At 35.3% G+C, this 231,099-nt stretch overlaps 16 protein-coding genes, 3 long non-coding RNA genes and 1 other non-coding gene across 24 annotated transcripts; 13 read left to right on the top strand and 7 right to left on the bottom strand.

The window, feature by feature from the left end:
• Positions 1 to 12,206: 12,206 nt before the first annotated feature.
• LOC116170708 (uncharacterized protein K02A2.6-like) lies at positions 12,207 to 14,900 on the bottom strand. Its single transcript, XM_031487211.1, has one exon. It carries the CDS (start codon positions 14,898 to 14,900, stop codon positions 12,207 to 12,209), a length of 2,694 nt encoding a protein of 897 aa, XP_031343071.1.
• Positions 14,901 to 22,630: 7,730 nt separating this feature from the next.
• LOC116170385 lies at positions 22,631 to 76,456 on the bottom strand. The gene is made up of 3 exons (XR_004145222.1): positions 76,338 to 76,456; positions 51,787 to 51,974; positions 22,631 to 22,790 (listed from the first exon to the last, which is right to left on the bottom strand). It is a non-coding gene; the product is annotated as an uncharacterized LOC116170385 (long non-coding RNA).
• LOC116170386 lies at positions 29,006 to 130,151 on the top strand. Of its 3 annotated transcripts, XR_004145223.1 has the most exons (5): positions 29,006 to 29,134; positions 40,666 to 40,832; positions 57,694 to 57,801; positions 57,857 to 57,925; positions 128,360 to 130,151. It is a non-coding gene; the product is annotated as an uncharacterized LOC116170386 (long non-coding RNA). The 3 variants fall into 3 exon arrangements; XR_004145225.1 differs by lacking the exons at positions 29,006 to 29,134; positions 40,666 to 40,832; positions 57,694 to 57,801; positions 57,857 to 57,925 and adding an exon at positions 127,473 to 128,119; XR_004145224.1 differs by lacking the exons at positions 29,006 to 29,134; positions 40,666 to 40,832; positions 57,694 to 57,801; positions 57,857 to 57,925 and adding an exon at positions 127,473 to 128,206.
• Positions 130,152 to 130,903: 752 nt separating this feature from the next.
• Positions 130,904 to 133,464, top strand: LOC116170387. The gene is made up of 2 exons (XR_004145226.1): positions 130,904 to 130,957; positions 131,039 to 133,464. It is a non-coding gene; the product is annotated as an uncharacterized LOC116170387 (long non-coding RNA).
• A 1,590-nt stretch (positions 133,465 to 135,054) lies between these two features.
• LOC116170384 (zinc finger protein 664-like) lies at positions 135,055 to 137,480 on the top strand. Its single transcript, XM_031486750.1, has 7 exons — positions 135,055 to 135,493; positions 135,540 to 135,791; positions 135,839 to 135,934; positions 136,462 to 136,760; positions 136,809 to 136,939; positions 136,985 to 137,141; positions 137,190 to 137,480. Exons 1-7 carry the CDS (start codon positions 135,353 to 135,355, stop codon positions 137,449 to 137,451), a joined length of 1,338 nt encoding a protein of 445 aa, XP_031342610.1. The 5' UTR covers positions 135,055 to 135,352; the 3' UTR covers positions 137,452 to 137,480.
• Positions 137,481 to 138,926: 1,446 nt separating this feature from the next.
• Positions 138,927 to 143,531, top strand: LOC116170383 (ADP-ribosylation factor-like protein 5B). The gene is made up of 4 exons (XM_031486748.1): positions 138,927 to 139,294; positions 139,344 to 139,552; positions 139,604 to 139,839; positions 143,170 to 143,531. Exons 1-4 carry the CDS (start codon positions 139,249 to 139,251, stop codon positions 143,216 to 143,218), a joined length of 540 nt encoding a protein of 179 aa, XP_031342608.1. The 5' UTR covers positions 138,927 to 139,248; the 3' UTR covers positions 143,219 to 143,531.
• Positions 143,532 to 143,675: 144 nt separating this feature from the next.
• LOC116170707 (methylenetetrahydrofolate reductase 1) lies at positions 143,676 to 144,614 on the top strand. Its single transcript, XM_031487210.1, has 4 exons — positions 143,676 to 143,994; positions 144,043 to 144,209; positions 144,251 to 144,547; positions 144,591 to 144,614. Exons 1-4 carry the CDS (start codon positions 143,676 to 143,678, stop codon positions 144,612 to 144,614), a joined length of 807 nt encoding a protein of 268 aa, XP_031343070.1.
• A 151-nt stretch (positions 144,615 to 144,765) lies between these two features.
• Positions 144,766 to 157,307, top strand: LOC116170382 (MPN domain-containing protein CG4751-like). Of its 3 annotated transcripts, XM_031486745.1 has the most exons (8): positions 144,766 to 145,008; positions 145,122 to 145,253; positions 148,238 to 148,375; positions 148,427 to 148,673; positions 148,722 to 148,866; positions 154,157 to 154,326; positions 154,376 to 154,624; positions 154,680 to 157,307. In XM_031486745.1, exons 2-8 carry the CDS (start codon positions 145,122 to 145,124, stop codon positions 155,801 to 155,803), a joined length of 2,205 nt encoding a protein of 734 aa, XP_031342605.1. In that variant the 5' UTR covers positions 144,766 to 145,008; the 3' UTR covers positions 155,804 to 157,307. The 3 variants fall into 3 exon arrangements, with proteins under 3 accessions (XP_031342605.1, XP_031342606.1, XP_031342607.1); XM_031486746.1 differs by lacking the exon at positions 148,238 to 148,375; XM_031486747.1 differs by lacking the exon at positions 145,122 to 145,253 and having other exon boundaries at positions 144,767 to 145,008.
• Positions 157,308 to 159,894: 2,587 nt separating this feature from the next.
• Positions 159,895 to 163,314, bottom strand: LOC116172485 (sodium channel protein Nach-like). Its single transcript, XM_031489707.1, has 9 exons — positions 162,344 to 163,314; positions 162,090 to 162,282; positions 161,897 to 162,039; positions 161,579 to 161,678; positions 161,377 to 161,529; positions 161,136 to 161,322; positions 160,620 to 160,782; positions 160,496 to 160,575; positions 159,895 to 160,444 (listed from the first exon to the last, which is right to left on the bottom strand). The coding sequence occupies exons 1-9, from the start codon at positions 162,586 to 162,588 to the stop codon at positions 160,320 to 160,322; spliced, it is 1,389 nt and encodes a 462-aa protein (XP_031345567.1). The 5' UTR covers positions 162,589 to 163,314; the 3' UTR covers positions 159,895 to 160,319.
• Positions 163,315 to 167,986: 4,672 nt separating this feature from the next.
• On the top strand, positions 167,987 to 169,109 carry LOC116171262 (eukaryotic translation initiation factor 4E-1A-like). Its single transcript, XM_031487994.1, has 5 exons — positions 167,987 to 168,116; positions 168,251 to 168,420; positions 168,466 to 168,640; positions 168,686 to 168,773; positions 168,826 to 169,109. The coding sequence occupies exons 1-5, from the start codon at positions 168,093 to 168,095 to the stop codon at positions 168,987 to 168,989; spliced, it is 621 nt and encodes a 206-aa protein (XP_031343854.1). The 5' UTR covers positions 167,987 to 168,092; the 3' UTR covers positions 168,990 to 169,109.
• Positions 169,110 to 178,013: 8,904 nt separating this feature from the next.
• On the bottom strand, positions 178,014 to 179,166 carry LOC116171280 (probable tRNA(His) guanylyltransferase). Its single transcript, XM_031488027.1, has 2 exons — positions 178,507 to 179,166; positions 178,014 to 178,460 (listed from the first exon to the last, which is right to left on the bottom strand). The coding sequence occupies exons 1-2, from the start codon at positions 179,074 to 179,076 to the stop codon at positions 178,119 to 178,121; spliced, it is 912 nt and encodes a 303-aa protein (XP_031343887.1). The 5' UTR covers positions 179,077 to 179,166; the 3' UTR covers positions 178,014 to 178,118.
• A 6,501-nt stretch (positions 179,167 to 185,667) lies between these two features.
• LOC116172225 lies at positions 185,668 to 186,863 on the bottom strand. The gene is made up of 4 exons (XM_031489394.1): positions 186,368 to 186,863; positions 186,119 to 186,310; positions 185,959 to 186,070; positions 185,668 to 185,912 (listed from the first exon to the last, which is right to left on the bottom strand). Exons 1-4 carry the CDS (start codon positions 186,568 to 186,570, stop codon positions 185,733 to 185,735), a joined length of 687 nt encoding a protein of 228 aa, XP_031345254.1. The 5' UTR covers positions 186,571 to 186,863; the 3' UTR covers positions 185,668 to 185,732.
• Positions 186,864 to 190,829: 3,966 nt separating this feature from the next.
• On the top strand, positions 190,830 to 191,703 carry LOC116170363. Its single transcript, XM_031486700.1, has 4 exons — positions 190,830 to 190,906; positions 190,961 to 191,264; positions 191,341 to 191,443; positions 191,491 to 191,703. Exons 1-4 carry the CDS (start codon positions 190,843 to 190,845, stop codon positions 191,650 to 191,652), a joined length of 633 nt encoding a protein of 210 aa, XP_031342560.1. The 5' UTR covers positions 190,830 to 190,842; the 3' UTR covers positions 191,653 to 191,703.
• Positions 191,704 to 195,509: 3,806 nt separating this feature from the next.
• LOC116170190 lies at positions 195,510 to 196,674 on the top strand. Its single transcript, XM_031486418.1, has 5 exons — positions 195,510 to 195,623; positions 195,674 to 195,800; positions 195,849 to 196,040; positions 196,089 to 196,191; positions 196,243 to 196,674. Exons 1-5 carry the CDS (start codon positions 195,560 to 195,562, stop codon positions 196,396 to 196,398), a joined length of 642 nt encoding a protein of 213 aa, XP_031342278.1. The 5' UTR covers positions 195,510 to 195,559; the 3' UTR covers positions 196,399 to 196,674.
• Positions 196,675 to 203,273: 6,599 nt separating this feature from the next.
• Positions 203,274 to 204,222, top strand: LOC116172711. Its single transcript, XM_031489972.1, has 5 exons — positions 203,274 to 203,351; positions 203,402 to 203,528; positions 203,579 to 203,770; positions 203,823 to 203,925; positions 203,978 to 204,222. The coding sequence occupies exons 1-5, from the start codon at positions 203,288 to 203,290 to the stop codon at positions 204,161 to 204,163; spliced, it is 672 nt and encodes a 223-aa protein (XP_031345832.1). The 5' UTR covers positions 203,274 to 203,287; the 3' UTR covers positions 204,164 to 204,222.
• Positions 204,223 to 207,784: 3,562 nt separating this feature from the next.
• On the bottom strand, positions 207,785 to 208,615 carry LOC116170172. Its single transcript, XM_031486396.1, has 2 exons — positions 208,180 to 208,615; positions 207,785 to 208,130 (listed from the first exon to the last, which is right to left on the bottom strand). The coding sequence occupies exons 1-2, from the start codon at positions 208,569 to 208,571 to the stop codon at positions 207,863 to 207,865; spliced, it is 660 nt and encodes a 219-aa protein (XP_031342256.1). The 5' UTR covers positions 208,572 to 208,615; the 3' UTR covers positions 207,785 to 207,862.
• Positions 208,616 to 209,679: 1,064 nt separating this feature from the next.
• On the top strand, positions 209,680 to 210,683 carry LOC116171760. Its single transcript, XM_031488740.1, has 4 exons — positions 209,680 to 209,778; positions 209,836 to 210,222; positions 210,275 to 210,374; positions 210,424 to 210,683. Exons 2-4 carry the CDS (start codon positions 209,843 to 209,845, stop codon positions 210,595 to 210,597), a joined length of 654 nt encoding a protein of 217 aa, XP_031344600.1. The 5' UTR covers positions 209,680 to 209,778; positions 209,836 to 209,842; the 3' UTR covers positions 210,598 to 210,683.
• Positions 210,684 to 214,279: 3,596 nt separating this feature from the next.
• LOC116172876 lies at positions 214,280 to 214,417 on the bottom strand. Its single transcript, XR_004145795.1, has one exon. It is a non-coding gene; the product is annotated as a U4 spliceosomal RNA (small nuclear RNA).
• Positions 214,418 to 216,651: 2,234 nt separating this feature from the next.
• Positions 216,652 to 217,651, top strand: LOC116172406. The gene is made up of 4 exons (XM_031489616.1): positions 216,652 to 216,753; positions 216,810 to 217,202; positions 217,257 to 217,356; positions 217,410 to 217,651. The coding sequence occupies exons 2-4, from the start codon at positions 216,817 to 216,819 to the stop codon at positions 217,575 to 217,577; spliced, it is 654 nt and encodes a 217-aa protein (XP_031345476.1). The 5' UTR covers positions 216,652 to 216,753; positions 216,810 to 216,816; the 3' UTR covers positions 217,578 to 217,651.
• A 6,001-nt stretch (positions 217,652 to 223,652) lies between these two features.
• Positions 223,653 to 224,523, top strand: LOC116170286. Its single transcript, XM_031486569.1, has 4 exons — positions 223,653 to 223,670; positions 223,727 to 224,107; positions 224,154 to 224,253; positions 224,302 to 224,523. The coding sequence occupies exons 2-4, from the start codon at positions 223,734 to 223,736 to the stop codon at positions 224,461 to 224,463; spliced, it is 636 nt and encodes a 211-aa protein (XP_031342429.1). The 5' UTR covers positions 223,653 to 223,670; positions 223,727 to 223,733; the 3' UTR covers positions 224,464 to 224,523.
• Positions 224,524 to 231,099: the final 6,576 nt, after the last annotated feature.

Raw genomic sequence — 231,099 nt, 5'->3', positions numbered from 1 at the left:
CATCTCTCCATCTCATTGGCTTATCTTCTTGCACACAAATCGCCAGAGACCTCACAACATTAATTATTTTTCCATACCGGCCGCCGAACACCCAACGAATTTCCACACTTCCCACGTTTAATTTTCTAAATTTCGATTCCAGCTGTCCATTTCTTTTTCCGTTTGCTTCGTTGCTGCCCCGGCTGCTGCTGCTGTGATGATATGGACAATGACTCTTAGAGCATGCTCGTTCGTTTGTTTTTTAGGAACCAAAATGTCTTCCAATAACACCATTATATTTACACCCAGCGGCCTTGAGCCGCCGCCACCCCCCCTCCACACAAACAATACCCCCTTTGTTCTACAACTCGACTTGAATCAATGCCTTCACATCACCCCCCCTCCGGAAAACACAAACAATACACCCCCATTTCTTCTCAACACTCGACCTTGAAATCCAATGGCCTTCACCCCATCACCCCCCCTTCCGAAAAACACAAACCCATACACCCCATTTCTTCTCAACACTCGACCTTGAAATCCAATGGCCTTCAGCCATCACCCCCCCTCCGAAAAAACACAAACAATACACCCACTTTTCTTGACTCAACCTCGACCTTGAAAACCCACCCACCCCCACTTACGCAATACCACTTTTGACCTTCAACACCACTTGACCTCTGAAAACGCCCTAACCACTTCAATCATATGGCACTTTTCCATTGAAAGTGAGCCAGGATCGGCCTTACGTATACCTACTAATATAGAAAAGAAGTGGGGGTCGCATGCGTTTCGCAAGAGCGACCGAACCAAAAAAAGTTCGCCAGATTAAAACTATCGACCAAAATTTTATATCGCCTTTTTGTATTTGAGCCCTTTTACGTTCTCTATACTCTATTGTCCTAACCCTTAAACCCAAGAAGAGCGAATATCGATTTTGCTCCCCTACTTTACTACCTTAGGTATATGAGTATGCATACGTACCTTTGCACCCTCTTTATTTCAAAGTAAGCGTTTTTGATTATTTCTCACTCGGAATCACTTTGTAGGAATTGACTTATTTTTGTAGAATACTTCTACAGGTCGGTTGATTATTAAAATTTTATACCTAAGCAATGGTAGTGTTTCTGAATTTTAGTTATCGGCTAATTAGTTTCATTAGTATAGATAAGTTCTAGAAAGATTGAGTTGTTTAGAACAATATAATTAGGTACTTAAATACCTCAGGTTTGGAGAAGATAACAACTTTGAAATTTTTGTGTCAGTTTAATATAATTTAAAGTACTGGCGGGCGTGAGAAATTCTAAAAATTAGTTTTGAAACAAGATCATCCCTTAAAACATGTTACGGAGAAACTACCTCATGCCCTAGATTGGAACTTCGAAAGAATGCTCTCGTGTAAATAATCTCTGACTACCATTGAGGAATTTTGAAATGCAAAGTAAGATAACCATGCGAAAGCCCGAGAGGAGTCAGAAATGCGTCTGTGCCCTTTTTGCCTCATATGTCGTTACGTATATAGGGTTGGGCTAGTGTTATGTTGTTCCTTCCTTCAAATTTAGTTTTGATTGTCATCGCTTTGGTTCCTTAAAACTTTATTGTTAGTACCAAAATTTTCAATAATTCGGTTCCTCCTAATTTTTTGTAATATAAATTTCAACATCCTATTCATTTTCTATGACATTTCAATAATTGTTCTTTAAAATATCCATTTGTGGGCAACGTTTATTGAAAACTGATTGTGTGCAAAGTGTTTGTGTTTCTATGTCTACCTGAATACAATAAGTTCAGCGGTACTCAATAAGTGAGCATTAATTACAACAACTTTAACCATTTTAATTTTCCCATTGTTAGGAATAGATTCAAATTTTGCTTCTCTCTGCCCTTTAGGCTTCGTTTAAGGCGCCCTTAGGTATTCCTGTATTTGAATCACTCTCGTTCACGTGAAATTTTTGAGGTTATTGTATTAGATCAATAACGAATAAAATGTTAATGTTAAAAGTATTACACATGCATTGAATACAATGGCGCAGCATAACTCGGGCCCTCCCTTAGACTCGGCTCTCTACGTCCACGGTGGCAAACGACGTTTAACACATTACACTTTTTTTGCACACCTTCGGGTCGCTCGGCATAGCTCGGACCCTCCCTTAGACTGGCCCCTCTACGTCCACGGCCTACTTACACGTAACACGCAGTGCCGGATTAATTATTAGACAAAGTATGCAACTGATGCCTAGGTCCCCGTGTACCCAACAAGAAAAAAAAATGAAAACGTTTCATCGAACGAAAATTTTGGTTGAAAATAATGGAATATAATATACACTGTGTCCAAGATAAGGATAGGGATTTCGGAAACCATAGATGATACTATGATGGTCAAATTAGGGAAAAGTTGCGCAATTAAACAGCTATTATCATGCTTTAAACTAAACCAGAAAATTCCGATTACTTATAAGATATACCAGAAAAACCGAAATTTGTCACTTTTGTTTTTATTTCTTACTGGTGTTATTTGAACAGTTACAGAAAATAAAAAAAAACACTTTTTGAGTTCTACAAGACAGCGTTAATAGATTTTTAATACAGCGTTTCGTTTCGGAGAAATCATCATCAACTTTATTTGTTTATATGGCCAGTAGAAAAATAGTAGAAATTTCCGATAGGTATTCTGACACGATTAGGGCATTGTGCGCGGGTGCACCATCCCGTTGAGACCAAAAGTTTCCAACTTTTGTTTTTCTTTTGTGTGCCCTACATCGTTGTATTCGTAATAAAAAATGCTACTCGATATAGTGTGTACTTTTTTTCAGGGCATATAAAAAAATAAAGTTGATGATGATTTCTCCAAAACGAAACGTTTCATTGGAAATCTCTCAACGCTGTCTTGTAGTGTGTTTTAATTTTTTTCGTAACTGTTCAAATAACATCTGAAAAAAATAAAAACGAAATTGGCAAATTTCGGTTTTTCCAACATATTTTCGGAAGTAATAAAAACCTTTCAAATTGAACTTCTTATCAATTTTTATAATATTTTTCATATACCTTCTAATCGATCTCACAATTTTGCATGACCCTGACGAGGATATTAATTAAACATTCCAGGGTGTTTTTCTAAGTTCTCATTTAATTGACGCGGTCCAACAAGAATCGACTCTCAAAGTCAAATCGTTTGGTGTGATGTTGGATAAACTGGCGAAGACTTAAAATCTCCACGAACATGAACTCACCGTAAAATTTTGTTCGAAGCTAGAAGTTAAAAAATTTATGATCCGTTGTAAGGGCAATGAATGGCGTAAAGAGTGGCGCACGAAGGTGGTTGTTAAACATTTGGGATTCGAGGAAAAACCTCACGAACGGAATATAAAATAGAAGAAACAAAATTTTATTATATACAAAAAAAATGGTTGCTAGGGACTCTGGGGTTTAAAACTTACCTAATTTTCTTTTGTTTCAGGTGAGTTTCGCCACTTGTAAGTATATGAATTAATCAAGCTCTTAGTTTACTATTTGTTTATTACTACGCTCACTGCAAATAGAGAAATCCGTTACACAAAGCACTTAATGGAATCAAATTTCTAAGCAAACACTTCCGTTTGGTGTAAACAGCAACCGCACAGACAAAGCGTGTTTTCCGAATGTAATACAAAGGAAACAATCTACTTTTCTTTTGTGACCAATGCTTTGTAACCAAGTATGTGACAATTCGAAATTTAAAGACGGCCTGATGCTTTGAGATTTTCCTTGAAATGCAATACTCCAAACGCATCTTTTGAAGTCATACGGAAGAGTTTTATACTTGTAGTTTAATTTTCCATGTTTAAATATAATTTGAAACGTACTTTAGCGTTCCACCTACGTATTTCAAGTGTAATCCCTAAATCTCAGGCTAGAGATTCCGATGTTAAAAGTAAAGGATCTTTCTGGAGCTAATGGCCGGAACTAATTGATAGGATCTGATGCGCCGTAAAATACATTGATTTAATTGATTTTGATTGATTACATTTTCTCGCATGGCGGGCGCGAAAAAGTTTGGTTGCGGACCTCCATTAATTTCTGTATGTGTTGAATTTGCGGCTATGAGTAATAACGAGCGCTACCCCATTCACGGTAAATTGAATACGCTTCCATTATATAATTTTTATTTATTCTAGTGAAAAGGGTTCGTTTCCTAATGCACTTTGTTCAAAATTTATACATGTAAAAATACCTCTTGTTATTAAAACGAGGGTCATAATACTTGGATTACCTAAACAGCATTAAGCAGAGATAAAAAGCGGGATTGGATGATTTGTAAAAGCTTTTGGGCTTCATCAAAACTCCCTAATGAAAACAACTTGCTAATTATTTGCTAAAAAATTCAAAGAAACGGTATGGAAGTGACGGGTAATTTTAAAATGAAAAGTTAAGCTTTCGATTTTAAAATTTGAAAGGACAAATTTAGAAGGCTATTGACGGAACGCTTTCGACTTTATCGATATAATACAGACGGAAAATTTCGTGCGCGGTATTCACGGGTTCTAGTGTTGATATACAGAAGTATCCCAACTCGAGTGGGAATGCGTGGATTACTTTTACATTATTAAAGGTTGTCGTTCAGAATCCCTTAAAATTCGAAAAAAAAATATTGCTGAATCCGCCGTTATAAAATATGACTGATGTCAAGGTAGCGTTTGCTGGCACTTTTATTGGATGCAAGGAAAACTCGACAAAGAATGATGCACTTCTATCTTTGAAATTTCAAATTTCTCCTCAACTTAATTAATTCCAGTAGATGCACACGAAGGTCTGCAAAGCAGTGGTTACGAACTTATGCAATTCGGGCAGTGTTAGCAACCGATTTAATCTGTTAATATCACACTGGGAAGTCTAAGTGTATCCATAATTTATACCTCCACAATCCACATGCGCTTTCTGAAGGAATAAGTGGTCTACTCGTGAGTTTGCACTGATATCCCCAAAGTTTCAGTTAGTTTTTCCTAACTTTTACCTTCTTAGCACGACACCGTTGCGATGTAAATTCAAGACAGTGGACAAAAAACCACGGTTATTTAAGATCACATGTGAATTATAGACGGTGTATAATTTTTTCGGTTTGGTTATTTTTTTTTATTTTATAGCATATGTTAAAATGACATTTTAATATGTTTGAATGACTAGGTTAACCCTTGTATAACCGTAAGGATAGATAAACCGATCACTTTAACCATAAGGGTAGATAAAGTGGAACAGATGAGTGTGCATTCTAATGACATCCGTCATTCTTATTCAAATCCACCATATAAAATGGCGTCCAGAGCATATGACAATTCTGTTTCTATAGAAGCGGTCTCGGCGACATAATTTAAGCTTACTATTTTTGACATCTCTAAATTAAATTCAGAATTGTCAGAAGCTTTACAATGGCTTCTGCTATAAAATAAAGTTTTGTATTATAGACGACGATAAAGAGAAACTACCATCTCGTGAAGGTTAACTCACTCAATGGTTAAAATATCCCTTTATCGTCTTGTATAATAAATAATTATTAGTTAGTTATGGATTACACTCTCGCTGTTTCGTTATTAAATCCTGTTGAAATCAAGAATTGTCTCATTACATTTTCATTAATTTACTTCCCGTACATTGCACCGAGAGTTCCGAAACGTCATGTTCAATGATTTATTTTGTCGATTGGAGTTCAGCGAGCTTTATCACAGTCAGCACCCGATTGCCGGAAATTGGTATCGTGTTACGTGTTAAAAAGAGGTACTGTAACGTTACATATCTGACACTGCGAGTTGGAATTGTCTCCAAAGGAGAGAAGTAAAATTTCTGCTATGTCTGCTATGCTAAATAAATAGACTTTGTTTTAAATTGTAACGGCAGAATTCCACATAAAGTGAAATTGCAACATAAAAAATTGATAGTACGTCGAGATTGAAATTTGTGTTCATTTTATGTCGCTAATGGAATTTCCCACACATTAAAACCTAAAATTCAGGAACTAACATTTAAAAAAACCACCGAGTTCAGGCTTATATCAACTATCAAAATTGTGAACTGACCAAAGGAATCACGACCTAAAGCTGCAGATAAACCGATTCGTTTCAAAGCCGTTTCTTTCCGAAAGCTGTATTTGGAGTTAAACATATCCAGGCCGTCGGGTTATGAGTGCTTTTCCAGCCATCACTGGTCAACTATACCAATGTAATCAATCATCGCCGTGAGTTGTAAACCACCTAGGTCCCACGACAAGGCTTGTTACACATATTGTATTGTTATTATAAATTCCGATCAACATCTTTATTGTCTCTTATCAAAACCAATTTTGAACTATCACTAGACCAACTAAATTCAGAACCGGATCATAAAGGTGACGAAAAACTTATGTAAAATTGTATGAACTTTGTATCGAAAGAAATCTCTGAGTTTGTGACCAGTCTTTACAGACTTTTTCATATTTTCCTGGGATTCACGCAAATTCGAATTAAAGTTCATGTCAAGGGAATCGAACCCGGAAGGTTTCCATTATATACTGCGTTAATACAAAACAAAATAAGCTGCTTTTGCAGAACAAACCATTAAACCATTTAAATGTAAGAAAGAAATAGCCATTTCTCCTTTAGGAAGGAGTTATTTAGGTCCGTGCGAGGTAGAAATTTCAAGTAAAATAATTTCATAAAAATTACTGTAGCTAAGCAAATGCATACGTAAGTTTACAATTAATTTCCGTGTCTGTTTTCCTTCAATATATCAAAAGTTAACAATTTCTGTCGTTGTTCTTGAATTGGACAGTGCAAATTATTAGCATTCCATATTTTAATAATTATTTCAGCTGGGGAAGGTTCCTTCAGCAAACTACCCTGAGACAGGTAAAATATCCAACCGACTGAGCTAGTTACCGGGTCAATTTATTCAATGTTATATTTTTGTGCCAGTTTTCTAATTGCAATTTTCATTTTTCAATCCAAACAAACTAAATTGTTAATCAACAGAGCGTTATAGTATTGAACCTGGGGATGCATGGCGTACCAAGAGAAAAACTGTTTAGGTACACCTAATCAGCTCGAGAGCTGAAACTTTACTAAACGAGAAAAGAAATAAAACTGCACCTAGTGGATTAAAGGGCCCAGAACAAGAGAGGGATAATAAATAAATAAATAAATAAATAAATAAATAAATAAATAAATAAATAAATAAATAAATAAATAAATAAATAAATAAATAAATAAATAAATAAATAAAACGGAACAATCCCAGATCATGTAAATAGAATCCAAATCGGCAATATCAAATGGTAAGAAAATAGCGTTACACGTTGCATTTTATTAACACCTCCACCAGTCTCATATTGGGCATCTCCTTTACATCTCGCACCGAAAAAGAATAAGGGATAGCGACCGTGCGGTGACTATCTCTCGTACTGTTCCAGAAAAATACCATGTTTTACAATCCTGGGTAGAGGTTCAGTCCCTAAAATACGAAATCGTCTCTGACTTTCCATACTTGCACTACTTTTTCACCGTTGTAAATAATTAATTCTATTACAGTTATTTAACCGCGGCTTAATTAACATCATGTACCACCAGGATGGACAACCAAATTTCAAGTGTTGAGCATAGTCACGTAATTTGTGGGGAGAGACTAAAATTTTTGTACCTTTCGGATGATTGAGGATCCACATAACTGTTTAAATCGTATAGTGATTTTATACTAATTCGATTCGAAACCTTTTTTAGTGCTTCTAATATTTAGAGTTCAATAAAATATCATTAATTTCAAGTCTAATGAAATTTGTTGCTCAAGCTCCTGCTAACTATAAGCCGAATTAAGCCCTTTCTCTTGTTGCTGTTTTTAATCTAAATCTAAAAAGCAAACATTTACCTACATTAAAATTGCGATTGTCATTCTACCATGGCAGGGAGCAGAAGAATATTTACAATGCCGAGATTTTGTTGTTGGAGGCGAAACACCTGGGGTGTATGAAACTGTAATTGAATGAGGGAATAAAAATAACTCTAAAAGCAATTTTGAAATATAGAACAAGCATTTACATGAACTCACATTTAGCGATCCCCCGGAAATTATTCCGTTCCTTTATTCCTACGCAACGCTTATTCAAATTCAAGCAGATTTTCCAGTTTTTCCAGCCGTAAAACACCCACAACGCACAGCTTTCAGTTTGCGCTGTGCCATAAAATTGTTTTACTAACAACATTTTCAGGTGGCGTTTTGTTTCGCACATACTACGTACAAAGATCTGTACTGTTGGCCCGAATTTACAATTTTCCAAGCTACCTATCTGTACAAATGCAACGTGATTGTTTTGTAACGACATTACCAGCGCGACGTTCCAACAACGTTACTGTCATACGAATTATTTTTACAACCATTTGCAATTATGGCAGATTAAAGTTTCAATCAAATTCACGAAGTTGCCACGTTTTGTGAGATACTGACATTCTATTATGTATTTTCCAGGTTGACAAATTATTTTTTTTTTGTTTAGCAACACGCCAGGACTGGTAAAAAAATTTTATATTAATTTAAATTCCGTGCATGAATAATGTCACCAAACGGAATATAACGCCATTACATCGATAGGAAAAATCCGCCCACGTCGAAGTATAACACAAAATAAACTAAACCAATGCTAAATTATAAATGAAATTTAGGGTTAAGTAAAGCCTGAAATAAATAAATACGCTATTCCCGTTTGTCGTTCAAAAAGTTTGTAATTAAAATCGTGTCCTTTATTTGTATACATTTGCTAGGAAAATGTTTGTGATTGCGATTTAAAGTTAGGTAGGTACTCTGTGCGCTGGAAATATCAAAGGCGAAATGTGGATTTAAGAAATTAGTAAAAAGTACGTAATTCCTTACGCCAACGAATTTGTTAGCAATAAACGAAAGTACAAAGGAAGCTTTTAAATGCATTAGTTTTTTGTATTCCAAACGCGCCTGTGTAAGTATTTTTTTGTAATTGTGAGTGGTGCTTTCCCCGTTAATCCGAAAGTAAATATGAATAGGGCTTTTTACACATTTCGACAGGGTTATGGATGACACGCGACAAATTTAGATGCATTGAAATGAAAGACCTTTGGTATGGGTTATATCGATTAAACTTTGTAATTGTGTATGAGTAGAGATCCACCAAGGTAGGTACGTAGAAATAACAAGCGCGCATAATTAGATTTGTTTCAGATAGGGTTACCGTGCAGGATGTAATAGTATTTTACATTATTAGCATGGTAAATAGGTTTTTGCCGGTATGGAGCGCCGTTTTACTTTTAAATACTGCCGCAAGCTAAAGATTTGGAAGATTAATTTTCCATAAAATAAATATATACTTCAGAAATATTTTAAATACTCAAGCACGTATAGAATTAAAATTAAATTGAAATTAAAATATCTTGGTGATATTTTTAAATAATTAGAAACATTTATTGGAACAAATTTGTCTTCTACATTGGAACCCAATGAGATATTTTTACTTTTTATATTTGCATGAAAGAAAACTAGGTATTCAGAGCCAAAGTACACATAGCTACATATCGATTGAAACAATTAATTAAAGAAACCTTAATTATCTTAAAGTATTAATAGTCCAATATATCCGATCGGAACTGCGGTTTTCGTTAACTGATGCGCAAACACAGACACCAAATAATGATACCTCGGAACTACACTTCTTTGATTGCACTTGAATTACGATTTTAACGACAATGGGTTCTATTAAAGTCCGTCTCAAAAACAAATACGATTCAAGTCTTCCTCTACTATTTAAAACATTCTTCCCTCTCTCAGTGTCCTCTGCTTCAGTTTGCGCCATCGAAATTAAACATCTGTGGCGAAATCTGCTGGTTTTGAAACTAATTAACTTACGCAGCGATAACGAATTTCTTATAACTTTAACAAAGCATTATTTCCAAATGTCCTTAGTCTTTCTAAGTAAACAATAAAATAAAGTCAAAATACTACGCGATTATTTACACAAAATTACACAACAAATAATTCTTAAATAAAATTACATTACACTTCAAATTCAAATTTCGTGATCGAAATTGTGTTCAAACGACCACCTTTGTGCTTAAAGAAAATAAATTTTCTCGAAAACTTACAATTTGTAATTAATAGGTCTCCAAATTCTTTATTGTTCAAAAGCGACAACTTATTGGGGCTGAACCTAACTACCTGAAAGACCAAATACAATTTTTTGTTTTATAATAATTCTTGGATAGGTTTCTCTTTAATACATCAAATGCGCGAAGGGCGACCTTCAACCGCTGCAGCAACTACTTTCTCTACTGTTTGGAAAATGCAGCAGTGGTTTTTCTTACTCAGGAAATTGACGATCTTTCAGATGATTTTTGGTTTTTTGAGGAGATCGGTCATACTAGATACCTACGTACGAGGCGTGTCTTATCATGCTGCTGCCACTGATTAGGCCAACCATGGTGGCTTGCAGCACTGCATTTTGGTATACTTAAGTTGGTCCTTACAGTTTGATTAAATTTGAGTTTGAAGGATGAAGGAACTAAAAATTTAAAGCCTAAAAGAAATCAAAGGTAAACCCTCTACGTTGATGTCATAAAATGTACATACCTCTTAAATAAGAGGGTTCATTATAGAAGAAGCATCAATTGTTGATGGAAACATTGTCGACAGCTGTATCTAAAGAACCGGTCCATTTCAAATGGAAATGCAAATGGCGGTACTGACGATAAAGAAGAAAAAACGCAATTATACCCTCCTACGGAGTTAAAGGCGACCGTTCACTAATTATTCCAGAATCCCCAATTGAATGTCAGAGATTAAGAAAATATGGATGATGACAATTAAAATTCCATGCGTTCTTACCAACGTTTCAGCTATTTAATTAAAATGAAGTACACTTTGTCACGGGTCACAGAAGAAAGAAGAAAATGAATGCCGACAATCGATAACCAAAAATCACGGTGCCAAAAAATGCGCGCCAAAATGGCGTGGTTAACATTGACGTTCATATAGGGGATCATTTTTATTAGTATAATCTACAATTGTTGCACTAAAAGGGCAGCGAACTTTGAATGCACATTTTTTTTCAAAATGGTCATTTAAATATTTCAAAACGAAATAGTTAAATATTTAAATGGTGGCCATTTTGGAAAAAAATGAAGCAGGTGATTATTTTTATGAGTTTAGCTTTGTATCCTCGCGCATTATATTCTCCTGATACAATATTTCTGACCTAACCTAACTATCACTCTAACCTAACTTCTCTCATAGTTTATCCTAACCTTAAATCTCCTCGCGCATTATATTATCCTGATACAAGATTTCTGACCTAACCTAACTATCACTCTATCCTAACCTCACTAATATTTTATCCTAACCGTCAATCTCCTCGTACATTATATTCTCCTGATACAAGATTTCTTACCTAACCTAACTACCACTCTTACCTAACCTCACTAAAACTTTAACATAAATTTCAACCACCTCCTCGTTCATTATATTCCCCGGATACAAGATTTCTCACCTAACCGAACTATCACGCTAACCTAACCACACTAAAACTTTAACCTAACGTTCAATCACCTCCTCGGACATTATATTCTCCTGATACAAGTGTTGTAAAAGTTTAAGACGAAGTAAGGCGTTGAAATATTTCTGTAAGAGCTGGGTTTACAGTCTGTATGCCCTATGTCCGCACAGGTGTTTGTAGCTCGTATCATATCGTATCGTATGGGTGGCACTCTCTAGGTACAGACGTTTTCAGCCGTCTGTGTGACTTTACGATAGTTGTGGTATGAATGCCGTGACCGCCAGCTTTACATGTCCTCCGAATCCTGGTAGTCAGAAGATGTTCTGTACCACTGAAAAGTGGCAAGATGTGGGATTCGAACTCACAACCTGTGAAATTAGAGTCCGAGTCTGTTGTGTATTTTGAGGTGGCACACTATTAGTTAAATTTACATGTCTTTAGTTTAGTAAACTTTAATTATCCATAACACAGAAGTACAGAGAACTATTTATGTCGAAATTAATATCCTAATTGAAAAGCGATGCGTAACTAACTAAAAAAATAATAATTGACAATCCTTTTTTTTCCTAGCAACAGCGCGCTAGATTTTTAGGCTTAATTCTAATTTAAATTGAGAACATAATAGTCTCCCCCCACAAAATTATGACAGTTGTAACAACAGTTTGAATCACATGATATAGTCTCTAAAACGTTCTGGAGGATGGCGGGGTCGAGTAGATCACCGGACGGATTCCACTGTTGGAGATTGTCCAACTTCTGAAGGTTCAGCTTCGACATCAGGAATAACATCCGATCGAGGATTGGCTGGTAGGAGCAGGGACGCCAGTTTTTCGTAGTGGTGGTTGATTTCAGGTGATTCCGAATCTAAAGTAATTTGTGGAGGTTGCAAGGGCGGCTGACGGTTGGGGTATATATCGACGTTGGCTTTTCTCAACTGGTTCGTGTGTCGTTTGAGCCGGTAACCATTATTAAGTTCAACTTGGTAGTGGAGATGTCCGAATTTTTGGATGATCGAACCAAATTTCCAAGTATTCTTGTTATTCGAATACCATCTTGCTAATACCTTGTCCCCAATTTTGAATTGTCGCGATGGTGGCAGGTCGAATTGTACTCGTTTTTGGATTTTTGAAGTAGGAGGCTTGAAGACGTCGAGCTGGCACCTAATGTTTCTATTCAAATACAATTCGGCTGGAGTTTTGCCATTCTGGAGAGGAGTGGCTCTGTATCTGAATAATATTTCGCGTACCTTGTGTTGAATAGAACCTGGTTCGGTCATACACTTCAGTTTTGGTTTCAAGGTTTGTATATAACGTTCGGCCAACCCGTTAGTTGCAGGATGACCTGGCGCTATAAACTTTTGCAAAATGGCATTGTTCAGACAGAAGGTTTTGAATATGTCACTGTGAAAAATAGTCGCATTATCTGATACCATGATTTCAGGGAATCCATGAGTGCAAAAAATGTCCAATAGCAGCTCTATGGTAGTTGCAGTCGTCTGGGCGTCTTTAATGATGCGAATTTCAGCCCACTTTGACTTGGAATCGACAAGGACAAGAAAATGGTGATTCAAAAACGGCCCAGCATAATCAATATGAACGCGTTCAAAATTATGCTGCGGATCGTCCCAATGATGGAGAGGAACTTTAGCTGGACTTTTCTGGGATAGTGCGCATTCCTGGCAGTTTTTTACCATAGCTTCTATGTCTTTGTCGATGTTTTTCCAGAAGCAGTGGCGTCTTGCCAACTGTTTCATTTTTACGATGCCCACATGTGTTCGATGCAGTTCCAAGAGAACTCTTTTTTGAAGGGCTTCAGGTATAAAAACTCGTTGATTCTTGAAAATGATGCCATTGGAAGTGCTGTATTCGGGATCACGTCGTTTTCCAGAAATGAGATCTTCATGAAGGTTTGAAAGAAATGCGTCCTTGGCTGTTTCTTCAGCAATAGTTGAACTGGTGATGACGTCAGTAGAAATCTGGTTGATGATCTGATCTTCAAGGGTTGAAACTTCGAGACTCATGATGCATTCTGTAGAGGAGCTAGATTGTGATGTAGGATAAGTAGCTCTGGAGAGACAATCAACATGTATGTGATCCTCTGCTTTTCTGTGTACAACTTTGTAGTCGAACTCTTGAAGAAAAGTCGCGTATCGAAGTAGTCTCGCTGACGTAAAGGATGGCAGCTTCGTTTCCGGGTGTAAAATTCTGGTCAGTGGCTGGTTATCAGTGATTAGCGTGAATGGACGACCAGTAAGGTACATATACAGTCTTGAAACACAAAAAATTATTGCGAGTGCCTCGCGGTCAAGTTGGGAGTAATTTTTTTCTGCGTTTGTCAAAGATCTTGATATGAAGGTTATAGGCCTTTCTACGCCATTAACGTCGTGAGATAAAACACCAGCGATTCCCGTGGGACCGGCATCGCAAGCCAAACTTACTGGAAGCGATGGATCATATGGCATGAGAACTCGATCGCTAATGATTTCCGTTTTGAGCTGCTGAAATGCCTTTTGGCATTTTTGAGTCCAAACCCATTGACTTCCTTTATGAATCAATTGACGCAGAGGGTAGGTTATTGAAGACAGGCTAGGTATGAACCTCGCATAATAGGTAACCATTCCTAAGAAACGATGTAGCTCATCAGGATTTTTTGGTTCCTCCATGTTGGCAATAGCCTCAACTTTCTTAGGGCATTTCGAAATTTCGTTATACCTAACACAGTATCCTAAATATTGAACTTGCGTTTTGAAAAACGAACATTTTGCTTTGTTCAGATGCAAGTCGTTCTTTTTTAACCTTTCGAGGCAAGCTATCAGTCTCTGCTTACACTCTTCAAATGTAGAGCCGTGGACGATTATGTCGTCATAGTACGACATGACTCCATCTAGATTAGCCAAAATCTGATCGAGAATTCTGTTGAATTCGCTTGGCGCGGTTTTGATACCAAACGAAAGACGATTCATGAGGTAAGTTCCTCGATGTGTTGAGATGGTTTGAATTGCCTTGCTTTCGTCGCATACTTGAATATGTAAATATGCTTTGAAAAGATCCAAATGGCAGAAAAATTTTGAATTTCGAAGATTATTGAGAATATCATCAATCTTTCTTATGGGGTAATGAGCCGATTTAAGTTGTTTATTGACGCCAATCTTGTAGTCGACACAAAGACGAAGCGAATTGTCAGTCTTTGGAATAATGACTAGAGGAGAACCCCAGTCACTAACTTCAATTTTTGAAATAATGCCTGATTTCTCGAGATTGTCCAGTTCGATATTAACCTTCTCCAACAGAGCGTATGGGACAGGTCGTTCTTTGATGAAAACTGGTCTTGAATTAGGGCGCAACTCGAGGGAGCAAGTGATTCCAGGTACACATCCGACTTTGGGCTCAAATATATCAGCAAAATCTCTCATTATGTCTGCAATAATGTCAAGTGAGTTTACATTTGATAATGTAGAATTTTGTTCGTCGATATCTCCAAGGCTAATTTTCAAATGTCTAATCCAGGTTCTACCCAGGAGTGGCGAAAACTGAGCTGGTACTATGAATAGTAATTCGGTCGATTTGTGATCTCGGTATTGTACTGTAACTTCTGCGACCCCAAGAGGTTTGAAAATTCCGGAGGTGTAGGAACGAAATTGAACATGAGTCGGCCTGAGTAATGCCTTATTGAAATTCAATTTTTGAAAATCTGGTTCCGGAAGGAGCGTAATTCCGGCGCCAGAATCCACTTCGAAGGTTTGCGGTTTACCCTCAATGAGAACTTCAACAAAATATTTATTTGAGTCTTGACCAGGGCTGGATTTTTCGAAAATGTCAATAATTTGGTTGATGGCACTCAAGTCATGGAAAGAGTTTATGTTGACAAAATTTGTGTTTTGAGTTTCAGATCTTTTCTTCTTGGTTTTCTGTTGCATGAGAGTTGAAATACAAACTGCTGCAACATGACCCGTTCGTTTACAAGAATCACACCGCAGTTTTGATTTATCAGCGCGGCAATCTTTGGTAGGATGCTTAAAAGAGCAACGTAGGCAGCGGTTGTCGAGTCCTAGGTGCTAGTAATTGAGTCGAGACCGTGATTTTGAACGCGAATCTCGAGACGAACTTTGTGTATTGGTAGATGAGCTATTTGAAGACCTGATTCGATTGTCATGGTTGGTGGATGGATTTGGAGCACGCGATCTGTGCTGTCCAATTTTGTTTATGTCATTTCCTCCAAGAGGTACTGATAAAGTTGGTTGACGGTTAGAAATTTCACGGCTATCAATTTTAGACGCCTCAAGTGCAAGTGCCTTTTTCACGATGTCGTCGAATTTCGATTTTTCATCATCCAATTGCAAAATTTGTTCCCGGATAGCATTGTCCCGTATGCCCCGAATGAGTTGGGCACGCAAAAATATTTCCGCAATACTGGCTTGACAATTTTCTGCGTGACACACAAAAGCACAATCGGAAATATCGCGACGCAAAACCGCAATGTAGTCTGCAATGGACTGCCCGTCTTGTTGATACAAAGACAGGAAACGGTGTTGAGCAACCAAAATGTTTCGTTTAGGACACAAATGAGTTTCAAGCACTTGAACAATATCTTCGTACGATTTTTCGATAGGTTGCTTGGGCGCGACCAACGACACAATTAACTGGTAATTACTAGAACCTATTGAATTCAGGAGCATTTGAGCACATAACGTTTTGTCTTGAAAAACACCTTTCATCGTCAAGTAATTCTCAAAACGAGCTCTGTACATTTTGAAGTTTTCTTTGGAAGCATTGAAATTTTCGAACGGCGGTATAAGAACTTGTGGATTCACAGGAGCTTGTGTTTGAAAACCACTTTTCTGAGGTTGACCAGCGAATGTTTTTGCGATAGTTTCAACAGTGCTTTTTGTTGATTATTGAAGACTTCCATAAGCGATTGAAACTGTGTTTGATCCATTTCGAGTTAGATCGGAAATATCGAATAATAAGTAATTAAAGATTGCTTACCCTGACAAGTAAACAATACGCAAATGTCACTTTCATCTCGTCGCCAAAATTGTTGTGTATTTTGAGGTGGCACACTATTAGTTAAATTTACATGTCTTTAGTTTAGTAAACTTTAATTATCCATAACACAGAAGTACAGAGAACTATTTATGTCGAAATTAATATCCTAATTGAAAAGCGATGCGTAACTAACTAAAAAAATAATAATTGACAATCTTTTTTTTTCCTAGCAACAGCGCGCTAGATTTTTAGGCTTAATTCTAATTTAAATTGAGAACATAATAGAGTCTTAAACCGCTACGCCAAACTGACTACTATAGATAGCTTTCACCTAATGAACCGATTGGCTTAAGATTGTACTGCGCGCCTTGCGAAACTTGACCGGGGCAGATTCAACGCTGCGTACAATGCTCTTTTCCCACTATTTACACTCATATTTATAGGTATTGTAAAATATGAATGGTTTAAATACTTCACTCCGCTATATCACAAGCGTTTTGTCATTCAACATTCGGTTACTATAGACGTACTTTAACTTGCTCTCCTTGCACTTATTTTAATTACAAATTCATTTAGCACAGCCGGAATATGCACACGTACTCTTGTTGAGTAAAGTAAAATTTATACATCAAAATGAAAAGGAATGCGAAACTATAATCAAGCAATTGGGTACCTAAATAGAAATCTACAAGAACTAGTCTATTATTATTATCTAAATTATAAAAAAGGATCTATAGAAATGCCACAGATTGCAAAGGGCGTTTTTGTCCCCTTCGCAGCTTAAAACAGCAAGAAATCGCAGCTATTCGATGGAAATCAACTCTTTGCGGATATAATTAGGCAATGTCAAAAAGAAACAGCAGGGACAAACCAAATATAAATTAGAGGTTTATGATGTAGCGTAAAAGCGCAAGGTCCATTCATAAATGTCACAAATGGAAGTAGTTATTGGCCAATTTTTCCGGTAAGGATTAATTGATCACGTTGCATTTGCCTGTACTGTTTGGTGCAGATATATTTTATTTCATGTCGCGTGACTTACGATTAGTATCTACATGTAGTAAATGTATGAAACATTAAACACTCCATTAGAAACTCATTTGAAATTCCATTTTTAGAGTATTCAATTGGATTCTCGTCACAAACTGTGTGTTAAATTACCTGTCACGAAAAAACTGCCGTCAGTTTTACAAAAAGTCCAATTAGCCAAAGAAAGCTGCACTAACTCGCCTTTTCAGATAAATTTGTCTTATAGTTCGACGTACCTACCGTAAAGGAAACGTGTGCAATTGCATTGCTTGTTTGTGCTTGATAGAGTGCACGATTAGATAGAATGCAACTGCACAATCCGAACGAGCACTTCGCGATGCAGTAAAAACGTATTTAGTAAGTTTCGCAATTTTAAATTAAGAAACGAAAGCAATCCAACATTTTCCCTTCTGACGGAAAATTAACGCAAAGCTTCAGATGTTCTCCACTTTGACAGCGTAATTTATTCCTTTAACATCGTTACCAGTCTACCGGTCTAAAAATATGTTTGCGAAAGAACAATTACGAAATCGCTTTGGAAATCGAAATGGAATTTTGCGTATAGTAGAAACCACGACAGGAACGATTTAAGGAATTTAGTTCAGCGGGTTTCTGGCCCAAATCAATACCAATCTAAATAACTAACGCAAGGTCGGTATACAACAAACGCGAATATCAAACACGACAGGTTGTGAAAAATTGCGTGAAAGATATAGATTTGGGAAAGTATTTTAAGCGATATGCAAGTTTCAAAGCATGAAAGCTTCTGTTTGGACAGTTGGGGATTTAGGTTAAATGTGAAAGTTTAATTTCGTATATCTCCTACCGTTTTTTTCGTTTTACTGTTAATTTTAAATTTTTCCTTTGCAATTATTACGAACTTACAATGCTCAAAGCAAGGAACCTGAAATATTGTATTCTACAACATTTTCAGTCAGCCTACTTAAATATGTTGTGGCATTAGAATTGTAATACTCGTTAATGAATTTAGGCATTCCTTGATTGCTTTTCATTCTAACCTTCCGGGTCGATCTGAGACAATTTTTTCTTCGGGCCTCAAAAAAGGGCAGTGTAAAACCTTCCTTTTTTACAAAAAATCGACTACACCCAAATTTCTCGGGACAACACTTTTTCTTATTAATTTTGGTGCGTAGAATCCAAAACAATTCGTACGTTTTCGATCAGACTTCTCAATCCAAAGTTGTAGACTAGAAACCAATTTCGAAAGAAAATTCAAAGGGCTGTAACTTTTGAACTAGTAGCCCAATCTTGGAACTGTTTGAAATTATGGATTCTACAGGCCACATTCTATAAGAACAAATTTTTTCCGGGTCGATCTGAGACAATTTTTTTTCGGGCCTCAAAAAAAGGCAGTGTATAACCTTCCTTTTTTACCAAAAATCGACTGCACCAAAATTTCTCGGGAAAACACTTTTTCTTATTAATTTTGGTGCGTAGAATCCAAAACAATTCGTACTTTTTCGATCAGACTCCTCAATCAAAAGTTATAGACTAGAAACCAATTTCGAAAGAAAATTCAAAGGGCTGTAACTCTTGAACTAGTAGCCCAATCTTGGAACTGTTTAAAATTATGGACTCTCGATCGATCTCGATCTCAGACAATTTTTTTCCGGGCTCAAAAAAAGGCAGTACTTTTAAGTTATTCAAATATTTGAGAACAATTTAGAAATGTTTAGGGAAAGTTTCCATTGTCACAAAATCAAATATAAAAATCCGATACATCTGAATACCGAACTCGATAGTCTACGTAACTTAAAAACAATAGGGACCTTTCTTATATCCTTAAGACCATGTGTACCAATTTTCAAAGCGATCGCACGTTTCTAAACAAGTTATCATGCACACGGACAAACGGATGGTCAAAAATGGATCTGTTCCAAAATCGCTAGGATTAATTTCAGAAAGGCGTACGTATCATGTGCACGACGTACGATCGCTTTGAAAACTGGTACACGTATTCTTAAGGATATAACTGGTATAAGAAAGGTCCTGGTAGGTACCTCCTATATAATAATATAATAATAATAATAATACGCTTTTACTCCCCTTAAATTTGTATATAGCAATAGAAAAAAAGCTAACCCCATACAAAGTATAACTTGATTTTTTAAGTAGTATTAAGCCTTTTATCTAGTATACTATTTTAAATTTTTAATGTATTTGAGTGACAAGTATTTGAATACTTTTTACTGTATTCGAATACTTTTCAAAGTAAGATAATAAAATACTTTTCAAAGTATTTGAATACATATTTTTTTAAGTACTTGAATACAATGCGAACAAAAATGAGTTGCTGTCGAGTCACCTTTGACATTTTTTTTACATGGGAATTCGTATTTAGGTTGAACTTCCAAAGGCTACTCGACAGCAACTCATTTTTGATCGCCCGTTACTTTTCAATGTATCTGTATCTAGTATTCGCTTGTGCTGGACGTAAAAGTATTTACTATTTGTGTAAAGTATTTACTATTTAGTATTCAAATACTTTTTGAAAGTATTCTGCCCAGCTCTGTTCGTATGTAAGTACAGAGTATTCGTTCAAGGCCAGAAGACAATGGTACCGCATCAAGTGACCATTGTACGGTACTGGGTCGTGATTGGTAGGTTAAGAAAAAGTCGCGGATACTGTCGAAACTGTACTTACTTAATAGTAGTGTTCTGTTACTAATTCTAACCTAAAATTCTCGCACATAATAGTATTACGAGTGTGTTATGACGCTTATTATTCAGAAGGCTGATGTTCGAACAACCGAACAAAGAAACTTAGTAGTTATTTTAAATAAGTATTCAGTCGACTTATTTAGCAGATTCGAATTATTAATGTGAAACTGTCTTTAAAGTGGTTTTATTGGTCAGTTGCTGGATTTTTTTGCTGTGAATTATCGAATTCAATACGGACATGTGTGAAATTTCAAATTTTCTAGCTAAATAACGAAGAGTCATATACTATTAAATTTATACTATTAAAACACGACAAGTTCTTTTTCTGTTGTAATGTTCATTAACAATTCAGCCATCAACATGAAATTCTGTAGTGCTTTAATTGGTTTATCCGGATATATAGCAGCAAATAAATCCTGTGATTATCTATATGAAATACATTTGTCACAGTTTTCTTTTGCCTTCTTCTTTTGTATACATTTTTATTAAGAATAACTATACCCAATAATAATCTTAATTAATAAATAATTGAGACATTGATCTTTATTAAAAAAAACATTTGAAAAGGATGAAAGTAGGTAAGATTGGTTTTATATTTTAAGGAGTATTTATTTGATTTGTATATTAAAGAATTGAACATAAGAGATTTGTATGTTCAGAGTTAACATTTATGCACTGTATATTGTTGTGTAAACAACGACTTGTAGATGCTATTTCCGTCTAGACATCGAAGATAATGATGGTGCACCCTGTATATGAGAATATTTCAATTTATTAAGTGTAAATCTCGAGGTAAATCTGGAGGATTATTTACGAATTAGCACACAGTTTATTTTACGAGAATTTGTGCCTCAGTGTTATTTTTCTTTTTAGAATTGTTTGTAATTTTGTTAAAAATTATCGCATTTGTAAATTGTATCTGTTGAATTTTAAAGTGTACAATTGCGGGGTAAAGTGTAGGGGTCGTTTGTGATAACTTATAAGAAGTTTTGCTATCGGACGAAATTTAATTAACCCACGTGTTCTTATCGCTGTTTGTTCCGTATTCAGGAAAAGTTAGTACAAGTGGGAGTTAACGCAGCTGTAGTGTGCTTAGTAAAGTTAAGTTTCTACCCTCTGAGCAGCCACCGAAATTTTATTTATTTATCAAGCCAGTTCGAATCATTGAGTTCAGTTTATTCTAGAACACGTAAGATTCAGAAGTTGTTAGCGTGTTTAAGTTTACTGCGCCTTTATCGCAAATCTTGCACAACTTGACTATATAGATTATTGAAAAAAATAACGTAATTTAATTTGCTTTAAATTTTTAATTATCGACCGCTTGCGTGCGGGGTAGGTATTATGTCTAAACCAGCTTTTTAAACTTTTAAACATAATCCTAAACTGCGGTTTCAACTATGGGTGTTAGTGCTATATTATGCGATACGACAATAGGATGTAACCAATCGCCTGATTTGGTGCTTGCCCTCAAAAGTATTTGAGTGGTAGATCATGGACCTGATGGTCATCGAATATTACAGAATAAATAAAATATATTTTAATAGTTTATCAGTATTTATGACACTGTTAGTAGCACAGTCTGGAAATTTGTAAACGTAATTGTTTATTCTTCCTTGTAAAGTAGATGTGTGAGCAATAATTGAAAAAAACTCAGTCAAAGTTCTTTGAATTAAAAACGTTGAATAATATTTTGTCCTTTCTTGATTTTAGTACTAAATTTAGTGGCCGACAACTCAACATGGGTTTGACGTGGTTAGGAATTGATAATTATGGGGTTGTGTTGTGAGTCAAACTATTAATAACGAACTGAGTAAGACAATCTACAAATTGTGTCACAAAACGATTCTGTCCAGAACACATTGTGTCATTAAATATAAATAAACATGACGTAAATGCATCAGGAATTACATGTTATAACTAGGAATTACCTTAGTCTAAAATACGCACGGAAAAAGTGCAGACACGGAGTAGTAAAGCAAACACCCCATTTTCGATGTTGCGAACACGTTTTCTCAAGATATAGCTGTAAACTGGATCTCGTTTCGCCTTGATCAATTTTATTTTAGTATTTGTACTTTATATAAATAACTTTGGCAAATGCTTTAAGAAGAGCCGCTTCTAAAAATGAATAGGCAAATCAAACAGTAAGCGATAAGTGCTGGTGGTGACGTAATGACATTTTGAGTGTTTGTAAATACACTCACGACAGAACGTATCTTGGTAGTATAAATAATCGAAGCGTGCCATAAAAAATAATCATCCCAAGTTCGAAGTTTTGATAATGAACTAGGAAAAGAACTTCTCCTCTTATCGCATGGTTTACGGTTGCTCTGTCCCCGAGGGGGCATTTCGAGTGATTAATTCTGTCGATAAGTCTGAAAATGTGAAGTATGGCCCACCCACCACCCTTCACTATCCTTTGCTACGATAGTTACTACTTACGCTGATTGCAAATCATAATCCTCTTGTTCGTCTGCATGTAGAAGTCGATGTTCCGCTTGCTCCTTAAGCTCTCTTTCTCTCTCCCTTTCCGAATGTCGCTGTTGCAAGAGATCGTGATCTAATTGTCGTATTTCCCACTGTTCCCTTTGGTTTCGATGATGTTCCTGAAAAAATAAACGCAGATTAAAATTTCCTCTCGCAACGGAAACGAAGTAATGAATCATCAACGTTGGAATAACCCTCTTAATCCCACAACTACTCAAGTTGAATTATCCCCAAAATTCTTTCGGAGTTTGGAACTTGCAGTATTAATCATAACGTATCGCAAGAAGGTGTCTTTTAAAGCTGTTTACAACTAGTGGCTGTTTTGAGAAAACCCCATCCAACGCAAGAATTTCCAAAGTACGTTAAAACATAAGGCGCTCTTCCTGCTTAAATTTGCAAATAAAGCGAAAAATTACCGCTAATTTCATTAACCGAAGTGTTGCTGCCGAAAAAAAGTATTTCAGTAAACGACGCTAAGGTAAAATTTAGTTAAGTAATATAAAAATAAAACGTTGGCGCGATCTCGTTCCTTCCTCATGGAAATGTGCCTGCGATTACTTCCGTTTCATTTTATTCTGAAACTTCTTTTTCGCATCATTCAAACGCATTTTAATGCAAATTGTCGCACGAAGGAGGAAATACTAATCTGTTGCGAAGGAAAATTATAAAAATAGCTATTGGGTTCGTCTTATACGAGCCAATGTAAATTCATATAATTAAACCAGCTAACTTGTCGTATTTTACCACTGAATAATTAGCGATTTGTCAATCTATAATTTCTAAAATACTAATAAAAAGAGTTATGAGTGCAATAAAAAATCAGATTGGTATTTCTTAATATCAACTTTTACGGATTTCGCGATTGTTTCTTTGGCGGTTTAGTTTTTATGCACTGGGATCGGAATGTAGACAATTACAGAATTTATATTAATACAATTTATGGGAATATTCTTCTTTTTATGTATGCTATTTAAGAAGGGCGTAAGAGGTTAATTTTTGATTTTTTATGTCATTCTAAAAGCAGTGAGAGCTTTAAAATAAATATAAATCCCATTTCTTTTTATTACAAGAGCGATTATTTCGACCCTTTTCTATTGAAATGTGCGAAAGAACATTTTCTAAGGTTAAAAACGCTCAAAGCTTCAAGAACATTCAACCAAACAAATATTGCTCATGTTCAAATTCAAGTTTTTGTTTTGTCGATTGTAATCCGGCGAGCTTTTTTAGTCAACTGTGTCATGTCTTATCACTGTTTTAAATCGAATCTTTCGCCACACTGTCGAGAGTTGGTTTTGACTTAGGATCAAGAGAAGGGCTATTTTGCACGGAATTAGAGATACTCGTTTTGGTGTTGGAAGATAGATGGAACATTATTTAAGCATGCATCCGAAGAAGCTTACTGATAACTAATCCAGAGTGCTGATTCAAAATTATCTATAAGTAGTTGTAAATAAAGTGAATCCCATTTGACACTATTACCCCTTCCGTCCATTATTCCGTGGGTCCTCCCTCTTTTCACATCTTGTTTATTAGTTACCTTAATACTATCTCTGGCGAAAATGCATGCATCATTGCTTATTTCATCCCCCCCGCTCGCCTTCTTTTTCTTCAATCTTTTTAATGGTTGCTCCATTTCTTCTCTTGATATCACGTTTACTTCCACCTTCTTTTATTTCCTTTCATATTCTTTTGTACCTTTTTCTATTCTCTCCCCTCCTTCGCCTTTATCTCACCCTTTCTTTCTCTCTCCGTCATTGTTCTGTATCTATTCCTCTCTCCTCTTTGCACTCTCTGACACACGTCTTAGATTATGATTTACTTGCGTTTTTTACTACGCCTTCACGTTTTGTGAGTATAAATAAATAGATGACGAAGTGTTACAACATTCGCTTGTCAAAAATAGTTGAGTTCATTTAATAAATACCTAATAAAAATAATAGTTTAACTTTTAGTATGACAATTTTGTTTATGCAAAAAAGTACCTGCTTATTTTAATTTTGCAAACTGTGGTGAATAACAAAAAGGGCAATTCCATTTAAAATAACAAAGTTAGTGTCGACTTTCGGTCTAAGCGAAAATGTCGCCATCTTCACAATATTTTCGTTCGAATTCGAAAATTAGCCTTATTACTTTTATGTGCAAAGTTTAATAAAATTACCTTGAACGGTTGCCGAAAACGTTTAATTGACGCTTGACGTGAAGATCGTCTATTCAGGAGTCATGAACTCATTACTCATGACAATTAAATAAAACTTAATGAATAAAATTACTAATTTCATGCCCTTTAGTTTTAATTTTCATCTGAATCGTTGGGCTTGGGAACTTCATCCTCTTCAGGGGGTTGCGATATTATCGCCATGAGTTTCATTGCAATTATTATTACTGTTACACAAGAACAAAGCTGTGATTCTAAAAATGTTATTTTTTATTTGCCATTTGTCATTTCTGCTGGCGCGAAATAATTTTCTTTCTAGGTATTCGATGATTATTCTTGCATTGTTAATAAAAGTACATCATTTTACATTAAACTTATTTAAACTTTTCGACAAATAGAAATGCCCATGCAGAGGCAAAAGTTTTGGAGAAAAATTCTTTCTTTCCGTCCACGCTAACCCTTAAAACCGCAGCTATGTATGCGTATGCGTTCATTATTGAAGTAATACAGGATGGCGCATTAAAAACGGACCAAAGCGTTTTGGGTAGATTATTTTTAACATTTACTTTTATTTAAAAACAAACGGATTCGTCAATTTTAAATATTTTAATACTCTAATCTCTTTGTCTCTTATGGTTGTTACCGCAATCTTAAAATTTTAAATGGCGGTTACAGAAGGTCGCGAGATATGACGAAATTAATGAAAAATATGGTACGGTCCAGCTGAATCTTTTCTGAGCAATAATAAGAGGATTACACAGCTTGAGAACTGCCAATTTTGCCCATTTGTGATTTCAGAGTCCACGCAGTGACACATCATTTGAAGGGTCCACGCTTTTAGGATTTAGCTTTAAATATACAGGGTGTTTAGCGAGGAAATACCATGAGATCAAAAACGAGTTGCTGTCGAGTCACCTTCGGAATGTTTGTTTACATGATAAATCATATTTAACTTGAACTTGTACACCGGCATCAGGTGTTCTGTGTTCTCTCTTGGCGAGACCTTTACGTTAATCTTTCTCTAAACATTCGGAGATGCAAGTAACCTCGCGATTCAAATTTTCATCGTACAAATAGAATATCTCAACAACTCTTCACATTCGTGTAAGGCATGTTTGGCTAAAACAACTGCAAATGACCTCCATTAACATATCCTCCAATGGATATGTTTATGAACCAGGCACCCTGTATATATATCGCCGCTCATATCCGCATGTCAGATGACAAACCGCTATTTGAAAAGCGCCTTCTGTGAAAATTTCCGAAAAAATCCACCTGCAACTAATAAAGTCGACTCCGAGCAATATATTTTTGTGCTGTCTAAATTTAAAATTTCGGAAATGCCTGGAATAAGAAAGTTATTTTTATTTTTTGACGCCTGATTTCAATTTGCTTCTACAAGAAACTACATCCACCCTTAACATTGTAGAAATATCGGTGCATAAATAAGAAATACGCAATCTATTTTTCTAACACGTCTGCAGAATTAATAAGGACCCCAAGTAATAACCATGTCTTCTAACAAAAGCAATTTTCTTTTGCTCTATCATAGCGTTTATCCGTTTCCTCAATCCAACTGAGGTTTAGATTAAGATTTTGGTTCTCCCTGGTCCAATTTTATAGCTAAAACTGACCAAGCTTCATGTTTGAGTTTTGGATAATCAAGGATCAAAATGCAACAGGAGTGAGGATTTATACGTACAAATACGGTGAAATATTGTGAAGAGTGAAAGCTGAAAGCAATAGTTTTTTTTTGCTATAACTTTTTTTGTAAGTTGCGCAGTTCCTTCCTTGATGCAAGTCTCGTTATCATAACGCACTATATAACGAAAAAAGTACGCCAATAGCTTTTAAGATACTGATATGACAGCCGTATAAAAGAAACCCTTTTTAGCGTATTTTTCAACTCGTGTTGGAAGGCGCTATTAACACCACTTCCGTCCGTTCGTCCGTCTGAGGCCTTAACTACTTCTACAGTTTTCAAGATAGTTACTAATTGTTCTGGCACCTCAACCAGTCTGCGCAAAGCCAACTTTCCTATTTATGGAGATATTTCTTTGAAATTTTAACCACAGATGCTGCTAGTAAAGACAAGCATATAGCATATTGTAAAAATCAGACGTATACATGTCCAAACTGCGTAATGTCAACTTTCTTATTTATGGAGATTTTTTGAAATTTAAACCAAAGATTCTTGTGGTAAAGGCAAACACATCGCATATTTTAAACATCAAGCGTGTGCATGCGCAGACTGCGCAATGCTAAGTTGCATATTTATAAGAATATTTATGCCATAATTTATATTCCTTGGTATAGTCCGTTATATGACCTTTCGGGAAGTACTGATCAAGTCATGGAAAATGCGCTATAAATTTACTCGTCTTTGGACGTAGTTTTTTTTTCATTTTTTTTTGGAGGTTTGGGCAGTTTTTCGACTGTTACTTTTTGGGCCGATAGTCTACGTAGCTGAAAAACAATAGCGACCTTTCTTATATCTTTAAGAACATGTATACCAAACACTTTTACAAGCGATCGGACGTTTCTAAACAAAGTTATCGTGCACACGGGTAAGACAGGCAGTTAGACGGACGGGCAGAGAGCAATACAAAATTATAAACGCTCTCGAGGATCGTTAATAAACGACAAAAGTGTTAACTGATGATACAATAAAAAATTGTGTTTTTACTATAACTTTTAAGCGCATTTTCCAACTCATGTTGGAAGACGTTGTTATGGCCACTTTCTCCGTGCGTCCGTCCGAGACCTTATTTACTACAGTTTTCAAGATTCTTTCATTCATTCTTTTTGCATGTGGTAACTTATAGCTCTGGCACGTCGACCAAGAAAAATCTTGCCGATTAATGTACGCATGCGCAGTTTGCTCAAAGCGAACTTTCTTATTTATAAACATTTTTTTGAAATTTTAACCAGAGATGCTTCTAGTAAAGACAAGCATATCACAAACTGCGCATAATGCCAACTTTCTAGATATATTTTTTTGAAATTTTAACCACAGATTTTTGTAGTAAATGCAAACATATCGCATATTTTACACATCAGGCGTGTGCATGTGCAAACTGCACAACGCTAAGTTTCTTATTTATGAGAATATTTATAACACAACATATTTTCCTTTTCACACATAAATAGTCCGTTATATGACCTTTCGGGAAGTACTGATCAATAATTATGGAAAATGCGCAAATGTTACTCGCTTTAAGGCGAAAAGGTTTTTTTTTCATTTTTTAATAATAAACGCATAAAAAATTCTCTCCTTGGTTCTAGCATCCACACTATATCGAACCAAATAGCAAAAAAAGTAGAGCGATTGTAGCACTTACGATAAAAATCTATAGTAGCAACACCGCTGTAAGAACGAACAGACGGACGGACAGAGAGACGGAGGGGCGGACGGGCAGACATACTACGGCGGGACAGACTTTACCTTTATATTAAGAGCCAATATTCTACTTGCTGTCTGGTTGTTATGGTGTGGAAGCTCGCACCAAGAAAAGAATTTTTTTCTGGGTTTATCGCTAAAAAAGTTTGCGGCTATGCGGGCCCGTCGGAGCGATATGGCAGGGGGATTTTCGTGAATGACTGACTGAGGACTGATGCTCATAAAAAAATGAGCTTGTAGCAAATCACCTAAAAAAAAAACAATCGACATGTTCAGATTAGTATGGCGGGCTATGAGGCCCATGGGAAAAGTATGGCATTTAGTTTCAGCCATTTGTTTTGTCACCGATTACCAGAAAATCCAAAGAATTTTGTGTAGCAAATTGTCCAAAATAGTTAAATTTTCCAACATGTTTAAACAATCGTCACGCAATCACAGCCCCACTCCCAGGGAGTTAGCACCATTTTCGTTTTGAGAAGTAGGTACTTAGTTAAACCTTTGAATGGTCGCCATACTTGTAGCAAATCACACCAGAAAAAGTGACACCATCTCCCCATCTATATAGCCCGCAATACGATTTCAAAAAAGTTCTCCTTTTTCCGAAGTTTAATCCTAATTCTCAATTTTTAAGTAAGAAAATGAAAAATCATAAATCAGAGATATAAGTGGGGTGACTGTATGAATCACAGCAACGCATGTTGGAAATTTTGAAATAGAGGAACCAGTGTGTGCTGATAACAGCAACAAATTTCGACAGTTGTTGAGCGATAACCGCGGTAATAACGTTTCGTGCGTACTTTTCCTGACCGCCTATACTTTAAAGGTGCGTGTTTTTAAGTGATACACTTTTTTTAAGTGAATGTGTTCACAGTGCAGGATGCTGAAATGGGACACCTACAACAAAACAGGTACATTGAAAATTTCTTCTTAAAATTCGAATGCTCTGATTAATAAATAGCAGATATTTTTCATTCGACGAACTGAAAAAATTAGTGTTAGGTGCTACAGTTATTTAAAACTAAACTTTCCATTTGTGGAAACAGAGACAAACACAGAGAAAGTTGCACAGTTTATTTATTTATACAGCAGAGTGGTAGGTAGTTCAGTTCGGATTCGAACAGCTTTGCAGTTTGTGATATTGAGGTTTCAATGGATTTAGGGCTGTGCTGTAATATTGGCGTTTACATTGAAAAAGTGGAAATTTGTTTCCACAATAACTTCCTTCTGGGTATAAATTTTTGGTTGAAATAACATTTATTCAAATATATAATGTTCCGACATTTGCATGAAACAAAAATTATTTAGCTAATTCCTCTACTTTCGCCGTTATTTAAGAAAGAAGTTCTTAAAAAACTCCCACATAAAATATATATCTTTCATTTTTATCACACACTGATAAAAATTGGTTATCAAATTTAACTTCATTCACAAGCTTAAACCTTTAGCAACCATCGGTCGTTAACAGAAGTTATTTTTTTACCTCGAAACAAAGTTATTGAGGAAATCGCAAGGCAATTTTTGCACTTTTTGTAAAATGAAATTTCAAGAGCGTTGGCCGGTGCATCAATAGTACAAGCATAACATCTTCACCTGTTGCCACTGGTATACCCGTGATATCAATGTTGTCAGTTCTTGATGGCTGTTCCAAATCCGAATCCGTGTTTTGCAAACCACATGTCAAGGTTTCGTTGTATTTTTGTAAACGACAGATTTCGCCTGTTGGACTGGCTACTGACGATTCCATTCTTGAATTTTATACCTATAAATATATTGACAACCATTATAGCTCTTATTTAATGTACGAACTGAACTGCATTTCAAACGTATAAACTTTCCACGATTATATTGAGTAAGAACATTGCACGAATTATACAAGAAACGCTAGAAATCGAAATGACATTTCCCACAACACAAGGCAATTTTTCGAAACTCGTATAACTCATAAACTTTTCTAGCTCGCGAAGGTTGGTGATATTTTCAGCGCCTGTTCTTTTAGATTAAAACTTTTTACTACAGTGCTTACTTGGACAACGGCAACACACCTTCTTGCATCCAAAGTTGGACTAAATGAAACCTCAACAGCCAAACCAATCACCACACAAGCAACATGCAATTGTGAATTTTAAACTAATTGCAAAAGCGGTAAATAATATGCTAATTCAATTACGCGTATAATGGACGAGTGTCGGTTAACTATTTTGCAACGGTTATTACTTTACGCCACACCAATAGGTACCATAATTTAAAATTTGAAAAATTCCTAAAGGAATTACACGAACGTTTGTCCTCATGTCTGTATATTTTCAACTAACTTTTTCATTAAAAAGCTTAAAGAGCCTCTTGTTTATCATAATTTTGTTCATCCACGCTAGTAATAAATTACAGAGGGTAGGTAAAATTCAATTCATAAATTTATAAATAGGGTGCTGTTTAAAAAACAAGGGCGTAAAGGTTGTTAACGCGCCAGCGAACGCTATACAGAAAATAACTTCCAGCAATATTTGCTATCGGAATGAATTTAATTTGCTTGCAAGTGTGCATATTGCCCGTCCTTTTATTCGATTTTATAATTGAATCGGCACCTTGATTCTACGTGTAGGTACGCATATCCAGCCATAAAACTAGAATTTAGAGTTTTCAGGTTTTCGATCTAATGCACACCCCGTCTAGCGTCTGATATAAATAACACCCCCTTAATTCAGCGGGGACGTTTAAAAACCTAGCAGTCGGGAAAAGTTGTTTTTTAGCCCATACTTTCGTATGTGTCTGTTAGATTTTCCGTAATTTACTTCAACAGCCGCTGTGATTTAGCAATTTGTTACCCATCTTTCTGCAAAGTGAGGGAACCTAGGAGTAATAAATGAAAGTCTTTCACTCGGTACGTATCAGAACTATATAATGGAAATGTTCGAAAATGAATGGTAAATAACAGAAGAGCTCGTTCTTTACATAATTGCGTGCATAACATTTCAGAATCAAAAGGGGTTACCAATCCAGTGCTGGGGGCAGTGCAGCGGCTCTACATTGGAAGCGTTTGTATTCTCTTCCTATTAATATAGTACTCTTAAAGTCAAATCTTAACAATGCGTCTTTAATTGCTAGATATGTTACGTGTTACGTTACACTTCTAGGGGTAGTATTTTATTGGCTTCCGAAAACCAGTTAATTTTGAAAGGGGGAATAAAATAGTTATTTATATAACAAGAGCGCGAAGTTCAATTTCGCGCATTGAGACTGAAGGTATTTTGACGAGGCGAAGCCGAGTTAAAATATCAGTCAAATGCGCGAAATAACTTCGCGCTAGCGTTATATACAATATTTTTTCTACAACTGAACCGATTGTTAATTAAATTGCTGTTAAGTTCAACTTTGTTCCGTGCGCGAAATACTTTTTTTCACTGTTGACGATTTCGCGCACGTTGTCAAGAGCAACCTTACTTATTAATTAACCGACTAAAAATCCAGTACTTCGCGTTTCGAAATCCGTCAGAAAATGACAGGTTTTTTTGACAGTTGTAGAAAAAATTATTTTGAAATGTTTTTAATTATAGTAATAAGGTTTTAAGGGCCTTATTACGATTAGACATTTGCAATGTTTCTTTGTTTACGTTAAAATTTGCCAAATAAGTTTTGCAATATAAAATTAGTGCGAAACTTAAATTCAACATGCACCTTGAATGAGTTCAGAAAGCCTGCAACGAAGTTATACCAAAAATGTCGGTAGCAGCACAGGTATGCAAAAGAATTGGAAATATTTGAAAAATGGAAGCGCAGGAAATCCTTGAATGCCAGAAACGGTACTTTTCAAGCAATATCGGAGTTTTGCTCCCAATTCTTTATGAACAAAGTGGGTACCTACTCGATGCTAAAAAAGGAGCTGATTGTTCGGAAATATGCAAAAGCGCCATCTGAAAAATATATTGCAGGCAAAACTATTCTTGTAGTAGGTACAATTGGTGCTTGTCGGGGTTGTGAAATGGTAAATATGAAAGTAAAAGATGTAGTAGGTTCCGGTGCTTTATTTCATTTTACATTCCCGACAACACAAATGGGCAATCGCGAGGATAGGTTAAGTTAGCACCCCTAAATCGGCACCCCAAATGGTTACATCGCTAAAATATTGTGCTTATTTGTGCGCCAATCCCCAAATGTTATGCGCCTCTCGTTTACGAGAAAATCAAAATTTTCCATTCCAACTTAATGCTGGAAGACCATCATTCTCGTATCCCACATGACACTAATACCATAGCTTTTCGCTGATTTGTGCGCTAATATTCAGGTTTTGTGCGCCTTTCCTTTCGGAGTAGGTAATTCAAAATTTCTAAAGGGGGTGCCATCTTAATCTGCTACCCCTTGCAATCGAAGCGACTTGAAACCTATGTCTTAGTCTTGCGCTGATTTGTGCGCCTTTCCTTTTGGATAAATTTAAAATTTCTGCAAACGGGATAACTTAACTTTCTTACATTATTTGCTATTAATAATCAGAGGTTGGAACCGAAACCGAAAAGAACCGGAACCGAAACCGATTGCATTTATAAGCGCTTCAATTGGAACCGGAACCGATATTTAAGAAGTTATGATAACCGGTATCGATACCGGTACCGTACTGTTATTACTTCTCTCACTCTTTCTTGTAAGTAGAGTAGACACGTTACATTAATACGAGTATTATTCAATTTGCTATAATATTGGTAGCAAACGAAAGGCATCTCTAGAGAATTCTAGATTCAACATATCATACTTTCTAGAAAGTACACGTCACATCCGCTCTAATTCCTTATCGCCGGTGACTGATCCTTTATCGACTTGATGGGCAAAAATAAAATCTTGCCTTCTGAACTACGTTAAAAGTTGCAGAATTTGCAACTTGCAAGAAATTTCGAAAGCCAAGGCCAACCATCCAAATTCTCTTTTATTTAGAGTTGCCCACTAATTGCTAAAAATATAAAATATTTTAGAGTGCGCGAAAATGAATCAAGAACAGTAAGAGGGTTGAAGAGTGTATGAGGAAAGCAATAGTTGAAATCACTGCTGCGAAGAAACGGAAAGTAGAAAAAGACAAGCAGTTGACGGAGGTGAAACGAATGCGTAAGCTAAAATTAAGTTTCCATTAAACCTAATAAGTATATTTATGCAAAAGAATAATGTACACACTTTAATTTTGTGTATTATTTATTTTCTATAATTAACAATAATTTATAATTTTTGTTAATAATTTTATTTATTTATGTTGGAACCCTTAAAAACTGAAAAAAACTGGAACCATACAACCGGAATCAATACCGGAACCCTTAAAAATAATTCTACCTAAAAAGTGCGGAAACGGAACCTATATTTCATATGGGTTTCAACGCCTGTGAATAATACGCGCTCGATTTTAGTCTCTATGCTTGTTAATTAGTTGTTTAAGTACTGCAGGGGGAAATATCTATAGCAACGTAAAAAAATTAAGATATCCAAACATGTCTTGTACACTGACTCTTCGTCTAGCTTTGGTATAAAATTGAATGTAAAATATAAGTACACGCTCTTATTTGGCTTAAAATTCCCCAGCCTTAAGTAAAGCGGCATAGGACACGCGACCCACGAGTATCTCAGTTACAAATTTCCTGGAAAGTGAAAAAATTGTCCGATACGTATTCTCACACCATTAGGACGTTGTGGGCGGGTGCACCTTCCTGTTGAAACCTACAGTTTCCAACTTTTTGTGTGTGTGCGAGAGGTGCCTGTTCCTGTCTCGGGTGTAAAATGTGGTCGATGCCAAAAATTCGGCCCATAGCAGATGCGAGAAGTGTTTCTTTCCCTCTTCCGGTGTATAAGATAGTCGATACGGAAAAGACAAAATGTAATCCTCTCAAGTTTAGACTGTGTCCAAAAGTGGTTTTATTAATGTGTACCCACATGGACGTGTCGTTTATTTTGTGTATAACTCGAAGTATACCTAAAACTGTATTGTCTATTATTTTATACCTATTATACTACTTCTATTACATTAACTGTTAATACACACGTTAAACCTAGCATAGTTCAATTTAGTAGGCCAAGAAGATAATATAACGTACGTCTTACAAAATGTAAGCTGTCCCTTCTTGAAACTAATCAGCTTTTTCAGTTTTACCAACTTAAGAATATGAAACCATTACAAATGAGAAAATATGAAATAACATAACCTCACATGTAGACCGAAAGATTTTCGAAAATATCGGACGCTTAATTACCAAATCATGCATTTATAGGGACAAGGAACCAGTGGGGAAATGAGACCGGGTTTAATTTCGAAGGATGGAGACGACAACATACTACATCTAAGGGAGAAATTTTACAACACATAATACAGGGTGTTTAGCAAAAAATCGACGTTACCACTTTATATTTTCTTACAGTCAAGTGAAAAGTTAAGGGTAAAACACTTACTTCCATCTAAGTTAAATACTCCGAGTGAAACGTAAGCGGGAGAAGAGAGATGACAAATTATGCATTTCAAATTTTATATATAACGTTTGCTAGTTGAAAATCCTTATTTTTTCTGAGATTACATAATATTCAGACGTGAAACGGGCTGTAATGTTAATAATAATATCATTACAATTAATCAATCTTTATTTGTCTGTGTACCATAAATAGGGTTTGACACGTCAGTAAATATAGTAGACAATAAATTAGTACCATGCATAGATATAAAAAATGATAATAAATTTCTCTGTGAACAACAAGCAAGGGTCGACAATCTCACTAAGAACTTGTCACAAATAACATTTTTGCGCGTTTTTCCATCACCAAAAATTTCAACATTAGTGGAAATTTTTCCTCTTTTGGGGGGTAGGTAGCTGTTTCTCCGAGATTTGCTGGTCTCTACTAGAAGAGTAATCTTCAATACTTTCAATTTTCATTATATAAAATGAAAAGGATTAATCTATTTTAAGAAAATTTACGTAAGAAATATTCCTTTAAGATTAATAGTCTTCTCAAAGAAATTTGGTATTCTCAAGACTATCAATCAATCGGATCATTAGAAGCAGTTATGTATTATGTAAATTTGTAACATTAGAACTCATTTATTTAGAATTTGTTTACCTTTTCCAGTTAAAGTTTTTTTTTTGCTTTAGTATAAATCCATATAAATTGGTACTCAACGAACGTATTTTCTGTGTGAAAGTTTTACCGTAACGGTATTTTTTAACTTAAATTTTTATTATACGCGAACGTCAAGTGACATTTTCATAGTAATCAAGGCATATCAAATAATCACCCTCCTTAATTAGAAATGTATTCGATTATAAAGTCAATATGATTTCATTTTATTTCCCTTATTTTTAAATTATATTGCAGGGTATAAAATACTATAAGAACGCGTGTATAATTGGTCCTTAAAGCAATTGCAACGTTTAAAGGCACTCCGCTGCGCGTCGTGCCCTTAAACCCTGCGCGTGCTTTAAAGACTTGATTATACACTTGTTTCTTAATATACTATTTCCATGCAGTAAAAATGTAAGTTACGGAAGGGATCATCAACCCCTTATTTGCAAAAACTCATTTGTAATACAGTTTTTGATTGTGTGAATCTTTCCCATTCACCGATTAACGCCTGTCGTCGTAGAACTATTACAATTTTCTGCCAATCACATATTTTTGAGGTTGTGATTAAGCTTAGAGAAAAAGTTTCTGAAACGCATACTCAGAATACGAATACGCAGAATCTTCATTACAAATGACTCAAGTTTAAAAGGCGGATTACTCAATACTCAAATTAGTATTATAACTTTTATTTTGTCTTTAATGAGATTACTTTAGTTGTTAATCACACCTTGAATATGGTCTATATTTACTACAACTAATGACTAATTGGAATGTTACTTCGCCAGACATCAAATTAGAAAAGTCATTAAAATTTAAACGTGAGCTTTTGCAGCATGAAAGCGGAAAGTGTATAAAGTGCTAAAATCTCGAGAGAGAGTTAGAGAAAACAATTTTATGTTTGCATAAATATTTCAAAGACGGAATATCGTCGCTGTTCCCCATCGATAATGGGAAATATCTGCGCGCATCGTGCTATTATTAAATCAGCAACTGGGTAGTTAATAAAACAGTAATAAACCTCATTTCGTAGTGTTTAATGAGCCATAAAATATTAAGGTTTACATCATATGAGGAAGGATTTTGTTGTTGGAGATGGTCAGCTACTCAGATCCCCAATCCTTATTTTTATAGGGTCGAGTAGTGTGGGAGAGTTTCCAAATATACATTTCTCCAGTTTTTAATTAACTAAGTGCAGTTGTTGCGAGCACTCTGGTTAAGCTTTGCAACATGCAGCTCGAAATGGAAGGCGGGGGTGTGCGGCTGTTGTATTGTACATACGAGTATAATAGACGCGCCTGCAATTTCATGACGTGCATCTTGTCTCTACATGCGGAAATAGCTGTGGATGGTCCACATCGTCACTAGCAATTAAGCTAATATCTCTTCTACAAAAGCAGGACCGCAGCATGAGGGGGGCAAGAGCCGGGTTTTAGCCCGCTTTTGAGACCCACTTTGCGCCCCCTCTTGAAAATTGCTAATATGACACAATGTAACAAAGGCGGGTATTCTCCAAAAAGGCAAGCAAAAGCGAACATTGGTTCTTGTTTGTGTATGTTTGCTCGAGTTAGCTCAACATATTGACATCTCGTTCATACTTATAGAGCGAAGATATTTAGATTCGTACCTAGTTGATCGGTTGATCCATCTTTTTGTGCGACAATATTCAATATGACCGACCATGAAACATTAGTGTTAAAGGGTGCTGCTTTCGTTGTGTAAGTTTATTAAAAAGCAACTCTATTTATAAACAAAGATTTTTATAGTGACAGTGAGTTATTGCGGGAATTAAAAGTAGAAAATGGCCACGGGATGTTCCAAAATACAAACGTGTGCTGGCTGACAAGCCGTAGGTACTCACTAATGACAAGATGATTATTGAAGCAGAATGCTCGCTCGCTCGCGTTCGCTCTTGCTCTCTTTTTTGACCCGCCTTAACTGATCAAACATTCATTACAAAATTTAACAAAAGAAGAGACAGAAAACTCCAACCAATTTAAGTGGCGATATTAATTAAGAATATGTTTTAGGTTAATTATTAAATGAGTTAGGTTCATTATGTGTTTCCGTGGTTGTATTTCCCAGTTTTTGGGCCCATAAATGATATACATATTGTAACGTAAATTTAATTTATTACAGTAATTAGTATCTATCTCTTCTAATTTATAACATACCACAAGCGCATCGAAGTTGGAACTGAACTTGAACCACAATTCGATTTGCTTATATAGCAAAAACAACATTTGTTTTGAATGTTCTGGAGAGTGCAAGGTCGCTTCAGAAGGTTCTAGAACAAGCACATCATATTTCCATGAAAGATTGCGTTACATCCGCCTACGTTGTTTATTAGCGGTGATTAATCTTCCATGGCGCGTCGATGTCCATTGGGATTTCTTGAATATTCGCTACAATATATTATCACTTTAATTATCTTTTTTACCACCTGCAATACCTTTATGAAGAAATCTTCGTTTTGGTTCCGTAGGAACCCGATCTCAATGATTATCAGTCTGCCTATTCCCCGCCAAATCACTAAACCGACTATAACTAAAGTTGGCACGTATTCTTAAGGGTAAGATAAAAAGCTTAAACGCTTTCGAAAATGTGCTTGTTATTTAAATTTATTAAATCAATGTAACGTTACCTATAATACCAAATTATGCGAATTATACCTTGTAAGAACAATTACACCAATACCACTACTACGTGCCGTGGGTATTTCCAGCGAAACCTACTCACATTCACATAGGATCGATTTTGGACAATAAAGTGATGGATGACAAAATTAAATTTTGGTAGTTGCACATCTGGAACCTATAAAAATGTTGTCACCAAAAATATACATGGACCACTTGGGAATTGAGCACTCGAATTTCCTAAGAAAATTGATGCATAAATAACGATTTTGTCATCCTTTGAGTAAAAATATTTTGGTCGCCAAAAATACACATGTATTATTTCTTGGTCATCGACTTTGATCTTTTTCCCAACAAAATTGGTGCATAAATAACGGTTTGGACCGATTTAGGGCAACGACGACATAAACACTCCACCTTTGTAGGTTACGCTAAAAACGAATTCCTTCAGCGGGTGGTATTTCGCCCGCCCGCTCTGTAGATTTATGTGCCCTCTCTTAGAAACTAATGTGTACGAAAGATTGCGTTTTATTAAACTATTTCTTCCAAAGCTGCGACTAAGAAAAAGATAAATATTTTACTGGTTTTATGAGCAGTTTAACACGGTGGTAAGGATATGGTAGGGGATATGGTCTATCATTAGGCACAGCTGATGCGGAATAAAGGGAATATGTGACAATGTGACACATTTGATTGAATAATTTCAAAGCAGTGGCAGATTCAGTTAATTTGGTACACCGACCGAGCGACAGACCACCCGACGGAGCGACCAACATCATCGAAATTTTGTTTGATTCGAATTCCTAGTGCTTCAAAACGTGTATTTCCGTAAAAAAAGTGCTCAATACGTCCCTTACTAACGTGCGGGCGGTAATAGTTATTTACATAAAAGTCAGGAAAATGACACATTACTGACGAAGAAATATTGAAGTACGAGGCCCCAGCCGAGTATTTTAATTTCCGAGTCACGTAATGTCATTTTACTGATGAGTTTTGTATTAAATTCTACCCGAAATCGTATTTTAATATAAAATTACAATTTTCACATAGAACATTTGATTAATGCCTTTCTGTCAATGATGACAGGACTCAGGAGTCATCTATAGTCTAGACATTTAGCAATGTGACAGGTGCGGCCGGTAAAGTGACAGGCGGCAGGAAAACTAGACTGGTCTGCCTCCGTCATGGAAACTAACATTTTCCTGACTTACATAAAGTAAGCATGAAAATGAAGGATTCATGACGATTTTGGGTAAAAACAGAAAATCGATTGTCGCTTACTCTATGCTGGTTATTGCCTAATTCGCAGATTAATTGATAATCATTGTTAGCGCATGTTTGATCCTTAAAATTGAGTGTTTCACTAACTGTCGGCTGTTCAGGCGCCTATCGTAGAACTTTAGGGTTTTCGGCATTATATTCGTACTATCGTGTCATTCCTGCATCGCTTCGTCTGAAAACTGAAAGCCATTTCTGAAGTTGATAATTAATGAATTTCCTTTCAAAGTGTCAAAATCTTAAACCATACACTATACGGACTGGTAATTGAACTAAAATATGGTCAAGGACATGGCCTGGGTATGTTAGTCTCAGGGTAAAAGAGTCTGTCCGAAGTTGTCCGATAAGACACTATTTGAGACTGTTTTTATTAAATTAACAAATGTCAATTAATTAATCACCTATGCCAAAAAAAGCAAACATATTCTTATTTGTGGGCGTATGGAAGATAATGAATCACAGATGACGTCTAATTATCATTGGGCCAGTCGACTTGAAACTGAAAACAGAATTGGAAAATTCGAAACCGTTCGAGAGTTATCATGTACGCGGACGAACAGACGGATAGACAGTCCAGAATCATGAACCCCCGTTTTGTCGCTCGTTAATAATGTGTAATTATAATTTTGTAGTTAGGTTGCGATTGTGTACTCACGAGAGGGGGAAAAATAGTTATATGTATAACTAGACAAGAAATAACTCGAGTTCAAAGTTTGTCACATGAGTGTAACGTTTACCGCTTCATAGTGAACGAGAACGAAATTAAAATGCGATAGATTGAAGCGCTTTCGGATAGGAAGCGAGCGTGCAAGCAGATAACATTCAAAATATCGATGAGGGATGAACGCTATACCCTTAAACGTATAAAAAACGTGGTCGAAGCTTTGTTTGCGTCGGGTCCGTTTCGATTTTTTGAATCATAGGCTACATTAGGAAAAATTGGGCGGGGGAGAGATTCTTCGCTAAACCTTTAAGGTAAACCTATGTAAGTCGTGCGCGGCATTTTAGATCGCGTCAGCTGTATTTTTCCGGACGAATCCGTAAAATCGAGGTATCTGGAAGATTTAACAGCCGCGTAATCATACATGTAAGTAAGTAAGTAAGTAAGTAATTTATTGTGTTAATACATTTAAAAAAATGCTTACACTCGTCCGTCGAAATCGTATAACACATAAACATAAAATACATGAACATGATATTTTTATTGCGAAAGTTGAGGTTAATTATGGAAAGGGATAACTGTGCCGACAATTCATCGACACTTTTCTCGGATATGCTTTAAAATTCATTGCGAGTTGCATTTACGTAAGCTAACATTTTCGTTTTGTTGCATTATTTGATCAACGTGATTGCGTTTAAATAATTTTACTACGAATGCGTTGGGGTCAAAAGTACAAGAACGTTTCATTGCGTTTACAATTTCGAGAAACCTGAAGCCCCGTTTGTTTCAGATTGAAATCGTCAATCATCTCCCAAAAACTCACTTTCAACGCGTAGTCAAATTTACCAGGCTATACAAAAGGTTTTGGATACGGCGTTCCACCATTCCGAATTGCTGCTACCTTTCAAAAGGAGAAAAGCGAAGGTAATTTGGAGAATCTTCGACTCATCGACAAACGTAAGTAGTAATTTGAAATTTGTGCATTGTATAAAAACGAGTTGATCGTTTTGGGGATTTTGATTTTAAAGTCATTTATTTGAGAGTGATCTAACCAGAGCACCAAGTTTTGATTTAAATATTATAAGGGGAAATAAAGAACCAACTTTCCGTCATGTGTGTGATTAAAATTTTATCTATTACTTCAAAATTAATTATTACCGTAAAATTTTTACCAGTGCCGTAGAGATTAAATTTTATTTTATTAAAGTGGAGGTTTTGGCAAATGTTATTAATCCATTACAAACGCCTGCATAAAAGTTTCGCGCTTACAGTTTCTAAAAATCATTTATCACTCGCGCAAAAGAGGTTGGTTTCAATCTCTAACTGCTTTGGGAAGGTTACGATTAATCTATAATAGTGTTAACATAAGAAATTGGCACTTAGTTACCGACCGCACAAGAGAGCGAAATTTCCGCTTGCATCCTAAAAAATTCATTCACCACTCACACAAAAAAGGTTTCAATTTCTAATTACCTTCATAAGAAGAAATGGGCATTTAGTTAGCGATCGTGTAAGACTGCGGAATTGGCCCTTTCGGCTTAAAAAATTTATTTACCACTCGCACAAATTAAGGTTTCAATTTCTAATTGCTTTCACACACGGGATTTAAAGATACATTTCAGCCCCTTCGTATATAAATCACTATTTTACCACAATTAACCCTTATTTACTTATAATCAGTCTCACATTAAAAGTGCCAAGTGTTCATTTTTAAGCTTATACGGGGCACAGTACGCCTATGTTCAATTCTTAAATATACAAGTCAATGCATTGATATGCCTGACAGTTATACAACCCACCTTACACGCAAATTTGACAGTAATGTAAATAAAATAAACTTAGTAGTTCTTTTAAATTGCACTGCTATTCGGAACCAGAGAACCGGAACTTCTTGAGGTTGCTGACAGAATGTGCATTCTGCTGAAATGCCTCCGGGGTATTCTCTTCTCTTGGTTTGAGATCTTTAGGATGTTGTAAGCACCTATAAAATCCATTTGAGGAGTTAAAAATTCTGGTCCACTCTTGTACTCTAAAATCATTCGTTTTTTTTAATTTGAACCCAGTCCTTTCCTGTTTCGCCAGAGAACTCGAATACATTATTTTTCAAGTTCCCTATGCTTACTGTGCTTATTGAAATTAAAACCAATTACGAGGGCTATTTTTTTTTCAAGTTCCGATTGGCTGTCAAATAAAAACAAAGGTAAGTATATACAAATATTTATTTACATACGCAGCTACAACCTTACTCTACTTTTCTACGTAATCGCCAAGGCGATTTAAGCATTTCTCATAGCGGGGCACTAGCTTGATAATACCTTCCTCGTATAAGTCCGCCGCCTGCTCGTCCAACCATGTTCTGACCATGTCTTGGAGCTCCTCTCCTGTTCTGAAACGTGTTCCTCCTAGAGCTTGTTTCAATTTAGGAAAGAGATGAAAATTCATCCACTGCATGCACAGAATCGTCGGTCGCCACAGACTTTCTTCCCTGGCCGCCTTCATTATGCACGTCAGTTCGTCCTTCTTTGAACTCCCGGCACCATTTCCGGACCATACTGTCGCTCATGAAGTTGTCACCATACACTTTGCTCATTCTCCGGTGGATTTCCGCAGCGTTATGCCCCTCAGCACAGAGAAATTACAGAGCGGAGTTCGCACTTGGCGGCAGAGTCGATTGTGGATGACATGTTTACCCTTCACTGTCGTGGAGAAAACTGATCGGTCAGCCTAGCTAAAACTGCTAGTGGTGGGGGAAGCCTACTATTCTCAAAAACCAAACGCTCATTCGAATACTCCTTCCTAATTTTACGTACTGATCGATCGGAACTTGAAAAAAAAATAGCCCTCGTAGTACCTACCTACATGATTTACTAAGCTCAAAGACATTGATGAATAGTCTTTGGGACTCATTCTTAAATGATCCAAACATCTTTTGGACTGCGATATAACCCTCTACCAAAACAATACAAAACAAGCGAGATTAATTTAGCTTACAATATTATTTTGAAATTAAGCGAAATATTCATTAATCAGACCAGGGCATATGGGCAGTAGAGTTGTAGTGACAGTTTTAACAAAAGTTTTAATACCGCCCCTAATCCCGGAGTACAGACCGAGAAAACAACGTTTAAAGCTGAAGTTAGAATTTGTGTTTTAGTGCACTCGAATAGTTAGGAAACAATCGAACACGTTTGAGACGATTTGATTTGAAACAAACCGCTACATACAATTTGCATTACAAATTCTCCTCGGACGAAACACCGCAAAAGGGTGATCTTGAAGAAGGCGACAGTTTCAAGTTTACTTATTTATTTTGTATTGATTTGTGTATGATAGGATTTGCGTACATCTAAGCAATTTATGTAGAAATAGGAACGTTTAAAGGTTATAGCTCAATAAAAGCACATTTATAGTTTATTTAAATGCGTATTGACAGCTGTCGGCGAATGTTCATTTCAAGTTCCATCACTTTTTCAGGCGCTTAACTACCACGAACCCTCGTTTCATTATTTTATTTCATTTGTTGGTCTATATTTACACTATACTAGCTGTTGTACCAACGCTTCGCTTGCACGTAGTGCCGGCATAGCATATTTTAGTTGCCGAATTGTCCAGAAATCTCTACGAAAATCCTTCAAAACCAAGATTTTTACTTCAAGGTAAAGTGAGGGAATCAGGAAAAGGAAATTAACGGTCCCGAAAGAAAAAACCCTTATCGCAAAAGAAATTTTAAAAATTATTAAATTTACATACACTTTTTGCTCTTGATAAGGGCAAGATTATTCATTCTCATTTAAGCAAATTAACCAAACTTAAAAAGTGTGTAAAGTAGGATTTTTCTTAATTTGCACACACGTCATCAAATCTGTTTTTGCGGAATATTGTAATGCCAACGTATTAACAAAATAAAAAAATTCTTCTCCAAAAGTTGTATAACCCAAAAATGCCATGGCGTTTAATAAGAAAAAGTAAGCTACGTTATTTTAATCAAGAAATTATGGTCCACTTTTATCAGTCGCAGCAGTAAGAGAGGTGAGTGTAGTTGCTTTAGTAATATAAGAATTCGTATATTTAACAAGTTTCATTTCACAGAGAGTTGCGGATACATTTAATATTAGTCTGGGAACAGTGACTTCTATTTAACAAATTTCTAAATCGGGAAAAACTCTAGAAAGTCCTAAAAAACCAGGTAATGTAAGAAACCCGGTAGCGATGTTGATGGTTTCACACAGGACGCGATTCGAACTCCATCTACAACATGATTCAACACAGTAGGTAAGTTAAAACACACGTTATAATTCATTAAATTAATATTTGTGTAGATACTATAAGCAGTTTACGTTGGTATTTTAGAACAATATCTTACGCTGCATTCCCTTTTGCAAGTTCTAAAAGATAAAGATAAAGACGTGTCCAAAAGTTCCTTAAGAAAAGTTGTTGCGGTTTCCGCTATCAAAAAGATAATCCAAGAAAAGGTTCAATGGAGGTACCTAACATTGCACTATCAAGAGTCCATTTTTTAGATTCGTATGTAAAAAGTATGCAATTTGAGACTAGATGCCAATGTGTCTTTTTGGATGGAACGTGGGTATTTGAAAATGGAACGATATGTAGGTCATGGCAAGACGACAGTGCAAAACGCGTAAGAAAACTTAAACCCGAGAGACGCAAGTAACGTACACTGGTATTGATGAAACAATTATATCATCTTATAACTATTTAAGATATGTGGTTTTACATGCCGGAAACACTTCAAAAACGAATGATCCAGATAACCATGAGGAAATGAACAAGAACAATTTTCTTAAGTGGTTCGGGGACCATTTGATACCAAATTTAGAACCGGAATCTTGAAATTCGTGGCCTGATTGTATATTGTTACACAATTTGAAATGAGTTGTGGATTTTCTTTTGATTTTGTTGTTTTTGTTTATTTAGTTCGTGTGTGTCAGGGTTTTGGCACGAAGAAGGCACTCCTGACATTGACTGGCTATCTGCGTAATATATTTTATACGTACTCGTCTTTTCTTACGCCCAAATTTATTTTTATTCAATATCCTTTCCCATTTGTGTACATTAAAAAACCCTCCGACTGCTATTCAGATTCGAAAGTGCCGCGAAACGTACGTCGTTATTACGAAAGCAATCATGATTTCTCTTTTACGCCTAAATAATATTGTCCATCTTGTGCAACATTACCAACCTGTTACAAATAACCACCGAAACATTTTTTTAGTAATTAGTGACTAGAAGTTGATGTAATTGGTATCATTCTCACAATGCAGCACTCTCTGTATGAGTGCCTACATACGTATTATCTTGCATGATGCTATGTAAACATACTTAATGATGACGTCATAATACACCGATGACGTGCACGCAAACTAAGAAAAGTCTTACTATACACCCCTTTCTAGTTCCTTTTTTATTGGTTTATTTATTTTATTTATTTATTTATTATCCCTCTCTTGTTCTGGGTCCTCAACAGGCTTGCGCCCAATTACAGAGTGACCCGCATAATGCTTTTTCAGAGGTGCCCCTGCAGAAGTTTGTGCAGTATTGGTCCGCTTTCAACCCTTTAGCCCTTAATCGTTACGTTTTAGTTAAACTGGTGCACCGATTGCAATTTTTCTCCCTGTCATGAAAAACACTCCAATGGTTGTTGAGGCGGAAACTGCGGATAATTTTATTTTACTATAAAACGCTGTTAATTTAACACTCAGGAACGAACAGGGGGGAAAATATTGTAACGTAAATTTAATTACGTGATTTATTTATTTACAATTAATGAATTAACAATAAATTTATGGTAGTCTTGAAATGGATTACCTAATTTATAACTGTAATTATTATTTATCACTCACAATTTATAACAAAACACGAGAACAAGCACGAGAAGAATCGATTCGATTTTACTTATACAGTGTGATTGATTTTGCGTGTCCAAGCGTATATTTCTTTTATTATTGGAGATAGGAAAAAAGTGTAAGAAGTAAAAATACTCTACTTTCAATTTCTGATAAAGCTACATATTCAAAAAACAAGTGATATCAAAAGAAAAGAGGATCAGAAAACAAATTCTTTTTTTTTAAATAGAACCGTTACTTTTGTATGTAATATTCTTAAAGAAATTCTCTTTACAATGATATCAAATATGTTATAATTATCTTAGAAATTAAAGCTACAGTACCTAATAAAAAAAATTTTCCATGTCCGAAACGAAAATCTCGATTTTATTAATTCGAGAAACTCAGTAGAATTGATCACTTCCTCAAAATTCCAAAGAATTATTTAACAAATTTTTAATTAACACCGAACATATTCCTGGGTCGTAATTTGGACTCTATAAAACACAAAGCTGATCGTTTACACACGACACAAATTCATTCGACAAAAATCAAGTAATAATGCTGTAAGAAAAAAAGGGCACTCAGGGCGTACAGACAATATTCCACGCGCATGCGATCCATTGAAACAAATTAAATTTAATCCTAACATCCGGTCATTACTGCGAATCTTCATTTCTATACTTTCACTTGATTTTTGATTTAAACAAACTGGCTTTGTAGTAATTTCAAATGTAAAAGTAGGTTTTATGCGGTGAAAAACTTTATCGAGTACTTGGTAAAACATTAAAGACGCACTTATGCGGTTACTGCCCGGTAGACACAATGCTTGAGCTTAGCTCGAACTGGAACATTCAGTTTTATAACGACGAATTAAAAAGCACTATCTAAACCTTCTTCTACTATAACCATCCACAGTTCTCTTCACATTTTTAGCAACTCTTTCCTTTCTTTAAACTTTCCGATCAATTTCCTTCCTTATTAATGACATTAACCAACCAAGTCCACCAAAACGGACAACCGGCTCCCCCTTTGGTCTAACTTGAATATGGGTCTTCGATAAACTAACACCTGTGTTGACTACGGCGAACACCTGAAATTAATTAGCTTTTACGGAGCGATAACGAACTCCTTATCGCAAGACGGGATTTAAATGACATAAACTAAAAAAAGACACTTAACGCAATTATTTCCAGATGTCCCTAATTTTTCTTAATGTAATCTAAAACAATTTCAGTGTGGCATATACTCAAGTCTTAAATTTACAATTTTTCGTGGTTTTTATACATTAATTTCTGAGTTGTACCATTACACAATTAGGTTGGAAAAATATTTTATATAAGGAACAAAGATACAAAATGGATTACTCAGTCGCTGGTACTGAATTTGTGAACAAGGACGTTGAAAAAATCACAGAAGAGTATGGTTTGCGCCACCGAATATATGTGCTATATACGCCACAACAAAATGGCGGCGCCGAGGGAGAGAATCGGACGTTGGTGAAAGCTGCGCTTCTGGACTCACACAGAAATTTTGGGCTAAGGCTGTGATGACAGCTGCATGGGTGATTAACCGAACAGAACTGTCTACAGAACCAAGGATTTCGCCACACGAACTTTGGTACAAGAAGCTTGCTCAAAGTATTCGAAATGGAATGCTTTGTACACGCACCTATTGAAACAGGTGCTTGCAAAGATTTCTAACAAAGTTCCATACCGTGAAGCTTCAAGACCGGACTTTTGTTTTGCTGTTCTTTTAAGAAAGATTAATTTTTCTAGTGTATAGGAATGGGAAATGGTGAAACGACCTAGAACTATCGAATTTTGTACAAGCATCGTGGTGATGATCATGAAGCATTCTGTGACGCGGACTACGGCGGAGTGAGAAATAAAGAAATCAACGAGCGGAATCTTGCTCAAGTACGCTGGTGGTCTCATTGCTTGGTTAAGCAAATTGCAGAAATGCAATCGGGACTGTAAATGTTGCGGAAAATTTGGGAAGCAATCTGGATCACAAGGATTCCATGATGAAATATACTGCTGTGTGCAAAATTCAGCATAAAACAATTTAATGTGTTAAAAACTTTTCGGTTCTTGGGTTTAGGGACGTAACGGTAGCTCGTTTAACAATAGAATTAGCTACCCATTTAAAATAAAGGACCATTACTTAAATATTTGTCGACCCACAATTCTGCAAGGACCGACCGAGGACATGTAATAAATTATCCGAAACTGAAATCAATGGTACGCAGATCGAATCTCCAACTTGTACTCTTATAAGAAAAATTACAATTGAACGTCGTGACTATCCAAAATGGCATCTACCGTAATGGTCTTTTGTTAGTGTCCAAACTTATACGCTAAAGTATTCGCGAGTTTTGCGCTTTGGGTTAATTTAAATATTTCAGAAATTTAGGTACGCACGCACCAGAAGTTTCACGGCTGGCGAGTGTAATTTATAGAGTTTATTAAGTAGAAACGTGCAGGACTGACTTTTAGACAGATGGAAATAATTGTCCATCATGAAATTTTGGTGCTTGTACACTTAATTATTAGGAGATGTCAAAGAACCGATTTTATTTAAAATTTAAATAAGCAATCGAGTAATCTGCTAGGTTTGAATAAAGATTAATATAATATAAAGCATGTTACTCAATACTTCAATAGTAATAATGCCTGCTTCGGTACATGAACGAATCAAATCAAATCAAATCATCTCAAACGAGGCGGAAAGACGAATACAATTATTACAGGTACATGACGAACAAAATTGAAGTAGGAGCTTTATGTTGTAGCCATTCAAGTCACTTTAATTGTAGGGGTTGTACCTTTTATTATAAATGACAAAGCTTAACTGCGATACATTTTTTCAATGCCTTTGAAATATCATTTCTTTGGTCTGGAGTCCCGCGTCTGTCTGTAGGTATGACGCCACAGAATTTGTTTTTGGTGGTTATTAACTGCTATTTTGAATAGTCTATTTTATGATTTTTTACATTTGCGTTTTATGTTGTAACGGTAGCTCTAAATTTGTATTTAAATTTTTTGGAAATTTCGTTTCATTTTAGTACTTCTAAGAGTAAAACAATTTATGCATATTGAATATAATAGAAATTTCACAGAGTTGAATTGGTTTTCCAAATAAATGACATTCTTGGTGGAAGTTCATAGAATAAACCTCGGTGAAATGGTGCGTTTTTTGCATTGTTGGGACATCCTTAATCGGTTTCGGAAATATTTCCAGTTGAGTTGTCTGGGATTTATATCATCTCGTCTTCATAATTAGTGCTATTTTAACTAGTGGGTTACAATTGCTAGCTCAACATTACGTCATTATCTTTATCAGAAGGAAATTAGAAAGATTATTTTTCTGTGCTTTCAGCTTTCATGAATATAACGGTTCCAATGGGCACAATTTAAAAACATGGCGAACTTAGATATTACATGTTACATTAAAGAGGGGCAGTACTCGGTAAAAATAATAGTGGGAGTAAGTGTTTGGGGCGATTTTCGGTTTCATTCGGGTTTTTGACCGCCAGTGTAATCAATATGTAGTGTGAAAATTACAGTTGTTAATTAATTCCCGCCTTGATCGTATGTGATTCCTAACAGTATTATTTTGGAAAGTTTGGAAAGCCGTTGCTACTAGTGCGGGACCTTTAATAAAGTTTGAACCATATTCGACTTTTGAATAACCGTCATGACTAGTATTTGTGTTTGGAACGTAAAATATAACAACGTGAGTTCCAGCGAGTATCGTTAAAAAAATTGATTGAAGTAGATAAATTCTAACGTGTCGGTTTTACACACGTTGCTAAATACCCATTCGATCCAGTTTTGTTTGGCTACAGTTTTAAGAAATTTTTAGCACATCTTTGAAAAAAATACGCTATTACATTCGTTACGACTGGCTGGCTGTCCGACTGAAATCTCAGCAATTACAATAGCTAGAGACTTCAAATTTTCACTAAAAGCTTTCTTGTTGAATTGAAGAAAATAATTTCGATATGGTTTTCGGAGGTGCTATAATTTTACCGTTAGATAGCGCTACCAGTATAACAACTTAATTAATAGCGCAGTTTAAAAAAAAATACGCTATTATATTCGTTATGGCTGGCTGGCTGTCCGGCTGAGATTTCAGCAATTACAATTGCTGTAATTGCTAGAGACTAAATTTTCACTATAAGCTTTCTGTTATAGTGTAGATGTGCAGGCTATAGTCTATTTTATGTTAGATTGCTCGTGAGATCGATAATTTTAAACTTTGATAATGAAATTTCACTGCATTACCAAAAATGCGCTTTCATCATGCATATGCTGATTTACAGCTTGTTTGTTTTAGCAGAATCTGTTTGATGTTTTAGAAAGTTTTCAAGATTTAAATTGTTTTTGTATTCAGCCAAGGATTCTTGCCGTTTTTTTAATCATTTGGTCGCCGGAACATTCCATCATGGAGAAGGATTGTGAGCAGTATTCTTAAAACGCTCAAATTGGGGAATAGCTTTGGTCGCTGCAAAGTCTATACTGACGTTAAAAATTTCTATTTTGCTTCAATAGTTACACCATTGACAAAAAGTCTTCAACCACCCCCACTTACTTGTTGTAAGAATTTCATTTGTTGAATGATAAGAGATAAGTTTCATTTGTATCCGGGATCACCTCCGTTTAATTTATTTGCAAGATGGGGAGAGCAGAAAAAAGGTTTTTTGTTGATTTGGTTGACCGTTATTAATGATAGAAAAATCATCTGCTGTTTGTATGAGCTTCATTCCATTAGTGTCATTGTGATTTGATCCTCATACCGCGTGATGCGCATTGAAATCTTCACCTATAATTGCGGGACATTTCACTTGTGAAAAAATCTTTGTTCAAAATACATCGCCATTATTTTGACCACGAGGTGCTCTTATAGATAGATAGAAAGCTAATTTCTGCGTTTGCATACTTAATTGTGATCCCACAAACTTGGATATCTCCATGAAAATGTTCATTAATTTTAAATTCTTCAATCTGGATCGATTTCTGGATTCCCTAATATCACTCCCTCACCGTATGCACCATAGCGATCCTTTCTGATAATATTAAAACCATTAAAATTATATTGTTGTTGGGTTTAGACCAAGTCTCACTTAGAAGTGCGATATGGATTTTATATTTAAATAAATATTGTTGTAAACTGTTTTTATAAGAAGCAGCGGAACGGGCAATCCACTGCTTTATCTGTAAATGTTCGTTTCTGGGAGTGAATTCTTCAAGTGCAAATTTTTACGCAGTGGACCTTTTTGATAATCTAACTAAGTACATATTTCCAATTTTTCTTCACTATTTAACCCCAAACAGTTGTATTAATAAAATGGTGGTTTGCTCGTAACTTACAATACACGGATGCGGCAGAAAAAGCAGCCTTCCGAAAAATTTTGCATCACTATCTTTTCTAATTCATTGTCACTGAAGGAAGATTGTATCCGATCCAATTCTGTATCAACCTGCAAAAGGACCGTCGTATATGAGGTATCATTTTTTCAAGTTTCGAATCGTTATCGTTAGTTGCCCGTTGGTAAAGTAATAATTTTGGATAAAGAATTTGCGAGTTTACTTAGAAATTCAAAATTTTCATTTCGAAAAGGACTTTTATTGCAACAGCCATGTTGCAAATTAAGTAAACCAGTAAAAGATTGGACTGAAATACTTTTGGCTTCTAGGATAAAACAAAGGTATTGTCATGTAATTGAACACATTCAACAATCAGCTCGAATAAGTATTTTTCTACACTTTTGCTTGGAATTGAAATTGTAATTACAATTGAGAAAACCATGCTCTACTCTCTACGCCATTATAGGTAGAAAACATTCCCCTTGCAAAAAATCTTTATGTGATTATTGTATAATAAAATCAAATAAATTCCCTTCCCGGTCACTGGAATAATAAATAACTATTACAGTAGGAAATAGAATGGGAACCTAATCCTGTAAAAGGTAAGTATGCGGAAAATGGATTAAATGCGAACAGTGACGCGAATAGGCGGCGCATTGTTTTAATGCAATCTTAATTAAAAACGTTTCATTTTACCTTAACAGCGGCATCGTACTCAAGTTGTCTCTGCTCTCTGGAAACCGCCCTTTTATCTTCCTCCAGTTGGGTTTGTTTCTCCTTTTCTTTCGAGCTTGTTGAGCTGCCCGCCACCGGTGGCGGGTATGATATCCAGAATTGGTGTGCCAGTTTGACTAATCGAGCCAAACTGCAAAGCTAATTCTGCCCTGAAACAATTATAACCATTAATTAAGGGTTTCGTGTCGAACCGTATTTATATGGCGGCGCAGCGTGAACGCCGAATTTGTCAATTTTCCACTAATCATGACTATAAATAAATAAATGACTCATTCGTTTGAAGCTTTGGCGTAAACAAATCGTGCGTGAAAAGTTAATTTGCAAACAGTATTAGCTACCACTAAAATGCTATCGGTGCTATGACAAATGGGCATAAATTTACAAAATTCTAAAGCTCAGGCGTTTTGCGATGTCATGTTTATAATTGGTTTCATAAATTGTACGAGATTAAGTGTTACCTATTTAAGTATGTAATACAATCAATATTTAATCTAGTAATTGAATAATTTAATGGACAAAGAATAAATGTGGGAATCTAATCTTCAATCATTTTGTATTATGCCCCACACTTTATCTTTTAATCTTGAATTAATCTTTATTGTTATATGTACAAGCATGTACGTGAGAAGAAGCCTCATACTAACTTATGAATCGCTTGATTTATTCCCCATTGCATGTCTAGCTCCATGTCTAAACTCCATTCTTCTAGTTTCCAATAAACAGTTCGAGAGTGAAAAGATGTTTGCGTGCTTGTCACTACGAAAAATAGTTGCAACTGGAAGGGGGTTGATTTGTGCATATTTTCAGTTGGACTAGCAAACGATGATGGAAAATTGATATATTTTTAGCAAAACCTAATATTTTGCCTTCTTCTTTCTTCTCTTTTATTTTAACTTTATGTATAATGAGGATGCGAAATTATAGTCGAACTGAATAATTTCTGTATAGAAACCCATTCAAATATACGTGCCTTACATTTGAAGGAGAGAAATACGAAATGTCATTTTCATATGCCCATAACTACTCCGGCTCATTGCATTTTGCAGGGTAACTAAAAAGTCCCGGGACAGTGGATGATCCCTGTTAGCAATTTTTTTTAATTGGTGTATAACACCACAAATATTAATGCATTTCGAACATTATACAAATTAGTTTCTTCAAAGATGATGCAATTAGTAGCACTTAGAATAAAACACAGATTTTCTCATTCCGCTAAACCGGAAGTCGAAAACAAATAATCACAATAATTGATTAAATGCATATTAATATTAGTTATATAAGCTTCCCAATCATTAAAAAAATTGCCAGGAGACTATTATTTAAATTATTGCCTGACGGTTAATGGCATAAATCTTTAACTTGTAGCGACTATTCTAGAAATCCCGATAGACATCGAGGCGCCATAAGAAATTGTCATTGGCGATTGGGTTATTACAGACCCAAAAGAGGCACGAAAACCAAGAAACAAAGAATTAGTTAAAATATATAATATAAACTTGTAAAAATAAAGAGCCGACCATTGCAACTATACATTCATAATGGAGCCAATAAATTAATAGATATTTGATGATGTTGGGATGAATAATTTAATTCCCCCGAATTCGTGGAATTAGGTGATAATTCATGCAATCGAAATTTAAAATCCTACTTATTCCTTTTCAGTTTATGGCGCGTTTAAAGTGGAAATATAAGCTTGCGTGTCGCGTTCTCAATCAGATCAGTACTCGAACATAATCCAAACCGTTTGCGTGAAAGTAAATTCCAGAGGGGTTTTTGAATAAAAATACATATAAAACGGGGATGTAAAGCGTGTTTCTAAGTAATCGAAAAAGAGCTCCCATTTAGTTTCTCCGAGAGCAAATATGAGAGCGTCTAATACCATACAAAAAAAAGGAGCGTGTGCTCTAAATGTGAAACATAATGGCAGATATTTTTGTATGCAAATTATTCGCAATTCTACAGAGCAGTAATGTTTAATTAAAAATTCCCGGAGACACCTCAAACTATTTACTTAATCGAAGTACTTCAACGCGTTCTAAACTAGTAAATTAATTACCTTCCCATATATTGTCGTCGAAGTTTTCGCAATCGTTTAGTGACTTCTCATTTAATTAATAATTGTCTTTAATATTGTATCAGGGTGTGACCTAGATTGTAACCCACTTAACTTTTGGCTGATCCAATTAAGTAATTAATTACGTTTGTTACCTTAAAACAATTTTAAAATGTGTTATAGCTAATTCGAGATAACTTTTCGAAATAAGTATAAATTAATTAACTGGGCTTTTGTACCGGCTTTATTTAACGGGAAGTCTGAAGGCACAACCGACAGCGGTAAAACTTCTGGGGTTTCTATTATTAATGGATTTCCCTATATAATGCAGATGATTTGATCTCGTGTTTAAATGAACGTTTCCCTCCAGGACGAACCCATTTTAATCCTAAAAATGTCACTGTGGAAACATAATCATTCGATAAAATGGCGAATACGCGAGTTGATGTTCACAAACACCCACAATAGAGTATCTGCTGACGGCGGCGGGATGCATGTATCCCTAGCCCTTGTGTTTAAACTAATTAATTAATTTATTTATTGCCTTTATTCTGAAATGGGCGGGGTTTCAGCCGCAGCTACTTTACCTACCCTACCCACTATACATTTACAAATATCCATGCCCGCACCAGGATTCGAACCAGGGACCCTTAATACCGCAGTCCAGCTTCAATTGAACTGTGCCACACGAGTTCAAATCAGCTATATAACAAAACAGTTAAAATGAAAACCAATTTTGATATTTGTTCGGAGTCAACTTTGTAATTTTAAAGGGGGATCAAGTGGAGTGTCGTTAGAAGGGTCTTTTTAAAAGAAACAACTTTTGCTTGTAACGTTTTCGTGTATATTTTACTTACTTCCCGTAACCAATGTGGATTTTGTTGTGACCAGAAATGTGCATTGTGGATGTGGATATTGCCTTCCAACTTCTCGTTTCCGTATCTGAACCTCGCTATTGAATGTTTTTCTTTAGATATTTCGGCACCACCTTCATTATCAGCTCCTTGTATTTGTCTGTGAGTTCTTTTTCCGCTATTTTTCTCCTCCTTTCGACCTCTGCTCATCCGTATCCGTTTCATTCATAATATTTTTAGCATAACACAAGGAAGTTGCGGTACCGCTTATATGCTCAATTTTCCGCCGTTTGTCTACCTGTCTCTCTGTCTGTCTGTCGTTTGCCCGTTACTCATTACGCGGCAAATTTGAAACATTTTTTCCGTTGTGCTGCCATCAAATGCCTTTTGTGTTCATCCTTGTCGCTAAACATTTCTTTGAGTGAGGCATGTAAAAGATAAGTGGGGGAACAAAGATAAAATAAAGTACCTTGCAATAACATTACTTATATTAGGGCGGGGTAATAAGAGGTAACGGAATACTATTCCAAATTCGGTCGCATGAAAGGATAGTTGCCAGTAGAGCAGTAGTCCACTCCAAATGATAGATTAATTAAAAAACCGTGCGTGTCAAAGTTCTACAGACATATATTGTTGATAATGATTTATCTGGATGATTGAAGCCAACTAAATATGTGTCATTTTTTAAGCAGGGGTTTTCAAGTTTTTTGCTTCTCTAATGGTTTTTGGCGTCTAGATAGCGGGCGTATGGATAGGATTACATCCGTTTTGCTACATCATATAAAGATAAGCTCTCCATGGAGATCTTTCAAATACTTAACAACCTAAAAACCGTTTGAGATTAGTGGCGCAAGGAGCACTAACCAATAGAAAATTTATTAATTTAGATATCGCTATTTTAAGTTCATTCGCCAATTTGGGAGTGAAACATTTACTCGATAGATGATGAACAAATTAATAGATTGAATCTCCAATCTAACAAGTCATTTTCGGTGCAAAGTTCGAGTTTAGTTAGACGCTAGGATTACCTAGTTTTGAACCACAAAGGCAATTCGAGAAAAGTCAAGTTTTCGTGTTAAATTTTACCTCAAGTGGTCAGCCAGAGACGTGAGTTTTTTAATCTACCCAAAGGATATTTAAAAAGTGTAAAGCTTCAAACTTAACTAAACATATAAACTTCATTTGCTGATAGAAAAAACATTCTTCATTACGCGATATAGAAAAACTGCGTCGGATTCGGGGCGAATTAATTAAACTGCAAGAGTTTAATAAACCCCATCAAGTGGCGAAATTGGTACGACTACTTTCTTTCAATTATATTAAACAGTAACAAAGTTCATTAAGCAGTGTGAACGCAAAGCACATCGTTAGACGTAAATTTCCACTTTCAAGCACTAAAAACACCGAAATGATGCCAAAAAAATTCCCACTTAAATTAATACCCTTTATCAGAAAAATTCAATATCTTCAAATTTCCAAATGCATTTTTCTTCAAGAATACATCTGTAAAATCTCTACTATATCCATCCAGATGTAATTAGATGCTAAGAACAACCCATTGGGCGAACGAAGAAATCAATAACAAAATTATTGTACAAAATTTTGAGTTATTTTCAATATACATACACGGAGACTATTTGGTGTTTACTTTTACTGCCGAGTGGAAAATAGTTTTAGAAATTTTGTAGTAATTTTCAGAGAAACAAAAGGAAAAACTCGACAGTAAGCAAAACCACGAAAAAACAGTAAACAAATTTAGTAAGGAATAAGCTAGCCGACAGCAAACCATAATTCATTTTATATTTTGGTTTAGTTCATTACAAGGTTACAGCGAAACATAATTGCTCGACATAGGTACCAAAAAGTAACAAATTCTTACGAGAAAATAGGGCAGCCTAATAGCCCAAAGGCTTATCAATCTGCACCGTATAAAAAAAATAAGCCGCATTGGACAGATGTATACTATAACCAGCAAAAGCTGTTTTGGCCGAGGAACCGCGATAAATTTTGATGTCATTTACTACTTCGTACTGATTTTATATATTGAGGTGCTAATAGAAATAATAGAACAAAAAATTAGAAACTTCTATTATAAACTTTAATATACAGGGTGTCACATCGAAAACAGCACATCGCTATCTTCGGAATTAAAAAGGGAATTTTGGAAAGCCGCTAAGGGGCGTCGAATTTAGGTTCGTGAGTGAGTTGAAAAAAAACTTTTTACAATTTTTTATTATTTATTATTTTATGGTGGAAGTGGAATTTCCTTAAATACTGGAGATAACGAGACGACATGGTTGCTAGTTTCGTGACGGTTAAAGAACGTGTACATTTTGTTTACGATAAATTTTGTGCAGTTACCTCTATTTGTTTAGCTGAAGACGTAGTTCGTCATGTTTGTATTAAATTGTGCAGATGCAAATTAATTATAAGAAGTTGAATTGTTTGTTTGTCCGATTTCGGAAAACGTTGGAGTAAGTGAAAGTTGAGTAAACCAAGCAGTTGTTGCAGTTAAAAGTGTTTTACGGTTCGGAAAGCCAATCAATTTTGTTTTCAATAACAGGTGGTATGTGTAAAAACAAGCTCTGAATGCTTATGTGTTTCAGTGTTTCGGTCATCGTTAAGATATTTCTTTGTGACAAGAGCCGAACGTCACGAGGAAAACAATTACAATTGTAAATTTAAAGGATGTTTTGTGAGTGGCGCAGTGACCACATACCCCTGCAGATAGTAATATATTGTCGACTAACGCTGGCTGTGATAATTTACCCTTACAGATGCACATCGTAAATTCCTAGGAATTTTCTTACGATACATACCTACAGTGCGTTCAACCGAAAAATGCCCACGGTTGTAGTACATATCTCCATCTTGTGTCAAAAGAGTTGTCTTGAAAGTTCTAGCAACTGATCTCTTGAAATTTAAGAGGATTTTTAATTTATCAATTCTGATTACTTACAGGTTCATTCAAATGGTACATCCACAGCAATTCTGGGAGGTAATTGTTGAATGGGAATTTCTCCCTTCTATTGGCATTTCTTCGCTCCAACAATTCGTTTGATGTCTCACGTAAGTAACCTATAATGTACCTACTTATTTTTCACTTATCTATAAAATTTGGTAGGTCCATCCATATACACCTACTCGTACAAGTGCACCGTAGAGAAAGCCAATCGCGGAGAGGTTTAATTCGGTGAGTAACGTTAACTCGAATAATACATTAAAGCGCCCTTTATTTTTCGCAACTATCTATTGATCTAACACCAAAAACTACGTATTGCTCTCTTGAAAAGAAAACATCAAATCCAACCGTTAACAAAAAACAACCTAAAGATTTTTATTCCGAACTTTGAGCTAGTTTTCTTCCATTTATCGACTTCTGATGAAAACCGGCGACATAAAACCTCTGAACGCTCCTACTCACGATTTCGCGTACTTCGTAGGTAGGGTACGTCGAAGCATTCGCCAGAAATTAAAAAAAAAAGGTATCTAAAGAGGAGAATATTGTGGCAAAGAATTAACGGAAAATGCGCAAATATTCAATGGCGAAGTTTAAATTTCTAAAGACGTCTTAAGCGCCATTAACGTTTAAAGCTCCCTCATTTTACTTATTCCTACACGCCTTCACCTATTTTGAATAAAACAGAAACAATGGTAATGAAACATTCCAATCTGACGTAAACAATTAAACCTCGGAGATTTTCTAATTTTACTTAGCTTTGCATGAATGCACCGATTTGCGAGAGCGTTGTGCTTGGGGGATGAGGGAATCGGAATCTCAGATTGCCGTCGAGGAACAAAGATTTTATCTGCGCTGCATACAAATACGCGAAATAAAAAGAGGGAAAATTCGCATGCAAATGCACTATACAGAAACATTGCAGTATTACGTTCTTTTTCCGCGTCTTTACTTTGAAAAATTAACGAGCGTCGCGAATAAATGGGAGTGCGTGCCATGGACAGACAGGACATCCCAAATTGTAAATGCGAGCGTGCTCATATTTCCCGTCTCATTCTATATTCGGATAGTCACCTATTCCTCACACAAGGAGTAGTCTTCCAAAATTCCCAAACGTGTCGTTGATAAAATCGAAACTAATCAAAGGGCGCTATTTTCTAATTTGAGCAACTCAGAGTGAGCTCTTGATTTGAAACACTGCACTCTGTAGGAGTGATCGATTAAATTGTGGCCATTAAAATAGCCTAATTAATATTTGAAAGGCCATTAAATGTAAATACCCATTGGATCAACACTGAAGTGGCGTCGGAAATATAGTTATCGCGCTCTTTGTATTACATAGTTCATAAACTACGATGAGATCAAGAAGGGAAATTAAATTCCCACGCGCAGTTTGAGTGTAATTTTATATACTATCAAAGTTACTGTATACAAACATTTGTTTCCTTGCTTGCTCCATATTTAAAGAATTTCAAAAATATTGTTCTAAAAGTATAATCTGACATATTCCGCGAAACAGGGCGAGGGGAATAAGTACCTACGTGAAATTTCGCTATCTTTTCAAATGGACCACATCAAAACATTATAAATTTTAGGTAACTTAAATAACACATATTGACAAATGTATGTATTTTATTTTTATCTTTGATTATTTCTTGTTCTTAAAGATTTCAACCTCAGGGCAAATTAAAGCCGTTTGCATTGCATGTATCTTTAGTGAACTCATTAACATTTGGTATTGTTATAAGCTATCGGTTATTTTAATTTCAATAAAGAAAAGCAAGTAAATGAGTTCCACGTATAAGGTATATCTTTGTATGAGAATTTTGCGTTGCCTGTTATTATATTGGAATTTATACTAACGGGAATTCAAAAGAGACGTGGTCACGAAAATTGATCTAGTTAGGTTGAATTTACTAGTGGAAACCGTAAATAGGAAGACATGTAACTACTTAATTATTCACATATCACAGGTGCTGTGTCAAAGAAAGAATGTGGTGATTATACATTAACAAAATTGATTCATGAATGCAAGTGTGACTATGAAGGGGTTGCAGGAATTAACCCCCACTGTCGAACATTCAGGCTCCTCATAATTTTACCTGTCAATATTGTTGTGTAAACGTCAGGTGGACGTTATTTAGGCTGAAATAATACCGAAGATAATAACGGGCCATTCTGTATCTGCGAATGTTTTAATTTAATTTAAATCTTGGAGATTTCATTGCAAATAAGCACAGATTTCATCGGAATTTATTATTTTAGTGTAAATTCTTCCATTTTAGAATTGTTTTTAATTGCTCAATTTCTTGTTTAAATCGTAGTCTGCTCTGTCTCTGTCGTGGAAACTAAAGTTTCCTGACAGAAAGTAGCCATAAAAATGAAGGTTTCAGGACGATTTTAGGTAAACTAAATTAAGGTACTTTGTTTTCTATTTAAGAAGACCAGTGTTACCTTTCGTAGCGTTTTATAGGTTTTCCATATATCTTTTTGAGCTTCTTCAGCGCAATTTTAAATTAAAATTTCTGTACAGTCATTTTGCACAAGAAACTTAAAATTAAACGACCATTTTTATTTTTACACCGTAACAATCGTAACATTACGAGGTGTCGTGATTCTACAATCAAACAAAATCCTTTCTCTCAATTTAGATTTTAACATTGTAATTGTTAAAGTGCGTCCCAATCCCTCGGGATAAAAGTACACTTTAATGCGTTGGTATATAAACTAATTTTATCCACAAATATTCATTTAAATAAGAACACGTGTAATTTATGCCCTTCCTAGGTATACGCTCAACACAAAAAGCTTTCTTTTTGAGTAGCAAACACGGCGGAGGTTGTAGGTATTTCAATATGCTTTTACCATCACCACACAAGTGCGACAAGTTTTTAAAAGCGACATGTCACTATTGTTGGGATAAGCATCTTTTTCCTTTCTTATATTACGAACGATGTAATTAAGCTACACTCAATGCAAATAGCGCCCCTTCGCTTATCCGTTGTGATTATGACATATGAAATGAAAACGGAATGAATGAAGTTAATGAGTCTCGCGTGTAGGTTATTAGCACGTGTGAAATTTCAGTTAAGATCTTTCGAGTCTCGACTCGCAAGTAGGCAGACGAACAACCCTTGGTCAGCATAATCCGCCTAAATCACCCCCGAGGTATCTTCGTAACTTTTGTAGCCGGTATCTGACAAAGTACAAATTGAGATAAATCCCTTGAACGTGAATATGATAATCTCTAGGGTTTCGTGGGATGTTAACGGACGGATATGCAAAACGTGTCCCTTGTACTTTCACACAAATACGAGGAAAAAACAAACAGTGTACTTACTTATTAATTTTCGACATAAGCTTCGTTTCGAAAATTGGATAACATGTCTCGCTGAGATTAAATCAAACATTGCGTAAATTAAACTAAACAGTACCTTTCCCTGGAATGTATCTCGTTCAGGCAACAGAGATAATTTATTTCGCAATTACGCTTAATTCTCAATTGTTTTCAAGTGAAACAATTTGTACTTTGTGAATGTCGCGAGTAATAAAATTGGAAGTCTGGCATAAAGTCGGTGACGAAATGACAAAAGAACGAGATCGTTTTCGTAATTTAGATGTAACAACGATCCCCATTTTCTTTTTTTGTGGCGCTCCTCTAGCTTTCCAAGAGGTGGATGATGTCGGTTTGTCATAAGAAAAATGACTGTAACTCTTCTTTCTGACTATATTGACAAAGACGAATGTGTTCGCCATCAAAGAAAGGGTCAGTTAGGAGGACTTCCGAATAATTTCATTAGGACACTCGCTTGTCTTTTGCGAGTAAATGTATCGAGTTTAGCCACCCAATTGGTATAGCTATGATTAATTATGGACATTATGGTTCATTCAATCAGTTGCGGCGCAATTTTACAAAACCATTGATCCAATAGAAAACAACCCGTTTAACGGGCAACCAATTAAAAGCACTGCTATTCACACAAAGTTTGTGCTCAATTTGTGCAGCTGTATAACGCCAAGCATTTATTAACAACTAAAGTCCGACCGAAACATGGTTTTCAGCCGAAACTGAAACCGTAACCGAAGATTCGGCACCTCTCCTGGTTTCGACCGAAACCGTAACCGAAACCGAAAATTCTGTAACTGAATTAAAACTTAGTCAAATAGTTACACCATGAAATGTAGTGTTTTTCCTAGCTTGGCAACAGGTTGTTATAATAATTTCATAATCAGACATATCCGCATATGTCAATGTTTCAAGTTTCAAGTTTCAAGTTTCAACATCAATCTACGTCTTACTAAGTACTGTTTTTTTCGCGCCGGTATAGACAGAATTACCTATAAGTAACAGCTGGCGAACTGAGGTTAAAACTGGGGTTAAAAACTCACGCAGAATAAGAGTGTAAGAGAGCGAATCGGTTTCGAACACACGACAATTTTCGGTCAGCTGAAGTTTCGGTCAATTTTTGGAGGAAACCGAAAATGCCGCTGAAACCAGTAATTTTGGCCGAAACGTGGCGAAACCGAAACTTCGGTCGATCATGGTTTCAAATATGTGAGTACAGTGTGTCCTATTCTGGTTGGGTATTGAGTGTATCTTAGTTGATTTTAAAGATAAAGACTTGCGGTTTTAACGATCCTGTGCCACTTTTTTGTGAAACATTTAATACCATAAACATCATCAATCTAGCTACGTTTGTTTCTGAGATATAGGATGTAAACGAAAACGTTTTCAGATGTTATTATACCGGGTGAATATTCCCAAACCCAACATAGGGAATTAACATGCGAAAAGGTTTTTTTTTTATAGTCGCTCCCCATGTTAACTTAGAGGGTTTATAATGACACCAATCGAAGAAAGATTTTTTCCTCGTCTAATGATATAGGAATTAGTTAATTTTCAGGTGTATTTCTCACTATATTATCAAAAACTCGAGAAATCCACTTACCAAAATCATGTTTAGCCATGACTAAGACAAAAAGCAGATTCAAACGTCGAAATTAATATCATATGACAACTGGCAATTTTTTTGTAAAATGCGGTTCACTGAGGAAAAAGTATTTATAATTAATAAACAACTTTTACAGCGGAAATATTTACTCTAGTACGCCATATTTGTTTTCCGTGCATTTTAATGAGTCTGTGTGTGAAAATAAACCTATTTCAATTCTTTAGGAAATTTCCATGGCTTAACATGATTTTGCTTCGGATTTTGCTAATTGGATTTATTGTCGAATTTTTGATAACTAATTCGGTATATCATTAGATCAGAAAAAAATCTTCTTTTGAATCGTGTCATTATAAACCCTCTCTAAGTTAAGATGGGGAGCAACAATCTGCAAAAAAACCGAGCATGAGCACATTTAATTTATGCTATAGGTATGCGATGTTTGTTTTTACTAGAAGCGTTTATGGTTAAATGCGTAGCGTAAGCTAAATTATTATTATTTACTAAATCAAAATTTTAATGTGTAGTGTACGTCCATAGTTCGCATATGTTTTTAAGATATTTATATTTATTGAAAATTTGTAGTTTATATCTCGAATTTTGCTTTTTCTATTTTTAGGTTAATTACATTGTACATTATAGAGATGTCAAAGCCACATTTGGTACTTCTGACAATAAATGATTTGATTTGATTTTAAACTTTAGAGAAAGATTTTCATAAGTAAAAAAGTTACCATTGCGCAGTCTGCGCATGCGCACATCTGATTTTTACTATTTGGGATATGTTTACCTTCACCAGAAATATCTGTGGTTAAAATTTCAACAAAATATATAATAAATAATGAGGTTGACATTGCGCAGTCTGCGCATGTGCAGTTTAATTGTCAAGATTTTCCTTGGCTCAGGTGCTACAGCTATACGCTACCGAATTCAAAAAGAACGAACTTAATATCTTGAAAACTGTAGGAGTAGTTAAATCCTCGTACAGATGGACAAATGGACAGACGGACGGACAGAGAAAGTGGCTGCAAGCGCACCCAAAATGCGCTAAAAAGATATTCTTACGTAGAGTCCAGTGTTACATTTAAATAATATCCACAAAGATTTTGACTACGTCATTAGTTTCTACGTAAAATATCTAAAATAGACCTTTTTTAACGCATTTTCCAACTGATTTTGGAAGGCGCTATTATGGCCACTTTCTTCGTCCGTCCGTCTGTCTCAGGCTACTCCTACCGTTTTCAATATATTTAGTTCGTTCTTTTGCATTCGGTAGCTTACAGCTTTCGCTCCTCAACCTCAACCAAGAACAATCTTGGCGATCAGTGTCCGCATGCGCAGACTGCGTAATGTCGACTTCGTTATTTATGGTGGTACTTCTTTCAAATTTTAACCAAAGATCCTTCTAGTAAACAAAAAAATATCGCATATTGTAAACACAACTGTCTTATTGGTAGAGATTTTTTTTTTAATTTTAACCACAGTTACTTGTAAAGGCCAGCATATCGCATATTTGCAGTGAAGTGCGCGCATCGGCAGACTACGTTCTTATTTACGGAAACATCTTTTTGAAATGTTGACCATAGATGCTTCTAGTAAAGAAAAACATGGCGCATATAGCTATAGCCTTTTGGATAGTACTGATCAACGCATGGAAAATGCGCTAAAGGTACTTCTCGTGGGACGAACACTTTTTTTTATTTTTCTAATGCACAATTTAGTAATAAAATTGCTTCACTAATACACATATATCACCCGGTATTCGTCTCATTTAAAAATTCCTGTAAAACTGCATTCCATAGAACAACATAGCGCTATTCTATTTTATTTGGTAAAACAAAGTCAAAACACCTTTAGTTGTTATTATCATTTCATCATCATCATCATCACTTTCATTTCTTATATTTGTCATCCTGTAGCTTATTATTGGCATAAAAGCTCTTGGTTGCAGTTAAAATAAATAAATAAACACATAATTTAATTAAAGTATACAGACTTACTAAAGGAGCGTCTTTATGTAAGAATTTAAATTATAACACTATACCACCGTCATCGAGAAATTAAATTTTCCCTGCCGTGTTACAAATATGCCACGAATGGAACACAATTACCTCCTAATTATGTCCAGTTATAAACTTCCCCTTTGAAAGAGATATATAATTGCACCTGCGCTTGTAATTTACACGTTTGTAGGGAAATGTGAGTTAAGACTACAAGTGTCAAACAGATATGGCACTTTCGCCCCTCTTTCTTGCTCCACGTCCCAAATGATCCCAAATATGAAACGTTTTTATCAAATATGCTTTGAGTTTTCGAGGTAAACGGCGGGAAAAAGTATTGAATTCATCGTTATTTGGTTGGTACCAACCGTACATGTAGGTATGTAAAAATTAACTGCGAAAACCCGAATTTGACGTTGATGATGTTTAAGGAACAAATTAAACGGTACAGAAACCCTCCTGTAGTTAAAATTTAGAGATAGAGAGGCTTGCAAACATCAGGGGGGGAAATGAAAGAAATTTGAGCAGAACTTAGAAGGATTTACCACGAACTTGAGAATATGAGAAGAATCTTTTGATTTTCCCTCGAAGAAAATTCACTAATGAGATTGAGAAAATCAAAGAATTAAAGAACCTGTGATGGGACTGAGGGACTGAAGGAGAACTTGAGGGAAAGTTAACAGAAGCGCAGTTGCAACGTGAGGGGACTGAGGAAAAACTGAAAGAGGAACTTGAAAGGAACCATTCGCGCCCGCACACATAACACCAAGGAAAATTTGGACTTAAGATAATTTGCACTCGGATATTTTACCTCAAGAAGCATTCTCCCCAAACCAATTTACATCCAAAACTTTGCCAACGGACTCGCACTTTGAATTGAAAACTCGCACCCCGATAATTCGCTTTGACAAAATCGTCAATCTGTCATGAATTTCTCCATTCTTTCTCGTAAGTATTCTTAAACATATTAGCGTCCATGAAGAATTATTGGGAACCGATTCTTATTAGTTTTACTTTTCTTTTATTTATTTCCGCTGTAAATCTATTACAACACCACGTCGTTATTTGTTCATTTTAAACAGCTTTCGTTCATCCGAATATAAGAGCTTATATAGATTTTCGAGCTGTCTATACCGATTACGTTCGGTTAATCTTTGGGGTTTATGATGCAAAATTACGTACGAATAAGTCACGGTCAGTTGGGAAAAGTTTTATTGTGATCTAAAACTGTACATTTCGGACATGAACTAAAAATTGAAATAATACATTACTCGACGAATTGCTACATTACTCGCGTCTGGCTGATATTTCAATTTTCGACGATATTTACCTATACTGCCTCGAAATGAACTCTTAATGAGAAACGAGTTGATATTTCATACATTAAAGCGTAGGCTGCCCATTACCCCAATTCCAATATTCAATTTTAACGATTGGAATCCTCGAAAAAAGGTTGCCCCAAACAAATGGGACATTAGTATAACATGGACGAAAGAATCGAAGTGCAAAATGAGTTTAAAAATTAATCGTTCTAAAAAGCCGAAGAATAATTAACAAAGTTATCTCATTCTGCTTCAGCTTGGTTTTACAATACCTCTCTTAAAATGCAATTATATATTAGATTATTTCGTACCTAAGGGCTGTAATTTAGCGGCCCTCAGGATTACTATTACAAAACTAAATTAATGAAATGGGGTTTTGCTGTGGTTAATGGATCCACCCACCATTAGACTGTTATGCTTAAAATTAAATCTGTTTAGTATGTAAGGAAGTAAAACTACGTCACATTGCAGTAGGTAATCAAAATAAGGTGGTACTTAGCTGAGAATACAGGTATTTCGCTGACGACGGTTCGAAAATTCCATTGCTTCTTTCGCCATTATACGAGTGGTTGGTAATGTCGGGAAACACTTCGAATCTACAGCATTCTCTAATAATGCAGGGTGCTCAAGAACGAGTGGTATTACTTGGATAACTTTGTTGTTATTAAAGATAGAAACAATCTTAAATTGCTAAAGTTTGACAGTTTTGTGTGCTGATTAAAATTAGAACCCGACACGTTTTGGAAAACCAATTATTTTCAAAAAAATTTGTTTGAAAATACTAGATACCAATATCTATCTAAAACTTGCATAAGATCCTTTTTTGGGCAAATTATGTCTGAATTGATTTTAGAAATAAAAGCCCTCAAAAAATGGCTGGCTTACTTTTTAAAAAATTTCGTGATTGGTTTCTTTTGGAAAGTAGATTAAAATGGTTGTAGCTCTTTTGTGGTTGGTACTAATTTAATTTTTGCACAAAAATTGGTCCCACTCCCACTCGATGTAAACATGAAATGCTTTTTGGATTTGATTAAAACGTTTTCTAAGTAAGTAGAAGTAGGTATTCTTGTGTATGTAAACGACGACATGTAGACGTTATTTATATCTAAACACCAAATAATGACAGGGCACCTTGTATTTGGATACTTCAATTAATTAAGCAAATCTGGGATATTGTTTATAACATAAACACAAAGTTGATTTATTTTACTTGAATTTGTGTCTTTTCGTTAATGCAGAGTCAATTCGTGCAATAATCTATAATAATGAAACGAAGCCTTTGCCTTTAAACATTATTGGTTTGGATTATTGGGGAAGAATTGACAATCGAAAGCATTATAATTATATAAGCAATATAGTGACGAAATTTTTCGAGCTATATAATTTATTGAATTATTTTGTTCATTTGCGTATGAAGCACAGCAGTGCACGCCACTACTGCCAATGTTAAATCAGCTACCGTGCTACCGTTTTCATTATGTTATCGCGTTTTGCTACATTAGCAAATAAAAAATGCGTTAGTTTCATAACTAACAAATATAACTAGCATAAATCTCATTGCAATTTTAATTTCGCCAGAAATTGTTAGACCCAAAAATGCCATCGGGTTTACCAAGAAAAAGCGAATAAAGTTGTTTATTTAAACGAGAATGGTCAAATTTTACTAGTTGCAGCCGTTAGATAGGTGAGTGATTATTTGAGTAATATAAGAATTCGTATACGTAAAAAGTTTCAACTCACAGGGAGTCGCGGATGCATTAAATACTAGCCTGCGAACAGTGGCTTACATTTCACAAGTTTCTAAATCTGGCAAACCTCTAGCAAGACCTATAAAATGTAAGAAACCCGTACTTTTGTCGTGTCGAAGCAAGTGATCTTATTATTATTAGTTTTATTACTGGACCAACTTTTGCTTCAAAAACAAATGATCGAGATCACCATAAGGCAATGAACAAGCACAGTTTTCTGTGGGAATTCAATGTAAATAATTATTCTCCGTTATTTTCGGGGAGGTATAATGAAAAATATCGTTCATTACACGTCCAGAAAGGCTTTTTCCGTGTTTGCATGAAGTCATGCGCCCACGGGAAAATCTTCCTTTCTGGACTGGTAATGAAATATACTATTTCATGCCTACTTTATGTCAGGAAAATGTTCGTTTCCATGACCGAGGCAGACCAGTCTACTTTTCCTGCCGCCTGTCACTTTACCGGCCGCACTTGTCAGTTTTCCTACCGCACCTGTCACATTGCTAAATGTCTATAATGACTCCCGTCATCATTGACAGATTGGCATTAATCAAAAATTCTATATGAAAATTGAAATTTTATATTAAAATACGATTTCGGGTAAAATTTAGGTAATACAGAACTCAGTCAGTAAAATGACATTACTTGACTCGGATATTAAAGTAGTCGGCCCCGAAAGGGCCTTGTACTTCAATATTTCCTCGTCAGTAATGTGTAATAGTTATTTACCTGAAACTGTCAAGAAAATCTAAATTTCAGGGCTATTTTGACATTAGAAAGTTGATCTTTACCTGACTAGTACTGTAATATTTTTGCCTGACTCCCATTACAGTCCTAGTACATGCAAATAACAATTAGAACGTTTATTGAATAAGTTATTCAATCAACGATTGGACAATTATAATGCAGACTATGTGGATATTTTTAAATATTAATATACCTACACAAAGGATAATGGTTTTTTAATTACTAACAATTAATGGAATACGTGTGGAAGTAATTATTCCTTTAGTTTTGCGCCAGTCATTAAAGGTTTGTACGCCTTTTCATACCTCTTTCTTGACTTTGTACTACGGCGGCCGCAGCTTCGGCTACATTATAACAACATCTCGCGTAGGTACTCTTCTTCACTGATACCTGCTTTTGTACCTAGTTATAAAGACTGTATATTTGAAAAGTTACAAAGCATAAACTGTAAACTGCATTAAAAATGACACTGATTGTTTTAATTATTTTGAAATCTTTATGGAAACAATTAAATAAGGTGATTTTAGCATGCGTGATTAGGTATCAAAATTTCACACATAATAATTTAATTTGGAAAAGTTATCTACATGTTGCGGTTTCAGGTAAAATTTTATACATAATACGTCATGAAAGTGAGTCCACCTGACTTGGATGCATTAAAGAGATACTCGGACGCTGCGCGTCCTCGTACTTTTGAATAAGCCTCCGCGTCATGTAAACGACCACTTTCATGACTTATTATGTAAATAACTATACGCGTAATAAATTGTAACAGTTGCGCGGCTTTGGCTTTAACTACGAAAATCGCTTGAAAGGGTTCTTTTTCAATCCAGTTCCCTCAAAATTGTAGAACCATATTCGTAGTTCGTTTTATGGAAGCTAAAGCATGAAGTTATTATAGTAACTTTTCCGCGAGTTTACTGATTTGGTTTAAACTTTGCAAGGGAGTACGTATATACCGAGAGGAAGCGCAGCTACAAACGCTTTCGGAATATAAAGTTGGGATGCACATACTAGCGAATAAAACATAATATTGCACTATGCAGTAGAGCTCGTTTCACAGTATTAACTGCGGGACTCGCTACTATACATATTTTATAAGCAATTTGAATTTTAATGCATAATCAACATTTTCTTACCAGTAATGATAATTTTGTGGAATGGTAGACTATTGCATAATAAAAATGTTTTACAAGGCCGATTGGCCGATCAAGACAATTGGAGGAAATGTTGTAATTCAAAGTGTTTAGCATCAACTAAGTTTCAAGCATATCTGCCGAAGCTTCCTAAGCTTTCGTTATGAAATTATGTTTTTTTGCCAATTTATTAGTGACCTAATTCCGCTTTTGGTCACTATACAAATTCACTTCTGAATTTCCTGACAACCACTACACTTTCAACTATTTCTCCTGAAATACGTTTGCGCGACAAAAGCACATTTCTACGTTATACGTTAACTGTTATAAACACATTCTGTTACGCCAATAGTATTCCAATTAGCTAATTATGATTCCATTTTACGGAGCTTACTTCCGACGTCAGTATTTGTTAAATCCCAAATAATAAGAACAAGACGGATTCTTTTAATTGCAGATACAAGTTTTTCGTTTCCCTTTGGAGATGCAAAGAGACATTTTCCACCTCGTTTTGTTAATTAAACCTTTTCGATTTGATTTATTATTTCGCCGTTTTATATAAATGTGGTTTACATTTCATTGGGTAACTATCGAAATTCAGAACTTTTTCATTCGTTATAAATCTTACCTATGCTATAAATATTCGAATCATAATAAACTTTGGGAAATTTTTGTTCAGTTTCGTAAAAGCTTCAGCATTTCGTCGAGACAACTTACTAGTGCCGGACTGTATTTAAAAAAGGAATTTTGTAAATATTAGTATATTAAGATACAAGTGTATAATCAAGTCTTTAAAGCACGCGCAACGAGTTTAAGGGCACGACGCAAAGCGGAGTGCCTTTAACGTTGCAAGTGCTTAAAGACCAATTATGCACGTGTATCTTATAGTATTTTTTATTATACCTGCAGTATAATTTAAAAATAGGAAATACAATGAAATCATATTGACGTTATTATACTCGAATACATGTCTAATTAAGTGGGCTGGGTGTTCGTAATTTCACGATTGCCATGGAAATGTCACTTGACGTTTGCTTATAAAAATCATCGTCTTTGTGAATAAACGATTTCCGTTGAAAAAGATAATACACCGTCCATTAAATCGATTGTTGTAAAATCTAAACAAACGTTGGTAGGTGTAAAATCCAACTCCAGTAAAGCCTTTTTTAAAGAATATGAAAAGTTGTTTCCATGGATGAATAGGAAGTTACGAATACAGTCTTAAATGCATCCATAATGCTGGCATATATGAAGGAAATGTCAAAGGTATTTAAATCTTCTATATTTTGGTGCATTCATTAAAAACTTTAAAGCAATGCTGCGATTAAAAAGTGGAACAGATTTGGAAGCATACCCTAAATTACGCGCGTTTGTGAAAGCTTCAACCAAAGGATAGCTACAAAAGCCAAACAAATGTTCTGCATTTACAGAAAGCGACCTAAAAGGATTTTTTTATTGCATCCAGATGACAGTTTCAAAAGTCATACTTGAAGTATCGTTACTTAGCAACTTTAAAGCACGTGTGTTTTAAAGGCCCTTTTTCGCACGCATTTGAGTGTTTAAAACAGAGATTGTGATTCAGGTATAATAAAATAGTATATTATTCCATGAGCATGTAATGGTGGCTATTACTCATGAGAATGTGTTTGCGGCACGAGCCGAAGGCGAGTGCCGTAATTCTTTCGAATGAGTAATAGCCATTACATGCGAATAGAATACTATACTTTTTCTACGAATATTTGGCAAAATTTAATGAAAATATTCAAACTTGACGTTTGTTACCAAACCAATTGCAGTCGAGTTATTTTATAAATATTTAAAGTTGGTCATACTGTGACAGTGTGACAATTGAGATGATATCAGAGGTATCAAAAGGTTGTCAAGCTTTCGTTTCTCATTTCTTAAAATTTGATCGTTTAAATTGTGGGTTTATTGCTATATGTAATTATAGCTAATCGCCTAAACATTGAATAATGCGGGTACTACCAAAACTACGACAAAATAACAGGCATGTGCGACTTACGAAGTAACAGAATTTGTACGAATACTTAACCTCACTTTGAACTCACTTTTTACACTTTGAAGATCCTTTTGTAAGTAGTAAGTAGTTGTCTTTTAGGTCGAGAAAATGGGAGTGAAATATTCAAATTTTCATATTTATATTTAGCTTAGATCGATCTAAGATATTTAGACTTTTCCGGCTATAAATTTAAACATAATTTTTTTGCCGTTTCTGTTATATTTGGCGGCGTACAACTTTCATTATTTTCATTTTCGCTATCCATCTTGACACTTTCAAACTCGATGCGTCGGTAATACAGTGATCTTTTCCTTTGAGTTCAATTCAGCAACTTTATTTATATTAAAAATGGTCTAAATTAGCATAGGATGTTTTATTTAATTTAATATTGATTTTCAATTATACAATTTTGCATTCACATTTTTGTTTTTTGTGTTATTAAATCTAATTCTTAGATTTGGGCAAGTCCTATATTTCGACACAAAGGGAAGTTACAACCAGATAAATTGACAGATTGATTCTTTGTTTTTTATGAAACTTTCTCATTGGCTGGCTGCGGTGAGTTTTTTTAAAGCCATGCCCAGTGATTAATTATTACTCACTGCTGTTATCCAATAATGTGAGGAATTTATACTCTTACTTCATAAAATTGGAACGTTTAATGTATTCATTAACCCATATGAGTAGAAAAAATACATTTTGTGTAGTTTTAATTAGATGGACTTTACCATTTTCTTTATTTTATTTCCGTTAACTGGATTTTGTACTACCCTTTTGATTGCTAATTGTTTGTAAAAAAGGCAGGTTGAAATTTGGACTCAGTGCTACCTACTTATTTCTGCCGCAAAATCTAAAGCGTGGTAGTGCAGTTTTCGTTTTAAGTTTACTATGAGGTCTGCGCGAATAAATGAACATTTCTTGTGTGACATCGATCTGGTGTTTTTCCAATCCACGTATCCACGCACAGGAACACATATTCATAAGGATCAGAATACAAATGTACCTGTAAATCAAATTGCCGATTGTCTGATTCTAATGGTTTAATATTGGGTGGTACCCTCTGTATGAGCGTTACAAATCCTTGAAACTTTCGAAATTAAAAACAAGGGTATTATTATATCCCTACATCTAACTTAAACCGCATTCAACTTCTCCAAATTTATGTGAAAACGATGTTTTGCTATAAAACTTCCCAACAATTTATCAGTTTAATGTACTGTTTAGAAATTAAACCATAAATTTAAAGTGCAGAAAATGAGAAATATTTCTCGACAATAGGACTCTATACAATATTCCACAGTTCCATCGCTTCGATCGCTGATGAGGTTAAATGCGATGAATGGATAATAGAAACGAATCCTGTATCTCTAAAGATTTATTGAATTAGTTCTTACCACCCTTGGTGTATAAAACTGTGCGAGAAGTGTTCAAGTTTAATCATCGACCCCTGCAGTGTAATTAAGTGATTAAGCGGGACAGTTGCAAGGTGTTTTTCAAACACTACTTTTAATTTGAGGAGTCTATAAATATTAGCCAAGACTAAACGTAGTCTCATTTATTTACATCGCTCCAGATAATCGTAATTAGACCTGACTTTTGTCGAACTGTTGGCCAAGTGTAGTAGTAGATCGGTGTATGATTTTTCCTTATAGTATAGATTTTAGTCACTATGTTGTCCATCGGTTTCGGGATGCTCTCTAGCTCTTTTTCTGGTTTTTGATAAGGGAGTGGGGAGTTACCTATTTCATTCTGCGACCCACATAATGTATTGTTTTAATGGTTTCATCTTGGGTGACTTGTTTTAATAAGAGCTGCGTTATGAATCTTTATTTAAATTTACTACATTTTAACGTGAACAGGTTTGACCCTATAGCTTTCGACTGCTACTTACTCAATAAGCAATAATCCATCCCATACCGGATAACTGGAAAAATTAAATAAATTATCGTTTGACATTTGCGTAAAAATCACTGCTGCCTCGGAATGATTGAAACAAGTTTACTTTACTTGTTTACATCTGTCAAAATGATTTATAAAGTTGGTTTTGTCATATTTTCGTAAAGTTATTGGGGTTAAAATGTATCCAGTTATTGAAAAAGTTCAAATTGTAAAGATGGTGGTATTCTGGAAACAGATCCCGTGCAATAAGGGATATGTTTGGCGTTAACTTTCCAAATAGAACATTTTCTTCTTATACAACAATTCAAAGAATTATTCGAAAGTTTAAAAGCACAGGTACAGTATAGAATATAACAGACAATGAACGAAAATGAAGTTTGCGTCTTAACTACGGTAGTGGAAAACCCCTGAGAAAATCCAAACGAAAGCTATAAGACTAATCAGTGCATATTGTGACATTCATCATACTTCAGACTAAAGTACACAACATTTTAAAGAAACATAAATTTCGCTCACATTGTTATCAGTGCATGTAATCAAGAACTACTACCACAGAATTTTGATGGAGAAGGCCAACAAAACTCGAAATTTCTTAACAAATATGTGTTTTACAGATGAATGTTCCTTTACGCTCCATAATAAACTAAACAGTCAGACGTTGGATGCCCGTCACTTTTACACATTTAACTAGTGCAAAGTAACTGAAAATGCCGGAAGATGAAATAACAAATGAACGGTTGTCCAGGTCACAATACCAGAGACGTACTTGAATATTTAAATGAAAATTCTAATGATAAAGTCATAGGTAATGGACGCGCTGAAGCCCTGATAATTCTATTAACGATTTTCATTTCAAGTTTTTACATTAGCAAAAGGCATAGGGATAGACCCATATCAAATCCCCGAATATGGCAGCCTTTTTAAAAAAAACAGTTTTGTGATTATTATAATTTTTATCCTATTATTTGTAAACAATTCTGTAAAGGTGTGAGCATTCATTTATGCTGCTAAAATAATAAAAGTGTAATTTTCTAGTACGCTGCATGGACGAATTTTTGGGTCAATAATTTCACGGTACGAGTGACTCCTAATTTATAATTTCCTTAATTTCTCCGATTTCCCACAGCACACATTTACAACTGGGCACATGAATAGACGCAGAATTTTACAATCTACAAACAATTTATTTACAACTTTGCTGTAAAATAATTACGAGAGAATATTTTAATATAAAGAAATTACTATTGCAATATCTGTAGTGCGCAAACCAATGCTACATCCTGTATGTGTAGATTTGTCAGGGACACAGGGCCATTCTTAATAGTAGAACAGGGACACTATCGCCCCTCCCCCTCCCTCGGTAGGACTTCGGTGCTCTAAGATTTCCCCGGTGAGAAACCTTGATCGCCCCTCTGCCATTATGCGCCATTCCGTATGGTTTAAAAGACTGGTTTTATGGTAAAAATGTTCGAGTTTGATTTTATACAATTCAGCCTAGCCCAAAATACAAAAACGAACGATAAAAAAATACAATTAACTTACTCTATCAAATCGTTTACGTTTTTAGTGTACATTTTTGCCCAATTTATGTTTATGTTTCGATTATATGGTCCTGGGACCTGGGCCCGTATGAATAAAAATAAGCAAATGCTTATACTTGAAAAATTCAAAGTAAATACTCGTAAGTGCTCCTCCGCACTGGGCGACTTAGCAGCGCTGCTAAGCAGTAGGACAGGACGCAGTGCAGCGCTGCTAAACAGACCAGTATGAAGGGGCAGTTACGAGTATTTACTTTGAATTTTGCAAGTATAAGCATTTGCTTATTTTTATTCATACGGGCCCTGGTCCGAACTTAAATTTATATTTCTGATCATTAATTTTAATGTGTTTGCTACGTGTACTGACTTGTTTGTAAAATACCAATTTTCGCCATGAAGAGAAAGTCACGGGGGTGGTAAATAAATGTAACCGCATTAGTTACGACATCTAATGCCGGCACTGTACTCGAATCTCAACTATAGACTGGGAATTACCGCACGAGGGCCCATAATTGCTACAGGGCTAGATCTCTGCTAACACAAAACTCGTACGTTGAGAACCTATGTGCAATATATGAGTAGGGATTCACTAATTTCCACACGTTGCTTAGTTTTTACGTTGAATTTGACGAGCAATTCCATGTACCTTCCCATGCAGTTTTTCACAAAGGATTTTATTGCACCAAATATGAGTCACATTCTGTGCATTTCACACTTTCTTAGAATTTTTGCTACCTGCTTAGGTATCTTAAACATGTTTTTAACTTTGACTGCACCCAACTTGAATTTATGAATCAAAGTTGTAACCGGGAATTATACTAATTTACAGTTGTAACTGGGAATTATACTAATTTACAGTTGTAACTGGGAATTAGTTTATAATTTACAGTTGTAATTGGGAATTACACTAATTTACAGTTGTAACTGGGAATTAAACTAATTTACCGTTGTAACTGTCAAGGATAATTCCCAGTTACAACTGTAAATTAGTATAATTCCCAGTTACAACTGTAAATTAGTGTAATTGACAATTACAACTGTAAATTATAAACTAATTCCCAGTTACAACTGGAAATTGGTATAATTCCCAGTTACAACTGTAAATTTAGCATAATTCCCAGTTACAACTGTAAATTGGTGTAATTCCCAATTACAACTGTAAATTATAAACTAATTCCCAGTTACAACTGTAATTTACAAAATAATTTCCTATGTGTCCTATCCAGAGCTTCGTAGAATCCCTTAAATTAAGTACATACATAATTCACAAAAGTAATATGAACTTACCTAAGTTACAAAAAAGTCGAACTCCACAAGATTTATTAATTAGCAAAATTAAGTGCGCTATGATGTCTCACTTCGCAAGGACACCACGATAATGAGAAAATGTTGACCACATATTGTAGTAACAGCATTGAATAAGATTTATTATTCAATGGTAACAGATTTGAATTTAAATTATTACATTAACCATTGAATAATATTATTCAATGCATTAACTGAATTATTTGTTATATTATACTAGCAGCGCCATCTGTTGAGGTAATAAAGGACATTAAAATTTCTTTAACAAGATTTCTATTTTTATTTCAAATTATCTTATGCGTTTCACTTTGTGTATATTGTTAGTAAAGTTTAAATAATTTTGAAAGGATCACTGGTGAGGGTAACTGATTTTTAACCGACAAACTTTGCTTTTATTTTTATTATGACATCAACGTGCTTGTAGCATTAGCTAAGCTTTTTTTAATATATCTGTTTATATGTTTTCACAAATGAACCTCATTATTAATTATATGTTACAATTCCAGTGCGTATCTACTAATTTAAAATTTACACGATTGTAGGAAAAATGTTGGTTATCATTTTATCAATATACTCAGTATGGTGGCCATCCCCGGCTTCTCTTCGGGGTGACACACTGTACACATTTAGCTTGAAGTGTAACTTTTGATTGTTAAACGATGAATAAATTAGAGGGCCAAGCAAAACAACCTGATGGTTAAGGAAGCAAAATTCTCCGAAAAAATGATCTATATTGAGTGATACACAAACTCTGTGGTTTTTATGGAATGCGGAACTACTAATAGGGCGGAAATTTGGGTGCTGTGCAATCAAAATTTTTGGCAATCGAATCTGATTGCGCCAGACAGTAAATCGGAAGTTTTGGTATGTTCCATGGGTCTCAGATTAGAATAAACTGCTTCAAGGAAGAAACCTAAGTAGACTACCGGGGAAAATTAAGACACCACAGATGCCATTAAATTTCCTGTCAAAGTTGATGTTCCAATAATATGCTTGGCACAAGGGTTTTAAGTCAAGTTAATTTAGGGGTTCCCCAAGGGTCAGTTTTGGGTCCTACCATTTTTAATTTAGCTATTAGTAACGTCGTTGGTTGTACTAGATTTTTGGAGATGACTCGAAGTTATTCACAGCTATTAGAAATAGGCAAGGAGAGTAATGGATCTTAAAAGGGAACTAACATCGCTTAATACGTGGCTTGAATGAAATCATTTGTCATTTAACACACCTAATTTACTGTTTGAACTTACTAAAATGGAAAAGATTTTGTTTCGAGAGAGTAGGTAGGTATGTGGATTTGGGTGTGGTTTTTGATGAAAAGTTAACGCGCATTACTCTGCTATTATTACCAAGTAAAGTACCGTAAAGTCTTTCGAATTATTGATTCAATTGAGTATTAATTACGGGTTAGTTATACGAATACCTGATCAGTGTCATACGTTAGCATTGCTTACGCAATATTTTATGTGCCGCGCTATTCACTACCTCTTTTGCTTGTTTGTTTGTGTTGTTGCCTGTTACAGATTGGCAGAAAGTGTCCTTCTTGAGCTCAATAAGGCCGCTGCAACCTGTAGTTCAACAAGTAATTGTTATTTTTCGACGTCTCCTTGATATAACGTTTTTAAATATAAAGATTACTCTACCTCCACCCTTTTGTTTCTTGTCGTAATTGTACATGAACTTTTAAATACAGAAAGATGTTAATATTGCTGTCCACCCCCATCATAACTTTCGCACAATCTTTCGGAGTATACCTTAGAAAAGGAAAAACTCAATCAATTTGATATTATTTACCTGCAACATACAAAAAGTCAACCAATATTGACAAACCAAGTTTAATGTATTAATTTGGCCAAGAACAGAAAGTTCAAAGTGTCGTCCACATTTACGTGATAGGTACATTATTCCCTCTCAGTGTAGTGGAAGTAAAACAAGTAGTAGGATTCAAAATAGTACATATTTCTCAACCACCCAAACCTACCTACTTATACATGTAAAATGATATCAGTTTAAAATTGGACGGGTTTTGAACGACTGTCTTTCAAATATGTGTTTGATTACACCTCCCGAAGGTTACCTGCCAGATGTTTCCATGTCAAGAGTGAAACTCAAGCTATTGTAACCGTTGTAAAACCCTTCCAAAATGGACCAGCGGAATGGAATACGTAATCACCTTCTCCCTAAAACGTCGCTGCGCGAAGAAGGATGATGGCGCAATTAATTTTAGTTGACGTTGATGGGTTATTTATATAATAAGTGCTAAAGTAAACCTTCAACGTATGAAACTGATAATATTCATACACCGAATGCTGAACGCCGTGAATAGTGTCTGAGGATAAAGATTGTTCCACCGTTTAAGTGCGCCGTCTCTCGTTTTTCCGCTACATTTGCTTTAAATTTATTCAAATAGAAAAGGAAAGTTCGAAAATATCAGATAATTGAATTTTGCTACTAAAATTAATTAAGTAAGCGACGTGTCTGGCAAAAATTTAGTGTTATCCGCTTGATTTACAGGTTCATATTATTTATTCTCTATGGAAACTCTAAATCTACGGTTCAGTGAATCCACGCCATGGTGAGGTTGTTTGCGTGCGGGTTCACGGTTGAAAAGTTTGGATGATGTACTTACTAATACAGTTCGCAGAATGGAAAAACAATTGTCTACAACTCCATTTCTTTGAAAAGGGAAATGTTTTTCGTTTAGCTTTATACAGTAACTAGAAACAAACAAGTATAAATTATGCACAAGCCCATTTTTTTAACCCAAATAGCTTAGTAAATGGTTGGGTTATAAGGAAGGAGTATGCTATCGATGTTTACATTCTTGGTAGATGATTATTGGGGAAGAGGCTCTTTACACATAAAGATTTAAAGGCCGCCGGGCATACACTCAGAATCCTCCGATACTCTATTCCGCAGATATTTGCACTGAAAACTTACCCAAAGATTGCATTTTATGAGTACCCTCTTCCGACACTTCATTGTGAAGGTATTAGTTTCGGCTTCACCAATAGATACGTCTCATCCAGTCGATTCATTTTACCTTTGAGAGTACTTTCCTCCGACAAACCGTTTTTGAGATATTCGCTGTTAAAGTTTTGACATCACCAATGAAAATATTTGTTTCAAACGTCCCAATCGACCTTTATGAGTACCTTCTTCCGACAATCCGTTCTGCGGATATAAGGCCATATATCTGATCACGATAATGGGTCTACAGGGTTATGATTGGTAGAAATCCTTTCGTTGAGACCTTTCATTAGAGTACGATGAAGGATAAAACCAGTTCCCCCCCCCCCAATCCCCTCTTTTAATAAGGGGTCAAAAGTAGTAGGTAGAAAACGGTTCCTTTCGTTGATACCTTTAACTAGGATATCATGAAAGATAAAATTAATTTCTAACTCAGGATTTGTAACTCAGGAAATAATTTAAGGCCCCCTCGCCCCTTAAGACAGCTAAATTTGTGACCTGGCAAAAATTATTGCAAAAAATTCCAGGACTCTAGGACCATTCCCTGTGAATGGGATATTATGGAATGTTCACCCTAAACATACATAGATAGTCCATAACTAAAAGTGTCATAACTTGACATTTTTAAGGGTCGGTACGTACAGGTAAAGCAAAAGGCAGACGTAGTGAAAGGTGTGTTTCGTTTTCGTATAATTTATTACATAATATCACAGATTTAAAGTTAAAACTGTGATAATATAATTGATTGGCAGTATATACTGCCGTTTATAAACTTTTATTAATCTACACACTATACTAACATGTTATTTAAATCACCTATCTCATTAGAATGGTTAATACTTAATAACATAGCCCCTCTGTCATAAATTAATATTTGTTTTTGTCTGTTTATGTGTGTATATTATTTTTTGGTATAACTTTTTTTCTCACTTGTGTCTTTAATATTTTATACAATTTTTTCTTTAAATACCTACTGTACATCGTTTTAATTTCAATTAAATTGTCCTCTAATTGACTTTTGTAATCTATTGGACAATAAACTATTATTATTAAGGTTATTACATTCTGCAGTATTCCCAAAACCCGTGTAGGGGCGGGATAGAATACCCCTACTGCAGAGGCACTGCATGTCGTAAGAGGCGACTAATCAACTGCTGTTCGCTCAGCAATTCCGGTAATTTAGGTGAATGTATGTTTTAGGATTTGCACTCTAGATTTTGGAACTGTTAGGTAATAATAATAATCGGTATTTATTCTTTTGAAATGGTTTCCAATTATATAACATATCAGTCAATGTTAAAGCATTACAATATATAGGTTGGATGGATGAGGAATTTACTGATTGCGACTTACCTACATTTCTCGACTTATTAGTCAGTATATTTTCATTTTGAACATTTTATTGTAACATAAATAACGGGCGATGAAAAATGAATTGCTGTCGAGTCGCCTTTGGAAGTTCAAGTTAAGTACGATTTTCCATGCAAACAAAAATTCCAAAGGTGACTCGACAGCAACTCATTTTTGATCGCATAGTATAAAAAATAATACAAAAATATACTGTGATGGAACCGACTTTGCACGCTAAATTCGATTTAAATATTTGCAGTATTTATTTTTTTAAAAACGCGCGAATGTTTAGCTTAACATTTCTGATAGGGTTAGTATTAAAATATAGCACGCGGAATTCGAATTTTCCCTTTCGTTTTATGCAAGAAAGAAATAAAAGGAAATTCCGTTGTTGAGCTTGGTGGGGGGAATAACGCTGTCATCCACTACAAGTATACACTTATTTTTCGTGTTTAAATTGTTTCGCCTGGTAACCAGGGCTGCTCCATCTTATGTTAATTCAGATGATCTTATTTTTTGTTTCTTTTGCCTTTAGTTTAGGTATTTCATACCGAGTGATTACATGATTGCGTTGCATTACTAGTTAAAGTAATGTCATTGTATAGCTGCATTATAGTACTAGTATTGCAAGTAGCCACATTATGCCATCATTCAATATGCATCCATCACCCGTGTGCACAATTTAATAATCGTATACATAATTAATTTTGTAGCTGTGTCTCTTGGTTGCTGCAGTTTGGACATCGACAAATTGTTTGTTGATAATTGAATTTCTTGCAGCATATCATTGCTTTTGCAGGTCCGATATGTCAACGTCTATTACTATTTCTTTACAAGGTACTTCATCTGGAGCGAATTGTCTTTTTCTCTATCTCTATCAGTTCGTCAAGATAAATTTTTGTCACTAAACCGCAGTTTATAAAAGTCTTGAAAATTTTTTGGCATTTTTTTTTACATCATCGGTGTATTACAACGGAATTAGGTATGTTTACATAGTATCTACAATCGATAAAACAGAATAAGTATCTAGGAAACCATACGAAGAGTCCTGCATTGTGGTTGTATTTGTATACCCATTACATCAACGATGCTCTACACCAATGAATTTATTTAAGTTAATAAATTCAATGTCTCTACAGTATACCATCCACAAAGGTGTAAGTTTCCCAATCGCCGATTTAATCTGTAATCTATCTTTTCATTCTTTTAGGCCTTCTTTAAACACTCGGCCAACACGCAGAGTACTATCAAGCTCTCATTAAGGATACTAATGGTAAGATTCTTGACACTTTCAAAATAACGAACAATATACGTTGAAAAGTGATTAATATTTTGATAAAAGTAAAAGAAGTGATCTTTTGTTGGAAATGTTTTTAGAGGCTCGTAATGTTGATGCTCTCTGTTTGAATTATGAATTTTTATGTTTCGATTTTAAATTCATTCCCACACAATGGTATTCATCAAACACGAATAAAACTACATGATAAAAGTTTTCGATTATGGATCCGCTATGAGGGCAAATGCCAGCAATGAAAAATCAGCAGTAATATAATCGTTAAGTTGTATCGCGGGTTCCCTTGAAAGTCCATTGTTTCAGATTTTATTAAAAATCCCCAACCGACGTGCCTAATTGTTTGGAAAAGAATACCATTTGCATGATTCTGCCTTAATTACGGAATGTGAATAAATTGCCCAGGTGTTCCTATCTAGACGTGGGTAGAAAATTAAAAGTGGGCATCTCTCATTATTTTTTCAAGGGTCATTTTTGTATGACAATAGCCTATTTGACATGCAAACTGGATCGTTAATTTTTGTACGAGTATAACGAGAGGAATATCGTAGAATCATTTCTCATTCACACACTTTTTCATTTCTTATCGAGAACGCTAATGGAGATAACTACGAAATAAAATTTCCCCGACAACAAATTTATGGATTCTCGAAGTGCATTTCTAAGCAAAGAACCAAAAGTGCGATAGCATTGGCAATGTGTCAACAATCAAATTACAGCAGCCCCTTCCATTCAACACTATACATTGTAACTTTTTTAGTGCCTTTGGCAACAATAACTACTCCTCTACCGGCCGCAATCGATTCGATAGCTTCAAGTTTCAAAATTGTTTGATGTGTTTCCCACACGTGTTTGCCGAATATCTCCACCTTGAAATTTCCCAAGAAGATACTGTACGCCAATCATACAAAAATCCGTTGCCAGTTTCAAGTTGTGTAATTTATAAAGTTGTCAATATCATTGTACAGAATTTTAACAGCACTGATTAAGATATACAGCAGATACCTACTTGTGGTACTAAAATCTATGGGATTGACGTAAATCCCATACTCTGAATTAAATTAATGACAAATTGCCAAACATAAAACTACAGATATTCAGCCATGTGATATATCAGAAACGTTAACCTTAACGTGCAAGTTATCAAATATTTCTGAATTAACATTAATTACTCTTTTTTTGAAGTAGCATATTGATTTTCTTTTGTAACGAAGCATCTATTTTCCTCCTTGACGTTTACCTACTGTAGTGATCACTCTGTAGATGAATACCCGGTATCTAGAAGCGTTTTAAGCTACTGTTGCCGTAAACAAATGCTGCAATTAATTCGCCGTTTGCAACTGTTCCCGTAAAGATATTTCAATTGACTTTGTTGCGTCTGAAAGCTCTTGTCATTTAGAAGACGACGGTGAATTAATATTTTAGAATTTCAGATTCGTTAAGTAATTATTCAGATGATTTTGGTTTACTATGTTAATTTAATAAAAGCATTAAAACTGCAAGGCCGGTCTGGTTTATGTCGTTATCAGGTTGAAAATAGACCTTTATGCCGACCTGAGAAATAATTAACAATGAGCGTAACTGGACTACCGACTTTAGAAATTTCAATCCGTCCACAGGCCGCACAACTAATTAAAGAAGTTTTAATTGTTGGACGTACTTTTACTGCCGCGTTTAATTTCAAGGTAAGCTTTTTGGTACTTTCTGTTCCTTTAATAATAGGGGGGGGGGGATATTGTTTCGATTTCCTGCATTTGCTTTCCCGTAGATACAGCTAATCTGTGTTTTGTTGCTTTCATTCCCGTTCGGGGAAACTGCTGTACGCGTTAAGTATCAGTCACCTTATTAGTAGTCCGCCGCTTGCCCTGTAGAATTCCTACAGCTGCTGTTTACTCTGATGGAGTTTGTTTGCCTCAGGTTTCCAAGATCGATCGCCAAACTATTCCTACCCCCGACTTTGACCAGGCGCCATGATGGCACCCGAGTTGACGGTTCCGCCGTTGTAACTGCTGCCGTAGAATCGCCGTAATTCTAGTTTTTTCTTTCTTAATAAAAGTTTATTTTTATTAATTTTCTGTTTAATTTCAAAGCTCAGCGTTGATACGTGAAATACAGAAGTTCCTCGCAAGTTTTGACATAACTGGCTTTCGTTTTACTTTCAGTTTTGCGATGACAATTTTGAGTTTCAGTTAAATATGGTTCTATTACACCTACCGTTACAAAAATCTATGCCCGATCCGCGATTTTAACTAGGAACATTCAGTGTAGTCGAACAACCAGTCGGCCGCCCGAAAAGTCGCGAAAACTCGTGAGTGAAATTACCGAAGCAAATTCCCCTGCATTGAATTTTCTTTTCTCTTCCGGGACACAGTTTCTGGAGGCGAATATTCCCATACCAACATTATCCTAAAAGCGAAACCTGGACTAATTTTTCTATTTCGAACAGGAATTGTATAATGTTATTTTTTCGCATACTATATGCCTGTCATGAAAAAACAGAAATCTAACTTTTCTTGAAAGTCTAATAACTTCCCTATTGTGATATAAAAAAAGACCAAAAATGGTTTTGTACATTTTCACGTAGAAAGCTTTCACGTAGAAGTAAGTGGGATATCCATTACAGCGTTTAAGAAATAATACTAGGTTTTAAATGCAAACAGTATTTCATTTCGCCATTATTAAATGGGGTATATTTTACTCTTAATTGTAACCAAATGAAGTACTATTTCCATTCAACAAATTAAAATTGTGTTACCGAAATGAAATAAATTATTTCTATGCTACTGACTTCTACAAAAGCCTTTTCTTCTCTATTTTTTTGTACTTATATCTTTGATAATTAAGAAATTGTCGGCTTTCAAAAGCCCCTGATGTTGCAATGCTATGCATTAATTAATGTATAACATGTCAAAGTGGCTTTTTTGCCTTCATCCACTTTGCGTTGAAAGATAGAGAGAAAATATTTAATTAACGAAATTTACATAAGTTTCAGTCAACAACAAAATTTTTAAACGCTCTTAGTTTTCGTTAAAAGTTACGTTCTGTGAATTTGAATCCGTTGCAAGTGTATGTATGAGCGCAAAAGCAACATTTGCTGCTCCTCGTGTGACATAATTAGGTACAAATTACTCATTATGATACTTACTACTTGATACATGTACATACATTATAGGTACTATTCGATCAAAAATGAGTTGCTGTCGAGTTACCTTTGGAATTTTTGTTTACATTAGAAATCGTGTTTAACTTGAACTTCCAAAGGCGACTCGACAGCAACTCATTTTTGTTCGCCCGTTACATAATTTAAGCAAAGAGCTATTTTAAGTACCCAAGTGAAGTATTGGTATTGCACAGATTCAAACAATAATGCGATACCAAGCACGTTTCCGAAAGCGTGGTTTGAACGAAGATACGCGAGTTATCAACATTGCATTCATTCCGTTTTGCAGAGCTACGGTAACGTACATAGATAAGAGTAAGGGCCTTGCGGCTGGTGGAAAATAGACGCGGGCCGTGAATTTTACGATGATTCCGTTTTCAAGCACACGAGATATAGGGGAAAAAATGAGAGAGACGCGTGGTGGTCGCTATGTCGTACAGATCGTCTGCTAAGATTGAGACTAAAGAGAATTAGAGAAATTAAATACTTTGGTGACTGTAAAAACAATATAAAGTTAAAATCAAAGAAAGTTTAGGTACTTTTTGGGTAAACGAATTGGTATAATTTTGGTAGTTTGATATTTCCCAGGAAAATCGATTTGTAAAGTTGCTCCAGACAGTAAACCGGCACTGTGATAAACGGTTGCAGTATTAACAATATAAAATAACGTGTAAATAAAATCGCGATACCCTCTCCGTAATACCGTCTATATTTATAAACCTTGCCATCGCAATATGCAAACTTATCCCCCTTTGGCCTTGTGGAATTCTGGAATCTTTGGACGCGCGCATTTAAAATTACTTAATCCAGGACGAATTACGAGGGAAGGTAAAAAGGAACAGTAAAAAATAAAAAAAAATTAGGTTCCTATCTTGAGCTTAAGAAGGACAATGCGTTATACATCCCTTTCTGATTATTCTTAATTACCCTTCGTAGACATTGAAGCCACGCCGTCTAAATCGGAGTGGCGACTGTGTACAGAAATAACTACAATGTATAAGTAAATGTACAAATAAAAAAGTTTATTTGCCATAAGACAGCATTGAGCTGTTTTTATTTCAAAAAACAAGTGAAAAATATTATAAATTTTTTTAAATAGCAATGTACTTTTTCATTGGGCTCATTTAATAGTACTTGTTTTTGTCTTTTCTATGACGTAACATGTCTGTACCCTTATACCAAAAATTTTTCAAAAATAAAATATAAACAATACAAACTCTTTCAATAACATTAATCTAGATATTCTACATCGAAATAAAATAAAACAAATGAACGTGTACGTTATTTATTAATTGGTTAATTTTTGGAGAAACCTTCTTGTATAAGGGTACTAACATGTTACGTCATCGAAAAGAGAAAAAAATGTATATCAAACCGAAAGCGTATATTGCTATTTAACAGATTTCAATTGTTCTTCGTTACTCATTTGCTTTCTGAAATAAGAACTGAACTGAACTGAATGCTGCCTTATTATGGGAAATAAAATGTTAAACAACTTTTACATAGAAACAATGCATAATATACCACCGTTATTTACAGAGATATATGTTATATTCCATACATAGTGGGCACCCTGTATATTCCATATTACGCTACGATGTGCTATTATCGCACAAAATGTAAAGTACGAAACACAAACAAGATAAATCTGTAGGGGATTCTACATTGATATTTGGAGTACGTTAAAAAAATAAATACAATCTTTGCTGTTTAAACAGAAACATCACACATTATTATGGAAAATGTAACTGTCTTAGCTAAATTAATGCTGAATTTACTTCCACATCACCTTACATAATTAATCTGTGTTAATTCTAAATCTGCGGATTAGTTGAAATCCGTTGAAAAGAGGATGGATAATCAATTGCATGTACTATGTGACTTGAAGTGAAGCAACCTACTATAGGCTATGTTTATTCCATCATTAACATGAAGAACCTAGGGATATAGTACGCTTGCATACGAAGCATGTCGTGTTACCCACTTTTTCTAAACGTGAATAATGTATTCCCCATCATGCCTAAAGGTAAACGTCTCACGTTTGGGTGACGTGTATTGGCTTTTATGAAACGTACCTATAATTGCGTTATCAATATCAGTTCTTTTTAACCATAAATATTTAAAAGCATCCTTTATTTATTTGAAACCTCCATTATCTGCACCGAAAAATGTTATAAATAGAACCGTATTATACGCAAAATCAATATTTAGAGCATTATGGTTCTTGAATAGAAGCTCCCTTAAAGCTAGGCGGAAGATGTATAAGAAAAATGTCTTTTCTCGAACGACGCACAGGAGCCCTCTCTTTTCTTACTCCTAGACGCCCTGTTTCTTTATCGCAATGAAACTTGAGTAATTAATGTCTGCTTTCCATAAATGCAAAGTTAGCTACTACCGACCGCTATCGATTGTATGGAGTGCCGTATAGGCAATCGCACAAAATTGTATTCATAATACGTTTATTTAGTGGAAGTAATGAAAACGTTCGCAGTTAATTTAATGACTTATTTTCTTCACTTCAACATTTACACCCTCAAAAGGACTTTTTCACTGTCATTCCGTTGAGTGTCTACTTTTAGGTTTATCTTCTCCGCCTGTCTTGTTCTGACATTCATATGCCTTTTTTCGACGTGGAAAGTTTTGATCCTGAAGCAGACCTTGCGATATGCTACAATCACATTCGGAACTGGCTGTTAGTACCTACTACTTTTCAATGACAAAGTATCAATACCAATTTGCGCCTGAAAATGAACAAGCTATGAATTTGTAACCAATTTGTTCAAAAATTGAGCTAAAATTTCGGTAATGTTAGACACATTAACATGGAATTAATAAAATCTGTAGGCTAAAACCGTTCTTCGCAATAGCGGTTGTACACGAGAGGGATGGGTTGATAAAACCGACGAAAGTGTAGTTAAGGGTTAAGAAACTCTAACACACCCAAAAGAAGTACGACCCCATGTTTAGTGCTCATTATTTAGCACACAAAGCAAGACTCTTAAAAGAATGTTATAGGAATTTAATTAGATCGTTAAATAAAAAACATAAAATAGTTTAGAACCTTATAATTATGATTAAGAATAATAATAACGTAAAACAGCACAGAAATTTTAAACTTTCAACTCCTTAAACAGTTATTGACGATCCTCAAATAACTGCTAACATTTTAACGATCATTTTGTTAATGCTACCCTTCAACCGTTGTAAGCAGAAGTTCAAACAAACATTTTAAGTTGGATTTCTCTACGTCTGGTAGTACTTGTGGCAGTAGGTGTGCAATTCCTTTCTTTTTAGTGAAACGGGCCCCTTATAGCTTATCAAATTCCTTGCTAGACTGCCGATTATACTAAAACGTTTTTCGCATTTAGTTAACTCTCCTCTCTAGTCAATCCGCCTTATAAAGGATGTTACATGTAAATATATATAAAAAAAACTTGCTGTAGCTAGCACAGATACCACCCGCACATCTGCGCATGGGCGATTCTGCCCTTTTATAACTAAAAATAAGACCAAATTTGGTTCCAATCGGTTCAGTAGTTTAGCCGGAAATGAGAGCTTAATTTTGTGTCTTAGAATATGTGTACCAAATTTGGTTACATTCGATTCAGCGGCTTAGCCGGAAATGAGAGTACAGACGTACTGACAGGCCGGACATCATCGCGATTTTGTTTGATTCGTATTTCTGGTGCTTCAAAACGTGTATTTCCATAAAAAAGTGAGGGGGTCATTTTTTATCCCAATGCAGTACCTGCCTTACTAACGTGCAGGTGGTAAAATTTGGTGATAGAGGGGATTAAAACAAGCACTTTTTCCAAATAAACCTGGGTCTAACGTGTTTCGTTTGGGAGCCACCCTCAAAAAAAAGGTGCAATTTGAATTTCTTCTTCTTTCTGATTTTGCAAATTTTTTTTAAAATCCTACTACGAAAGGGCGCGCCTGATTTCGACCCAACAACGGTGTGGACACTAAAAATCATGACGGGACACCCTGTATCTGGAAATATTTCAATTTATAAAGTAAATCTGGGATATTATTTACAAAATAAGAGCAGGGTTGGTTCGTTTCATTTGAATTTTCATTTCAGTGTTTTCTCCCTTTTAAAGATTTTGGTAATGCATAATTCGTGTTTAAATTTTATCGCTATTGTAATTTATTCAATTTAGATATGGTGTTAGAAGTAAGACACATCTGGTCGCATGCGATAATAAGTTTTATCAGGTGAAAATTAATTATCGCACGTGTTTTATCACTATTAAGAGAGAATGAAGGCGCTGGTGTTTTATGTTCGTCATGTTAAGTGGAGACGTGTGGTGCCTTCCATCGATATTGGAATTTTTTTAAAGAAGTAGTTTATTTTATACCTAGTGGAAGTGGTGCTTCCTTAAATACTGAAGACAATGAGAAAACAAAGCTGCCGCTGCTGCTGTTAGTTTTTCGCGACGGTAAAAGAGCGTGTACCTATATTTGTTTACGCTAAATTACGGGCAGACAGCTATATTTGTTTTGTTGAAGACGCACTTCGTCATTCTTTTCTAATAAATCTGTGCAGAAACAGGTTCACCAAAATTATATATAAAAAGTTTAACGCGTGTTGTCCGATTAGGGATAAAGTTTTGTCGAGTTAGAGAGGCAATCACTATAATACAGTGAGGCTTTTTGATAAGACTCTTTTTTCTTATTAAAAATTAAAAGTTGCTACCGACCTACAGCCTGCACCACCAATTTATACATTTTATTCATCAAGCCAATCTTCTTTCATCTAATTCTGTGTTATAACACAAAATGACGTTCAGAAGCTATCAATGAGTGTTTTTGTGTCAGTTTTAGTGCGCCTGAATAACGCAAATTTTGTTACGGTCAAATAATTAAAATATTAAGAAGAAGACTGTAAGTAATTTTAAGATTTCTTATTTATTAGTGTGTCGTCCCCTACGTGCGGGATAATGTCCAAACAAACTTTGTAAGCGTCTGTCTCTTTCTTTTTTCTTTTATTGTAATTCGGAATAAATTTCCGTCATTGTCAATTAATTAATTGTGGGCTTATTCGAATCCAAAGTGCAACCTAGATATGGTCTTCATGTCAGATTTTTTTTTCCATTCGTGGCCAAGAGTTATTTCAGATTTCAAAAGTTGTTTAATAAATTCTTTGAAGTTGATCGAGGCCACCGAATCCCTCGAATTGACAAATTGGCAATATTAGGATTTTTATTTACCTTCTTCCGGTGTTTGTCTATAATAGCGGCTTGCGTATTCTAGTGCACCTTAAAATAAGCTTTCTAAAATTTACTAAATCACCGAGTTGGGTTGTATGCACAGCAGGGACGTGATTAGAAACTCCTTTCATTCTTTCATGCTTGAGTATGTCGTTAGGAACAGTTTGTCAAAAATAGGCAATCACAATTAAACAATACTGGCATGTAAATTTAATTATTAATTAATTAAATGGATAGATTTATAACAGTAAATTGTTATTTATCACTCACTTGTATACATAATTTTTAACGAGTTAATGCGAAAAAAAATTGTTTTATACATTTTTGTAGCAAATTCATTTTGTAATTATAAGTGGTTATGAAGTTGTAAGTTTTCGAGGTATTGAGGAACAACCGAAAAAAGAAACCTAAAATTCAAAATGGCGGCACCCTCCACATATGGCTTTTTGGGATATGTTCAAGAGGAAGATCCAAAGAACATTTTGACCAAATTTTTATTTGACGATTTTGGTAGTAGATTGACTGGGCTATATCCATTTCATGATCTCGATCAGTAAATTTAAAAAAATGCGAGCTTTCGTGCCCACATTGTTGGTAGCAATACCTAAATAAATATTATTATTAGTGCAAGTATTATTAAATTACCTCCGTGTGGTATAAAGAAGTATAAGAAAGCACTTTATCAGGATCACGTACATATTATGTGCAATGATGTATAATTCAGAAGTAGAAATCTATTTATTATGTCCTCATTCGAGCGTGGAGTAATAATGAATTTATGTGCAGCAACCGTACGCAATTAATAAAAATTAAAAGTCCCCTACAAAAATAATCCTATAAGTATAAAGTTAAGTAAAAGTTAAAAGCTTCATCAATCATCTTAAAATTATGTCTTTAAAGGTGCCAATTCTTTAAAATACGGTGTCTAAATTTTTCGAGTGGGTAGTCACATTTCTAATTGAATCATTTGAATTTGGGCTTAATTTAAGTCCATTCCATGAATCGGCGCGTTTGAAGTACGATAAACGTGGAATTGTAAAACTTAAAAAAGTGAAACCAATATATCTATTGGAAAAGTTCGATTGCATTTTATTTAAAGCGGTCGTTATATTCGGTAAACGTACAGAGCCACTGGGCAGTGGACAGTAATGTGGGGGTTTATTGCTTTTGCGAGATATTGTACTGTCGCGGCGAAGTTTTCTTTTTTAACAATATATGTTTTATTACATATCCGGTATCTGTCTACTTTCATACAACGCGACAAAATTGATTTTTTGGTTGAAATAAAAGACCAATAGGAGGCCCTAAGGTGAATTTTACGTTCAAGTTATTGAAAAACAACACAGTTCAGTAATTCTAAATGATATGCAGTGCTTATATGATAACTTTCATTATTTTTCTCCGAAGATTCCATCTTATATACCAAAGTGACAAACTGAACACGATCAAATTAATTTTTTTGGTGAGAATTTGATCTAAATCTCTACTGCTAAATTTAAACAATCGCTATTAGGTAAATTTAGCCTTTTACCGAATAAGGCTTGAAAGTTACATTTACCAAAACCACACCCTTACACGCATAAGCATAACAGCATAATAAAATGCACAAAACAGGTCATTGAGTTTATCTTTAATCCACTTCATTGAGTAATACAAAACAGTGGATTCCATTTGCTACACCCAAAACCATTCCGACAGCGCTGCAGCTTACTCTATAGTTCAATAAAATCCTTAAGAAAATCGACGTCAAATTGAGTAATGATAAAAAAATGTCGAGAATCGTAATTTTGACCTCCATATTTACGTGGTTAATTCAAATATCTATTTTCCATTCCATTTCGATCTGATAGTACAGGGTGTTACATGTAAGCATATAAAAACTGGGTTATAGAGGAGACTTTTTCAAAACTCATTGAATATTTAGTGTCGATACCGCTTCTTGTATCAAGAACTGTCTAGTAACGGTAGTAAAAAAAAACTGGATTTAATTAGCAATGCATTTCTGTCTTTGCAAAATATATGCCCCGCGTAAATTACGAACAAGAAATTCTTATAGTAAATTTTGTATAAGGACCGGACATTACAATTCTGTAAATCCCATAACCCCCGTATTCTTTCGGTGACTTTATTGTACATTTCCATGAGTGCAACTAAATATTGGTAATTTCGAAAACCCTATAAACCTCACAGAAGGCCTCGCGGTCGCGGGACACTAAGACGGCTTACTTTACTTCAACTTGACTTTTTCCGTAAAACGGACAACACGCTATAAACTTCTTACAACTTTTAAACAGAATTATCCGATAACAAAACCTCTTATCGCAAACAACCAGATGTCCCTACATTTTAACACGCAATGTCAGTTGTCACGATTCAAAACTAAATATGACAAATCTAAATAAACCATTTACACAAGGGGTACAATTTAAACAAAAATTATGCAATTAACTTTACTTCATCAATGATACGATTGTCAACTTATCCCTCAGTTCCCATTTTAACACCTTTTTCTATCCTCTTCTAACGAGATTCCGAGCAGTGACAACAGGGTGAGTTGAAAGTAATTGATTTTATCTTTTGCTTTGTTGTTAATTTCAAATCTACAGTCCATTTTATCGCAAACAACTTTTACATTGCAAAAAGAAAATGAAAAAAAATCGTGTAGGTTTTTTAAGGGGCGATTCGCGACCAAAAAATACTGCACGCTAAAATCCGAAATAGTGTACCGGGTCACCCATATCTCGGGAACCGTTCGTCGTACGACTTAGGGGTAAAAAAAATTATGGTGTCAAAACTAGCCCCCTGGCGAAGGATTCAACTAATTGATGTTGAATTGTTGATTCTTATTGCCCAAGGAATGCTCTTTTCAACAATAGCAAATTTGTTAAAATCGGTCAAACCGTTAAGAAGTTAAAGTAGGTTATTGAAAAAACAATTGAACACTCCACACCATCTTTGTTTTTTAAATAGCTGAGTTTTTTTTACGAAAATGATAGATAAACTGGGTCTCTTTAAAAATGTGAAAAAACCATTTTTAGTTTATTATGCGAAATTTAAAGAAATTTAAGATGGCAGTTACGCCCTCTGGTGGTCATTTTGAGAACTTGGAAATATTTTCCAGCGATACTTCATGACCGATTTACCCAATAATTTTTTTACCCCTAAATCATACGACGAACGGTTCCCGAGATATGGCCGAAGAACAGGCTTATTGGGTGACCCGGTACAGGTAGACGGTAGGTGATTTGTACAATATAGTTCCAAAGTAGAATTTTTGTCCGGACTAATTAAAATTATAACCACCCATATCCCCAATACACTTTTCTAAGCCTATCCAGAGCATGTCGCTTCCATAGTGCAACAACATTGGATAAATGAGTTAGATATAGATTTTTTATTTATTTACATTTCCATTATTGTTCAAAATGTAATTCAATGCAGTCCACATACGTAGCTCTAGCAAACAACTTTCATATTCAAAAACTTTTTGATACTAAATTTTGTCAAGATTATAATTTTTTGAATAGGAGATCCAATTAGAAACCAAACACTATATGTATAGTAGTCCTCGATTTCGGGGGTTGTAATTTTTGTAGTACATCAAATATTTGTATTTCGTTAATCGATTATATATAAATGATCCCTAAGCAACCTTCCAATTGCACTCTAAGGATAAAGTTCCTTTTCATTTTAAAATTACCAATTTTATTAAAAAAATTCAGACGTATGTATAGGAGTCCTAGATTGCGGGGGTTGTAATTTTTGTATTACATCAAATATTTGTATTTCGCTAATCGATTATGTATAAATGGTCCATAAACAACCCTCCAATTGCACTCTAAGGCTAAAGTTCCAAAGTTCCTTTTCATTTTAAAATTACAAATTTTATTAGAAAATTCAGACTTATATGTATAGTAGTCCTCGATTTCGGGGGTTGTAATTTTTGTATTACATTAAATATTTGTATTTCGCTAATCGATTATGTATAAATGATCCATAAACAACCCTCCAATTGTACTGTTATTCATATGTAACCAGAGACAATCAATGAGTTTGTGGGATATGTGATCAGTCTTACGCAACCCGTAAATAAATCTAAGACCTGAATTCTGTACCCTCTGTATATTATTTTTTGAAGCAACATCTAGACATGCACCATAAACTATATCACAAAAGTTAAAATGGGATAGAACTAGAGACTCGCACAACATTCGTTTTAGACTTACCGCCAAGGTCGTTCTATGGGGATAGAGAAGCTTAAGACCCATGTAAGATTTTTGCACGCATTTTGCGATATACTCCTTATATCTTATGTTATTATCCATTATTAGTCCTAAGTTTGTAGCTCTATCTAACATTGGAATGTCATTCAACTTCAGATTTATTATTGTTTTACATATTTCACATTTTGATTTATTACCAAATATCATTACACCGAATTTAGTAGGATTCAGTATTGATTCATGATTAATGGAAATTTCGAAATTATTTAAATCTTCTGAAACTTTGTCTTGAATAGCGTCGGGACGGAATGAGTAATAGAGCTGAATGTTATCAGCATACATTTGAATTTTGCAGTGGTGGATGCTGTTAGGGAACTTAGAGGTGTAAATCTGAAATAATAGTGGGCCCAGAATTGATCCTTGCGAAACTCCTTTTGACAAAATGTGGGCCTCAGAACGTTTTTTATTGATGACAACACTTTGAGTGAATTGACGAATAAGTTGGCAAAAGTCAAATCCAACTGTTTAATTAAATAAGTCAATGTTTTTCAATTATTGATTCAATTTAAGTATTAAATTTACCCAAAAAATTGAGACTTGATGCGACAGAACTACTTGATGGGGATGGAAAGGATAATTATATCAAATCATCAATAATTAATATTTGACTACCTAATCCCTAGTTTGGGGAATTTGAAACTTGGAAGGTAAATAATCGATTGTTACAGTGCGTTAGTATAACAAAATCTTGTTTTGACGAAAACATCTTTCATTCATCTTTGACCCCGTCATCTGATAATATTTCTTACAACGGATGGATAGGTAAAGCCCATTTTTATAAATTCTATATTACACGAGTTTTATTTCTGTCATTGATAAAACACTTTCACATATTTTTAGTTTAAAATAGGCAATCTCATTGAAGTTTATAGATGTTTTTTATAAATGTAATCCGATTCTTGTCACTTTTCCATTGAGAATTGATTGTTTCCCCATTGGTGAGCAAAGCAACAAAGTATTTCATTCGCATTCTTGCATCAGTTTTATCTATAAATCGATTTAATTTATTCTAGTTGCGAGATTTAGTGTTACTAAATAAACCTCTGCCCTCGAATTAATTTTGTGCTACAAATGGTAGAAGTCGTTGGCTAAATCCTAAAGTATGAGCAAATCTCCGTCGATATATAAGCGAACTCTTTAGAACAGGCATTTAAAACTTCCAGAAAATGTCTGCAAATCCTGCGCTAAATCATTAGAAAAATATTGCTTTTGATGTTCTCGAGAGGTTAAAACGGAAATTCTAAACCCGTATTCCGTGCACCGTAAAGTTACATATTACATCGGAGATGACGGGCGGATGAAAATTGAAATCTCGAAATTAAACATGTTCCCCCAGTTTCAAATTAGTGTCAGCTTTTATTTTGATAAGTTGATAATACCTCAAAATTGAGAAACTTGCAGTTAGGTACTCTACAAAATTGTTGGAGCGTTTAGGATTTAAAAGTGCATGTTTGTATTTTATGATTCGATACTTCACATAGGTACATTACCGCGTCAGTAAAAATGTAAAGCTTCTATGCAATGTAAAAATTGCACGAGGAGAGAACCATAAACAGGGCCTTTGAATCTTACGATAAGAGAAGACCGAGTAACGCGAATCTCTACAAAAAAACTGAACTTAGAAAACTTTATGGTTATTAAAATCCAGTTTGTGGTAAAGCATGACTTTGAGTTGGAAACACAATCTAATTTAATCTAGTGACATTTTTCATGTAGGTCTTCGACAAGAACGGCTTTATCTTAAATTAAAAGAGTGAAATAGACTAGCAGAGATCGAGATAAAATTTTCCCAGCGTGACGACGCTGCAGGAAGTCGGCGTCATCTTTTCTATATTAAATCGTATCCCAATTTTTTATATCGCGAAAAACAAAGGGCCATATCTATTTCCCAGCGTTTCTGGTTAAGTTAAGCGACGATTAATCTTGAAAGGATTTGTAATGGATTGAATTCTCCAATAAACTGCTACTGCTACTACAGCACAACAGAAGTTTCAATCGAAATGAATCACACAGATATGCCTAGAATCCTTCGTAATTGCACTTGAGTATCCGCAAATATTTCGGACGGCATTTCTTAAGATTAAATCAGATTTGTCACAAGGATCACTACCATCATAGGCGAACTACAATGGCGAAAATACAAATCATATTCTGTTACATCTGAAAGTAAAATTTTACGAGTACTGAATGATCTCATGGATCATGGATAAATAAAAAACTTACACCACCGTATAAACCGAATTTGCAATAGAGAAAACTGGTACTTTCTTTTTAGAAAAAATTACGTATTTTGTGCCGCTGATGTTAAAATTAATCAAGGTGAAAAGTTTGCAAAATGGTTTTCCCACACATTAAACCTGAAATTCACCAACAAACATTTAATAGCGAGTTTATGTTGGTGCTCGTTTGTTTTATCAACAAAAAAATGTGTACTAACCCAAAAGCATCACAACGGAAATCGGAGAATCAATCGATCAACATTGATATCGTCGGGTTTTTAAAGAATGCATTAAAAAAATCATCTGATACCTTCCCCATTGTGCTAAACCAACCCCACTAACTGTTAAAACTCCAGTTCTCCCGTCCAAGGAGAAGTCGGCCATTTCGCTATGCAATTGTATTACTTTTGTAAACCTAAATTTGTCGATCTATTGGATAAAGGAAATTTTTTACCTATTATTATTGCTATTAAACTGCAAACTAGGGAACGTCAAGTTGTTTGAAAACTTATGTAAAAATTTATTTGTATATTTTTGTGTTTCCATCGAAAGAAATCTCTGAATTTGTGACCAGTCTTCGTAGACTTTTTATTTTTCGTGGAATCCAAGCTCATTCCAATTAAATCTCGTGTTAAATAGATTGAACTCAGTGGGTTTTCACTATTTGTCGTGTCAACGTAAACCAAATTAAGTTGTGTTTGACGTAACAGTTACCAACAATCTTAGTATAAATTATTAAGGACCAAATGCTCCGTCAAAATTAAGTATCCCTTAAAGTTAAGCATAACCTAAATACCTTAGTAACGATTGTCTTAATAATCGTTGCCATAGATTTTAAGTTCAACTTAACTTTAAGCAGAGGCTTAATTTTCTTGGTGCAACTGGGGCTAATCGATTTAAATTTAAGAAAGAGATTGCCACCTCTACTTAGGTAGATTACTCATGTCTGTGCTAGGTAGAAGTTTAATGTGTAACCGATCCCATAAGAAATTTCCGTAAGTCCCCGAATATTATGTTTATTTTTTATCAATATATCAAAAGTTAACCATTTCTGTGTTGTCATTGCAGTGGACAGTACATGTTTTTAGACCCCCCTGTATATATTGTTGTATAAACAACGTCATGTAGACGTTTTGTTTATGCTCATCACCTACAATAATAAACTTGTAACAAATATAGCAAACGAGCTTCTGGGTCACGAAAAATGTTATCCTCCTTGGATTATGATAAACATACTTACCTAATAGTGAAAGCACGATTGGAAAATTGGAAACCGTTGGGTTTAACAAGCCTCGCATAGTAAAACCTTTATTTTACTTAGCACATCATCAACCTTCCAAATATTCAACGAAATCACATTCTACTGACTACTACACCTTGTAAAATGCTTCTAGGATGAATTGTGTTGGTATCCAAATAAAGCTACAGCTTACACTTTACAAGGTCTGAGCGAATGTTTCGAGAGCGAATTGTCTGGGAACGATATGTCCTGGGAGCGAATTGTCTGTATAGGATATGACCGCATCCCTGTAATCAGTGTCAGTGATATTTTCGTTTTTGACTGCTCGCAAATGCTGGGAGGTTGTCGTAAAATTCCCACAAACGTTGAATCGCTATATCGAAATTGGATTCGGTAGATTTCTGCTCGTTTATCATTTGGCCAACAGGACTTTGCAAACAATTTTTTTAAGTATAGAAATTTTTCTGTTTGTGATTAGTCAACATTGGAGTCGATCTGAGTTTCGAATGTGTTGAAAAAACTTCTAAAATTTTACCGTCAAAATTAGGAAAAGAAATGGTCGGAAGTTTTCTATTGTCCCAGGCCCCACGGTACCTAGCAATGGATTCTATGGAGTTTTCTTTTCTTAATTTTATTACAATCAATGGAAAAAACTGTTAGGTTGTCAAGAAATACTGTAAATAACGTGTTATGGAACCATGCAAATCAAGTGCATTTGCCGAAATTTAGAGTGTTTGAAATACTTATATGAATTAGTATAATATAGAAAGGAATACGTTTTAAATGCTAACAGAAAACGAAGGACCGCCAGATACACCGTCGATTCGCGTAATCTGAATGTGATAGGTGATATCCAGAGCTGGGCAGTATTCGATTTTGTAAATACTTTTTAGTATTCAAATCCTTTAAAGTATTCAAATACTTTGTAATTAAATACTTTTATGGAAGCAGTATTTGTTTTTGTAACTCAAATACTTTCACAAATATTTAGTATTCGAATACTTCGCAAAGTATTTGGGGATACTTTGTAAAATTCAAATACTTCGCAAGTTATTTGAATACTTTGAGAAGTATTCGAATACTTCGCATAGTATTTGAATACTTAACCTTCCTTTTTTCCTCATTTTGGGGCGTAGAATTCAAAACAATTCGTACTTTTTCGATCAGACTTCTCAATCAAAAGTTATAGACAAGAAATCAATTTCGAAAGAAAATTCAAAGGGCTTCAAATCGATTACACCAAAATTTCTCGGGAAAACACTTTTTCTTATTAGTTTGGGTGCGTAGAATCCAAATCAATTCGTACTTTTTCGATCAGACTTCCCAATCAAAAGTTATAGACTAGAAATCAATTTCGAAAGAAAATTCAAAGGGCTGTAACTTTTGAAGTAGTAGCCCAATCTTGGAACTGTTTGAAATTATGGATTCCACAGGCCACATTTTATGAGTAAATTTTCTTCCGGGTCGATCTGAGACAATTTTTTTTTCGGGCCTCAAAAAAATGCAGTGTTATAACCTTCCTTTTTTACCAAAAATCGACTACACCAAAATTTCTCGGAGAAACACTTTTTCTTATTAGTTTGGGTGCGTAGAATCCAAATCAATTCGTACTTTTTCGATCAGACTTCTCAATCAAAAGTTATAGACTAGAAATCAATTTCGAAAGAAATTTCAAAGGGCTGTAACTTTTGAAGTAGTAGCCCAATCTTGGAACTGTTTGAAATTATGGATTCTACAGGCCACATTCTATGAGTAAATTTTCTTCCGGGTCGATCTGAGACAATTTTTTTTTCGGGCCTTTTTTTACCAAAAATTGACTACACCAAAATTTCTCGGGAAAACACTTTTTCTTATTAGTTTGGGTGAGTAGAATCCAAATCAATTCGTACTTTTTCAATCAGACTTCTCAATCAAAAGTTATAGACAAGAAACCAATTTCGAAAGAAAATTCAAAGGGCTGTAACTTTTGAACTAGTAGCCCAATCTTGGAACTGTTTGAAATTATGGATTTTACAGGCCACATTCTATAAGAAAATTTTTTTTCCGGGTCGATCTGAGACAATTTTTTTTTCGGGCCTCAAAAAAAGGCAGTGTATAACCTTCCTTTTTTACCAAAAATCGACTTAACCAAAATTTCTCGGGAAAACACTTTTTCTTATTAATTTTGGTGCGTAGAATCCAAAACAATTCGTACTTTTTCGATCAGACTTCTCAATCAAAAGTTATAGACTAGAAACCAATTTCGAAAAAAAATTCAAAGGGCTGTAACTTTTGAACTAGTAGCCCAATCTTGGAACTGTTTGAAATTATGGATTCTACAGGCCACATTCTATAAGAAAATTTTTTTCCGGGTCGATCTGAGACAATTTTTTTTTCGGGGCTCAAAAAAAGGCAGTGTATAACCTTCCTTTTTTACCAAAAATCGACTGCACCAAAATTTCTCGGGAAAACACTTTTTCTTATTAATTTTGGTGCGTAGAATCCAAAACAATTCGTACTTTTTCGATCGGACTTCTCAATCAAAAGTTATGGACTAGAAACCAATTTCGAAAGAAAATTCAAAGGGCTGTAACTTTTGAACTAGTAGCCCAATCTTGGAACTGTTTGGAATTATGGATTCTACAGGCCACATTCTATAATAAAATTTTTTTCCGGGTCGATCTGAGACAAGAAAACTGTTTACGACAGATTACCATGAATAGCTTAGTTTCATAGTCATTTTTGTTGTATAAATTTGGTTATCAATTTTAGGTTAGTAGCGTTTAACAAATATACATGTATTTTTTTCAAAATGACAAGCACTTCAAAAATATAAAATAAAAAATCCAGGTCCGTGTATTGCAAAATATAAATTTGGTGATGGGCGGTTCCATAATCCGAAACGTCGGACTGGATATCTAATCATTCCAGCTTGTAGGGTAGAAAGTGTATTTGTTTGCAAAAATCTCTTCAATCCAAAATTGCCGAATTTCGATTTCTTCCAAAAGTATTCGGAATTCCCTCACTTTCTGAGCAGCGTGAGATTTGGCCCTAAAATACACAACTTTGCCTCGATTTAAACAACCTTGTATCTCTTACTGTCTGCAAGATCTCAATAGTCACCCTCGACTTTGGAACACCCTGTACTGCATGTCTGAAGTAGGTATATCGGTATCAAGATACAATAATTTTATTAATAATAATTTTATTTATATCATGTATCGGTATGAACTACATTGGTTTTTAACCAAGTGGCAGATTTATGTACCAAGGATCTTTTATATAAATTTATCCTGGTTAGCTTACCTTGACAGTAGATTTTAATTAATTAGAAGTTTAGGTACGACCTAATGTGAAAATAGTGTTCGCTCTTATTAATAAAAAAACAAAGCGAATTGTCAGTAATTAGAAAAGTTTCACAATTATACGCTGAAATGCACTTCCAGGCTTATGTTTTATTCTACATCTTCGTATGTAATTTCAGAATAAAATTTGAAATGCGAATCTGAAATGTAGAAAAAGCTGCCTCATACATTTATGAGTTTTCTCGTTATCCAAATAACGCTTTTCCATATAAAGCCAATTTATGCAATTACTTTAGTGCAAAGTGGATGTTTTTGGACGCAAAGCACATTATTAGATACGTATTGATATAAATCCCATCAAAAAGAACTACTTTCTGTTTCCCAAATTATGTTATGCTCTTGTAATTTGTCGGATATTAATTCAGGCGGCTGGATTTGTCATTCGAACATCTGTTCACAATTCAGAAAACTATTTTTATTTTGGTCCAGTCACAACAGATCATCAAATGCAATAGTGGCCAATGACGTCTGTAATAAACACGGAAGGAGAAGACCATCTCCAGAAGAAAATTTAGTTTAAAATAAGATATTTTTGCATAACCTCGGGACAAATTGAAACGCCAACGAAATGTGCAGTGCAAGGGAGGAATTTCGTTGCAAATTATCTCTCTTCCCGTAAATAACTCGTACTGCGTGTTATATAAGTAGGTATACGTTAACTAAAATAGAAAACTAAAAATAATGTGTTATAAAGTTCCAGAATGTCGTGGAGGATGACAATAGTTCAGACATTTATATATAGAATATTTTGTAAAACAACTCGTGCCAAACACTCTTATTGTGTCTTTCCATAATTTCACGTTTATTAGTCAAACATATTTACTACATCTCTTTGGCGGTTTTGCAATTGGTCTTTATTTTTATTCGTAGCGAAACAAACAAAATAATTACTTTCAAAAGTATATTATGCGTTATTAAGGATTCGGGTTACAAAGCCAACCACAACATGATCCCGCATATCCATTATTCCACGTCGAGGTTAAAAGTTAATGAGTTCAAAACCAGATCTCGAATAGAATTTTTCTCTGGAATGGAAATTGTATAATTAATGAATGTCGATATTTGCGAGATGTTCTATCAACTCATCGCTTTTGTTTACTGCCAAGTGATGCTAACGGAGATCTGCCAAGATGTGGAAACATCAAATCATTCTTAGTGGTTTTTGTGAAGCTGTAAACGTGTACAGTGATTTTTCGTTTTTGTCGCCGTTTAATTAGCAACACTGCGAATTGTGACAATGGAAATATGGTGAACTTCATATTGTATGACAGAAAGGCTTTCTTGTAATAATAATGAAATAGAAATGTGCGAAAACCATTGTGATAAAGTTGCGTTCAGATTTCTCAGACAACTGAATTTTCGAAAATGAACCTACGGCAACCACACTCTTTTAAGATCACTACGAGCGCCTTAAAAGCTTAGTCGTTGCAAATAGACAAAGGATTACACAGAAAATGAAAGCCCTGATTGACCGGATGCAAAATGGTCAACCATTACCTTAATTCATTGGCCCGTGAAGATAAGCGCTAAAGATCACAAAATAAAGGAGGTTACTTCCGTATTCTTTTCTGTACAAATTTTATGGAACAACTGGCAGATTTCTGCAACGATTGAGTTGGCAGGAAGCTTTCTAAAATGCAATTTTCCATTTTACACATGTCACATTCTACCGCAACGTGCAGAAGTGAATCTAATTGATAACAAGCGGGGAATAATGAATCTAGGAGACAATAGACTTTTTAACGCTTGACTGAAACGACATTTACACTGTAATACAGAATAAAGTCGATTAATCTTGTCGAATACGTACAAAATAAACATAGGTTGAGGGACGAATCGTAAATAAATATTCAAATCATCACTAATTTAGTGGTGCCAAAAAACGTATTTATCTTTACTTTCCAGTCAAAGCATGATCCTTGAACACCAATATGGCCCACACAACAAAGGATGCATAAAAATTATATTAAGATGAAGAAAAGTTTCTCTTCCTATTTTGCTGTATACAGGCTGTTTCACGCAAACCGTTACCTAAAGGTATTCAGAGTCCCATTAATAATTTAAATCTGCGAATTTGCATACCAACATAGTTTTCATGCTCTATCGAACGAAAATATTATCATGATCATTTCACTTCCGGTTTTACAGGATGTGGATAGCAACTTTCTTATTTTAAATAGACCACCCTATATTTTATTGCATTTTCGAAATCTACATGAAAATCTACGTCGTTTGATACCACATTTCTCTACACATAGCGTCAAAGGTTTTCAAAATTTTTGACATATGACTGCTTTTCTTTAGCGCCCTGAATGTGTATAATTTTCTTAGGAGGCCTTGAAATAAACGCATTAGATCTGTCAGACAAATCATTTTATGGTTATAATTGTTTTCATTCCTTATTCATGGTTGTTTATATCTGCACTAAGTATGAAAAAATCCTATTTACTTTAATGAATATAAAGATAAATAAAGATTAAATCAAAAACAAAAACAGGTCATGATAACAAATGACAAAATAATAATCCACCTGTCTTCAAAAATGTTCAAATGCATATAAGCATCATATGGGTACAATGAGCCGGCGCTCCGTCAAGTTGAAACCAGTAGCTTTCCCCCAGGTAATGTTTCCAAGGATAGTACAATGACATCTACTAACGCGTTAGGCCTCCTAAGAAAAGTATGCATATAACGGTTACAATTTTAGAAAATCTTAAATAAAAAGAAAACCATAACAGATATGTATAGGGAATGTAATAATTGATCGATGCATCGATTTTTTTCCACATTTGAAAGTGCAAAAAAATAAGGTTCCAAATTATTAAACTTGACCATTAATTTTGAAACACTCTGTAGAAGAGCGATCAAAATTTAAATCATTCGCATGTAGCATCACGTCAGTATTCTTGATTTTGGAAGACTTTTGGAAATTTAAGTCAACGGAGCCATAGGTACAGGGCGCTAAAGAAAATCAGTCAAAAATATTGAATAACTTGAAAACCTTTGATGCTAAATATAGGGAAATGTGTTATCAAACGACGTAGATTATCATATAGATTTTGAAAACGCAATAAAATATAGGGTTGCCTATTTAAAATAAGAAAGTCCGGTATAACCGATATACATGATAGAGCCATAAAAAACTGTATTGGTAGGCAAATTCGCATATTTAAATTATTAATGGAAGTCTAAATACTTTTAGGTAACGGTTTGCGTGAAACAGTGTGTATATCTGTTGATATGCCATACAGCCTGTTCTTCTTAATTAGTGACCAGATGTTTTACTGTCAGAAATCGCAAAATAGAGATTTTCAAACGTCCATACATCGTAAAGTATTCATCCAAATGAAAAAACTCCATATCTCCAATTTAAAATATCGAAATTGCTATACCTATCGCAATTTTGTGTAGGTACCATCCTAGGAACTTCTAACGACATGTTTGCAAAGGTCTGCCTATATGTTTCCCAGAAAAGTCTACTCTCCAAAAAATCATGCTATCGTTGAAATTTTTACGAGGGAGGAATCTTTCGATATAAACATATGAACCTTGGCTACGGCTCTCCAAACTTTCTCTCGCATTTGAGGTAGAACCACTTATTCAAGATGCTAATCACCTGGCAAATATTGACGTAAACTTAGTAATCAAAAATGGATCAAAAAAATTTATGTTACAAGTGCATTTAAAGAAAGCCATATTCTTTCTCTACACGGAAAGCTGAGTTATCGTAAGAACCTCGGTTCTCAGGTAGCGAATATTCAAATTACCTTCAGCACGCGCCACATTTCTTTAAGTTTAAAAATGTTAAGTCTTATTACCTTCTGGTGATTAACCGGAGCTTATGTAATTCTCGAGTTAATGTTTGATCGAGTTTAAACACTATTTCTTTCATTTTGGAGGATATAAAGTTGTTGCTGAATACAATATTGGGCTTTATTTTGAGTTTGAACTAATTTACTTCTAAACTGTTGCCGTATTATTATCGTTAATTTCTAAATACCCCTCTTATCAATTGGGTGTAGGTTAGATGTTGTGTTCAAATCCTATGAATCAAAAGGAACTTGAATGTAATTCTTGTCAGAGTTCTAGCATGGTCATACTTTCGTCTTACTTTTTGGATTAATTACAAGTTTAAGTTCCAAGCCCAATACTGAACCACATGCAATGGCAATGATATCATCGGTACCCGTCAGTGTTATCTACCAGATTGACATGAACTGTCATAGATAAGTGGGGTTTGGGGGAACAAAGAATTGTTATCGCTATCCATACCGCATAATAACAATTATAAATGGTTTGGTCACTTCTTTAAGGGAAAATATAGTTGTGAATCAATTAGCTGTTTATTTATTTATTTATTGGCCCTCTTGCTCTGGGCCCTCAACAGGCTTGCGCCCAATTGCCGACTGACCTGTATATAAAATACCTTTAAGAGTAGAGAAAAAAATATATCAGTATTTTATTGGTTAATGTCTTGGTCACTTTCTTCAGTATCTTCCAAGTTTAGTTAAAGTCGTGTTCTAGAAATTCATTTTACCACGTATTGTGAAAAAGGACCTTGCGATTAGTGGAATAGTTTGTACCCAGATAATTCGCACCCATGCATTTTGCTCCTTGGACAATTCTCAACACTATCACCGAGTACGTAACTGCATTATTTTTTTAGAGATTACAACTTGTAACATGACTTCCTCTTAACAACAAAAACAAAAAGAAAGAAGAACGAACAATTAAATAATAAGAGTTGGTGTGCTTCATGTATTCATTAATCAGATACACGGTGTCCCAACGAAAATAAATTTTTAGACAAAAATGACCTCCCCTACTTTCCATACAATAATATATTCTTGATATAAAATCCTCAAAATTGGAAAAGCTCAGACGGAATTCTAGCACATATACGGTTCGACTCTTTAAATGGAATAAAGCGAGTAGCTTGCACTAGGAAATATGAGTTTTTCGGAAAACGCATGGGCTATCTTTAACGATAAACCTCACTCACTATATTTCATCATCCTATTAGAGCAACTACTAAAACACGATATCTTGTGTAATTGGCAATTTCAGATCATATGAATCCCTTGACTCCCGTATGGAATTTTGACATAATAAATCATAGATTTAAAAACAAGTTGTCCAATTACTAAGTCTTCTCACATGTTAACCTTACGTTTTAGCAAAGCGCGATCGTTTCACTGACTTTTGGCAGAGAACAGTATTTTTTTCTTTTGGCACTTGGTTCAATTACATCACTATTTTTATTTGCTAAACAATTAAGGTACTGACAGTGAACTTTCACACATATTTTGAGATTCATTAAAATTTCAATTGCCGTTAAACTGATTATAGCGTTGATTGCACATGAAATATTACGAACCCTTACCCTGAGTTCTAATTAATGTTATTCATGTCATCTACGGAATTAACCCAAATAACCCGTCTACTATTAGTTTATATTTGCTGAATTTTCTTTGCGCTGTCCTAAGTACATTAATGGCCTGTAAAGATGTTTATTTCCCATCCGCATGTTCAACATTTTTGGACATAAACGTAACAAATTAGTGTGCGTATTCAGCGCATGTATTCAATTAACTTCCGAACGAAATAAATTGTCTTTAGCTTGTTAAAAAATGCCAGCATTTCGTTGTTTTAATGATATTCACGGCTTGCCATTAACTGTTCTAACGGCGGCGTAAGGGAGAATTCTCTACAGCACTAAATTTGGACCAAGCTAAACAGTAATTTGAATTCTAGCTTCGGTAACTATAAAATCAAGATGTTGTTGCAAACGGGCTGCCAACTACTAAACTAAATTTTAATAAAGCTCACTCCTCAACAAATCCAGAGTTTCCTAGGGGATTGACGAACTAGTAATTCAATGAAACTCGAGATGCGGGAGAAAATATTTAAAGTTACTTTTGAGGTAAACTCGCAGTTGACTAAATTTACGTGACGGAAAAATCATACCCGTTAAATATTCGAGGGCGATACCTGTGCAATTCACACACTTCGCATAATCCGTTTATGACTGAATTGAAATTGAATTGAAGATGGGTTTTCACCACCCACGTAATAAGCTTGCAAATTTTTCGCCTTTTTTATTATAGACCGGCGCAAACTCATGAAAGTCTATTTAAATTTCCGAGAAGATACCTAACCGTGCAAAATATGCTTACAGGTGTTATTTTCTTATTGTGAGAACATCAAGAATTAACGATTTTTGTATAGTCCAAACAGTTATTATCCGCACTGACGTTTTTGTAACCAGGAAATTAAAGTAATTTATTTTCCGTTACGTGTCGTCTATAGACAGCCTATTTTGGGGTTCCTTAAATTTCCTTTTCTTCCTTCTCATTAGAGACCCATCCACTGTTATTAGAGTCATTTCAGATTTTCTGCTTTATATTATTTCATGTACAGCTTTTGTCCTCCAAATTTTAAAGTCATAGATTACAAACTGAAATTGATACTTAACTAACATTCTCGAAAAATTAGAAACTTTGTTCCTGAATCACGGCTTACATTTTTTGTGCGCCCTTTAATCCGCCAAATTATGAAATATTGCTTTTCAGCTTCCAATTATTTCCTGCAGTTTGAATTTTCAGCTCTGGAACTTGGAAATGTTTGCTATCAAAGTTTCACCTTGAGAATATGTTTGTTCATGATCTCTTTTCGTTCCAGATCTTTGACTGAAACGATCGTTTTAGAGTTAAAGGTTTTTCAAATTTTAAGCGATTAAGGTACTTTGGTACCGTAACCAGGATTTGGAGTTTTCAGATCACAGTGGAGACAAAAGACCTCTCTTACAATAATAGTAGCACCAATTCTGCGAAGAATACATTTTTTTATGCGATTCTGTTTTCTTGACAACTTTCTCCTGTTGAGTTTTGACTTAAGGGCAATCAAAGAAATACGACAAAGTGCACTTCTATCAAGCGTAAAATAATTGCTTTGTCATTTTAGGAAGTGTGTATTCTACGAACTTGTAAAGAAAGCGTTCGGGGGTTAGTAAAAGATATCCGTTGAAAGAGAGGTGGAAGATTGTTGATACCAATTGAGTAGAACTGTGCGGTTTAGAAAATTTTGTTAATGATATTCAGTGCGAACCACTATTGGATTACATACTACAAGGTAAATTATTTCCAGATATAATATTTGCAAGTAGCTATAATCCTATATGTATCTGTGCGTGGTCTGATATGAATGAATGCAACAGATGGGGGCGTTGGACAGGGGCAGAGTTAATAAATTAAAGTGGACGTTACAGATTTGAGTAGGTGCTTTAAAGCCGTCGGAATTATGCGTCCGGATGTCAATTATTGGTCAATGAATTTAAGTTGCCAAAACAGGCGACTTGCTAACCTAACTTATATTAAATTTAACTGAAGCAATTAGTTTTCTCCTTTTGCTGGCTTCTCTCGTAATTAACATTATTTTAATTTTATTACTTATTGATTCATTTGATTAATATCTATATGTTAATTTGTGTTAGAATTATTAGATGCTTATTAATTTTGTTCAAGTAATCGCCTTGTATTTTGTTTGATTTATTGTACGGTTAGATTACGCTAAGAAAGATTAGGGACATCTGGAAATAATTGCGTTGTGTTTTTTAAAAATTCCTTTCATTTAAATCCGGTCTAGCGATTAGGGGATCGTTATCGCTGATTAATTTGAAGATAAATGAACGGAAAATTGCGATTCTTGCATTAGAACAAACTAGTAGTAGAATCATTTCTATCCTAGAACGTCATTCAACGTAACCCACCCCCGCCATCAAGAATTGGCACGCCACGCCGGTTAAAGCGGTGGCTTACACAGATTACTTGAAGAATTTGCAGTCCTGCTTACTTAACTTTTAGGTTCCGGAGCAGTGGCGTAGCTAGGGGGGTGCGGTAGGTGCGGTCCGCACCGGGCCCCTGAAATGAAGGGGCCCTATAATTCATCCCTGTAACCGCGCGGCCAGGATAACAAAAATTATGCAACATTTTTTGAAAATCTGTGGTTGATCGATAGTTTGCAGAAATACTGTAACGGAAACGCTCCAGACGTGACGTCGCCTTTGGCGCTCTGGAATTTTCTACGCGCGCGATAGCGGGACGAAACATTGAGCGCGAAAATCTGATATAAATTGCGAAGTGTGTAATATAAATAGTGGATATAAATTGTACAGTTTTTATAGTGTTTTAGTTTTGTTTAATAAATATTGATATAAATCGAACCCGAATTTGTAAATCACGTTACAATACGAATAAAATAAAGGTAAGTAAATTTGTAAGTTCTGACCATTTTTAAGCTAATCAAAAATGAGCTAAAACAAGCCGGCCTTCGTAATTCATTCTGTTATGTTCTATGCTATTCATTACTTTTATGCAGTTGACAAAACCGCTGCACGATTGATTTCAATTCTGTTATTGCTGATTTTGCTAATACGAAAGCACGTAAAATAAGTTTATAGAACTTAAATGTATTTTTTTTGCACAAAACGCTGTAAATAAATGTCCTAAACCAAATATACCTTATTTTTGTTTAAATGTTTCCCATTAGGTTATCACACATATTTCGTATTTCTTTGGGGGCCCAGAAATTTGGATCCGCACTGGGCCCAGAGAACCCTAGCTACGCCACTGTTCCGGAGTCTTCTGTGCATGCGTGATTGTATAACATCGCTGTTATCGGAATTTATTGTTAGTTAGCATGGCCAAACGATCTGCAAAATAAGGGCGAAGGGCTTTGAGCGAAGAGTGGACTAGCAAATATTTATTTGTCCATTACAATGTTAGGTACCTACCTATAGTTAGTGTTGTTAAAAACGCTTCTACTGTACCACTATTTGTAAATTAACTTATCTCGTAATATTCATTTCAGAAAAACCCGTTTGTTTTCTTTGCAAGGAAAACGTTTATATTTTTTCGTACTTCCGGGACTAAAGGAAGAACTTCACTCCTTTATGAGAAGTACTGAAGTGTCACTTTTTGTCCCGCCGGGATTAAATTTAGACGAAAATCCCGGAAGGATGAAATTACTAACAAGGCAATTTCAGTAGGTTGTTCCACATTTTGTATGCGGCACTACTTCTTAAACGCATCGTACTGCTGCTCATATAGTTTTTTAGATTTCGGTGGTATCCATTCTATACCTAGTTTGGCTGCTTTTTATCAATATAAAATACACCTTTGTCACCGACCACCCCACCACCAAAATTATGACACTAGCAATGACAGTTTCCAAATTATTTTTGTTACCATACCATAGTGATTGTCATACCAACGCAACGTTCCTATGGTAACTTGTTAAGCAGCGATTTTTTGAAAGAACGCGTTCTCTAACTCCATACATATTAAGTGTTTCAGTTTCGGAAGTACGAAAAATATCGTATATACCTTGCGACTGAAGTAGTGGTCTTAATCCCTCAGGTAAATTATGGCCCTCCCTTCGGTCGGGCCATAAACTTTACCTTCGGGATTAAAAGTACTACTTCAGTCCCGCGGTATATAATATACTATTTTAAAGAATATAATCTGAAAAGCCATTACGAAGCGAAACATTGCTGTGTGCAATGGTCAGTTCAAAATGAACCATGCACCTTAAATCTAGCTAGCTCTGTCATTAAAATTTTCCCAGGACATCCCGTCACAATATCAAATTCAAATTCCAAATTTTATGACAACTAACGGCCACGATCAAATTCCTTAAATTCCAAAAAGAGTTACACAAATCTTGAAAACACTTGCCAATAAACCTTGGGTACGCATCAACAAATTGATCATAATTTATCTGGATCGTTAAAAGGGTTCGAATAAACACACGATTTACATGAATCAACACAGGCAACATTTATTCTAAACTTCTATTAAACAAAGTGGATTATAACAAAATCCGTTTTGCGTTCGATAACAATTGAAGAAATTAATGAAAACTTAAACTAGTTACGGTTTTCTGGAAACATCCCAAATATCCGGGCAAAAACAACTAATTATGACAGAGAACTAACACACTCGCAAACTTAATGTACTACATTACACTATTACATATTACACTATACCAGCCACGTCATTGTAATGGCACCCGGCATGCGGTGAAGAAATTAATGAACTTCATCGACGCCACAATTTCGAATAGGAAGTACGTTTTGATTCCACGCATCGGTATGATTCCGAGCGACAATCCATTCAACTTTAAACGTTTACAATTTCCAGTGCGACTTGCATTTTGTAACGTAAAGGCAGTCGCAGTGTTTGTGAGATCAATTTGGAAAATCCATGTTTTACACATGACCAATTGTAGGTCGCCTGATCTCGTGTCGGAAAACTTTCAAGTTTATTTACGCGCCAGAAAACAAAACTAACAATGTTATCTATCAAAAAGCATTACAATAATCACTATGTTTTTGAAATCAATATTTTAATTATTTATTCCAATTCGAATTAAATATTCTAGCTAAGACAGGACAACGCCTGTCGGGTCAACTAGTTACTTATATTTTCTAATCCTCTCGTTCCAGTTTAACCCTTTCCACCCCCTACTGAAATGAATGGTTTAATCCTTTCTTGTTGATGGCTCGCTTACACTTAGATAATGACATTTTGGAATACAAATTTCAAATAAACAAGTTGGAAAGCACTCGATGCGTCGAGCTACTTTTCTGTGACGGATCGAGGTTTTACTAGCAAACTCATTAATTTTATGTTACAGTTTTACTATGAATGAAACTTTTTGTGCTGAAATATAATCTGCATGCATAGAATTGTGGCACAAAGCTAATTCTTCAAATCCGAGCATTCTACGATGATTCCTTCGAGAGTTATACTTAAAAAACCTTTACAGCTGACCCTCCGACCGACCGAACAGTCAAAGTCAAAGTGATAGTATATTAAGATACAAGTGTCTAATCAATTCTTTAAGGGCACGACGCGAAGCGGAGTGCCTTTAACGTTGCAAGTGCTTTAAAGACTTGATTATACGCACTATTTAACACGAAATAATGAACGCCGGGATGCACTTAACGTTGGTTTGGTTTTGCATAGTGCGCGTGCGGGACATGTCGGGCTCTAGCCAATAAGATCACCCTGGGCATAACACGTGATGAAAAAGCTCGCACCGATACAGTGGGGCATATTATTATAGTTTATTAGACGTAGAAAGATTATGGACACATATCGTATACCGTATACCTTTATAATCAAACACATTTTAATTAGTAATCAGTAAAGTTTATTGTTCAACAGATTCTTAGTAATCCATAAATGAACAAACATAAAAGTAAATATAGAAGCGTATACATACTGCATTATTAACATTATTATAAAAAAAGTTAAAAAAAAGATAAATGGAATATAATTATTACAAATCAGTGAGAAAAGTAAACAGACAGTAACAGAAAAGGGTATGTGTATATATTGGTACACATAATGTTGCAAAGTAGAAAGCAAGATGTAAGAAAACCCCTACTGTTGGGACCTATGACCAAATAATGTATTTTAACATGCAAATGAGTTAAATGGATAACAAAATAATAGTTATTTGCACAACTAGTTCGCCCTCATTAAACAAACTGCAAATTCACTTTCAAAATGTGTTGTATACGAAATTTTTTTGTATAGTGATCCTTAATAAGACATAATTGAATAATATCATTGACATTCGCGATTTACTGTCACTCAATTGATGAAACTGTTCATAGATAGGACTAAACGCCATGGAAACGCATAGTATAAATCGTGAATTCCATACGATTTTTCGTTAAAAAAGTCCGGTAATTTGATAACTATGCAAAAAAATAGTATATTGTTTACCAAGGACGAGAAGTGAGTTTTCGGGAAATTTCGACGTGTCAGCAGATCTCATTCGCCCGTGGTAAACACTAAATTTTTTGTATTAGTATGCTGGAAATTCTTGTATATAAACGGCTAGTCACCACAGGCATAGAAATCAAAAGTCAGAGAAGTAAAATTTCTCTGCCTGTTTTCCGCTTCTCTGCCCCTAGCAACGAAACGATACTTCGCTGTTTGAATGTGATCAGCGAAATGTCACATTTGACGCCCATTTTTTGTACCAAAAAGTGTGACAAAATATAAAAAATATCCATGTTTATATCATGCCTTATTCAAACCATAGTGTTGTGAGTAAGCAAAATCTGTCCTTCGGAACTAAAACTACCCAAAACCTAAAGATAATAGAAAAAATGGCGTATTTTCGAGTGCTACGAAAACTTGAATTTTTGACATCCATACTCAGCCTAACAATTTAAAAAAAATAGAAATGACACATCTGATGCAAGGTATTATGATAATTTATATAGTGTTTAATCAATATACCATACCCAAAAAGTTAATAAAATATGGTTGGATGCACGTATATTAATAATGATAACCCTTGGGAATCACACAGTGCCAATACTATTTTTTATGAAAAATGAAGATTCGTACAGCTACACTCTGTAAGGAGAGCCTTATGAAAACTCAAGAAACTCAAAATAAGAACAAAAATATAGGCCTTTCGATACGAATTAGAAATATGCTCGCAAAAGATGTCAAACACGATTCAATCACTGTAAGTGTTTAAGAAGGCCCTAGGAGCTGACTTGTTCTCTCTCGAGCATTTAACGATTAATCACTATTGCAAACAGATAAGCTGTAGGAGAGTTCACGTACATCCCTTGGTTTCCTGAAGTTTAAATAGCGCCACATAACCAGCGTTTCCATTCACGTTTCATAAAGAATGTGGAAAAAGTTATGCTTAATTTTTCGAAAACACTTTAAATAAAATTCACATAGGTACCTATATTTAGTATTCAGAACATTTTTGTTGACTTATCGCGCAAACCACAAGTAAGAATAAAATAATTGTTCCAATGCGTAACCTAACGGAGAATTTACAAAGTGCAATCTGCAGCAACAAGTAAAGCTAAGCTTAGACACCCCTTGTTCAGCTCTTCCTTTATCCTTCCGCCGTTACCCTTGATATCGATTTGTTCCATTAAGCAGTTTTAAAGTTCCGCATCGTTCGTTTAGAGAGCTTGGTTTGTTTTCACAAACTGCCATAATGAGTAAACTCGTTCTACACCGGAATATTTTATTATAACCGAAAAACATCAAAGGCCTCCGTCAATATTTGTGAAGACTGGAAGTGTTTTTACGTGCTGGAGTCTCGACAAATATTACACTTCATGTTGACGGAGATCAGTATATATTGCAGACGGCGCGGCGTATGAAATATTTACGAGCTTACCGATGATCGTGGAAACCATTCATCAATATATACCTTTTATGCAAACATTCGAGGAGCAATCTGAAACACCTGGGCAACTTCTGGAAACGGCGATACGTTTTATTTATTGCATATCCAGGAAACTCAAGCGTACCAAAGTAGTTTCCAATTGAACGTTTTAATACGTCAGAGGGTTTTGTCCAAATGTCGGTGTTATAAGATGTATTAAAGCAAAATTTTTCGCTTTCATTCGGTGGAAATCGCCTATCTACGAGATGTATTTCCTCTGATAGTTTCTGTTTAATTTACATGTAAGTTAGTTCTGTGGTAGAGTTGTTATTAGTTCTTTATTTTACCGCTAGAGACCATCCAAGTATACATTTCTGGTTGTAATTCTATCCCTTCGTCTTTAATTCTGTCTGGCGTAGGAGAATATTCTGCTTTCATAGTGGTTGGTTGTCATTTCTTTAATACGCCATTACTATCTTGACTTAGTTAGTTCTTTGGAGTGTTTCTTTTTATTTCTGATGTGTTGTGGCTACTCCATTGGATACGCTTAGCGGATTTATATTTACAAGTAGTTAGCTGTGAGGTATACAAATATTGACTCAACATTATTCTTAACACGTAATTGTCTTAACGCCTTGTGTTTCTCATTGTTCTCCCCTAAGACTCCTTTTCTCTTCTGGTTTACTTTTTCGTTATTATTTACCTGAGTATTTCGGATTACGTCGCGTCGACGAAAAACCTGGATGACATTGACCCACCATCTTAAGTTAGATTGAGATTATTACTTTTGTGAATCTCTTCGGTACTTCCAATTCTACGTACATTAATTCTGTCGTTACGAAGAACATATCCTTCGATGGCCTACGTTACTTTTGTCGTTGCGAAGATTAATGGCCGTTTGCACCGACATATTTAAGTAGTTTAAGCGTAGTTTAAAATCTATGGCAACGATTTTTACTACAACGGAAGTCATGGATTTTAACCTACGCTTAAGCTAAACTCACATTCCGAAACAGATACTTACGATTGTGCGTGCTAGTTTATTTACATTTTGAATTAATTAGATTATACATTTGTTTTATGAAATTTAGTTATTTGTGGATGGTAAAGTAGTTCTTGAAGTTAACGTCACGTGTTTGCTTTTGTATACAGTGTGTCCCAGGTAGAATGAACCATAGGGAAACGGCAATGTATTTTATCACGAATTTTTTTGTCCACTCTTTTTTTCTAATACATATGATACATTTGCAATATGTCGTATTTCAAACGCAACCGGCGAACATAGACGAACTATAGAGAGCTTTCCAACGACGTATCACACATGGGGGGTCACTATTTAAGATTTAAAAGTTGGGGTGGCTGGGACGCAGGGGGTTGGAGGGGGTGCTTCGCCAACTATGTCATTGTGATTCCCCCTCCGAATTACCGAAACGGATTTTGATTTTTTTAAATATCTCGTTTATTTACTAAGACATGGGGGGTGGTAAGATTTCAAATTGCCACCCTGTATATGAATAGGTAATGTGAATTAGTGATTTACTTCTGTTTCGTGAATTAAATATCCATTGGAAGTAAAAGCATCTCTTTTGACAGCTCTTGTCCACTTCTGTAAAAATATGTTGCGCAATCAAGAACTATTTCAAATTAGTTAATGTTTAGAAAAGCTTGTTTCCCATTGTGAGTTAAAAGTACTGTATTATGATTACTTGTAGTATTTATCCCTATATGCCTACTGGTAATAAATGTATTACAAACGATTCATGTGGATTGGACCATGTACAAATCTGTTGTAATTTACATCTACTACAGATTGTTACATTCACAATACGCAACTTGGTATAATGTAAATGTTTGCTAGTTGAATTACCTGTGCTTAAACTCAAATTGTAATCCTTTTTATAAATCAAGCTCGCTCAACTCGTTTGTTACTGAAAGAGTGAAAATCGCCCACAAACAGAAATTAACTGAGGCTGAAACAGAAATACAGTAGCAATTAAACTCAAGTTGTAATGAGCATTCGAAATTGTTTTGTATACATGACTGCCAGTTAATTAGGTATTGACTTTTGAATATGGAAATGCATTAAAAGACTTATTCATTTAGAGCCGGTTTTTATAGTACCGTTAAGTCTGCCTGGCGGTTAGTTCCCAAGGGAGAAATGGGATTCGCATAGGAGGTTATATATCGATTATAGAATATGTTTAACTAACATCAAAAACCAGCCCTTTTAAGTCACTTATATTTATTTCGTTAGGTATCTAATAAAATCCATTGACAGAACACTAAAAGTTGACATTAAGTTTATGACAAAATTATACTCCTTTGGAAGCGAATTGGAACCATAAATATAAATTTATTACCGGAATAGAACTGCTTTGCTTGCGCTTCATACAAATAAAGGTTTCTTTTTGAAAATTTGAACCTTAAAGAGACTAGAAAGGATATTTTGTCAGTTCATCCTTTTTGGATGAAAGTTGAGTCGAATCGTTTCTCGTTTTTCGAAGTTTCTGATACTAGGTCCACCTCCTTTTTACCGAAATCGCGCAGTGGTTTATAAGAGACGTCCGGTGTCTGAACCTCATAGTTTTTATGTTATTCAATATTTTTCATAAAAGTACTGTAGCAACACCAGAAATTTCCATAGACTTCGAGGCCCCATGTAAAATTAGTCATTGGCGATAAAGAACGAAGGCGGATGTGACGTCATCTTTCCGAGAAATATGACGTATTTTATTCTGGAATGTTTGCAATCGCTCGGGAGCACTCGACTTTACTATATTAATTAAAAATCGCCAACAACCCTAAAGACTAGGGTTCTTGCTATACATCTGCAGTGCCTTCTTTTTTTCAATACCATTAAGGGTTTTAGTTTTAGCAAACTTCCTAAAAGATGACTTCAATTGACTTGATCTACGTCTTAACCCACGATACGAAAGAACGCATGATTCAGCATCCATTTTCTGCATCCCTTCTTCTGTGAGGAGATACGTTGGGAAAGGAGCAACTTCACTCCTGAGCACGTTTCTGAGGTCTCTGATTATTTGATTATGCACACTGGTTGGAATGATATTTTAGCCATTGATTGAAAGATGGTTAGGTTTCCTTAATCCCTTTATCGTCGTGTTAAAAATAGCAAGCTTAGGTCCTACCGTCTCGGTCATTTCCCTGTAAACAGCATTGTATTGTGTTCAGAACTTCAATTTACTTCGTGCGCTGCTTCCCATTTGAAATTACAATGGCAGATGTCATTAGAATGCGCAATCATCTGTTTCACTTTATCTACCATTGCGATTAAAGTGACCACCTTATCTCCCACCCTGTTAAAGAGCGACAGCCCACTCATTCAAACCTATTAAAATGTCAGTTTAACATCTAGTATAAAATAAATAAAATAAAATAAGTAAACACATAAAGAGCGTTTAAAAAAGCGGCAGAGCACCTCGGTGTGACTCCACGGTGTCATTGGATTTGACCAACTTTCAATTGGCTTGTTACATATGGTAGATATGTAAACTGTGCAAAGTTTGAACCGAATAGGTTCAAGGGTGTTTTCCAGAGACAGAGAGGCGTGACCCCAAGGGGTCATTGGATTTGACCTATTTTCAATAGGCTTACTAGTATTACTTGTGGCATATAGGTCACCTGTGCAAAGTTTGAACCAAATCGGTCCAAGCATTTGACAGTTATCGTGTTCGCGGACAGACGGACAGACGCCGGACACCATCGACTCCCCTATAAAGCTTGTATCGCTTTGCTCTGCCGCTTAATAAATTTTATACTTCTATTACTCTCATTATTCATTACCAATTCCTGGTTTTAAATTTGATCTACTTGTACATTGTGTATATGTCGTACTATTTTAGTGAAATCCGTCATTCCATGAAACTAGTCGTTCACTGAAACTGTGGCAGAGTGTAGTTTCTAGGGCTAAGCGATTGGGTTCCCCTCCTTTTCGAGGTCGATAAATGGTGTCCCTTATCAATCTACAAGGGGAAGAGAAACTACCTCACAGCGTTTCACTAAATGACTAGGCTTTTCGTAAGGGAAGGGAGTCAGAGATGTTCCAAGATGATCGAATGGTCATAAATAGTTACCTTGGATTTTGGGTAATTTTTTTTACAATACTTTAATGAACTATATTTCCGCTAATATTGTATCTACCTAACAATTCGTTTCACCAGCCAAACTTTAGCAAACTTAGTGCCCTACAACTTTTTAATGCGCTATGATACAAAAAATAGTCTTATTTCACGAGATATAAGCCACCCACTGAAAAAACAAAAAATTTTGGACTTTTAGGGCCTCCCCTAAGTTGGCACACGGTCCTCGAGGTCGAAAAATTAGATATCCTGGCATGTCCTCAAACAACCTCTAAAAATTCCATTAACTTTGAAATACTTCCCAGCTCCCAGCTAAGTTTTCAGAACTGACAAACCCTTAGGCTGTTCAAAATTGTTCCGAGTATTTGGAATTTTCAGAACCTACCAATTGTTTATAATCTTTACATTTTCCGGAACAGAAACCTATTTAAGTAATCCTCAGAAGCTGCTGTACGTCATAGACACTTAGCATCTTTCGAATTTTCTCAGATTCTTCCAAATATATGATATAGCAGAAATTCTACGTTGACTTTATCTTCCCGATAAAATCAAAATTTAAGAATGGGACAATCTGAAGTCGTCTATTACGGCGACATTATTACCGCACATTTCAAAAATCAAGTGTCTTATTACGGGGGTTTTTCCGTCCGTGTATTCGTCCTTCTGTGTGAGGAACCCGGTCTCGGCACTGGAAAATCGTAGAAAGCTCATTGATATCTATTTTGTTTTTTTTTCGTAATCACTTCGGAATGATGCCAAATTTAGGCAACGTTCTCAATTTATTCGTTAATGGACAGGAATTAGAGTCCTCGTGTCACACTCTATTTTCGGTTAAGTTGGTGGAGAGAAATCTTTATTTATTCACAAATTTCATCGAAGAAATTGCACAAACATCGTGCATAGACCTCTTAACTTGTTTATCAAAAGTGCCGGAGAAAAAATAGTCTTTTGAAGGTTATCGATTACAGTACGTGTACATAATTATCAATTCTTCACTTGCTAAGCACGTACTTGTTGCTAAGAACCCATCCATCATTGGCAACGAATGCGCCACCGATTATGAGTTATTAAGCATACACTTTCGTTCCAGAATCGGCGTGTCTGAGGGTTAGTTTCACTACCTTCTGCTCAATTTGAGCGACAGTTAAGTTCTAATTGTTTATATGGAAAGTAAGTGTCAGTTACACTGAAACTAAACCTTAAAGGATATTGTTGCATTTGATTTCTAAAATCGCACAGAATTTCTTTAAAAATTAATAAAGTACGTGTTACTTCACAATGAGAACTTGAAATTATTCATCATCTTTCCTATTATAAGCAACCTTGCTCTCCAGATCAATTCCTTAACACAATTGTTCAAAAACTTCTCTGAGGAAATGGAAAGACCTACCCTTACTCAAACATTACACAATGCACTACTCATTCACAGACGTCGATTTCCCGTGTGAATCAGTTCTAAATTGACTCGTACGCATATGACTTGTGGACAAACCTAACAGAAAGTGCTTTGAACCAATTAAAAGGATTACACACTCCCCAGTATGCACGGATCGTTTCCAGGTAAATGGAGCATCGTTGGGCATTCCGTATAATTAGATAACGGCCAGTATCTCCCCCGTGAAAAAAAGATACCGCCCGAATTAAAATCTTTCGAAAACGATTACGGTATAAATATTTCGCCTAATGCAATGGCTCGCAAATTATCACAGTTCACAGAAAGGGGTTTTAATACAGCAACAAGTTATAAAATGTAGATACAATCTTATCTAGATTTTACTCGGGTGATTATTAACATTCAAAACAAAAAGTGCACAATACTACTGGTAAACAAATTATAGGTAACAAATTTATTAATCAACAACATGCTCTAATAACAGAAACAATTCATTTGATACTGGATTACATTAAAAAGGCATTAATACTATCTATTAAAAATGCATGACAATTTCATACACAGCACAGCATTAGAAGTCCCTTAACATTCAACAAACATGACTAGAATACGTTAAAGTTACAGGGATAATGAAAGGGTTAATTAACAATCGAGCCACACTAAACATTCATCTACCTTTCGAAAATACATAAACATCCCTTTTCCGCTTTTAGGTTAGAATTCACGTACAGTTCACGAACGGTAAAAATGTGAAAATTAACTGAAACTCATTTAGGGGTTGCTTTAGAAAAATGCCGGCATTTATCGTGCGAGTGTTGGTCGGTTTTCAACATACTGTTTAAGTTAATTATATGATTGTTTGTTGGAGACGATCTACACTAACAAGGGGTTCAAAAATAACTAATTTCCATCACGATTTCCCTGTTCCTGTTTTAGAATGGTTTCTCCTGTTGGATTATTATTGCCTACACTAACCTTCACCTAGCGGGAAATTACGAAAATACTCGCCTTGCGTACAGTAAACTGTTTTCGTTCCAATTTGACTTTTTAATCAATAAAACGCATTCAATTTAGGTAGGCATAAACGTATAATTAAATCAGAACGTTTATACTCATCACACGCTTTTAAAATAGCCTTCGGCGTGTTTATTTATACATGCCAGTGTGTTTAAAATTACGGAGCGCTCTCGCATTTTCATTTTAGTTAAATGTGGAGCTATTAAAAAGTGTACAATTTTTATGGCACAGAAAGAGGTAAATGACGTGATTTATGAGAATCATAAACGATATACATTGTACCACTCTACCCGCGTCATGCATTAAAACGCGCAAAAATTAGGCAATTTTCAACAAACTATAGGTACAATTTGTAAAACGGGGTCCATATTGTTTACTTTATTCTGAAAAAACGAAAAGTTATTTTCATGGATGTTACTTAGTAAGGCAGTTTTCTCTACAGAAATTTTAATACTCCTTGAAAATGGTAACAAAGAGCCATTCTGGAGTTGCTTAACACCAGAGGGAGAAACCAGTAGGGAACTTCGGCGAACAATTTGGGGATTTCAAGGGATCTCCGACGATTTCAAGTGATTTCGAAACTATATCCAGGCTTGAAAGTTCTCCAAAAATCTTTAGATGACTTAGTTTTGGTACTTATATGGTGTAAAGAATTCTTTAGACTTTAGAGTATGGTCTAGATAACATTTTTCTGAGGTGCTCACAGTATTACCTATAGAAGTTTATAGAAATTGCACTATGCCGGACTATTGTATGTATGTATGTATGTATGCTTTATTGGTGATTTATACTTACAAGTATTTTCACACGTCATTTTGCACAGACATAATTGACCATAAATAAAATTATCTACCAATACAATATAAATTTAAAACCTATTTTCTTAGACAAGATGACAATTAGGTAAAATGACAAAGGACAAAATAAATATACATTTAGACAACAAAATCGCAACATCTTCACAAACAGAGCTAGCAATCTAAGTCATTGAAACTATTGTTCAAAAATTCGTTTAGTGAGTAGAATGCTCGACGTTTTAAATATTCCTTTACACTAGCTTTGAATGATAGTGAATCTAAGTTTTTAGTTTTCGTGGGTAATGCATTATAAAACTTCATCCCATAATATGATACGCCATCCTTTGTTTTATTGAGCCTATGAAAAGTTATGTAAATGTGTTCTTTGTTCCTTGTGTTATAACTATGCAAATCCTGTTTTACAGTTTGTGAAACTATGTTCTCTTTAATATAGAGTAGGCATTGAAGTATATATGTACAAGGGAGTGTCAAGATACCTAGCTCAACAAATCCACTCCTACAGCACTCTCTGTACTTGATATTTTTTATTATTCGGATACACTTCCGTTGTAAGGCAAATAAAGTATTTGCATGTTTCGAATGGCCCCATGCAAGAATTGCATATGATAAAATTGAATGAAAAATGCCATAATAGGCTGTAATTACAGTTTCCATTGAAGCAACTCTTTTAAGATTCCTGATAACAAATATAGCTTTAGATAATTTAGCACTTTGAATAGCTACATGTCTGTTCCAAGTTAGATGTGGATCTAACGTTACTCCCAATATCCTAAAATCTGAATTTTGATTAATGAATTTTTGTTTCCTTAGCGTTAGTGTCATGGTTTGTGTCTTTGATGCATTTAAAGCGCTGTGTTGTTTGATTTTACCCATTTATCAACTCTTCCTATAGCTAACTTCATGCACTCATTGATTTCTTCTTCACTATCAAATTGTTTAATAAGAGAAGTGTCATCAGCAAACATAATGTGGTCGGTGTATAGGTCACAATGCGGAAGATCATTAATATATATAAGGAACAAGATGGGCCCCAAAACAGATCCCTGTGGCACACCGTGCTTTAATTGTGACAATTTTGAAACACCATTATCGTAAATTACATACTGTTGTCTATTTGATAAATAAGAGTGGATTAACTGTGCACTTTTGTTTCCAAAACCATAATTTCTTAGTTTATCGATTAAGATTTTATGTGATACGCAGTCAAATGCTTTGGTAAAATCAAGACCTGCTAAACTAATGTATTTTTTATTTTCAAATCCTTTCATAACTGTTCTTGCTAAATTACTCACAGCCAGAGCAGTAGACTTCCCTTTTCTAAACCCAAATTGCGATTGACTAATTATATGATGATCCTCGAAATAAGTTTCCATTTGAAGTTTTAAAACAGATTCAAAAATTTTGCTAAACACGGGCGTCAAAGAAATAGCTCTATAGTTATTAGGATCAGACAAGCAACCTTTTTTAAAAATTGGTACTACTTTAGAAATTTTTAATACGGAAGGAAACGTACCACTCGCAATACATTTATTAATTAACTTTGTCAATGGAGATAGTATAACATCCTTCATTGACTTCACAATTTTTACAGTAATGTCATAAGGATCTTTGCTACAGCTATTTCTTAGTCGATCGATACACTCCCTAATTGTACTAAAGCCCACTTCTTTAAAGCTAAAGGTAAAATGGCTCAATTCCATAAAATCTAAAGGATCTATATCATGATCAATTGGAATATTGTTAACAATGTTATCAATTGAGTCAATGAAATAGTCATTAAAAATGTTACAATTCAGTTCAGCGCATGGTTCAAATTTTGCTGTGTTCTTGCCTTTAATGATTTGCCACATCGCAGCTACCTTATTTTTAGAGTTTTTTTATGAATTTATCATTTGTCATCTTTTTCGCTTTTGATAATTCATTTTTGTATCTCAATTTCACATTTCTGAGCATCTCCTTTGTGACTAGAGATGAATTAGATTTTTAGATTTAAGCATATCACTACAGAGTTGCAGTGTTGAACGTAGTTGCTTTAAGCTATCAGTAAACCAGTTTACTTCCCTGGAAGTAGAAGTTGCAAGCCTACACTTTAGAGGAAAAGTGGTAACAATAGTCTCTGAGAAAAGTGTTACAAACATATCGAATTTAGTCTCGGAATCAATTCGTTCGTCACTGATAAACTCCCAATTGACATATTGTAATATATTATACATGCGAAATAATCCAATGTTGGTGATTGGTCTATATGTAATTCTACCATTATTTCCACTACAATCTTTATGGGAAGTGATGCCAAGGGTAAAACCAACAGCATTGTGATCAGAAAAATATGTATCAAAGACCGTAACTGAAAAGTCTGGAATGTTTGTAAAAATATTGTCCAGACATGATTGCATTCTAGTGTTCTCAAAAACGGACTGCTTCAACCCAAACGTTAGAAAAATGTTACATAGCTGGTGCGCTTTTTCATCTTTAGTATTGAATTTGACGTTAAAATCGCCAGTAATAATGATTAATTTACGAAAATTTAAAGTTTCTAACATATGCAGTAATTGCTCCATAAATATATCGAAGTCTCCGCTGGGTGAACGATAAATAGACACAATCTCAATGTTATGATATTTTAAACCAACCACTTCAAAATTAACTTCCTTCGATAAGCCCAACAAATTCAAAGGTGTACATTTATAAGAATTTTTGATGAGAATGCAAACCCCACCGTGTATTTTACTCGAACGGCAAAAACTCGTTACAACACGATATCCTTGTATACTCAACACTTCGCACCTTTATCTTAAAGCCAAATCTCAAAATTTTTGGGTGCGTAAGTGCGTTTGATATTTTCGCATAGCTGGACAACATTAAGGATATCATATTAGTATATTAAGATACAAGTGTATAATCAAGTCTTTAAAGCACGCGCAACGAGTTTAAGGGCACGACGCAAAGCGGAGTGCCTTTAACGTTGCAAGTGCTTTAAAGACCAATTATACACGTGTATCTTATAGTATTTTTTATTATACCTGCAGTATAATTTAAAAATAGGAAATACAATGAAGTCATATTGACGTTATACTCGAATACATGTCTAACTAAGTGGACTGGGTGTTCGTAATTTCACGATTGCCATGGAAATGTCACTTGACGTTTGCTTATAAAAATCATCGTCTTTGTGAATTAAACGATTTCCGTTGAAAAAGATAATACACCGTCCATTAAATCGATTGTCGTAAAATCAAAACAAACGTTGGTAGGTGTAAAATCCAACTCCAGTAAAGCCTATTATAAAGAATATGAAAAGTTGTTTCCATTGATGAATAGGAAGTTACTTACGAATACAGTCTTAAATGCATCCATAATGCTGGCACATATGAAGGAAATGTCAAAGGTATTTAAATCTTCTATATTTTGGTGCATTCATTCAAAACTTTAAAGCAATGCTGATGCGATTAAAAAGTGGAACAGATTTGGAAGCATACCCTAAATTACGCGCGTTTGTGAAAGCTTCAACCAAAGGATAGGTACAAAAGCCAAAGAAATGTTCTGCATTTACAGAAAGCGACCTAAGAGGATTTTTTATTTCATCCAGATGACAGTTTCAAAAGTCATACTTGAAGTATCGTTACTTATCAACTTTAAAGCACGTGTGTTTTAAAGGCCCCTTTTCGCACGCATTTGAGTGTTTAAAACGGAGATTGTGATTCAGGTATAATAAAAAAGAAATTTAAAAAACTCCTGGCCTACTCGACTTCCCTCGTCATAAAAAGTGAAAGATTACAGCTTAGAATAGCCTAATGGGCCTTCCTGCTCTAGCTAAATTCTCGGAAGTAAGATACAAAAACCTTTCCCATATAAAAATATCTAGAAGCTTTCGGATTAGGTAAATTTATCTGTGAAGGAAAAATTTTTTCCGATAATTAACACCTTAGCAGCTAACCTGCAATAAAGATCTGAGTCATGTAAAGAGATCTATCAGTGGTTTGATTTTCTGTCTAGTAGACAACAATTGCTTTAGGCGAACGAAAGGTAAATGCTGACATTTTTGTGAAATATACTATGAGGATGTTCAAAATCAAAATTCAAGAAATACTCGTGTTGTATCTTATTGTGAATAATTGCAAGAAATACTTAGAACACATTTTATAATTCACACATAAACATTTTACAATAAATATTACATTTGAAAATCTATCATGACAGATGCCTACTCTGACATAAATACAACAACTCGTACCTAAGATTTTTCCGAATATTAAAATATCAATCAGAATTTTCCTATGCTGTTAACAAATTGCAGAAGTGAACATTCATTTCCAAGTTGGCTTCAAGACGGACTTAGTTTTTAATTAATGAGTATAGAATACGGCGTACTGAGAGAAATTGATTTTGAAGACATCATAAATGTTGCTCATAAGAAATCAAGAAAGAAGCTGGCAATGGTGTTTTTTTATACATCTTGAACTGGTAAAACTTTGGTGTTCACACCAACCACCATATTTTACCCACTGTACCGGTTAGGTACAAATTGGGTGATTCGTTAATTCTGACCCAAGGAAGGGTGTTGGTATCTTGCAAAAAGTTAAAAATTTTTTCAGGGTCGTGGTGCAAATTCTTCTTGCAATTTCTTCGTCTTGTTATGTTGAAGTACTTTTGGAACTTACCTTTTTGTACATTTACTTCCAGCTAGCTCAGATAAAAATAGTAGAATTTAATTCATTTTTATTTCACTGATTTCTCATTAATTGTCAATAATTTGTTAGCCAAATTTGGAAATATATTAATTTAGAACTTTATACTTTATATACTAGATAGTTTATGTAATTTTTATAGTCCCCTCTTTGACACAAAAACTCTTTTCCCATTTGTAGAACAATAATAACTCCAAAAGGTTAATTAAAAATTGAAATACATTTTTTATTATTATATCTTGAAATAGGTAATGAAAACTAGAATTCTGACAGCCACTCTAAAAGAGCGGCACCTAAATTTAATTGAAATTGGTATCTTTTTAATTGTTGCAATTACAGCAGTCGCTGACCTTAGCTGGACGAAGCTGTTGTCGTCTCGATTCGAATTTCCACCGCTTTGTTTTTTGGTAGACTTTACGTAGCGATTTTGGCAACTCGTATGTCTATACTTTTTTCTCCAATTTATTTTACTTGATATCTTCCTGATCCAATTTCTCCAATAATACATCGCTGACGTGTAAAAAACAAAACGCGCGATTATTCAATTCTCTATTCTATTTACCAATGGGAGGTTTTATGATGCCGACGATGAAGCCGCAGTACGTTTGCTTTATTACAGCGTTGCGACGAATATTGGCACTAAACTTTTTTCTAGTACTCACTTTTATAAGTCACTTGACCCTTAACTATCGGACCAATCCGTTTTTAAAATAACACTATCGCCAATTGTTTCATATAAATCGCAATAATTGCACGCTATTAATGTACGTGGCTGCTTGTGGCTGCTAATGTCTCATTTCTCACGCATTACATACTCATTAAAATCCAGATTCCTGCAACTTCGTCTCAATTCATTTGCTTACCTAATGTTAAAATAATGTAACGTATTTTAATACGAACACTGTGAACTAAATTTAACCTTGGAGTTAAGCCCCATTCAGATAGGTGGTAGTGCGGTGCCGTTGCCTTGTTGTGCGGTGCGGGATGGTGCTGTCATGTTGACATTTGCTTTCACAATCACCGCAAAATTGGCCCGCCTACACAAGTATGACCAATCAACGACAACAGCAGCAGCAAATTTGCTTTGACAGATCGCCACGACAAATATGTTGCACTTCTATTGGTGCTTGCTATCTGTAGTGCAGAAAGTTTGAAGTTTACATACTTTCGGCACGTGGCTGCAATTCGTCTGCACTGCACATGTCATTGTGAATTGCCATATGGGTATGCGTATTTCAAGGCACCGCATCGCAACAGCACTGCACTACCACCTATCTGAATGGGGCTTTACACTGTCAAAATCAAATTCTACCGATCTACCGTATTAAAACAAAACGGAATTAGTTTCAAATTTATACAGCTCATTAGAACCCATCATCGAACGAGTATGGCGCAACATTTTGTTCAAAGGCCAAAGGGTCAATTGTACATATCGAGTTCGGTGGCGCCTAATTTTATACATGGTACAATATGGATCCAAAATAACTTCTTTAAAACAAATGAAGATCTGGCTAACATACTAATGCCCGGTTACACAAAAGATGATTAAGGTTAATCAATGATTAAAAATATTAGAATGTTAGCAACCATTGAATATACGCTTATTTGTTTCCCATTCTAATATTTTTAATCAGTGATTAACCTTAATCATCGTTTGTGAAACCGGGCATAATTCATTTGGATATTGTTTTTCTTTGTTTCAGAGTGATTGATTGCGAACTTATTGAATGACACAGAAGAACACCATTCTGAGGAAGGCAAGAACTGATCATGACTAGCACTCGCAAAAGACGTCGCGTCGAAGCAATGCCATGGTGCGGCTGCGGCGAAATCTTGCAGACTGTTCGAGATGGGAGATACACAAAAATAAGTATTGAACCTGCGCTTGGTGTGCATTTATTTTTTCGGCATCTCACTGGAAAAAGGTTCTGTGGCACCCTGTACAACAACAACTTGCGGCTCAAAGTCAGAGTTCCATTATCGCAAATAAAATTGGTCCTTCTGCGACTTACCTACCCTTTTTTAACGAAGCATGAAATCTAACGAGTTTCTCACTACGTTATTCCTAACGCACTACAAATCAACACTTTCGTAGGCAAACTTTGCGCTATTATTTCCTCTTATTGGTTTGATGTACAGTTTCCATTATTATCAGAAAAGAAAAACCAAAAGTTATAGAATTTATTTCCTACAATTGTGCTTGTATATATGCGTTTTGTGTAATAGGATTAACCGTCATAATAGAATCGTATAATTTTGCTAAAAACATCGATCTAATAACAGGATCGCCCCCTGCGTCTTCTGCTACGGCTTCTTCCCCGCGACGAGGATCGACTTGAAGAAGAAGCACTTCGCTTCCTTCGCCGGCCTTTTCCCCGTTTTGAACCACCACGTGAAGAGGACCGACTCTTTGACGAACCACCCTTCCTCCTACGGCGAGCCTCAATAATGTCCAGCGAGACGTTGCCCAAGTAATATTTCTCCCCTGCTTTGCGTATAGCGCCAAACTCAATTCCGCTTTCTAGCATTGGGATAATGTACTTTTCGTATTTACTGGCCACACGATATTTGTCCGTGAGAAGGTTCCGCAATTCCTCTTCAGACACGCCATCATTGGTTGACGATTGCCTCAGGGCGCGTAATATCAAATTGGAGACCTTATTGGCGTTAGAAGACATAGCTAATGCAGTTTTCTGATTTTGCGTGAAACACCGAAATTTGTCACCTGAAATTTGTTTACTAAACAAAACAAAATTTGGGTTACTACAAATATCAAAATGTAATAAACGCTATGCAAATGTGTTTTGCAGAAGGCTGAGGCATTGTGTTGTGTTACTATGGTACGACCGTACATTTGAGAGTGTTTGTTCCTTGGTTTCATAAAACTTACGCCAAAGAACAAGAGGCAATTGTGCACTTCGTGTTTGAAGCAGCACCAATGGAACCAACGTGCAAATCATAAGATTGACGAATTGTATAAGTCATTATAAGGATCGTATCAAGGCATTGTGTATATTTGCGGACAACGGCCACATTCCCCATTTTTATCTTCATAGAAAAGATGGAACTGGGGACTATACGATGGTAAGGGATTTGGGCCAGGGGTACAGTAGCATAACTATACGTAATGGATAAGTCATATATGGTCTATGCTTCAAAACCATTTTTCTCTTAGGTACAATCTCAGAAAGATATGGTCCTGAAACGTGGATAGAATCTGCACATTTTGAGAAACGATTGAAACTCTTCCCTATTCGAGGTATTGCACAATGTGTTATCTTCTCCCTCCCGACACATCTTACCCGCTTCTCTTTTGCTGACGGTATGTTCCAAAAAACTAGTTCATCTTGAAGAAATTTGCTTCTGTCCTAATACTCTAGCTAGACAAGTATTGAAGATATGGTTACAAATATTCACCTCAAGAGGTACTGCCTAACATTTTATAATGGTTTAATTTGTTGTCCTTAAATATTCTCTATTTCATAGTAATGGAGGAAACTAACAATATGCCTACACTGTTTTTTGTTACTATCTTCAATATACGGCTAGATAAAGTAGGTAGGTATGTACCTATTAGGACAAAAGCAAATATCTTCAGGATGAATACATTTTTTGGACATATATTGTCAGGAACAAGTCCCGAGCAGAAACATTGTTCCATTCCTCAATATAACAAATAAACATCAATCTTTTCTCAGTAGGTACTTACAGTATGTGTATTTACTTCCTTCGAAGTTTTAGGGCCATTCATTATTGATAAATTCCTACTGGGAATAGTTATTTACATAAAAGTAGGTACTTTAATTTCCGAGTCATCAGGTAATGACATTTTACTGACGAGTTTTGTATTAAATTTTACCCGAAATCGTCTTTTAATACAAAATTTCAACTTTTATATATAACTTTTGTTTAATGTCAATCTGTCAATGATGACAGGAGTCATATTGGGTACGTTCCACTTAACGCCCGCAACGATCACGACGCCCGGCTGCCGTTCCACATAACGACCACAGTCGTTATGGTCGCAATCGCGACGTCAGATATGACGTCATTATTAGCGACCGCAACGAGCCCACGGCGCTCGCCTATCGTACCTGGGTCAGCGTGGGCGTTCTAATTTTATAACCTTACATTCTTGACAGGAGACATTTCTAGAGACATTTAACTGTCAGACACTGATTGTTTGAACACGCATGCGTTACAAATTTTTCGTTTTCGCTATGGAGAAAATATAATTACGTGTTTCAGAACGTAACCTTGTGGTGGACATTACACTATGGATGTTCTACATGCACAAACTGGTAAGTATATATGCTGATTCGTGAATGTTAAAGTTATTTGTTAAGGAAAATTCTGCTCTAACACAATTTTCTTTATTGTAGATCTTAGATTTGCAACTAGTTTGCTGCAAAGTGCTTTACCAGGGAATGCGAATGAGACTCGTATAAATGGTAATGCAACGATTAATGAAAATGCATGTTAGTTTTGAATGAAGAAGAGAAATTGTTTTCGAAGCAGCATTCCCAGAAGAAATTCTGGGGAGAAGTGTTCATTATCATCGTATTAAGTATGGCTGCAGCATTTATGATAGAAATTCAAATGTCGTCTTCAATATTTTATTAACAAGAAGCAATATCTTGTGTAAAGCGAAGAAGTATGTGTCAATAATTGGTACTGAAAAATAAAAAAATATTTACTAACTTAATATGACTTTTGAATTCATAATCCACCCCACTTTGTATCCTTTACGCATTACGAACTCCTCAACGGCGTCCATGTTGGAAAACTGTTCACTCACGCGTGACGTCACATCGTACCCAAAAGCGTTCCACTTAAGGGTTCGCCCACAACGCCTCTAAGCTAGTGGAACGACAAAACCGCGGTCGCGGTCGTGATCGTTGTGGGCGTTAAGTGGAACGTACCCATTGTAGATTGGAAATGTCAAAAATGCGGTCGGTAAAGTGACAGGTGCGGCCAGTAACGTGACAAGCGGCAGGAAACGCAGTCTGCTCTGCCTCTGTCATAGAAACTAAAATTTCCTGACAGAAAGTAGACTTGAAAATGAAGGTTTCAGAACGATTTTGGGTCAAAATTATATAGAAAGCATATATGCTCAACTCACGAACTGGTTTATTAGTGATATGGTTTTGAAGTCTCCCGGTCATTCAGACATTTATTTGATATCATATCGTGTCATAGAAACACGACCACGGCCTTTTCACAAGGCGTTTCCATAGCGATCATTTTATATTACTATTGGTATAGTAACCCGAACCTTGTTTTGATTAGTAGATAAACAAATTTTCGGTGACAATTTTTTGTCTTTTACAATATTGCAAAATTACCAAATTGCTACCTCGCTTAACCATGCCTTCTGACGCTAATAAGGCCTCTAAGTCTATTTTAGGTGTCCTGCAAGATTTAAAGAATCAATCGTCGACGAATAATGGTGTATCTGAAGAGCAATTGCGGAAAATTCTCACGGACGAATACAGTTTTGCAAGCAAGTACGAAAAATACATTACCCCAATGCTAGAAAGTGGAATTCAGTTTGGCGCTATACGCAAAGCCGGAGACAAATATTATGCGGGGGACGTCTCGCTAGACATTGTTGAGGGTCGTCGTAGGAAGAAGGGCGGTTCGTCTAGGAGCCGGTCACGTAAAGGTATATCCAAACGGGGAAAAGGTCGAAGAAGGAAGCGAAGCGCTTCTTCGTCGAGTCGACAATCTTCCTCGTCGGGTGGACGAAGCCGTAGCAGAAGACGCAGGAGGGCGGTCGTGTAATTAGACCAATGTGTTTGCGCAAATTGTACGATTTTATTATCATTGTAAACATCTTTAAATAAATTCACTAGCTTTTGGTGTAACTGGAGGTGGAGTAGCCGGCAGAATGCTTGAAACTAATCTAAGGAAATTCCCAGCTCTGCCACAAATGAAAAATTTTTACCTCAGCCCAGGTATATTTTTGCTTCACTCATTAAGACCTACCCAATTTCAGATGACGTCTTCTAAAATTAATAAAGTCTCTAATTTTATACTTTTTTGTAGTTTTCTGCTATACGCAGGTTCCATGTTACCGTATCCACTCTTATTAAACTAAGTAACTCACGCTGTACTGATTATTATGGCATCAATAGCAAGCTAATCAAGGAAACTATACAAATATATGTTGACTATTTAGTAAACGTGTTCAATTCCTGTATTTCAGAAGGCAATTTCCCTGACGTCTTTAAAGTTTCTGTTGTATTACCATTATTTAAGAAAGGCGATTGTAATGATATGAACAACTATAGACCAATCACTATTGTACCAATGTTCTCTAAAATTTTTGAAATAATACTAAACAGGAGACTTTATAATTATTTTGAATGTAATAACATGTTTGATCGTGGTCAATACGGCTTCCGAAAAAATCACTCCACCATACAAGCTGTTTCTAAGATGATAGCTACAATTATTCAATTTTTTGAGAAAGGAGAACAGGCTTTACTAATTTTATGTGACTTATCGAAAGCGTTTGATTGCGTTTCATTTAAGATTCTAATGGATAAGCTACATCTATATGGTATTAGAGGGCTAGCTGGAACATTACTTTCATCTTATCTTAATAATAGAAAACAGTGTGTTTTTGTGGATGGTGTTCAATCTGAATTAATCTATACGAAGAATGGAGTTCCTCAGGGCTCTATCTTAGGACCATTATTGTTTATTATGTACACAAATGACTTTTTTACTTATATGCACCCGAATCACTGTATTGCTTATGCTGACGACACTTCGTTACTCGTATCGGACAAAGATGTTAAAATAGCAATCGCCAAAAGCCAAAATTTATTACAAGAAGCAGATACCTGGTTCATTAGCAATAACTTAAAACTAAATAAAAATAAAACGCATATCGTGACCTTTTCAACGAACAACAAGGTTACCTCCGGGAAGTGCGCTAAGGTATTAGGAGTGTATGTAGACGACAAATTAACGCGGAACAATCATATCGATCACGTATTTTTGTAAATTGTCCAAGTCATTGTTTGTATTAAGGAATTTGAAGCGAGCAGTCGGTATGAATACTTTACGATCCTGTTATTTTTCTTTGGTTCATTCCCACCTCTACAGTATGGTGTAACATTATGGGGGAATTCCTCCAAAGTAAACAAGATATTTATATTGCAAAAAAAAATAATTCGTATCATAGTAGGAGCCGAATATCTTGCTCATTGTCAACCATTTTTCAAGGAATTACGTATCATGCCGCTACCATGTATTTTCATTTACGCAACATTATTGGATCTACATAAAAACAAGCGTCACTTTGCAACAAATGACTATTCTCATAATTACGGTACTCGAGGCGCAAAAAATATAAGGGTTTCTTATTACAGATTAAGCAAATCAAAAAATAATAGTCCAAGAGTTGAATTGTACAACTATCTTCCAGATCCTGTTAAATGTCAACAATTCAATCAGTTTAAAAATACTATTAAGAACCATCTTCTGAACCACTGCTTTTACTCTGTAAGCGCATACCTAAACACACCCTGTGATTTAATGTAAAATTCCTTCTACTGTTTTAAAAATGTACTATTGTTAATGAATAATTTTATTGTTGTATTATTACTTGCATGTATCACTATATTTGTTTGTTATTTTATGTACCTATATATGTATATTTTTTTTTTATTGGATGCTATGTGTCAATGACGTGTCGAAGCCAAGGATTGGTGGAATGACAAATAAAGATTATTATATTGCCTTTTCATATCCGCGTATAGCTCTCCCCCGAGCTCTCCCCTCTTTCAAGATCGTCTACCATCTTTACTCTTCTTGTTCCTCTTTCCCTTGTACCCTCCACGGCTCCACCGGTCACGTCCTTCAGCAAACTGTTCTCTCTTAGCACATGACCAAGCCGCATTCTTGTCCTTCTCAAAATTGTTTTATACAAAGATCTTCTTTCTCTTATTCTTTGTAGTTCCTGTTCGTTCTTAATCCTGTCACACCCCTTTATTCCAAGTATTCTTCTCCACATCCACTTTCCTTCCTTATATTTTTTTTAAATTATCCTAGTTTAACATATTCGTACATATATCAAGCACTTTGCTATTCTTTTCCTTAGACTCATGTCCAACATGCTACACAGTATTCTATGTACATTTCCCAATAAATGCTCGTTTGCCATTCCAAAGCGAGTCTTTGTTTCTTTCCAGTTTCTCCAATCATTTATTACTTTCCAGATACCTATCTACAACTTTCTACTTGTTCAAGCATTTCGTCTTTTACATACACTTTCATTTTCTTCTGCCTCTCCAATTCTCATTACCTTAGTCTTTTTCTGATTTGTAATTAAACCATATACCTTTTCCCAATTTTCAAATTGTTTAATTAATATGTTAATGTTTTTCTTTTCGTTTCAGACATGAAAATAAAAAGTGGAAAAAGGGAAACTAGAACTGACTAGCACAATTATTGTGTAATTAATTGTAAATAGTTTTCAATTTGCTTTATTTTATAATCACTACTGGCAGCACATTTTTGTTGGTCGTGCTTGTATTTGGGTTGGCACCGCATATGTTCGAGACTTTTGCCACCGCCATTCTCTTTCAAATTTATTATTTAAGGTTATGTAGTACTGATTTTGGCATTAACTAATTTTTTGGGTTTAATTTTATACAGAAAGTGCAGTTATTGAAGTGTTAAACATGAATAATACTCAGATATCTGATATATGTCGAACGTGCTTGGTGGCCTCTGAAGGAATGGTATCGATACAGAGCAAAAACTTGATTAACAGCAGGTATATTAGCATTATCGAAATGCTAAACAATTGCCTTCCATTTAAGGTAATAATAAATTATATCAGACCGATTGTCCTAATGTATTTTCCAGGTTTCAGAAAATGACAAACTTCCGAAACAGATGTGCAACGATTGCCTACTGTGTCTCACTAACGCGTACACTTTTCAACAAAGGTGCTTAAGCTCTGTTGTGACACTTCGAAGGAGCATTGCATGTGATCATCACAACTCTGATGGTACCGACAAAAAACTCATTACCGAAGCGTTTATTAATAATGAACACATTCAAAAATTCGCATGCAATCTATGTACTGCCTATTTCACAAGTTCAGATGATTTGAAGGTATTAGGTTGGAATCCCTTAAATAATTCAATATCTTATTTTTGCAGATTCATCAACGTTTACATTCTGATGAACATCTTCACATTTGCAATGTGTGCAAATTGCAATTATCAAGTTCCAGTTCCCTATCTAGGCATCAAAAGGTAATTAGGATGTTTTGATGCACTTATACAAAATCAGTTAACTTTCTTAGTGCTTGCTCAATGATGGTTTAAACACCAGTTCATGAAATCATGCTTTACTCATCTGATTAACAAATGACCATTATTTTGTACATTTATCTCTTATATTCTTTTGCCGCCACTCCTTTTGTACAGATTCCTCAAAATAATGGCATTGACAGATTTGCGGATCGTATTAGACATCGTCTAGTACAAAAACAGTCGGAGGTAGCCGCCCACTGCAAAACTGGTAACCTGTGAGGTGTACACAAATTATGCTATTATATTTTCATCTCTATCTAGCCCATGCAAAGAAAAGGACGTTTTGCAGTGGGTGGCTACCTGCATGATTGAAGTGACTGTTTTTATACTAGACGACGTCTCGTGGGCCTTGCAACTAATGAACTCTTAAAACATCATCAACTTGTATTGATTTGTTTTTGTTTTGTAGTTATTTGAAATAATGAGAGGCCTTCTGGAACAGGTGTAGATTAGTTATCTACTTTTAGATACATAAAGGTATAAAATCGCATTTATGCAGCAAATGTGGTAAGGGATTTACAAGATCGGACGATCTAAGTCAACACATGCGAACTCACACAGGAGAGAAACCGTACTCCTGCACCAAGTGCTCAAAATCGTTTACTCAATCCTCGCAATTGCAAGAACATCTAAGAGCGCATGCTGCCGAATGCAATTTTGTATGTACGGTCTGTGGAAAGGCTTTCTCTAGGTATAATAGCTTATCGGGACATATGAAAATTCATATGAGGAAAAGAAGTCATCCCTGCACCATTTGTGGGAAAACGTGAGTAATGCAAAGTCTTTTCCCTTATGATTGTGCAGTGGTTTGTAGACTTTCAAGTTCAGGCGCTCTCGTACTGCATACAAAAATACATACCGGTCAAAAAGATCACATTTGCCCTGTGTGTGGAAAGGCATTCACTTATGCCGGACATTTACTGGTACATTCGAGAATACATTCAGGTTGATTTTCTGCTTGTATTGACTATTTCATATTAACCGTTGTAGGTGAGAAGCCCTATGTTTGTAAGGAATGTGGGAAAGGATTTCCAGATGCGTCTAGATTAAGGGTGCATTCTAGGTCTCATAGTGGGGAGAGACCGTACATTTGTACCCATTGTGGAAGAGGTTGTGTTACAGCTTCTGAATTGAAAAAGCATAATCGGTACATCTCGTAAGATTGCAAAGTGTTATTAAACCTATTTTATTTCAGAATTCATACCGGTGAAAAGCCTTTTAACTGTAGCATTTGCCCGAAAGCATTTCCTAGAAATGAAGATTTAAAAGTACATATCAAAACACATTCAAATGATCGGGACCATATCTGTTGCTACTGTAATAAGGGGTTCTATCAGGCGTCAACGCTTAAAGTTCATTTAAGAATTCATACAGGGGAGAAGCCTTATAATTGTACAGTTTGTGGTAAAACATTTTCACAAACTAGTGCTTTGACAGTACACATGAAAACGCATTAAGTTTAAATGTGAAATAAATATTAAACCAATGAAACTTTTTTCTTCTATTTTTTCTTTTCAGCTTTTAAGTACTTTGTTTCTTTGTAATGTGTTTTTATTGAGAAAAGTCTAATTGGTATTGGCACTGTATAAAAAATGCTGGTGCTATTGGCAGTGTCAGACAAAGTACTCTTAACTCCAATACCAAATTGCCAACGCAACACAGACGATGGTGGGCTTATACTGATACAATATCTTTAAGAAATAGCTAATAGAAACAAAACCATACCTTTGTTTCTATTGGCTATTTCTTAATGATAGTAAACTAATGATGATAATGATTGTAGAAACCCACCATAACATCCCCAATAGTAAATGATTTTTAACAACTCCAACCACCTATGATTTTAATTTTGTGTCAGCTTTTTCATTATTCATATATACAGGGTTGTTCATATCACATTGCATGGGTGCTTAAAAGTGTAAGAATTTTGTTTAATATTTTCTTGTAATAACCCATCATTTTTATGCAGCTATAATGCTTCACTCAAATGTTTATTACTTTACGTTTAGTCATAATAATCAACCTCTAGGTCAACCTACTAAAGGTTTGGAACCAAGCGTTCTATTTTTTTTGGAAAATAAGTTCTTTCGTCGCCAGAAAATGCGCTAAAAATATATGTAATCTATCGGTTCCTTGTTTTGAAACCTTCGGTTTTCTACACATTTATTTTGAGTAGAATTTGAAATTAACATTTACAATTTAATTATCTATTCATTACTTCTGAATTAATAATTGTGAGCAGAGATGGAAGACCAATAAGTAGACAATTTCGTGTCATACTGATGGTCCACTCACAGATATACTTTCTTGTGCATGTCTGTGGGCCACTGAAATTATTTATGTAGGTATCAAGAAAGGACTAGTATGCGAAAACACGTTGGACTTATTGAATCCTTTGATCGATTCTAAATATCAATTTACAATTATTTTTGTATGTTTTCTGTAACCATTGATTATACAGTGTGTATATAATCAATGCTGTAACATACATATACAGTTACTAAATAGATCCATTTGATTTTTAGAGAGAGAGAACAGAACAGAAACGAAGAATTAATTCTTTTGATTTTTCTGATTATTTAGTATTCAGGTTTTTCAGACTCTTATAGGTATTTAAATTTTGGAGACTCATTGGAATCTTCGGTTTCAGATTTGCGGATTTTCAATTTTCTCAAATATATCGTCTCCTCCAGATTCCAAATTTATCACTGTACCTATTGTTTGATAAGGGTATAAGTAGCAAACAATGGAAGTGTAATTTCATTATATCGCGTCAGCTATTTGATTTATTCGTTACAGATTAGATAGGATTTGATATGATGTATATTGTTAAATAAATATTTCAACCAAATTATACGATTGTTGTTTGACTGCTAGGAACTAATTGTTTGAGGTTTGCTGAATGACATGAAGTTAGCATTTCTTATCAGAAATACGTCATGGTATTCAACAGTAAATTATTTTCGTACCATATGATTTATATCAATTCTGGTTTTTGTTATTAAAATTCGACGAAATTATGTGTTGTGTGTACGTGTGTGACTAATTCTAATTCGACATTTAAACAATAATTCCAAACGTGTACGTTTCCAAAACGCAGTCTATGCAATGTGTGTTTTAATAATAACAAATTTAACTTTCACCATCATAAAAAGTGTACCTTTAAAATGAAATACGCCAAAGTACTTTTCATCAATTAATTAACTAGGCCAAATTAGTTTTTGTAGACAATTAAATTTTTAATTAAATTCAAAATGGGTCTACTCTTTGCCAAGCTGTGGAGCCTATTTGGAAATGAAGGTAGGTTGCCGCTCATAAAATCCTTTGTCTATCTTTTGTCTTATTGCAGAACATAAGATAGTTATAGTAGGATTGGACAATGCGGGAAAAACTACAATACTGTATCAGTTTTTAATGAACGAGGTTGTGCATACCAGCCCGACAATAGGATCGAACGTTGAGGAAGTCGTATGGAGAAATATTCACTTTATTATGTGGGATTTAGGGGGACAGCAGTCGTTGCGCGCTGCCTGGAGTACTTACTATACGAACACAGAAGTAAGCGTTCATTTTTTCAAGACGATTCGATAGTAGTGCTTCTGTTTTCAGTTTGTGATAGTAGTTATAGATTCAACCGACAAAGAACGGCTAATCACAATTCGCGAGGAATTGCATAAGATGTTATCCCACGAGGAGCTATCGAAAGCGGGAGTCCTTATTTACGCAAATAAACAGGACATCAAAGGTTCAATGACTGCGACGGAAATATCCAGACAACTAGATTTAACTTCGATTAAGAAACAACAGTGGCACATTCAGTCTTGTTGTGCGCTCACCGGCGAAGGGTAGGTTTGCCAGTTTACAGAAGGCTGGGTTTGTGTTTGCTTTGGCAATTTAAAATGGTGGTAAAATGAATAAGGTAAAGTATAGCAGTATATAAAGAGGGTGTTCTAGGTACATTACATTCTAATAGAATTTCATTTCTATGTGTGCAATTATTGAGTGAAATTATAGATTCGGTGACACGTGCTCATTTTATTTATCTTATCTCCATTGATTTTAGAGTAGAGTATATTTTTTATTTATTTATTTTTAAAATCTATGTCCGTGTTGAGTATTTCATTTATCTATGGTGGATTGCTGAGATTCTTATATACATGGGTATTTATATTGAAAGTCATTCAGGTGACTTAAATCTGATGGGCTATGGAAGGGTACAAAAGAAACACCAGACATTTATAGATCTAGACCAGTGGTTCTCAAAGTGGGTGCCGCAAGTACTCCACAAGGGTGCCGTGAAATTTTTGAATATATAATTAAGTTAAAGTTACTTAAATTTTTAAAAAAAGATTTAAAACAATTATAAAAAATGAATATTGGTTTTTTTAATTACAATTCTTTTTTTTATGTTTCTATTTTATTTATTTGTATGCTTATTTCATTTAGCAATGAAATCTTAGAATTGCACTATCTCTCAGTTCCCCATTCTTATAACTCCCACTCCCAATGAGTCTTTTCTACACTCTTCTATGTTACCACTTCTCAATCTCTCGTTGGGTCACGTAAATATTAGAAAAAAATTTGAAAGTGGCGTCTCTCTGAAAATCCCTCGGAAAATCCTTTGCTCCCTTCCTTTTGCTGTGATTTATTATTTTAAAAAAAAGCGCGCGATCAATGGGTTCGAAACCGCATCATCATAATCGAAGGGCGGCGGCGTTGCAATAGCGTTACACGCTGTCCTATTAAATAGTAAATATTGTTTATAAAGCGACAAACTAATGCGTGTTATTAATATTAAATTCATTTTATTTATTCCGCGGTGATTAAATATGCTTTAAGGGGTATTTTAGTCAATTGACGATTTTAATACTATCATTTCTTTAAAATCCGCAAATGTTCTTTAAAAAATCGTGAACCAGGCGAGCGAGTCGAGCTCGCCTTCAGCTGCCGAGCGTTACGCGTGGCGACCACAGAATATAGCATATAAAAATCTTATTTTTTTAAAGACTTCTCATCTTTTATATCTTTACCTCAATCTTTACTAACTGTAAAAAAGGTTTAAAAAAAAATAAAAAAAATAGGGTGCCGCAAATTTTGTTTAATAATTTTAGTGTGCCACCAGACATAGAAGTTTGAGAAACACTGATCTAGACAATTCCCATCTTATCTTACCCAGTTGAGTTTCGTGTCAAAGTAGTCTCCAAGGAATTTGGTCTCTGCGAAAAGATTAATTGGAAAATTGAGGTAATTGACATTTGGTTCTGTAGTGAAGGTAAAACTTTTCTCAGATTTAACATTAGTGATAGTGGTTACTGGTTATGATTACTAACAATAAAATATTATATGTAAGATGGGTAGTCCTGCTCATAACCAGTTTATGTATGACAAAAAAGTAACAGGTACCATTGTTTAGTGTTACTAAACACATGTAATTAAGGCTTGCAAATGTTAAGTTGGTAGACAATTAGTGTGGCAACTCTGCTTCAATTAAAATTCTTCCTTTTATTAAGAGTGAGTATAATTTTAAATTTGGCCATGAGGGATGACCTCGTAAGCCGGATCGTAACGATTTAGGAGTAGGTACTTTTTTATAGCATACGAAATGGCAACCTGATTTTTGTTAATAGGCAATTGTTAATTTCTAGAACATTAAGGAAGAGTATTTGGGTGTGAATAATGTAACGTAAATTTAATTACGTGATTTATTTATGTACAATTAAAATATTAATGGTCCTTGATTTATAACACCATATCACTTACTTGTACTCAAATTTATAACATTTAAATTAATAACACGAGCGCGAATTTCACTGTTTATCACTTCGGCATCGATATTGGAACTGCTATTCAATACAATTCAATTTGCTTATATAGCTAATGAAAATGTTCTAGGAAAGTCTAGGGGCAGCAGATCATACTTCCTGGAACACATCACTGTCATTCCATATCGCCATAGCTATAAAATTTGCAATAAATTTCAAAGATCAAAAATCAAAATTCTATGGACAGGTGCCACACAAATTTCTACCAACTTAACCTGACGGATTCGCACCGTGAGTAGCATTTGACTCCCATACAACTTCCATCCCTGAATCTATTTTCTAACACTTCGTTTTTAACATAATCACATGATCAATGAAAACAATAAAATTCACTTTTTGAGTTTTTTTTTATTACACCACGTGTATATTCCACATGTATTGATTTTTTACCGTCAAGTTTTAACCGAGACGGTTATGCTTTCTCCCAAAACTTCTGTCGCTCGCTTGATGGTTGTATGTCCATCGATTTAAAAGAGAACAGATGGACCGATTGTGATGCAATTTTGCAGGTGGATTCCTCGAGTAAAAGTAAAACTAATGGCGAACCAAAAAATGTCATTCAAAATAGCTTAACAAATTTTAAAAAAAGATTGCGCATGCGCAGAACAAATCTTTTGCTTTGGCATTCGATTCGTTTTACTTTTATTCGAGGTGCCTACATACAAAATTTCATTTAAATATCTTAACAAATAAAAAAATCAGATTGCGCATTCGCAAAATAATTAAGACCCAACAAGGCGCGGGCGTCTGCTCAAGTACTCGACGCTAACCAAGATGCCTATGCGACGTTCGGTTCTGAAGATGTGCACAAAGCACGCCCAAATACTAGCTATACCTCCATCCTCATATATTACAGTTGCTAATAAAAATTATGAAGAAAAAATGTTGGGATCATAACTCAAATAAAACATTTTATTAGATATTTACAACATTTCTCCAAATATTTACAGAGTGTTTACACAGTGAGCATATATTTACAACTCATTAGGGTTTGTTTTTATTACCTGAACTATAAACATTTTAATATGGGAATATGACTGGAAACTACAATAAGGTTATTGAATACAACAAATTTGATATTCATATTCCTATTATGTAAAATTGACATTATGTCTATTTAAAGAGTATTTAACCGCAAACATTACATTTTTGTTATTCTTAAAAATACACCCTAAAAATATGCTTAGTGTTAAGGCAACGTATATTTTTAAATATAAATTAACTAACTAAAGTACCAACGAATACAGTACTCGTACACAGTACCAATTTTCTTAAAATAAAAAGTATGTTTGCTTGATCATTTGTTTTTGTATCAAATTGTTCTTTTAACATAAACATTGTCTTTTCTTCCAGATTATACCAAGGCTTGGAGTGGATAGTCAGTAGATTGAAAAAGAAATGACAAATAGGACTTTAAGTAGGCATCTAAATTTCATTTACCACATGTACAATTAAAATCATTCTATTCATGCTTCTTATGACATTTTGTCTCTCACATTGAGATTTCGAAAGGGAGGTTGTGTCACGCGAACGATATTCAAATCATTCCTAGTGAAACCAATTATGGGCACCCTATTTTGAGGTTGATAAATGCATTTTTGTGTTACGTACCTATACTTAAATTATTTCGATCGTTATACAAATTATTTGTGCTGCTGTTAACGGTTTTGTTTATCGTACATAAGTGTATTTGAATTAATCTGGTTTACAAAGGCTGTTTTATTTTGTCTTTGATAAGTATAAATGTAAATATGTATCAAATTAAACTAAGTAATTAAATATTAAATGAAACTATGTTTGTGTTATAATCTAATCACTGATAAATTCGAGTGTGACCTTTAAGTTTGTCATTTGTTATTATGGAGATGTTAAGTGCAGTTATACACAGAGCTTCAATAACCAATGAAAAAATTATCTCAATTGAGATTTGTCCTAAACGTAAATTAGATGTAGACGAGCTCAACAAATTACGTCCAACATTTTGTTCCATTGTATGGCATTATGATGGTAGTGAGATTGAGCACATCCCAGCACTTGTGTTACTGAAGAAGCTTAGTATACACAGTAAACGCTTGCTGTTGCATGTACCAGGGAATTGCTTATCTCAAACTGATGTGGAGAAGGTGCTTCACTCCCTGAAATCTGCCCAAGTCCCAAACGTTTTGGTACTCCAGGGAGGTGAGCCAACGTCTAAGTTAAACATTAAACTTCTTTGTGAATTTTCAGCGTCATCTGCAACCCAAAGCTGTAAACATTTTGTCTATGCTATTGATCTAATCAAATTTATAAAACGGATCTATGGGAATTACTTTACCATAGCAGTCGCCGCTTATCCTAATTGTCACCCTAACTCTGCCACAGAGTGGGATGACTTGGTTCACTTGAAAAAAAAGGTACATTTCGCCTATTTAACAATTTTACAAATTTATTTTAGGTGGATGCAGGAGTTGACTTTGTTATTACTCAAATGGTATTTAATTATGAAGTGTTTAACAATTTTTGCCGGAAATCTAAGCAGTTCTTAATTGATACCCCAATAATCGCAGGTGTTTTTATCATATCCTCCTATGAAGGGTTTATGACAATGGCTCGCCTGTGTAAAGTAGAAGTTTCAAATGAAATCACCAGTGTACTTGAAGCTAATCGAAACAACGAAGAATCTGTGCAGAATTTTGGTATTTTTGTATGTGTCTCATTTATACGACAGGTTCTTAGTCATAATAACGACCAAGTATTGGGAGTGCATTTTTTTTCATTAAATAAACTTCGCTTAGTTAGAAAAGTCTGCAAGATATTAGGATTTTTGGACGTTCACATTGAGAGACCCCTATCTAGTGCAGCATCAACAGTTTTGGGACACAAAGAGCTAATAAATTTTTCACACTTTTGATATTTAATTTCAACTCCCTTTTTCTCTTGAATCTTACTGTCCTGCGTCCCGACTATCCTTATAAAATTGATTATACAGTTGTGTGTATAATCAATGCTTATAACTCGTAGAAAAACGGTGTTCCCCTGCCCCCAATTCGTCAGTCCGCCACTGTTATGTTCCCGTAGCCGTGAACTTTACCACAGCCAAATTTTTCCCCCACTACTTTAAAAACTAAAACAAAAACAGTTGTGTTTTGTTTACATGCAATTACTACTTCACTTGTTTATAACAATTGATAGTATTCTGAACAATTCGCTCAGGTAACCAAAATTTGTTAACACTAACTTGATTTTTGCATGATTGGGTTAGCTTTACTTCTTTTCAAATCTGTTTACACCCTCTTTCTTTAACTTTTAACATTTCTTTTCCTAAGATGCAGTCTCACCTGCAAGCAGCTTTATTAGGCCATGGAATTAACACAAATATTTCCTTAACCACTACAGAAGAGGAAGATAAAGATGAACAAGATGAGGAAGGGGAGGATGTGGAGGAATTTGTTGATGAGGTTTATAATGTTTTGTGTTGTACTTAATTGTAGATTGTAGAATAGATTTTTCATACTTTCGGTTGTTTATTCAATTTTTCACTTGTAGTTTGTTTAGGTAGGTGGTTTGAAAAGCTTGAGTTAAGATGCACATTTCGTTAGGTCACATTTAAACCAGAAGGGTACTAAAACAGTGGGTGCGCATCCTTGTTCAAAGGGGCCCCTCAAATGTGGAAAAAGGGACTCTAAAAGTTTAAACTTTTTCCACAAATATTTATTTTAAAACTCCTCAGATGAGTCACTACAATAAAGCCTTAAAATTGTGAACTCTAATCAACCTAGATTAGATGAACACATTCGGTATTTCTGACGATGCATTTATATTCTTCAATCTTCTCATAGCTCACTCCATCCAAAATAAATTAGGTATATAACAAATGCAGTGATCAAGAAATGAAATATGCTACTTCTTTCCTAAGCTATGTGACAATTTGAAAACTGCTGTCCATTCTCGAATATTAATGTGTTCACAGCCCCGAATAGACAGACAGCAATTACTTTTCATGACAAGCCAGAAATTCTTCGAACGTTACACAAGCATTATTTAGAGTATATGTAATACTGTAAACCTGGCTGCAGACATATCCCCTATAAGAAGAAGTCTAATGAAGTCATACCGTCAGATTGTGCTGGCCTTTCCATTGTTTCTCTCCTCCCTATCTACCAATTTGGTAATGGGGTGGCGCTCCATCTTGCTGAACCCATATATTAAAATTATTTAAAATTAAATATTTCCGTAACAGTTGAAGATATGTATCGGATATTTGTACATGAAATATATCTAGATGGTTGTGACGAATTCAAAAATGGAATACTATACTGGTTGTTTAAAATTAGAAAGTTGGTGTTAACCACTGTTGTATGTCGCACCCTGCATTACCAACTGAGCTGTCCGATCATTTTTTTTAACTTTTCTACTTAATTATTATCGAATTTATCTCTATAAACAATTACTCGAAACAATAGCGATATGGTTGTTTTTACTAGAAGCATCTGTGGTTGAAATTGTAAAAAATATCTTTAAAGAACAAAGTTGACATTGCGCAATACGCATGCGCACATCACAGATTTTTACTATATTTTTAACTCTACCAATTCCAGCAGCATTACTATTCTTAATATGTCTTATAGTCCCCTTTATTTCTGACATCAAAATACTCCCACCATTATCTTCCTTAGATACTTCGGATTCACCCTCTATATTTATTGAGATATTTGTTCTTTGCTTTGCATAACTTTTCGATATATTCTTTCTATCTATTCAGTACTTGGTTATCCTCTCTTAGCACATTTCCGTCCTCGCTTTCGACGCCAATAGCTATCTGGCTTTGAATTTTTCCTTGATTTTATTATTACACCACGATGTCGTGCCATTCTAGTTCATCTTCTTGCATTCATTTAGCAGCCATTGCTCCCTCGCCCCTTTAGTATCTCTTCTTAATTCATTATATCAGTCATCGATATTTCTTTTTTGCCGCTTATACTTCCATCTTTTCAATCAGTTAAAATGTTATCCGTGGCTTCTTTGCTCTTTTTGCTCTCCTATACCCCACTTCCTTCTCAGCCACTTTGATTATCGCATTCTTCATGTTCTTCCATTTGTCTTCTGTAATTACTCTTCATTGCAACCTCCCTTTGCATTTCAATTCCCATTGCTCTTCCTATATATTCGGATCCCATTCCTTTACCCCTTTTGCGACTGCTATAATTACCATCTTCTTTTCTTTACAGAATTGTATTAGACGTACCCCTTTCATTCCTTGCTCACAATCCATAATTTCCAACGACTGATGTTCACTCCACTTGGTCTAATACTAGCGTTCCGTTCCCTCATCACTATTTTGCAACAACTTTTCCCTTCTTTCTCCATTCTATTTTCTCGTACATTTTCTCTATTTCACTATCTTCATAATAAATAACAAAAATACTTTCTCCATAGTTTTTGCTATTTCTTCATTGACCAAAATCCCACTCCATTTTTTCTTTTAATATCTCTGCTGTAGTAAAACATCATTCTGTCTTCTTGTATCAGTCCACTTCCCTCCCACCTTACTTCGCTTACCCAAATAATACCATTTCATTTCTCTTCATGTTTTCTGCTCCTATTAAGGATCTAACCGAAGATCTATAATGTTCCATGTCCCTATTCTCAGTCTGCTTTTTGCAGTTTTTGTAGGGGTCCGCGAATACTGCCCCTGTTATGATCCGAATGGGTATTATATTTGATCCAAATTCCAATGAGATTCTATAAATTGAATACGAAGGAAGAATATTTTATTTTTCTTGAAAATTACAACTTGACAATATCTCAATTATTTTATTCAATCCGATTGCTCTGATCTTAATAATGGGAAACTATTTTAACTCTGGAATACTTAGCATTCGAGGAATCCATACTAAATCCAGTTGCTTTCCCCATCCTGATGCCTTTGATCATCATAGACTGAAAACTCTTTCGCTTTTGCCGGTCATTACAACCCCCGGGACAATAGTACCCTACCCTGTACTCGTTCATCCGCCCCCCCGAAGGGACCGTTGGCGCTTGGTCGCCATGTCCTCATCAGTGAAAACGGGTTGTACCACGTGAGGTTTGGCATTTAAGTGTAATAGGCTGTGTGAGGCTCATCTCCCCACTTAGGCAGCCAGTCACGCACAATTCACTCCCATTGGAAGGCGTTAGTCAAACTTTTCTGATCTGAAGAGTGAAGTGAAAATGTCAGATGACGAAAGTCCTAAGTCAATAACAGAAACGGACAGACAAACATAAAAGTAACAGCATCAGGTGTATTTGATTCCACCAAAATACAATTTTAGGCATTCTTGCATGTTTTTAGCTATTATTTTGAAGTTTGTACTTTCTATTCTATAACTGCGGTAGTTACTTTTTAGTTTCTTGTTACTACTAACGTTATAGATCTCGCTTTATACAAATTTACTAACCGTAGGAACTTGATTGCGAAGGGCAACGTACCGGAAAAAATAATGCAGGTAACACGTCAACTAGTCGCACAATTACTTTACAAATGCTTCTTTCTGCTGGTATACTTCAACCTGGAAATGGTTCTATGACGATAGAGTACTTGGTATGCCAATCTCCCTTTACCTTGAAAGTAATGCTCCATATTGATTCTCAGGGACAGAAATTCGTCGGCGATTTATTGGAGGACGGAAAAATCAGAAGCCAGGAGACCGATATCGTCTTCGCATCACCTAGCGCTTGGGCGATCGCTTGTAAACGATTTATAAACCCTGACAAAAAATCGGGCTGTGGATGGGCTTCGGTCAAGTACAAAGGCAAAAAACTGGACGCGTATAAGAATATATGGTACAAAAAAAGGAAGGAAGGAGAACAGAAGCACGACAAAGGAGACATTACTAACGGTAACAGTGAAGGAGTTAATTGGTAACATTAAAAAAGTCATCTTTCAGCGATGCTCATCGCTACGGAGAAAAGGTCGTACGTGGAAGAGTTCGAAAACGAGATGTTTGAGCTGTCTAAAGTTATGGCGGCGTCTATTTCCCAATCGCGGGTTGTTGTTAAACACAATACTATCGCCAATAGAACGTTCACACAGTAAGTAAATCTTTGTGCAAAAAGTAGGTAGGTAATTGACAAAAACTCTTTGTCATAATGAAGCATAAAGTGCAAATGATCATGAATAAATGAACGCAATGTAAAGTGATGGTCCAAGATCGTTGAGATTATACCAGACGTTTACATGGCGTCTATCGAACATTGTAATAATCAACTTATTGTTGTGGCGTCTAGATCTGATATTTAACCCCCCAGTCCGGTGATCTGAAAAATCACGTACTCACCGGAGTGGAGTAACGTTGTCTGTTAACTTTATTTCTTTTCTGTTTACATTTTAATAACGAGAGACAAAGAGTGAGTTCATGATTTTGGACTTTCTGTCTGTCTGTCCGTCCGTCTGTGTACATGGTAACTGGCGAATGGTTTCAATTTTTCCAACTCTGTTCTGGATAACCGACCAACATCCACGGTTATAACCTTATTTAGTTTAGGTAATTTAACGCCAATTTCCTTAAAATGACATCTAATTCCCGTAAAATTGATCGAGTAAGGATTACCTGCAAGGACATTGCCCTTAAAGTCACGAAAGAAAAGTTTAAGTGATCAAAATATCTCTAGGGTAACTGAGTGACCCCGCTTCGATATGGAAAGGTTAAACAGTGAATATTGACACATCATCTGACATGTCATCCAATCATTGTCCATGGAACTGATAGAACCTATGGCGAGAGTGTAGTAGCCAGTACCTATAGATTTTGAGATACCCGTCCATTGAGTTAGAAAACTAATGGAGGGAATATAATGGTAGAGGGGGTAAGAATTTTTGTAGACGGAAGTTGCCACAGATAGAGGCCACTCGCGTGGATAGGTTCCCGTGAAGGTACATTTTGGCCGACATTATTTGACATATGAAAACGCGGGTCCTGTCACTGTCAGTTTTCCACCAAATTCAAATTTTATTAAATTTGCCATTTTAAAGTACCTAATAATTTTGGATTGGTTTGTGCTCTGGTTTATATAAATAACTAACTGCCGCATAGTGTTTTTATCACACGCAATTTTGTGAATTGAGAATGATTAGCTGCGTATCATGCAAAATTTCTTATAAAGGGAAGAAACAGGGCATTTACTTTCATCGGTAAGACATGTCATTTATCATGTTGTAGGCGAGGTTGTAGGTACCTAGTTTATGTTTCTTAGTTTTCCAAACGAACCAGTACTTTGAGCAAAATGGTTACCTAACATTTGTAAATATATCTCAAGAACAGCTCTCGAAATTTTCTTTTGTGCTCACAACGCTTCATTGACTGTGATTTCGACCAAACGTTGCACCGGAAAATGTTCATCAAATATCTCGTCAAATATGCAGTAGGTACTATCAAAGCTTGTTTTTACAGCTAAACGTGTGAGTTTATAATATGGATATCAGGTGTAAGTTTTTTTACGAGTGGGGATACATTTTGAGACCAATAAACAATAAATTATTATTGAATCTCTCTGCCGTTGTAATGAACCTGAGACCAACCAATCAATTGTAGCTATTGATCAACACGGTGAATTTAATGGGAGTTGTCAAGTTGTAGTGGCTATAGTAAACTGGCCTTAATTATACTACTGGAACACATCGATGTATATTTAGATTTGTAATCAATGATTATATTAAATCTGCATACTCTCCCATCCTTGTCTATTTTGTTCACTTTACCAAGAGCATGTATTTTACTCCTTCTATACGTTTTTTTTGTTATTATTCCTATTAGTGGAAAGAAAATTATATCTCTACGCCACTGAAGTGAGACGCTAATGATAACGGAAGTGGTGTGGTACTTTAATCACAGTTAGAGGCCACTTTTGGTTCCCGTGGTCTACGTCTGGCCAAGCATTTGATTCCCTCCATTAGTTTTCTAACTCAATGTACCCGTCACTTCCAGGATAAACATTTGAACCATAGTCATACGTCTATATTTTGAACTTGGCTATAACGGGGGCAAAAAAAAAGGTTTTCCATTTAAGTGTTTTTTTCCATTCTCCTTTTGTTTAGGTGAGATACACCAATTAAAATCAGACCCGTGTAGGGGCGGGAAAGAATACCCCTACCGCAGATGGCACTGCGTGTCATAAGAGGCGACTGAACAACTGAGGGTTATGAGCTTTATGTATTTAACAAAAAAGGTTTTTTTTTGTTAATTACTGAGTTAATTACGTAAACACAAATGCTTAAAGTAGATAGCGCTTGTTGGAAAATAAAAACTAAATGTTTATAGCTGTTCTCTATCGCACTAATTGAAAGCAAACTTTTCCCTCTTTGTCACAAAACATATTTGGGAGTAAAGTTGTTGGATGTGTGCATTCTCTCACAGAGTTTCAATATAAGCACTTCTCAATATCTGTTGTAGCAGTCTAGCAAAAGAAGAACAAAATCAATTTTTGCTTGAAAGGTTTTTTAAATTTTTTTATATTCAGATCCCCACATAGGTAATATAATTTCGAAGCGGTTGAATTAGGCAGTAATTTAATGATTGAATTTTGTGGGTGTAGTTATGTAATTACGTAGATTGTAGTTATGTAATTACGTTCTCCTATTGGTAGTTCAGTGTATAGTTTTTCCAAACCAATTGAATAGTTGGTAGTTTGACAAGTTTCATCTCCTTTTATGTAGTAAACAAGTCTGTAGTTCAGCTGCTATTTTATGTAGATTAACTACAGTATCCTAACTAATTGGGTCGAGCAGTGGATCGTGCCAATGTTGAACGAAAACATGATACTATCCTGGAAGCCGCTCGCATCTTAAGAAAAATATAGATTTTAGACCGGGATCAGGTGTTCTGTAATCGGCAACCTTTCCTGGCGAGAGATTTATATCCTTTCGTATTAAAGTATGTAGATAAAGTAGGTTTACAAAGAATCTATTGCTAAGAAGAGAAAAGACCACTGTACCATGCGCGAACCCCTTGTTTTGCCCACATGGTATTCTTCAGAATGTAACCATTAAAGATTTTAAATAAAATGGAGTGGTCGAAGGGATCAAAACATTGTCCGCAATTAAAGTGAAAGTCTCAAATGAACATTTGAGAGCTACGTCCCCCAAAGCCTCAACATTTGCGTTTCTTCTTTAACTGTAACATGTAAGAACATAAAATTAACGGATTTGCCTTAAGTTTCTCGGTACCTCCATTCTGATAAAATGGTATCAAAATTCCAACCTCAAGATCGCGTTTCCTTAAACAGGTGCGCGGAAAAAAATTCAAACCTCAACGAAGTTTAGTATTTGGGTATCTGAACATGAAAATAATGAAACTTAGTTTTCAGAATCACACAAAAAGTTTTAACTGCAATAGTTGGCAGGAAAATGAAAGGATTGTTAGATTTCTCATTGTTCACACGCGCAGAGCACACTCAAAAAACTGCCTTTGGTCTAAATTCAATTTGCGCATGTACCTATAACCTGTTTTTGGAGGACGTAAATAATTAAAGAAAATAAAATGCATATTTTCGGACTGTTGGGTGCGTAGCTTCCAAACGACACCTTTCGAACCTTCCTTTATTTGGGAGCGTGCTCATTTTTTTCGCCTATTTTTTATATGCTTACTTGTTACACCTTGTATGTAATGCAATTCAGTGGAGAAGGGCTCTACTACTGTCAAGCTGTTAAATCGCCCCTTACATTCTCATTTGTCTTAAATCTTCCCTGTCTTCTCCCACAACTTTCGTTGTTTTTGGTTCTTTTTTGAACGGCGCAAGGTCAATACCTATTATTCTTTCATCTACCTACTATTGTTGCTTCGGGGAAGACCTCCATACTTGGATCTCTTACTGATGGTATCAATTCATCAATAACTCAATAACATCAGTTTAAAACAAGTTTAAATTAAGATCAGTTTGTTTCTCCGAATAATTCCAAATATGTTAGTTATGATGTCGCGATTCTCTGCTTGACTTTCAAATGTATGTTTGAGTATACATGTACCTACATTTTTGATCTTTTCTAAATGTATGGGAATGTTTTTAGACTTTAGCAAAGCTTTTGACTTGGTGGATCATACCATACTACTACAGAAATTACAATATTACGGTTTTCGCGGAATTATACATAAGTGGTTAAATCGTATCTCTGTAATAGGAACCAAATTGTACAAGTTAATAACGTAAGGTCCTTACAATCGGAACTTATAGCTGGAGTACCACAGGCTTCTGTTCTGGGTCCCTTACTATTCATATACTATATAAACGATCTACCTGGTGCAATTACATCCAAGAGTGGTGAGAATAGTGTTATGTTTGCGGATGACACTAGTTATCTTTTTTCTGGGGATAGTATGAGTGAGGTAGTCGAGAACGCACAATCTTCAGTAAATAGTGTCGTTCAATGGATCAACAGTAATAAAGTTAGCGCTCAATGCTAGTAAATCATTAATTATAAATTTCAACCTGCGTGAGATCATAAGGAAGGAATCTCTGTTAGTTAAAACAAGCAGGAAATCAATTCCTCAGGAGAAATGTACCAAATTCTTAGGCATCTATCTTGATAGTAATTTGAAATGGAATACCCATATAGACAGTGTATCCAAAAGTTTTTCGTCAAGTACCTATGCAATATTTAAATTAAAATCTTTTATTAGTGAAAAAGTGCTGTTAAGTTTCTATATGCGCATTTCTACAGCAAAGTTAAATATGGTATTCTATTTTGGGGTAGATCTAACTTAACTCATAGGATTTTCCTAATTCAAAAGCAAGTAGTGAGATCTATAGTGGGAGTAAAGAAGAGAACATCATGCAGAAATATATTTAGACAACTTGGACTATTAACTGTTCCTGCTATATATATTCTAGAAATTCTGATGTTTGTAAAAGAAAATCCAAAGGAGTTTTCTGTTAATAACTATAATCACAGTTACAATCTACGGCGTGGTAAGGATTTCTGCATTCCTGCGCATAGACTAAGTATGTCAGAAAATAATCCGAGATATATGGGCTCATTACTTTTTAACAAACTCCCAGAATGTTTCAAGTCTGAAACCCGACATAAACAATTTAAGTTTCAGGTAATGCATTTTTTATTGCCCCAGTGTTATTATTCAGTGGAAGAGTATTTAATAATAATAATAATAATAAAGTTTATTGTAAGCAAGATCTTACAAATGAACAATTTGTCAGATTCGTGTACTTAATTACATTTGGTATCGTTAGTAATACAATTATGTATGTTATATAGGTATATTTTATTCAAATTATTTAGTTATGTGATATTTTACACAACCTCTGTCATTGACTTGATAAATATCATATCTAATGGTCTAATAAACATTATTATTTTTATTAAATGTTTTAGTGACGCCAATACGTTAGTGGAATGTGTCCCCTTTTCAAATTTGGGAAAAATACAGCCGTTTCTTATATCGTTATCAACAAATGCCGCTTTGTTACTGGATTTTCATTGCCATTTAACAAAATCGGAAGTGTGTGGATATTTGGCCGGTCATTGGGATGTAAATAGCCACAGTAAGTATGATATAATTTTTATTTATATTCAAGTATATATACATCGTAGACCTACAAATTACTCACGCTTTTCCGTGCCGTAACGTAAAATCGGAAAGAGAAAGCGCCCCTCAAGTAGAAGCAAAAATTGCTAAAATGATCGAAAAGGAGCATTTAACACTTGTTGGTTGGTATCACTCGCATCCCCATTGCGCGGCAACACCCACATTACGGGACATTGACGCACAGCTCGATTATCAAATTCGAATGAAAGGGACCTCAGATAATAGTTACACTCCTTGTATTGGCATTATAGTGTGTAAGTGACTTAGGTGTAATACTCAACTGTTACAGTAACAGTAGGTGTCTTATAGCTCCATACAGTTATGAAAACACTTCCTTGGAGTCAAACATCATAGCGTATTGGGTGATCCCACCACCCGAAGCAAAGCCAAACGAATATGGGCGTCCAATGTTAATGTCTTATAGTGTCGTGCAGGACTCCATACTAGCGACGAACGTTATGGATGAAATGAAAAAGTGCGCACAGTACTATCAGAAAGAGAAGGACTTCGTACATTTTATGGACAAATTTAATGCTACCACGACATATATAGAAAAGTTAAAAACGACTCTGACATCCAAATTTCCAAGAGATCAAAACGAAACCACACTCTGGTCGTTTATTAGAGATATATTGGGATGCAGTTTCCTCGACAAGGAAATACCCATTTCGATACCGTCGGTTAGCAAAACGTCTCATATGCTCGCAAGCTTAGGCACAACAGTAAATTTAAATCCAAGTCTGATGATGAACACCGACATTGCTAGCATGCTCTTCAACTCTGGGAAGTTTACAAACAGTTCATTATTAGGTATCCCAGATCCAATGGCTCAAAGTACATTAGCGGCGAATAGTATGTTTTTATCTCCAAACTTATTTAAAATGCAAGATCTGCTGCGTCCGTTATCCACAAGCAGCCCAATTTCTACTAAATCGAAAAGCGACATCAAAAGCTCACAGTTGAAAATTCCGAGCAGTACCGAGATCAAAACGTCGAAATACGACGTCCCGACCGATTTAAATATTTTAAACCTTAAAAACAAGTACGATTTCGTCGGATCGGATATGAACATATCGAGAAGTTCGAGCCGAAACGATTACAACGTGTCCGATTTGAGTATCTCGAGCGTTAAGATGCCAAAAATGGAGTTTTCTGTTGCCGATTTGAGCGTGTCCAGTGTTCGTGCGCCGAAAAGTGATTACAGCAACTTAGATCTAAGCAGAAGTTTAAGGGAACCGTCTCCGAAAATGGGTAAAGCTGAATATCCCACTCTGGATCTGAGTTTGTCTTCTAGCAAAAGTATAATCGATAATTTCGAACACATTCCTAGCGATCTGAGCGTGACCAAATCGGATGAATTTTCGTCGTTAAGTTCGTTAATCGAAAACACTACTGGTTCTGGTGTTGATAAGGATCGTATTATGCCTGAGTAAACTTATGCATAGTATTTTGAATATGTGTGTTATCACTTATTTAAGGCTGGTTTTACAATTGCACCTGTTTGCAGAAAAATGCAATTGTATTAATAATTTCCATGGTTAACATTGTTTTTACGAATGGGAAGAATGTCTAACTGGAAATTGGTGTTGGTGACACAAAAACCTTAGTGCCAGGTTATTGACGATAAACAGACAAAAATCAAAAATAGGGTGAGAAGGCTGAAAACTCGGACTGGGAAATTTTATTGCAGTTTCGAATAGTGTTTAAATTTACCTAAATTCAAATGATTTGGATCATTTGAATTTCCAAAATATCACTGCATGTTTTACATTTGAATTTCAGGACATAGATCAGATACTGAACATGTTAACTACGCAGTGAGGTTGTGATGTCACAAGTCGAGCATTCCTAACACATTAAGAGAAGTAATGAGGAGATCGATTATTAAATAGTAATTTATTTATTCTGTCTCAGCGCTACTAAAGCCCTATTTATGGAAGCGGGGGTGAGTATGAAATTGTCGCAGGTCAGAACTTGGAGAACCCATATTTCTGGTGCCACTTACAATCTCCTAATTGAAATAATCATGAATGATCTAAGCTGATCTTTCCCTCAAAAATCTCCCTTCAAAACTAGTCAATTTTATCGGTTTTTATCAGATAACCCGCCTTTTTCGCGATGTGGAGCTCCTCTTTTTTATTAAGGCATTGGCCATATCCTTTCTGACCACAGTGTAAAATAAGATGTGTATGAAATGATGGTTAAATTGTGAAGCAAGATCGTGATCGATATCAATGTCTCCCTCACTTTGAATTGTGGCGACTTATGAGCTCCTGATCGCGCGCATTAATTTCGGAATGGAATCTAGGGCAAAGAGAAATAAATCGGACAATAAATACAGAGGACTAAATTTCTCACGAAAAACTCCCCAACAACATGCCTACGCTTTAAAACATTTTTGCATGATCTTCTTATTGTTTGCGCAAAAAATTGTTTACTCTTATCTCATTTTTACAGCATTTACTAATAACGTATCTACAGTCGGCACAGAGCTAACTTATTATTCATAAACGGTGGAAGAGTTTTTGTGGGAAATTTATAGTCCTCTATGTTGTGTTATTGTGCTTTGTCCTGATTTGACCTGCGGTCTGAAATACATGCGCGCGATTATGTTTTTTGTAAGAAAACTCCACTAGTAGAAGTGTAATAGACTGAGCTGACCTTTCTAGTCTCATAAAATGGATTCACGTTGTGCTTATACTAAAGATAAGACATTTATCTCTTCACATTTTACTCCACTCCACCCAATAGTGTTTTACACACCAATTATATTTTTGATATTTGTCTATTTATCTTTACATTCTGACACTCGTGCTGATCACATTTTTGTGTTAGGTACCAACATCCGAAATATAAGTAAGTGTTAATTTTATAACCAACCCTTAGATGTGTAAGCGTTTGGAAGGTAATGACAAATAAATGTATTCTGAACTGTGATTATGCTTAGAGAAGGAAAGAGTGAGGAGTAATAATAATGAAGCCCAAATTAGTTTGTTGTTTCACCGAAAACTAACCTATAATTACATGTGAAACGATATTCCTTCGTGTGTTTTTTGGCTGTCACTTCCGTGCACTACAATGTATCATTGTCCAATAATGTTTTTGATCTCACACTTTGAGACTTAAGGATCACATAAACACGAAAATGCAAAAAAGGAAATAAACTTTGGCTCCGAAAATATGGCCGCCACAGGTTTCAACGTGCAGCATTGCCCTTGATAGGATATTGTCAGTCCCCTTTCTTTGATAGTCTAAGGGACAATGTATTACACTGAAGAGAGTAGCTACGATATATTTCTCATATGTGACCACCCACACCAATCTACACATCTTGGACGCCAGTTATAATTTGATTTCATCGTTGAACTTTTCGTCGATAGCTATTATCCCTTGAATGTTCCAAAGGCATGACGTAGTTATAGTTTTTAATATCTACACATCAAAAAAAAAACTTTGAGACACCTGGCAATTTTTTGATTCCTTTGATCAGGTGAAGATGTCCAATCAGAAAGTGGTAATTGTTGGAGATTTTAATACAGGGTGGGGCAGAGGAACTTGCTGATTTGTATTCGGAGCAACCGTTGCCCAAGGGGCGCCAAATACAAATCAGCAAGTTCCTCTGCCCCACCCTGTATAACCCATTTTTTGGATCAACTTGGCCATCACTCTAAAGTAAATTTAGTAACCACTCCAAAACTTAGCTCGTTAATAAGTGGGTTACTATTTCAAAAAATTCGGCCTGTTATTTTTCGTATGTCTAATATACATATACAAAAATTTTTACGTATGCAAAATTTGAACGAAATCCGTTGAGCCGTTATCTCGGGAAATTGCCAACGCACGCACGTATGTACATACATACGGACGGAAAAAAAATCGCAAAATTGGCGTCGCGTTTTGCATCTTTGTTGTGTGCTCTTTTTATAAGAAAAGATACTGCAATTGTTTCCTTTTGAACAGTAACTTTCTTGACAACAGCCATAGCACGTTAAAAACACCTGTTCTTGTCCGATCACCAAAGTGAATCAAGGTCGGGTGCGGTTAGTGTACTGATAGGTGACCGCGTGCCGTTGTATCTTTTTTTTTTAATTTTTGCTCATGTTTGTCTATTTATTTTAGATTTTATTTTAATGTTACAAGGCAGCATATAATTAATAATTGTAAGATTGAATTTTGCTGACTCTGCATGTAATTGGAAATGTCAAACTATTACCTGTTTGGCGTTATTCGTTTAGTGAATGATCGCCAATTATTTGTTTATCATAGACTAGCCAGATGCACTATTAACCACCCGCTGACTGTGCGTTAATCTTTAACAAAACAGTGTTAAATAAACGCTCTGTATTTTTTCGTGTACCTCATTCTGCGCTGGAACCATTACAATGTCAATATTTGCTACAAAAATGCCTAATAAGCTACTGAAACAGTTGCAAGCAAGTCCGAACCTGCAAAATGTACTGTTCACACTAGAGGGTAGTCATTAGGAATGTTTTGTTGTTCACATTACTGAATGTTCATATATGCGAATGTTCACATAAAAGCGAGTCTACTGTATATCTTAATATCAATTTTTAGCATTCATTTTCCTGACTACATTGATGTATCACAACCTATAATTTTTTATATGCATAATTACATATTAATTCTATTATTAAGTATATCAGATTTTTCAAAATTTCAAATGGCATGTTTCTATCGTCAGCCGTTTTTATTGATTAGCATCGGCTGCCCTATAGATACAATAAACAAAACCAAATTGCGATAAATCCATGGCCTGATATTTAAATAATAAGATTTTTATTTTTGGGTCATGACCAAAATTTAAAAAAATATAGGTTGTGATAATGTAATCAGGAAAAATAATGCAAAAAGAATAGTTTAAGATATACAGGGTGTTGCCAACTTTGGATCAAATCTCGGAGACGGTGAGAAAAACAAATTTTTTTACTACGCCACTGGATTCTACGTAAAAATATCTAAAATAAACAGTGTTTACCCAAAATCGTCATGAATCCTTCATTTTGATGCCTACTTTATGTCAGGCAAGTTTAGTTTCAATGACAGAGGCAGACCAGACTGCTTTTACTGCCGCCTGTCACTTTACTGGCCGCCCTGTCACATTACCGGCCGCTCCTGTCACTTTTCCGACCGCACGTGTCATATTCGGGGATTACGATAATTCAACCGTTTTAACCGAGTTGGTAGAAATCGCCATAGAAACAATTGTGGCAATAATTGTAACCTTAAACCGGTTGAATTATCGTAAATTCCCATTACTAAATATCTGTAATGACTCACTGACAGATTGACATTAACCCGGCCAGTGTGGTGCAGTTCAGTTAAAGCTGGACTGTGGGGCTAAGGGTCCCTGGTTCGACTCTGGGTTCGGGCATGGATATTTGTAAATGTATAGTGGGTTGGGTTGGTAGAGCAGCCTTGGCTGAAACCCCGCCCACTCAAAAATAAAAGCAAAATAAATAACAAATGTTTTATATGAAAATTGAAATTTTTTATTAAACTACGGTTTTGGGTAAAGTTTAATACAAAACTCGTCAGTAAAATGACATTACTTGACTCGGAAATTAACGTACCCGAAGGGTCCTCGCCCAAATGTTTCATTTTCCTGACTTTTATGTAAATAACTATTACCTTTTTTCTATCTAACGGGTAAATAACATATGATAACATCCCAAAAAGTCAAACTTCGTATTCAATCGTCCGACAAACAGAACATAAATACCCAGCTTTACGTATTTTTAAATTATGTTAATACTTATACAATTGAAAGGCTATCTCGAACTTTCTACATTGTACTACTACATAACTATATACCTAGTAGAACTGTGAAAGTAGCCAAATTTTTAATAAAAAAAGAATAAATATGTGCATTATTAAGATAAATTGTCGTTGATGTAGTCCTGCCTGATGCCCTTACAGTTAAATGGGTAGTTACTTCATAAGCCGCTTACTACTTAAATATGTTTTGGAACACTTTAAAAACACGAGACGTATAATCTGTAGAAGTTTAATGTAACTGACACCAAAATAGATTCCTAAAATTCCTCCAATAGAAGCTGTAACAAATATTTATTTTTGTTTTAGTTTGTTGATGTGTGACCGCTTACCTATTACTTCGTACCAAAGCATCATTAAATTCGCCGTTAAAATTCTAGGAGTGTTTGTACCGAAATACACGTTAATGACCCTATAAAAATAAGATGAAATACACTTTTACTTTTGTATACGTACAAATTTGTATCGTTCGAAATGAGTGGTACAGAATCTATGTTAGCTTCGTAGTAATAACGTGTACAATCCGGATAACAGTCGTTACAATTTAAACCATTATCAATCTCTTGATTTAACTGCATCGTATTAACCTTTTCATTGGGACTTAGATTATTCCATTTCTCTACGGTTGAATTCACATTAAAATTTTGCCTTTCATTCATCTAGAACACGGCTTGTTCTTTATGAAGTTTGTGCAAACCAACTGGGACAGATAACACCCCCTATATCTATACAAGCTCATAGTATTTCCAAAGCTGTGCGGTGCTTGTTAAGTTTTTTTTGAGGACTTGCTCAATTTAAGGTTTCAAATAATTAAACTGCTTTGCAAGTAGTTTAAATTGTTACATTCAGTTAGTTCTCCACTCTACTATTTAATTCCAACAATTTGTGTCTTTTACATATTATATTATTTTACATATAAATCAAGTGCTTTCGAAAAGTGTAAGCATGAGTATAAATGAAGTACGTTCATACCTTGATGTTTGAACAAACATGGGATGTCCGAGAATGTGCACGTTTTGGCATTTATCTTAGCCTTTGGTGAAAACGTCTTGCATTTACATAGTGCTAATCTACTACGTAATCTGCATTCACCGATGCAATTATTGTAACTGTATGGTCCAAAAATTGTACCCTTTTCATCGTGGAACAAACATTTGCGCTAAAAATTAATGTTTAGAAATGAAGAGAGATATGTACCTGGTATGATATTAACAGAGCTCAAATCAATTCCACGAATGTTTTCCGTATACAATATGTTTGGTATCAAGATAATATTTGTTTCTTGTCCAGCTGGTGCGAACATGTCGATTACACTAGTACTTCTGGGATTTGGGTATTGCTCGTGGGTGGGTTCCAAAACATAAATCTGTATTATAACCACCTTTAATGTACCTATACTTCCTCTGTCTACTTACATTTATTCCAACCGCTGGTGATAGCATAAAATAGTAATCATCAATATCATTCATCACTTCAACTGATAATCCAGTTCTCTTACTTAACATGTGGTTTACACTTAAAAAATACATGTATTCAGTTTTATGAAATTGATATGCAAACGCATGTTGAAAATGAGCATCTAAAAAGTGGACTAGGTAGTGGGCATAATGTGAACTATTAAAAAAAAAATTTCCAAAAATACTAATTTATTCAAAACAAAATGATGGTCGTTTTAAATTTTAACCTACCACTGAATCACACCCTGTCCGACCTGAACATCAAAATATACATACGTTTTTGTTGAAGGCAATCGAGTTTGGTCTAATCCACAACAAAACCCTTTGGATGTTGGCACCACATTAAATAACTCCTTACAGTCAAATTTCACTCCGTGCCAAAAACATGCGCTCAACAATTTTTCACATGGAGTTGATAGCTGTAGGGGTCCGCACATTAATATGATTAATTTATAACGTTCCAGCTCACGTTCATCATTAAATTTTTAATGTTATTGTTGGCATTTTCTTCCAGGCTCATAATTCCATGCTCCAGTAAAAATCGTTCTAACTTTAGAAAATCATACCCGTAACGCAGTTCATAATCATAAATTCGCCCAAAGTGTTTCCATAGATGGTTTAAATTCTCTGAAAAATTCGGTACCGATGACGTATTATAAATACTGAAAGATTATTGGATAAGTAGGTAGGTGTATGTTGTAGCAGGATGACGGGTATAGGTACCTGTTTATGACCCATTTTTCTAACATGCGTTTGCTAATTACATTGGTGCTACACAATGACATCGGTGGAAAAATTAAATCGGCCTCTCCGTTAGCTGTATCAGAGATGTCCAGTTTGTGGCGAAAATATTGTTGCGTACACACTTTTATATTCATAATAACAGTGTAAAAGAAAGATAAATATATGAGCCACGTAATTATCTTTAAAAATATGCAACTTGCACGCCAAAAGGGATATTTCAACATTTTGCGTACCTAGGTAAATCAAAGTATGTGTGGAGAACTACATCCAGTGCATGTTACAATAATTGCTTTGTGTAGTTGTACAGGAAAACGATGTTAATCATCAATTGAAACGCGTTGCATTTTTAAACACCATTTATAGTATATCTATTGTCGTGATATAGGTACCATCATATTTAAACACATCTACGAATTACTTTAACACCAACAAAATATATGTACTGATTTAATTGATTTATTACATAATAGGCTAATTAACAAGTTTGTTATTAATTTAAATTGGTTAACCCGCATGCTTGTGATTTAGACTGAGTAAATTTATCTATAGCGCATTGTAACTCAAATAGACTGCTTATTAAGGCTTTTATTTTTTACGAGCATAAAATGACTCGTGGGTGCATTAGCGGCGATAAACACGCACGCATTCTCTCTGATAATAATAATAATGATTTAATGTTCAACAGCTTACATCAATTACAGGAGGCAATAAAAATAATAGAAAAAAAAATTTAAGCATATAAAATAAGCACATAGACGCTTTTGGTTTAGTATAATTAGTGATTCACTTAAAAGTCCATAAAAATTTCTTGTTTTGTTTCATGTTTCACGCGACACCATGTTGCATCTTCATTTTTCAGTATTAACTCAAATTAATTTTTTTAAATTTTATTTTTCTTTGTTCCTATTTTAGTTTGTGTGATTTTGCCATTTGGAATCTGTTAATCCACGTTTAAGAACTCAAAACCTTTGATGTTTTGAATAAATTGAATTTTATGGGGAAGGTTTTGAGTTCTTAAACGTGGATTATCATTGCACCCCGTTTTGAGTTTTAAAGAGAAAATGGATAACCAATGGAATCTGTTACCCTAGGTAGAGGTGGGAAAAATATCTACCACAGAGGGCACACTGTACGTGTCCTAGTTATGTGTAGGTACAAATTACCCTAGTATAGGGTAGTCTGTAGTATAGGTTACCCTACTGTTTAAAATCTCGACTAAATTTCCAAATTCTGTGTTTTGTATTTCTCATTATTCCAATAATGTATGCGTTCTGGCGTTCATGTGTTCAGAAATTGATTCTACAGATAATATATATGAAAATTTATGCTAGTGAATCCTTATGTAAGGAATCAAACGTAATGGATCTACAACAACTTTTACTGTAGCAAAATCCTCCAGTTAATAAAAAAATCCAAAATTACTTTGTTAACCAATATGCACTCTCATTATCCACGAGGACCATATACTTTTTCCAAGGTTTGAGAAAGCAATCGGTAAACGATGTGCTTGCTACATTGATCCAATCCAAGGCTTTAGCCCATTCGATCGTGCGAAATGAAAAACATATGTCTACCTAGTGTGGATACTGAAACATAGGGCCGTGCACTGTTTGCACTGACCTAAATAAAAGAGGTCAGTGACTATTTGGCAAGATTGTTAATGGAATTGTTTAGTTTAGTTTATTACTTTTTTTTTGTGAAATGAAGTCAAGTTTGATTTATATCTTTTTTTGTAATTGCCCCATATCCATTAGAAGTACCTATAGTTCAAACAAGCTACAACAAGAACACAGGCACACAATCAGAATTATCCACCATCATCGAACTAATTAAAAATAAAAGTAGGTAGACTTCGACGTGAGTGGCAAAGAGAAAGAAGTCAAGAACAGAAGAGGCAACTGAATAACCCATCAAATAAAAAGAGAACTAAACGCTCTAAGAATAAACTCATACAGGAAATTCATTAATGAAATAGAGCCAGAAGAATGGAACAACTACAGACCGATCAATCTACAAATTAATCCAACAAAGTGCCAGTCCAAAATCTTTGTCCTGAGAAGAATAGCAGATGTCCCTAACATCAAAATTAATGGAAACGCAATAGAATGGAACCCAAAGGACAAAGGAGTTATCACATTAATCAAAAATTAATACAGTGCTACAGCAGACTCAAACAGCTACGACGCCCTTAAAGGGACACACGAACAAAATAAATTAATCTAAAATTTCGACTTCTAACACGAAATTTTAAAGCAACATTTCGAGTTATATCTCTAAATTTTAAAACGAAATTTTGCTTGCTTTGCTTTGATATTTTAAAATTTCGAGATATAACTCTAAATTAGGCTTTAAAATTTCGTGTTAGAAGTCACACTTGACTCAAACGTAAGCTACCACAAGACCTGATAACCTCTGAGGAAGGGACTGACTATAACATATATCCAATGACAAAAGTATTGTTATTCTTAAGACGCAATTAATTAGTCTTTAATGTCATTTTCCAATTAACTTACCCACATATGTTATCTATGCTATGTATAACAATGTTAATTGTTGAGCTGACAATAAAAATATATTTTAAAAAACTACTTCGGATTTTGGCAATATTTATTTTTCTTGCGTATCTTTTGTATTCGATATTATAGTAGATAGTAGAAAAATAATATTATTATTTTCTGTAGTTTTTCAACGCTCTATTTCTCCATTTTTGTTTTCCTATTGCCTGTTATTTTATAAATTCAATGTTAATGTTGTTAATGTAATTGTTGAAACCGCATTACAATTTTTAATAAAACGGGCATCGTTTCATCATTGTAATTCCTTCTCGTTTGACGTAATTGTTTTATCATTAAAGAACACATAGAATATTTGCCTCTGCAAAATTTGTATCCTCCACAAGGAATGTTCGCCCCACTGCTGGAATACTCTTGCTCCAAGGGAAATTGTACTTGGAATAACTGCTATATGCATATAATTTTATATGTACCTAGGTTTTCAGTTCTGTGACAAAATTTGCTTCCCAAAATTCTGCCGCTGGAGAAAATTCACGTTCAAGAAACCTCTACTCCACAAGCTTTGGATTATTTGCCTTTTAAACCATTGAATAAAAAATTATTATTCAATGCTTCAAACTAAACTGTAGAATTTGAATCTGTTTCCGTGAACAAATTCGACCTGTTAAATTCACCTCGGAAATTTTGAAAGAAAATCTTATTCGCAGACAAATTTTTCCCCGAAATAACAGCCTCTAGAAGATGCGCTCGCGAAAACCTCGTGTCTGAAAGAATCGCCTCCGATCTTTTAACCCAAATATTATGTACGTATCCTATTGCGACCTCGAGGTCTTAAATAAGTTAGTACCATTTGTTACTCTTTTATTATTTAAGATACAGAATATAGGTTCAATAGACAAAGTTTTGCTGTTTTAAACTCAGTAGAGAAATTTTGAAAATTCAGGTCTGGATAAAAAGTGCTATTGTATCACAATGAAGAACCATAATGTAGCGAATATTCTAGAAATCCCGATAGACATCGACGCGCCATGAAAGATTAGTCATGAGCGATAAAGAACGACTGCGGATATGACGCAATTTTTCAGGGAAATATGACATGTTTTGTGTGAGAACATTCTACACCTGAGAACGTTCGGTAGCACTCGAGAAGACTCGAATTTACTATATAAGCAAATCGAATTGCTATTCAAGACAGTTCCAATTTCAACGCTAAAGTAATAAAAGTTGACGCTGTTATAAATTATGTATATGTGAGTGAATAATATTTTGACTGTCAATTCATTTCAACGCTTTTAAATGTATTGTTAATTAAATGTAATTAAATAAACCATATGTAATTAACAATAACTTATGATGGAAAGCTAATTATTAAAGTGATTAACAAAATCGGTCTCGATTTGATGTACTATTAAAAAGAACTTTGTTGCCACAACAACTTCGTGTTTCACATGTATGGTTTACTTTCGGAGCTGGCAGGAATTGTGTACAATTTTGCTCTAAGCCTTTTACAATATCTTTTATGGTAAAGGAATTACGATCCGATGGGTCTTAGATGCTACCACTGTATGCAAACGCCTATATTTCTAGAAAGTTCTCGAACAAACACGTCATATTTCGCGGAAGGAATGCGTCACATCCGCTGTTTAATAAACTAAAGGTCCACATCGTTTCATATGGGAACTACACCACAAAAATGTGCGTTCTTTCTTTAACTTTTTTCTCGAAAATCATAGCACATTGGAAGATGGAATTACGGTATTTCGATATTCCATTTTGTAATTTTATTAAAAACATTCGCTCTAAATTCGTACCCCAAAGATGGCCCACTTCTAAATGGAAGTGTGAAATTTATGGCATCTAGATACCTATCTTTGAACATGCAAATGTTGAAGTTAAACTTTTAAAATTTGAAAAAGAATTCAACTGCAGCACTAATAACGGAAAAATTGTTAGATTTTAAACTATTCCCGGGCGCAAGATACACGCTGTAGGTAACAAAAAGCATTTAAACAATGCAAAAAGTAACTGTTCGGCTGTTTCGTTCTTAAGGCCCGGTGCACACATCCGTTTTTTTTACGTGCTATGCCGGAGTTGCGTGATTTCATACGTTCAGTTATATCGTGCAATGCACGCAGTTGTCCGGCGCCGTTGCGGAGCTGTACGACCAGCGTGCGTCAGTTTTCGACCGCAGTTCCCTACGAACCCGCAATCGTGACGCTCCCACGTCTCCGAGTTTGTAGTAAGTACTTACATTGTTAGTTATCGTTATATACTTCACACGCGGCATTTCACCGTTTATGTACCTACCTACTTACAATATGGTGGATGAAATTGATAATGGAGCTTTTTATCGATGAAATAAAAAAGTATCCAGTAATCTGGAATGTCGCTTCTAAAAGTTACCATGATCATGTGAAAAAAAGAAAGCATGGAGTGCTGCGAAAGGTTTGATAAAATGTCTGGTAAAAATCTGTGAACGGATTCACTCAATATCCTCCATCTCCAACGTCCATGCTAGACATACACAGAATACGAATTTCGTCTGAATCAAATTCTGCGGCTGTCGCTGCGGTGCCTCATCGGCGCCCCGCACCTCAAAAAATCGGATGTGTGCACCGGGCCTAAGTGAATATAAAGAACAGTATCTACTTGCCTAAATCCCTATACCTCTAAGTATTCTTGTTAGTGCACTTTCACTCTCAAAAAATAAAAAGTGCACTTTTGCGCTCTTTGTGTCCGTCTGTCTGTCCATCTGAGTCACAAAGGCTTCGGGCCTATACACCACTTACAGACTTATTGGTATTGGTGCCATTCGATCAGAAATTACCAATTATTTTGTGTTTGTATTCTCGTTAAGGCATGAAGTGTCCATAAAGGCTATAAAAATCGAAAAAACAAATTGGAAAATGCACTCTTATTGCCTCTTGCTCCTAATTTTTTTGTTACCTACTTACTTTTGTATCCTTACATAATCGACATGCACTTTTCATAGATCCCTAAGTATTTGTGTGTAGTATGAACACGTATTTCTAATGCAGAAATAAAATAATTCGTAAATAGGGAAAATAAGACTGTTCCCGCTTAAATTCAAATCAAAATAGTTGGTGTAGTAAATTTGATCATCAAAGTTGGTTCTCTTGTCAAAAATCTGACCCATTCCTTTTGTATTTTTAGGAATTAATTTTCAATTTCTTTTAATATATTGGTTTACAATTATGTCGAATTTAACAGAAACAGAAGTAAGTAACGATCTCTATTAAAATAACCATTTTCCCCGATCCCACCCTACAATTTTCCATTGACCATTTGCACGCTGCAACATATTGCATTTGATCTACTGCCCCTGATGATAATGCCTATTATCTTAACACAGAATGACAAGCAAGAGAAGACCGAACAAATAGATATACCGATCGATTACTCGATAAAGCATCCTTTACAAAACTGCTGGACTTTGTGGTACTTCGAAAACGACCGAAATAATTCCTGGGAAAACAATTTGAAGGAAATTGCTTCGTTTCAAACCGTCGAAGATTTTTGGAGGTAAGATAAGGTTTTAATCGCAGCAAAATAGACGATTGCTTGCAGTTTGTACAATCATATAAAGTTAGCGAGCGAACTGAAACAGGGATGCGACTATTCCCTTTTTAAAAAGGGAGTCAAGCCCATGTGGGAGGATGAAATGAATAGACGCGGAGGTCGATGGCTAATCAGTTTAGAGAAAAAACAACGCCAAGAATTAGACCGATTCTGGCTAGATATTGTAGGTTAGGTGATGTGGATTTTGTGAGTCTTAGCATATTTTTAGATCTTATGTCTAATTGGAGAGGCGTTTGAGAATTCCGATGAGGTGTGTGGCGCAGTAGTAAATGTACGTGGAAAAGGTGATAAAATAGGTAAAGCATCATGCTGTAATTGTGTTTGTTGTAACAAACGCTTACTTTCAAGGTTTATGGACGTCTGATGCCAATAATACAAATGCGGTTCTAGAAATTGGACGTAAAGTTAAAGATAGACTACGTATTCCGACGAAAGTGTTAATTGGGTATCAGAGCCACAAAGATACAATGGATAAATCTGGCTCCGTTACAAAAAGTTCATATACTTTATAAATTAAAGAATGTATTTGGCAGTTTGGGCATGCTAGTTTCTTGTTCAACTTTTGTAACGTTTCATTCTAAGTGGTGATGTATAAGGATACATCAGTTTGTTTAATATACAGTTTAAAGTAAGTTAATTTCAATTATTTTTTAAATGTTTTGTTTTTAATTTTTTGGGTATAATTTGCAAATTTATTTATTATTTATACTAATAAGAGTCATATAGAAACTTGATTCATTTGAAAGTTGTGTTTTACTAAAGTCCTTCACCGAAGGGGCATCATGTACCTAGGAAATGCAACTGTCTCCTCAACTATTTACAAATTCCAAATCAGATCGGACAATGGTCTGTTTTGATAATCTAAGGGTATACCGTACCCTTTAAACATACTACTATACTATTTGAATATCAAATCCATCCGAATATTGAACATGCTAGTTACAATTATGACAATATGTCATTAGAATGCACAATCATCTGTTTCACTTTATCTACCCTTACGGTTAAAGTGATCACGTTATCCTCGACTTTATCTATCCTTACAGTTAAAGAACGGCTTAGCCTACTCATTCAAACCTTTTGAAATGTCAATTTAATATACCTATGCTATAAAATAAAATAATATTGAGGGCTGCAGGTTTGTCAGAAATTTTACAATAATTGACACTGAAAGTAACATTTGTGCTTTTGTCGTTAACGCTAAAAATGTGTAATAGTAATTTTTCTTTTTTTTTCAATTTCAAACTGCCATTTTGTTAAGTATCAATATACTTACTTACGCAACTTTGCCAATTTAAACTACGTACCTACATCACTTACAGTTTCCGTGATCCCAATGGTGGCACTCGAGTTTGTATCAACCTGTACATTACAAACAATGTGGGACCTCAATCTGAACCCTGTGGTACCCCTGACTGTACAGTTAAAGCATCACCACTAAGCAATACAACCATTTGCGATCTATTGTACAGGTACAGGTATTTAAACAACTTAGGAGCAGTGCCGCGATTACCGTAATGAAACATGCACTAAAGTGCTGTGATTTACGATTTTTAACGCAGCTGGAAAAGTCAATAAAGTGACCGGCACCTAAGATATGACGGTCAACAGCAGAAATTACTTCGGTCATAAAATCACACACAGCCGTATCAGTTGATTTGTCATTTATGAAGCCATGTTAGACACTATTCATGATTTTAAATGTTGAAGAGATGTTACAACTGCTGCTTTTAAACGTTCTTGTAAATACCAGATTGGGATTGGCTAATTGTAATATATTATTGAATATTGCTAATTTCATCCTCTCAGCACTTTTACTATTTCTCACTCAGCGATTAGGTATAGACTGTCAAAAACGTTTGCTTTAATTGGTTTGAGCTAGGAAGCTGTTGTGTCTAGAATTTACAAGATGAGCACAGCCAATCCCTAAAGTTTTAAGATTTGTTAAATACCATTTAAAAGATAAAAGCCTATACAAGTTTAAAGGTTAAACTATTTCCACACATTTGCTACGGGGCAAAATAAGCACAATTTATGGAAAGTGCTAAGAGAAGAGAACTCGAACAAAGATAATGCGGCACGCTACAGTGTATGATGTGTTGCCTACTGCACATCATTTGTTTTTCATTTTTCGCATACTGAGACCTTTATTTTGAATAAACAATGCTGAGACCTTTCCTCGTATAGGGCTGATACGTTGTTATCCATACTTTATATAGTGATGCAAATTACTGACAATAACATATCAGCTGTAAAATTGTAGAATTCGAAAATCTTTGAACATAAAAATGTACAAATATACAGGGTGTAAGTAGGTCCCATTTACATTTTGAAATTTATGGCCACTTCCAGTTATATCGAAAGTGATAGAAAAATACTATTTCGAGTATTCAATTCCTTTATGTGTTGTTCATTTTAGAGAAATTACTCCAATAGTAGTATATGTGATGTGAGTCGATTGTATAGACCGCATTGGAGCGCTTCCTATACCTTCTAATTTCCAGGGGAAAATCCCTGTTATTCTGTATAGCGTTTATGCTCCGATGTCTACCCCTTCTGTGTATTACCTAAAAGAACGGTTTATCATATTGCTAAAATTTCAAATTTGAGGTCCTACAGAGAGACTTTTATGTTCGTCAACCTGCCCCATGAGCAGTGGACACCATGCATATTAGGAATCTTTAACCCAAATTCTTCCCAAGTTCTCAAATTAGTTTCACGTTCACTTCTTAACTTCTCAGTGTTCATCTTAAAGTCCCATAAAATTCTTCGCAAGTTCTTCTCAAGTTATCGTCAAATCTTCCTTCTTCTTAAGATTCTCTTCAGCTTCCTCCAAGTGTCTGTATCAGCAAATATTCCAGATCTGAATTCCCTTTCTTGCTCCCTCAAACTTCCTCTAAAATTTGCACTTCTTAAGTTGTCCTCTCAATGCCCCTCGCTCCTTCGATCAGGTTCTAGTGTCACCATGAAAGATTAGTCATCGGCGATAAAGAATGGCGAATGTAACGCAATCTTTTTTCGGGGAAATAAGACGTGTTTGTTCGAAAATGTTCTAGAATACTCGGGAGCGTTTGGAGGCGTTCGGGAAAGAGGGGGCCTTTGCTATATCGAATCGAATTGCGTATCCAGTTAGTTCAAATTTCAACGCCGAAGTAATATAAATAGTTTGCGTAAATTGTATATTGTAACAAATACCGCGGTGGAACTGCGGAGATCCGCTCGAGAGAGGAGGGAGCGGCGGGAAGAAGATTTCTGCTATGACGACGAGTGATAAAGGATTATTCGTTCTTGCGACTCAGTGGAATGTTTTGCTATTATTCTTATCCTAAAAATGTAGTTTGTTTTGTGGTCTCAGTAAAGAAGTATTTGATTCCTAAATGAATTACAAGAGAACCCGGTAACCCCCCTTATAAATTGGCGCCCAAAACTTGTGGCTTGTACCCAATAGGAATCAAAAAGTGGTTTTGTGTTATCGTGTAATATTGTGCAATCGTGCAAAGACAACGAAAAATAAGTTACACGTGCAGTGTCGACACATTTTTCGTCAATCAACGTTTACAAAACTTTATACGATTAAGGCATATCAAGTGAATCCGAAGAACTGGACATCGCTAGGTAACCCAATCGCACAAAAGTTTTCATTTTCCATTTACTCGGTGAGTTATTTTAAGTTAACAAACTTCCACCCTGTCTTCGACGAATAGATCGCCTTATTTGTTAAGAAACTCGAGGAGAAACATGCCTGGAAATGATGTTAATGACCCTAATGAAAGCGCTGCAGCTGCAAGAGGTACGGTAACGCTAACCGCGGACCAATTTCAACAATTGCTTGCGCAAATAGGAAATGTTAATGTTCGGGAAGGTAATTTCACCACGTGTACGGCGCGTTTTAATGGCGCCAAAGGAAGTGACGTCTCCGCGTTTATCGACTCGGTAAAGACATTTAAGGACTGTTCAAAGGTATCTGATGCTAACGCGCTTCGCGGTCTTTCTATGCTACTAGAAGGGTTTGCTGCAACGTGGTGGCAAGGCGTTAAAGATTCTGTAAAGGATTGGGAAATCGCTATTGGGCTCCTAAAAACTACGTTTGGACCAAAGAAACCTGCGTATAAAGTTTATCGCGAGCTTTTTTCCAAAGAACAAGATTTTAAAACTTTATCGGACGTTTTTATTTGTCAGTGTCGCGTCATTCTGTCTCATTTACCCTCCGGTACCCTCAGCGAAGAAGTGCAGATAGATATGATATACGGTTTGTTGTCTCGCCGCATTCGCGAAAAGGTCTCGCGCGAAAAGGTGACGACGTTTAATGATTTACTTCGCGAGTGTCGTTCCGCTGAAGAGACTTTTGTGGACCAATACGATAATAAACTGAATACTGATAACGGAAAGCGCGAAAAGTGTACTTTTTGTAAATATTCCGGCCATACGAAAGAGGAATGCCGGAAATATGCAGCGCAAAAGACAAATAATAACAAAGGGGAAAATAAACAAAGTGATTCCCGCGGTGATTCCACCTCGTCTACTAGCAAAGAAGCTACCTCTAGCTCCTCAACGGTACAGAAGGGCAACACTGGGAGGGTTTCGAGTTCTGGATCGACCGTTTCTTGCTTTGGTTGCGGCAAATCCGGATATATACGCTCAAATTGTCCCTCGTGCTCAAATACTGCAGCTTCTCTGGATTTTTGCTCTTTAGACAATAGTGAACCCAAAATAAATCCCAAACCGCGCCCGTTGTTCACGATTAGCATAAGTGGGTTGAAGGGAACTGGACTAATAGACACTGCTGCCAAACAAAGTGTTGCCAGCAAATCACTCTGCGACGCGTTAATGTCAAAAGGGGTAGAGTTTTCCGCCGCCCCTGTAACAATAAAATTAGCGGACGGTACGTTCAAAGAACTTCAAACTCGTGTTACTAAGGTCAACGTACTCCTACAGGATCGTAGCATTCCGACCACTTTCATTGAGTTACCGGAAGCAGACAAAACACTGCTGGGAATTGATTTCTTGGCCAGCGCCAATGTCGCTTTGGACATAGGCCAGCGAGTTTGGTACTTCACCGATCAACCGGATAAGACATTCCTGCTAGACTTTGAAGCTACTACGACTGTCATTGAAATGTCAACAATAGAATTTCTAAGAGACGATGAAGGCACCATGCTTACCAGTGAGCAGCGAGAATCATTGTCAAAATTAATTGGAGAACATCAGGATGTTTTCTCTCTAGGGGGAGAGCCGACTCCATATGCTGAACACAGGATTGAGACTGGCAATGCAGCTCCAGCATCGTTACCAGCATACCGGATGACGCAAGCAAACAGAGAGAAGCTAAAGACCGAACTGGACCGACTACTGGACTCCAAGGTAATTGAAGAATGCGAGTCGCCATGGAGTGCTCCCGTGGTTCTCGTTCCGAAGAAAGATGGTGGAACAAGGCTGTGTGTAGATTACCGTGTCCTAAACTCCAAAACCGTCACAGATTCGTACCCATTGCCAAGAATGGACGATTTACTCCATATGACCAAGCAGACGTACTACATGTCTACACTGGATTTACGTGCAGGCTATCATCAAGTGAAAGTGTTCGAGCCACATCGTGACAAAACCGCGTTCGTGACCCCTTTCGGGACTTTTCGCTACTTGACAATGCCGTTTGGCCTAAAAAATGCTCCCGCGACGTTCCAAAGACTTATAGACCGGTTCCGAAATGGACTCCCGAATGTCCTAGTGCTCGCCTATTTGGACGATTTGATAGTTCTGTCGGAAACTTTTTCTGAACATTTGACTGATTTGAAAATTGTGCTCAATCGTCTTAAAATGTACCAGTTGCGCGTTAATCGGGACAAATGCCTATTCGCTAGTGCGCAGGTAAAATACCTCGGGCACGTTTTAACTCGAGAGGGTATACAAGTCGACCCTGGAAAAACTGCAGCCATTAGTGACAGATTACCGCCAGCTAACGTTAAACAGGTACAATCTTTTCTCCAGACCTGCAGTTGGTATCGTAGGTTTATCGATAAGTTTGCGGAGGTAGCTCGACCGCTATCCAACTTGTTGAAAAAGAGAAGCTCATGGACCTGGGGACCGGATCAGCAAGCATCTTTTGAAGCGCTGAAAACGGCTCTTATTACGGCTCCTGTGCTACGACAAAATGATGGTACCAAACCATATAGGCTGCGAACTGATGCGTCATCTTATGCTCTCGGCGCAGTATTGCTGCAGGGTGAAGGAGACGAAGAACATCCTGTTGAATATGCGAGTAGACTATTGACGCAAGCAGAGAAAAATTACTCGACCGTGGAAAGAGAGGCTCTTGCGGTGGTATGGAGTCTGGGAAAGTTTAGAGGCTACCTAGATAATTCGTCAGTCATTGTCATTACTGATCATCAGCCTTTAAAATGGCTTATGAGCCTTAAAACGCCAACAGGTAGATTAGCCCGTTGGGCGTTAACCATACAGGGATATAACCTAAAATTTGAATACAGTCCAGGACGACAAAATGTGGTCGCTGATATGTTATCCAGACCGAATTGCAATCACAAAGAAGCGAACGAATGTGAAATCTGTACTGTCGAGGTAGATCTACCCCATCGATCAGCAACTGATTTGAGACTAGAACAACAGAAAGATCCCGAACTCAAGAGAATTATGGATAGCTTCGAGGATTCTAAGAACGACGACTATAGCGTATGGACAGCTCGTGGCTACATAATGACCCAGGGTGTTTTATACCGATATAGTGATCTTACCGATGCGGACGAAGCTCAACTCGTAGTACCCAGTCATGAGAGAGAGCAAGTACTAATGGAGTTGCATGATTCACCTACAGCGGGCCACTATGGAATTGATCGCACCTTGCAAAAAGTTGCTAGATTATATTATTTTACGGGAATGCGCAAGTTTGTTGAGACTTACGTGAAGGATTGCCCATCGTGCCAACGTTATAAATCTAGTAACCAAAGACCTGCCGGATTGGTCCAAACACCGACTTATTCTCAACGTTTTGAAATTTTGGCAATTGACCTATTTGGGCCCCTTCCTGAGAACGAGCAGGGACAACAATGGATATATATAGTAGAAGACACTGCGTCAAAGTGGGTCGAACTCTATCCATTACAAAGAGCCACTGCCGAGGAGTGTGCACGAATATTAGTAGATGAAGTCTTCCTTAGATATGGTCTTCCACGACGAATTATTTCGGACAATGGAGTGCAATTTGTGTCGCACGTGATGCAAAAAGTCTGCCATTGCATGGGAATAAAACAAAATTTGGTTCCACTGTATCATCCTCAAGCTAACATGGTGGAGCGCAAAAATCGAGATTTGAAACCACGTCTAGCAATCCTAGTTGGTGAAGATCATACTACTTGGGCCGAGAAACTACCTTCGATTAGATTTGCGATGAATTCGAGTAAGTGTGAAACTACTGGTTCTACACCTGCGTTCCTAACATTCGGACGGGAGCTTAGAAGTCCCATAGACGTCAATACAGACCTTAGGGCCGTAGTACAATCTGAGAATTTTCTACCACAGATTTCGCCATACCTAGAGAGACTAGCCCTAACATTAGAAGAAGCTCGTGACAATCATGACATTCGACAAGATCGCCAGAAGAAGTATGCCGATCAGCGAAGAAGACCAAACCCTCAATACAAACCAGGAGATCGAGTCTTAGTAACCCTTCATGCTAAGAGTAGCTCGAAAGGACAAACCACTAACAAATTCAACCCAAAACGAGATGGACCGTATACTATAACCAAAGAAGTATCCCCCACGTCCTATGAAGTAGCCCACGTGGACGACCCCTCAACACCAATGGGAGTGTACCACTGCTCGCAACTTTTTCCGTTCCGTGGACCCGAAGATGAGGTACCTGTAGTGCCGTTACGAAAACGAGGTCGACCTAAAGATGCCCCACCGATTTCTGCTGGTTCCTCGCCAGATACTCTCTCGAAACCAGAGGGGGAGAATGTAACAAATACCGCGGTGGAATTGCGGAGATCCGCTCGAGAGAGGAGGGAGCGGCGGGAAGAAGATTTCTGCTATGACGACGAGTGATAAAGGATTATTCGTTCTTGCGACTCAGTGGAATGTTTTGCTATTATTCTTATCCTAAAAATGTAGTTTGTTTTGTGGTCTCAGTAAAGAAGTATTTGATTCCTAAATGAATTACAAGAGAACCCGGTAACCCCCCTTATAAATTCTTTTTTTCTTTGATTTTTTTTTCATTATTTTTTAGTCTTTTCCAAGCATGTATATTTATGTTAATTAGATCATGTTATGCGTCTCATGTCAAAGAATTTTGTTTTGATTTAAGCATATTATGTCACAGTTTTACTGGAAGAGTGGAAGATCGCCTATGGCGAACTCTGTTCCATTTGTGAAAATTTTCTTTGTTTTTCACAATAAATTATATTATTATTGTTATTAACATTCACTGATTATAAAAATCGCCGTCATTGTAATAAATAAAATGACTTCGGTTGAAAAAATAATACACCGTCCATTCCGTGGCTTATTGCATAAGCAGAAGAAAAGTTGGTATACTATGACCCACGTATACTTGCATATGACTCATTTTTAAAATCGAGTGCGGTTCAACATTCAGGCGACGTCAGTTGATTGTTAATCGGCGTTTTGCCATAATGCGCACCTGTAGATGTCTCCATCTCTACCTATTCTAATTGCTCCGTAACTTCAATTTGTTCAAATAGATACCTATACTTTTTATTGAGTACTTACTCTTATTCTGTATTGGAAAATAATAAAACTTTTGTGGGAAACGTTTTTCCTACACGTACCATTTTTTGAAGACACTTCCAAAAACGCGATTTTTGGTTTGAGCGTTGAATAAAAATTTATTCAGCCCAGTTGCACCAAAAAAATTAAGCCTTGCTTAAAGTTAAGTCGAACTTAAAATCTATGGCAATGATTATTAAGACAATCGTTGCTATGGTATTTAAGTTATGCTTAACTTTAAGGGATACTTAATTTTGACGGTGCAATTGGCCCTGTCAATGGTTTTAGCTATAAGCTGTTCTGTTAATGGTTAGGAATTTTTTTTTTAATTAGTGACATTTATGTAAGGATATATCCAATGAATTAGATATAAAAAACAAACAAAAAGGTATAGGAGCAAGATGATAAATGCTTCAATCCAAAATGCTACCAATTGGGCCACATGCACAGAAACTACTTTAATTTATAGGCAAAAAAGAAATAAGCCAGATAATAATATATGGAAACGAAAGAATTGCTAAACACAACAAACGACATGAAATAGTTACATGGAAAGAAAGAAATCAATAGAACCCAAAGAATACGAAATGAAACTGTAATCGAAGAATTAAGACTAGAATATGTAAAGTAATACCAGTACAGAAAGAAAGACCAAAAACCTGAACAAATTCACACAATCATTGCATAAGAAAAGAGAGTGCAACAGATAGGAAGTACATGAACAAAGAAAAATCAACAAGAATACATAAGGACAAGGTGTTAAAATTAATAGAAAATTTTGATGTTTTTAAATACAGTGTTTTAATAAACTGAATATAAGGCTAATAGTGTACAATGAAATGTTAGTTTATTTGCTAAGTTTCTGGAAACAATTGTTAGCAGCTGTTTGTAATTTTTCTTATTGATTATTCTGTGATGGAAATAATGCTTTTATCTCGTCTTTTATTTAATCGGAATTGTAACTCCACCAATTCATGAACATCCCCTTCTCCTAAATTGTAACCTTCATTAGGTATATTCGACAAGATTTCAGGGTGCTGAATCCAAAATTCATCGTGCATCATATCTTCAAAAATTGGTAGAACAACCTGATGTAACTTGTCACGATGGGGATTCTTAATTTTTTTTCTCAATAATATTGTGCCCTTCCTGAACATAATAGGCTCATTATTGTAATTAATTCCAAATTCGCTGAATAATATCTCATTTTTGTCAGATGAGAACGTTCCAGATAACCGTTCTTGAGCCTACAATTCCAATTTTAACTACCAACTTTAGTGCTTTTGCGTTTACTTCTCTGTTTGTTAAATTTCCCTTTTGCACCAAATTCCAGAAAGTGGTATTGTAAAGATTATTAATATGAGTATCAACCTGTCGCCAAGACAAGTAATCCCTTAGATTGTTATCGCTGGGATACAAAACTATACGACCATCAAAATACGGTGGGTATAACATGCTTTGGTCGTGAAAGTAATCGCGCCAATGAAAAACGTACGACGACGAAAATAAACTGGTAATATGTGTCAATAACTTTGTCCCTCTGCGGTTATGAAGTTCAGTTTCTTTACGAAGCACAAATGAGTATTCGTCACTCTCGCCGTATGATAATACAATGTCTTTATACTCCTTCATTACACAAAAAGCGGATCTATTCATTAAGTTTAAAGCTCGAGCATCATTGGGTTTGGTGAAATTGTGCTTAGAGGAATATTTATGAAAATTCTTGCCATCTATTCGCACAATGATCCAACAATTTGGTAGAAGTCGGTCTTCAGACTCAAAATTTCTCACATATTCAAATTTGCTGTTCGCCATTTTGCCTATGCGTAGAGGTATTTGAACTCTTTTTAAAAATAGGTGCATATAAAATAAAATAATTTACTTTAAAGATGTTTCACATATTTATTGGAGTTAACCTTTAAAGTGTAATTTCCACGCCACAAATCCGTTCAAATATAGTGGTTCTGGTACCGAACGTAGGGGATGCGACACCGATTAAAACGTGGCTAGAGAAACGGCAAGTGTTCGTTTATATACAGAGTCGCACTCATGTGATATCCATTGCGATTAGATATTTACATTTGTAAAATCTTTGACATTATACCCTTCACAATAATTTTTATTACAATCTGAACTCTGCCCTTTGAGTAGTGAGTAGTTGGTAATAAAAACAATTTTTTTCGTGTAAGGTGTAGCTCAATAAAGGCATTATTATTATTATTATTAATAAGCATGAATTACCTCTTCAAATGTGATAACGGAAGATTATAAGACCGAAAAAATTAAACATCGTAGCAATGAAAAATCTTGGTGGCCTATAATTTGCCGCATCAAACATAACTTGACAAAGGCACAACCGATGTAATCTTCACAACATCAGGGAAACTGAAAACAGGCAGAACTGAATGGGCCGTTTAGTAACTTTTTTAAAAGCGAAACATACACACTAATGTTTTGTTTAAGTAGAATAAGCTGAAACACCCTAAATACCTTTAGATTTACTAATTTTTAGACTCCTCGGCATACATCTGTGAGAGATTTCATAAAAACTAAATTCAACAACTGAATTAACGCTTACTTTGCACATCTCTAGAGCGCGACCTTTTGTTTTTGGGATGTCAACTATTTTTTTAGCCATACTTACAAAAAACAAACAATTAAATGCATCAGGACTTAGGCTAACAATGGAGACAGGTACGATATTTGAAAGTCTGTGCGAGTTGATTATCTCCCACATTGAAAACGCTTTAGCAGTAGTTTTTGTCGCCGCTTTGGTTTTGTTTTCATAATTAAGACGAAGTTTATTGCGCATTCAAAGTACCATAAGCTATCTGAATGTAATCGTTTATCCGAATGTCTCTTAACATGATAGTGTTATCTCTCGATGCTCTTTTTTAAAGATTAAATTAATGAATTAATACAGGTAATAACAATTGTAGAGCTGTAAACAACTTCAAGTCCTCGATAAATAAAGATAAAGACAAGATGAAAATAAATAGGTTGCACCACAGCCGAAGTATTGCTTAACAAAAAGGTACCTACTGATATCTTGGGTATTACCTAACAAGAGGTAGGTACTGATGTCTGAGGTATCTGATATTTCTCAAAACTCTATAGACATGTTTACGTGGTGTCATTTGCCTATCTCTTTATATGTCTTCAATCAATCAAATTCTTTTAACGTCAAAATGGGGAAGACTTTTTATAATTTGAATTAAACAGTTTTGCCAGTTTGAAGTCAGATAGATTTGATTGACTGATGTATATGGCAAATTATTAAATTAGGATAACTTCCAACCTTGCATCCCTCAATATTGGCCTCCTCCCCTTACTCATCCTACGGAGCATATCCCGGGAACAATATGGTGACTCTTTAGTTCCTCATATGGAAGGCTAAATATGTTGCTTTAGCCCACGGATTAACAAAAAAAGCACTATTTCATTAGATATATTATGTCGGAATGCATTTTTCAGATATTACCTAGTTTTTAGTTTAACAAACACAATATTTCAGTGTCCAATGGTACAATTTCGCGCAAGTTAACTAAAAGAGATCAAAAGTATCACGTAATTTAATTTGGCAATACAATGTCGGTGACGAAAACGGAAATTTGCCATTTTTTAATTGATATGCAGGCTTTAAAAACATATAATATTCACAGACCAACAACATCGGAAAGCCCTAACGCAGTTTCCGCTTTTTGTTTGTTTGTTTGTTACATGGTTACTTATCTGAGGGATGAACTCTCATATTATGTTTCCACGAAGGTTAAATATCAGACAGGTAAGACAGGCTCTCAATGTAGAATCAAAATAATAAGATACCTACGCACGATAGATGCCAAGCTCGATGCCAAGTTATTGCTTTATGTAATTATTTCAGAAAATAGTATGATTCAAAAACTAATGGGGGAGAAAAAATTACACACAAAAATTATAAATTACTTAAATATGAAGATTTATGGATGTGTATACGGTTCGTTTTAAATGTGATGATTGACTGTGGAAAGGGTGGGACAAGATGTTTCGTGAAATGACTGATCAGCAATTATAATAAATAATAAAGGAAGAGGGAATTTCCAAATTAATGGGCATTATACAGTGTGATTGATTTAACGTGTCCAATAATTTTTTTAAATAGAACGGTTACTTTTTTCCAATATCCTTCAACAGCTTGAAATTCTCTTTACAATGATATCAAGTAGGATACGATTACCTACCTTAGAAATTAAAGCTACACGCAGTAATGTTTTTAAAACCAATCACAGTAACTGTGGAAATTTACCTAAACAATGACAAAAGAGAGTTTTTCACTTGTCATGTCTGTCACAAAACTAGTTTAGTGAACAGTATAACTTATAACAACCCCAATGAAACAAAATAATAATTACACAATCAAAATGTGAAGTTTTTATTCGATGTAATAATAATACATCATAGGAAGCAAGTGGAATGTATTGAAATATGTCTTAAGTTATAATAGTTATTTATGTAACTGCTTTTCATTTGTTTTCTTCGCTTCCTGTTGTAAATTTTATGTTTTTGTTTAAATTTCCATCGCTACTGCGATTGATTCTGAACACATTACTGTAACTTTAATTTCTAAAATAAATATACCTAACATATTTGAGCTCTTTATGAATATTTCAGACAAAAGTAACCATTCTATTAAAAAAATTGTTTTCTGATGCTCTTTTCTTTTTATTTCACTTGTTCTTTTGAATATGTAGCTTTTGTCAGAGTAGAGCATTTTTACGTTTTACAGTTTTTTCTATATCCACAATAATAAAAAAAATATACGCTTGGACACACAAAATCAATCATACTGTAGAATTGGAATGTAAGTAATGACATTTGTATAAAAAATTACACTAATAAATAGAGTAGAGTGGAGCACTACACTACTGTTTTCTCCCATCGAATATACAATTTTACCTACTCCCAACAGGTCGATACAGAAATACTGAAACTGTAGGCAGATGCCAGAAAAATATTTGAAAAACACCTAAACGTTTCAATTGACCGACCCCATGTTAGTAATTACATTAATCGTCTAAAAAAGAGCCAAAACGATTTAATTTCTAGCTTCATGTTTCAAAATACGTACATTTAAATTTTACCGTTTTTGAAATTATAAAAAGTATTTAGTGTGAAATACAGCGTGTGCCATAATTAAGATAATTTATAGCATATAAATAAAAAATCGGTTTGTACACTGCATTCTTAAAGGCATAACTTTTTCTTTCAACTTTTTTCTCTGCCTTCACTATAGAACCGACAGTGAAAAAGCGAGTACCACGGAAACATATGATGTAAGAAATTGGAGATTTATTAATAGGTATTGGAGAGAGGCTGAAATTTTCATTCTCCCCATACTCCGAACGTAGTTTTCGTTTTCTCATTACTGCGTACGGACTACGGTTTATCTTAGTCACGAATTTATGAGGAAGATCAGCGTTGCTAAATCCAGTCTTGAGATTGTGCTTCTTTGGGCTGTTTAGTGTTTATCATGTTGCAGTTATTCTATTTCACAATTAATCTCCTATATCAAAACGTGTGTTTCCATGAAAAGTAACCGTCAGGCAGATTTTAAGGGTAGGTAATCCTATACCTAACAGTAAGGTAATATCTACTCATAACTTATGAGTCATAAGCTAAACTCAGTTTAAATTTGGTGGTGCAAACGGCCATTAGTGTTGTGTAGTTTGAGGCCAGCATCATAAGATATATGTCAAGTTATTGTTTTACGTACGTGAAGAAATTGTCCCCTAAACCAAAAGGTAGACAAAAATTACACAGAAAATTGACAATATAGGTACCTACTCAAAACATTCTGATTTATGGAAATGTATTATTCTGGAGGGAAATGGTTTTGCAATTACATTCGTATACAGATTTTCTCCTATCGAATAACTTTTTTAGCTTATATTGTATGAAATTTCAATAAATAGATAGATACTGAAACCGTACATGTCGGAAAAATGTTTAGTGGCCACGGCGATGGTTAGAGACCAATCTTTATCAGCAACAAAAAATGTTGCAACACAAAGTAAACTCATATTTGGGCAAGAGTCCTAGCTGGGAGTCAAGGCAGTGACCAACCGCAATGCAATAAATAAGATTTATTTATAATTTACAATATTAAATATACATTTTAATAGGTTTGAATGAGCAGGTGAAGTCTCCCTTTAACCGTAAGGGTAGATAAACTTATCACTTTAACGGCAAGGGTACATAAAATGAAACAAATCATTATGCATTCCAATGACATCTGTCTTATCAAAAATAGAACGCAGAGCACTATATAAAATGGAGTTCAGAACAGAATACAATACTGTTTCGATGGAAACAATGGGAGAAGCTAAGCTTGCTATCTTGAACGTCTAAATTAAATACCTACATAATTTTCAGAAGCTTTAAATGATTTCTATGGCTTCTGCTATCAAATAAAATAAAACATCAATAAATAAATATAAATTATGGGTTGGGTGTTACCTTGATCCGAAGCTAGCAGGTACACCATTGTACAATTTCGTTTTCGGATAATACTCGTGCATACAGGAATAAACTAGGTCATTTCTCGTATAAAAATTGTCATTTTATAAACGGACCAACCGAGAGTAAATTAAATAAATATGCGCTAGTGAAAAATTATCATGTAATTCTGTATGTACAATTAACAAATTGAGCTGTAGTTCCCGAATATAATTTTTCAATAGGAAACAGGGATATCGAATAGGCTACAAAGAATCTTGGTAACACGTAAGCAGCTACATGGACGTACCTATACCGTTAATTTTGAGTTTGTTTTTAATTTTAATAAAAATTCTGGTATCCAAATGAAACAAAATCGTTTGCAAAGCCTTTTAGAGTTTTCATCTGTGCCGCCGTTGCTGAGCAAGTCCACGTAGCTGAGTAATATGGAAACCAATATTTGCCCCATAATTCCAAAAACGTAAAATTTCCATACCTTTCCCGTTTGGTGAAAACGACATCAAAACCTTGTCAATGCACACTCACAAAGCACGTCATAGTTTAATTCACTATAAGTACAGTTAATTAATTTTGCGAAAATTAGAGTAAACGGTTCCCTATCGATACAACCGACCCCTAAACGCGATCACGACCTAGGTAACTGCCAACAAATAAAATCAAATTACGCGTTATCACCTGAAACTTGTTTCTTCTGTTGAATATGCTTACTCATATTTTAATACATTCGCCCGCCTGCATAGATTACTCATCTTTCTTTGTATTAGTTGCTGTTGCAATTGTTAGATAAAACGACCATTGTTAAACTGCTCTAATTTAGAAAATTTGTTGGCGAAAAGAAATTTGATGTTTGATTACCTAGCGTTTAGATATACATAGATCCTTCTTCGAGAATGTCACTTCTACACGCAAAAAGAAGAATTTTCTTCCCGGGTATCGTCTCTATTCAAAACCCAAAATCAAACGATTCTCAGATTATGAGACCGTAAATATTTTGGCGAGTCTGAAAAAAAGTCGATCTCCATAGTTGGCCTGTGACTTTCCGTGCTATTATGCTTTTTGAAGCCATTTTTAGCTTCCTAGCATCGGCTAGGGTATATCTAGCTATTGCGATCACCGTTTTTTGGACATGTCAAAAAATTGCATCAAATGTCACCGTTTTACATCATTTTAAGCAACTTTCAAAGAATAAATTTTTAGCGCACCCAACTTTGTTGTAAAATGTGCTAAAAATAGAAGACTTATGGCCGTTTGCACCGACAAATTTAAGTGGAGCTTAGCTTAAGCGTAGCTTAAAATCCATGACAACGATTATTGAGACAATGGTTGCCATGGATTTTAAGCTACGCTTAAGCTAAGCTCCACTTAAATTTGTCGGTATGCAAACGGCCATTAGTGTTTGTGATAATTGTTTTCATACATGACAGACTTGTTCGTTTAACAAATGTCGAATAATAAGATAAGAAGCCCTTTCTCTAAAATAACTGTGCTTGATTATGGGGATGTGCTTCTGCATAAAGTCTGTTCTTGGATTCTTCTACGTATGCGTGAATTAATTATGAACCTGGTTACAACATTGTTTAATATGTAGTAGAAAATTATAGTTATATTTTATAATTGGATAAAATTATCAGTTTGATTAAACTCTAACAATTATATCAAGAATTAAACGTCCGATCTATAGGTTTGGTGTCAGGAAAAAGTGTACAACGTATTAATATTGGAGAGAGGCTGGGATTGCCACTTTCCGCATGCTCGGGTCCGTGGGATCGCAACTTCCCAAAGTTTGTTCAAACCAAACTCCCTGCGGGGTATTCAGTTCATATCAGATTTTTTTGCCACCATTTAGACCAATTAATTCCGTTATAAATAGACTTTTTAGCGAATTAAAAGAAATTCAGTAATACTTTTCCATTATTATTAAGTATATTAATCTCATTTCCCCATAAAGAAAGAAAATTATTCGTTTTGCTCAATTTTAATGTTCATTGTACTTCGTAATGGATAACAATATCAAGACACTTGGCTTAACTACTGAAGAATATGGAACCTGAAAGAACACCATTCATTACGTCCTTTATAGTTGAAGACGCCATATTCCCAATAACGGTTTTATATCTTTCCATGAAAGGTGGTATAGAACTGGTAATGGCAGTACTTAGAACTTTGCTCAGTGGCTCGTTGTTTAGCAAACCCGTCACTTTTACCTAAAAATACCAATTACCTTCTAACGTAATAGATTCGTCTACTTACGTCAACAATGGATGGCCGAAGAGTTAATTTGAGATCTTTCACCTTCCTAACGCCAGTTATGCCTAACTCAACGTGTGCTGTACCAAATACATTTAGTTGCTCAATTCTGACGCTAAAAGTACATCCCAGTTTCGTAAATTATGAAAAATTGTCTACATACGTTAGGCTTCCATTACCGAAGACGTCTGCGAATGCTGCTTTGGCCGCCAAAGTATAGGCAGGAATGTTAAGTTCTATCTTTTTGAATCGTAAATTTGTCTCTATAGTCGGAGGGGAAAGCACAGTATTAATAAAAGTTGCCACAATGTGAGAAAATCCTTTGAGTTGAACTTTATGACCGACAATGTCGGCGCTGAAACATACCTAATTAATATTTCTGTAAAAGATTAGCTCATCACACACTTATTACCTGAAGCTGTCACCGTGGATAGATTTAGACACGTTTTTCAGTGTGAGTGGATCTAATAGTGACATTGCTGTAGTAAAACCTCTCAAAGATGTATTGGTGAAGGTATTCAAGTCAAAACCATTTAATTTTAAATTCAAATTCAACAAATTTCCCTCGGCCACCTTAAGCAGCGCTAAAACGGCTAGTAATGTTTTGGGCGACATTGTCTGTTGGAAAATGCAATAACTTCTGGTAACTTGCCGCTGTTGCACGGAGTATATTAGGGCAAGATAGTGATTTCTTGTGGTTAATTATACCAATAAGAAAATGATTAGATTTAATCTTTGATAATATGCATGAATAGTTTCGGAGTCTATACAATCGTATCAGATTATTGATTACGCGCACCTGTTAGAAAATTATAACAATTATACCTACTGATTTATGATAGGTATAATTGCACAGAATTATGAGCTCTAACAAACTAATTGCCTAAAAAGAGGTTTATTCGAAAACCTCGTAATTGCGTACGTTTGTAAGGTAAAGAAAGTAGGTGGAGATTTGAAGATTCCATGCTAGATATGATAGAAAAACACAATTTTATGATGTGTGCAACTTCCTGAACAGCTCTTGATTGATTGATTTTTGCTGGTTTTTCTATAAAGCTAATAGTTATCTACATAAAAGTCAGGAAAATAACACATCAAAACAATATTAGTGTAATCTAGATGTAAGTATTTTTCTGGAAATTACCCTTTAGCGGAAATGAAAGAAGTAATATAGTCAGATAGTGTGCATTAAACGTGGCATTAAAGCACCCTAAATCTTTATGGTACCTACCTAATGCATCGACTTTAAAGTTGGAGCCACGTGCTCTCTGATCGGTAACACACTAAGTTTGCAACATTCAAATTCAAAAATATTTTGTTAATATATCTATAGTATATCTTAGATTGTGAAAGTAAGCAAGCTCCGTTTGTATACTAATATTGAAGAAAATCCCCGATTTTTACGGCCCAAGTATCCAAATATAAGAAAATAAACAGTGGATGTAAAATATCTATGAACTTATGCTTATGCATTCTTGAACTTTGGGCACGAGCTTTAGAAGATCATAGATTGTTCTGTTGTGAACCACATCTGATGTTAAGTTTTTATGTAAGTATATAATTGAGCCCTATCAAACCGCAACTAATTATCCAAACCGCATACATTGCGAATTCTTACTTCGTTTAAGTTTCAGTGAATATCAGGTGACGGTTTCGTCGAATGTATTTTGCTTTACCTATTTGGAATTGGATGGAGCTACTGTAGATTTTCCGAGATAATCTTCGTAAAATATGTGCGTCTTTCTATCGCCTTTCTAACAATAATAATTACTGTCACTTTGAGCAAATGTATAACAAAATTACCTGGAAATAAAGCACACGGTAATCACAGGTAAAGTAGTTTTATTTTTAAAAACGGCATCTTAGGAAATAATTCGTGGGGGCCTTTTAGACAGCGAAATTTGGTGGGCGTCTGGCACATCTTCAAGGTATAGGCTACCTACTGCAAAATTCCAGGGCTCTAGGACCATTCCTCTAGAAATAGTTCGAAACGGCAGAAGTGGGTCCGGACGGACGGACAAAACACAAACAATAGCACATTTTTTTTAATTCTTAAAAAATGCGATAAAAATTCTTAAAACTAGACTTTAAAAAACGGAAGAAAAGAACGTGAGAGGATATGGAACTATATCACGAGAAAGGGAGTAGAGGTGGAGTAAGAAAAACAGAGACTCAAGATGGGAGGAATGATCGAAAAAAATTTACAAGTAGATTCTAAGGTACAAGAGGCGAGAACGATTGAAGTAAGGACAAATTAAATAATAGTCTCGAAATTAACTTGAAAAAAAAGAGGAATTCTGAGAAGTAAGGGGTGGAGTCAAAAGTCAGTTTTCCCAGGAATACTCACAGGGATGACGAGTTGACTTTTGAAGAAACAAAGGTTAGGGCCGAGAGAGAAAAGAATAAGTTGACAGAAAGATACAAATGAAATATCGAAGGAAAGGTAAAGACAGAGAATAAAAGAACAAGATAGGATAAGGGATTGGAGGGAGGCGATTATACAAATCTGGAATGCCAGAAGAAGTGACGGATTTTCACAAAGAAATTACGCATATTTACCTAGCATACTAAATCGTTTAGGGATCAGAAAAGAGACAAGTGTCCATCATGTAATGTGAAATATTGGAAATGGGATAGTGGATCCAAAGGCTTTTTTTCGCTTGGAACTTGGACTTCATAAATGTCCCTCCAGCGCATTTTTTAATGAATTCCATAACGTTGTTTTTTTCAGGGACAATTATATGCCCTTTTTGAAACAGCCGACTTTCTCTCCAGGGAACACTATTTTTAACCGATTTTTCACGGATTCGCGCCTTTTTTTGAACGGTTTCTTTGCCACTTGTTTGAAGTGATTTGTATGACGCCATCTTTTTCAAGCAGCCTCTCCTGAAAGTAAAATCCTGTTGGTATTTTTTTAAGCGATTTTTTTCCTGCATGAAATTTTACACGTTTTCTGGCACCTTTTTAAACGGTTTCTTATTTGAAGAGATTTCTATGACGCAATATTTTTTCATCTCTGTGAAGCAGCTGTTTTTATATAAGGCTCCCTTTCCTGAAAGTAAAGCTCTGTCACGATTTACATAGAAAGAAATATCGAAGTACGAGGCCCCTTTAAATTTCTAGCCACGTAATGTCATTTTAATGACGGGTTTTGTATTGAATTTTACCCGAAATCGTATTTTAATATAAAATTTCAATTTTTATAGAACTTTTGATTAATGTCAATTTGTCAGTGATGACAGGGGTCATTATAGACATTAGAAATGTCACAGGTGCGATCGGTAAAGTAATAGTGCGGTCGGTAAAGTGACCAACGGCAGGAAACGTAGTCTTCTCTGCCTCTTTCCTCATGGGAACTAAAATTCCCTGACAGAAAGTAGGCGTGAAAATGAAGGTTTCATGACAATTTTGGGTAAAGAAATTTCAATGACGCCATATTTTTCATCTCTTTGGAGCAGCTGTTTTATGTAAAAGGCTCCTCTCCTGAAAATAACTCTGTCACCATTTTTTTCTGGAAACAATTTTATACGTTTCTCTAGTGACTTTTTTGGAATTTTTTGACGCTTGTTTGAAGTTATTTCTATGACGCCATATCTTTTTGACCCTTTCAAGTAGCGTCCCTCTCCTGAAAGTAAAACTCTGTCGCTATTTTTTAAGCGATTTGTTTCCTGGAAATAATTTTGTATGTTTCTCTTTCCTTTGAAGCAACTATTTTTATATAAGGCTCCCTCTCCTGGAAATTATACTCGAGAACGAAAAGAGACAGTGATGTCAAACCTGCTTCAATCGATTTCTGCGAGTTCAAGGATCAGTGCTCTTGAATATGAACCGGATTAAAAGTCGTGTTTCCTAATGCGAGCCGTGTTTCAAAAAATTCCCCTACTAAAAATCGTATGCGAGTCTTCATATCTTGTTTTTTATTGGCGCAGTTTGAAAAGCACTGCAAAAAAATGCGCATCTATCAATATTGAACATTTAAGAAAAAGAGCCATCATCTATCTGAACAAAAAACGATTATTTGAAAAAAAGGACATTTTATTTACAGCCGATGATGGTTTTTATCCAGAGTCCATAATGTTGCATTCATGTAAACAAATCAAAATAATCGTTTTTGCAAGAATCTGATTAGCTTTGCATGTTTTCCAAAACAAACAGCCTGTAAAGCTCAATTATTTTTAGTATTTAAAGTATCTTTATCCCTGCTATTTTCAAAACCTGAATTTCAATTGTTTTATTTGTCAATACGTCGGCACCAATTAATTATTGATTATTATCAAATGAATGTCTAATCATGCGATAATGATATCCGCGATAACATACTTGTACAAGGAATTGTAGGTACTTTGATTAATTGCAACATCAGTATCATTGTTGAAGTTGAAGATATTTTCACAATCCTGCAACTGGTACTACTAAAGGGCGAGCATAATTGCGGCTTATTTTGTATACCCAGTCATTTTGACGGTTCCCATCCCAGCGACTTTTTTACGGCATTAAGCGATTCCAAGCTAAATACAATCTACAGACGAAAAAAAGTTAACATATAACATCAGACATCGCCACTTGGTGTATACCGTTTAAGGGTTTGAAGAACCATGTAAAGATTTTGTTGTCATGATTAAACTAGTTCATCAACATCAACTAAAAACACCATCCATCTCTTACCATCTTTGCAGAATAACCGTTTAACCCTTCAATGCAATGTGATGGTTCGTTAAACTGCACAAAGGACTTCAACAATAGCCAAAAACCTTACTATTTTGAAGTAACGAGCTAATATCTTATCACCACGTGTCTAAAGATTTTGCTAACGACATTATCGGAAACAACACAAGTACCTATAAATTCAAAAAAAGTTAATAGATCTCCAGTGAATTGCAAACAACCATGTTTCTAACATACTTCATTGCAATATTCGCGTTCGCCTCAGTTAACGCTGTGGCGCCCAGAGGTACATATGCCTAAATGTTGAACCAACCAAATTGTATAACAAACAATTTTTTAGTCTTCACTAGGATGCTTGAAAATAAAATCGTCGACAACATAAGCAATGTACTTCTGGATTTGGAAAAGTTTGATCCTTACACAATACCTACACTAAATTTTCCCGTCAATGATGGTAGCGTCATGGCAAAGGACGTGGAAGTGCATGGACTTTCTAAAATTACGGTCAAAGGGCTTAAACTGACCGTCATACCGCCGGTTGTAGCAATCGCAGTAGCTTTCGAAAACATAACAGTTTCAATTGGCGAGTATAGCGTGAACATTACTACCGACTTTGCCCCGGTGTATGGACTTGGAAAGTTGACGTAAGGATTTTGATAATAAGCACAGATTACCGTAATCTGTGTCATAAGATAAGCCGTTTTAAGAGTTCTCTTGTAGACTAACATCACAAAATATTCTCTTGAGTTGTTCAGGCGCCGCTAGATTTGATCCACTTGGAGTTACAGATCTGAAAATTAGATTCGACTTGGATACCTTCGATGTAAGTTAATTTAAGAATGAGGTGTTTTTAATCTTTATCTTCATTAGTTTAATGTAACTGGTCTTTTAAACAATGAAGAGTTCAGTGAGATTATCAGTTCTGTCATATCAGATACTGTGCCAGGGCATTTACAAAAGCATGGGGCCATGATTGGACAAATGGTAGCAAAACCTGTGGAAGAGATAATCAACGGTTTGATACCTAATTAGCGAGGGTGGAGATATCACATTTATTAATAAAACGTTGAATGTTGCTGTATACTTATATATATAATGGAGCAATTCATCGATAATATCACATTTATTGTTAATAGTTAGCATAGCACTAAGCAAAGGAGGTCAAAATTCGAGATGAATTTCTTTTGAATGAAACGTACTTATCTACTGTATTTAGTTTTATTGTAAACTACCTAAAACCAGCTTCTCATTCATAATAATCAAACCTCTCTAGCAAATATTCCTGCAAGTACAAAACTGACCCTTCAGAACTCCTAACTCTCGAAGTCAAAAGGGCAGAAACCTTTGGAAGGTTTGTACCAGAGCTTGACGTATTTCGATTTGTGCGAAAATTACAATTTTAATCTATAAAAAATTGTCAAGGTGCTAGCTAGAATGTTCTCCCAGCGAAATATTGGCCAGGAAGTTTTAATTTGGTTGATTGGAGTCCAGGAATGTACATCCGTGTTGGCGTAGTCCGATATTAATAAGTCTATTTTTAACAATTGAAGGTGCCTCATTGTGTCGATTAGGTGCAGATATTTTCTGGTTAATGAGGCTTCTTGGATTGCATTTGCCACTCTGCATTAGGTCATCTCAACTTTATGAGAACTGCCAGCTTAAAATTTTTTGAATTAACCGTTGAGTGAAGGTCACAGCCCATTTGTGATTGGGTGTTGGAAAGAGGTTTTAACCAATATTCATCACCATTTTGAAAAAAACGACGACATTATTTCTTCAAATTTCTGGAACACTAAGTGTTGAGTTGCCCCAGAATCATTGACGAAGATTTCATTTCTATTTACTTTGTTAATTTCGCAACAGTTTAGGGATATAAATGCTATTTCACCTTCCGCTTGATTGGCTTGTTGTAGTGGAGAAAAATTCGTCCATAACTGCCTCCTCTCTCATATCCTCTTGCTCTGCGTGCTTATGCATAGGTACACCTTTTGCTGCTGTGTAGGAATCGACTGTTAGGAGCGACAATCTTACGATTTGTGGCCTTTCTTACCACTGCTATAACACGATAACAGAGATGCTTTAAATGATGCCTCATTACTACCAACTTTAGGACTACTCTTGTTTGTCATTTTCAACTCTTGATCTATTTTGACCTTGATTTTGACAAAGTCTATATGGTTACATATGTGTTCATAGTTTCAATTGCCGTAATTACTGCTTCGTACTCGTTGCTTACGGATTAAAGCAAGTAATATACTTTGTCAGTCGCGTGTACCTTTCAATCTACGCTCCAGAGCTTCCTTGCGAGTGCACCGAAAAGATTTTCTAATTTTTCATTTTTTACAACGACAACTTACTTTCGATGTTTTTGTATCTTTAACCAAATCTAAGTGCTTATCTGTAATACATTAATAATTATAGTTTTCTCTTTTGCATCCTTGACCTCGAACTCTTTCTTCGGTGTGTTGCCACATCCTATATCTCTGGTTGCCACACATCTTGTCCCTGGATAGGAAAGTGACACCTGTGACACGAATTTCGACACAAAGTACTAGATTTTGAAACAGTTAATTAATAAGTAAGGTTGCTCATTGAGAACGTGCGCGAAACCGTCAACAATTAAAAACAAGTTTAAAAAGTCATTATGCAAACGTAAACGACGAGAGCGTATTTTCCTCCTAATAATATTAATGCTCGGACCAGGAAAAAATACCGGTAGGCACGAGATCTTTACCCCTTTCTCTTTCAAATGAGCCGCCTATCGTCGAAGCCTATACAGCTTAATGAAAAATAGTGCAGCGTATACAAATACATACAAATTTTGAAATAGCCATTAGTTTTACTCTTATTCGAAGTGTCTACATATGGAATTTTTTATAAATGCTTTCGTAAATAGCATTTCGCATTGTCTACATTAGAAATTTCATTGAATACCTTCATAAATAAAACATACAGCATGCGTTAACAGTAATTTTGAAACGATATTAGTTTTAGTTTCATTCAAGGTGCCTACGTATGATATTTCGTTTAACTGCTTTCATAAATAAGAAACTTGCCATTGCGCATGCGCAAAACCAAATTTTAAAACTTGTGTTAGATTTGCTTGTATTCCAAGTGCCTATGTATCAAATTTATAAGTTTATAAGAAGAATTTCATTTCAATGCTTTTCTAAATAAGAAAGTTGGAACTGTGCATGCGCAAACCTAAATTTTGAAACTAACGTTAGATTTTCCTTTGTTCCAAGTGGCTATGTATCAAATTTCATTTAAATGCTTCCATAAATAAAAAAGTTGGCACTACGCATTCGCAAAATCAAATTTTGAAACTGGCATTAAATTTGCTTTTATTCCAAGTGGCTATGTATCAAATTTCATTTAAATACTTTTATAATTAAAAAAGTTTGCAATTCGGTTTATAAATGGTCGAGATGCGAAAAGGGCACTGTGAATTTTGAATCGATTCGCCTTAACTTTTAGCATTGCGTATTATATGGCTAAAGCTATATCCATATTGAATTTCATGCAATTCAATTCATAACTAACGGAGATGTAAAAGCGATCGGACATTTCTAGTCAAAGTTACGTCCATACGGACCCTGACACGGACAGACAGACAAAGGAACAGACGGACAGACCAACAGGCAGACGACAGACAGCAATGCAAAATTATAAACGATCTCTAGGATCGTTAATAAACGGCGAAAGTGTAAAATTATGGAACATGTAAAAAACGGTTTTTTGGTTTTTTTGCAATAACTTTTTTAGCAATAAAACCAGAAAAAATTCCTTCCTTGATGTAAGCCTCGACACTATAACGAACCAAATAGCGAAAAAAGTAGAATAGCTCTTAAGATAAAGAACTAGTAGCGTCTCAACGAACTAGCGGACGGACGGGCGGACAAAGTGGCCACAATAGCGCATTTTTTTTTATTTTTGTGGAAATGCGCTAAAAAGTATTTCGCACACATGACAAAGTTGAACTTAAACAGCAAATTTAATTAACAATCGGTTCAGTTGTAGAAAAAATATTGTATATAGCGCGAAGTTATTTTGCGCATTTTACTGTTGTTTATATAAAATGTATAAAATACCTACATTCAGTCTCAATGCGCGAAATTGTTATATATAATATAAATAACTATTTTGAGACCGCATATATTATATGGGAATTGTCTATTGAACTCGCAAACTGATCAATCCTCTGCTACTGGAACATCCCCAATATTCGTCGGAGACAATTCACCTTAAAATTTTGTGAGATTTTTCTTAACGAGGAACGTTATGAACGACTTGTGCGACATTAATCCCTTACCTTTAAAAACTTAAAAAGGGTATCGGAAAAATGGTAGGCATACTTGTTGTAAACAGCGGGCCCTTTTACTTGAAATGACAGCCTTTTTTTGTATGTTTTAAGAGTTGAAGTCATTTGAAAAGGAATAACAAGCCAAATAGTCTAAAACAGGCTGAAAGTATGATTTGATAAAAGAGATTTTCGTTTTGCAATAAAAATTAGTCGATAATTGAGCTTTGAGTTAGCCTAACATAAAACATCGCCATTTGGTGTAGGTATACTGTTTGAGGGTTTAAGGAATATGTAACGATTTCGTAGTCATAAAACTCGTTTCACATCAACTAAACGTAGCGTCTCCTTCCATTTTTGCAGAATAGTACCTTTCAATACAAAGTGATGGTCTGCTAAGCTGCGTAAAGGACATTAACCAGGAAAAGCAAATATTTTTTGAAAATCACAGCGTCTCGAGCTCGCGAATTTCCCTTGCTATTGTGTAAAACGCAAAAATCCTTACTATTTTTAAGTGAAGAGCTAATATCTTATCACACGTGTTTAAGAATTTTATTAACGGGGATCTTATCGGAAAGAGCACGAGGACCTATAAATTAAAAAAAAAGTGAATTGATCTCCAGTGAATTGTAAACAATCATGTTGCTAACATACTTCATTGCAATATTCGCGTTCGCCTCAGTTAACGCTGTGGTCCCTAGAAGTATGCCTCAACGTCGAGTCACCCAAATTGCTTAACAATCATTTTTTTAGTATCTACTAGGGGGTTTCTTGAAAATCAAATCAACAACGCATTAATCAAGGCAACTGCGAGTTTGGCAGGGAAAGATCCATACATAATCCCTGAACTAACTAAGACCATCGATAATGCTAAGATAAAGTAAGGTTGGCAATTCTCCCTGTAGTTAGCACTAAATTTAATTTTTAGAGTGAATTTTACGGCAAAGGACCTGCAAGTGCATGGAATTTCCAAATTTGTGGCTAAAGATATTAAAGCGACTGTTTTGCCGCCAACTGTAGCACTTGCATTAGTTTTCGAAAAATTAACAATTTCTATTGGCGAGTATAACGTGAGCATGAAAGCCGGCTTTGTCCCGGTGTATGGGCATGGAAAATTGACGTAAGGAATTGTATTATGAGATAAGCCGTTTTAAGACTTCTCTTGTAGACTAACATTACAAAATATTGTCCTGAATTGTTCAGCCGGTGCAACTATTTTCCCATTTGGAATTAAGGATTTAACTCTTGCTTTCAACTTAGATACCATTGATGTAAGTTGATTTAAGAATGATGGGTTTTTAAACCCGTTTCTTCATTTGTAGCTTAATATAACTGGTCTTTTCAACAATGATAAGTTCAGTCAGTTGATCAGTTCGATCATATCAGAGGTCCTCCCAGGGTATATACATAGGTATGGTACCGTTATTGCCAAACTTGTGTCAAAACAAGTGGAAGACTTAGTCAACGATTACATATAGATATGCAAGCGAGAGTTAAGATGATATAATTTAAGCATTGTCACATCGGTTATGATTTTTGGTGTCTGTAGTGTTTATTAACGGGTTTATGAACACAACAATAAACATTTTGAATCTAAGATTAACAAAGGTTTCAATTTTAATTATTTTGGTAAACGTAAACGGCGACACAACAAACGAAGATCCTGTCTGACTCGACAGAGACAGACTCCTTTGTATGGAACTGCAACGGTACCTAGTACACTGCGCCGGCTTCCAAGGGATGTCTTCTCTGTGAAGATGCTTTGTAGGCAACTCAAATACTCCTAAGGAAATATCCCATTACTTGCAAGGGAAAACAAAAGAAACTACCTGGCATTATCCTGGCACATTGTTACCTCGTTCCTAATGACATGGATTAGATAAACTACCATATAATTACCTAATGTTTGTTATTTTATTTAATAAAAATTTTATCTAGATTCTTCAAGAAATTTGTTTGGGAAGGTATCAAATAGTGGCCCCATTTTTTAGCTATACCCCTAGGCGGAATAGTTGTGGTGTGAAAATGTGACTCCTTTTTTGATTTTTTTAACATTTTTCACCACTAAACTGCTTATCTATGTGCATAAAATCATTCAAAAAGTGTGATAGGGCAAGACAACCGCATGACCTCAACATAAGGAGAAAGTACAATACCGCAATTCCGATGTAATATCGTTACGAAACACTTCATAAGTCTCAATCAGCATCAATTCAAAAGTAAAGTTTGTGTCAAGTTAGCGAGGCACCACCAAAATGAATATCCGTATCAAACAAAGCGGCAAAATTCGTCGGTTTTCCCGGTAATTAGTGGCAGATATAAAAAATTCTCGCACTTTTAACAAATTTCGGACTATTTACTTTTTCCGTTTGAGTACTTATGCCTTTTGATAGAGTCCCGCAATCTTCACATCAACTTAGCGAATTTTGTTTATTTCCATTACTATGTGGCAACAGAAAGCGGTATTTTTAGCGCATTTTTTTAAGAAAGAAAAGAAATGTGTAATTGTTTGCGTTTTGGCCCCCCTCCGGGCCCATCTGTGAGGTTTTGAACTACTTTTAGGGGAATGGTAGCATATCACCACCAAACTTTATGGCGTTTGGAAAATTCTCATACAAATTTAGGTTCATATCTCAGAATGCAGATGATTGCTAATCACCCAGACGCATGGAGTACATGGGTATCATTTTGGTGTTTTGCGTACACCAATTCGGTTCATACTGAAACGCGTTACACACCTTTCGAATTACTCTTTGGTAAAACTTGAAAAATTCCTTCAAATATAACAACGAAAACTGATCCAATGTATAATTTTGATAGTTATCCAATTCAATTTAAATACCGTTTACAACAAGCATGCCAAGATGCTAGACAAAATTTGTTAAATTCAAAGTACAGACGAAAAAATTACTGATTTGAAAAGTGTAGTTACAGATTATAAGGTAGGAGATAAGATTTTGTTAAAAAACGAATGTAATCATAAAATGGACCCATTATTTAAAGGTCCGTTTGAAACATAAAAATAGAGTTAAGTTGTATCAGATGTAAGTTTTCTAAAACAATTTCATTATTGTAAATTAGCATATTAGCATAGTAAGTATTTAATTTTAGTCGCAGAGATGGAAAAAAAAAATACATTGACATCCAACGATATATATTTTTTTTAAGTTTCCGAGGGCGATGTAATGTAATAATTGGCGGAATTTGTTGCAATAAGTAGCCTATACCTTGGAGGTGCACCAGACGCCCATCACTTTTAGTTGTTTTAATTCCCCCCATTCTTACCCTTATCAAAATAGGAAGTTCGGGGAAGAGAAGGACTCGTGATTTAAAAATGCACTTTATCTGCACAAGAGCAGTGCACAGTATATATTTGTTTCAATATGAGCTGATATCAACAGGGAGGAATACTTGTGTGTCAAAAATTTTTAATTTTCACTACTGAATTAAGGATTTAAAAAACCGAATTATGATACCGCACAAGCGATGCCAATATCGATACTTACAGACCAAAAGGAGTAAATTCGATCGCTTGATGTCCATGTGACATCTCATGCTTATTCGTGCTGAATATGGTTCTACCCATAAAAATGGAAGATAGGCTGCAATGACAATATGTATAGGCATGTGTTATTGTGTTAGTTACATTTTCACCAGCAGTTTTGTCTCTTCGGAAAAAAACCTTCATGGGCCGTGCATAGAAAGAATACGCTAAATGTACAATTATTTTTTGAAAAGATAAGAACTTTTTTTAAATTAGTAAATGTTTACCTAGTAATTATAAAAATGTATCAATCAAATTTGACCAGTAAAATTGATTAAAACAAATAACAGGAAACAATAATAAGATGTATTAACAATGTATTGGGAAATGTTAGCAAACATTGCGAATTTTCTCCACTGATTACCTTAGAATCAAGTAATTTACAGAAGATCCGGGGGGGGGGGGGGCTGAATCCAAATACACTCGGCCACTCCATAAGAAATTTTAGATTCCTAGTGATTTAAGCGAGCTCTGCAGTTTTAAGTTTGCGATATGAAGAGCTCCTAAATAACTCATACATTGGATACCATTCTTAAATTGATTCACAATAGTGGGGGGGGGGGGCTAGGTCCAGCGGGGTGCCTATATCTCTAACTTCCTGTTTGAGCAAGGTAATGGAAAGGATGATTAATGACAGGGTGATGTGGTTATTGGAGACACAGTCGTTACTATCTACCCAACAGACCGGTTTTCGTCACTTATACTCGACGCTAGATCAATTAGTCCTTATTGAGTATACCTTTCTTCGTAGGCAGCATATGATTGCGGTTGCCTTTGATATTGAGAGGGATGTATAATATAATTAGAAAGCTTCATCAATGGGGATTAAGAGAAAATCTTCCGTTATTTATTAAGCGGCATATTGAAATGCTAGAAGCAAAATGCAGGACACGACTATAAACATCCTAAGGTGTTTATCGAACACAAATTGGGGCTTTGATAGAAAATGCCTCCTTAACTTCTACAAATCATTTGTATGGCCCGTCCTTGATTATGATGATTATGTGTATTCCTCGGCTCGCCAAACACACTTAAGGAAACTGGACAGAGTACACGCCAGTGGCATCAAAATGGCTATAGCGGCATTCCGTACAAACCCTATCTTTTCAATTTTTGCCGAATCAGGATTTCCACCATTATACGTAAGGAGAGAAATACTTAGGTAGGTACCATCAACTATTTGGTTAAACTTAAATCTGCAAGTCGAAACTTAAACTTAATCTTTTTGGAAGATGAGGCCACTATATTGGAATATAAAACACAGAGGACGGCGAGCAAGCCTACTATAATCAAAAGCCTGGAGGTTGTTGAAAATGTGGGCCTACAAGATGTAGCACTTTTTAAGTGTAAAACTCCCTCTTACCCACCTAGTTTTTCATGCACAAAATGCAAATAGCAAATTTATACTACTTTGATTCTTCTATCCTCTAAACTACTAACATTAAATAGGTTTAATAAAGTTTCAGACAAAAATTTTGGCGAAGTTGCTTAAAATGCTGATTGGTCTGTAATTACCAACATCGCTGGAGTCTCCAGATTTAAATACAGGCGTAACGTTAGCATTTTTCCAGCTACCGCGAAATACATTAGTAGCCAATGCAAGGTAAAATATACAAGTTAAAGGTTCAGCAAACACAAAAGCTGGAATAAGATCAGGACCAGATGTGTTACCATTTTTTAAGTTGTGGTGACTTCATCAACAGTTACACTTTCAATACGGATAATTGGTACATTACATTAATACCAATAGCAGGCCATTATATAATATACGATACTTTTCAAAAAAGCAGTTTTACCGACCTGTAAGTCGTGGTAAACTTTGCGACTACTACTTTTGTAATCTTATGTTTGAGTGTAACTTAATTAATTTATATATAAGGTGTCGCAATTATACTGAAACAATCGATTATTGCGGAAACTAGCGGGGATATCAAAGAATGATTTACATAAAATATTCTTCATATGGAGAGGCCCATTTAATGATGTTATCACATACGTGTCCCCTAAGGGTAAAGTGTAGAGTGACTAATTTTTTCACTTATACTTTTTATTCTACATCAGAGAATAATAAACTTTCGTGGGAGACATTTTTTCCTACACTTACCATTTTTTGAAGACACACCTCCAAACGCGCGATTTTTAGGAAGCTGATCTGCCAAGAATTTTTTTCGACGGCGTAGTTGGAACAATTACTGCAAGAAAAAATTGACATCTATCAAAATAGGGAATATGCATGTATTTTTTTAAATTTTTTGCATCGTTCTAACATAGTAAAAAGTGTAAACACTGTTAGAACAATTCAATTTAACTTGTAAAATAATATTTAAAACTGACTTTATTCGATGTGTTTGAACGCCGCCAGCGGACCCTGGATGACGTCACAAGCCACGACCAGTATTTGTTTACTTTTAGTGTTGAGATATTTATACAGATTTTCAGTTGTAATAGCTATTCAAACCATGGAAAAAGCTAAAAAACCATACCATATATACGGTTTTCAAAAGAATCGGATGAATTTTACTTAGTAATAAGTAGTAACCAAACGACAATCTTCGGGATTGCTTTTTTATATTTTTCCATAAAAAACAATAACATTTGAAAATGAACGTTTAATACCAACTGTAGGTATCTTATAGAAAATTCAATTCTAAACAAATTCATTTCTCTTCATTTTTTCCCTTAGAGCAATAGTTACCGAGATAATTGAAGTCAAATGCGAAAAGAAACGACATATTGCCATTTTTTCTTCGTTTTTTGTTTATACATAACTATGTATTCCGGGAGTTTTCGGCTAGGGAGAGTATGATTTTCGGATTCAGCGGATCTTTTTACATATAATACACTTGATTTCGTTGAGTGAAATTGTAACACCCAGCCCAATCTGCCCAAACCGTAATTTGAATCGACTACTTATGAATATTGACACAAAAAATGCGATCGCATGGCATTTGACGTCACTTTCATTCGTCCAATAGTAATGCGTTTCGCAAATTTGAATTTCGTTCGCTTATTTTGCACTTTTGACTTAACATTTTTTGCAACAAAGTAAATAAGAAAGTAATGGTTCAAGTATAATGCCAGGACAATAAATAATCGCGGGAGAAAGAATCAAGTAAATTTAAACCACATGCATATTCCCTATTTATGGTCATAATCTACTACTTGAAAATTTAAGAAAATTACCATGATTTATTGTCCAATGTAAGTGGTGTACGATAGATTCTTTGAAAAAAAGGACATTTTATTTATGGGGTAGCCGATAATGGTTACCATTTCAAAAATAGCTTTAATTTTTGCAATGAAATTTTTTCGTAGTGATGTTGTCACGTAAAAATAAAAATAATCGTTTTTGCAAGAATCTGGTTAGATTTGCATGTTTTCCAAAACGAACAGCCTGTAAAGCTTAGTTCTTTTCGCAATTTATGGTATTTTTATTTCTACTAGTTTCAGGGTCCCTCATGCTTAGTATCGGACAAAACATAGGTACTCATGATATCTTACAAGGGTACTTAAGTTACTTAAACTTGAGTTTCCATACCATATACACAGGCTTCTAGGTAAATTCGTTTAGGTTGTTTAGGCACCTAGATACAGTACAGTAATTAACCAGCGATGCAGAATTTTAGAACATTGAGTTTCTTTGTCCGGTAGAATGTGAATCTAATACCTAAGCATTTTCTATTGATTGCATTTTCCTCCTAGTTTCAAAAACGGTATTGTTAATGTTATTAACTTCAAAACTTTAACTTCAATAGTTTTATTTGTCAATCGGTTGGCAACAATTAATCGAATCTTATCATAAGATCGTTTAATCATTCGATAATGATATCCGCGATAATGTACCTATAAAGGAAATATGTACTTGATTAATTGCAACATCACCGAAGGTCAATTTTGTTATAATCTAGAAGAAATAAGATATTTTCACAACTGGTACCACTAAATAGTAGTCATAATTATTGTGATCTATTTCGTACCTAGCCATTTGGCCGATTCCTATCCCGGCATATTTTTCACGCCATTAACCGATCCCATTGACCATTTACTTGGCCACCTCTGTCATTCCGGTAATTTAAACTCGATAGCAAGGAGAATACTTTTTGGGCCGAGTAAAGATCGCTGTTAGGTGTCCACAATAAATCGTGTAGGACAAGCTGGTCAATTCTTCCCAACTGGAACATCCCCAATATTCGCCGGAGATAAATTCACGTTATAACTTTTATGCGGAGCGGAGTTATTAATGACTAATATTAAATTATTGCATTTGTAGGCTTTTGGGAACCTTCCTTTGCCTTTACAAATTTGAAAAAGGTATCGTGGCGATGATAGGCATGTACGTATGATTTTATAAAGGAACTTTTCGCTTTCTAACAAAAGTTAGTCCGTAATTGAGGTTTGAGTTACCCTTACAACAGACATCGTCACTTGGTGTAGACTGTTTAAGAGTTTAAAGAACCACGTGAGGATTTTGTAGTGGTGATAAAACTGGTTCATCATCAACTGAAACCAGCGTTAATCCCCTTCCATGTTTGCATAATAACTGTTTCTAACCCTTCAATACAAAGTAATGCTGCGCTAAGCTGCGTAAAGAACTAAACCAGGAAAAGCAGCTATCTGTAGAATTTCGCTGCATCACGAGCTCTTCATTTACATTTGATATTGTGTAAAACGCAAAAAACTCTTGGCATTTAATATCTTATCACCAAGTGCCTATAAATTGGTTTTACTAACCTAGGATCTTATCGGAAACAGCATGACATCACGAATTTTAAAGTATAAATTCAAAAAAAAATTAATTGAGATCCACTTTATTGCAAACAACCATGTTGTTAACATACTTCATTGCCATATTCGCGTTCGCCTCAGCTAACACTGTGGTGCCCATAGGTATGCCTAAAGGTTGAACCATCCAGGTTGCATAACAAACAATTTTTTAGTCTCTACTAGGGGGTTTCTTGAAGATCAAATCAACAATACCTTAAACAAAGTAGCTGCGGATTTGGCAAAGAAAGATCCTTACATAATACCTGAACTAACTCAGACCATCGATAATGGTACCATAAGGTAAGTTCAAGGCAATTCTCTCTGTAGTTAGTACTAAATTTAATTTTTAGGCTGAATTTTACGGCAAAGGACATGCAAGTGCATGGAATTTCAAAATTTGTGGCCAAAGAGCTTAAAGTGACCATGTTCCCGCCAACTATTGCAATTGTAATAGCTTTCGAAAACTTAACAGTTTCTATTGGCGAATATGACTTAAGCATGAAAGCCAGCTTTGTCCCGTTGTATGGTCATGGAAATTTGACGTAAGGATTTTTATTATGAGATACCTAAGCCGTTTTAAAACTTCTCTTATAGACTAACGTCACAAAATATTGTGTTGAATTGTTCAGCCGCCGCAAGTTTTAGCCCACTTGGAATTAAGGATTTAAATCTTGGTTTCAACTTGGATACCGTTGATGTAAGTTGATTTGAGAATGAGCTGTTTTTTAATTTTTTTTCTTCATTTGTAGCTTCATGTGACTGGTCTTTTAAACAATGAAGGATTCAGTCAGATTATCAGTTCGGCCATATCAGAAGTCCTCCCAGGGTATGTACAGAAGTATGGCGTGGTTATTGGAAAACTTATATCAAAACCAGTGGAAGACTTAATCAACGATCTTATACCGATAAAATTAACGAGGGTTAAGATGATTTAATTTGAGCATTATCATATCAGTTATGATTAATAAAGATTGGATATAAATTATCTTATTAATTAGCGTATTACGAACCACCTATATCAGCTTTTGTTTTTAAAAACACTATTGTTCTAGCGATTCACATTTAACGTTGGAGGTTCTAAATAAAAACTACGACTTTTATTCGATAAAACAATTCTAACAACCCACCGCCTTGCAACTATAAAAAAAACAAAGGCTAATGCTAAAAAATGCAACTCCAAATAAAGTACTCTCGATATAATTAATGAGGAGTTGGCAGTTTTCACGGTTTTCGCAAGAAAGGAAATCTGAAAACAGAGCTGGGCAGTATTCGATTTTGTAAATACTTTTTAGTATTCAAATCCTTTAAAGTATTCAAATACTTTGTAATTAAATACTTTTATGGAAGCAACTCAAATACTTTCACAAATATTTAGTATTCGAATACTTCGCAAGGTATTTGAATACTTTGAGAAGTATTCGAATACTTCGCATAGTATTTGAATACTTAACCTTCCTTTTTTTAACAAAAATCGACTGCACCAAAATTTCTCGGGAAAACACTTTTTCTTATTAATTTTGGTGCGTAGAATCCAAAACAATTCGTACTTTTTCGATCAAACTTCTCAATCAAAAGTTATAGACTAGAAACCAATTTCGAAAAAAAATTCAAAGGGCTGTAACTTTTGAACTAGTGGCCCAATCTTGGAACTGTTTGAAATTATGGATTCTACAGGCCACATTCTATAAGAAAATTTTTTTCCGGGTCGATCTGAGACAATTTTTTTTTCGGGGCTCAAAAAAAGGCAGTTATAACCTTCCTTTTTTACCAAAAATCGACTACACCAAAATTTCTCGGGAAAACACTTTTTCTTATTAATTTTGGGGCGTAGAATCCAAAACAATTCGTACGTTTTCGATTAGACCTCTCAATAAAAAGTTATGGACAAAAAACAAATTTCGAAAAAAAATTCAAAGGGCTGTAACTTTTGATCTAGTAGCCCAATCTTCAAACTGTTTGAAATTATGGATTCTACGGGCCAAATTCTATAAGAAAATGTTTTTTCCCGGTCGATCTCAGACAATTTTTTTTCCGGCCTCAAAAAAAGGCAGTACTTTTAAGTTATTCAAATATTTGAGAACAATTTAGAAATGTTTAGGGAAAGTTTCCATTGTCACAAAATCAAATATAAAAATCCGATACATCTGAATACCAAACTCGATAGTCTACGTAACTTAAAAACAATAGGGACCTTTCTTATATCTTTAAGACCATGTGTACCAATTTTCAAAGCGATCGCACGTTTCTAAACAAGTTATCATGCACACGGACAAACGGATGGTCAAAAATGGATCTGTTCCAAAATCGTTAGGATTAATTTCAGAAAGGCGTACGTATCATGTGCACGACGTACGATCGCTTTGAAAACTGGTACACGTATTCTTAAGGATATAACTGGTATAAGAAAGGTCCTGGTAGGTACCTCCTATATAATAATAATAATACGCTTTTACTCCCCTTAAATTTGTATATAACAATAGAAATATAAAAAAAGGTAATCCCATACAAAGTATAACTTGATTTTTTAAGTAGTATTAAGCCTTTTATCTAGTATACTATTTTAAATTTTTAATGTATTTGAGTGACAAGTATTTGAATACTTTTTACTGTATTCGAATACCTTTGAAAGTATTCGAATACATTCTAAAGTATTTGAATACTTATTTTTTTAAGTATTTGAATACTTTTCAATGTATCTGTTTCTAGTATTCGCTTGTGCTGGACGTAAAAGTATTTAGTATTCAAATACCTTTGATTTGTGTAACGTATTTACTATTTAGTATTCAAATGCTCTTTGAAAGTATTCTACCCAGCTCTGTCTGAAAATTGTTTTTGTTTCTATAATGCCTTGGAAACAATCGACGATAATTCCTGTCCTATTTGATCCAAAATTAAAAAAAAAATGCGTTACTCAAATGCCAACGCACCAATTATTCCATCTCACTCTAAAGAAACATTAATAGTAAAGCTCCAAAACTGTACGAAACACATCCGGGCTATCCGCAGGATTCCGAAAGGTGGTAGATACTCAGCAACCAATATATTGTGCGTAACGATAAACAAAAAGATCGGAACAATTCCTTGATAGCCTGATATTTTTTTCCTGTAAATCTTTTAACACGGGAGGCTCAAAAACAGACAACCTCACCACAATAATAATAACAAGTTCAAAAAGTAATCGTAAACGATTTACAAAAAGCGCATTTCCACATTAACAGTCTTTTTCCGAAAAAATTAGTTACCTACTTCAGCCAAATTCGTGTTCAGTAATTTAACCAAAAAATCCGTCCACAAAAAAGTAGCATTGCGCGGGTACAACCTATTCTTTGACATGTCATTTCAACTTCATTTTATAAGAATCATCTTAGCGTATAGAATTTAAAAGCACAAAAATCTGAAATCTCGACGATGAATTCCGAAAGATTCATTCAATATGTTGTTATAAACAACTTGCTCTTTGTAAAATTCGAGGTAGGGACTTGCGCTTCTAAAGCTCAAAAGTTTCAAATAGACGGTAATACGAACTTTCAAATATTCAGTAATTTTTAAATTTAAGTCGAAGGCTTGAAGATTCTACGAAACATTTACTCTGAATACCTTAAATCGCTCAAGACTTGAAAATTCAATTTGAAATGTCCTTTTCGTACCCTAACTTTAACCTCACTCAGCCTTAAGCGTATGGTCTTAAGTTTAGTGAATTTGCAAGGCTCCAACTTAAAAAGTATCAAGGATTTATAAATTTAATTACAATTTATGTACCTACCTACATCATTGAATGAGAACATGGATGGAGGTTAATATAGAGGAAAAATTATCTACAGTGAAATTAAATAAAATAAATAAGCTCGATTGACCACATATTCCTAGATTAAATTGAAGAGAAGTTTAAGTTCAAGAAATATGCGTTACAACTTACACATAAATTTAATTCGTCACCTTTGAAGTCTTTGTCCATCAACAACGTTTAACCTTCAAAGGTCTAAAGTCTCACGCGGCTAAAAAATGAAGCTTTTTGGTTACGAATTTTGAAAAAAATTCTAATATTTCAAACTTAAGACTATAAGATTATTATTCTAAGTAAGCAATTTGTTCCAGATTGCTCTACTACAACGACTCAGGAACAGCAACGATTTGCAGAAAGTCGCAGCATCACGAGCTCCTGAGTTACATGTGCTATTGTGTAACACGCAAAAAATCCTTGGCATTTGTAAGTGAAGAGCGCATATCTTATCACCACGTGTTTAAAGATTTTATTGTTATGCCATATTTTGAAAACAATTTAGAAGAGACCGTCACCATCGGTTGACTTTCAAGCAAAGTGAAAAGGTGGAAAACCCACGGGATGGATACAAATGGAAAAACTTTTTTTGACCACATCGATATAGCTCTAATTCTTATTATTATTTACAAAATAGAACAAGATACGTCAGGGCGTTTTTCCCCAGATTCTCTCAGTTTTCGATTATATCGCCTCGTCTCGTTTTTCTGTTTCTGTATTTCATACTTATTAATTTCAAATTAAATTTCTAATGGAATGGAAATTGCAAATAATATGCAAAGGTTTTCAGTTTTTTATTTACGGAAAAAATTTCACAATTTATAACCTTTATTTAATCTTATAGTGCAAGATTATATTACATAGAGTTGATGAATTCTTGAAATTTACTAAGAAACTGATCCACTAATTTTCCCAAAATGTCCTGAAATAACGAGTGGTTGAATCCGTCATTCAACAAAAAGTTCATGAAGTTAGTAATTTTTTTACTTAGAATCTCATCGTTATTAACTCCGGTAAGTGAAACTTTCGCCTTTCCCATGGACGTATGAACCTTTGCTTTTCCGAAACCACCCGTTTTGCTATAGGGAAGTGAAATAGAGAGCTTTGCGTTTTGTACACTGAAACTAGTGATAGAATTTAGGTGATGCACAAGAAAAATATAAGCAAACATACCTTGCGTCACCTTCTCCAAAGATGAGGGGTGCGTTTAATGTCCATGATTTGGTGCTACCCGACGCCCCCGGCAAATTTAATTTAATTTGTAATGTACCCGATTCCCCGTTCACGACGCTGGAAATATCATGCTTAATGCCTGAAAAGCCTTCAAGGTGCACATTCCTAAATGTCAAATCGTATGAGGCAATTTTGAAGGTGCGGCTTTCGACATCAAGTGGATCGTAGTGTTTGAGCTGAGCAATGGTCTCATTCAACATGTTTATAATATATTCAAAATTGGTATTTGAACGGACATCTCCACGTCTTTGTTTGTGGTAATCACGACGCGCCTGTAGCACAAAGCCATTACAAGCAATTGCGAAGCAAGCAAATACAAAGACCAGTTTCATTTTTGCAAAACAGAACGTAACTAAAACTGATGCGTAAAACACTCTTGTATAGAATCTACTTAAGATTACCAGTATTTCATTTTTTATATCTAAATTGTCTCCAAAAGTCTCAGATAAGAAGATACGTTCAAAAATTTTTGAGAAAAATAACGTCGCAATATTCAAAGTTCAAGATTTTTATCTTTAGCAACTTTCCTCAAATTGGCCATTGAATAATGACTTTTACATCCAAGGTCCTAGAAATAAGATGAATAGTCAAAACTGGAATTTATTAGTTGTCATAATGAACAGAACTGGGCTCAAAGGGCGCTTTAGTAATCATGTCATGATTATCTACTAGGAACTAGCTTTATGCAGTCATACTGGTGACTCACCAGTGAGATATTAACATGTCATTCCACTTCATATTCAGCTACCCCAATACTGATTAGCAGGTAGCATTATTAGAATCAGGATAATGTTTCTTATGGATACTAATTTATAATAAACTTCCCTTCAATAAAATGCACAATCGTATACTATGTGCCGATTCGTCCTCATTTTGAGAAAAAAGCAATTTTTTGATATATAAAAGTAAGAAATTGCAAAAAAAGTCGGCCTTTAGACAAACGATAAATGAGAAAATTATAATATAAATTGTAGAGCATTTTCTACGGTATAAAACCGGAATGTTCCAGAAAAAAGATCTAATATCGCATTTCAGGGTTTCAATGACTGCACAGTTTATTTTTTTTTAATTCTCTTTAGTAAGGGAAATGGGTCTTCAAATTTTCGAATCTTTCTCCGTCATTGGTTTTCTCAAGAGCAATATGCAGTAAAATGCTCAGTTCTGCAAAGCTGTGATACGTGATCTTAATGACAACTAAGGAGCTGGGAGCATTTTGTCGCTCGATAATTATAGAAGTTAAAGTCATAGTTGAGCCCTCATTTCTTCACTTTAACAGGATTTAAATGCATTTGATGGTTTTAGACTAAAAAACTGAAAATCCTTGAGGAGACAACAAAAGCAAGGCCACGCTCATTTTCTAACGTAAAAAGTTCCAATGAGATTACGTTGATAAAGTTTCGACAATCAATGTTATCATAAGTACTTTTTTGATATTGAAAGCCTATTCAGTATGTAGTAGACAAGATGATTTTCTGCGTACCTATATATAAGCACCACGACAGCACAGTTAATTCACTTTTATTGGTGACTTCCAAAAAGGTAAGTGTATCGTCGCATATACATTTCCAAATGCTTTACTAACTTGTACTATTGCAGCTTCAAAATGAAAGCCTTCATTGTCTTCGCCTGCTTCTTAGCATGCAGTACCGCGTTCAGCGTACACAAGCCAGCTCCAGTGATGGGACAGCGAGAGGAGATGGATCTTGCTTTCATCAAGGAACATTTTGATAAGTTTGTAGAATTCTTGAAACAATATGATCCCGTTGATGTTGAGAGTCAAACACTTTTTGATATTATGGGAATGTACGTTAAACTCAACAAGCTCCATATCGAAGGTTTCTCAAACATGAAGGCCGACCTCTCCGTTGACATCACTTTCCCCCAATTTAAGGTGAAATTCGAATTCGATTTGCCAGCAATCTCAGGATCCGTTGAGAAGTTCGAATCCACTCTCCCCTTCATTTTCGGTGAAGGTGGTGCCAAGTAAGAATTAGTTGTTAATTATACGATCTATTATTATCAATTTGATATTTAGCTTCGAAATGAAGAACGGCCGTGTTTCCGTCGAGATCGTCTACGACTTGATGTCTGGTTTGAAACCCACCCAAGTTATGAGTTCAGTTGAAAGCGCAAACGTAAGATATTATTGTTACTTTACGCCCCGCATCAACGTTGCTATTTTAGTTCAAAATTACTGGATTCAATAACGACGAGGTATTGAGCCAAACCATTACCGAAGCAGTCAATAACTTCTTCAACAACACCCTTAACAGCGCGGAAACCCACAAAATTATTGGAACGGTTGTGGACACCATCATTAACATTGTCTTAGAAGTGATGAAGAACCAGGGCAACTAAGTTATACCTGATTTTGAATTATCAAATTGCACACTTAGTTGTGTGGCATTTTTTACGCAACTTTGCATAATAAATGTATGGACTTATTTGATTGTTTCAATTTTGTATTTCTGGGCTAAATTTTGGTGATAATCAAATATGTTAGCAGTAGGTATGTGGATTTACAATTTCCCAAACCACGTGGAGTGTTAATGAAGTTAGCGTCTACATCTTGCCTCATATTTATTTCTAAAAAGGCAATCACACGTTAGTAGATATTAAAAACAAGTAGGTAATCGATGTAACTAGAAAACTCTCAAAGACGAACCCGCCGATAAATAAGGTCTCACACTTTTTGGTTTATAAATCATTTCGCATTGAAGCTCAACAAATAGTGGCACCAAATTAAGTAGCTTCGACTATCTCAAAGTAAACAATAGGTATTTATATAAGGTCTTTTCCAAATTTCCAAATCTTAGATAACTGATAGTATATCAATAATTAACCTAAATAAGTTACCTACATATCATATGTTTATGAAAGAGAGGATGCCCCCGACTTGGTATGTTTTGAACTGCTTAGAGACCGATGGAACTGGAAGGCCGTTGGTTGGGTCACAATTCAACTATTCTATTTGCTGTCCCCTGTAGCAGTAGATAATTTGATTGAGAAGTCCGATTGAAAAAGTACGAATTGTTTTGGATTCTACGCACCAAAATTAATAAGAAAAAGTGTTTTCCCGAGAAATTTTGGTACAGTCGATTTTTGCTAAAAAAGGAAGGTTATACACTGCCTTTTTTTGAGCCCCGAAAAAAAATTGTCTCAGATCGACCCGGAAAAAAAATTTTCTTATAGAATGTGGCCTGTAGAATCCATAATTTCAAACAGTTCCAAAATTGGTCTACTAGTTCAAAAGTTACAGACAGCCCTTTGAATTTTCTTTCGAAATTGGTTTCTAGTCCATAACTTTTGATTGAATAGTCTGATCGAAAAAGTACGAATTGTTTTGGATTCTACGCACCAAAATTAATAAGAAAATGTTTTCCCGAGAAATTTTAGTGGAATCTATTTTTAGTAAAAAAGGAAGGTTATACACTGCCTTTTTTTGAGCCCCAAAAAAAATTGTCTCAGATCGACTCTGAAAATCCATAATTTCAAACAGTTCCATGATTGGGCTACTAGTTCAAAAGTTACAGCCCTTTGAATTTTTTTTCGAAATTGGTTTCTCGTCCATAACTTTTGATTGAGAAGTCTGATCGAAAAGGTACGAATTGTTTTGGATTCCATGCCCCCAAAATTAATAAGAAAAAGTGCTTTCTCGAGAAATTTTGGTGCAGTCGATTTTTGGTAAAAAAGGAAGGTTATACTCTGCCTTTTTTTGAGCCCCGAAGAAAAAATTGTCTCAGATCGACCCGGAAAAAATTTTTCTTATAGAATGTGGCCTGTAGAAACCGTAATTTCAAACAGTTCCAAGATTGGGCTACTAGTTCAAAAGTTACAGCCCTTTGAATTTTCTTTCGAAATTGGTTTCTAGTCCATATAGTCCAGGGTAATTAGCTTATTCAAACTAAATACAAAATATAAAGCTAAAGATGTGTGTGAAGGTACCTAATGGATAAGTAAATAAAATTCTATAGTCTTGCAGCACGTGCATGTTGGTGGACAGCCACCATTCACGGCCATCGTGGAAGCTATAAAAAAGTAGTTCTGCCAAAAAATTGACTTTAATATCTAAAAACCGAAACCTCAAACGGTTTAGTTGCCTAGTGTGGAGGGTCCAGGTTCGTTGGGTTGACTATTATAAAATGAGTAATCTTGTACATCCGCGTCTTCGTCCCCTTCAACTAGTATGTTGCAGCATGTTTCACCATTGCATTTTGCGCATATTTTTCTACCTTCCCCAGTCAGTAGCAGGAAAGTCTATCCCATGCAAAGACTAAACTTGGTGAAAAACCCTATAACTATGCTTGCTGCTCCAGATGTTGGTGGTAGTACCAAGAGATCAAACTTTCCACAAACTGGTTGTTTAGCTATAACCTTTTTTATAAAAGGTAAATCTAGTTCCATTACAGTCATCTGAAGAAACGCGCCCGTTAATTAACAGTTTGAGGAAGTAATCTCCCTATTGAGCAATATACTCGTATTCTTCAGTTGAATTTGTATCATTGAATGCAGAAACCTTTTGGCTTAGTGTCGTTCGATTGCAAAGTTTAAAAGCTTGGTTTTTGCCTTAATTAAATAGTGAAGGAATTGTATCGAAATCTGTAACTGTATGGAGGAAAGCGATGTGATTTTTTACATTCCCAAGTGCTTCTTGGGGTAGCTTGCTATTAAACAATTTTTGTAGATTAAACTTTGTTGTTGGACTAATAATCTTTACCTACAATACAGAATGTATTTGTGCTTACTTTAAACATTTTTAAGATACATAATATTTTGCATCTAAAATAACTATTAGAAAAACCACTTTTCATTTTACATTTCCATTAATTTTTCTTAATGCAACTTATATTTTCTATTTCCAATACATTTTAAATTTTATTTTACTCATCTCTGGTAAAAAAGGGTTTGCCTGAGTGTAAAAACTCTAATACACCATCAGTGCGATCCCCAAGACTACGGTCACCTGGCGGGATAACGTTTTAATTAAGGGGTGTAAATGTCAAAATGTCAATGGAAGTTACTTATTTTCTGACTTGAAGTTCATACTCGCAACCTGTAGATGAATCGTGACCTGGACGAGTAGACTCCACAACTTAAAACAACCCTACTTCCGGTTGTTGGTCAAATCACCATTGATTAGTCGCCTTTTACGACACGCAGTGTCTCTGCGGTAGGGTTATTCTTGCCCGCCCCTACACGGGTAAATTGGAATTGGAAAAGAATAAATAATACAATGGAAATACAAAACAGGTATATCGATGCTAGTAAAAAAAATCTAGCAGTTAGAAGGTGAACGCTTCCCCCTTACAATTTCGTCCCCAATGATTCTGCTATTGAAGCACCTAGAATTCACGAAACATGTACAACAAGATTTTTACACGAGCAGGTATAGAGCAATGCACCCCTATTTTGAACACGAATGCAAAGCTATTTTTCCTAATAACAGCATTGTTAACGCTTTCATAAATTGTTTAAGTGACGCTCACTAAGAACTAAAGTGTAAATTTTTAATCCCGAGGGTGTAGTTTGTTGAGAGATAAACAATCATCAAAAGTAATAAGAGGCACTTTAGTCCCGTAGTGTAGTATACGTTATTTTTGTACCTCAGGTAACAGGAAAGTGTAAATTTGCAAGAGAGAATTTTGTCTGATTGTAGAATCAAGATATCTTATAATGTTACCGATATTAAGGTATATTAAGTCAGTCTACTTTAACGTTAAACCAATTGCGCATAAAGGACCATTTAAAACCAGGGAAGAAATCTATGTGGGAGAGCACTTATTGACACCACGTGACCATCCCTCATATATCTTTAAGTCAGGTTAATCCCAACTTTTTCATCTCACATATCTTAAATAGTCAAAATAGACACTATAAAAGGGCTGGTTTTTTTTTGTCTGATGAGTTGAAGTCATTTGGTAGATAATCTCTTGTGCGACTACAATTGTTATAATAGAAATAATTGTTAGACAAGTTCCTAACTAAGACAAGAATAACATGCCCCAAATATAAATAAAATCTAACCGATCGAAATGGCAGAGATAATCCTTTCTTGCCAATTTTTTAAAGAGTTTTCTTTTTCATGGGAATAGCACTCACCTATGGAGATATATTCAACTAGCAATAATTGCACCTCAGTTATACTTCATCGGTTACAATATCGCCACTTCACAAAACTGAAATAAATATATACCTGGTATTTTTATCATTAAAATTCATCCCACAAAAGTGGGAGCTCCACTGTAGTCCATACGCCATACACTACAGTAAAATTAAGTTTTGACTAGGACATTTGTATTACTCAGTAGGACCTTTGGAATACGTTCGGACACCTTCCATGATGACGCTAAAAAAATCGGCCTCCCTAGTGGGATAGCATATCCTGGAAAAAGTGCAATTTCAAGTAAATCGTTATAACTAACTCAATTTTTTAAAGGATCACATTTTTTACATACAGGACATCTGAAATTTTAAATTTATTCTCGAGTGCATTCCAGTATTAAAAACTGGAATGTTCCTAAGGCAAAACTAGAATGAATTTTGAGCGTTGGCAGGACGTCATTTTTATCCAACCTATATTATAGAGACGAAAATGTACGAAAGAAACGATTATGGATACTTGAAATGCCTGTTTCACTCTCATATCGTATATTGTATAAAAGAGAATTCTCTTCAAAAAAAGTCCCAAAGGGTACTTAACTAACTACTTTCGTGAGATTCTGAAGCAATGAATGTATTAATTCTGTTGCATTCGAAATGGCATCAACTGAATAAAAGTTATAAGAACATTTTAAAGCTATAGGTTTAAGGCAAGGGATTGTACCTCAAAGATTTGCAATTGATAAAACGGAGGTTACACTAGATAATCCAGTTAAATTATATTTTTACCAGGAAAGTTGTGGGGTAGTTTTGATTTCTTTGATTCTATATGTTTTTTGGGGTGCTGAATCCGAATCTGAGGTTTGCCAACAAAATTTCATGACGCAACATTGAAAAAAATATAAAAAAAAGTTGAAAAAGATATATTTTTGTCAGTTTTGTGCTTACAACTCGAAAACTATCAACTTTTCGAAAATAACCTTCCTATTCAAAATGAAAGTACATAAAATTTCCTACAGATTCCACTATTTAGTTTGTTTCCTCGATGAACCGTTCGGATTCAAGCGCCGCGCCAGTTGAAAATTGCCGTATTTCGGCTGCCTCCACAAAACATAATTTTTTCGCACTAAAACCCTAAATTAATATTAAGGGTCGTCAATAAGTGAATTCCTTGCATTTACCTACTATTATTTGAACTTTATATGTAAGGGTGATTTTTTTTCATTTACATAACGTTCAAGTTGTTTATTGTAGCCCAGAATGGTACGAAAAGTTAATTTCTAACGAAAAACGGTATCTCATATTATTATATTATTCATAATATAATACCTATACTGTGCTATCTAAAACTATTCCCACTCTCTTCCGAACCAGATAAAGAAATTACAAGACCCTACCGTAGCATGTTTCAATAATTATTGTTGAATTTGGAAAAGTGGCGCTGTGGTCATTATTAATTCAAAAAATTCAAATGGCAAAAGGGGTATTATTGATTTCCTATTCAACGGCATTATCCCTCTTGCCCCGGTGTTCTGAAGAATCACGTACACTTTGAGTTTTATAGAATGTTTGTTCTATCAATTTCATGTCTTTTCCTATACAGAGCCATGAGAAGTACTTCAAGACTACAAACGCAGTTACACGGTGATGTAATGGGCCTTGGCTCATCTGTGAAGGAGTGGGAGAGTTTTATACCAGACGGAACAGTTATAAAATCTTTTGAGGAGGCCGGTAGACAATGAAAAGTACGGATTTATATTTGCACAGAATAATAACAAAATAATAATAAAAGATGGGTATTTGCGGATACAGCCGAAATACGCCAATTTTCAACTGGCGCTTGAGCCCGAACGGTTCAACGAGGAAAAAAACTAAATAGAGGAATCTGTAGGAAATTGTATGTACTTTCATTTTGAATAGGAGGGTTATTTTCGAAAAGTCGATAGTTTTCAAGTTTTAAGCACAACTGCCAAAAAATATCTTTTTCAACTTCTTTTGTATTTTTTTCAATGTTGCGTCATGAAATTTTGTTGGCAAACCTCAGATTCGGATTCAGCACCCCTAAAAACATATAGAATCAAAGAAATCAAAACTACCCCACAACTTTCCCGCTAGATGCCCATTTGAGCACAAATGGCCTGTATTAAGAGTAGAGTGATCAAAAATTAGTAGTAGGTAATCATTAATTCAAGTTTAAATGATTTCGCTGTTTTCGCTCCCAGTAGGTAACAAAACAAGAGCTCCTTTCTTAAAATAAATGATGGGTTGATAAAACAGATACGTTTATCACAAATTTTTTTAATATCAGAAAGAGATTTACTTAGTTGTCCTCTTGAACAAGTAAGTGGCTGCTTTCGATATATAAGCACTACAATACAGTAAGATCACTTTTTGTTGCTGGGAAGTTCTAGAACGGTAAGTAAAATTCGCAGCTACGTGTGTGATGCATTTCTGAATTGTATATATTTTAGCTACAAAATGAAATCCTTCATTGTTTTTGTATGTCTGGTAGTATGCGGTACCACCTTGAGTGTACCATCACCAGCCCATTCTCAAATTTCCAATGAGCGAACCGAACTTGATCTTTCTTTCATCAAAGAACACTTCGACAACTTCGTGGCGTTCTTGAAGCAATATGATCCGGTTGATATTAAGAACCAAACACTTTTCGACATGTTTGGTATGTACGTGAATGTCAATAACCTCCACGTCGAAGGTTTCTCAAACATGCTCGCCGATTTATCAGTCGACATCGGTTTTCCAGTAAGCACGGTGAAGTTGGAGTTTGGTTTACCAGAAATTGTAGCAGTAGTTGAACGTTTCGACTGTAACATTCCATGGATATTCTCGCAAGGCAGTGCAGGGTAAGATCGATTTCCAAAGTTTGGATTATCGTGACTAATAACTTGAATTCCTAGGTTTAACTTGAAGGACGGTCACGTTTCCGTTAATATCGGTTACGATTTGTTTGGCGGATTGAAACCAACCCAGGTGATAACCTCAATTGGAAGCGCTGATGTAAGTAACTAATGCTACTTGCATAGCATCTTATATTAATGTTTCGATTCCAGTTTAAAATTACTGGAATCCATTACGATGAGGAATTGAGTAAAACCGTAAGCGACGCAGTAAATCACTTCTTAAACAGCGTTGTGAACAGTCCCGAAACCCACAATCTTCTCGGAACCGTGGTGGATTATATCATTAAAGGCATTTTAGGTTTCAAAACGAATAACTAAACTGCTTTAATTGTAAATTGTACATATTTTTTTGCACTTAATAAATGTATCCAATCGTCGAGTGATCGTTCGGACCTACATTTCAATATCTTATAATATGAACCTGACATTGGTCCACCTCACCTTCTCAAGTGATCTAAATGTAGGTAGTCTGCCTATTGCTTTATTAGCCAATCGCCAAGCCACAGATAACTGACAATCGTGATCTGAAAGTCATACTTGGATTAGATATCATTGCCGGTAGATTAGACATAAATAAATTGGAAGATTGAAAATATTACTTGATATTATTTTTTGATTATTAGTATTTATTACTACTCTGGGCCCTCCTAGTATAAACAATCATTGTTGGTATAGGTAATGCATACCAATTTAAGAAACTAGTACCTATATACGTAGTTCACAAAGGACTATTCCCAACCCTCGATACTAAAGGCTAAGTATGATCGCCTTGTCTAGGTATTTTATATTTTTTTAGAATTACTGACGAGGGATTATTTTATTGTCTTTGTTTCAAAATGTTCTATATGAAAGAGGGAAACATAAATACCAGTCTGGGTGGAAGGATCACAAAGTGCAATTAATTTTGTTTCGAAGTTGTGAATTTTAAGGGTAGAACAATTAGGCATCACATATCAAAGAAACTTTACAGTTTGTCAGAAGGTCAATTTCACAATTGTGGAATTGTATTCATAAACCGTGATGGAAGTCAGAACGTCTTGTCTGCGTCGTTCGGTTTCTCTAGGGCATTGTTTTCTTAATGTATTCCGGATGTTTGGCAGCTAGATGTCGGGAATTTAGATCATATTCAGTTATATTAATCAGAGCGAGGGAGTTAGACGAATAATAAATCGGTGTAATATATGATCCAAAACGGTTACATATTTGCTATTGAATCAAGAAAAAAATATATCGCAATAATTGTTGCCATTAATTTTAATCTACACTTAAAGCTAAGCTCCGCTTAAATTATGGCCATAAATCACTCAACGTAGGTATAGGCAACACAAATGAAACGTAGAACCAATGTGAGAAAACTATTTTGAACATACAGAAAATACCTCTGGAATCGTAAATGTCTGTGCACGCATCTCTGCTACAGGCCTGTCAATTTGTTTGTTTAGCTCACAAATAATTCGTGGACCTACTACGAAAAATAATGGCAATCATTTTCTGGGACTTTCAGGGAATTTTTCTGATTGATTTTATGGACAAGGGTAGTACGGTAATGGGAGAGTATTATGCAAACCCGATGTATCACCTTAGAGATGCTATCAAAGTGAAAAGAGACGCAGAAAACTGATGCAAGGTGTCTTGTTGTTCCACGACAATGCCAGTGCACGAAGTCCAAACCTTCAAAAGCTGACGTAGTTGATTGTAACTTTCGGAGAAATAGAACAACGGCCTTATAGTGCAGATCTAGCACACAGTGCGGATTTTGTGTTCCCGAACTTAAAAAAAACTGTAAAAGGGGCACAATTTAAAGACAATGGGCCGTATGAATAAAAGTAAGCAAATGCTTATACCTGCAAAATTCAAAGTAAATACTCGTACCTGCCCGTTCATACTGGTCTGTTTAGCATGGTTTAGCAGCGCTGTACTGCGTCCTTTCTTTCTGCTTAGAAGCGCTGCTAAGTCGCCCAGTGCGAAGGAGCACTTACTAGTATTTACTTTGAATTTTGCAAGTATAAGCATTTGCTTACTTTTATTCATACGGCCCAATGGCTAACTTATAGCAACAATTTTGCAGAAAGACCAAATGAATATTTTTATACTGAATTAAAGATGTTATTGAGACGGTGTTAGGTATACCTATATTGAAAAATAAAATGTTGTTCTAGTCTTTTGTTATCATGCCTAATCTGGGAATATAAAAACGACCCCTCGTATCTTCAAAACTTCAATTTTTGCAAACCAGTTTTTATGGTATCCAATTGCAAAAAGTTTGCTTTAAATTTGTGTTCAGTGACGTACTTCTGCATCGTCAACTGGCAACTACTAGTTTTCATTACGTGTTATAAAAAACTGCATTTTTTTGTATATAGCAGCAATATATATGATAATAGTTTTATGTATTGTATTGTATGTACCTATGTAATAAAAAATAGTGGCTGCTATTAAAAAATATATATATATCCCCCTTGACTATGCAGACGTACACCACTGGCCATAATTTTAAAGTATTTAAATTGGTAGCAAACTGTTCATAAATTTGGATACCATTAAAATCTTCTTTAAACAATGTTGTTTTGAAGATATATTTCAGGGGTTTAGACAAAATTTACAACTCAAACCCGTGAAAGCTCAAAGTACATAAAACACTTAAGACAGCAGAGGCACATAACTCAAAATCTTTCAATTTTTTTGGATTATGATCTTATAATTTATTTAAGACAGTGAAATTTCGAATTTGTCAACTGCAAAATTCTGAAAATTTAGACTCTCAAACGCTGTGCGAAGTCTAGTATCTGAAGTTCTATGTGCAGTAAAATAATAAATCGGTACATTTTCTTCAATATCAGACAAATACAACTGCAATAATTAAACGTTTCTACAGAACCAAATTTTTTCCTTCAGTCCCCTTCAGTTAAAAAAAGCTTCATAAATCACACTATAATTCTCGCAATCGTATCACTATACAATACCTTCCCATATTAGTCAATGTACTTGACACGCCCTATGATGTAAACCCCGGGTATGACAACTATCTCATTTGCCAACAAGTCAACAAACATTTTAGATAATTGACTATAGTATGGTGATACATCATTCGAGCAACCACACATTGACACAGTTGTACTTATACATACTGCAAATTTATCTAGTTTATAGCAGCACATTCATAGCATAGATTTAGCACTCAATTGAAAAACCACGGTCATCAAATGTGAGTCCGAGTATTTTAACTACTGATGATGAGTATTTTTGCCCAAAACTTTTTTAATATAAAATGTCTAATCATTCTATCCATATTACTGTCCGTTTCGAAAGGCGTCTGGTAACGTGACAGGAAGCAGGAAAAGTAATGAGGTAAGGTGTTACTACGACTGTCAAGGAAACTAAAATTTTCTGACATAAAGTACGAATGAAAAAAAAAGGTTTCATGAACGTTTTGGGAGAAAGATTACATATAAATAAAAGATTTCCTTCCCTGAGTAACAAAGCAGTGTAGGTACTGCGCATTGTAAAGTGTTACAAGAAAAAATTTCAAAAGATTCTTTTCATTCGTATATACTTTTTCCATTTCTTGGTGAATAAGAAGGTATACTGACCAAGTTTTTCATTTTGTAAGGAATTTACCTGGTTTTGACTTACATTCCGAATATATCGAAAATCGTTTGGCTTTCTATTTCAACGGGATATGATATTGCTTCAAAAACGTTGTCACAAACTTGTTCTTTAATAAAAAAAAACAGATCAATTGGCTTGTCAGTGGCACTAAAATCAACCAAGCAGGCAAAAACATAAAGGCTTTCATTTTGCTACTGTAAATGAATGGGTAATTAGTCAATAATTTAAACAGCGGTCGTTGTCCCGAACAACAAAAAGTAAGTTCATTCTACAATGTTGTTGCTTTTATACCTAGAATAGAAGATCCACTTCATTTGTACAATGAACAATGATTCTCCCTATATCAAACAGCCTTACGATAAATTATTTGTCAAAATGTTATCAACACTTGGAATTTGTGTTTCTCAGAAAAGGAACATGACCTGCTAATTTCTAGTACCTACTGAAGTAGCTTGAATGATAGTGTCATACGCAAATAAGTCGATCTGCTCAATAGGTAGCAAAAACTGTAGGAGCACTTTCTGATGAATCATTTTTCATTGATCGTAAACAAATAACATGTATTTTAGTCATATGACATCTCAAGTAGGTAGTATCACAGATTTGTGGTAGTATATAATAAAATGGTACCTATGAAAATCAAAATTCCACTTGCTTTAAATATTATCAATTTTTTTCCCTTTATATATCGCAAAGTTTTGAATCCAAGGCACTTTTTTTATCTCCTCAACACCGGTAAGTAAAGTGTTTGCGCTTGAGAAATATTTCTAAACTTCTACAATTTTAGTTGCAACATGAATGATGAAGGTCCTTACTGTATTCGCTTGCCTTTTAGCAGCCACAGCGGCTTACCCGAAACATCATGCAAGGGACCAAATTGACCTTACTCCACTCTTAAACTTCGACCGGTTAGTGTCATATTTAAAGAATCATGATCCCGTTCACGTTGAAAGCGAAACCGTTTTCGACTTCTTGGGAATGCACCTCAAAGTCAATGATGTTCACCTCGAGGGATTTTCAAGCATCACGGGCAATCTTTCTCTCAGTGTCAGTCATCCGCAGAATACACTCAGTTTTGAATTGACTTTACGGGAACTCTCCGCTACCGTTGGATCGTTCGACGCAAAAACCCCCATCGTTTACGGAAATGGTAGCGCCAGGTAAGCCCTATTCTGACCAATCGTGATTATTCTCACGAATTTGATTTTTAGTTTCAACTTGAAAAACGCGAGGATCTCGCTTACTCTCGGCTATAGCAATGTTGATGGGTTAGTTTTGGCACCCATTGTAGCGATCACCTCAGTTGAAAGTGCAAGAGTAAGTCATTCTTACTTTAATTTGATATTTCTAACCGATCGTCTTGCAGGCTTCAATTACTGGGTTGAACAACGATGAGGACTTGAGTCAGAGCATAAGTGAGACTGTCAGTAACTTTTTTAACAACGTTGTTAATAGTCCAGTAGCTCATAAAGTGATTGGAAAGGCAATTGATATTGTTCTTAATTTAATTTTGAATATGAAAAACTGAATTTCTATTTTTAAGTTATAATTTACGAAAATATTTGTAATAAGAAATATAAATATTAGACACAGTTTTACGTCCTTAGGCATTACTCAAAAAAACGTAGATAGAACATATTTTATGATAGATGATAGATAGATATGAAATGTCAGATAATTCATCAGTTGCTCATAATAGGGATAGCTTTCCTGTTGGAATAATTAATACCTTTTATAAAGTACCCTAAAGTTGCTGATTTCCTGGAACTTCTAAATTCAGAAATATACACTGGACATCGTTTTCGCAGTTCTGCAGCTACAATGATTGCGAACTCGAGTGCTGATTTGATCAAACTTAAGCGCGTTGGTGGGTGTAAATCGACATCTGTGGGGGAGACATATCGAAGGATCGGTGACTACTAAGACTGCCGCATGGAAGCATATTATAATGGCGCTGCAACTTGGGCCAGTAGGTACATAAGCACTATTGTCTCAGCAAAAATCTCAGTTTTTGGTTCTGTTCCTAAAATCGTTAATGCTTTTTTAATGCGTGCATCATTGAATTTGATATTACGAAGTTCCACGAAGGTTACCACCAGAAAGTGAGTGGCCTGGAGTTGATTCAAACTGATCGCCAGAGGGAACAACGTGTAACTTCACCTCAATCCCCCATCAAGACCGTGATAAGCAACCTTTACCTTTTCTAGAGAATAGCGACCTTAAACTGAACAGAATCGACCCTATATGACTACTCAGTCTAAATACTGGAAAATGCATGAACTATCCAACATATTAAACATTCCTATAATGTATACAAATTTTGGGCAGTATCATACCCTTCAGTTTCCAATTATTCAAAGAAAACTTCGAAGTAAGACATCAACGATCTATATGGAGGTCTAGAATTTGTGTCTTAGAAAAGGACCATGGTAGTGTCATACGCAAATATTTCTGCTCAATAGGTATCAAAAACTTTAGGTTCTGCAAAACTGCCACTTTATAAGTCACTTCAAACATTTTTCGTTGATCTAAGACAAATAACATGCCCCGTAACTCTTTGTGTCACCATCGTCCGATTTTATATGGCAATTCGGATTTTATTTGCCGTTACCATGGGTACAAAAACCTAAATTGTATATAAGCCAAATTTTTTGAAGAGGTTTTGAACTTTATCTACTCTACACAACGAGATAATAGAATGATATAAAAAAAAAACTCCACTTACGTTAAACATTATCAATTTTGTTCCTATATATGCCATAAAAATTCGAATCCAAGACACTTTTTATCTCCCCAAAAGCGGTAAGTAAAGTGCTTGCATGCCCTGGACGTATTTCTAACATTTCCAACAATTTTAGTTGCAGCATGAAGGTCTACATTTTCTTCGCTTGCTTTCTAGCAGCCACCGCGGCTTTCCCTAAACATAATGCAATTCCTTCACAAAAGGCCCAAATTGACCTTACTCCCCTTAAAGATCTCTTCGACCGTTTGGTGTCCTATTTAAAGATCCATGATCCCATTCACATTGAAAGCGAAACCCTTTTCGACTTCTGGGGGATGTACATTAAGGTAAATGATGTTCACCTCGAGGGATTTTCAAGCATCATTGCCGATCTCTCTCTGGATGTCGGCTATCCACACAATACGCTCAGCATTGAATTGAGGTTACCGGAACTCTCCGCCTCCGTTGGGTCGTTCGACGCAAAAACCCCCATCATTTACGGAAATGGAAGCGCCAGGTAAGCCTTATTTTGACCAATTCTGCTTATTCTAACGAATTTTTAGTTTAAGCTTGAAAAACGCGAGTATCTCACTTACTCTCGGCTATAACTATCTCGATGGATTGGTACCTACTGTAGCGATCACATCAATTGAAACTGCAAAAGTAAGTAATTCTTACTTTATTTCATGTCTCTAACCGGTCGTCTTGCAGGCTGAAATTACTGGGTTGAATGACGATGAGGGCTTGAGTCACATCATAAGTGAGACTGTCAATAACTTTTTGAACAACGTTGTCAATAGCCCAGAAACCCATGAAATGATTGGAAAGGCAATTGATTTTGCTCTTAAGTCATTTGCGGATAGGAAAAACTGAACTTCTGTTTTTACGTTATATTTTACGAAAATAGTTGTAATAATAAAATATTAGAAACAGTTTTACGTACTATTTCATGATTAATTAAAAAAAAATGCGGAATGTAGATAGAGCATAATTTTTGATAAATTGACAAAAAAAGAAGGGTTACCGCGACCACTGGAGAAGTTAAAAAATAGTGTCCGTGGAATAAGATTCAAAAAAATGTTTCTTTTTCGGTTAAAAAGTAACTTGGCGCATACTTCGGTCAAGATTAAAAGCAAGAAACGTTTCCAATTATTCAAAGACAACTTCAAAACCCCTACTCGTTATAAGAAATATGCCGAGGGCATTTGATCTGTAAACAAAGGAGCTCTTCCAAATAAGCTTAAGGATTGGAAAGATTGGAAAGGGAGGCAAATATAATGAAATATAGGCGCTCTGCTTGTAATTAATGTGTAATTTAACATGTCAAAAGGCAACATGACAGTTTTCAATATCTGTTACATATTTACTATCACCATCGATTATGTTGGTGTGTTGTACAAGCAATACTACCAGTTTCATAACAACAAATTAACATTCGAAATCATTAAGAGCTGATTATTTGATTTTTCCATCAACACCCTAAAAATCAAGCCTTTACAGAACAGAAGCACTATCCACTCACAAACAGGCACTTCACTTACTCCAATGATACTATGAAGGCTCTCGAAGCGTAGTAGATAGTTAATAAAAGTACAACTGATGCTCTTTTGTCTTTTGTCAATACGACCTTGCAATGTTTTGAAGCTGGAGAATTTTCGACAGCAATTTTTTTGGATTTATCGCAGGCTTTTGACTGTGTTTGCCATCAAATTTTAATTGATAAGTTGGAAAAAGTGTATAACTTTGATGTCCTGAGTTTGTCCTTAATCAGGTCGTACCTATTTATCCGATCGATCTCAATATGTCCGCATTGGTAATGAACAGTCCAGTACACTAGCAATTACAAAAGGAGTCCCCCAAGGTAGTATTCTTGGCCCACTCCTGTTCCTTCTTTATATCAATGACCTTCCTAGTTATATTTCACCAAACAATAATTGCATTCTATATGCGGATGACATTACTCTGTTGGTTCAAGGTGATAATCTAGCTCAGTTAATATCTGAAGCTCAATCTCTCTGTGACAAAACTAAAGAGTGGTGCACTGCTAATAAGTTAAATTTAAATTCAACGAAAACTGAACAATTGTTATTCTCTTTAAAACGCCATGATGTATCTTATTCGCCGTCAGTAAAATTTGTTGGAATACACATTGACCCTAAGTTGCAGTTTACTCTTCATATTGATTATATTCAATCAAAACTAAGTAAAAATCTGTTTGTCTTGCGTAGATTATGTGATATGGTGACGTGTGATGTCCTCAGAAAGGCGTATTATGCTTTATGTCATAGTTTGTTATCTTATGGAGTTATTGTGTGGGGTAATTCGTCAGCAAGTAGCCAGTTATTTAGAATACAACGTCGCGCAATAAGGATCATTGCGAAGCTTGGTTATAGAGTGGACTGTAGGTGTGCTTTTACTAATCTAAACATTTTGACGTTACCCTGTTTATTTATTGAATCGTGTTTGCGATTTGCAAGAAAGAACATTTTAAATGATCAGCAACAAGCTTTTTATCACGATTATGACACCCGAAACAAAAGCAATGTTCGTCTCCCTTTATTGAGGCTCAACAAAACTCAAAAAGGTTTTGAATATATGGCACTAAAGTTTTTCAATTGTTTACCTGATACCGTCAAAGCACTATCCAACCGAGAATTTAATCGCTGTATTAAAAATGTTCTTTTAGCTCAAGCCTTTTACTCCACGGATGAATTTATAAATTTCGATTTTAGTTTGATGCTATAGGTTACAATTTTGAAATATGTTTGATGACGAGTGTATGTAATTCTTGTTGATTACCTAAACACAATAAACTTTATTATTATTATTATTATTATTATTATTATTATTAAAATGCTTGCCAAAACAGAAATAATTGAATAATTACCCGATGTGAACAAATTTAACACTTTTACGCACTTTGACGTTAGAAAAACTATGAAATTATGAAACTATGAAACATTTGTTCACTATTATTATCGTGCCGTACCTCCGTCAGGAATAACATTGTAATCCGTTTTTAGATCGAAAACATCGGTCGCATATGAGTGAAAAGATCAGTATTTTCTGAAATTAGCCGCCATCTTGAATTCTGAACTTCCTGTTCAGATTTCGGGGTGCCAACATCGATATTTGTGTTCAGCAGGTTCAAATTAGTAAAAAACTCCTATTTGGCCAAATGTTGTCTGAAATGCCCCTAGAACTTGTTAAACCGCTATTTTTTTTATAAAAGTGGACCTTGAAACGTAGGTGCAATATCAAAATCGAAATTTGGAGTTATTCTAAAAACCCCCCAATTTGTTATTGGTGAGGTTAATTAATTTGATGGAATAAACGCTCGAACCTTCAATGTGTCTACATAGGCTACTTTTTAGCGCATGCGCAGACTGCGCAATGTCAACTTTCTTATTTATTAATATATTTTGTTGAAATTTAACCACAGATACTTCTAGTAAAGGCAAACATATCGGATATAGTAAAAATCAGATGTGCGCATCGCAGACTGATGCGCAATGCCAACTCTCTTATTTATGGAGATATTTCTTTGAAATTTTAACCAAAGATGCTTATAGTAAAAGCAAACGTATTGCATATTGTAAACATTAGATTAATGTAGGCATGCGCAGGATGCGAAATATCAACTGTCTTATTTATCGAGATATCTTTTTGAAATTTTAATCACAGATGCTTCTGTTAAAGGCAACCATATTTGATATTGCAAACATTAAATGTGCACATGCGCAGTCAGTGCAAACTTCCTTATTTATGAAGATATTTCTTTGAAATTTTAACCATAGATGCTTCTAGTAAAGAAAAACATATCATATGTACTAACAAACCAAAAACTACAAATGTCATTAGCAAAGACAAACACATAGTAAAAATAAAATGCGTGCAAAATGCCAACTTTTTACTTATTAAAATCTTTCTCTCTAAAGGTTAACTATGACGCTTCTGGTAAAAACAAACATCGCATACCTATAGCATAAATTAAATGTGCTAATGCGCGAACTGCGCAACGTATGGAGGTATTTCTTTGTAATTTTAATCATATATGCCTCTAGTAAAGAAAAACCGAGAGAAAAACATAGCGCACATAGCTATATGGCCTTCTGGGAAGTACTGATCAATTCATAGAGAATGCGCTGAAGTTACTCGCCTTGTTATTTCAGTGGAAATAAAATACTTACCTTATAATTTTAATCGTGTGAACAGAACTTTGGAAATAGGCATTCTGGTTTAATTAATTGAAATTTATGGTTTCAGAAAGTCGGCATTTGCCGATACTCGCTCCTGTTAATGTTGTTTTATATGGGAACCGTGAATGAAATATATACCTATCTACAAAATAATACCGTATTCCTTAAAATAAAATCGCTGGAATAATTAATATTATTATAATGTGCCCCGACCAAATTCAAATCAAGGCACAAGTAGTAGTTTAATTTAGATTGCAATTTCACATTTGTAACCCGCAAATGAGCTTAAATATTGATTGAATTTTGGTCGCTTGTATGTAATAACAGTAAATCAGGGTAAAATGTGTAAATGAAAACACCGCCCATTTGTTCAGGGTTGTTTTGAGTGCTATAGGCGCAATTTAAATGAAATAGGGAATCTTTGACATTATTTTCTCCAGTCTTCTTTTACAATAAAAAGCGAGTACCTAAATTTCAGTAATTTCTACCTGATCTAATTAACGAAATGGTCGTCATGAAAATGAAAATCCATTTAGATTATCCGAAAAGGGGAAACGAAGTCCATACAATATACATATCTACGATCACGTTTAATTACACGGCATTCATAAACTACATAATTTCAATTTCAAGTACGTACACTTAGTTACACTTGGGTTTTGAATAATTTCAATAAATGCTGTTTTTGCTAATGAGATTGATGTCAATACCAAAACTTTGTTGTGAAGTAGGTACAACTAAATTACAGCGACCCAACGTAAAATACCTACTACAAAGTTCATTTGTGAGTTTTAAACGAAAGCAGCAACTTTGTTGCATAAATAATTTAGGCAAGGCATGTGCACAGAAAAAGGGTAAGACGCTAATTAAAACTTGACTAAGTGCACCCCTAACCGCTTCGTTTTATTCAATTAATTATTAACTCTGCAATTTCAGTGCATCTAATCTATAGAAATAAATACCTAAATCGTTAATCCGATTGCAATGAATGATTGGACGAATAATAATTCGCACATCGTTATTGGACCAGGATGGACCTTCGTGACACGACCTAATTTCCAATGACGTGACGTAGCGTTGTCTTCTTAAAGTAGGACCAGTTGACCAACGGTAAGAGTCGTATCTCCGGACTTTTCCATTTTTTACGCCTTTGCAGCTCTTGGACATAATCTCTACTCCACTTCTTCCAAAACTGCTGCCGCAACTGCTGTGTAGACCATATGTCCCGTTCGGAAGCGGAACATTTAGACCAGACGAGGCCGCAGAAACCGAGATTATGTGTTATCCGGGAACGGGGCATTAACTGATAGGCTGTACAGAATGCGTGGGTCTGCTAGTATCAAATAAAAATGAATTTCTACAAACTTTCAGGCAGAGACAATTACTACATAGCTACTTTTCGCATTATTCTTCTCACTATATTTGTCACATCACAATATCGATACGGTAGGAATTCTAAAATCAAACAAATGTTTGATAGTATACATTTATGAAGAGCTGCTGGAATACCCAAGGTCGTAAACTAATAATAAAATTCTGAAACCAATAAAAAACCACAAATTCGTTACACCACTTGTGAGCAAGAGGCGAAGACATCACTTTCAAATTTGTTTTTTCGATTTTAATAGCCCTTATGGACATTTCATCCCTTAACGTGAATACAAATATGAAATAATTTTTAATTTCTGCCCAAATGTCAATCTGTCTGTAGGTGGTGTAGTTCCGGAGCCTTTGTGACTCAGGCAGAGACAGACATCAAGAGCACAAAGTGCACTTTTTATTTTTTTTAAAGTGAAAGTGTACTAAAAACTTGAATAATACAACTCGTTCCGTCAGCAGATTTTGTACAAGCGCAATTTGACAAAAAAAAATGCACACTTTGTCCGTCCGTCTGTCCGTTCCTACGTCTGTGTCGCTACTAGATCTTTACCTTATGAACTATTGTTATACTTTGTTTGAATTTGGTTCACCATGATGGCGAGGCTTAATCTCAAGGAAGGAATTTTTTCAGCGTTTATCACTTATAATTGCACAAGAGATTTGTATTTTACCGAGTAAATTTGGATTGTTTAGGTAATGAAAATCCGAGTGAAAATCTGTTGCCTAGCAATTAGACGAGAAAAACTGTCAACTAATAAAAATGCGACACCGAAGGCCTACAAGAAAGTCAATTAATCAATCAATTTGGGTTGTGGTGAAGACTAGGAGTTTTGTAGTTTCAGACTAAAGTTTATTAATAAACATCTGCCATCAATTTTAAAATAATGGAGAGAAAAAATAATAGGGCGCTAGCACATTGACAGAGGTTTTTCGTTGTCTATTCGCTTGGTAGTATATATTATGTAATTTTTCAAAAATTGAAAAAAAAATTTATCAATTAATTGTATTAATGTTTTTGTTGTGTTGTCAAAATTTGAAAAATACTTAAAAATAGAACTGACGCTTGACCACCCAACAGACGTATGATATTCCTTTATACGCTAGCTCTTGGTCAAATAGACCTAGACCGGCTGCAAGTGCGGATTAATATAAAAATGTAAGCGGATTATAGAAAGAGCGACAGGAACATTATACAAGTTTTTTGTCGATATCCATATTTATTGATTTTAATGAGATCGTTTTTCTGAATTCCGTATCTTCCATACAAAGTTGCCCCATGCATTTTTGTGCCTAGGGCCCCCAATTGGTTAAAGACGGCTCTGAAAGGAACTGTGGTATCTCCCGACAAGACGTTAATGGAGGGTGGAGTCAAAACTTCAAAGGCGAATTGCGGGTGAACGGGACGTCAAAAGTGGGTACAAACCAAGGACGTTAAAAGATCTTATTTCCGCCTTACGGTGGAGTCAAAACTGGCTTTTTAGAGTACTGATCTGCCACACAAAAATGCGCTGAAGTCCCTTCGATCTCACAGGAAAACTTTGATAATTTTTTAAAATTCGGCGTCGAAGTTGACCATGACAAGCTCATTGTGAACACACAAACATTACCTTACAACTTTGAATATAATTATATTCAAAGCTTACAATAAATTGGAAGTGTAGTAGGTTATTTAGGTAGCTCGGTTCGGGTAATCTTGGTGGGTTCACAATAATTCAATGTTGCAAAGTCAACTTCGACGTCGAATTTTAAAAAAGACCAAACATTTCAAAATTTGATCCGTACCACCCACATTTTCAATGTATTTTCTACCGCTTCCGCTGCATTAATTTCTCGGTGTGATTACCCTACCCTCTGTACGTGCGGTGATATCAAATTATTATTATTATCATTTGCCCTAATTTATTATCAAACATGTATTTTGGCTTACCGT

The sequence above is a fragment of the Photinus pyralis genome, unplaced genomic scaffold (assembly GCF_008802855.1).
Source record: "Photinus pyralis isolate 1611_PpyrPB1 unplaced genomic scaffold, Ppyr1.3 Ppyr1.4_LG5, whole genome shotgun sequence".
Taxonomy (NCBI): Eukaryota; Metazoa; Arthropoda; class Insecta; order Coleoptera; family Lampyridae; genus Photinus; species Photinus pyralis.
This window is presented reverse-complemented; position numbering and strand designations above follow the sequence as displayed.

Coding starts and splice junctions, on each gene's coding strand:
- LOC116170384 (XM_031486750.1), top strand. CDS start 135,353: ATGAATAATACTCAGATATCTGATATATGTCGAACGTGCTTGGTGGCC. Junction 135,494..135,539: donor ACAATTGCCTTCCATTTAAG/GTAATAATAAAT, acceptor TGTATTTTCCAG/GTTTCAGAAAATGACAAACT. Junction 137,142..137,189: donor GAATTGAAAAAGCATAATCG/GTACATCTCGTA, acceptor ATTTTATTTCAG/AATTCATACCGGTGAAAAGC.
- LOC116172485 (XM_031489707.1), bottom strand. CDS start 162,588: ATGTTGAAATATCCCTTTTGGCGTGCAAGTTGCATATTTTTAAAGATA. Junction 161,530..161,578: donor CACCAGCGGTTGGAATAAAT/GTAAGTAGACAG, acceptor GTTATAATACAG/ATTTATGTTTTGGAACCCAC. Junction 161,323..161,376: donor GTGGAATTGATTTGAGCTCT/GTTAATATCATA, acceptor ATTAATTTTTAG/CGCAAATGTTTGTTCCACGA.
- LOC116171262 (XM_031487994.1), top strand. CDS start 168,093: ATGTCGAATTTAACAGAAACAGAA. Junction 168,117..168,250: donor CGAATTTAACAGAAACAGAA/GTAAGTAACGAT, acceptor ATCTTAACACAG/AATGACAAGCAAGAGAAGAC. Junction 168,641..168,685: donor ACCGATTCTGGCTAGATATT/GTAGGTTAGGTG, acceptor GCATATTTTTAG/ATCTTATGTCTAATTGGAGA.
- LOC116170382 (XM_031486745.1), top strand. CDS start 145,122: ATGCAGTCTCACCTGCAAGCAGCTTTATTAGGCCATGGAATTAACACA. Junction 145,254..148,237: donor TGGAGGAATTTGTTGATGAG/GTTTATAATGTT, acceptor TACTAACCGTAG/GAACTTGATTGCGAAGGGCA. Junction 148,674..148,721: donor CAAAGGAGACATTACTAACG/GTAACAGTGAAG, acceptor GTCATCTTTCAG/CGATGCTCATCGCTACGGAG.
- LOC116172711 (XM_031489972.1), top strand. CDS start 203,288: ATGTTGTTAACATACTTCATTGCCATATTCGCGTTCGCCTCAGCTAAC. Junction 203,352..203,401: donor TAACACTGTGGTGCCCATAG/GTATGCCTAAAG, acceptor ACAATTTTTTAG/TCTCTACTAGGGGGTTTCTT. Junction 203,529..203,578: donor ATCGATAATGGTACCATAAG/GTAAGTTCAAGG, acceptor TTTAATTTTTAG/GCTGAATTTTACGGCAAAGG.
- LOC116170172 (XM_031486396.1), bottom strand. CDS start 208,571: ATGAAACTGGTCTTTGTATTTGCTTGCTTCGCAATTGCTTGTAATGGC. Junction 208,131..208,179: donor TTTGGAGAAGGTGACGCAAG/GTATGTTTGCTT, acceptor TTCTATCACTAG/TTTCAGTGTACAAAACGCAA.
- LOC116170286 (XM_031486569.1), top strand. CDS start 223,734: ATGAAGGTCTACATTTTCTTCGCTTGCTTTCTAGCAGCCACCGCGGCT. Junction 224,108..224,153: donor TACGGAAATGGAAGCGCCAG/GTAAGCCTTATT, acceptor ACGAATTTTTAG/TTTAAGCTTGAAAAACGCGA. Junction 224,254..224,301: donor CATCAATTGAAACTGCAAAA/GTAAGTAATTCT, acceptor GTCGTCTTGCAG/GCTGAAATTACTGGGTTGAA.
- LOC116170190 (XM_031486418.1), top strand. CDS start 195,560: ATGTTGCTAACATACTTCATTGCAATATTCGCGTTCGCCTCAGTTAAC. Junction 195,624..195,673: donor TAACGCTGTGGTCCCTAGAA/GTATGCCTCAAC, acceptor TCATTTTTTTAG/TATCTACTAGGGGGTTTCTT. Junction 196,192..196,242: donor TCAACTTAGATACCATTGAT/GTAAGTTGATTT, acceptor CTTCATTTGTAG/CTTAATATAACTGGTCTTTT.
- LOC116170707 (XM_031487210.1), top strand. CDS start 143,676: ATGGAGATGTTAAGTGCAGTTATACACAGAGCTTCAATAACCAATGAA. Junction 143,995..144,042: donor CGTTTTGGTACTCCAGGGAG/GTGAGCCAACGT, acceptor GTGAATTTTCAG/CGTCATCTGCAACCCAAAGC. Junction 144,548..144,590: donor TTAGTCATAATAACGACCAA/GTATTGGGAGTG, acceptor AACTTCGCTTAG/TTAGAAAAGTCTGCAAGATA.
- LOC116171760 (XM_031488740.1), top strand. CDS start 209,843: ATGAAAGCCTTCATTGTCTTCGCCTGCTTCTTAGCATGCAGTACCGCG. Junction 210,223..210,274: donor TTCGGTGAAGGTGGTGCCAA/GTAAGAATTAGT, acceptor TTTGATATTTAG/CTTCGAAATGAAGAACGGCC. Junction 210,375..210,423: donor GTTCAGTTGAAAGCGCAAAC/GTAAGATATTAT, acceptor TTGCTATTTTAG/TTCAAAATTACTGGATTCAA.
- LOC116172225 (XM_031489394.1), bottom strand. CDS start 186,570: ATGTCGCCCAAAACATTACTAGCCGTTTTAGCGCTGCTTAAGGTGGCC. Junction 186,311..186,367: donor ATCCACGGTGACAGCTTCAG/GTAATAAGTGTG, acceptor GGTATGTTTCAG/CGCCGACATTGTCGGTCATA. Junction 185,913..185,958: donor TTCGGCCATCCATTGTTGAC/GTAAGTAGACGA, acceptor TGGTATTTTTAG/GTAAAAGTGACGGGTTTGCT.
- LOC116170708 (XM_031487211.1), bottom strand. CDS start 14,900: ATGAGAGATTTTGCTGATATATTTGAGCCCAAAGTCGGATGTGTACCT.
- LOC116170363 (XM_031486700.1), top strand. CDS start 190,843: ATGTTTCTAACATACTTCATTGCAATATTCGCGTTCGCCTCAGTTAAC. Junction 190,907..190,960: donor TAACGCTGTGGCGCCCAGAG/GTACATATGCCT, acceptor ACAATTTTTTAG/TCTTCACTAGGATGCTTGAA. Junction 191,444..191,490: donor TCGACTTGGATACCTTCGAT/GTAAGTTAATTT, acceptor TATCTTCATTAG/TTTAATGTAACTGGTCTTTT.
- LOC116170383 (XM_031486748.1), top strand. CDS start 139,249: ATGGGTCTACTCTTTGCCAAGCTGTGGAGCCTATTTGGAAATGAAG. Junction 139,553..139,603: donor CTTACTATACGAACACAGAA/GTAAGCGTTCAT, acceptor TTCTGTTTTCAG/TTTGTGATAGTAGTTATAGA. Junction 139,840..143,169: donor TGTGCGCTCACCGGCGAAGG/GTAGGTTTGCCA, acceptor CTTTTCTTCCAG/ATTATACCAAGGCTTGGAGT.
- LOC116171280 (XM_031488027.1), bottom strand. CDS start 179,076: ATGCACCTATTTTTAAAAAGAGTTCAAATACCTCTACGCATAGGCAAA. Junction 178,461..178,506: donor GAAATTTAACAAACAGAGAA/GTAAACGCAAAA, acceptor TTGGAATTGTAG/GCTCAAGAACGGTTATCTGG.
- LOC116172406 (XM_031489616.1), top strand. CDS start 216,817: ATGAAATCCTTCATTGTTTTTGTATGTCTGGTAGTATGCGGTACCACC. Junction 217,203..217,256: donor TTCTCGCAAGGCAGTGCAGG/GTAAGATCGATT, acceptor TTGAATTCCTAG/GTTTAACTTGAAGGACGGTC. Junction 217,357..217,409: donor CCTCAATTGGAAGCGCTGAT/GTAAGTAACTAA, acceptor TTTCGATTCCAG/TTTAAAATTACTGGAATCCA.